The 288358-nt window shown below is 43.8% G+C and overlaps 2 protein-coding genes across 2 annotated transcripts; one reads left to right on the top strand and one right to left on the bottom strand.

The window, feature by feature from the left end:
- Positions 1 to 59538: 59538 nt before the first annotated feature.
- DHRS9 (dehydrogenase/reductase 9) lies at positions 59539 to 145818 on the top strand. The gene is made up of 5 exons (XM_073645677.1): positions 59539 to 59656; positions 66339 to 66675; positions 68111 to 68369; positions 144322 to 144485; positions 145581 to 145818. Exons 2-5 carry the CDS (start codon positions 66366 to 66368, stop codon positions 145796 to 145798), a joined length of 951 nt encoding a protein of 316 aa, XP_073501778.1. The 5' UTR covers positions 59539 to 59656; positions 66339 to 66365; the 3' UTR covers positions 145799 to 145818.
- Positions 145819 to 148431: 2613 nt separating this feature from the next.
- LOC141161741 (bile salt export pump-like) lies at positions 148432 to 285882 on the bottom strand. The gene is made up of 28 exons (XM_073647000.1): positions 285614 to 285882; positions 275222 to 275259; positions 272105 to 272132; positions 270686 to 270746; positions 269969 to 270207; positions 267503 to 267587; positions 265486 to 265619; positions 263685 to 263856; positions 256556 to 256680; positions 254607 to 254781; positions 253294 to 253407; positions 249339 to 249449; positions 247977 to 248102; positions 243962 to 244165; positions 243561 to 243731; positions 236357 to 236537; positions 236088 to 236163; positions 217668 to 217812; positions 213358 to 213513; positions 213049 to 213153; positions 210211 to 210372; positions 209743 to 209946; positions 202460 to 202701; positions 201193 to 201349; positions 185809 to 186006; positions 176322 to 176528; positions 174668 to 174814; positions 148432 to 150436 (listed from the first exon to the last, which is right to left on the bottom strand). The coding sequence occupies exons 2-28, from the start codon at positions 275247 to 275249 to the stop codon at positions 150236 to 150238; spliced, it is 3954 nt and encodes a 1317-aa protein (XP_073503101.1). The 5' UTR covers positions 275250 to 275259; positions 285614 to 285882; the 3' UTR covers positions 148432 to 150235.
- Between the last annotated feature and the right edge of the window lie 2476 nt (positions 285883 to 288358).

Below are 288358 nucleotides of genomic sequence, written 5' to 3'. Positions count from 1 at the left end.
GAGGTGTCCTCAGGTGTTAGGACTCCCATCTCCAGGTCTACGGGCAGCTTACCTGGTCTGGCTCGCATCAGGTAAGCCGGGGTGCAGTTTGTAACGTTCACCGGGATATGATTGTATAAGTCTATCAGATCTGGCAGTTTTTCTGGCCACAGGCTGCGTTCCTCCAGGGGCAACGTCTTCAGGAGATCAATGACTATGTTGTTCATTTTCTCACACATCCCGTTGGTTTTTGGGTGGTAAGGCGTTGTCCGAATCTTCTTACAGCCATAGAGGTTGCAGAACTCCTGGAAGATTTCAGCCTCGAACGCTGGACCCTGGTCTGTCAGGACCTGTTCCGGATACCCGTGTGGACAGCAAAAGTATTGCTGGAAGGCTCTGGCCGCTGTTTGGGCTGTCAAGTCCTTTACCGGGACCACCACTAGAAAACGGGAATTTGGGTCCACGATTGTCAGGGCGTAGATGTACCCTGACCGGCTTGGAGCCAACTTGATGTGGTCTAGAGCTACCAGCTCAAGAGGCTGCGTGGTGACGATGGGCCTCAAGGGTGTCTTCTGGCTGGCACGGTCCTTCCTCCTTAGGTGACAAGGGCCACAGTCTCTGCACCACTTCTCTACAGCCCCTCTCATGCCGACCCAAAAGAACCGTCCTCTTAGCAGGTACTCCAGTTTCTTCCAACCGAAGTGCCCCGCTCTGTCATGGTAAGCCCCCAGGACCATAGCTGCATCCCGCCTTGGGACCACGACTTGCCAGGTCAGCTCGTGCGTCTGGTGGTTGACAATCCTTCTGCACAGCTTGCCTTCGTAGAGGAACAGCTTGCTCTTCTCCTTCCACAGCTGCTTGGCTTCCTCTGGAGCATCCGGATCCATGCGGGCGTCCTCCTGGGTCAGCAGATCTTTCACCAGGCGGATGGCAGGGTCACTATCTTGGGTCTCGGCCCAGCTGTGGTGAGGTAGGGGATTGATCATCACGGTTGTTAGATCCTCCTCCTTCACGCGGTGGGAGTATTGAGCGGCTCCATACCGGTGAAACGCGGGGAGTTCTACCTCCTCCAGCTCTTCTGGGTCTTCGTCATCTTCAGGTAAGTGAGGCATTCTCGATAGGGCGTCAGCGTTGGCATTGGTTTTGCCTGCCCGGTACTTGATCACGAAGTCATAATTGGAGAGACGGGCCATCCACCGCTGTTCTAGGGCACCAAGTCTTGCAGTGTCTAGGTGTGTTAACGGGTTGTTGTCCGTGTACACCGTGAACTTTGCGGAGGCCAGGTAATGCTTGAAGCGTTCCGTCACGGCCCACACCACCGCCAAGAATTCTAGCTTGAAGGACCTGTAATTCTCCGGGTTCCTCTCGGTGGGTCTCAGCTTCCGGCTGGCGTACGCGATCACCCTTTCTCTGCCCTGTTGGTTTTGGGACAGTACGACTCCCAGTCCCACATTACTGGCGTCTGTGTGGAGAATAAAAGGCTGGCCATAGTCAGGGTAGGCCAGGATCTCATCCCCCGTGAGGGTCATCTTCAACTGGCGGAAGGACTCCTCTTCTGGTTTATCCCACTTGAAGGGTGGCTTTTGACTTCTGGACTTAGACTGTCCGATCAGGAGGTCCTGCATAGGAGCTGCCATCTTAGTGAACCCGGGGATGAACCTTCGGTAGTAGCCTACCAACCCGAGGAACTGTCTCACCTCTTTGATGTTCGAGGGGCTTGGCCAGCTCTTGATTGCCGTGACCTTGTCAGGGTCGGGGGCCACTCCTTCCGCGCTTACCACGTGCCCTAGGTACTGGACCTTTGGTTTCAACAGGTGACACTTCGATGGTTTCACCTTCAGGCCATAGCCTGCCAGGGCTTCGAACACCTTGGCCAGGTGCTTTAGATGGTCCTCGTAGGTCTTCGAATAGACGATCACGTCGTCCAGGTAAAGGAGGACCGTCTCGAAGTTTCGGTGTCCTATACAGCATTCCATCAGCCTCTGGAAGGTCCCTGGTGCGTTGCAGAGTCCAAAGGGCATACAGTTGAACTCACTGAGTCCCATTGGGGTGGTGAAGGCGGTCTTCTCCTTGTCAGCCTCTGCCACAGGAACCTGCCAGTACCCGCTAGTAAGGTCCAAAGTAGAAAAGAAGTTAGCTGATTTTAGTGCGGCTAAAGACTCCTCTATTCTAGGCTGCGGATATGCGTCTTTGTGGGTTATACGGTTGATTTGTCTATAGTCCATGCACATTCTCATGGTGCCGTCTTTCTTTTTCACCAGAACCAAGGGGGCTGCCCAGGGGCTACAGCTATCTCTAATGACCCCAGCTTCTTTCATTTCCCGCAGCATACCCTTGGCGTTCTGATAATGTGCAGGGGGTACAGGCCTGTGTCTCTCTTTTATTGGTGGGTGGCTCCCTGTGGGGATATGGTGTTCTATCCCTTTTACTCTGCCAAAGTCTAGCGGGTGCTTACTAAAGACTCTCTCGTACTCCTGTACCACCCGGTAGACTCCTTGTTTTTGGTGCAGGGGAGTGGAGTCAGCACCCACATGGAGTTTCTGGCACCAGTCCTCCTTTTGTTTCTGGGAGCCATTACCCTCCGCCTGTGGAGATGGAGGCAAGGGTTCCACGGCCCTGATAGCTTTGTGTTCGACAACAAACAGTTTGGTGAGTGTAGCGTACTTGGGTAAGTGTACCTCTCTCTCCCCAATGTTGAGAATGCGAATGGGCACCCTCCCATGGCGGACATCAACCACCCCCCGGGCTGTCAAAATGGTGGGCCTGCTGTCTGAGTACACGGGTTCTACCATGGCTTGGTAGCCTCTACCTCTCAACCCGATTGCAGTCCGACACCAGATCATCATTTCACTTTTGGGAGGCATGGAAATGGGGAATGGGTCACTCAGTCTTACGCTACCGATCTCATCACCAGACAGTTCTACCTGCTGCCGTCTCATCAGGGCTTTTATCTCCTTGCTGAGGACTCTCTGTTGGCTGGAACTAGCATTCACCGCCACCTGTTGTAGAATTACAATTACCTCTGAAAGACAATTTTCAATCACGTTAGTACCCACAATTATTTTAGGGTGACTCTCACGATGGTCAATGTCCACAATAATCACTCCCTGTGCCGGCAGTTCAACTTTACCAATTTTAATGGTCATCTCCTTGAACCCCATCTGCGGCACGGGTAAGCCATTACTGGCGATGATGCTCAGGTTACTGTCTGGATACCGTGTGATATCAGCATCAGTCCAATACTGCTTAAAAAGTACATAAGGGATAGTGGTTACTTGCGACCCAGTATCGAGCAAGGCGCTCATGGGGATACCGTCCAGCACCACGGGTAAAACCGGGCGCCCCCCAACGTACTTATTACGCCAATTGTAAGGGCCTGGTGATCTTATGCCTGGGGGTTGGCCCTCTGCCCCAGGTTAGACCCGTTTAAATTACAGTACCTGGAAATGTGTCCAGGCTGGTTGCATCGACGGCAAATGGGCTGTCCATCCTCTGCGTAGCGGTCTGTGGGCCTCCTTCGGAACGACGGGATCCTCCTCTGTCGACGCCACGGGACATCCTCCGGACTTGAAGCCAACTCGATGGGCCTTGATGGGTCCACTTGCAACGCTTGGACGGTCCTGGTCAACGCCGCGACGCTCCTGGTCAGCTCCTGGACTTGGTGGTGCAGATCCTTTGACGGGGCTTGGTTCAGGGCCTGTGCATCAGCCCCCACGGAGTCCATAGAGGAGGGCGCCGCCTCCTGGTGGTAGGTGAGAGGTGAGAGCAGGGCGTCGGGGGTTTATAGCGCCACTTGTTGTGGATTCACGGAGCACCCTTATTGCCCTGTCCTTGAATTGGGCAAAGGTCAGATCAGGGTTCTGAAAGAACATGAGGCGCAGCTGGGTCCTGTGGGCGCTAGACAGCAGACCTTCTATGAACTGTTCTGTTAGGAGCTTATCCGTATCCTGCACGCTGCCAGGGTCAGCTTGTTGGATGGCCCTCAGGGCTTCCTGCAAATTTAGGGCATAGTCTCTGATGCTGTCCTGTGCCCGCTGCTTACATCCATAGAACCTCATTTTAATTTCAGCGGAGGTATGTGTGTCAAAGGTACCCCGCAGCCGGGCCAGAATACCCTTCACGGTCCTTTTCTCCTCAGTGGGCCATGATTTTACCTCCCTTTGGGCTGCGCCAGTTAACTGCCCTGTTATTATGCTGACCTTCTGTTCCTCTGTCAGGGGGTAGACTTGGAACAAACTGTACAGCCTTTCCTTAAAGTCAGTTAGGGCATGGGGCTCCCCTGAGTACTTGGGCAGCCAGGCCGCTCCAGGGATGTAGGGCAGGGAAAATGGCATCACCGCTGCTGCAGCTGCGTTGGTGGTAGTGGGCGCCTCTGTGTCCGACATCTTCCTCCCCCCTAGTTAAGCGTGGCCTACCTTCCGACGATCCTCTTCTGTAGGCCGCGGCTCCGCTGCTGCTGCTCTGGATGCGGACCTTGCGTCACGTCCTGATGACGTCAGCGTCGCTCTCTCTCCCTTCCAGGACCTTGCGTCGGTGCATGGGGCGGAGCTTCGGATCTCGCGCGGTTTGGACGTCCACGCCCCTCTTCTTCCCCCGCGGCGTCCTGAAGATGGCGTCCGATGGCGGGAAAGCAGCTGAAAATGGCGGGAACCGATGGAAGATGGCGGGAGACGGCTGGAAATGGCGGGAAACCTCTTTTCAGGTAAGTGCAAAGTCTTTTCTAGGCACGCAATACCCGTTTGTGGTGGGTTGGTTGCAATCCTGCCGACTACGCCAAAGCTGACTCGCCCCCTGGGCCGTGGGGCACTCGGATCCGGGCAGTAGGGGAACGATGGGAGTAGTAGTGGCAACCCGGTTCCGTGGCTCAGGGTGGTCAGGCCAGTGGTAGTCCATTATGCGCTGATGATAATGTCCGACTACGCCACCCGTGGATTGCGGTTATTAGAAACCGCCGCTGCTTGCAGACCACTGGGGCTGATGAGGTGTGCAGCTAGGGTAGTGTGACTCCCCACGGGAAGAGTGCGGCCCCAGGGCAGTATAATGGATGGTGGAAGTGATGGTGGTGAGAGTCCCAGTACCGGTAGTGCTGGAGGCACGAAGGAGCACGCAGACAACAGGTTGCAGTCCAGGGTCTTTACTAAAACAGATAAACTGACCCACAAACAGTCCCGGCTAGGAGGGGACCTGGATGTCTGAGAGCAATGGGGAAATTGGCCCTGGTCAGGGTGAGGGTGTAGGCCTACCGTGCTTTCTGCGCTCCTTCTGGCTATCTCCTCCTGATAGGGTAACAGCCCACGGTCTGAGCTCACTGTGTATTCTCATCTGTATGGCCTGCAACGTGGGTTCCTTTCTGCTCCCGGCCTGGTACGGCTGTGCTGGTCCCTTCTGTTGTGGCAGAGCCTCCAGGCTTCTTAGGCCAAGGAATATACAGTCCCCTGCGGACTGGTTATCTGCTGGAGAATGTGGAATCCTCCCAGCCTCAGACACCAAAGTCTGGTAAATTAAGTCCTTTATCTGCCAAGACAGGCTCACTTCGCCTCTTGTCTCTGGCTTGTGGCTCTCCTCCTGCCACACTTCCTCTTAGGTGCAATACAACTTTCTGTCCCTGCTCTGCTCTGGGACACGTCTCAGTCCTGAGACAGGTCATCCGGTTCTCCCTAACCCTGCCCCCAGCACCAGCTTTTATAGGGGCAGCCTGCTCCCCCTACTGGCCTGAGACAGGAGGTACTGCATGCTAATGTTCCCCTGACTAGAGAACCTCCCCCTTGCTCTCAGACACAGCTTTATTACATTTTGTGGCATCCAGGCCACGGTGACACACCTGCACCTCCTCCTTTTCAGCCTCCATCTCCGAAATGACCACATCAGTCACAAGCTGGAAGCACTGCAGCACTGCCTTGGCCAAGCAACAACAGGCTGTGCTGAAGCTAATATGCTTAGGTGACAAACCGCACAATGCTGAAGAGTTGTGGACAGCTCTGAAAGACCAGATAGATCTGTGGCTGACACCGCTGACCCTACAGCCAGGCATGTTTGTGTGTGACAATGGCCGGAACCTGGTGACGGCTGTGAAGCGAGGTGAGCTCACACATGTACCATGCCTGGCCCATGTGCTTAACCTCGTGGTTCAGCGGTTTCTCAAAACCTACCCGGATCTGCCACATCTGCTTGTCAAAGTAGGCCGCGTGTGTGCCCATTTTAGAAAGTCAGCTACAGCTGCTGCCGCTCTTGTCGTGCTTCAGCTCACCGACTGGTGTGCGATCTCCCCACGCGTTGTAACTCTACATTACAGATGTTGGGAAGGATTTGTGAGCAGAAGAGAGCAGTTGTTGACTACCAGCATCAACAAGGCCGTCGGTATTGAGGTCAGAGTCCACAGATAAGACCGCAGGAGTGGACATGGATGTCAGACATCTGTACCATCCTCCAAAACTTTGAGGACTCCACCAAGATGGTGAGCGGCGATGACGCCATAATTAGCATCACCATAATGCTTCTCTTTCTTCTGAAACGCTCTCTGTTCACAATTAAAGAGGATGCATTGCAGGCGGAGCACGATGAGATGGAGCAATGAACCATACAGGGTGTTTCTACACAGCCCAGCCTCATCTCATCCCAAGGTGGATTGGGTGACAATGAGGAAGAGGAGGAGGAGGAGGAGGAAGAACAGGAGCTAGTTTCCTGCGCTATAGACGGTACTACCTGCACAACTGTAATACAGTGTGTTCAATGTGGATGAGCTGAGGACAGGGAGGAGGGGGAGGAGGATGAGGAGGAGATCATGGTCAGTCATCCTCTTGGTGAGGAAGTCTTGTCTGTTAGCAGTCTGGCACACATGGCTGAGTTTGTTTTACGCTGCCTTTCCCATGACCCTCCCGTTGTCCAAATTTTGGGTGACAGTCATTACTGGTTGTTGACACTTCTAGACCCACGCTACAAGGAGAACTTTTTGTCTCTTATTCCCATGCCGGACAGGCCTAATAAAATGGGGCTCTAATCCCTGAGGCAGACAGGTCTACAAAAATGGGGCAGTACAAGAAGGCCCTTGTTGCGGAACTATTAAAAAAATTCCCATCTGAAAACGCTGACGGCAGAGGTCACAGTTCGCTGGACAACCAAGGAGTACAGGCGAGAGAGACACAAATGCAATCCAGCAGAGGCAGGGGAACACTGTCAAAGTTCTGGGACGGTTTTCTCAGACCCTCCCATCACACAGGCCCTGAGACGCGGGGTACTCTCACAAGGAGGGAAAAGTTTCGGAAGATGGTGAGGGAGTATCTTTCTGACCGTACCAACGTCCTCTGTGATTCCTCTGTGCCTTATAATTATAGGGTATCCAAGCTGGACACGTGGCATGAACTGGCTCTCTATGCCTTGGAGGTCCTGGCCTGCCCTGCCACTAGCGTTTTATCAGAGCGGGATTTTAGTGCCGCTGGTGGAATTATAACTGATAGACCCATCCGCCTGTCAGCTGAAAATACTGACAGGCTGACTCTTATAAAAATTAACAAGGGCTGGATTGGGTCAGACTTCTCAACACCACCGAATGATAGCAGGGTAACATAAACTCAAATACAGTGTCTTTTTTTTTTGGAGGTCTACCTCTATTCCCATGCATCTCTATCTTCACACCCAGACATGGGTATACGCTTTCTGATTTTGTCTATTTGCTCTTGTCCTCCTCCTTCTCCTCATCCTCAGCCACCATATCACCACCATATCTACCATATCACTATATCTACATTTCTTGCAAGGCACATTGGAGTTCCTCCAAATTTTTGGCAGCCATTGCATTCACTGCATAGGCAAACAGTATGGGAGACCCACTTCCTAATAATGGGAACATTGTTTTCAGGAGGCCCTCCGACCTCTACGTCTCTTGCAATGGACATTGGAGTTCCTCCAAATTTTTGGCAGCTGTTGCATTCACTGCATAGGCAAACATTATGGGAGACCCACTCCTTTTTAATGAGAACATGTCGTTACTGTGGCCCAGCTCTATGTGTCTTTAAATTGTTAGTGGGGTTTTTCCTAAATTTTAGCAGCCGTTGGACTCACTGCATACCCTATTACTATATAGCAGTCTCTTTCCTTTCTAATGGGAACATTTCGTTACTGAAGCCCAGCTCTATGTGTCTTTAAATTGTTATTGGGGTTTTTCCCAAATTTTGGCAGCCCTTGCAGTTACTGCATACGCAATAACAGTATTGGAGACCCACGCTTTAATAATGGGAACAACAAAGCATAGCCGACTGCTGGCCCTTTAAGAATAGTAAGGGCCGCCTGATGGCCCTATAAAAATAGTGTTTGTGATTTTCAGAGTCCCTCCTTCATAAATGAAACAGGATGTGTCTGATCATGTCTCCCACACCACATGGCCAGATAAGGTTGTAAAATGTTAAAATGACATTTCCTGGTGAATGCATTTGTCACCTTTGAAAGCAAAGCAAAGCAAAAGTGCAAAAACGCATCAAAAACGCTACATGTGAACATAGCCCAAGGTGTGGTGGAGCATTTTTGTTTTTGTATATTTATTTTGCCTTATATACAAGTCATTACCCTGGAAAGGATTTTCCTTAACATATTTCCCAGGAAAATCCATTTTGGTTTTGTTTTTGTATGTTTTATTGTGAGTCCGTAAAAGTGGCGTAATACCTCTGACAACATTGTTGACAGCAGTGGAAGTCAGAAATGCTTCCAGGGTTCTTCGCCATGCTGTTCCCATGTCATTTGAGCACTGTTCCCATCCAATTGGGCAATTTTTAGGCCCTCTGCAGACCGCCGGGGGAGCCGCCTGAAAAATGCTCGAGTTTCCCATAGACTTACATTGGGCTCGTTACTCGGACCGAGCACTCGAGTATTCCAATTTGTTTGACCCGAGCAATGAGTACCCGAGCATTTTAGTGCTCGCTCATCTCTAATCAGCACTTTTGGAAACTCCTTTGAGACTGTTGGAAGCCATTCCAGGTTGTGACTTGATTAAGCTGCTTGAAAGAATGGCAAGGGGATGTAAAGCTGTCATTAGGGTAAAAGGGGGGTACTCTGAGATGCATCACATATTCTGATTTGTTTCACTCTGGTTTCTTTATTCCTTGTTTCCATATGTGCTGTTTCATAGTTTTGCTTGCTTCACTCTGAATATACAATGTGCAGATTCCAATTACAACCCCATGAATAAACATAGTTTGCTGTCCAATGCCCACTTCAAATGAATTCCTCCCTTTTGAGCCCAGAATTCCTTAGGACAGTTGCTAACTATGTTATTGGCTCCATCTCTAAAAAATTATTACTGCTTGGTATCAATCAATACCGGCTGCATGTGCGACCATCACCAACATATTCACATAGGGGACTTTGGGACACTGATTCATAGGATTGTTGTGGGTTTCAGCAAACATATCCCAACAATCAGACATTTCGTACCTATCTTGTGGATAGGCACAACCCCTTCAAGCATCTGGCTGCATTTACATTTCCAGAGCAACAAATGCACAAAAACAAGAGGTTTAGGAATCAGAACCTATAGCAAGCTACATATGTATTAATTTGTGTAAAAGGAGAATTTCGTACAAATAGCTTTAGTTAAGGAAGATACTTTTCCAACAAGCCCACTGGTGAGAGAACCTTGGGTCGTGTTTTTAGCAAAAGTCTAAAAATTGTCCCAGTATAGATTGCTTCTAGCTTCAAGCAATCAGCACATTAAGGCGAGAGGTATGTGCCAATTATTAAAATAAAGATAGCTTTGGCTAAAGTTTTGGGTCTACTGTATATTTGAGATTTTTTTCCTAATATTGGAGGAGAGGACAGTATCAAAATGTGTGAAATAGTAACCATATTTCTGTAGTCTCTCTGTGTAAAAGCTATACAGCTATACGTGATTACAGAACCATCAAAAGTTTTGTTACAAAAAGTCAACAGGGTCACGAAAACCGTGTTAAGAAAAAAAGTCGCAGATTAACTGCCAAAGATTTAAGACAATCAAACTTGAAGCGACCTGAAAGCCATTATCCTCCAGTGCTGTCATATTCCAGAACTGCAACCTCCCTGGAGGCCCAGAAGGTTAGGTGCTAGGTGTTCAGTTCTCAGAGTCATTGCCAAGGTGAGGAGGCTGAACCAGACCACCAATGAATAAGACACAGAAGTACAAGGTGTTCAGTGCTCAGAGTCATGGCCGAGGTGAGATGGCTGAACCTGACCACCAATGAATAAGACACAGAAGTACAAGGTGTTCAGTGCTCAGAGACATGACCGAGGTGAGACGGCTGAATCTGACCACCAATGAATAAGACACAGAAGTACAAGATGTTCAGTGCTCAGAGACATGGCCGAGGTGAGGAGGCTGCAACCCGGCCATCAGTGAGCAAGATTCAGAAGAGAAAATGTCAAGTCTGAGCCAAGAAATATCATGAAGACAGAATGTTCATAGGTTTTATGGACTGATGAGATGAGAGAGACACTTGACGGAGCAGATGATTGGGTCAGTAATGGGCACAAACCTCCACTACCACTCAGACGCCAGCAAGATGGAGGTGGGGTACTGCTATGGGCTGGTATTATTATACATGAGCTAGTTGGACCTTATCGGGTTGAAGATGGACTCCAAATCAACTCCCGAGCCTACTGAGTGTTTTTAGAAGACATTTTCTTCCTGTAGTGGTATATGAAAAAGTCTGCATCTTTCAAGAAAACCATGATTGTTCTGCTGGACATTGCTCCATTGCAGCATCAAAGTCTCCACTGCTCGGTGCCAGTAAAGGCCTTATAGATGAAGGAGTAATGGCACGGCCCCTTCCTCACCTGACCTAAACCCTATTGAGAACTTGTGGGCCCTTCTTACATGGGAGAAATACGGTGAAGGAAAACAGTCACCTCTCCGATCAGTGTCTGAGGCTGTGGTTGGTGCTGCCCAAAAAGTTGATCATCAACAGATTAAGAAACCGACAAACTCCATGGATGGAGTTTATGACTGTTATTGAAAAGAAGGGCGGCTATATTACTATATTAGTCACTGACATTTATTTTTTAAATGTTAGAAATGTATTTTTGTACATTTTGAGCTGTTTGGCTATTATTCTCACTTTAACAGATGAAAATAAACAACTGTGATGAAAAAATGTAAGTTTTTTATTTAGTTGACCAATAATTCTGCACACATAGATATTAATAAGCACTATAGTTGTTCAATAATAAAATTAATCATCAAAAATACAAATTGCTTAATAATTGTGCACACAGTGTATAATACAATGTGGGTGCACGCCTCAAGACAATTACTCATTTGTCCAAATAATTATAATCCACAGGAAAAAAGGCATTATTCAGGCTTGACAAAGGCTTGGTAATGTGTTTGGAGCAGAAAAGTTGCTATAAGACTTTGGGTGAGTAAACACAACTCCATTTATCTATCTATCTATCTATCTATCTATCTATCTATCTATCTACAGTATCTATCTATCTATCCTCATATTGATCTATCTATCCTCATATCTATCTATTTATCATCTATTTATCTATCTTCATATTTATCTATCTATCTATCATCTATCTATCTTTCTATGTATCTATCCCATATCTATCTATCTATCTATCTATCTCTCTCATATCTATCTATCTATCTATCTCATATCTATCTATCTATCTATCTATCTACAGTACAGACCAAAAGTTTGGACACACCTTCTCATTTAAAGATTTTTCTGCATTTTCATGACTATGAAAATTGTACATTCACACTGAAGGCATCAAAACTATGAATTAACACATGTGGAATTATATACTTAACAAAAAAGTGTGAAACAACTGAAAATATGTCTTATATTCTAGGTTCTTCAAAGTAGCCACCTTTTGCTTTGATGACTGCTTTGCACACTCTTGGCATTCTCTTGATGAGCTTCAAGAGGTAGTCACCGGAAATGGTCTTCCAACAATCTTGAAGGAGTTCCCAGAGATGCTTAGCACTTGTTGGCCCTTTTGCCTTCACTCTGCGGTCCAGCTCACCCCAAACCATCTCGATTGGGTTCAGGTCTGGTGACTGTGGAGGCCAGGTCATCTGGCTTAGCACCCCATCACTCTCCTTCTTGGTCAAATAGCCCTTACACAGCCTGGAGATGTGTTTGGGGTCATTGTCCTGTTGAAAAATAAATGATGGTCCAACTAAACGCAAACCGGATGGAATAGCATGCCGCTGCAAGATGCTGTGGTAGCCATGCTGGTTCAGTGTGCCTTCAATTTTGAATAAATCCCCAACAGTGTCACCAGCAAAGCACCCCCACACCATCACACCTCCTCCTCCTCCATGCTTCACGGTGGGAACCAGGCATGTAGAGTCCATCCGTTCACCTTTTCTGTGTCGCACAAAGACACGGTGGTTGGAACCAAAGATCTCAAATTTGGACTCATCAGATCAAAGCACAGATTTCCACTGGTCTAATGTCCATTCCTTGTGTTCTTTAGCCCAAACAAGTCTCTTCTGCTTGTTGCCTGTCCTTAGCAGTGGTTTCCTAGCAGCTATTTTACCATGAAGGCCTGCTGCACAAAGTGTCCTCTTAACAGTAGTTGAAGAGATGTGTCTGCTGCTAGAACTCTGTGCGGCATTGACCTGGTCTCTAATCTGAGCTGCTGTTAACCTGCGATTTCTGAGGCTGGTGACTTGGATAAACTTATCCTCAGAAGCAGAGGTGACTATTGGTCTTCCCTTCCTGGGGCGGTCCTCATGTGAGCCAGTTTCTTTGTAGCGCTTGATGGTTTTTGCAACTGCACTTGGGGACACTTTCAAAGTTTGCCCAATTTTTCGCATTGACTGACCTTCATTTGTTAAAGTAATGATGGCCACTCGTTTTTCTTTACTTAGCTGCTTTTTTCTTGCCATAATACAAATTCTAACAGTCTATTCAGTGGGACTATCAGCTGTATATCCACCTGACTTCTGCACAACACACCTGATGGTCCCAACCCCATTTATAAGGTAAGAATCCCACTTATTAAACTTGACAGGGCACACCTGTGAAGTGAAAACCATTTCCGGTGACTACCTCTTGAAGCTCATCAAGAGAATGCCAAGAGTGTGCAAAGCAGTCATCAAGGCAAAAGGTGGCTACTTTGAAGAACCTAGAATATAAGATATATTTTCAGTTGTTTCACACTTTTTTGTTAAGTATATAATTCCACATGTGTTAATTCATAGTTTTGATGCCTTCAGTGTGAATGTACAACTTTCAAAGTTATGAAAATACAGAAAAATCTTTAAGTGAGAAGGTGTGTCCAAACTTTTGGTCTGTACTGTATCTATCTATCTATCTATCTATCTATCTATCTATCTATCTAAAAATAGAAACAGCACCAGAAATAAAGTTCGGGTGCCAAGCCTCCCAGGTAAGTACTAAGCCTTATATATATATTCAAAGAAAATGGAGCCAGCACACCATTTAAAAAAAAATGAAAAAGTTACTTTTTAATGGCCCATATTGGCAATGTTTCGGTTCGAGGTGTGAGCCTTTCTCAAGCCATGAAAAAGGACACCCAGAGACAAAACGTCACCTAAAGTCCATATGGGCTAATAAATCACCATTTATACTTTTCCTAAAAGGAGTGCTCTCTTCATTTTTTTATTCTGTATTGAGGATTGGCCTATGCCTGGAGGACTTGGCACCTGCATCTTATTCACTGCTTGCTAGTGCTGTTTTTGTCTCTTTTTTTCTATCTATTTATCTATCCTCATATCTATATATCTATCTATTATATATTTATTTATCTATCTATCTATCTATCTATCTATCTATCTATCTATCTATCCCATATCTATCTATCTATCTATCTATCTATCTATCTCATATCTGTCTATTTATTTATCAATTTATCTATCTATTACCTATCTATCATCAATCATCTATCTATTATCTATCTATCTATCTATTATGTATCTATCTATTATCTATCTATCATCAATCATCTATCTATTATCTATCTATCTATTATCTATCTATCTATCTATTATCTATCTATCTATTACATATTTATCTCATATCTATTATCTATTATCTATCATCTATCTCATATCTATCTAATCTATGTATCTATCTACCCATACATGATATATTTTCCATTTATTACCAAGACAGACTAACTGAAAGGGAGCGCATACACCTACAGCATTCGGCATCTGATCTCTGATTTCAGTGGATTCATTTTCTGAGAAGTAAGTAAATAAACTCTGGAACACTTTTAAAATGTGTAAAAGGTGAATGCACTCGATGGACATTATGTGACCTGCCTGTTTCACGTTAACTTTATTTTATTACTTGGTAAAGAAATATATAGACATCTAGACATTATATTTACTTAAAAAAGATACCCAAAAATATGGGAGGATTAACACAGTGAAATAAAGAAATATCCAAGAGGGAGAGGTTACTTGCAGTCGATTACTGATATATTCCATTGCCTATTTAACTGGCTAAATACAATCCTAAAGGCAGAAAGAGAACAAGAAATCCATCCAGTATTTGGTCAGTATTTTACATCAGTATTTGTAAGCCAAAATCAGGATTTTCCACCAGCATCAGGACTGGTGACTTGAGCTGAGAGTTATCAGATGTTTTTTTGATGACGCGCTGTTCAAGTCACCTTGCCACTGCAGCCAATCACAGGCTGCAGGGGTCCTGCTGCTGGCACTTTGTGGTCTGTTCTGGTTTCACGTGAGTATCGGTTGGTGAGTATCACTTAGTATTTTATTTTTTTTACAGCCCCAAGCCCTTTGGAAAACTTTTCTTTCTGCCCATACATCCTCTTTAAAACATTAATGAGTTCAGGGATTGCATTGGGGTTCTCTTTCGCTGTATCTATATTATTACGTAAAATATTTTTTATAGATTTTTACCTTTTCTAGATAGATAGATGGATAGATAGATAAATAGATAGATATGGGATAGATAGATATGGGATTAATAGATAGATAGATAGATAGATAGATAGATAGATAGATAGATAGATAGATAGAAAGATAGATACAGTTGGGAAAAAAAGTATTTAGTCAGCCTCCAATTGTGCAAGTTCTCCCACTTAAAAAGATGAGAGGGGCCTGTAATTGTCATCATAGGTAGACCTCAACTATGAAAGACAAAATGAGAAAACAAATCCTGAAAATCACATTGTCTGATTTGGAAAGACATTTTTTTCAAATTTTGGTGGAAAATAAGTATTTGGTCACCTACAAAAGTTCTTATCAATACTTTGTTATATATCCTTTGTTGGCAATGACAGAGGTCAATCGTTTTCTGTAAGTCTTCACAAGGTTGGCACACACTGTTGCTGGTATGTTGGCCCATTCCTCCATGCAGATCTCCTCTAGAGCAGTGATGTTTTGGGACTGTCGCTGGGCAACACAGACTTTCAGCTCCCTCCAAAGGTTTTCTCTAGGGTTTAGATCTGGAGACTGGCTAGGCCACTCCAGGACCTTGAAATGCCTCTTACAAAGCCACTCCTTCGTTGTCCTGGCGGTGTGCTTGGGATCATTGTCATGCTGAAAGACCCAGCCATGTTTTATCTTCAATGCCCTTGCTGATGGAAAGAGGTTTGCACTCAAAATCTCACGATACATGACCTCATTCATTCTTTCATGTACACGGATCAGTCATCCTGGTCATTTGGCAGAGAAACAGCCCCAAACTCAGCATTCTTTCTCCTCCAAACATGACGAGTTGTGTTTCTACCAAACAGTTCTACTTTGGTTTCATCTGACCATATGACATTCTCCCAATACTCTTCTGTATCGACCAAATGCTCTCTAGCAAACTTCAGACGGGCCCGGACATGTAATGGCTTAAGCAGGGGGACAAGTCTGGCACTGCAGGATCTGAGTCCCTGGCGGCGCAGTGTGTTACTGATGGTAGCCTGTGTAACATTGGTCCCAGCTCTCTGCAGGTCATTCACTAAGTCCCCCCGTGTAGTTCTGGGATCGTTCTTGAGATTATTTTGACCCCATGGGGTGAGATCTTGTGTGGAGCCCCAGATCGAGGGAGATTATCAGTGGTCTTGTATGTCTTCCATTTTCTAATTATTGCTCCCACAGTTGATTTCTTCACACCAAGCTGCTTGCCTATTGCAGATTCAGTCTTCCCAGCCTGGTGCAGGGCTACAATTTTGTTTCTGGTGTCCTTCGACAGCTCTTTGGTCTTCATCATAGTGGAGTTTGGAGTGTGACTGTTTGAGGTTGCGGACAGGTGTCTTTTATACTGATAACAAGTTCAAACAGGTTCCAGTACTACAGGTAATGAGTGGAGGACAGAGGAGCCAGTACTACAGGCAATGAGTGGAGAACAGAGGAGCCAGTACTACAGGTAATGAGTGGAGGACAGAGGAGCCAGTACTACAGGCAATGAGTGGAGGACAGAGGAGCCTCTTAAAGAAGAAGTTACAGGTCTGTGAGAGACAGAAATCTTGCTTGTTTGTAATTGACCAAATACTTATTTCCACCAAAATTTGAAAAAAAATTCTTTCCAGATCAGACAATGTGATTTTCAGGATTTGTTTTCTCATTTTGTCTCTCATAGTTGATGTCTACCTATGATGCCAATTATAAGACCTCTCTCATATTTTTAAGTGGGAGAATTTGCACAATTGGTGGCTGACTAAATACTTTTTTTCCCCACTGTAGATAGATAGATAGATAGATTATGGCTTACAGCCAATGAAAACACAAAAGTCATTATCTCAGTAAATTAGAATACTTTATAACAACAGCTTGAAAAATGTTTTTAAAATCCGAAATGTTGTCCTCCTGAAATGTATGTTCAGTAAATGCCCTCAATACTTGGTCGGGGCTCCTTTTGCATCAACTACTGCATCAATGCGGCAATGTGGCATGGAGGCGATCAGCCTGTGGCACTGCTGAGGTCTTATGGAAGCCCAGGTTGCTTTGATAGCAGCCTTCAGCTCGTCTGCATTGTTGGGTCTGGTGTCTCTCATCTTCCTCTTGACAATACCCCATAGATTCTCTAAGGGGTTAAGGTCAGGCGAGTTTGCTGGCCAATCAAGCACAGTGATACTGTTGTTTGTAAACCAGGTATTGGTACTTTTGGCAGTGTGGACAGGGGCCAAGTCCTGCTGGAGAATGACATTTCCATCTCCAAAAAAGCTTGTCGGCAGAGGGAAGCATGAAGTGCTCTAAAATGTCCTGGTAGACGGCTGCGCTGACTTTGGTCTTGATAAAACACAGTGGACTTACACCAGCAGATGACATGGCTCCCCAAACCATCACTGATTGTGGAAACTTCACACTAGACCTCCAGCAGCTTGGATTGTGGCCTCTCCACTCTTCCTCCAGACTCTGGGACCTTGATTTCCAAATGAAATGCAAAATTTTCTTTTATCTGAAAACAACACCTTGGACCACTGAGCAACAGTCCAGGTCTTTTTCTCCTTGGCCCAGGTAAGACGCTTCTGGCGTTGTCTATTGATCATGAGTGGCCTGACACAAGGAATACGACACTTGTATCCCATGTCCTGGATATGTCTGTGTGTGGTGGCTCTTGAAGCAATGACTCCAGCAGCAGTCCACTCCTTGTGAACCTTCCCCACATTTTTGAATGGCCTTTTCTTAACAATCCTTTCAAGGCTGCGGTTATCCCGGTTGCTTGTGCACCTTTTTCTACCACACTTTTTCCTTCCACTCAACTTCCCATTACTAATCTTGGATACGGCACTCTGTGAACAGCCAGCTTCTTTAGCAATGACCTTTTGTGGCTTACCCTCCTTGTGGAGTGTGTCAATGACTGCTTTCTGGACATCTGTCAAGTCAGCAGTCTTCCCCATGATTGTGGAGCCTACTGAAACAGACTAAGGGACCTTTTTAAATGCTTACAAAGCCTTTGCAGGTGTTTTTTGTTAATTATTCTAATTTACTGAGATGATGACTTTTGTGTTTTCATTGGCTGTAAGCCATAATCAACATTAACACTAAAAATAGATCACTCTGTTTGTAATGACTCTATATAATATATGAGTTTCACTTTTTGAATTGAAGAACTGAAATAAATTAACTTTTTGATGATATTCTAATTTAGTGAGAAGCGCCTGTAGATAGATAGATATGAGAAAGTTTCTGAAATGATGCTTTGAAGGCCTAGGTGTTAAAACGATCATAAGAAACTTCTATACCATATATTTGAACATTTATAGATAGATGATAGATAGATAGATAGATAGATAGATAGATAGATAGATAGATAGATAGATAGATAGATGGATGGATAGATAGATAGATAGATAGCATAATGCAGTTTGACAGCTAAGCATTGCTGTACCTATGCATTAACATTATAGAAAAATATTGATTTTAGTCAGTGCAGTGACCGCAGGGTTACAGTCCATATGTTCTCTACAAATTAACTGCTCTTGGAACAGAAGTTACAAAATAGCAGGGGAACGCTTTCTGTACAATGAAATGAGACGTAAAACAGTGGTCAGAACTTAATTCCTATATGTGAAACATCATTTATAAATCAATACTTTATGAAATGTATTCTACGATATTGTACAGCAGTGCATGCTGTCCATTGATTTCATTTGACAGCCATTTACACTGCTATAGACATAAGAAAATACATAAGCTCAGGCTTATCAGCAGAGAAGAATAGCACAGTGAAGCACTATTCTGCTTTCCTATATTGGGCACTATGTTGGGCACTACCACAAAATGAACTTTTTTTTTATTAGCCTTTGGCTTGATCATTAGCCAAGGCGACTTGATGGATGAGGGATCTGTAGGAGGCTCGATCTTGTGCAAGCCTAGATAGGTCGACCTGGGTCTTCTCCACTGTTATCTTGATTTTATCAAGCCATCGGATTGCTGGTCTATATCTTCGCCTTGTTCCTTCTATTCTTCTGACCATGATGTTCTTCTCCAGTGATTGCTTTCTTCATATGATGTGTCCAAAGTAGGCAAGTCGTAGCTTGGTGATCCTTGCTTCGAGCGACATGTCTAGCTTGATTTGTTCCAAAATTGATTTGTTTTTCCATCTTGGCATCCATGATAACATACTTCTCCAGCACCACATTTTGAAGGCATTCATTCTTCTTCCAAACTACTGGCATTTAACCCATTCACTTCTTTGAAGGAAGCATTGTATAACTGCTTGACACAGTGCCACTTACTTAATATCTTGGGTCAACTATAGACTCTTTGGGCCAGTTTACATAGATGCAATAAACGAATGGACTGTAGACTAAAGAATGTTGTGAGCTGGATTGATCTTTTTCTTGGGGAGGTCAAATTGGGGATCTCAACGAAATTACGTGGAAGGTACAGAACACAGTGGCACCCTGCTCTGGCTAGTAAAAAGTTGTCTAAGTCCAGTTTCACACTTCAGACATTCACAGTCTGAGTATTGACCCTGTTGTGCTGACCAGCCATGGATCTCTTGACCCAAATTCAATAGTCTCATAGGCGTTCAGTGTAGAACACAAGATTATATTGGCTGAGCAAAGCATTCCTATGTATAGGGGAGTCAGAAAAATAGCTATTGGATGAGCAATTAGACCATAAATGTGGGAAGTCTAAAACTGGCTTAAGTAGGGAATCCTGATATTATTAAAAGAGGACTTATCAACAAAAACAGCAGGTGTTTTACTTGAAAAATCACTAGTCTCTAAAAAAAAAAAGTTCATTAACAAGATATTGGCCTCTCATAGCAAATGAAGATCTTAAAGATAGTGAGACACTGAAAACAAAGTATGTTACAAAGTTCCATAACTAATCGCAATAAACATGGGAGTGATACAAATCCTCATTTGTCGTTCCAGACCTGCTTATCCTTGCTTCTTCAATTGTATTGTTTTTGTCTATCTGCATTTGATATAAAATATAATTAAAATGTATTTAAAAGTAAACCAAGATGGCAGCTTCTTAAAGATGTGTGCTCAAAGAATATCACATTATTCAATATACTCCAACAGTAGCACTGTGTAATCTGGTCATTCAGTCCGTTTAATCAAAAATATGAAAGCTGAAGCAGAACTTCAACTGAAAAAAAAATCCTTCTTTATTCACCCACGCATTTCAGGTACAAATAATTTTTTTCAGGCATAACAGCAATGTATCTGTGTCAAGTATTTATTGGCCACTTGGGTATATAATCTGGGTATAACCCAGCATGGGAGGTGAGTATAGGTTTTGTTATTTTATCGGGGCTAAACATTTAGCTCAAGAAGGGGTGGCCCTAGTAGTTAACTCCTTAAAGAGCTTATTCCATGCCAGGCATATCCCTAGTGGTGAGACCAGTGTCTTCCAGACATATATGGCATATATATGGAAATATTCTTTGGCCTAAGATGGAACAACCCCTTTAAATGATTATCCATCTCCTGCAAGTTCTTCATATTTTTATTAATAAGACAAGTTCACCATATTTTCCGGACATGTACAAAATTTGGCGAGGGGGTTGACAGACACCACCTCTGTAGCACCTCTCACCTCCCAATGTGGAAATTAAATTCACTGGATTACCCCTGTAAATTGCATACACTGCAAAATATATGCAAGTGCAATGGACTAAACAATGTATCTATATATACAATGGTGTGCAAACGTTTTAGGCAGGTGTGTAAAAAAAGCTGCAAAGTAAGAATGCTTTACAAAATAGAAGTGTTGCTTTATTTTTATCAACTAACAAAATTGATTAAAAAAATATAAGCTTGCATTAATTTTTCTAACTTAGAGGGGGTTATCCAGAGAATTTAATTTCCATATTGGGAGGTGAGAGGTGCGAGTGATGTAACATCTGTCGCCCACTTTCCCGGTTTTGTATATACAGTATGTATGTACAGTACAGACCAAACGTTTGGACACACCTTCTCATTTAAAGATTTTTCTGTATTTTCATGACTATGAAAATTGTACATTCACACCAAAGGCATCAAAACTATGAATTAACACATGTGGAATTATATACTTAACAAAAAAGTGTGAAACAACTGAAAATATGTCTTATATTCTAGGTTCTTAAAAGTAGCCACCTTTTGCTTTGATGACTACTTTGCACACTCTTGGCATTCTCTTGATGAGCTTCAAGAGGTAGTCACCGGAAATGGTTTTCACTTCACAGGTGTGCCCTGTCAGGTTTAATAAGTGGAATTTCTTGCCTTATAAATGGGGTTGGGACCATCAGTTGTGTTGTGCAGAAGTCTGGTGGATACACAGCTGATAGTCCTACTGAATAGACTGTTAGAATTTGTATTATGGCAAGAAAAAGGCAGCTAAGTAAAGAAAAACGAGTGGCCATCATTACTTTAAGAAATGAAGGTCAGTCAGTTCGAAAAATTGGGCAAACTTTGAAAGTGTCCACAAGTGCAGTTGCAAAAACCATCAAGTGCTACAAAGAAACTGGCTCACATGAGGACCGCCCCAGGAAAGGAAGACCAAGAGTCACCTCTGCTTCTGAGGATACGTTTATCCGAGTCACCAGCCTCAGAAATCGCATGTTAACAGTAGTGTTGAGCCACCCCCGTAGTGTTCGGGTTCGGTTCGGTTCGTCGAACACCGGGATGTTCGAGGAACTGTTCGTCGAACTGTTCGTCGAACACCTTAGAACACCGTCGAACACCGTTAAAACCAATGGCAGGCAAACAAAAAGACATAGGAACACATAGAAAACACCTTCAAAGGTGTCCAAAAGCTCACAAACTGCTCAGAAGACGCTTTCTTTAAAAAAGCCGGCCGGCAATTCAGCAGCGGCATACACCGGTACCCAACAATTTAGACATGAAGGAATAGAGCATCACACATAGATTAGATAGATAGAAACATGTCAGTCACATATATATGAAGTACAGTGATAGTGTTGCTTACTGTACTTGTCATTTAGTGTAAAGGATTTATTAAAAAATATAATAGTGTTTTCGTGCACCGTCTCTTTAAAAAAGCCGGCCGGCAATTCAGCATCTGTACCCAACAATTTAGAATAGAAGGAATAGAGAATCACACATAGATTAGATAGATAGAAACATGTCAGTCACATATATATGAAGTACTGTGACAGTGTTGCTTACTGTACTTGTCATTTACTGCAAAGGATTTATTAAAAAAAATAATAGTGTTTTCATGCACCGTCTCTTTAAAAAAGCCGGCTGGCAATTCAGCATCTGTACCCGACAATTTAGAATAGAAGGAATAGAGAATCACACATAGATTAGATAGATAGAAACATGTCAGCCACATATATACGAAGTACAGTGACAGTGTTGCTTACTGTAATTGTCATTTAGTGTAAAGGATTTATCAAAAAAAATAATAGTGTTTTCATGCACCGTCTCTTTAAAAAAGCCGGCCGGCAATTCAGCATCTGTACCCGACAATTTAGAATAGAAAGAATAGAGGATCACACATAGATTAGATAGATAGAAACATGTCAGTCACATATATAATAAGTACAGTGATAGTGTTGGTTACTGTACTTGTCATTTAGTATTAAAATAAAGGATTTATTATTAAAAAAAATTGGCGTGGGGTTCCCCGTAATTTTAGTCTCTAGCGGAGGTTAAGCAGACAGCTGGGGCAGATGTTTGAAGCCTGGGAAGGGGGTAATACCCACGGAGCTTCCCAGGCTACTAATATCAGCCCCCAGCTGAATACCTAGCCTTTACTAGCTATTAAAATGGGGGACCCCCCCCCAAAAAAATGACGTGGGGTCCCCCCTAATTTAATAGCTAGCAAAGGCTAGGCAGACAGCTGGGGGCTGATATTAATAGCCCAGGAAGGGAGCCATGAATATTGGCCCCCTCCCAGGCTAGAAACACCAGCCGTCAGCCGCCCCAGAAATGGCGCATCCATAGGATGCGCCAATTCTGGCACTTAGCCTCGCTCTTCCACGCTGCCCTGGTGCGGTGGCAGGGGGTAATAGGGTTGGGGTTGATGTCAGCTTATAATGCCAGCTGACATCAAGCCCAGGTTAGTAATGGAGAGGTGTCTATAAGACACCCCCATTACTAACCCCATAGTCAAAGTTAAAAAAAAAACACAAACACCCAGAATAAAGTCCTTTAATTGAAATAAAGACACAATTCTTTATTGTTCTAAATTAAACCATACTTACCATCACGCCCATTCCAGCTGAAGCCAACGATCTCCTGCAATAAAAGAAAAATAATAAAGCAACCTCATCCTTACCTTTCCATGGTTCCCAGGACAGCTTCAGCTCTGCTACATCGAGATGACAGGCTGGACCGCAGCAGAACGCTGCCATCCAGCTTGCCATGCCGCACACACTGAGAAGCGCAGGCATGCTTGCGCTCCTCAGTGTCTGACTGTGACGGCATCCAGATGAGCCGACAATGAACTCGGCTCACCTCATGTACGTCACGACGGCGTGGGAAAATTCTCCTGCACTCAGCGCTTCAGCGTGAGAATTTTCCCACGCTGTCAGTGACGTGCATGAGGTGAGCCGAGTTCATTGGACATGACCTCGGCTCATCTGGATGCCGTCACAGCCAGACACTGAGGAGCGCAAGCATGCCTGCGCTTCTCAGTGTCTGCGGGATGACAGGCTGGATGGCAGCGTTCTGCTGCGGTCCAGCCTGTCATCTCGATGTAGCAGAGCTGAAGCTGTCGTGGGAGCCATGGAAAGGTAAGGATGATGTTGCTTTATTATTTTACTTTTATTGCAGGAGATCATTGGCTTCAGCTGGAATGGGCGTGGCTGTAAGTATGGTTTAATTTAGAACAATAAAGAATTGTGTGTTTATTTCAATTAAAGGACTTTTCTGGGTGTTTGTGTTTTTTTTAAATACTTTACTAGAAATTCATGGTGGTCATGTCTAATATTGGCGTGACCCCATGAATTTCGGGCTTAGGGCCAGCTGATAATGCCAAGCTGGCCTTAACCCCTTTATTACCCAGTGAGCCACCGCACCAGGGCCCTGGATGAGTTGGGTACAGCGCCAGAAGATGGCGCTTCTATGAACGCGCCATTTTCCGGGGCGGCTGCGGACTGCAATTTGCAGCGGGTGGGGCCCAGAAAGCTTGGGCCTCCCTGCGCTGCAGATTCCAGCCCCCAGCTGCCTAGTTGTACCTGGCTGGACACAAAAATAGGGCGAAGCTCCACGTATTTTTTTTTTAAATTCATGAAATTCATGGAATAATTAAGAAAAAAAGGGCTTCCCTATATTGTTGTGTCCGGCTAGGTACAAATAGGCAGCTGGTGGTTGGGAGCAGCCCGTTCCTGCCTGCTGTACCTGACTGGACACAAATATAGGGCGAAGCCCCACATCAATTTTTTTTTCATTATTTCATGAATTTCTTGAAATAATTTAAAAAAAATTGACGTGGGGCTTCGCCCTATATTTGTGTCCAGTCAGGTACAGCAGGCAGGAACGGGCTGCCCCCAACCACCAGCTGCCTATTTGTACCTGGCCGGACACAACAATATAGGGAAGCCCTTTTTTAAAAAAATTATTTCATGAAATAATTAAAAAAAAATTGACGTGGGGCTTCGCACTATATTTGTGTCCAGCCAGGTACAGCAGGCAGGGACGGGCTGCCCCCAACCACCAGCTGCCTATTTGTACCTGGTTGGACACAACAATATAGGGAAGCCCTTTTTTTCTTAATTATTCCATGAATTTCATGAAATAATTAAAAAAAAAAATGCGTGGGGCTTCGCCCTATTTTTGTGCCCAGCCAGGTACAACTAGGCAGCTGGGAGCTGGAATCCGCAGCGCAGGGAGGCCCAAGCTTTCTGGGCCCCACCCGCTGCAAATTGCAGTCCGCAGCCGCCCCAGAAAATGGCGCGTTCATAGAAGCGCCATCTTCTGGCGCTGTACCCAACTCATCCAGGGCCCTGGTGCGGTGGCACACTGGGTAATAAAGGGGTTAAGGCCAGCTTGGCATTATCAGCTGGCCCTAAGCCCGAAATTCATGGGGTCACGCCAATATTAGACATGACCACCATGAATTTCTAGTAAAGTATTTAAAAAAACACAACACCCAGAATAAAGTCCTTTAATTGAAATAAACACACAATTCTTTATTGTTCTAAATTAAACCATACTTACCGTCACGCCCATTCCAGCTGAAGCCAATGTCTTCTGCAATAAAAGTAAAATAATAAAGCAACCTCATCCTTACCTTTCCATGGTTCCCACGACAGTTTCAGCTCTGCTACATCGAGATGACAGGCTGGACCGCAGCAGAACGCTGCCATCCAGCCTGTCATCCCGCGGACACTGAGAAGCGCAGGCATGCTTGCGCTCCTCAGTGTCTCGCTGTGACGGCATAAAGATGAGACAAGTTCATGTCCAATGAACTCGGCGCACCTCATGCATGTCACTGACAGCGTGGGAGAATTCTCCTGCACTCAGCACTTCAGCGTGAAAATTCTCCCACTCTGTCAGTGACGTACATGAGGTCAGCTGAGTTCATTGGACATGAATGAGCTCACCTCATGCACGTCACTGACAGCGTGGGAAAATTCTCACGCTGAAGCGCTGAGTGCAGGAGAATTTTCCCACGCTGTCAGTGACGTGCATGAGGTGAGCTCATTCATGTCCAATGATCTCAGCTGGAATGGGCGTGATGGTAAGTATGGTTTAATTTAGAACAATAAAGAATTGTGTCTTTATTTCAATTAAAGGACTTTATTCTGGGTGTTTGTGTTTTCTTTTAACTTTCACTATGGGGTTAGTAATGGGGGTGTCTTATAGACGCCTCTCCATTACTAACCTGGGCTTGATGTCAGCTGGCATTATAAGCTGACATCAACCCCAACCCTATTACCCCCTGCCACCGCTACAGGGCAGTGGGAAGAGCGAGGCTAAGTGCCAGAGTTGGCGCATCCTAAGGATGCGCCATTTCTGGGGCGGCTGACGGCTGGTGTTTCTAGCCTGGGAGGGGGCCAATATTCATGGAACCCTTCCTGGGCTATTAATATCAGCCCCCAGCTGTCTGCCTAGCCTTTGCTAGCTATTAAAATAGGGGGGACCGAACGTCATTTTTTGGGGGGGTCCCACATTTTAATAGCTAGTAAAGGCTAGGTATTCCGCTGGGGGCTGATATTAGTAGCCTGGGAAGCTCCGTGGGTATTACCCCCTTCCCAGGCTTCAAACATCTGCCCCAGCCGTCTGGTTAACCTCCGCTAGAGCCTAAAATTATGGGGATCCCCACGCCAATTTTTTTTTAAATAAATCCTTTATTTTAACACTAAATGACAAGTACAGTAATCAACACTGTCACTGTACTTCATATATATGTGACTGACATGTTTCTATCTATCTAATCTATGTGTGATTCTCTATTCCTTCTATTCTAAATTGTCGGGTACAGATGCTGAATTGCCGGCCGGCTTTTTTAAAGAGACGGTGCATGAAAACACTATTATTTTTTTTAATAAATCCTTTATACTAAATGACAAGTACAGTAAGCAACACTGTCACTGTACTTCATATATATGTGACTGACATGTTTCTATCTACCTAATCTATGTGTGATTCTCTATTCCTTCTATTCTAAATTGTTGGGTACAGATGCTGAATTGCCGGCTGGCTTTTTTAAAGAGACGGTGTATGAAAACACTATTATTTTTTTAAATAAATCCTTTACTCTAAATGACAAGTACAGTAATCAACACTGTCACTGTACTTCATATATATGTGACTGACATGTTTCTATCTATCTAATCTATGTATGATTCTCTATTCCTTCCATTCTAATTTGTCGGGTACCGCTGCTGAATTGCCGGCCGGCTTTTTTAAAGAGACGGTGCATGAAAACACTATTATTTTTTTTTATAAATCCTTTACACTAAATGACAAGTACAGTAAGCAACACTGTCACTGTGCTTCTTATATGTGTGACTGACATGTTTCTATCTATCTAATCTATGTGTGAAGCTCTATTCTTTCGGTTCTAAATTGTCGGGTACCGGTGTATGCCGCTGATGAATTGCCGGCTTTTCATGTTTCACTGTTGGCACTGTTCCCATCGATTTGGGCAATCACTGTAATGCCACAACCACCATGGCTGTGGCATTACAGTGAGTGGCAGACAATCCCTGCATGATTGGTGCTCTAAATAGCGCCAGACATGCAGGACACGCTTTTGGTGCACGAACAGTTATCGAACATAACCTCGAACAGCCGAATATTTTGCAAATCGTTCGGGTTCGTCGAACAACTCGAACACCGCCCAAAACAGCTCGAATTTGAGATTGGCGAACAGTTCTAGTCGAACACCGCTCATCTCTAGTTAACAGCAGCTCAGATTAGAGACCAGGTCAATGCCACACAGAGTTCTAGCAGCAGACACATCTCTACAATATCTGTTAAGAGGAGACTTTGTGCAGCAGGCCTTCATGGTAAAATAGCTGCTAGGAAACCACCGCTAAGGACAGGCAACAAGCAGAAGAGACTTGTTTGGGCTAAAGAACACAAGGAATGGACATTAGACCAGTGGAAATCTGTGCTTTGGTCTGATGAGTCCAAATTTGAGATCTTTGGTTCCAACCACCGTGTCTTTGTGTGACGCAGAAACGGTGAACGGATGGACTCTACATGCCTGGTTCCCACCGTGAAGCATGGAGGAGGAGGTGTGATGGTGTGGGGGTGCTTTGCTGGTGACACTGTTGGGGATTTATTCAAAATTGAAGGCATACTGAACCAGCATGGCTACCACAGCATCTTGCAGCGGCATGCTATTCCATCCGGTTTGCGTTTAGTTGGACCATCATTTGTTTTTCAACAGGACAATGACCCCAAACACACCTCCAGGCTGTGTAAGGGCTATTTGACCAAGAGGGAGAGTGATGGGGTGCTATGCCAGATGACCTGGCCTCCACAGTCACCAGACCTGAACCCAATCGAGATGGTTTGGGGGTGAACTGGACCGCAGAGTGAAGGCAAAAGGGCCAACAAGTGCTAAGCATCTCTGGGAACTCCTTCAAGATTGTTGGAAGACCATTTCCAGAGACTACCTCTTGAAGCTCATCAAGAGAATGCCAAGAGTGTACAAAGCAGTCATCAAAGCAAAAGGTGGCTACTTTGAAGAACCTAGAATACAAGACATATTTTCAGTTGTTTCACACTTTTTTGTTAAGTATATGATTCCACATCTGTTAATTCATAGTTTTGATGCCTTCAGTGTGAATGTACAATTTTCAAAGTCATGAAAATACAGAAAAATCTTTAAGTGAGAAGGTGTGTCCAAACTTTTGGTCTGTACTATATATATATATATATATATATATATAAAAGGTATATCAAAAGGCAGCACTCCAAATTATTTTTTTTAGAAAAAATGGACTTTATTGAGCCCAAAAAGCAACGTTTCGGTTCACAGAACCTTTTTCAAGCTTTTTTATAAAATGGTCCCTTAATGTTCTGATGTGATATTTAATGAAATGTAAATCCCTTTGTATGTAATAGTAAAGCTGTGCTCTCAGATTATCGGCACAGCTTCATATCATAAGCAGAATTACAACACGCACATATGAAATGCACTGAAGAGAAATAAGAGCATCCTGTCCCTTTAAATTCAGTGTGTTACATGACACTGGTCAGCAGCCAATAGGATCGCTGGATTTGAATTTGAAAAAAAGCAAACTGTCAATCATCCTCAGTCTGTTACAGGACAGTGAGCGGTGAAGATGGATATTGGTGAGTGCTCCCATCCCATCATCTGATGTCACTGATTTCACCTAAATTCAAAATAGGAGGGAACACAACGACTGTCGTCTCCTGCCACTAGGGGGTGCTATCAGCATAATATATACCTGCTGGTGCACTGTGCTCCCCCTAGTGGCTGCAGGAAAGCAGATTTGTATGATTAGGTTACACAGGACATTGCTGCCAGTATTATTTATTTAGGTGATTTTTTGCCTCTTGTCAATGGGATTAGTGTGCTGGCACTGATAATGGGGGTTAGGCTTTATGTGCTGTTAATGAGGCCAATTTGACTGTCACTTTAAGGAGTTACCTGTACTTATGTGCATGAAGAACGCAGAAATACATGTATGCCATGCATTGTTATTTACAGGGCACAGTACAATCCAGTGCACCATATGTTTTGCATGTGGCGTTACCGATACTGGGGCCTCTGCTATGAGGAGACTGTACAAGCAGCCAGTGAAAGCTATGCTCCATGTGGTCATATTGCCTACATGTATGAGTTTAATGGGGGTCCGATACCCGGGGGGATGTTCACTATGAATATGTGGGGAAAGCTGTTGTGTTTGTGTCTTTATCAGATCTGTGACTAAATCTTTTTTGATTCACAGATTTTACTATGAATTCTACAGCAGAGGATAGATACAGGACGGCACCGAGCCGCAGATCTCTGGGGGTCAGCAGCTTTATTATATCCGGACCCTCGTCTGTCCTATTCTCCTTCCCTGATGAATGAATTAGACACTCATCGTATTCTGTTTTCTTTAGGACGTCTACCTCCTCCAGGAATGTGTCTTCGGACCTGGATATTTCTCATGTGAGATTATTTTTTAAATAAAAAGAATTTCCAGATAATCTGAAAATATTGTGTCATTCCTTTAATCCAGCATTTGATAATCCAGAACATCTATTAGTTCAGTGTAGAATTGCAAAACAATGTAGATTGAGCAGAAAGTCAGTTAGAAAATAGTTTTCAATAGTAAATCATTTGCTTTCTATGGCGGGAATAATTCAGAATCCAGGAGGTCACGTTGATGTTGGATTAAACAAATTTACCTGTAATTTACAGATTTGATGTCTCTGGACATTGTATGACTGATCTTATTATCTGCTTGTGTTTTCTTTATAGCTTGTCCCAGAACAAAAGAAGAAAGAGATCAACAACTTCTGATTTACTGCACCAGATTCCTGCCGTCGCCGATCTTCAACATGGAGGTCACTGATCACAAAGCAGATTATGTTATGTCCATAGATGTAAAAGGAACGTTTCAATAGACAATTGACTGAATCTATTCTTTTCTTAGCGCCTCATGCCGACCAACCGTGAAGCTCAGAAGAAATATCTGCCATTTCCTTTGGATGAAGAAAAACCTGAGCCAACATCAATGATGCCAGAGGAGCCGAAAGAAGAGGAGATGAAAGAGGCAATGAAGTATTGGGAGGTAGAAGAAATGGAAGTAGATGAGGCAGAAGACACCAAGAGGAAAGAAGAAGATAATGCAGAAGACACCAAGAGGAAAGAAGAAGATAAGGCAGAAAACACCAAGGGGAAAAAAGAAGATAAGACTGAAGACACCAAGGAGAAAGAAGAAGATAAGGCAGAAGACACCAAGGGGAAAAAAGAACATAAGGCAGAAGACACCAAGGGGAAAAAAGAAGATAAGGCAGAAGACACCAAGGAGAAAGAAGAAGATAAGGCAGAAGACACCAAGGGGAAAGAAGATGAGAAAAAATCAGAAGCAAAAGAAGAAAAGAATAGCAACTGGGCTAGAAGAGTTGAGAACCAACCGGCAGGAAGACACAAGATCCGCCATCGGTCCATCCTCAAATACATCAATACCAACCTCAGAGGAAGGAGGAACATCATCTGGACCATCCTTCTCAAATCAATGAGACGCTGATGGACGCAACAGAGCCAACATTCCAGCTGTATTAACATCGACAGCTTCAAATCTAACACTAATAAAAAGAATAGACATAAAGTAGTAATTATTAGATTAAAAAGCTTAAAAATGTAGTAAAATCATTGTAAAGAATTTATAATATTAGGAGCAGTACTAGAGTATGTGATATAATAATAGAATAACTATAAGATTAATTGTATAATAATGGTAGAGACATAAAAATAACATCAGCAGGTTTGATCCAGGGTTCTAGGACTGATCGCCTTTTCCCGGGGTCAAGAAGGAATTTTTCCCTTGAGACACAAATTGGCTGAATGTGTCCAGGGTTTTTTGCCTTCTTCTGGATCAACAGCTTTAGGAATAAGGATCTAGGTATTATTAAGATTATAGTAGCATTAGCACTAGTGGAATAGTAATATAATATAGTATAAAGTGTAATATTAGTGGTCATAAAACAGTAATAATTTCACTAGTAAAGTAGTAACAAAATTATTCTATAATATGAAAATAAAATATGAATAATATTTCTTAACGTTTGAATAGGTATTAGGAAATTTGATCCAGGGTTCTAGGACTGATCGCCTTTTCCCGGGGTCAAGAAGGAATTTTTCCACCGTTACACAAATTGGCCGAATGTGTCCGGGGGTTTTTGCCTTCTTCTGGATCAACATCTTTAGGATTTAGGATTGATATTTTAGTAAAATAACAATACAAATGTTAGCAACAATGGTAATAATAAAATAGCAATAATCCAAAGATATATAGAATAAAATATTAAGAGTAGAATATTAATAATATAATAGTAATAATATCAATAAAATAGCAGGAAACTAAAAATAACATAAATAATAGTAATAATAAAAAAAACAACAGTAAGGTAATGATTATGATAATTAGTACTTAATTAATAGTTATTAGGCTTTTTGATCCAGGGTTCTAGAACTGATCGCCTTTTCCCGGAGTCAAGAAGGAATTTTTCCCCTGTGACATAAATTGGCTGAATGTGTCTAGGTTTTTTTTGCCTTCTTCTGGATCAATAGCATTAAGAGTAGGATCTAATTAATAGGAAATAGAGAAATAATAGAAATATTAGTAACAATAATAATATTAGTAACAGTAAGTAAAAAAAAAATAGCAATAAATATTTTCAAAAAAATAGTGATAGTAATAAAACAGCAATATAAATTATAATAGTATAGCATTATTAGAAATAGTAAAATAATAGCATAGTACATTATTAGGCATGAGCGGGTTTGATTCAGGGTTCTAGGACTGATCGCCTTTTCCCGGAATCAAGAAGGAATTTTTCCCCTTGACACAAATTGGCTTAATGTGTCCAGGGTTTTTTGCCTTCTTCTGGATCAACAGCTTTAATTCTAGGGATCCCATAGTACTAGTGTAATAATAGCAATAATAAGTATAACAATATTATAATATCAATGAATAGATTGTGAGGATAGTAATGAGAATAATATAAATACAATAAATAGGTTAATTTGTTAGTGTAGGGCCCCATCTGATGAGGTCGCCTTGTCGTTGGCAGATGGGCTTGCACAATTTGATCAAAATGTGCACTAAGAACCTCAAATTTATACATTTATTAAATAAGGAAGTAATAAAATACACAATATTATACATATTAAACGGAACCCCACAAGGATCAACAAAACCATAATGGGAAAGTCACAATGGGTTCACTGACCCTTGAAGCAACTCCATATAAAAAGACATAGAACAAAGTAAAATATTGGAGTCTTAAATTTACTTCAAAAATTTCACACAATTTTATTACATATAAATATTAAAACAGTAACAAAACATATATCACATATAAAGACAATACAATGTATGACAAACACAGAAGTCAGACTGAAAGTAACCAATGGAGCCAGATATGTATGGGACAAGGTCCATGTGGTGACCAGAGCAAGAAATCAAGTGTCAACTACAAAGACAATCCTATACAAAAATGAGATGGGCTGAAAAAATGTGTATTCCATGTAGTTTAAAAGACTCAAAGGAATACATAATGCCATAATTGGGCCATACTCATGGTCCCATAAGAGTATATGCTCATGCGTCCATAGATCAATAAATATGCCTATCAGAAAAGTCCCAAAACATACCAAAGGTGGAGATGGGCACCAGAGGAACAGTCAGCCTGATGAAGAGAGATCCCCAGTGTCTTTTAAACTACATAGAATACACTTTTTTTCAGCCCATGTCATTTTTGTGTAGGATTGTCTTTGTAGTTGACATTTGATTTCTTGCTCTGGTCACCACATGGACCTTGTCCCATACATATCTGGCACCACTGGTTACTTTCCGTCTAACATCTGTGTTTGTCTTACATTGTATTGTCTTTATATGTGATATACTGGTATGTTTTGCAACTGTTTTAATATTTATATCTAATAAAATTGTGTGAAATTTTTTAAGCAAATTTAAGACTCCAATATCCTCCTTTGTGCTATGTCTACAATATTATATATATATAACTTTGTGTTGCCTCTTTTATTTTCCTGTAATAAAGAAAATCAGAAAATCCAGGACATTTGCAGATATGTGTATCTCTGTGTCATAATCGTGGTGAGGTTAAAATCGCACTGCGACACCATAAGAAATTGTTAGATTCTATCTTGTAATGAGGCGCACAATGTAAACGTCACCTGACACATGCCGCCATGTAACCCGAGCATAACATGTATTACTGGTGGCCAATCAACCAGTAATGGTGAGCTATGGAAATGATTAGTGTTACTGCACTCATCTGCACATTTTCTGATGATAGCTTCCCTTTAAAAAGTAACATTTATTTATTTATTTCATAAATCAATAGTACACATAAAAATAAGAAACTTTGTAATATATTTTATTAGAGAGATCCGCTTCGTCAGCTCCCGGACTGATCATCATTCTCAAAATAATCAATTCTTGGATAAAATCTGACTTCCATGAACATAGATTTTCCCATTACTCAGAGAGGAGACAAGTAGGTGGTGCCGCCATGCAGAAGGCGCCGCCCTAAGCACTCGCCCTCCTAATTGTGAATACAGCTTTGCATACACATTAGACTGTCGGTGGAAGCTGTTGATATCTCCGGGTTCAGCCAACTTTGTCTAATATGCATGGGTGCCAGGGGCGTAACTACCGTGGTCACAGGGTTTGCAACCGCGAATGGCCCCGGCGGGTGAGGGGCTCGCCGATGCCAGCAGATACTTCAGCTAGAGGTGCGTCATCGGACACACATTCAGCTGAAGTGTATTGCGGCACAGAGACCCGTTGGGTCCGGGCGAGGTAATACATACTGCCAGCCAATCAGAGTCCAGCAGCTGATGTCAGCATGCATGTGACTGGGGGGGCGTGGAAGTGACGTCATGCGCTTTCGTCACTTGCATGTTGAAGTTAACTGCCGGCGTCAAAAGAGGACGCCGCGCGGCAGGGAAGGTGAGTATAGTGGTTAATTTTTTTCTATACATTAAAGAACAGTGGCAGAACAAGGGATATATACTATATGGGGGATATGTATACCAGGATGGGGCCCAGTATAAGGGACATATAACAGGATGGGGGATATATATACCAAAATGGGGCCCAGGATAAGGGACATATACAGTGGGTATGGAAAGTATTCAGACCCCTTTAAATTTTTCACTCTTTGTTTCATTGCAGCCATTTAGTAAATTCTAAAAAGTTCATTTTTTTTCTAATTAAAGTACACTCTGCACCCCATCTTAACTGAAAAAAAACAGAAATGTAGAATTTTTTGCAAATTTATTAAAAAAGAAAAACTGAAATATCACATGGTTGGGAACATCAGTTGTGTTGTGCAGAAGTCTGGTGGATACACAGCTGATAGTCCTACTGAATAGACTGTTAGAATTAGTATTATGGCAAGAAAAAAGCAGCTAAGTAAAGAAAAAATGAGTGGCTATCATTACTTTAAGAAATGAAGGTCAGTCAGTGCGAAAAATTGGGAAAACTTTGAAAGTGTCCCCAAGTGCAATTGCAAAAACCATCAAGCGCTACAAAGAAACTGGCTCACATGAGGACTGCCCCAGAAAAGGAAGACCAAGAGTCACCTCTGCTTCTGAGGATACGTTTATCCGAGTCACCAGCCTCAGAAATCGCAGGTTAACAGCAGCTCAGATTAGAGACCAGGTCAATGCCACACAGAGTTCTAGCAGCAGACACATCTCTTCAACAACTGTTAAGAGGAGACTTTGTGCAGCAGGCCTGGTTCCCACCGTGAAGCATGGAGGAGGAGGTGTGATGGTGTGGGGGTGCTTTGCTGGTGACACTGTTGGGGATTTATTCAAAATTGAAGGTATACTGAACCAATATGGCTACCACAGCATCTTGCAGCGGCATGCTATTCCATCTGGTTTGCCTTTAGTTGGACCACACATCTCTTCAACAACTGTTAAGAGGAGACTTTGTGCAGCAGGCCTTCATGGTAAAATAGCTGCTAGGAAACCACTGTTAAGGACAGGCAAGAAACAGAAGAAACTTGTTTGGGCTAAAGAACACAAGGAATGGACATTAGACCAGTGGAAATCTGTGCTTTGGTCTGATGAGTCCAAATTTGAGATCTTTGGTTCCAACCACCATGTCTTTGTGTGACGCCGAAAAGGTGAATGGATGGACTCTACATGCCTGGTTCCCACCGTGAAACATGGAGGAGGAGGTGTGATGGTGTAGAGGTGCTTTGCTGGTGACACTGTTGGGGATTTATTCAAAATTGAAGGTATACTGAACCAATATGGCTACCACAGCATCTTGCAGCGGCATGCTATTCCATCTGGTTTGCCTTTAGTTGGACCACACATCTCTTCAACAACTGTTAAGAGGAGACTTTGTGCAGCAGGCCTTCATGGTAAAATAGCTGCTAGGAAACCACTGTTAAGGACAGGCAACAAACAGAAGAAACTTGTTTGGGCTAAAGAACACAAGGAATGGACATTAGACCAGTGGAAATCTGTGCTTTGGTCTGATGAGTCCAAATTTGAGATCTTTGGTTCCAACCACCATGTCTTTGTGTGACGCCGAAAAGGTGAATGGATGGACTCTACATGCCTGGTTCCCACCGTGAAACATGGAGGAGGAGGTGTGATGGTGTAGAGGTGCTTTGCTGGTGACACTGTTGGGGATTTATTCAAAATTGAAGGTATACTAAATAGTGTTGAGCCACCCCCGTAGTGTTCGAGTTCGGTTCGGTTCGTCGAACACCCGTGTGTTCGCCGAACTGTTCGTCGAACTGTTCGTCGAACACCTTCGAACACCGTTAAAACCAATGGCAGGCAAATAAAAACACATAGAAACACATAGAAAACACCTTCAAAGGTGTCCAAAAGCTGACAAACTGCTCAGAAGACACAACTAACACATGGAAAAGTGACAAGTACATATAGTCATGCGAAAAGAAAAGAGGTGGAGGAGTAAAAGGAGGGGGAGACACAGATATAGGCATGTCATGCCCTTCTAAAATCCAAAAAGTGAGAAGCCGAGACGGCCAGTCCGCTCCTGCCCGTGCCACCTCCGTGTCGCCGGGTTTGTGCCAGAGCCGCGGTGAACCCTGACGGCCAGCCCCCCTCTCCCAATACTGGTGCCTGTCCGCTGGTGGGTCGAGAGAGCCCCCCTGTGGTGGAGGCAGCTCTAAGCTTTTTAATTTAAATTGTCCCTCTAATTTGAATGAATACACTTTAAATCCATTTACAAGGATCTATTGGAGGGCAAGTCTCATGCCAGCAGCCGCGTAATTCCAGCTCCAGTAGCGTCCACTAAAGCTGCTGCAGTTAAAAAGCTTTTATAAGGATCGAGCTCGGCTGTCCACCGCAAGGCATCCTAGTGCCAGTCCCAGCCCCTATGCCTTGGGGTGCCTCCTGATGCTCTTCACTAAGTATCCCGTGGTCCCGAAGCATTTCCTTTGAAAAAATTAGGTGTCCAAACTACAGGTGGTGTAGCTTGCTTAACAGCCGGGATAATCCGCTGACTAGCAGACACTGCTACTAGGCACAAAGTATTTCCTGGGCTAGATGCAGTTAAAAATTTGTAAGTAGATACTCTCGTTGGATGCTGAGAAAGCATTCCATAGAGTCTCCTGGCACGCCATATATGATTCTCTTAAAAAGCTTGGGGTAGGGGTCTAGGGGACCCTTTTATAGCCAAAATCACGGCCCTGTATCACAATACGTCACCTAGGCTGAAGATAAATGGAACTGTAGCACCGAGGGCTCGGTTGCTACAGACGTATTGCACCTCACCCAGAGGTGTGATATCTCACTCTCAGATAAGGATGGAGTGTGGATCAGGACCCGACACCTGCATGCATTACACCACATTGCCGTGGGGCAGGGCGACCAATATGCCCCTGAGATGGGCACGACAGTCCCTGTCCCTGGCTGGAGTGGGGGGAGGGAACACTGAGGAAGGGGAACCCTGCAGTGCAGGAGCAGGGAGGAAGCAGTTCCTGGGTGCATTGAGAAGGGAGTATAAAAGGTGGGCACCATCTTAGTTCAGTGCAGAGAAGTCTGAGCAGAAGTGGCAGGGAGCAGGGGCTCTGCATGAGCTCTGCTCCGGAGGCGGGCCTAGTAACAGAGGCCCAGGCCTGCAAGAGGGAGAAGGAAGGAAGAGGAGCGGAGAAGGCTCCAGGAACGAGGAATGAAGGGATCCCAGGGGTGCGGACGGGCGAGTCGCCACCGCACGCCCGAATCCACCTGCGTGGAGGGGTCAGGCCAAAGGGGGAGACCGGTCCCCGAACTAGTGGAGGCAGGAAACGACCCTCAGCTAGAAACCGGAGGCTCTGACATTTTATGTGGCGCAGCCCCTTGCTCCACCCGCTAGGAAGGCACCACATAGGGTCAGGGAAACTGGCGCCAAGTTTACCAAGAGGAGGCCCGAGGCAGCCGGACAGAAGTGTTGGTAAGAAAGGCCAGACAAAGGACACACAAAGGGGATCTTGTGAAGCGCTCCAAAGTTATCTGGGAGTTGTCTGAGCCCCTCACCTGGTGAGCACAGTACGACGTGGGCAGCCGTTACCTGCAGACGTGGTCTGGATAATAAGAACTGTGAGTAAAGGCCCTGAACTGCATCACTGACTCCGTGTCGTTACTGCTGCTGCCCTGCACCATCACCCCCATCCTCCGCATACACTGCCCTGAGGCTATACTCCTCCCGTGGGGAGTTATGCTACGCTCTGCTGCACCCACAACACCAGCCTTAGCGGTCTGCCCTGTAGCGGTGGTTCACTCTGACCGCAATCCACGGGTGGCGTAGTCGGACATTTAAACATCAAAACCACATAAATAGTTCCGCCACTGGTTTGACCGCCCTGAGCCACGGAACCGGATCGCCGCCACGAAGACTACAACCACCAGCATCCACCAAAAAGGGTCCGGCTCCGGGTGTCCCAAGGCCCAGGGGGTGCGTCAGAACATTTTCATCACCTTTCACAATCACCAATGGGACAAGGCAGGGATGTCCTCTGTCCCCTCTCTTATACATCCTAGTGACGGAGCACCTGCTCTCATCAATTCGCCATAACCCCAATATTAGGTGGATTGAGGTGGGAGGCACCGAGTACAAGTGCTCTCTATTTGCTGATGATGTCCTAGTATATATCACTCAATCACATATATCCATCCCTGCTGTTATGGCTGAAATAGATCACTTTGTTACATGGTAAAATTTTAAAATTAATGCAGCGAAGTCTGAGGCCCTCGATGTCTCCCTCCCTAAATCCATATAGGATTCCATCCAGTCCAACTTTCCCTTTGCCTGGCCCTCACAGGGTATCAAATACTTAGGAATTCCTATTCATAGAGACCTCTCCCATCTATGTTATCTTAATTTTGGGCCCTTTATTGAACAATTCCATACAGACCACGGTTGGCAAGTTAGAACTGTAAGATTCACTACGTGAACCACTGGTGTTTTGTGGAAAAGCACATGTACACCGCGTTCCAAATTATTATGCAAAAAGTGTTTAGGAGTGATAAGGGAAGAATTTGTTTGTTTGTCAGTTAAACTCATTGATGTTGATGTGTGTCAGGGCTCTTTATATCACTGTAAGCAATTGCAGACACCTGTGCTAATTAGTTTGGCAGGTGTGTCCAATGAAAGGCAAGACTACTTAAGAAGGCTCTCTCACATTATTAAGCAGCCTACATTTTCTGCCAAAATGGGAAAGAAAAAGGATGTGTCGGCTGCTGAGAAGCAACAAATTGTGGAGTGTTTAGGTCAAGGCATGACTACAATCAACATTGTGCGATGATCAGGATGAAGTGTCTTGGCAATCAAGAAGTATGTAGCTGATTCACAGTACACACGTGTGCGTGCTGATAAGGGCAAATTGAGGACTCTTTCCTACAGGCAATTACGTGAGGTTGAAAGAGCAGCGGCAAAAAAGCCTTGTCATAGCAGCAGACAAGTTTTTGAAGCTGCTTGTGCCTCCAACGTCCCCCGAACAACAAGATGCAGGGTCCTTCAGAGGTTTGCAGCTGTGCATACGCCATCCTGTCGACCTCCTCTATCCACTTCACACAAGCAGAAACGGCTCCAGTGGGCCAAACATTACATGAAGACTGATTTCAAAACTGTTTTGTTCACGGATGAGTGCCGTGCAGCGCTCGATGGTCCAGATGAATGGAGTGGAGGATGGCTGGTTGATGGACACCCCACGCAAACACGGCTACAGTGCCAACAAGGAGGAGGTGGAGTAATGTTTTGGGCTGGAATCATGGGGAGAGAGATTGTCGGCCCCTTTAGGATCCCTGAAGGCGCTAAAGATGAACTCCATAATGTATGTGGATTTTCTCAAACAGCACTTCCTGCCATGGTTCAAGAAGAAGAACCGTGTATTTCACAGCAAGATCATTTTTCTGCATGATAATGCACCATCTCATGCTGCACATAAAACATCTGCATCTCTGGCTGATATGGGCATAAAAGGGGACAAACTTATGGTGTGACCCCCATGCTCCCCTGACCTCTACCCCATTCAGAACCTTTGGAGCATCATTAAAAGGAGTGTCTATGATGGCGGGAGGCAGTTCACATCTAAGCAACAGCTCTGGGAGGGTATTCTGTCCTCATGCAAAACAATTGAAGCAGAAACCATCCAAAACCTGACAAATTCAATGGACGAGAGAGTTCAGAAGCTCCTTTCGAACAAGGGGTCCTATGTGAAAATGTAACATCACCTAGAATAAAGTTTTGAGTTGAAAACTGTTTGATTTCAGTTTCTAACAACCTGCTAATGCTTATAATTTCAAAAATGACCATTTTTTTGGTCTTTATTAAAATGAAAAGGTTGATCGAAAAGTTTGGGGGATCTAAGAGTGTGGCAACCCAGTAGTCATGATTACTTCGAATTCTGACAATATGAGGGTCATGCTGCAGGTAGTGCAGCAAGAAGGCACTTATGTGTCTTGCGCATCTCGGAGCCCCAAAATTATTTTCCGGGCTAGATGCAGCTAAAAATTATTTTTAATTTTAAATCTGGTGAAGCTTATTATAGATGGCCTAATAGGATCAGTGCTGCACACTGCTACAAAGCCCAAATTATTTTCCAGTCAAGATACAGATAAACATGATTAGTAATTTGAAAGCTTAAAACGGTTGGTAGGGTGATTTTAACCAATCATCAAGCTTTTACTCTCCCCAGGATGACACAGGGGTAGAAAAGTCGTTTCGGATCCATGATTTGTTCATCTTTATGAACGTGAGTCTGTCTACATTATCAGTGGAGAGCCGCGTGCGCTTATCTGTCAGCACACCACCAGCAGCGCTGAACACACGTTCAGACAGAACGCTGGCTGCGGGGCATGACAAGATCTCCAAGGCGTAAGTGGCTAGCTCCGGCCATTTATCCAGATTGGAAGCCCAAAAAGAGCAAGGGTCCAGTGACACAGTCGTGGCTTCAATGTTTATTTGGAGATACTCCTGTACCATCGTCTCTAGGCGTTGACTATGTGTCAGACTTCTTGTCTCCTGTGGCCTTGCAAAGGATGGGCTAAAAAAGTGGTGAAATGATTCCGCAAAATTGATGTTACCAGCAGATACTGTGGTTCTGTTACGGTTTGAGTGCTGAACACTTGACGGTCCCACGGTTGGCAAGTTGGAACTGTGAGATTCACTACGTGCACCACTGGTATTTTGTGGAAAAGCACATGTAAGATTCTGCAACAGTCTCTGCTGATACTCCTGCATGCGTGCATCCCTTTCTATGGCAGGAATAATTTCTGCAAATTTACTTTTGTACCGGGGATCTAACAGTGTGGCAACCCAGTAGTCAGGATTATTTCTAATTCTCACAATTCGAGGGTCATGTTGCAGGTAGTGCAGCAAGAAGGCACTCATGTGTGTTGCGCATCCAGGAGCACCAAGTCCCTGTTGTGTTGGTGGCGAGGTAACAATCATGCTTCCTTCCTCTGTCCTCTCCCCCCAACCTCGCACAACAGAAATGTGATCAAGGTCTCCCTCATCTGATGAGTCTTCCATCAGTTCGTCCTCCACTTCTTCCTGGGCTCCTGCACCTTCCTCACTAGTTTGGCTGCTACCATGCGCCCTGGTAAAATCATCTCCCCCACCCTCACATGCCTGCCGCCTTGGTGCTGCCGACCGTCTGGACCTTGCAGATGTTAGCCCTTCCGCATACAACTCCTCCTCCTCTACTTCCTCCACCTCCTCTTGTGCCACCACCTGACTCCGAATTCTGTTTAACATGTGCTCCAGCATGTAAATCACTGGAATAGTCATGCTGATAATGGCATCGTCAGCACTAAACATCTTCGTCGCCATTTCAAAACTGTGCAGAAGGGTGCATAGGTCCCTGATCTGAGACCACTCCTCCAGCGTGATTTGCCCCACCTCTGAATCTCGTTGGCCCAGGCTATACGTCAGAACGTATTGCACCAGGGCTTGTCGGTGCTGCCACAGTCGCTGCAACATGTGCAGAGTTGAATTCCACCGGGTAGGCACATCGCATTTTAGCCGGTGAAGTGGCAGGCCCAACGACTTCTGTAGAGATGTAAGTCGCTGAGCTGCGGGATGCGAACGGCGGAAGTGAGCACACAGCGACCGTGCCCTCTGCAGAAGGCCATCTAGTCTGGGATAGTGGGCTAAAAATTGCTGGACAACCAGATTCAACACGTGAGCCATACAAGGCACGTGTGTGACATTGCCCCGGCGAAGGGCCGCACCCAGGTTTGCAGCATTGTCGCACACGGCCTTCCCTGGTTTCAGGTCCAGTGGAGACAACCATTCATGAAATTGGTTCTCCAGAGCTGACCACAACTCCTCAGCTGTGTGACTCACATTTCCCAGACATTTCAATGTAAAAACCGCCTGATGACGTTGAGCCCTTCTGCCAGCATAGTAAGGAGGTGTGCAGGATCCCTTCTGCGCAGTTAGAAAGCTTGTGGCATGACCAGACAGGCTTTGGGTGCAGGTGGAAGACCGAGAGGAGGTTGAGGAGGCAGAAGCAGTGGAGGAACTTTGACATAAAGAGGATTGACGCACAACTCGTGGGGACGGCAAGACTTGGACAGCAGCCCCTTGTCCTGCTGTCACCATAGTTACCCAGTGCCCAGTCAGCGACATGTAACGCCCCTGTCCATGCCTACTCGTCCAAGTGTCTGTGGTGAAATGCACCCTGTCACACACAGAGTTTCTCAAAGAAGCGGTGATGTTGTGTGCGACATGCTGGTGGAGCGCAGGCACACCTTTCTTTGAGAAGTAGTGCCGACTGGGCATCTGGTACTGGGGCACTGCGACGGACATAAGGTCTCGAAAATCCTCTGTGTCCACCAGGCAGAAAGGCAGCATTTCTGTAGCCAAGAGCTTGCAGATGGTGAAATTCAACCTCTTAGCTTTCTCATGGCTAGGAGGAAATGATCTTTTACTTGTCCACATCTGAGGGACCGAGGGCTGGCTATTGTGCTTAGACGGGGTTGATAAGGGTGTCCCCGGCAAACTGCCGGTCTGTGAGGAAGATGCAGGCGGACATGTTAGGTTGCCTTGATCCAAAGGTGGTGCTATCGATGTCGGACAGCGCTCAAGACCAGCTGGTGTTACCACCTCCAAAGAAAATGATGACCTGCCAATCACGCTGGCTGTTGCGGGTAAAGAGGTGGCAGGTCTGCGCCCCAAAACAGGTGTGACTGCTGTCCCCCCAGTCACAGAGGATGAAGAGGCCGCGGATGCACAAGATATGGCAGACGGTGGTTGGCCCGGCCGGCTAGGCCGCATTGTAGCACACTGAGCTTCCCACTGCAACTTATGCTTCATGTCCATGTGCCGGTTCATGCATGAAGTACTCAAACTATGTATTTTTTGGCCTCTACTTAGCTTTTGCTGACAAATGTTACAGATAACACGAGTTGGGTCATCTTTATCGATCTGAAAAAATGCCCAGGCTATGCAAGGCTTAGCACCCATGCGACCTGAAGAGCCACCACGACTTGTGGTGAGAGGCAGAGTTGTGTTTGAGGATGCAGTTGTTGACGTGCTTCCAGTACTACGTCTCTGTCCAGGAAGGCGCAACCTGACCTCGTCGTCACTAGCATCTTCCTCCACCTCCTCTGCTGACCTCATCTCTTGGCTGACTGTGGGTTGACAGTAAGTGGGATCTCCGACCTCATCATCATCACCCTGTGCGTTATCACACCCGTCGTCCTCAGAGCCAACCTGTTCCTGCCCTGACAAAAAACTAAAGTTGTCGCTCCAATCAGGTATTTGAGTCTTATCATCGTCTTCCTTATTGTCTCCACCAACAGGAGTTACAGTTTGGGAATGAGGGTCTACATTATGGTCAGAACCTTCTGCGTCTGGTCCTGGATCCGACTCATAAAGATTCTGGGCATCAGTGCAGATCATTTCCTCGTCTGGATTCACAGAAGCGCTGGAGTCGACCTCTGATTCCCAGGCTATAGTATGAGTAAACAGCTCTGCAGACTCAACCATCTGTTCTACCTCATACTCAGACGGGCAGCTGGAGATTTGGGAGCTGTGAGGAAGCAAGTGCGATTTGGTTGACACCTTTGAGGATTGGAGTATTTGTGATGTTGAAGTTGATGTGGAGGAGAGCCCACTTAAAGGAGCACTTGATATCCGTTGAAGCACCTGCTGTTTTTGTGCCTCATCTGGAATTTGTAGCGATTGGCGTGGCCGTAAGAAAGGGATCTTATCACATTGTCCGCTAAAAGAAGTAGACATTTTAGTTTGGCTGGAAGATGGTCTTTCTTCTGCACCTACCCCACGGACACAACCTTTTTTCCCCTTCCCAACACGCCTATTCCCCTTTCCACCAGCAGCAGGCCTTTTTCCACTTATTTTGGTGGTTAACTAATTCACAACTCTGGAGTTGTTTGCACAAAAAAACAATGGATGGTAACCGAGCAGAGCTGAGTGGCCAAACTGTGGTATTAGGCCAAAACTATTGGCTGGGTTAGATGCAGAAAAAAATTATTTTTAATTTGCAACCTGATGGAGGTCAGTATAGATGGACTAATAGACCAAGTCCCACACACCGCTAGAAGCCCAAATATTTTTTCAGAGCTAGATGCAGAAATTTTTTTTATTCAATTTGCAACCTGATGGAGGTCAGTATAGATGGACTAATAGACCAAGTCCCACACACTGCTAGAAGCCCAAATATTTTTTCAGAGCTAGATGCAGAAAAAAATTATTTTTAATTTGCAACCTGATGGAGGTCAGTATAGATGGACTAATAGAATGATGCTATGCCCAAAAGATTTTACTTCACTAGGTGCAGTAAAAAAATTGGTATTCTATACACAGGTGGTATATCTTGCAACACAGATAGGCTACTCCACTGACTAACACACTCTGCAATAGGCCAAAAAGGATTAGCTTTGCTAGATTCAGCCAAATGCTGTGAAAAAAACTTGCACAGCACTGGCACAGACCTGCCTGGCAAAAACTGATAGGAACTGATGTAACCTAGTCCTGAAAAGGACTCCAATTACAATTAGTCTTTACTCCCACAATCTATCTATTTAAGAGCACAGACCTGCTTGATAAAAGCCGTAGGAAATGCTGTAACCTAGTCCTTAAAAGGACTGCAATCACAACTATTCCCTACTCCCAAGCTATCTGTATATTTGTGCGAAAATTGGCTTGAAATTAACAAGGTATAGCGCACACAGCAACAGCGGTGCCGTCTAACACGCAGCTGCAGCAGTGAGAAAATGGTGGCGACGGGGAAAATGGCTTGGTCTTATAGGGCAAGGACATGTGACATACACTGCCAATCACACATGCCCTTGCTTGTGTGAAAAAAAGCACTTCGCTCCGTGTGTGCGCTGCTGATAGGCTGACAGATTGCACCTCCCCACTGCAAATGCGGGAAAGAGAAAAAAAAATGGAGATCTTCATTGTTCCTGCAGAGATCCATCCCCTGCCCCTCCCCCCGCCCCGCTGTACACTCAAACTGCGTATTAACATTAATTTTCATCATTACTGAGAAAAAATCCAGTTATGATTTTGGTGCACGAACAGTTATCGAACATAACCTCGAACAGCCGAATTTTTCTCAAATTGTTCGTGTTCGCCGACCGGCTCGAACACCGCCCAAAACAGCTCGAATTTGAGATTGGCGAACAGTTCGAGTAGAACAACGCTCATCTCTAATACTGAACCAGCATGGCTACTACAGCATCTTGCAGCGGCATGCTATTCCATCCGGTTTGCGTTTAGTTGGACCATCATTTATTTTTCAACAGGACAATGACCCCAAACACACCTCCAGGCTGTGTAAGGGCTATTTGACCAAGAATGAGAGTGATGGGGTGCTACGCCAGATGACCTGGCCTCCACAGTCACCAGACCTGAACCCAATCGAGATGGTTTGGCGTGAGCTGGACCCCAGAGTGAAGGCAAAAGGGCCAACAAGTGCTAAGCATCTCTGGGAACTCCTTCAAGTGTTATGATAGGCTACAAGCACTATGGAAAGACAGGAGATCTGTCCCTACAATAGAACTAAGCTAGATTCCTACGATGTAACGGGGAACCTGATCCTGCGATCAGACCCGCTAAAGTCCTCAGCTAGTCTGAACGAAGACCTATAGATGTGAGGGAGGGATCCCTACAAGAACTAGGGACTGGGAGAAAGATGGACACCTCCTAGCAGAAATTGTAGCAGTAAAAAGACAAACACACAATATAGAACATAAAGGTCAAAAGACCTAGCTAAACTGACTGAGAACGCTTACAAAGCACCTGGCTAGCTTAAGAGTAGAAATTACAATGAAGTCCAGCATGGCCAGAAGGGCGGAGCAGGATTAAATAGGCAAAAAGGTCATGTGACCAGCAAAATAGAAAAAACCTAACAGGAGAGTTCTAACAGTACCCCTCTTCTAAGAGGATCCTCCGGATCCCCTAGGACCAGGCCTATCAGGAAACCTCCTGTGAAACGCTCTGACAAGTCTGGAAGCAGAAACATCATCCGCCCTCACCCATGAATTATCCTCGGGACCGAAACCCTTCCAAGCGACGAGATACTGCAAACTCCCCCTATACCGTCTAGAATTAAGGATGCGAGAAATTTCATATTCCCCGTCCTCCACCACCGGAGGAACAGTGGCAGTGCCGTCTCTATCTGATACATCAGCTTTTTTCAATAGAGAAACATGAGACACCGGATTAATCTTCCAGGAGGTAGGAACCTCCAACCTAACAGCAGATTGGTTAACTACCTGAAGCACATTAAAGGGCCCTACAAACTTGGGACCCAATTTTTTAGAAGGAATCCTCAACCGCAAATTCTTAGAGGACAACCAAATTATGTCACCAACCGTAAACAAAACCTCTTGACGTTTCCTGTCAAAGTACCTCTTAGATTTTTTGTTAGCCTCCTGAAGATTACCACGCACATCCGTCCAAACTCTCTCCAAATCACCGGAAAAACTCTCCTCCTCAGGCACAGCTGATACCAATTTGGAGAATGACCCAAAAGACGGATGTCTCCCAGAACAACAAAAAAAAGGCGAACACCCAGCAGAAGAGGATGTATGGTTGTTAAGAGCAAATTCAGCAAGCGGCAGAAACTCAGACCACCCCTCTTGATTGTCTGCCACAAAACAACGCAAGAACTGCTCAACATCCTGATTCTTCCTTTCTGTCTGGCCATTAGACTCAGGATGATATCCAGATGAAAACGACAAATGAACTCCCAACCTGTCACAAAAGGCACGCCAAAAACGAGCCACGAACTGAGGTCCCCTATCAGAAACAATGTCAGTAGGAACACCATGAAGTCTGACAATTTCCTTGACAAAGGCCTTAGCGAGTGTCTTAGCGCAGGGCAGTTTGATGAAGGGAACCAAGTGACACATCTTGCTAAAACGGTCCACGACCACCCAGATGACCGTGAAACCCTCAGAGGAGGGAAGGTCAGTAATAAAGTCCATAGCCAGATGTGTCCAAGGTGCACTAGGAACCTCCAGAGGGCAAAGCAACCCCGCAGCAGGAGTATGAGAAGACTTAGATCTAGCACACACAGTACATTGACGCACCCACTTAATGACTTCCTTCTGCAATCCAGGCCACCAAAAACTGCGACCCTCAAGTCTCTTGGTCTCAGAAATTCCTGGATGACCTGCCAACCGAGACTCATGACACTCAACAAACAAATCTCTCCTAAAGGTCCTAGGCACAAACAACCTCCCATGGGGAGTGTTAGATGGGGCATTCTCCTGTGCTTTAAGAATCTCATCTTCCAAAACGGAGTCCAATGCAGCAATCACAACACCTTCTTGTAAAATGCTCTCCTCCTCCTCAGCACCGACCATGGGAGAAAAGCTGCGAGACAACGCATCAGCTTTAACATTCTTGGTACCCGGGATGTAAGTAACAGAAAAATTAAACCGCGAAAAAAAAAGTGCCCACCTAGCCTGACGGGCATTCAAGCGCTTGGCAGCATCAAGATAGATCAGATTTTTATGATCAGTGAAAACCTGAATGGGAAATTCAGCACCTTCCAAGAGATGACGCCAGTGTTCAAATGCGAGTTTAATAGCCAGCATTCCCGATTACCAATATCGTAATTAAGCTCAGTCTCAGAAAATTGTTTTGAAAAAAAGGCACAGGGATGTACTCCATCCCTGTTTTCCTGAGACAACACCGCACCGACCCCCACAGAAGAAGCATCAACCTCAACCAAAAACGGCTTAGTCACATCAGGCTGCAAAAGGATGGGGGCAGAGCTGAACCTCTCCTTTAGAAACACAAACGCCTCAATGACCTCAGTAGTCCACTGAACCGTATTAGCACCTTTCCTGGTGAGATCGGTCAGTGGTTTAACAATAATAGAAAATTTTTTAATGAATTTTCTGTAATAATTGGCGAAACCCAAAAACCTCTGTATCGATTTCAAACCAATAGGCCTAGGCCATTCCTGCACAGCTTGAACTTTCACCGGGTCCATCTCAAAGCCCTCACTGGAGATATTGTAGCCCAAAAAACTAATTCTCTGTACAGCGAACTCACATTTCTCTAGCTTAGCAAAAAGCGAATTGTCAATTAATAACTGTAATACCTCACGTACGCTCCGCCAATGAGACTCCAGATCAGGCGAATAAATCAAAATGTCATCCAAATACACAACCAAATTTTGCCGATCAAAGGTCTAAGGATGTCATTAATAAGATTCTGAAAAAATGCTGGGGCATTGGTAAGACCAAAAGGCATAACCAGATTCTCAAAATGACCCACAGGAGTGTTAAAAGCAGTCTTCCATTCATCACCCTCCTTCATGCGCAACAAATTATATGCTCCCCGGAGATCAATTTTAGAGAACCACTTGGCCCCCACTAACTGGTTAAACAAATCAGGAATCAATTGCAGTGGGTAGGGATTACGTACAGTAATTTTATTAATCTCGCGAAAGTCCAGACAAGGACGTAAACCGCCGTCCTTTTTTTTAACAAAAAAAAATCCAACAGCCACAGGTGACTTAGAGGGTCTGATATGACCGGCGGCCAAACTCGTCTGTATGTATTCCTGCAAAGCCTTTCTCTCAGGAATAGTAAGATTAAATAAACGACTTTTAGGAAGAGTCGCACCAGGGACAAATTCAATGGTACAATCATAGTCTCTATGGGGAGGCAAAATTTGCGACTCCTCCTCAGAAAAAAGTTTCCAAAAATCCTGAATAGGTACAGGTAATTCCCCTTTATCCACAGCAGCAATGCGCCCATTACAACACTTGTCATAACACTTAGGGCTCCAGGACTTAATTTCATTAGTAGACCAATCCAGTACAGGATTGTGCAATTTTAACCAGGGTAACCCCAAAATTACTGGAGAAGGCAAATTATTTAATACCACCAAATCCAAATTTTCTTGGTGAATACCATTAATAGTGAGGGGAAATTCATAAACCTTGTGAGTAACACATTTCAAGGGAGAGCCATCGACAGAAACCACGGCAATAGGGGATGACAAAGGTTTGGGTTTTAATTTAAGTTTTTCCAAAAATCCCTTGTCAATCACAATGAGTGTAGAACCACAATCCACAAATACCCGAAATTCAATCAATTCCTCCTGGACTAAGGTGCTTCCAGAAAGAAATACCCCCTTAGAATTTAAACAGGCAATACGGGCGTAACTGACCTTTTTTTTTTCTTTGTTCAAACGAAGCTCACAGTTCTTAATAAAGTGGTCAGATTTTCCGCAATAAAAGCACAAACTTTCAGAAAACCTGCGGTCTTTTTCCTGTGAGCGGGAATCTCCATCGGCTCTCCAATGTCAGTACAGACCCTCTCAAGACTAGGAGCTGACATAGCAAAGGATTTACTCTCATTAACCCTTGCACGCAGTCTCCTGTCCACCCGTATAGCTAATTGCATTGCCTCCTGCAAGTTCCCAGGTGTGGGATAAGCAATGAGCAGATCTTTAACCCTTTCACCTAGCCCAGCAAGAAACAAACTTTTCAGAGCTGAATCGTTCCACCCCACCTGAGCAGACCACCGACGGAATTGAGTACAATAATTTTCCACATTACCTGATCCCTGTCTCAAAAGTCTCAATTCCGTCTCAGCTGATGAGACACGATCAGGATCATCATACAACAACCCCAAAGAAGAAAAAAACTATCCACTGATCTAAAGCATGGATCACTAGGTTGGAGAGAAAAGGCCCATCCCTGAGGTTCTTTGCGCAAAAGTGACATTATGAACCCTATGCGCTGTGATTCATCCCCAGAGGATCCGGGTCTCAAACGAAAATACAATAAACAAGCATTTTTAAAGGAAAAAAAATCTTGTTGTTCATTAAAAAATAAATCAGGCAATCGTACCTTTGGCTCCACAAAATGCGCTCCAGAACAGCTATTCACGTGTTGTTGGAGCTCGGCCACCTCCAGAGAGAGTCCCTGCAGGCGTTGTGCCAAATCCTGAACCGACACCATGATGGAAACTGGAGGTCTTTCCTTAGAGATATTTTTGGGCTGGAATTACTGTTATGATAGGCTACAAGCACTATGGAAAGACAGGAGATCTGTCCCTACAATAGAACTAAGCTAGATCCCTACGATGTAACGGGGAACCTGATCCTGCGATCAGACCCGCTAAAGTCCTCAGCAAGTCTGAACGAAGACCTATAGATGTGAGGGAGGGATCCCTACAAGAACTAGGGACTGGGAGAAAGATGGACACCTCCTAGCAGAAATTGTAGCAGTAAAAAGACAAACACACAACATAGAACATAAAGGTCAAAAGACCTAGCTAAACTGACTGAGAAAGGTTACAAAGCACCTGGCTAGCTTAAGAGTAGAAATTACAATGAAGTCCAGCATGGCCAGAAGGGCGGAGCAGGATTAAATAGGCAAAAAGGTAATGTGACCAGCAAAATAGAAAAAACCTAACAGGAGAGTTCTAACATCAAGATTGTTGGAAGACCATTTCCGGTGACTACCTCTTGAAGCTCATCAAGAGAATGCCAAGAGTGTGCAAAGCAGTCATCAAAGCAAAAGGTGGCTACTTTGAACAACCTAGAATATAAGACATATTTTCAGTTGTTTCACACTTTTTTGTTAAGTATATAATTCCACATGTGTTAATTCATAGTTTTGATGCCTTCAGTGTGAATGTACAATTTTCAAAGTCATGAAAATACAGAAAAATCTTTAAATGAGAAGGTGTCTCCAAACTTTTGGTCTGTACTGTACATATATATATTTGTTCTTCATGTCTGACTGCACGTCAGTATAGTAAATGGTTGATAGTATCTGAATTGACATGAGTCACTGGTAAGGTAAGCAATATCTTTACACTGATATCGGTGCTGAACAGATGACAAATAAAGCATAATTCTGTAGGCGCCTCTTGAAAGCAGAAAAACCTGTCTTTACAATACTAATTATTACATTGGGAACAGTTTGGCAGTGTGAAGCCGGGTAGTGAGTAACCATCAGGTAACAAGTGATAAAGCCAATTGAATAAAGGAATGATTAGAACAAGGCTGGAAATTCTCTGCAATTCTCTACATCACTCCTGTGACTGTGCGAAGCATATTAAGCACGTTTTTTGATCCCAGAGCCTCAACGGATTGCACCACTATCAACGGTCCTTTGGAGGCTTCAGGAACCAAAAGGATTTTTTTACTCTAAAGAATGCTATTTGAAGGGTCTCTATAAAGCCAAGGGCACTGGCTGCAGTCAGAGGCATTTGGCATGCATGGCAGGGGAACCATTCTGCAGGTGGACCAAGATCTTGTTGCATGGCCGCTTGGGTTGATCATAGAATCATAGAATGTTAGAGTTGGAGGGGACCTCCGGGGTCATCGTGTCCAACCCCCTGCTCAATGCAGGATTCACTAAACCATCTCAGACTGATGTCTGTCCAGCTTCTGTTTGAAGACCTCCATTGAAGGAGAACTCACCACCTCTTGTGCAACCCAGTTTTCTCAGAAACAGATTTTCTTCAGTAACAAACTGTACTGATAGGTAGTAATTTCGAGTTTAAGTGGAAATATTCTTCTCCGGGTTATTTCGACACACTTAGATGAAGGAACCAGTATGTAGCAAGTGGTCTAGAATGTGTAGCAAGTCTTAGACATTGAAATCTGCAATTGCAAGTTCTCTACTACGGAGACCCTATACTGTGCAGGAGAATTAAAGTATCAGATTATCAATTAGAGTTGTCCCGTAAAAAGGACCTGTCACTTGCCCATAATAAGTAATAGTTGTAGCTGGTCTAAATGCAGCTGTACTATTATATCTGTTTTTGTTTGTTTGTTTTATTTTGTTACTACACCTATCCATTCCTGAGATATCCCACCCCCTTTTTTCTGTAAGTAAATAAAGTCTTGTTAGCCAAGGAGGTGTTTTCCTCAAGAAGACCCCAAAAGAGAAAAATTAATGATTACACCAACTTACAGGGAAAAGGAGATCATATTTCAGGAATGGAGAGGCAAAGAAACAAAAGAAAAACAACGCCCGATTTAGGGGAACAGTGGTATCTGGACCATGTAAGCAAATTACATATTTATGGCAAGTGACAGGTCCTCTGTAAGGCCCATTTAGGGGGTCAAATAGTTTGCCTACAATGAGCGTATAAATGGATGTCTGGGTAATCATCACCATGTTCAAAAGGGCATTTGAAACTAGTGAGAATTTTGAGAATGATTTGAAAAGGAGAATTCTAAGGAGCTACACTGTAACTCAACCAATTGTATCAGTAGTGGAGAAAAAATCCTAAGGGCATATAGATCTGAACCCTTGAAGAGAAATGTATTAATGGGTCAAAGTATAAACATCCTCTGACATCAGGTTTAAGAAATGGCAATAGCTTGACTGACTTTAGAGTTGAGGTTACCAACTAAGGTTACAAGTTATGGAAAGTGTTACTAGAAGCAAATGTTAAATCTTCTGAGTTTTGATGTATCTGTGTGTGAGGAGCTGCCCACTTTCTAAAGACTATGATACTTTTCCAGCAACGGACCACCATTTTTGTTAATATTATTATTGTGTTTTATTAGTGATTTACTTGTTATGTTTTATATAGCTCTGCTAACTTGTCAGTATGTAAGATTCACTTGTAAAATGTCCAGCATTCCACTAATCTGTATCTCAGGTGTATCTAACCATTGTTCCAATAGCCAATAATCTCGTCATGTGTGTGTAAATTGTAGACATAGTGGAGCCGTCACCACTGGGGGTCTTACATGCAGTCTCAGATAAAGGCTTCTAGAATATTCTTCATTGTTTAGAGAACAGTGAATGTTTAAGGGGGAGGGTGTGATCACTTCTGACCTGGGAGGGGACTTAGCCCAGTGGAAAAAAGGACAGACATGTTTTAGGAGAGTTGGGTGGAAGGATTGAAGGAAGAGGATCATGGACTGTGGCTACAGACTATACTGGCTGGAGATACAAAATCTGTGGGCCAACCAAAAGTTGGGAGACAGTGAGTATGGCCTTATACAAAGCCAGTGGAACTACTGAACTCAGATTGGGAATTTGAGGACTGAAAGAACTGTTTTTGGCCATTTACCTGGAATCTCTTTATTACCATGGCTGTTATCAATAAAATATTGTTGCATCATTAATCTGCCTAGGTGATTACTTACAACCCACAACCTAGGATCTTTACACTGTGCAAGGGTCATTCACCTGTTATGTGCCAGTTACTGTATAATGCCAGTATTTTCTTATGTGATAGAAGATTTGGCTATGACTACTACCTCTTCACCCCAAAGGTTATACCCATTTAGTTGCAACACTTGGAAAGAAAGTCTGAGTTTCTCATTTCCTCATATGTACTTTCTATAGAGGTTTTTTTTAAATTGTAGGAGAGTATTTTATCTTCCGTACACTTAATGTAAAAGTTTGTTTTATAAACTTCCCTGTGACCACGGCTGGAATCAGCAATGGACAAATTTGGCTTGAGGAGTTCATGCCTATCTCAATATAGATGTTCTATACTAGACAGTCAAAATATGGTTTGGGTATATGTAGCACCCTGAGGATTCGGCTGCTACAGGAGTATTGCACCTCAACCCAGAGGTGTGATATTCCACTCCCGGGTAAGGATGGAGTGTGGATCTGAGCTCGGTAGGCTGCATGCACTACATACATCCCATTTCCGAGGAACAGGCCGACGGTACTCCCACTTAGAAATGTGCAGGTACGACCGAGTCTGTTCCTGGCTGGAGTGGGAGGGGGGTGGTACATCCCATGTAGTGTAGGGGCAGATAGGGGGAGCAGCCTGGGTAAAGTTAGGAGCTCATTGGGTGCTGGTCACCTGAGCTCACACATAGAGGGTGTATATATGGTGGGCACCAACTAGAATCAGGGTCAGACGCAGAGAGTCAGATGCAGAGGATCAGATGCAGAGAGGATCAGCTGCAGAGAACAAGTCAGGAGCAGAGGAGAGAAGAAAGACCAAGACCCAGAGTGAGAGAGGAGAAAAGAGAAAGACCCAGAGCACAGAAGAGAAGGGACCCAAGAACCCAAATCAGAGCACCGGGTGAGGAGTCAGCATCAGGGTACCGGAACCCAAGCTGGTGGGGGCAGAAAACAATCCCCAGCCAGAGACCGGAGACCGTGGGCAGTGTCTGTCACGGTCACCCACCACATTCACCCCGAAGGCACACCACATGAAGGGTCAGGGAACCCAGGGCCAAGGGTGTCCCAACAGAAGGCCCGAGGGAGCTGGACCTAGGTGGATCACTGGTGGGGACGGCTGAAGAAAGGACAGAGGGAGAGCTCAGGGCCACGCTCCGGACTTGTTTGGGGGTTGGCTGGATCCAGGACCTGGTGGACGCAGCACGGCTCGGGTGGTCACTAGCAGCTGGAGTGACCAGTACAACATCTGCAGTAAGTAAACACCCTTAACTGCACAACCCGACTCTGTCTTCACTGCCGTCTGCACTACACCACCACAACCCCCATCCTCTGCGCCTGTCCCCTCTGAGGCTATACCCCTCCCGTTGGGGGTTATCCCACCAAGCTGCGCACCCACCATCAGCCTCAGCGGACCCTGCTGCAGCGGCGGCCACAGTGACCGCATCACAACGGGTGGCGTAGTCGACACAAAAGAACTTTAGTAACATCTGTAGAACTGCCACATCACACTGAGCTTGACGCCCTGGGCACGGGACCGGGTCACAGCCGCTCGGAGACTACAACCCCCCATCTGATCCGGTGCCGGGTATTCCCCTCAAAAAGGAATATGTCCCAGGGGGCGCGTCAACTTTGGCGTAGTCGGCAGGATTACGTGCCTGCAACAACCGGGTACTGCGTGCCTGAAGAAAAGTGCAAGTTTACCTCAGAAAGAAGTCTCCTGCCGGTTCCGGAGGGTCCACGCCATCGGACTCCATCACCAGTCGTTTCCCGCCGATTGTCCGCCATTTCCAACTTGTTCCCGCCATCTGCAGAGTTTCCCGCCACTGGGCGACGCTTCCCGCCAAAACCGCAGATTTCCCGCCTTGGAAGAGCAGCGGACGCCATTATGGGCGTGCCAAAGGAGGGCAAGAGGCCACCTCCCATCGTGGGCCGGGACAGAAAATGGCGCCAAAAGTGGAAACCGCCCCCACCAACAGAGACTGTGATGCAGGAGGTGTCTGTCAGCGTGAAAGAACTACCCCTGGAGCTGACAGTCACCGAGTTGCCCCGGGACCGCCCTCTAAGGGGGAGGAGACGAAAGAGAAGAGAAAAGATGGGTGTCGCTTGGAGCAGTGAGGAGCGAGCGCACCCGGAGGCAAGAGGTCTAACGAGGAGTAGCGGAGGAGCTTACCCGGAGATGGAGAGAAAGCAGAACAGCACCGGCCCGCTGGCCAGGAGTCTGCTAGAGACCGAGGAAGGAGGGCAGAGCAGCACCGGCCCGCTGGCCAGGAGCCTGCCGGAAGCAGAGCAGAGCAGCACCGACCCGATGGTCAGGAGCCTGCTAGAGTCCACAACCCCGCTAGGTCTAGCGGAGATCTTAGCGCAGCTCCCCCGAGACCGGGAGTGTGCACAGACTGCCCTGGAGGGCCTCGCACGGAGGATGGCCCGGGTACAGCGCGAGATATTGGCGGAGTGGAGCCGGGAGATGACCCAGCAAGCTGAGACCAGTCAACGGAGCACGCTACCCTGGAAGAGGAAGCAGACCGCCTCTGAGGATGGCGCGGGAGGACCCAAGGCCGGAGACGGCGCCGAGAAGGGAGCCGAACGCATGGAGGCAGGTAAAGGGGACGCCTATACCCCAAGCCGTGACACCGCTTACCTGCCCCAGCTCCCCGTCGCAGAGCCCGAAAGTCCCCCTGCTGTGCCCGTAGCCGCCATGTCACCGCTATGGACTAGGCCCCGACCGGAAGCCGCTGCAGCGACCCCTGTGACGTCACGCGCCTTGACCCGGAGCGTGACAAAGCAGGAAATACCACCAGCCTGGTCGCAAGGCCTAGTACCCCCGGGCGCCGCATCACCAACAGCGCCCCCTACCTCCGCGGAGCCTCCGGCCTGGCCGCAAGGCCAGGTAGCCCAGGGCGCCGCCGTCCTAACGGTGCCCTTCACCTTCCAGGTGCCCCAGGCCTGGCCGCAAGGCCTGGGCAACCCGGGCGCCACCACCACCGCGCCCGCGCCCGCAATACCAAGGGTGCCACACCTGGGGGAGGACTTGTTCAGCCAGCTCACATGGCCGGACGGGCGGCCCTTCATCTGGCCCGAAGGATACCATGAGCTGGAACGGCAGCAGAGACTAAGACCCCTGGATGAACCCCTGATTCCGGCTCCGAAGCCCGTGGCACGGATCTCGCCCCCGCTAGCGGAAGCACAGTTTGAGTGGGACCCCACCGGAGAAGATCTAATGGGGTTCACTCAGGAAACTAGGGCAGCTGCAGCAGAGCGCGCTGAGTGTTGCCGACAGCAGCTCGAAGAGTTCGCGAGGGAGCGGAGAGAGAGGCGGGTCCGGGAACAGCAGGCCCAAGTACGGAGTGCCGAGCAGAAGAGCCGGACCAGGAGGGACCCCCGTGCAGCGCACAGTCCCCGTACCACCGGGACTGTAATAAAGTTCAACCAGCAGCACGGGTGGGGCTTCATTCGAGACAACAACACCCACGGCGACGTCTTTGTCACGCGCAGAGACGTGGAGTCCCATCTGCCGGAGGGGCACAGAGGTCGTGACCTCTACATCGAAGACGAGGTCACTTTCACCCGGCACAAGTGTGCCAAAGGACCTTACGCCCTCCACGTACACCGCCTGACGGAGGAGGAGTTGCGGTGCGAGGAGGAGGAGCAAGAGGACCCGGACGGGTCTGAAGTTCAAAGAGCAGGAGGAAGACGCCGTTGAGTGCGGCAGAGCAGGTGCTGTAAATAAGTTACCCAATGGGGGTATAAAGAAACTGAAACTGTTGCTGCTAAAATAGTCCCCGTTGGGACCAGTGAACTGTTTACCCGTTAACCCCTTCATCCTACAGGCTGAGGACTGTGAGCAGCCATTCCCTTCCCTCTACCTGGCCGAGGACTGAGAGCGGCCAACTTCCCCTGTATATAGTTGCGCGTCCTAAAGCGCCCCCTACCGGTTTTATAGGAAAACCAGTTTTTCTAAGAGACTGTCGCACTTTTCCCGGACACACGGTGCACAGTGTCCGGAGGAGGAACTTGAAACAGGAGACGACGAGAATGTTTTATATGAAAAGTTTTATATGATGTTTTATATGTTTATGTTTATAAAAATTTGTATGTTTTGGTGATGTTTTATGTCTTACAGCCCGAGGACGTGCTGTGATTTACCAGGGGGGAATGTAGCACCCTGAGGATTCGGCTGCTACAGGAGTATTGCACCTCAACCCAGAGGTGTGATATTCCACTCCCGGGTAAGGATGGAGTGTGGATCTGAGCTCGGTAGGCTGCATGCACTACATACATCCCATTTCCGAGGAACAGGCCGACGGTACTCCCACTTAGAAATGTGCAGGTACGACCGAGTCTGTTCCTGGCTGGAGTGGGAGGGGGGTGGTACATCCCATGTAGTGTAGGGGCAGATAGGGGGAGCAGCCTGGGTAAAGTTAGGAGCTCATTGGGTGCTGGTCACCTGAGCTCACACATAGAGGGTGTATATAAGGTGGGCACCAACTAGAATCAGGGTCAGACGCAGAGAGTCAGATGCAGAGGATCAGATGCAGAGAGGATCAGCTGCAGAGAACAAGTCAGGAGCAGAGGAGAGAAGAAAGACCAAGACCCAGAGTGAGAGAGGAGAAAAGAGAAAGACCCAGAGCACAGAAGAGAAGGGACCCAAGAACCCAAATCAGAGCACCGGGTGAGGAGTCAGCATCAGGGTACCGGAACCCAAGCTGGTGGGGGCAGAAAACAATCCCCAGCCAGAGACCGGAGACCGTGGGCAGTGTCTGTCACGGTCACCCACCACATTCACCCCGAAGGCACACCACATGAAGGGTCAGGGAACCCAGGGCCAAGGGTGTCCCAACAGAAGGCCCGAGGGAGCTGGACCTAGGTGGATCACTGGTGGGGACGGCTGAAGAAAGGACAGAGGGAGAGCTCAGGGCCACGCTCCGGACTTGTTTGGGGGTTGGCTGGATCCAGGACCTGGTGGACGCAGCACGGCTCGGGTGGTCACTAGCAGCTGGAGTGACCAGTACAACATCTGCAGTAAGTAAACACCCTTAACTGCACAACCCGACTCTGTCTTCACTGCCGTCTGCACTACACCACCACAACCCCCATCCTCTGCGCCTGTCCCCTCTGAGGCTATACCCCTCCCGTTGGGGGTTATCCCACCAAGCTGCGCACCCACCATCAGCCTCAGCGGACCCTGCTGCAGCGGCGGCCACAGTGACCGCATCACAACGGGTGGCGTAGTCGACACAAAAGAACTTTAGTAACATCTGTAGAACTGCCACATCACACTGAGCTTGACGCCCTGGGCACGGGACCGGGTCACAGCCGCTCGGAGACTACAACCCCCCATCTGATCCGGTGCCGGGTATTCCCCTCAAAAAGGAATATGTCCCAGGGGGCGCGTCATATACAGTTGGGCCCGCGATGGGCTTACTGCTAGTGTATATCTGTAGTCATTGAATAGTCCACAATGTATAATGTTCTGACACCTGTAAAGTCTTTTAATGCTACAATTCAAGGAATGCTAAGTAGATTTTTATTATTTGTAGCAATTATGCTTAAAGAACCTGCTACTTGATCAAAAAAATTTAGTTAAATACCTTATGAAAATCCCTGAGATCCCCTGATTCTGCCGCTCTTTTCCATTTTGTGCTGTGTTCCTCCATTGCAGAGATATATACATTACATTCTTTTGGAGTGCAGTATGTGAAATCTCTGCTTGTAGTGCAACTAGGTGTTTCTTGATATTCTTCTCTGGGGGCGTGCATTTTTACCGCTCCTTCCCAAATGCTGCCAAGCACAGCTTGGTAGCTGATCTAGTAGTCTAGCAATGCCAGATTCTGCCGAGCTCTGGTTGGCAGCTTCTGGGAGAGAGGGGTAAAAGGACAAGCTCCCCAGAGAAGACTGTGAATAAATGAACAGTTGCACTACAAGCAGAGATTTCACATATTGTGCTCCAAAAGCAACAAATGTGAATATCTCTGCAATTGAGTAACAGCGCAAAGCATAAAAGAGCTGCAGAACAAAGGGAACTCAGGGATTTTTGCAACTAAATTTTAAGCAAGTGACAGGTCCTCTTTGTTAGAGCTATTCCAAGTTCTAACAAAGATTTCAACCACTATAGGCATAGTAGTTGTTACAGCAAGTAAGTGAGTGTCAGTGTGTTAACTGTATAGAAATGACTAGGTGCTAATTGTGGTAAATAATATCTAGATCTTATGGAATTGTTTTTAATGTATCCGGCCAAATAGATCTAACAACGAATACCTAAAATGAAATGTATAGTAACAGCTCAAGTGAATCATATATATAAATAATAAAGAGGAAATATTGATTAAGAAAGTCAGTTATTTGCATAGACATAAATTGTCTGTGATGATTATTGGGCAGTGCCAGTGTTAGTAACTGTTATGATGCAAAGTAATCACACCTTGTCCTGACCTAACAGTTTGTGTAACACAGAGACATAAAGCCAGTCTAATACTTCCTCAAAAGTTTAAAGGAAGTTGCCTGCAGAGACAAGAACTCGTCTGCTGAACTTTATCTGTAACCTTATGTAAGTATTAACAATTCATAATATATATACTAGATGAATATTTATAGCAATGCCCTAAAATAAACTTTTATGTATAATCATTATCTCTCTCTCTATCTATCTAAAAATATAAAAAGGGGGGCAGCACTCCAATTTAAATGCAAAAGGTGGACTTTATTATTAAGCCTAAATGGCAACGTTTTGGTTCACAGAACCTTTCTCTAGCCTGTGAACCGAAACGTTGCCATTTAGGCTTAATAAAATCCACCTTTTGCATTTAAATTGGAGTGCTGCCCCCCTTTTTTATATTTTTATATTACATAACAAATTGAACGTTTGTGTGGAGGCCTGACACCCACCATTAGAAGAATTGTGATGCTGTTCCATATCCTTTTTCTCATATCTATCTATCTATCTATCTATTTTTTTTATCTTTCTATCTATCTATCTACAGTGGCATGTACAATTTTAGGTCACCCTGCGGACACCCCTGTTCAAAATTACTGTTATTGTGAACAGTTAAGCAAGTTGAAGATGAAATGATCTCTAAAAGGCCTAAGGTTAAAGATGACACATTTCCTTTTGTATTTTAGGAAAAATATATTTATTTTCTTCTTTTACGTTTTAAAAATTACAAAAAGGGAAATGGGCTAATGTAAAATTTTGACCACCATGCATGGTTAATACCTATAAGTAAAAATAGGAGGACACTTGAGTACTGTGGCAAACAATGAAAACAATTTTATTTAAATGCAAAATTCCAAGTTTATAAAAGACATATAAAAGTTATAGTGGCAGGGGGGTAAGGTGCAGAGTGCCTAAGGCTGGGGAGTACCGAGGGGGAGCGGGCGATATAGAATAGTCAATTTGTATATATAGTCAATATAAAGTGCAGTGAGTCATTGTTAATATATATAACATAGAGCAGGTAGTATACAATGGACAACACAGTTGATAAAGTATGGCACACAGAGAGACCTTAACGTTATGCACTATTGAAAAAGAACGCCGAAACACGCGTCGGGGCGCGTTCTCACCCGTTGCACTGCTGGGGACTCCCCTTGGGGTCGTGGGCTCTTCCTATATTGTCTGCTTGTGGTGAGTTTATGCATTAACGTGCTATTGGGATGACTGGCCTTACCAATACCCCCCTTTTCTTAGTATCAGGGCACTCTTACATAGATAGTTTTCATTGTTTGCCACAGTACTCAAGTGTCCTCCTATTTTTACATGTATTTATCGGAGTAGGCATACGGACTTGGTGCCTGACACTGGGTCTTGGTACCATGGTCTGTCCAGCATTTAACATTTGGCCTTTTTCTTCTCATGGTTAATACCTAGTAGCAACCCCTTTTGAAAGTATCACAGCTTGTAAACGCTTTTTGGAGCCAGACAAGAGTCTTTCAATTCTTGTTTGAGGGATTTTCATCCATTCTTCCTTGGAAAATTCTTCTAGTTCTGTGAGATTCCTGGGTCGTCTTCCATGCACTGCTATTTTCAGGTCAAGCCACAGGTTTTCAATGATGTTCAGATCAGGAGACTGTGAGGGCCATTGTAAAACCTTGAGGTCGTCTATTGTGGATTTTGACGTGGTTTAGGATCATCATCCATTTGTAGAAGCCATCCTCTTTTCATTTTCAGCTTTTTTACAGATGGTGTTATGTTTGCATCCAGAATTTGTTGAAATTTCATTGAATCGATTCTTCTCTCTACCCGTGAAATGTTCCCCTTGCCATTGGCTGTAACACAACCCCAAAGCACGATTGATCCACCCCCATGCTTAATGGTTGGCGAGATGTTCTTCTCCTGAAATTCCGTGCCCTTTTTTCTCCACACAACCTTTGATTATTGTGGCCAAAGAGTTCTATTTTAACCTCATCGGTCCACAGGACTTGTTTCCAAAATACATCAGGCTTGTTTAGATGTTCTTTTGCATACTTCTGACACTGAAATTTATGGTGATGATGCAGGAGAGGTTTTCTTCTGATGACTATTCCATGAAGGCCATATTTGTGCAGGTGTCTCTGAACAGTAGAACAATTTACTACAACTCCAGAATCTGCTAAATCTTTCTGAAGGTCTTTTGCAGTAAAGCAGGGTTCTGATTTGCCTTTTAAGCAATCCTACAAGCAGCTCTCACTGAAATTTTCCTTGGTCTTCCAGACTTTACCTTGACCTCCACTGTTCCTGTTAATTGCCATTTCTTCATTACATTTTGAACTGAGGAAAGGGCAACTTGATAACACTTTGCTGTCTTCTTATAGCCTTCTCCTGTTTTGTGGACCTCCACCTGTGAAGCCCAGTTGTGCTTGGTATCACAACTCCTAGAAGGGTGTATTGAAGGATTCCTCCACAAGAGGCCCCCATAACCATTCACACATCTCTACCTTCCACCTCAGACCACCAGAGGGAGCCGTTAGGGAGATATAAAAGGGAAGGTGGAGTCAGGCAGCAGTTGGTCTATTCTGGTTTAGCAGTGAGTCTAGTACAGCCTGAGAGGAGTTACCTCAAAGGACAAAAGCCTGTTCCAGCTCCTGCAATTGCTAGCCTGCAGTGGAGCTTTTCCAGAACAAGACTCCAGGTAGCTCAGAGAGGTGAGCTTCAGGTGTGCTGGCGCCATAAGATCGGTGAAGCGCGGCAAGCTGCCGCTAGTGTGAGTAGCCTGTTGAGGGTCCGAGTAGGCTGAAGGTGAGTAGAGAGAGTTAGTTCATAGGGGGCAGAGGAGCTTAACTAGCTCACCCCGAAGAAGCGGTTACCGGACACCGGGTCCGAAGCTTACCGGGATCTCCATAACCCAGTAAGATAAACCGGAATCCATGGAGAACTGCAAGTCCCAGGATCGCTAAAGTGCTGATACGTACCAGAGCCAGGAGGCACATCGGCCCCGTAGGTCGGGAGCGTGCACTCCAAGAGAAGGCCCTACCACAAGGTCAGCCAGCGCAGGACAGAGACAACGTTAGGCCTAGCTCCAGGCAGGTCAGAAACTTACTACGCAGAGTCAAGAAGCAGGAGGCCCAAAACCCGCTCATTGGGGAGGATCCGGACATACACCCTTCACCCTATAGTGCTTCGGGGAGTGCCTGAATTTCAATCAGTAAAAGGTACTGAAGTGACTATTGTGTCCGTCCCTGTTCTTGCTCTGACCCAGCTGAGTCTCTCCGTCCTGCATACCCCGTCCTTACCCTGCCCTGAGGCCTAGCTCCACCTGTGGGGAGCCAAACCATCTAGCTGCCTTATCACCGGCCTCAGTGGACTGCGCAGCGCTGGTGAATATCATCAGAAACCATAGGTGGCATCACAAACTTTTATAAACTTGATATCTATCAATGTCTTTTTAAAGAGAGACCCCAGAGAACGGGCCCGGGAGCCGACCACCGCGACCTCGTTAAGGCTAAAGGCCCGGGTAACCGAGTCATCCCCCATCCCCTGGGCTAATCACACCATTTACATTTTCAGAGTGCTAAGCAGCTGCTTAGAAGAACCCATGGCTGCTGTTTTATGGCACAAGGTTAGAGTAGGCTGTGCTTTTATAAAGCTGGGAAAAATGCATCCCCTGGCCTTTCTTAACGATGATAGTGAACAAGCCATAACCCTTCCAGATATTAATATGGAGTTGGTCCTACTTTGCAGCCATAACATCTTTTACTCTTTTGGGAAGGTTTTCTACAAGATTTTGGAGGTGTCTGTGGGAATTTTTTCCCCTTCGTCCAGAAGAGCATTTGTGAGGTCAGGCCCTGATGTTGGAGGAGAGGTCCAGCTCACAATCTCAGATCTAGCTTATCACAAAAGATGTTGGATGGGGATGAGATCTGGACTCTGTGGGGCTGGTCACACCAAACTCCCCAAACCATGTCTTTATGGACCTTCCTTTCTGCACTGGGTCATATTCATCTTTGAAGTATGCAATTGTCAAAAATGTCTAGTAGGCTGAAGCATTAAGATTTCCCTCCACTGGAATTGTGAGGCAGAGGCCGACCCCTGAAAAACATCCCCATAACATTATCCCTCCTTCACCAAACTTTACATCTGACACGATGCAGTCAGACAGGTAATGTTCTCCCGACTTTCGCCAAACCCAAACTGGTCCATCAGACGCCAGATGGAGAAGTGTGATTTGTCATTGTGTCATTGCACAGTACATGTTTCCATTGCTCCAGAGTCCAGTGGTGGTGGCTTTACATAGCTCCATCCAACGCTTGACATTGTGGTGATGTAAGGCTGTATGCAGATGCTAGGCTTTAGAAACCCATGCCATGGAGCTCCTGGTGCACAGTTATTTTCCTGAGATTAATGCCAGAGGAGGTTTAGACTCCACAGTTATGAAGTCAGCAGGGCGTTTGTGACTTTACGCACGCTGCTCCTTAGCACTCGGTGACCCCGACTCTGTAACTCTTCATGGTTCCCACTTTGTGGCTGAGTTGCTGCAGTTCCTTCAATTATTTCAATAATATCACCCACAGGTAATGGTGGAAAATTTAGTAGGGAAAGAAGAAATGTCATGCACTGATTTGTTACCCCGGTGGCTCCTGTTACAGGAGCGTGTTGGTATCAGTGAGCTCTGCACCACCAGCCATTCTGTCACACATTACTAAAGGCAGACAGCATGACAAGAGGTTGGATGTTATACACCTGTGACAATGAGACTGAAGGAAACATCTGAGTTCAGTAGTTAGAAGGCATGTCCTGATACTTTTATCTTGTTATCTGCCATGGAGACCTCACTACAGGACTGACCAACAAGAAAAAAGTGAAATATCGCTCCTAGTGCGATCAAAAACGGCAGGGTTGAATGAAACAGTGAGTGGTTAAACTCACCTGGAGGTGTGTGAGGGGCTCAGGGTGATAATGGTGGCGAGGGAGTGCTGTGTGTCTACACCCTGGCTCCCTGTGATATATATATTAAAAATTAATATATTTATATATTGTCTCCTATGCTATTTGGGATGTACAAGTTATAACATGTCTTTTTCATCACTTAAAGAAAATCTGTGGTATAACGCAACATACCTTATTATTTTTAGAGAATGTTGCTTCATGATTTTGTACTTCTCCACATAACTCACTTCTTAGTTAAGCACAAGAAGATGTTTTTAGATGAGACAAGACATTATCTGGGGCCCCCACAAACTACAGCCCTTTTGGAGATGTGTCACATCAGTTATAATACTGTAACATAGGCATTGTATTGTTTCTTAGTGAGAATTTATCATCAGAAAATGGCCCATTACTAACCCTAGAACTGGGTCCCTAATCCTCTGTGTGAATGTAAAATTAAAGCACATGCATGACTGCCACTCCATTCACTGTCTATGCAAGTGATGGTCAACTCCAATCACACAGGAAACATGGAATCCACTTTCTTGGGATTTGTGAGAGTCTTAATGGTTCGACCCCCTCGATCATACATTTATATTCTATCCTGTGAATAGGAGATACATTTTGGTTTTGAAAATCCTTTAAAATCTCTAGAGACCAAAAACCTTGGGCTGAGATGTATTTCCTATTATTACCAATAGTCTCTTTTCAATGGATGGCCCTATAGAAAAGGACGCTAGGTTCTGGATTACAGTTTATGCTGTACGAGTTGGTGCAGTGTTCTTCATCCAAAACTTACACTTTTTGTCCCTTATGACTTATTTATACCCAGAACGGTAACTATAAAACTATGCTTCAAAGAACTAATAGTTCAAATCTGTCATTTGCTAACTTTAACAATTTGGTCCAAGTTGAAACCCCGAAGGGCTTGTCTTACCAAAACTGATATGTTGATATGCATATGTATTAGAACACATGGCCTCTATTCATCATTGCTGTTTCTCCACTTTTCTGGAGTAATTTTCTACTTTTTAGTGACTCTCATAGATTGTAAGCTTGCGAGCAGGGCCCTCACTCCTTTTGGTATTTGTTGAGTTATGTATTATCCTGGAATGTCTTTATTGTCTGTACAAGTCCCCTCTAAAATGTTAAGTGTTGTGGAATATGTCGGCACTATAGAAATACAAATTATAGTAAGGATTCTGGATGAGGTTTAAATTTGATGCATTTTTTTTACTTTTTTGAAGGATTGGTTGAAGGCAAAAATAAAGAGCATTTTTTGACTTTGCACCGAATTCAAGAAGGACGTGCGCCGTTTTAATGTATTTGGCTCAAAAAAAGTTAGCAAAGACTGCAAGACAAAAAAATAAAAGTGATTCATAAATCGCAAATGATGAATTGTGCGCAGAGGTGTTCTTAGATCGCAATTATCCTTTTAGCATAGCCAAACATTGCAGTATTTGTCAAAAACAGAAGTTTAATTTCTCTTTAATTTTGCCAGGGTTTTCAATTTGATTTTTAATTTTTTTTTCTGGACAGCTTATGAAAAAATCATGGGTAGCCAACATTTCTTTTACAAAAACTGGAAAACGATAATAAGTCATTAAGACTATAATTGATATATGTCTACAGCCCATAATTCTGATACAAAGTCAGCTGCATTAAATGTGAACTATAAAATGATGATAATTAAAATCATAATATTCTGTGCAAATTTCTCAAATATTAAAATAATCACTGAAGCATCAATTGTTTTTTGCCTTGCCTGTCCTAGAGCACTGAGCTGAAGTTCTAACCACCTGCTTAAAAGTTTATATATACTGTATATATGTGTTCGGCGTTGTAATGTAATTCCCCTCTAATTTATCCCAACCCTCTTGTATTATAGGACACTGTAAATTACACACGTAAGAAGATGTTTTTGTATGTGATGGGTTGTGGCGTTCTCCTTTATCTTTGGTGGAAAATCCGGGATTGTCTAAAAATTAGCAGCATTGAAGACAAGTATGTCATGATCACCGGATGTGACACGGGATTCGGGAATTTTGCCGTCCGCAAATTTGACAAGAAAGGATTCAGAGTTCTGGCAACTTGCTTTACTGAATCTGGAGCAGCGGCTTTAAAACGAGAAACATCACGAGTTAAGATCATTTTATTGGATGTGACTTGTGAAGACAGTGTAAAGAAAGTCGCTAAATGGGCTAAACATGAAGTTGGAGAAAAAGGCAAGTTAGTCCAAATACCTAGAGGAGAAATGCTACCATAAGGAGAAATGCTACCCCTTAGACCTCAGTCCAGAGCCTCTCACCAAGCCAAATCAGTTCTCATACTTTGCACTGATGAGGGCCAACAGCCCGAAACACTGTGTCTGCAAATTGAGATTCTGATTTGGCTTTTATCCTAAATCATATTGTACGACTCGTTAAAGGGTTGATTGTGACTTTTAGGATCGCTAGTTCCAATAGGTGGCACTATAGAGTACAAGTCCTCTTTTTCTCCGAAAAGGAAATTTGCATATTAAATTTCCCAGAGGAGCATTGCATGGCGAATAAGCCTCCTTACCTTGACATGCCAGAGCTGGTGTGTCACTTTCCATAAGGAGAAATGCTACCCCTTAGACCTCAGTCCAGAGCCTCTCACCTAGCCAAATCAGTTCTCATACTTTGCACTGATGAGGGCCAACAACCCGAAACACTGTGTCTGCAAATTGAGATTCTGATTTGGCTTTTATCCTAAATCATATTGCATGACTCTTTAGAGGGTTGATTGTGACTTGTAGGATCGCTATTTCCAATAGGTGGCACTATAGAGTACATGTCCTCTTTTTCTCCGAAAAGGCAATTTGCATATTAAATTTCCCAGAGGAGCATTGCATGGCGAATAAGCCTCCTTACCTTGACATGCCAGAGCTGGTGTGTCACTTTCCATAAGGAGAAATGTTACCCCTTAGACCTCAGTCCAGAGCCTCTCACCTAGCCAAATCAGTTCTCATACTTTGCACTGACGACGGCCAACAGCCTGAAACACCGTGTCTGCAAATTGAGATTCTGATTTGCCTTTTATTCTAAGTCATATTGCACGACTCGTTAAAGGGTTGATTGTGACTTGTAGGATCGCTACTTCCAATAGGTGGCGCTATAGAATACAAGTCCTCTTTTTCTCTGAAGAGGCAATTAACATATGATTTCTTACAAAATTTTTTAAATTTTGTAAATTTTTTCTCCAGTACCGTAGTGGAGCACAAAATCTGTCCATTTTTTTTTGGGCAGAGTTGAAGATTAAAATGCCATTTTACTCAAAAAAGGTTCAAATAAAACCAAAGAGCAAAAAAGGCATATTAGAATTTGCACCAAATTCATCAAACTTCACCATTTTGTTGAATTGGGCACTAAATTTACCAGTGCACAAAGAAAGACAAGACAAAAAAAAATTACTTAAAAAAAAGGTATAGAACATTTGTATTTATACGATAAATTTATATTTACAGAAATCTGTCTTAATTGAATTTCTACTCTATGTATTGTTTCCATGGGATCAGATATTCTATTGTGTCGCCCAGTATACTGATGGTAATTGTGTTAAATTGAAAATTAACCAATTACTGGAATTTTTGTTATAGAATTTCTTTATGATTGACAATTTTATTTTTACCTTATTTAGGTCTTTGGGGGCTAGTGAACAATGCGGGGATAATGGGAACTCTGGCTCCAATTGATTGGCTGACAATTGATGATATAAGAGCACCAATCGAAGTTAATCTATTAGGATTAATACACGTCACGTTATCTGTGCTACCCTTGATCAAGAAAGCTAAAGGGAGGATTATCAATGTATCTAGTGTTGGTGGGAGAGTCGCAGCAAGTGGAGGAGGATATTTTTCATCTAAATTTGGAGTTGAAGGGTTTAATGACAGTTTAAGGTAAGTTGAATTCACATGAGATTTAATGTAAAGTTCTGTACACAAAAGTCGGCTAAATCCACTTATATCGGTTTGCACTCTCATATATATTGTGGCCTTCCCGATGTCCATCAATCAGGCAAGTTCTATTTCAACATAAGATCATCTCGTACTTCCCCATAAAAATGTAGTCTTTCCTTGGCTATGCATACAGTACATGATAATTTGTATGGCTAGATACCAGGGCTGTGGAGTCGGTAAGCCAAACCTCCGGCTCCTCAATATCCCTGACTTCCGACTCCGATTCCACAGCACGGCCTCACTACTGAGCAAGTATATAAAGTGCAGCACAGATTCATCTCAACTAAAATCCGAGATCCTTCGATCAGGAGCAGAACAGACATTTATAGGACATTTCATAACTTTCTCAAATTCTTCTGAAAACATTTACAGCACTTGCTGCATTGAACTACTGTACCCAATTTATTATATATTTCACGAGTCGAAGTCAGTCCATTTTATACCGACTCAGCATCCGATTCCACCAAAATGGACACCGACTCTGACTCCACGACTCCGACTCCACAGCCCTGGTAAACGCTGAGTCTTTCAGGGTAGAAGCAATTGATTGTAGTGGTATTCCACTTTGGTTAATAGTATGCATGGACATGGGTTGTCCTAATTGGACAACCCCTTCATGCTAAAACTTTATGGTAATATCTAGTGTTGAGCGAGCACTAAAATGCTTGGGTGCTCGATGCTCGGGCCGAGCTCACCGTGATACTCGGGTGCTCGACCCGAGCAACGAGCCCAATGTTAGTCTATGGGAGACCCGAGCATTTTTGCGGCGGCACCCCCGGCAGTCTGTAGAAAGCCTAAAAAGTGCCCAAAACGATAGTGACAGTGCTCAAAAGACATGGGAACAGCATGGGCATTGCCCCAGGAAGCATTTCTGACCCCCAGGTCACTGCTGTCAACAACGTGGTCAGAGGTATTAAGCCACTTTAACGGGCTCACAATAAAACGTTCAAAAAAGAAACTGACACGGTTTTCCTGTGAAATATGTTAAGGAATTTCCTTTCCAGGGTAAAGACTTGTGTATGAGGTAAAATAAATAACCAAAACAAAAATACTCCTCCAAACCTTGGGCTATGTTCACAAGTAGCATTTTTATGCGTTTTTGCACTTTTGTATTGCTTTTAACCGTGACAAATGTATTCACTGGGAAATGTCATTTTTACATTTTACTATCTTATCTGGCCATGTGCTGTGTGACACATGCATAAAGAGCTGAAAAGACATGGGAACAGCATGGGGAAGACCCCTGGAAGCATCTCTAACATCCAGGTCGCTGCCTAAAAGTGTGCCCATCAGAAATGATCCTTTCCGCATCAGAAGATGCAGACTTGCAACTATCCCCATGCAAGTCCTTGCACCAGGGCAGTGTTCAATTGTACCTCCCCCATTCCTTGCAATGCAAGCGCAAGTATGCAGCCAGCCACCCACCCACCCCCAGGCTGCAATACCATACTGCTAGCTTGCTTGCACTTGAAATGAGGCCTTTTAGTTTGGAGGAGGCCGAAGCTGGCCACTACTTCATGGCTGCTTCGGCAGCGAGGTATCCATACTCAGTCTCCAGCCGTCCGGCGGCCTGGTGTCAACGCTCGGTCCCCAGCTGCCAGGGGGCGGCCGGGTTTCCATACTCGGTCCCCAGCCGCCTCGCGGCCGGGTGTCCACACACGGTCCCCAGCCGCCTGGAGGCGGCCGGGTGTCCATAAACGGTCCCCAGCCGCCCCTATTTCTCCTTCAAACTTCCCCCACACTTTTCTTAGCCTGGCCTGCTTTAGGGTAGCATTGGACGAGCCCACCAGAGAACCAGACTCCTCCGGTGGGCCCTGGCTTCTCCATCAGGAGAGTTGAGAGTGCCAAGGTGAGGAGCATGATGATGATGATAGAAGTTAGCATCTGCTTTGTTTTCTTGGAATGCAAGCGTAAGTGTGCAACCAAACACCCACCCACCCACTCCCAGGTTGCATTACCATACTGCTAGCTTGCACTTGAAATGGGGCCTTTTAGTTTGGAGGAGGCCAAAGCTGGCCACTACCTCATGGCTGCTTAGGCAGCGAGGTATCCATACTCAGTCCCCAGCCGCCCGGCACCCGGGTGTCAATGCTCTGTCCCCAGCCGCCAGGGGGCGTCCGGGTGTCCATACTCGGTCCCCAGCCGCCCCGCGGCCGGATGTCCACACATGGTCCCCAGCCGCCTGGGGGTGGCCGGGTGTCCATAAACGGTCCCCAGCCGCCCCTATTTCTCCTTCAAACTTCCCCCACACTTTTCTCAGCCTGGCCTGCTTTAGGGCAGCATTGGACGAGCCCACCAGAGAACCAGACTCCTCCGGTGGGCCCTGGCTTCTCCATCAGTGGAGTTGAGAGTGCCAAGATGAGGAGCATGATGATGATGATAGAAGTTAGCATCTGCTTTGTTTTCTTTGAATGCAAGCGCATGTATGTAGTAGCGGCTAGGCCTGAGGTGGTCAGCGTTTTGGCGCATATCCTACCTCCTCCGAGGATTGCTGGATGTTTTACTGCTACTATCCCAGTTCTATGACTCCCGTTAAAACAAAGCTTCAGGTGATGAATGATGGATGAGGTGGTGGCAAAGGAGAAAGAGCAGAAAGAACAGGGACCATTCACATCAATATCAGGCCAATCAACTACACATGTCTTGTAGCATATGTTTCTGTACCAAAAGGAGCGGTTCGGCTACACAGTTAAAGGGCATGCAGTGAGTGCAATGCTTAACAAAAATTTCGAGGCACTCCAATGCCCCTTAGAAGTGACATGGAGGTCAGAGGGCCTTAACTAAACCGTTTATTCCATTTATAGCAACTGGGTCTCCTGTACACTGTGGCCTAAGCAGTGAATGGAAGGCTTTCCAAAAATTATGAGGAACTGCAATACCCCTTGAAACAGACGTGGATTACAGCATACTAAAAGTCTTCTACCCATTATTGGGAAGAGGGTCTCCCTTAGTGTTCACCTATGCATTGAAAAGCAAAAGCTGACTAAAATTAGGAGGAAATGCAATGCCCCTTGGAAAAGTGGTGGAGGTCACAGTAGCTTAACAAGATGTTTTTTTTGCCCGTTGGAAGAATGGTGGAGGTCGCAGTAGCTTAACAAGACGGTTTTAATGCCCCGGGGGAAAGTGGTGGAGGTGGCAGTAGCTTAACAAGATGGTTTTAATGCCCCTTGGAAGAGACGTGGAGGCCGCAGTGGAATAAAAAGACAATATCAATGCCCCTGGGAAAAGTGATGGCGGTCGTAGTAGCTTAACAAGACGGTTTTAATTCCCCTTGGAAGAATGGTGGAGGTTGCAGTGGAATAAAAAGACAATATCAATGCCCTTGGGAAAAGTGGTGGAGGTCGCAGTAGCTTAACAAGACGGTTTTAATGCCCCTTGGAAGAGACGTGGAGGTCGCAGTAGCTTAACAAGATGGTTTTAATGCCCCTTGGAAGAGACGTGGAGGTTGCAGTAGCTTAGCAAGACGGTTTTAATGCCCCTTGGAAGAGACGTGGAGGTTGCAATAGCTTAACAAGACGGTTTTAATGCCCCTTGGAAGAGACGTGGAGGTCGCAGTAGCTTAACAAGATGGTTTTAATGCCTCTTGTAAGAGACTTGGAGGTTGCAGTTGCTTAACAAGATGGTTTTAATGCTCCTTGGAAGAATAATGGAGGTCACAGTAGCTTAACAAGACGGTTTTAATGACCCTTGGAAGAGCGGTGGAGGTCGCAGTAGCTTAACAAGACGGTTTTAATGCCCCTTGGAAGAGTGGTGGAGGTCACAGTAGCTTAAAAAGACGGTTTAAATGCCCCTTGGAAGAGACGTGGAGGTCACAGTGGAATAAATAGACAATATCAATGCCCCTTGGTAGAGTGGTGGAGGTCGCAGTGGAATAAAAAGACAATATCAATGCCCCTTGGAAGAGTTGTGGAGGTCGAAGTAGCTTAACAAGACGGTTTTAGTTCCCCTTAGAAGAGACGTGGAGGTTGCAGTAGCTTAACAAGACTGTTTTAATGCCCCTTGGAAGAATGGTGGAGGTAGCAGTAGCTTCACAAGACGGTTTTAATACCCCTTGGAAGAGCGGTGGAGGTTGCAGTAGCTTAACAAGACGGTTTTAATGCCCCTTGGAAGAGTGGTGGAGGTTGCAGTAGCTTAACAAAACAGTTTTAATGCCCCTTGGAAGAGTGGTGGAGGTGACAATAGCTTAAAAAGACGGTTTAATTGCCCCTTGGAAGAGACGTGGAGGTCACAGTGGAATAAAAAGACAATATCAATGCCCCTTGGAAGAGTGGTGGAGGTCGCAGTAGCTTAACAAGATAGTTTTAATGCCCCTTGGAGAAGTGGTGGAGGTCGCAGTAGCTTAACAAGAGGGTTTTAATGCCCCTTGGAAGAGACGTGGAGGTCGCAGTGGAATAAAAAGACAATATCAATGCCCCTTGAAAAAGTGGTGGAGGTCGCAGTAGCTTAACAAGACGGTTTTAATGCCCCTGGGAAAAGTGGTGGAGGTCGCAGTAGTGTGGCGCCCTTGAGGGTTCAGTCGCCACAGGGGTACTACACCTCAGACCGAGGTGTGGTATCTCCTCTCCGAGGTAAGGATGGAGCACCTCTCAGGACTCAGCCATCCATCCAACACTACACCTCTCCCACCTGAGGGGGGCTGATATGCACCAGGGTGCTGCCCCATCCGGGATAGAGGAGATGGGGGGAACCAAAAGATAGGGGGGAACCATGTATTGGGTGAGGGTGGAGGACGCACTTAGAGGTTACACCACAAAATTCATATTTAATAAACGTCCATTTTGGGCTTATGGTCCTTTGATTGTGGTCTTCATCACTGAACGTGGCTTTCTGTGTGAACCTGCAGCTGAATGAAGATACATGGTCCTCGTGCTCTGGTCTTGAAGCGAGGAGGGGGCTAGAGTTAACGGCTGTCTCTACCCGGTCAAGGTCCCTACATAAGAAGGCCTGGAGGGGAGCAGAGGAGACAAGCTCCACAGGCAAAAGGATCCCAGGGGGATGCAGACGGAGCGGCATACGCCACCTGTCCTCACTATTCTGGCCTAGTCAGAGGGACTCCTGCTGCAAAAGTGGTACCGGCCCCCGATATCAGGCTTTGCTACTTCATGTCCTAGTCAGAAAAGCCCGGAGACTTGGAGGATCCCACCGGGTAACAGACGGAGCGGAGTCGCCACCCGTACCCTTGTTCTGTGTATAGCTGTAGCATCGGCGTCTCTGCCCCCTACCAAGCAAAGACGCCGTCCTCCTCACCACCCCGCTCCCCGCACGGCATCCTCCTGTGCTCCTCTTCCTGCTGCTGCCGGCGCGCGCAGCTTCCCGGGCACTGTGCTTAGGGCGTGTGCGCGTGCTCCCTCTCTCTTAAAGGGGCCGCGCGCGCCGTCCTAAGGAGTCCCCGGCCAATAGCCGAGGGTCCTCCCATATATAAGGCACCTCCTCCAAAATGGAGGTGCCTGAGCAAAAGTTGATGCACAGCATACTTACCTCTGCTTCGGCCCTCAGGTCCAGTTGCCAGCCTGACTACTGTTCCAGTCCGCCAGTCTGACTACTCTCCAGCCCGATAGTCTGCCTTCCGTCCTACCCGCCAGTCTGTCTATGGGCAAGTCCGCCTGCTTACCAGGAAGCACCTGCCAGTTACCTGCCTGCTACCTGCCGTGCCTGCTAGCCCGCTCACCTGGGAGCACTCTCCTGTTACCTGCCTGTTCCTGCCCATTACCTGCCTGCTACCTGCCGTGCCTGCTAGCTCACTCACCTGGGAGCACTCGCCTGTTACCTGCCTGTTGCCTGATAGCCTACCTGGAGGCTCCTGCGGTCACTTGCCGTGACCACCCGAATGCTAACCTAGAGACTTCGGCCTGCTTGGCCGTCACTTGCAATAGCCTACCTGGAGGCTCCTGCTGTCACTTGCCGTGACCATCTGTCTGTTCAGAGAATCATAGAATCATAGAATGGTAGAGTTGGAAGGGACCTCCTGGGTCATCTGGTCCAACCCCCTGCTCAAAGCAGGATTCACTAAATCATCTCAGACAGATGTCTGTCCAGCCTCTGTTTGAAGACGTCCATTGAAGGGGAACTCACCACCTCTCGTGGCAGCCTGTTCCACTCATTAATCACCCTAACTGTCAAAAAGTTTTTTCTAATATCTAATCTGTGTCTCCTCCCATTTAGTTTCATCCCATTGCTTCTAGTCTTTCCTTGTGCAAATGAGAATAAAGATGATCCTTCTACAATGTGACAGCCCTTGACATATTTGTAGACAGCTATTAAGTCTCCTCTCAGTCTTCTTTTTTGCAAGCTAAACATTCCCAAATCCTGCAACCGTTCCTCATAGGACATGGTTTGCAGACCAGTCACCATTCTGGTCGCTCTTCTCTGAACTTGTTCCAGTTTGTCTATGTCTTTTTTAAAATGTGGTGCCCAAAACTGTACACAGTATTCCAGATGAGGTCTGACCAAAGAGGAGTAAAGACCGATAATGACTTCACGTGATCTAGACTGTATGCTTCTGTTAATACATCCCAGAATTGTATTTGCCTTTTTTGCTGCTGCATCACACTGTTGACTCATGTTCAGTCTATGATCTATTAGTATACCTAAGTCTTTTTCACATGTACTGTTGCTTAGCTCTATTCCTCCCATTCTGTATATGCTTTTTTCATTTTTATTGCCCAGATGTAGTACTTTGCATTTTTCCCTGTTAAAAACCATTCTGTTGGTTGCTGCCCACTGCTCCAGTTTATTTAGGTCTTTTTGAATCCTCTCTCTCTCTTCTCTAGTATTAGCTATCCCTCCTAGCTTTGTGTCATCAGCAAATTTAATCAGTTTACCCTCAATTCCTTCATCTAAATCATTGATAAAGATGTTGAACAATACAGGTCCCAGGACGGAGCCCTGTGGTACCCCACTTGAGACATTCATCCAGCTGGATGTGAAGCCATTGACAACCACCCTTTGAGTCCGATCACTAAGCCAATTATGAATCCACCTAACAGTTGCCTGGTCCATTGCATACTTGGTCATTTTTTCAATAAGAGACTTCAACCTGCTCTGCCATCATGTGCCGTGACCACCCGTCAACTATCCAGAGACTTCTGCCTGCCTGTTGTGTCCGTCCGCTATACCGGTCAGTCCCAGTCTGCTGACCCGTGGGAGCCACCTGCTCTCTTACAAGGTCGTCCCCAGAGCAGCACCTGGTCCCTCTGCTCGGTCCCTCCCTGGTCACAGAGTCGTTAGCCGCCGTACGACCAGGGGCGGTCTGAGATGATACTTAGTCACGCCCCTCTGGGTCCCTCCTTGCACCGCGGCACAGAGGTTCCACCACCCGGATCCGTAACAATAGCCAGAGGGAGACCCAGCCTTGTAACACTCACCACATACGGACAGGAGAGGACCTAGTGGGAAAGTCTAGGAACACTCTGGTGCAGGGGGTCCTGATTGATGCACCCGAACTACCCGGAGTGTGCTGAACCCCTCCCTGGTGGCCGCAGCGCACCGTGAGGAGCAAGGAGAAGCTTTGCAGCTGACACCTAACAACGTGAGTAAAGCTTGGAAGACTGCATCCATTGCCTCCGGTCCCTTATTTCAGCGCGACACCACACCGCACCACCCACTACGACTCCCCTGATCCGTCTTCTCTGCCCTGAGGCCCTGCTCCGCCTGTCGGGAGTAGTACCATCTTCTGCTGCCACGACATCCCGCCTCAGAGGACTGCCGCAGCGCTGGTGGCGAATCACCAGGCAACACAGGTGGCTTAGTCATTACATCCACTCGATTACCACCGTCCCTCCTGGCCCTTATTTTTTACTGTGACGACCTTGGCCACGGGCCAGGCCTAGGCCATTACTGCATCCACCGTACACCAGGAGGCCCGGTTCCGAGTACCCCCATCTCTCAGGGTAGGGCCAGCGAGCGGGAGCGAGGCATCACAGTAGCTTAACAAGACAGTTTTAATGCCCCTTGGAAGAGACGTGGAGGTCGCAGTGGAATAAAAAGACAATATCAATGCCCCTTGGAAAAGTGGTGGAGGTCGTAGTAGCTTTACAAGACGGTTTTACTGCCCCTTGGAAGAATGGTGGAAGTTGCAGTAGCTTAACAAGATGGTTTTAATGCCCCTTGGAAGAGATGTGAAGGTTTCAGTAGCTTAACAAGACGGTTTTAATGCCCCTTGGAAGAGACGCAGAGGTTGCAGTAGCTTAACAAGACGGTTTTAATGCCCCTTGGAAGAGACGTGGAGGTTGCAGTAGCTTAACAAGACAGTTTTAATGCCCCTTGGAAGAATGGTGGAGGTCGCAGTAGCTTAACAAGACGGTTTTAATGCCCTTTGGAAGAGCGGTGGAGGTCGCAGTAGCTTAACAAGACGGTTTTAATGCTCCTTGGAAGAGTGGTGAAGGTCACAGTAGCTTAAAAAGACGGTTTAAATGCCCCTTGGAAGAGGCGTGGAGGTCACAGTGGAATAAAAAGACAATATCAATGCCCCTTGGAAGAGTGTTGGAGGTCGCAGTGGAATAAAAAGACAATATCAATGCCCCTTGGAAGAGTCGTGGAGGTCGCAGTAGCTTAATAAGACGGTTTTAATGCCCCTTGGAGAAGTGGTGGAGGTCGCAGTAGCTTAACAAGACGGTTTTAATGCCCCATGGAAGAGACATGGAGGTTGCAGTAGCTTAACAAGACGGTTTAAATGCCCCTTGGAAGAGACGTGGAGGTCACAGTGGAATAAAAAGACAATATCAATGCCCCTTGGAAGAGTGGTGGAGGTCGCAGTGGAATAAAAAGACAATATCAATGCCCCTTGGAAGAGTGGTGGAGGTCGCAGAGGAATAAAAGGACACTATCAATGAACCTGGGAAAAGTGGTGGAGGTCGCAGTAGCTTAACAAGACGGTTTTAATGCCCCTTGGAAGAGACGTGGAGGTTGCAGTAGCTTAACAAGACGGTTTAAATGCCCCATGGAAGAGACGTGGAGGTCACAGTGGAATAAAAAGACAATATCAATGCCCCTTGGAAGAGTGGTGGAGGTCGCAGTGGAATAAAAAGACAATATCAATGCCCCCTTGGAAGAGTGGTGGAGGTAGCAGTAGCTTAATAAGATGGCTTTAATGCCCCTTGGAGAAGTGGTGGAGGTCGCAGTAGCTTAACAAGACGGTTTTAATGCCCCTTGGAAGAGACATGGAGGTCGCAGAGGAATAAAAAGACACTATCAATGCCCCTGGGAAAAGTGATGGAGGTCGCAGTAGCTTAACAAGACGGTTTTAATGCCCCTTGGAAGAGACGTGGAGGTTGCAGTAGCTTAACAAGACGGTTTAAATGCCCCTTGGAAGAGCCATGCAGTACAGCATCTTAAAAACATTATTCCCATTATTGGGGAGTGGGTCTCCCATCGTCTTTGCCTATGCCTTCCAAGCAAAAGCTGCCAAAAATTAGGACGGAGGAACTTGCAATGCTGGCAAACAAGAGCCATGTAGTACAGCATCTTAAAAACATTATTCCCATTATTGGGGAGTGGGTCTCCCATAGTCTTTGCCTATGCCTTCCAAGCAAAAGCTGCCAAAAATTAGGACGGAGGAACTTGCAATTCTGGCAACATGGACCAAGGTCACCCTGGTGGTATAGTGGTGGTGGAGGCTGAGGATAAGGAGAAGAGAAAAATACAGCCGAAATGAGGAAGCGTATACCCATGTGTGGGTGTGAAGCGGTGCATTGGAGTACACCTACCAAAATAACACAGTGGATTTGACTTTATGTTACTCTGCTGTCATTTGGTGGTGATGAGAAATCAGGCCCAATCCATCCCTTGTTCATTTTGATAAGGGTCAGCTTGTCAGCATTGTCAGTTGACAGGCGAGTGCGCTTATCTGTTATAATTCCCCCAGCGGCACTAAAAACACGCTGCGATAACACGCTAGCGGCAGGGCAGGCCAGGACCTCCAATGCGTACAGAGTGAGTTCATTCCAAGTGTCCAGCTTGGATACCCAATAATTAAAAGGCACAGAGGAATCACAGAGGACGCTGGTACGGTCGGCAAGGTACTCCCTCACCATCTTTTGAAACTTTCCACTCCTTGTGAGAGTACCCCATGCCTCAGGGCCTGTAAGCTGGGCGGGTCTCAGAAAACTGTCCCAGAACGTTGACAGTGTTCCCCTGCCTCTGCTGGATTGGAGTTGCGTCTCTCTCGCTTGTACGCCTGGGTTGGGCAACGAACTGTGACCTCTGCCGCTAGCGTGTTCAGATGGGAATTTTTTTTAACAGTTCTGCAGCAAGGGCCTTTTGGTACTGCCCCATTTTTGTAGACCTCTCCACCTCAGGAATAAGAGAGTGAAAGTTCTCCTTGTAGCGGGGGTCTAAAAGTGTCACCAACCAGTAATGACTGTCACCCAACATTTTGACAAAGCGAGGGTCATGGTTAAGGCAGCGTAACATAAAGTCAGCCATGCGTGCCAGACTGGTAACGGGCAAGACTTCCGTGTCCTCACCGAGATGACGACTGACCATGCTCTCCTCCTCCTCCTCCCCCCTGTCCTCAGGCCACCCACGCTGAACCGACGGTATGACAGTTGTACAGGTACTACCGTCTACAGCGCATGATACCAGCTCCTGTTCTTCCTCCTCCTCCTCTCCCTCATTGTCCCCCAATGCACGTTGGGATGAGATGAGGCTGGGCTGTGTGTAATCGCCCGCTACGGCTTCATGATCCATCTCATCATACTCTGGCTGCAATGCCTCCTCTTTAATTCTCTGCAGAGAGCGTTGCAAAAGACAGACAAGTGGGATGCTGACGCTGATGATGGCGTCATCGCCACTCACCATCTTGGTGGACTCCTCAAAGTTTGTCAGGATGGTACATATGTCAGACATCCAGGTCCACTCCTGAGGTCTTATGTGTGGAGTCTGACCTGAATATCGACGGCCTTGTTGCAGCTGATACTCCACAACTGCTCTCTTCTGCTCACAAATCCTTTGCAACATGTGGAGGGTAGAGTTCCAGCGGGTGGGGACATCACACACCAGTCGGTGTGCCGGAAGCTGCAAACGCTGCTGCAACACAGCAAAGGCGGCGGAAGCTGTAGCCGACTTCCGAAAATGAGCTGACAGGCGGCGTACTTTCACGAGCAGATATGGCAACTCGGGGTACAATTTAAGAAACCGCTGAACCACGAGGTTAAGCACATGAGCCAGGCATGGTACGTGTGTGATCTCACCATCGCCTCAGAGCCGCCACCAGGTTACGGCCATTGTCACACACGACCATGCCTGGCTGTAGGTTCAGCGGTCTCAGCCACAGATCTGCCTGCTCTTTCACAGCTGTCCACAACTCACAAGCAGTATGAGGTTTATCACCTAAGCTTATGAGTTTCAGCACAGCCTGTTGCCGCTTGGCTGAGGCAGTACTGCAGTGCTTCCAGCTTGTAACTGATGTGGTGATATCTGAGATGGAGGCAGAACATGAGGAGGAGGAGGAGGATGATGCGCAGGAGCTGTACACTGTGGTGGCAACTCTGACATAGGGCCCGCAATCCTCGGTGTGCGGAGGATGTGTTCCGTCCCAAGGTCCAACTGGGTCCTGGCTTCCACTATGTTTACCCAGTGTGCTGTCAGGGAGATATACCGTCCCTTGCCACAAGCACTTGTCCACGTGTCCATTGTCAGGTGGACTCTCTCAGTAACTGCGTTGTTGAGGGCACGGCAGATGTTTTGGGACACGTGCTTGTGTAGTGCGGGGATGGAACACCGGGCAAAATAGTGTCGGCTGGGGACCGAGTACCGATGGACAGCCACCACCATAAGGTTGCAGAAGGATTCCGAATTTTGGACTGTGGCCAGTGGGGCGTTGGCTGCGAATTTGCGCTTTCGTTCAAAGCTCTGGGATATGGACAATTGAACGCTGGGGTGGGACGTGGAATTTGATGCTGTTTCTTGAGAAACTGCCATAACAAGTGAAGACTGAGAGGAGGGGGCATCTTTGCATGCAGTATGGACAGAGGATTGCCTTGCATGCACAACAGGGGGTTCTATCACATGCACAACAGCGGAAGAAGCAGTGGTGACACCCGCTGACACTGGCTGTGGACCCTGTGGTTCACCCCACAAAATCGGGTGCTTTGCTGCCATGTGTCTGATCATGCTGTTGGTGGTCAGGCTGGTAGTTTTGTCACCCCTGATGATGCTGGCATGGCAAATGGTACAAATGGCCTTTTTGGGGTTATCAGCAGAGTCTTTAAAAAAATTCCAGACTCTGGAAGACCTACCGGTTGTACTGGCAACATCTCTCGTGTTGGTGTTACGGGGAACTGTTGCCCGCCTTCTGTGTGCGCCCACCACACTGCTTCTTACTGCCTGTTGGGGTACTCTGCCTCCCTCCCCCTGTGTGCTGCTGGCCTCGCTCTGCGTGTCCTCCTGCCACGTTGGGTCAGTTACTAGATCATCCACCATCTCCTCTTCTTCCACTTGCGCACCACGATCCTCCTCCTCACTTCGCGGCAATTGTGTCTCGTCATGGTCCACCTCCTGTGACAAATTGCCAGCGTCAACTTCCTGTGGTCGTGGCTATTCAAATATTTGGGCATCGCTAAATGGGATCTCCTCTTCCACCACTTCAAGCGGAGCAGGCGAGGGGCACAAATATGGAAATGGACCAGTGAACAGCTCTTCAGAGTGTCCAAGTTTGGGATCAGTTGCTGTCTGAAGACACTCGGCATGGTGGGAGGAAGGAGCATCAGGGTGAGGAGAAGTATGCGGTCGAGACTCACGGCTACTAAAACTTGACCGTGTGGAAGACAGACCGGAGGTGGTGGTGCCCAGGTAACTGGAAGTATTATCTGCTATCCAATTAATAACCTGTTCACACTGATCAGTTCGCAATACTGGTGTTGTAGTGTGCTTCGCTAGTAATTCGGTCAAGAAGTGGGAGCGAGAAGATGTGGCTGTTGGTTGTGGCACATTTTCACCTTGGCCACGGCCCCGTCCTCTACACGCACCATCACCAGAACGTCCATTTCCACTTCCCTTGCCACGCGCCTTGCCCATTGTAAATGAAGTAAAATAGCTTACACTCGCACTATCAATGGAAAAAGGGTAAGAAAAAGGAGATTAGAACCGTGGAAGAGGAAAACCACAGTTCTATTTGTCTGACCTACACCAAAATCTTTTTAACAGATATATTTGTGACTGAACAGATAGGGAGACAGGGAGATTTTTCTACGTAAAACAGGCCAAAAGCTGGATAATACAGAGATTTGAACCGTGGAACTGCAAAACCACAGTTCTAATTTACTGGCGTATACCAGACTTTTTTAAATATATATATTTGGGGCTGAACAGTCAGCGACACACTCAAACTGTTTTTTTCATGTAAAAAAGACCCAAAAGTGGATAATACAGAAATTTGACCGGTGGAACTGCAAAACCACAGATATAGTTATGTGGCATACACTAGAATCTTTCAAACAGATATATTTGTGTCTGAACAGTCAGGCAGACACTATTACAGTTTTTTTTACAGCAAAAAATGCTAAAATCAGGATAATACAGAGATTTGGCCCGTGGAACTGCGAAACCACAGTTCTATTTTTCTGGCCTGCACCAGACTCTTTTAAACAGATATATTGGTGTCTGACCAGTCAGGGAGACACTATTACAGTTTTTTTTATGGCAAAAAATGCCAAAAACAGGATAATACAGACATATGACCTGTGGAACTGCAAAACAACAGTTCTAATTTCTGGCCTACACCAGACTCTTTTAAACAGATATATTGGTGTCTGAAAACTCAGGGAGACACTACTACTGTTTTTTTTTATGGCAAAAAATGCCAAAAGCAGGATAATACAGAGATTTGACCCGTGGAACTGCAAAACCACAGTTATAGTTATGTGGCGTACACCAGACTCTTTTAAACAGATATATTGGTGTCTGACCAGTCAGGGAGACACTGTTACAGTTTTTTTTACGGCAAAAAATGCCAAAAGCAGGATAATACAGAGATTTGACCCGTGGAACTGCAAAACCACAGTTCTATTTTTCTGGCCTACATCAGAAACTTTTACACAGATATATTGGTGTCTGACCAGTCAGGGAGACATTATTACTGTTTTTTTTCACGGCAAAAAATGCCAAAAGCAGGATAATACAGGGATTTGACACGCGGAACTGCAAAATCACAGTTATAGTTATGTGGCGTACACCAGAATCTTTCAAACAGATAGATTTGTGTCTGAACAGTCAGGGAGACACTATTACAGATTGTTTTTACGGCAAAAAATGCCAAAAGCAGGATAATACAGAGATTTGACCTGTGGAACTGCAAAACCACAGTTATAGTTATGTGGCATACACCAGACTCTTTTAAACAGATATATTGGTGTCTGACCACTCAGGGAGACACTATTACAGTTTTTTTATGGCAAAAAATGCCAAAAACAGGATAATACAGAGATTTGACCCGTGGAAATGCAAAGCCACAGTTCCATTTTTCTGGCCTATACCAGACTCTTAAACAGATATATTGGTGTCTGAACAGTCAGAGAGACACTATTACTGTTTTTTTTTATGACAAAAAATGCCAAAAGCAGGATAATACAGAGATTTGACCCATGGAACTGCAAAACCACAGTTACAGTTATGTGGCATACACTAGACTCTTTTAAACAGATATATTGGTGTCTGACCAGTCAGGGAGACACGATTACAGGTTTTTTTATGGCAAAAAATGCCAAATGCAGGATAATACAGAGATTTGACCCGTGGAACTGCAAAACCACAGTTATAGCTATGTGGCGTACACCAGAATCTTTTAAACAGATATATTGGTGTCTGACCAGTCAGGGAGACACTATTACAGTTCTTTTTTATGGCAAAAACGTCAAAAACAGGATAATACAGAGATTTGACCCATGGAACTGCAAAACCACAGTTATAGTTATGTGGCATACACCAGACTCTTTCAAACAGATATATTGGTGTCTGACCAGTCAGGGAAACAGCATTACAGTTTTTTTTATAGCAAAAAATGCCAAAAGCAGGATAATACAGAGATTTGACCCGTGGAACTGCAAAATCACAGTTCTATTTTTCTGGCCTACACCAGACTCTTTTAAACAGATATATTGGTGTCTGACCACTCAGGGAGACACTATTACATTTTTTTTCATGGCAAAAAATGACAAAAACAGGATAATACAGAGATTTGACCCGTGGAAATGCAAAGCCACAGTTCTATTTTTCTGGCCTACACCAGACTCTTTTAAACAGATATATTGGTGTCTGTCCAGTCAAGGAAACACTGTTACAGTTTTTTTTACGGAAAAAAATGCCAAAAATAGGATAATACAGAGATTTGACCCATGGAACTGCAAAACCACAGTTCTATTTTTCTCGCCTACAGCAGACTCTTTTAAACAGATATAGAAACATAGTAACATAGTAACATAGTTTGTAAAGCCGAATAAAGACTTGCGTCCATCAAGTTCGACCTGTTAGTTCTGTAATTGCTAAAGTTGATCCAGAGGAGGGCAAAAACCCCAAATGATTTAGCCAATCTTCACCTGAGGAAAAATTCCCTCCCGACTCTGAAACCAGCAGTCAGAATAAATCCCTGTATCAACCTACTATTTTATTTTTAAGTATACGCTGAAATCTGCCTGGTATCTAGAAATGCATCCAGTCCCCGCTTGAACTGGTGTAGTGAATCCGACATTACCGTCTCCTCACTCAGTGAATTCCATATTCTCACTGCTCTTACGGTAAAGAACCCCTTCCTATGCTGGTGCTGAAACCTTTTCTCTTCCAGTCTTAGTGAATGCCCTCTTGTTACCGTAATATTCCTCCTTTTGAACAAATCCCAGGCAAGCTCTCTATACTGTCCCCTAACATATTTGTACACATTTATTATGTCCCCCCTCAACCTTCTCTTTTCCAGGCTGAATAGTCCTAGTTTTGCCAACCTCTCTGGGTATTGCAGTCCCTCCATTCCCTTTATTAATTTTGTTGCCCTCCTTTGTACCTTTTCAAGCTCATTTATATCCTTTCTATATATTGGGGCCCATAACTGAGCACAGTATTCCAAGTGTGGTCTGACCAGTGCTTTGTACAGTGGAAGAACAATGTTCTCATCCTTTGCAGCTATACCTCTTCTGATACATCCCATTACCCTGTTTGCCCTTACAGCAGCGGCCTGACTTTGGGCACTCCAATTTAGTTTGCTATCAATCAAGATGCCCAAGTCCTTCTCCATCTCTGAATTCCCCAATGATTTCCCATTCAGTGAGTACTGGTGACTTCCATTTTTCCTTCCCATATGTATGACCTTACATTTCTCCTCGTTAAACCTCATTTGCCATTTAATGCTCCACCTACCCAGCTTATCCAAATCCCTCTGTAGGTCTGCACTGTCCTCTTTTGTATTAATTGTTTTACATAACTTTGTGTAATCTGCAAATATTGATATTTTACTATTTATCCCGTTGACTATGTCGTTAATAAAGATATTAAATAACATTGGGCCTAGTACAGACCCCTGTGGTACCCCACTAGTGATGCTTACCCATTCTGAGTATATTCCATTTATAACCACCCTCTGCCTTCTATCCCTTAGCCAGTTTGCTACCCACTTGCAAACATTTTCCCCCAGCCCCATCATTCTCATTTTGTATACCAACCTATTATGTAGCACGCTATCGAACGCTTTTGAGAAGTCGAGATACACGACATCCACTGGTTCCCCCTGATCTACTCGAGAGCTAACCTCCTCGTAGAAGTCAATCAGGTTTGTTTGGCAGGAGCGATTCCTCATGAATCCATGTTGGTTCGGGGTTAATAGATTATTAGCATCAAGATGCTGCGTAATTGCCTCTTTAATGAAGCTTTCAAAAATTTTGCCCACAACGTACGTCAGACTCACCGGCCGATAGTTTCCGGCGTCACTTTTTGCTCCCTTTTTGAATATTGGCACTACATTCGCCTGTCGCCAATCAAGTGGTACAGACCCAGTCTCAACAGAGTCCTTAAATATAAGATATAACGGTCTGTCTATCACATTACTTAGTTCCCTTAGTACCCGTGGGTGTATGCCATCAGGTCCTGGTGATTTGTTTATTTTAATGTTACTGAGGCGTTTCTGTACCCCAGCTTGGGTTAGATTTGTCATACTTAGTGGAGGATTAAGTTTGTCGCTTCTCATTTCTCCTGTTAGTTCTATTTCCTTTGTGAAAGTTGTCGAAAAAAATGTATTTAATAGATTAGCTTTATCCTCATCTTTCTCTATGATTTTGCCTTCATCACTTTTTATCGGTCCAATATTATCCGATTTAATCCTTTTACTATTTATATACGTAAAGAACAGTTTGGGATTTGATCTACTTTCCCTAGCAATACGTTTCTCTCTTTCCTCCTTCGCTATTTTTATTTGTTTTTTACAGGTTCTCGTTTTTTCCTTGTAACACATTAGTGCCTCCTTACTGTTTTCCTGTTTTAATCTCTTGAATGCCTCTTTTTTGCTATTTAACGCCCCTTTTACTTTCTTGTTCAACCATATTGGTTTCCTCTTATTTCGGGCCCTTTTATTCCCATACGGTATATATCTCTCGCACTGAGTATTCAGAATTCTTTTGAAGGTTTCCCATTTACTATTCATATTCCTTTGATTAAGAACTTTGTCCCAGTCAATAAGTTTAAGGTTTTCTATCAGCTGATCAAACTTCGCCCTCCTAAAGTTTAATGTTTTTGTTGTTCCCTTATTGATAACCCAACTGAAGGGCATTTTGAAGTCGATAATATTATGATCGCTATTACCTAGGTGCCCCCCTATCTGTACCTCAGTTATTCTCTCAGGCCTATTAGTCAATATTAAGTCCAACACGGCCTTCCCTCTCGTTGGTTCCTGCACTAGTTGGGAGAGATAATTATCCTTAATATTTGTCCAGAACCTTTTTCCTTTCTGAGATCTACAGGTTTCTGTTTCCCAGTCAATATCCGGGTAGTTGAAATCCCCCATTACAATCACTTCATTATGTTTTGCTACTTTGTCTATTTGTCCTAATAGCAGATTCTCATTCTCCTCTGTTATATTTGGTGGCTTATAGCAGACCCCCAGTAATATTTTATTATTATTTTTTGCCCCCTCTATCTCTACCCACATGGACTCGACCCCCTCTTCTCCCTCTCCTATGTCTTCCCTTAGTCTGGGCTTTAGACATGACTTTACATATAAGCAGACTCCTCCGCCTTTCCCCTGTTTCCGGTCCCTTCTAAATAAACTATAATCTAATAAATTTACTGCCCAGTCATAGCTATCGTCTAGCCAAGTCTCTATTATACCTACGATGTCATACCTCTCCTCCGATATAAGCGCCCGCAGCTCATCCGCCTTATTGGTCAGGCTTCTTGCGTTGGTCAGCATGCAAGATAAAACTTTGGGGTTATTTAGCATCCTATTCTTCTCTAACGATCTAACTGTACTATCCCCACCCCCCTCTCCACCCTCATTATATTCACTTCTCCCCTTCCCCCTTGCTTGCCTCACATCCCACCTATCTCCTTGGTCCCCCCCCCGTCTCTAGTTTAAAAACTCCTCCAACCTATTAGCCATCTTCTTCCCCAGCACCGCTGCACCCTCCCCATTGAGGTGCAGCCCGTCCCTACGGTAGAGCCTGTAGCCGACCGCGAAGTCGGCCCAGTTCTCCATGAACCCAAACCCTTCTGCCTTGCACCAACTCTTTAGCCACTTATTCACCTTCCTAACTTCCCGTTGGCGCTCCTGTGTGGCTCGCGGGATTGGTAGTATTTCTGAGAAAACTACCTTGGAGGTCCTTGCCCTAAGCTTCCTACCTAGGTCCCTGAAATCATTTTTAAGGACCCTCCATCTACCACTCACTTTGTCATTGGTGCCGATGTGGACCATGACCGCTGGGTCTTCGCCAGCCCCACCCAGTAACCTGTCAACCCGATCCGCGATGTGCCGGACTCGAGCGCCAGGGAGGCAGCACACCGTTCGGTCTTTGTGACAGATTGCCCTGTCTGTCCCCCTAATAATAGAGTCACCCACTACCAGGACCTGTCTTGCCTGCCCTACACTTCCCCCCTCCCCCTCATTACTGGAGCATACACTCCCCCAGCGGTCAGAGGATCTGTCGTGCTCCAATAATGCCGGTTCTGAACCAGCCTTCCTATACTTCTTCCCTCTATCCCTCCTAACTGTTATCCAGCTCCCTGCCTGTTCAGCCTGCACTTCCCCTCTATGCTCCACCCCCAGTATTGACCCATTGAGTGTCTGCTCGGTGAGCAGCAAACATGTTGTCGATGCTCCTCAGTATCGCTATCTGAGCACTTAGATCCAGAATTTGGGCTTCCACAGTGCACGATATGCTCACATCTCTCGCAGCAGTATGGATCCTCGAGTGGTTGATCACGGAATGCATACATTGCGCAAGATGTACACTGCACGGCTCCGGCCAACATGGACGTCATTCTAAATATGGGGATACAGTCAGTATATATATAGAAGTCGAAAATACAATTATTTATATATAGGTGTATGGACGGGGATCAATTAGGGATGTGCAAGTGTATCAAATAGATATCGGCGGGGGATCAGTTAAGTATGGGCGGGGGATCAATTAAGTGTCAAGTATGGACAGGGGAATCAGCTAAGTAGGTCAGGTGGATTAATTAAGTATGGACGGTGTGTCAATTAACTATGGACTGGGGATCAATAAATATGGACTGGGGAAATAATTAATTGTGGACTGGGGAATCTATCAATTAATTATGGACAGGGGGTTAATTAAATATGGATGGGGATAAGGCAAATAAATAGGGACTGGGGATCAGTAAAAGTGGACAGGGGGAATCTATTAAATATGGACAAGGGGGATCAATTGATTATGGGCTGGGGGGGTCGATCAGTTAAATGTGGTCGGGGGGATCAATTTAATATGGACGGGGGAGGTTGGAGGATCAATTAAATGAGGACGGGGGGTCAATTTAAATGTGGTCAGGGGGATCAGTTAAATATGGACGGGGGGTGATCAGGGGATCAATTTAAATATGGACGGGGTGTGATCAATTAAATATGGACTGTGGGATCACTAAAGATGGCCGGGGGAGTTGTATTAAATATGGATAGGGGGGGGATCGATCAAGTATGGACAGGGGATTAATTTAAATAAGGCCGGGGGGGGAGCACTTAAATATAATACAATTACAATACAAATACAATACAGTACAGTACAGTACACACTTGGGTTCAGTAGGGCCGCTTATCACGGCCTCCTGCCCCTCACTCACCTCCTCTAGGGACACTGCACGCTATCACAGCGCGCTCGCCTCTCCAGTCGCCTCTTACCGGTCCTCCTGGTCACCTCCTGGTCACCACCACCTGGCGCCCTCCCCTGGTCGGCGCTGCACGCTATCACAGCGCTCTCTGGTGTCTAACCAGTCAGGGACACACGATTACAGTTTTTTTTATGGCAAAAATTTCCAAAAACAGGATAATACAGAGATTTGACCCGTGGTACTGCAAAACCATAGTTATAATTATGTGACGTACACCAGACTCTTTTAAACAGATATATTGGTGTCTGACCAGTCAGGGAGAAACTACTATTGGTTTTTTTTACGGCAAAAATGCCAAAAACAGGATAATACAGAGATTTCACCAGTGGAACTGCAAAACCACTGTTATAATTAAGTGGCATACACCATTTTCATTTAAACAGATATATTGGTGTCTGACCAGTCAGGGAGACACTATTACAGTTTTTTTATATGGCAATAAATGCCAAAAGCAGGATAATACAGAGATTTGACCCGTGAAACTGCAAAACCACAGTTCTATCTTTCTGGCCTACACCAGACTCTTTTATACAGATATATTGGTGTCTGACCAGTCAGGGAGACACTATTACAGTTTTTTTTTACGGCAAAAAAAGCCCAAAACAGGATAATACAGAGATTTGACCCATGGATCTGCATAACCACAGTTCTATTTTTCTGGCCTACACCAGACTCTTTTAAACAGATATATCGGTGTCTGAACAGTCAGGGAGATACTATTACTGTTTTTTTTTACGGAAAAAAATGCCAAAAGCAGGATAATACAGAGATTTGACCCGTGGAAATGGAAAACCACAGTTATAGTTATGTGGCGCACATCAGACTCTTTTAAACAGATGTATTGGTGTCTGACCAGTCAGGGAGACACTTTTACAGTTTCTTTTACGGCAAAAAATGGTAAAAGCAGGATAATACAGAGATATGACCCGTGGAACTGCAAAACCACAGTAAAAGTAATGTGGCGTACACCAGACTCTTTAAACAGATAAATTGTTGTCTGACCAGTCAGGTAGACACTATTACATTTCTTTTTTACGGCAAAAAATGTCAAAAGCAGGATGATATAGAGATTTGACCAGTGGAACTGCAAAACAACAGTTCTATTTTTCTGGCCTACATCATACTCTTTTAAACAGATATATTGGTGTCTGACCAGTCAGGGAGACACTATTACAGTTTTTTTTTACGGCAAAAAATGCCAAAGCCAGGCTAATACAGAGATTTGACCCGTGGAACTGCAAAACCACAGTTATAGTTATTTGGCGTACCACAGACTCTTTTAAACAGATATATTGGCGTCTGACCAGTCAGGGAGACACTATAACAATTTTCTTATGACAAAAAATGCCAGAAACAGCATAATACAGAGATATGACCCGTGGAACTGCAAAACCACAGTAAAAGTAATGTGGCGTACACCAGACTCTTTAAACAGATAAATTGTTGTCTGACCACTCAGATAGACACTATTACATTTCTTTTTTACGGCAAAAAATGTCAAAAGCAGGATGATATAGAGATTTGACCAGTGGAACTGCAAAACAACAGTTCTATTTTTCTGGCCTACATGAGACTCTTTTAAACAGATATATTGGTGTCTGACCAGTGAGGGAGACACTATTACTGCTTTTTTTTATGGCAAAAAATGCCAAAAGCAGGATAATACAGAGATTTGACCGGTGGAGCTGCAAAACAACAGTTATAGTTTCGTGGCGTACACCAGAATCTTTCAAACAGATATATTTGTGTCTGAACAGTCAGGGAGACACTATTACAGTTTTTTCTTATGCCAAAAAATGCCAAAAGCAGGATAATACAGAGATTTGACCCGTGGAACTGAAAAACCACAGTTATAGTTATTTGGCATACACCAGACTCGTTTAAACAGATATATTGGTGTCTGACCAGTCAGGGAGACACTATTACAGTTTTTTTTATGCCAAAAAATGCCAAAAACAGGATAATGCAGAGATTTGACCCGTGGAACTGCAAAACCACAGTTCTATTTATCGTGCCTACATAAGACTCTTTTAAACAGATATATTGGGGTCTGACCAGTCAGGGAGACACTATAACAGTTTTCTTATGGCAAAAAATGCCAGAAACAGCATAATTCAGAGATTTGACTCGTGGAACTGCAAAACCACAGTTCTATTTATCGTTCCTACATAAGACTCTTTTGAACAGATATATTGGTGTCTGAGCAGTCAGGGAGACACTAATACAGTTTTTTTTACGGCAAAACATGCCAAAAGCAGGATAACACACAGATTTGACTCGTGGAACTGCAAAACCACAGTTATAGTTATGTGGCGCACACCAGACTCTTTTAAACAGATATATTGGTGTCTGACACGTCAGGGAGACAATATTACAGGTTTTTTTAAGGCAAAAAATGTCAAAAGCAGGATAATACAGAGATTTGACCCGTGGAACTGCAAAACCACAGTTCTATTTATCGTGCCTACATAAGACTCTTTTAAACAGATATATTGGTGTCTGACCAGTTAGGGAGACACTATTACTGTTTTTTTTTACGGCAAAAAATGCTAAAAGCAGGATAATACAGAGATTTGACCCGTGGAGCTGCAAAACCACAGTTATAGTTATGTGGCGTACACCAGAATCTTTAAAACAGATATATTGGTGTCTGACCAGTCAGGGAGACACTATTACAGTTTTTTTTATGGCAAAACAAGCCCAAAACAGGATAATACAGAGATTTGACCCATGGATCTGCATAACCACAGTTCTATTTTTCTGGCCTACACCAGACTCTTTTAAGCAGATATATCGGTGTCTGAACAGTCAGGGAGATACTATTACTGCTTTTTTTACGGAAAAAAATGCCAAAAGCAAAATAATACAGAGATTTGACCCGTGGAACTGCAAAACCACAGTTATAGTTATGTGGCGCACATCAGACTCTTTTAAACAGATGTATTGGTGTCTGACCAGTCAGGGAGACACTTTTACAGTTTCTTTTACGGCAAAAAATCGTAAAAGCAGGATAATACAGAGATATGACCCGTGGAACTGCAAAACCACAGTAAAAGTAATGTGGCGTGCACCAGACTCTTTAAACAGATAAATTGTTGTCTGACCAGTCAGGTAGACACTATTACATTTCGTTTTTACGGCAAAAAATGTTAGAAGCAGGATGATATAGAGATTTGACCAGTGGAACTGCAAAAGATCAGTTCTATTTTTCTGGCCTACATAAGACTCTTTTAAACAGATATATTGGTGTCTGACCAGTCAGGGAGACACTATAACAGTTTTCTTATGGCAAAAATTGCCAGAAACAGCATAATACAGAGATTTGACCCGTGGAACTGCAAAACCACAGTTCTATTTATCGTGCCTACATAAAACTCTTTTAAACAGATATATTGGTGTCTGACACGTCAGGGAGAGAATTTTACAGTTTTTTTTACGGCAAAAAATGCCAAAAGCAGGATAATACAGAGATTTGACCCGTGGAACTGCAAAACCACAGTTCTATTTATCGTGCCTACATAAGACTCTTTTAAACAGATATATTGGTGTCTGACCAGTCAGGGAGACACTATTACTGTTTTTTTTACGGCAAAAAACGCCAAAAGCAGGATAATACAGAGATTTGACCCGTGGAGCTCCAAAACCACAGTTATAGTTATGTGGCGTACACAAGAATCTTTCAAACAGATATATCGGTGTCTGAACAGTCAGGGAGATACTATTACTGTTTTTTTTACGGCAAAAAATGCCAAAAGCAGGATAATACAGAGATTTGACCCGTGGAACTGCAAAACCACAGTTATAGTTATGTGGCGCACATCAGACTCTTTTAAACAGATGTATTGGTGTCTGACCAGTCAGGGAGACACTTTTACAGTTTCTTTTACGGCAAAAAATGGTAAAAGCAGGATAATACAGAGATATGACCCGTGGAACTGCAAAACCACAGTAAAAGTAATGTGGCGTACACCAGACTCTTTAAACAGATAAATTGTTGTCTGACCAGTCAGGTAGACACTATTACATTCCTTTTTTACGGCAAAAAATGTCAAAAGCAGGATGATATAGAGATTTGACCAGTGGAACTGCAAAACAACAGTTCTATTTTTCTGGCCTACATAAGACTCTTTTAAACAGATATATTGGTGTCTGACCAGTGAGGGAGACACTATTACTGTTTTTTTTTATGGCAAAAAATGCCAAAAGCAGGATAATACAGAGATTTGACCCGTGGAGCTGCAAAACCACAGTTATAATTTTGTGGAGTACACCAGAATCTTTCAAACAGATATATTTGTGTCTGAACAGTCAGGGAGACACTATTACAGTTTTTTCTTATGGCAAAAAATGCCAAAAGCAGGATAATACAGAGATTTGACCCGTGGAACTGCAAAACCACAGTTATAGTTATTTGGCATACACCAGACTCGTTTAAACAGATATATTGGTGTCTGACCAGTCAGGGAGACACTATTACAGTTTTTTTTCCGGCAAAAAATGCCAAAAACAGGATAATGCAGAGATTTGACCAGTGGAACTGCAAAACCACAGTTCTATTTATCGTGCCTACATAAGACTCTTTTAAACAGATATATTGGTGTCTGACCAGTCAGGGAGACACTATAACAGTTTTCTTATGGCAAAAAATGCCAGAAACAGCATAATACAGAGATTTGACCCATGGAACTGCAAAACCACAGTTCTATTTATCGTGCCTACATAAGACTCTTTTAAACAGATATATTGGTGTCTGTCCAGTCAAGGAAACACTGTTACAGTTTTTTTTACGGAAAAAAATGCCAAAAATAGGATAATACAGAGATTTGACCCATGGAACTGCAAAACCACAGTTCTATTTTTCTCGTCTACAGCAGACTCTTTTAAACAGATATAGAAACATAGTAACATAGTAACATAGTTTGTAAAGCCGAATAAAGACTTGCGTCCATCAAGTTCGACCTGTTAGTTCTGTAATTGCTAAAGTTGATCCAGAGGAGGGCAAAAACCCCAAATGATTTAGCCAATCTTCACCTGAGGAAAAATTCCCTCCCAACTCTGAAACCAGCAGTCAGAATAAATCCCTGTATCAACCTACTATTTTATTTTTAAGTATACGCTGAAATCTGCCTGGTATCTAGAAATGCATCCAGTCCCCGCTTGAACTGGTGTAGTGAATCCGACATTACCGTCTCCTCACTCAGTGAATTCCATATTCTCACTGCTCTTGCCGTAAAGAACCCCTTCCTATGCTGGTGCTGAAACCTTTTCTCTTCCAGTCTTAGTGAATGCCCTCTTGTTACCGTAATATCCCTCCTTTTGAACAAATCCCAGGCAAGCTCTCTATACTGTCCCCTAACATATTTGTACACATTTATTATGTCCCCCCTCAACCTTCTCTTTTCCAGGCTGAATAGTCCTAGTTTTGCCAACCTCTCTGGGTATTGCAGTCCCTCCATTCCCTTTATTAATTTTGTTGCCCTCCTTTGTACCTTTTCAAGCTCATTTATATCCTTTCTATATATTGGGGCCCATAACTGAGCACAGTATTCCAAGTGTGGTCTGACCAGTGCTTTGTACAGTGGAAGAACAATGTTCTCATCCTTTGCAGCTATACCTCTTCTGATACATCCCATTACCCTGTTTGCCCTTACAGCAGCGGCCTGACTTTGGGCACTCCAATTTAGTTTGCTATCAATCAAGATTCCCAAGTCCTTCTCCATCTCTGAATTCCCCAATGATTTCCCATTCAGTGAGTACTGGTGACTTCCATTTTTCCTTCCCATATGTATGACCTTACATTTCTCCTCGTTAAACCTCATTTGCCATTTAATGCTCCACCTACCCAGCTTATCCAAATCCCTCTGTAGGTCTGCACTGTCCTCTTTTGTATTAATTGTTTTACATAACTTCGTGTAATCTGCTAATATTGATATTTTACTATTTATCCCGTTGACTATGTCGTTAATAAAGATATTAAATAACATTGGGCCTAGTACAGACCCCTGTGGTACCCCACTAGTGACGCTTACCCATTCTGAGTATATTCCATTTATAACCACCCTCTGCCTTCTATCCCTTAGCCAGTTTGCTACCCACTTGCAAACATTTTCCCCCAGCCCCATCATTCTCATTTTGTATACCAACCTATTATGTAGCACGCTATCGAACGCTTTTGAGAAGTCGAGATACACGACATCCACTGGTTCCCCCTGATCTACTCGAGAGCTAACCTCCTCGTAGAAGTCAATCAGGTTTGTTTGGCAGGAGCGATTCCTCATGAATCCATGTTGGTTCGGGGTTAATAGATTATTAGCATCAAGATGCTGCGTAATTGCCTCTTTAATGAAGCTTTCAAAAATTTTGCCCACAACGTACGTCAGACTCACCGGCCGATAGTTTCCGGCGTCACTTTTTGCTCCCTTTTTGAATATTGGCACTACATTCGCCTGTCGCCAATCAAGTGGTACAGACCCAGTCTCAACAGAGTCCTTAAATATAAGATATAACGGTCTGTCTATCACATTACTTAGTTCCCTTAGTACCCGTGGGTGTATGCCATCAGGTCCTGGTGATTTGTTTATTTTAATGTTACTGAGGCGTTTCTGTACCTCAACTTGGGTTAGATTAGTCATACTTAGTGGAGGATTAAGTTTGTCGCTTCTCATTTCTCCTGTTAGTTCTATTTCCTTTGTGAAAGTTGTCGAAAAAAATGTATTTAATAGATTAGCTTTATCCTCATCTTTCTCTATGATTTTGCCTTCATCACTTTTTATCGGTCCAATATTATCCGATTTAATCCTTTTACTATTTATATACGTAAAGAACAGTTTGTGATTTGATCTACTTTCCCTATCAATACGTTTCTCTCTTTCCTCCTTCGCTATTTTTATTTGTTTTTTACAGGTTCTCGTTTTTTCCTTGTAACACATTAGTGCCTCCTTACTGTTTTCCTGTTTTAATCTCTTGAATGCCTCTTTTTTGCTATTTAACGCCCCTTTTACTTTCTTGTTCAACCATATTGGTTTCCTCTTATTTCGGGCCCTTTTATTCCCATACGGTATATATCTCTCGCACTGAGTATTCAGAATTCTTTTGAAGGTTTCCCATTTACTATTCGTATTCCTTTGATTAAGAACTTTGTCCCAGTCAATAAGTTTAAGGTTTTCTATCAGCTGATCAAACTTCGCCCTCCTAAAGTTTAATGTTTTTCTTGTTCCCTTATTGATAACCCTACTGAAGGGCATTTTGAAGTCGATAATATTATGATCGCTATTACCTAGGTGCCCCCCTATCTGTACCTCAGTTATTCTATCAGGCCTATTAGTCAATATTAAGTCCAACACGGCCTTCCCTCTCGTTGGTTCCTGCACTAGTTGGGAGAGATAATTATCCTTAATATTTGTCCAGAACCTTTTTCCTTTCTGAGATCTACAGGTTTCTGTTTCCCAGCCAATATCCGGGTAGTTGAAATCCCCCATTACAATCACTTCATTATGTTTTGCTACTTTGTCTATTTGTCCTAATAGCAGATTCTCATTCTCCTCTGTTATATTTGGTGGCTTATAGCAGACCCCCAGTAATATTTTATTATTATTTTTTGCCCCCTCTATCTCTACCCACATGGACTCGACCCCCTCTTCTCCCTCTCCTATGTCTTCCCTTAGTCTGGGCTTTAGACATGACTTTACATATAAGCAGACTCCTCCGCCTTTCCCCTGTTTCCGGTCCCTTCTAAATAAACTATAATCTAATAAATTTACTGCCCAGTCGTAGCTATCGTCTAGCCAAGTCTCTGTTATACCTACGATGTCATACCTCTCCTCCGATATAAGCGCCCGCAGCTCATCCGCCTTATTGGTCAGGCTTCTTGCGTTGGTCAGCATGCAAGATAAAACTTTGGGGTTATTTAGCATCCTATTCTTCTCTAACGATCTAACTGTACTATCCCCACCCCCCTCTCCACCCTCATTATATTCACTTCTCCCCTTCCCCCTTGCTTGCCTCACATCCCACCTATCTCCTTGGTCCCCCCCCCGTCTCTAGTTTAAAAACTCCTCCAACCTATTAGCCATCTTCTTCCCCAGCACCGCTGCACCCTCCCCATTGAGGTGCAGCCCGTCCCTACGGTAGAGCCTGTAGCCGACCGCGAAGTCGGCCCAGTTCTCCATGAACCCAAACCCTTCTGCCTTGCACCAACTCTTTAGCCACTTATTCACCTTCCTAACTTCCCGTTGGCGCTCCTGTGTGGCTCGCGGGATTGGTAGTATTTCTGAGAAAACTACCTTGGAGGTCCTTGCCCTAAGCTTCCTACCTAGGTCCCTGAAATCATTTTTAAGGACCATCCATCTACCACTCACTTTGTCATTGGTGCCGATGTGGACCATGACCGCTGGGTCTTCGCCAGCCCCACCCAGTAACCTGTCAACCCGATCCGCGATGTGCCGGACTCGAGCGCCAGGGAGGCAGCACACCGTTCGGTCTTTGTGACAGATTGCCCTGTCTGTCCCCCTAATAATAGAGTCACCCACTACCAGGACCTGTCTTGCCTGCCCTACACTTCCCCCCTCCCCCTCATTACTGGAGCATACACTCCCCCGGCGGTCAGAGGATCTGTCGTGCTCCAATAATGCCGGTTCTGAACCAGCCTTCCTATACTTCTTCCCTCTATCCCTCCTAACTGTTATCCAGCTCCCTGCCTGTTCAGCCTGCACTTCCCCTCTATGCTCCACCCCCAGTATTGACCCATTGAGTGTCTGCTCGGTGAGCAGCAAACATGTTGTCGATGCTCCTCAGTATCGCTATCTGAGCACTTAGATCCAGAATTTGGGCTTCCACAGTGCACGATATGCTCACATCTCTCGCAGCAGTATGGATCCTCGAGTGGTTGCTCACGGAATGCATACATTGCGCAAGATGTACACTGCACGGCTCCGGCCAACATGGACGTCATTCTAAATATGGGGATACAGTCAGTATATATATAGAAGTCGAAAACACAATTATTTATATATAGGTGTATGGACGGGGATCAATTAGGGATGTGCAAGTGTATCAAATAGATATCGGCGGGGGATCAGTTAAGTATGGGCGGGGGATCAATTAAGTGTCAAGTATGGACAGGGGAATCAGCTAAGTAGGTCAGGTGGATTAATTAAGTATGGACGGTGTGTCAATAAACTATGGACTGGGGATCAATAAATATGGACTGGGGAAATAATTAATTGTGGACTGGGGAATCTATCAATTAATTATGGACAGGGGGTTAATTAAATATGGATGGGGATAAGGCAAATAAATAGGGACTGGGGATCAGTAAAAGTGGACAGGGGGAATCTATTAAATATGGACAAGGGGGATCAATTGATTATGGGCTGGGGGGGGTCGATCAGTTAAATGTGGTCGGGGGGATCAATTTAATATGGACGGGGGTGGTTGGAGGATCAATTAAATGAGGACAGGGGGGTCAATTTAAATGTGGTCAGGGGGATCAGTTAAATATGGACGGGGGGTGATCAGGGGATCAATTTAAATATGGACGGGGTGTGATCAATTAAATATGGACTGTGGGATCACTAAAGATGGCCGGGGGAGTTGTATTAAATATGGATAGGGGGGAGATCGATCAAGTATGGACAGGGGATTAATTTAAATAAGGCCGGGGGGGGAGCACTTAAATATAATACAATTACAATACAAATACAATACAGTACAGTACAGTACACACTTGGGTTCAGTAGGGCCGCTTATCGCGGCCTCCTGCCCCTCACTCACCTCCTCTAGGGACACTGCACGCTATCACAGCGCGCTCGCCTCTCCAGTCGCCTCTTACCGGTCCTCCTGGTCACCTCCTGGTCACCACCACCTGGCGCCCTCCCCTGGCCGGCGCTGCACGCTATCACAGCGCTCTCTGGTGTCTAACCAGTCAGGGACACACGATTACAGTTTTTTTTATGGCAAAAATTTCCAAAAACAGGATAATACAGAGATTTGACCCGTGGTACTGCAAAACCATAGTTATAGTTATGTGACGTACACCAGACTCTTTTAAACAGATATATTGGTGTCTGACTAGTCATGGAGAAACTACTATTGGTTTTTTTTACGGCAAAAATGCCAAAAACAGGATAATACAGAGATTTCACCTGTGGAACTGCAAAACCACTGTTATAATTAAGTGGCATACACCATTTCATTTAAACAGATATATTGGTGTCTGACCAGTCAAGGAGACACTATTACAGTTTTTTTATATGGCAATAAATGCCAAAAGCAGGATAATACAGAGATTTGACCCGTGGAACTGCAAAACCACAGTTCTATTTTTCTGGCCTACACCAGACTCTTTTATACAGATATATTGGTGTCTGACCAGTCAGGGAGACACTATTACAGTTTTTTTTTACGGCAAAAAAAGCCCAAAACAGGATAATACAGAGATTTGACCCATGGATCTGCATAACCACAGTTCTATTTTTCTGGCCTACACCAGACTCTTTTAAACAGATATATCGGTGTCTGAACAGTCAGGGAGATACTATTACTGTTTTTTTTACGGAAAAAAATGCCAAAAGCAGGATAATACAGAGATTTGACCCGTGGAAATGCAAAACCACAGTTATAGTTATGTGGCGCACATCAGACTCTTTTAAACAGATGTATTGGTGTCTGACCAGTCAGGGAGACACTCTTACAGTTTCTTTTACGGCAAAAAATGGTAAAAGCAGGATAATACAGAGATATGACCCGTGGAACTGCAAAACCACAGTAAAAGTAATGTGGCGTACACCAGACTCTTTAAACAGATAAATTGTTGTCTGTCCAGTCAGGTAGACACTATTACATTTCTTTTTTACGGCAAAAAATGTCAAAAGCAGGATGATATAGAGATTTGACCAGTGGAACTGCAAAACAACAGTTCTATTTTTCTGGCCTACATCATACTCTTTTAAACAGGTATATTGGTGTCTGACCAGTCAGGGAGACACTATTACAGTTTTTTTTTACGGCAAAAAATGCCAAAGCCAGGCTAATACAGAGATTTGACCCGTGGAACTGCAAAACCACAGTTATAGTTATTTGGCGTACAACAGACTCTTTTAAACAGATATATTGGTGTCTGACCAGTCAGGGAGACACTATAACAGTTTTCTTATGGCAAAAAATGCCAGAAACAGCCTAATACAGAGATATGACCCGTGGAACTGCAAAACCACAGTAAAAGTAATGTGGCATACACCAGACTCTTTAAACAGATAAATTGTTGTCTGACCAGTTAGATAGACACTATTACATTTCTTTTTTACGGCAAAAAATGTCAAAAGCAGGATGATATAGAGATTTGACCAGTGGAACTGCAAAACAACAGTTCTATTTTTCTGGCCTACATAAGACTCTTTTAAACAGATATATTGGTGTCTGACCAGTGAGGGAGACACTATTACTGTTTTTTTTATGACAAAAAATGCCAAAAGCAGGATAATACAGAGATTTGACCCGTGGAGCTGTAAAACTACAGTTATAGTTTTGTGGAGTACACCAGAATCTTTCAAACAGATATATTTGTGTCTGAACAGTCAGGGAGACACTATTACAGTTTTTTCTTATGGCAAAAAATGCCAAAAGCAGGATAATACAGAGATTTGACCCGTGGAATTGCAAAACCACAGTTATAGTTATTTGGCATACACCAGACTCGTTTAAACAGATATATTGGTGTCTGACCAGTCAGGGAGACACTATTACAGTTTTTTTTCCGGCAAAAAATGCCAAAAACAGGATAATGCAGAGATTTGACCCGTGGAACTGCAAAACCACAGTTCTATTTATCGTGCCTACATAAGACTCTTTTAAACAGATATATTGGTGTCTGACCAGTCAGGGAGTCACTATAACAGTTTTCTTATGGCAAAAAATGCCAGAAACAGCATAATAGAGAGATTTGACCCGTGGAACTGCAAAACCACAGTTCTATTTATCGTGCCTACATAAGACTCTTTTAAACAGATATATTGGTGTCTGACCAGTCAGGGAGACACTATTACTGTTTTTTTTACGACAAAAAATGCCAAAAGCAGGATAATACAGAGATTTGACCCGTGGAGCTGCAAAACCACAGTTATAGTTATGTGGCGTACACAAGAATCTTTCAAACAGATATATCGATGTCTGAACAGTCAGGGAGATACTATTACTGTTTTTTTAATGGCAAAAAATGCCAAAAGCAGGATAATACAGAGATTTGACCAGTGGAACTGCAAAACCACAGTTATAGTTATGTGGCGCACATCAGACTCTTTTAAACAGATGTATTGGTGTCTGACCAGTCAGGGAGACACTTTTACAGTTTCTTTTACGGCAAAAAATGGTAAAAGCAGGATAATACAGAGATATGACCCGTGGAACTGCAAAACCACAGTTCTATTTATCGTGCCTACATAAGACTCTTTTAAACAGATATATTGGTGTCTGACCAGTCAGGGAGACACTATAACAGTTTTCTTATGGCAAAAAATGCCAGAAACAGCATAATACAGAGATTTGACCCGTGGAACTGCAAAACCACAGTTCTATTTATCGTGCCTACATAAGACTCTTTTAAACAGATATATTGGTGTCTGACACGTCAGGGAGACAATTTTACAGTTTTTTTTACGGCAAAAAATGCCAAAAGCAGGATAATACAGAGATTTCACCCATGGAACTGCAAAACCACAGTTCTATTTATCGTGCCTACATAAGACTCTTTTAAACAGATATATTTGTGTCTGAACAGTCAGGGAGACACTATTACAGGTTTTTTTTTATGGCAAAAAAAGCCCAAAACAGGATAATACAGAGATTTGACCCATGGATCTGCATAACCACAGTTTTATTTTTCTGGCCTACACCAGACTCTTTTAAACAGATATATCGGTGTCTGAACAGTCAGGGAGATACTATTACTGTTTTTTTTACGGCAAAAAATGCCAAAAGCAGGATAATACAGAGATTTGACCCGTGGAACTGCAAAACCACAGTTATAGTTATGTGGCGCACATCAGACTCTTTTAAACAGATGTATTGGTGTCTGACCAGTCAGGGAGACACTTTTACAGTTTCTTTTACGGCAAAAAATGGTAAAAGCAGGATAATACAGAGATATGACCCGTGGAACTGCAAAACCACAGTAAAAGTAATGTGGCGTACACCAGACTCTTTAAACAGATAAATTGTTGTCTGACCAGTCAGGTAGACACTATTACATTTCTTTTTTACGGCAAAAAATGTCAAAAGCAGGATGATATAGAGATTTGACCAGTGAAACTGCAAAACAACAGTTCTATTTTTCTGGCCTACATCATACTCTTTTAAACAGATATATTGGTGTCTGACCAGTCAGGGAGACACTATTACAGTTTTTTTTTACGGCAAAAAATGCCAAAGCCAGGCTAATACAGAGATTTGACCCGTGGAACTGCAAAACCACAGTTATAGTTATTTGGCGTACAACAGACTCTTTTAAACAGATATATTGGTGTCTGACCAGTCAGGGAGACACTATAACAGTTTTCTTATGGCAAAAAATGCCAGAAACAGCATAATACAGAGATATGACCCGTGGAACTGCAAAACCACAGTAAAAGTAATGTGGCGTACACCAGACTCTTTAAACAGATAAATTGTTGTCTGACCAGTCAGGTAGACACTATTACATTTCTTTTTTACGGCAAAAAATGTCAAAAGCAGGATGATATAGAGATTTGACCAGTGGAACTGCAAAACAACAGTTCTATTTTTCTGGCCTACATGAGACTCTTTTTAACAGATATATTGGTGTCTGACCAGTGAGGGAGACACTATTACTGTTTTTTTTTATGGCAAAAAATGCCAAAAGCAGGATAATACAGAGATTTGACCCGTGGAACTGAAAAACCACAGTTATAGTTATTTGGCATACACCAGACTCGTTTAAACAGATATATTGGTGTCTGACCAGTCAGGGAGACACTATTACAGTTTTTTTTACGCCAAAAAATGCCAAAAACAGGATAATGCAGAGATTTGACGCGTGGAACTGCAAAACCACAGTTCTATTTATCGTGCTTACATAAGACTCTTTTAAACAGATATATTGGTGTCTGACCAGTCAGGGAGACACTATAACAGTTTTCTTATGGCAAAAAATGCCAGAAACAGCATAATACAGAGATTTGACCCGTGGAACTGCAAAACCACAGTTCTATTTATCTTTCCTACATAAGACTCTTTTGAACAGATATATTGGTGTCTGAGCAGTCAGGGAGACACTAATACCGTTTTTTTTATGGCAAAAAATGCCAAAAGCAGGATAACACACAGATTTGACTCGTGGAACTGCAAAACCACAGTTATAGTTATGTGGCGCACACCAGACTCTTTTAAACAGATATATTGGTGTCTGACACGTCAGGGAGACAATATTACAGGTTTTTTTAAGGCAAAAAAATGCCAAAAGCAGGATAATACAGAGATTTGACCCGTGGAACTGCAAAACCACAGTTCTATTTATCGTGCCTACATAAGACTCTTTTAAACAGATATATTGGTGTCTGACCAGTCAGGGAGACACTATTACTGTTTTTTTTTACGGCAAAAAATGCAAAAAGCAGGATAATACAGAGATTTGACCCGTGGAGCTGCAAAACCACAGTTATAGTTATGTGGCATACACCAGAATCTTTCAAACAGATATATTTGTGTCTGAACAGTCAGGGAGACACTATTACAGTTTTTTCTTATGGAAAAAAATGCCAAAATCAGAACAATACAGAGATTTGACCCGTGGAACTGCAAAACCACAGTTATAGTTATGTGGCGTACACTATACTCTTTTAAACAGATATATTGGTGTCTGACCAGTCAGGGAGACACTATTACAGGTTTTTTTTATGGCAAAAAAAGCCCAAAACAGGATAATACAGAGATTTGACCCATGGATCTGCATAACCACAGTTCTATTTTTCTGGCCTACACCAGACTCTTTTAAACAGATATACCGGTGTCTGAACAGTCAGGGAGATACTATTACTGTTTTTTTTACGGCAAAAAATGCCAAAAACAGGATAATGCAGAGATTTGACCCGTGGAACTGCAAAACCACAGTTCTATTTATCATGCCTACATAAGACTCTTTTAAACAGATATATTGGTGTCTGACCAGTCAGGGAGACACTATAACAGTTTTCTTATGGCAAAAAATGCCAGAAACAGCATAATACAGAGATTTGACCCGTGGAACTGCAAAACCACAGTTTTATTTATCGTGCCTACATAATACTCTTTTAAACAGATATATTGGTGTCTGACACGTCAGGGAGACAATTTTACAGTTTTTTTTATGGCAAAAATTGCCAAAAGCAGGATAATACAGAGATTTGACCCGTGGAACTGCAAAACCACAGTTCTATTTATCGTGCCTACATAAGACTCTTTTAAACAGATATATTGGTGTCTGACCAGTCAGGGAGACACTATTACTGTTTTTTTTTACGGCAAAAAATGCCAAAAGCAGGATAATACAGAGATTTGACCCGTGGAGCTGCAAAACCACAGTTATAGTTATGTGGCGTACACCAGAATCTTTCAAACAGATATATTTGTGTCTGACCAGTCAGGGAGACACTATTACAGTTTTTTTTACGCCAAAAAATGCCAAAAACAGGATAATGCAGAGATTTGACGCGTGGAGCTGCAAAACCACAGTTATAGTTATTTGGCATACACCAGACTCGTTTAAACAGATACATTGGTGTCTGACCAGTCAGGGAGACACTATTACAGTTTTTTTTACGCCAAAAAATGCCAAAAACAGGATAATGCAGAGATTTGACGCGTGGAACTGCAAAACCACAGTTCTATTTATCGTGCTTACATAAGACTCTTTTAAACAGATATATTGGTGTCTGATCAGTCAGGGAGACACTATATCAGTTTTCTTATGGCAAAAAATGCCAGGAACAGCATAATACAGAGATTTGACCCGTGGAACTGCAAAACCACAGTTCTATTTATCGTTCCTACATAAGACTCTTTTGAACAGATATATTGGTGTCTGAGCAGTCAGGGAGACACTAATACCGTTTTTTTTATGGCAAAAAATGCCAAAAGCAGGATAACACACAGATTTGACTCGTGGAACTGCAAAACCACAGTTATAGTTATGTGGCGCACACCAGACTCTTTTAAACAGATATATTGGTGTCTGACACGTCAGGGAGACAATATTACAGGTTTTTTTAAGGCAAAAAAATGCCAAAAGCAGGATAATACAGAGATTTGACCCGTGGAACTGCAAAACCACAGTTCTATTTATCGTGCCTACATAAGACTCTTTTAAACAGATATATTGGTGTCTGACCAGTCAGGGAGACACTATTACTGTTTTTTTTTACGGCAAAAAATGCAAAAAGCAGGATAATACAGAGATTTGACCCGTGGAGCTGCAAAACCACAGTTATAGTTATGTGGCATACACCAGAATCTTTCAAACAGATATATTTGTGTCTGAACAGTCAGGGAGACACTATTACAGTTTTTTCTTATGGAAAAAAATGCCAAAATCAGAACAATACAGAGATTTGACCCGTGGAACTGCAAAACCACAGTTATAGTTATGTGGCGTACACTAGACTCTTTTAAACAGATATATTGGTGTCTGACCAGTCAGGGAGACACTATTACAGGATTTTTTATGGCAAAAAAAGCCCAAAACAGGATAATACAGAGATTTGACCCATGGATCTGCATAACCACAGTTCTATTTTTCTGGCCTACACCAGACTCTTTTAAACAGATATACCGGTGTCTGAACAGTCAGGGAGATACTATTACTGTTTTTTTACGGCAAAAAATGCCAAAAACAGGATAATGCAGAGATTTGACCCGTGGAACTGCAAAACCACAGTTCTATTTATCATGCCTACATAAGACTCTTTTAAACAGATATATTGGTGTCTGACCAGTCAGGGAGACACTATAACAGTTTTCTTATGGCAAAAAATGCCAGAAACAGCATAATACAGAGATTTGACCCGTGGAACTGCAAAACCACAGTTTTATTTATCGTGCCTACATAATACTCTTTTAAACAGATATATTGGTGTCTGACACGTCAGGGAGACAATTTTACAGTTTTTTTTATGGCAAAAATTGCCAAAAGCAGGATAATAGAGAGATTTGACCCGTGGAACTGCAAAACCACAGTTCTATTTATCGTGCCTACATAAGACTCTTTTAAACAGATATATTGGTGTCTGACCAGTCAGGGAGACACTATTACTGTTTTTTTTTACGGCAAAAAATGCCAAAAGCAGGATAATACAGAGATTTGACCCGTGGAGCTGCAAAACCACAGTTATAGTTATGTGGCGTACACCAGAATCTTTCAAACAGATATATTTGTGTCTGAACAGTCAGGGAGACACTATTACAGTTTTTTCTTATGGAAAAAAATGCCAAAATCAGGACAATACAGAGGTTTGACCCATGGAACTGCAAAACCACAGTTATAGTTATGTGGCTTACACTAGACTCTTTTAAACAGATATACTGGTGTCTGACCAGTCAGGGAGACACTATTACAGGTTTTTTTTACGGCAAAAAAAGCCGAAAACAGGATAATACAGAGATTTGACCCATGGATCTGCATAACCACAGTTCTATTTTTCTGGCCTACACCAGACTCTTTTAAACAGATATATCGGTGTCTGAACAGTCAGGGAGATACTATTACTGTTTTTTTTACGGCAAAAAATGCCAAAAGCAGGATAATACAGAGATTTGACCCGTGGAACTGCAAAACCACAGTTATAGTTATGTGGCACACATCAGACTCTTTTAAACAGATGTATTGGTGTCTGACCAGTCAGGGAGACACTTTCACAGTTTCTTTTATGGCAAAAAATGGTAAAAGCAGGATAATACAGAGATATGACCCGTGGAACTGCAAAACCACAGTAAAAGTAATGTGGCGTACACCAGACTCTTTAAACAGATAAATTGTTGTCTGACCAGTCAGGTAGACACTATTACATTTCTTTTTTACGGCAAAAAATGTCAAAAGCAGGATGATATAGAGATTTGACCAGTGGAACTGCAAAACAACAGTTCTATTTTTCTGGCCTACATCATACTCTTTTAAACAGATATATTGGTGTCTGACCAGTCAGGGAGACACTATTACAGTTTTTTTTTACGGCAAAAAATGCCAAAGCCAGGCTAATACAGAGATTTGACCCGTGGAACTGCAAAACCACAGTTATAGTTATTTGGCGTACAACAGACTCTTTTAAACAGATATATTGGTGTCTGACCAGTCAGGGAGACACTATAACAGTTTTCTTATGGCAAAAAATGCCAGAAACAGCATAATACAGAGATATGACCCGTGGAACTGCAAAACCACAGTAAAAGTAATGTGGCGTACACCAGACTCTTTAAACAGATAAATTGTTGTCTGACCAGTCAGGTAGACACTATTACATTTCTTTTTTACGGCAAAAAATGTCAAAAGCAGGATGATATAGAGATTTGACCAGTGGAACTGCAAAACAACAGTTCTATTTTTCTGGCCTACATAAGACTCTTTTAAACAGATATATTAGTGTCTGACCAGTGAGGGAGACACTATTACTGTTTTTTTTTATGGCAAAAAATGCCAAAAGCAGGATAATACAGAGACTTGACCCGTGGAGCTGCAAAACCACAGTTATAGTTTTGTGGCGTACACCAGAATCTTTCAAACAGATATATTTGTGTCTGAACAGTCAGGGAGACACTATTACAGTTTTTTCTTATGGCAAAAAATGCCAAAAGCAGGATAATACAGAGATTTGACAGGTGGAACTGCAAAACCACAGTTCTATTTATCGTGCCTACATAAGAATCTTTTAAACAGATATATTGGTGTCTGACCAGTCAGGGAGACACTATTACTGTTTTTTTTTACGGCAAAAAATGCCAAAAGCAGGATAATACAGAGATTTGACCCGTGGAGCTGCAAAACCACAGTTATAGTTATGTGGCGTACAGCAGAAACTTTCAAAAAGACATATTTGTGTCTGAACAGTCAGGGAGACACTATTACAGTTTTTTCTTATGGAAAAAAATGCCAAAATCAGGATAATACAGAGATTTGACCTGTGGAACTGCAAAACCACAGTTTTAGTAATGTGGCATACACAAGACTCTTTTAAACAGATATATTGGTGTCTGACCAGTCAGGGAGACACGATTACAGGTTTTTTTTACGGCAAAAAATGCCAAAAGCAGGATAATACAGAGATTTGACCCGTGGAACTGCAAAACCACAGTTATAGTTATGTGGCGTACACCAGACTTTTTTAAGCAGATATATTGGTGTCTGACCAGTCAGGTAGACACTATTACAGTTCTTTTTTACGGCAAAAAATGCCCAAAACAGGACAGTACAGAGATTTGACCCGTGGAACTTCAAAACCACAGTTATAGTTATGTGGCTTACACCAGACTCTTTTAAACAGATATATTGGTGTCTGACTAGTCAGGGAGACACTATTACAGTTTTTTTTATGGCAAAAAATGTCAAAAGCAGGATAATACAGAGATTTGACCCGTGGAACTGCAAAACCACAGTTTTATTTTTCTGGCCTACACCAGACTCTTTTAAACAGATATATTGGTGTCTGACCAGTCAGGGAGACACGATTACAGTTTTTTTTATGGCAAAAAATGCCAAAAGCAGGATAATACAGAGATTTGACCCGTGGAACTGCAAAACCACAGTTATAATTATGTGGCATACACCAGACTCTTTAAACAGATATATTGGTGTCTGAACAGTCAGGGAGACACTATTACAGTTCTTTTATGGCAAAACATGCCAAAAGCAAAATAATACAGAGATTTGACTCGTGGAACTGCAAAACCACAGTTTTATTTTTCTGGCCTACACCAGACTCTTTTAAACAGATATATTGGTGTCTGACCAGTCAGGGAGACACGATTACAGTTTTTTTTATGGCAAAAAATGCCAAAAGCAGGATAATACAGAGATTTGACCCGTGGAACTGCAAAACCACAGTTATAATTATGTGGCATACACCAGACTCTTTAAACAGATATATTGGTGTCTGAACAGTCAGGGAGACACTATTACAGTTTTTTTTTACAGCAAAAAATGCAAAAAACAGGATAATACAGAGATTTGACCCATGGAACTGCAAAACCACAGTTACAGTAATGTGGCATACACCAGACTCTTTTAAACAGATATATTTGTGTCTGACCAGTCAGGGAGACACTATTATGTTTTTTTTTTACGGTAAAAAATTCTAAAAACAGGATAATGCAGAGATTTGACCCGTGGAACTGGAAAAACACAGTTCTATTTTTCTGGCCTACACCAGAATCTTTTAAACAGATATATTAGTGTCTGAACAGTCAGGGAGACTCTATTACAGTTTTCTTTAAGGTAAAAAATGGCAAATGCAGGATAATACAGAGATTTGACCCGTGGAACTACAAAACCACAGTTATACTTACGTGGCATACACCAGAATCTTTTAAACAGATATATTGGTGTCTGACCAGTCAGGGAGGCACTATTACTGTTTTTTTATGGCAAAAAATACCAAAAACAGGAAAATACAGAGATTTGACCCGTGGAACTGCAAAACCACAGTTATAGTTATGTGGCGTACACCAGACTCTTTTAAACAGATATATTAGTGTCTGACCAGTCAGGGAGACACTATTACAGTTCTTTTTTATGGCAAAAAATATCCAAAACAGGATAATACAGAGATTTGACCCATGGAACTGCAAAACCACAGTTATAGCTATGTGGCGTACACCAGACTCTTTTAAAAAGATATATTGGTGTCTGACCAGTCAGGGAGACACTATTACAGTATTTTTTATGGCAAAAAATGACAAAAGCAGGATAATACAGAGATTTGACGCGTGGAACTGGAAAACCACAGTTCTATTTTTCTGGCCTACACCAGACTCTTTTAAACAGATATATTGGTGTCTGAACAGTCAGGGAGACACTAATACTCTTTTTATTACGGAAAAAAATGCCAAAATCAGGACAATACAGAGATTTGACCCATGGAACTGCAAAACCACAGTTATAGTTATGTGGCGTACACTAGACTCTTTTAAACAGATATATTGGTGCCTGACCAGTCAGGGAGACACGATTACAGGTTTTTTTTATGGCAAAAAATGCCAAATGCAGGATAACACAGAGATTTGATCCGTGGAACTGCAAAACCACAGTTATAGTTATGTGGCGTAAACCAGAATCTTTTAAACAGATATATTGGTGTCTGACCAGTCAGGGAGACCCTATTACAGGTTTTTTACAGCAAAAAATGCCAAAAACAGGATAATACAGAGATTTGACCCGTGGAACTGCAAAACCACAGTTATAGTAATGTGGCATACAGAAGACTCTTTTAAACAGATATATTGGTGTCTGACCAGTCAGGGAGACACGATTACACGTTTTTTTTACGGCAAAAAATGCCAAAAGCAGGATAATACAGAGATTTGACCCGTGGAACTGCAAAACCACAGTTATAGTTATGTGGCGTACACCAGACTTTTTTAAGCAAATATATTGGTGTCTGACCAGTCAGGGAGACACTATTACAGTTCTTTTTTACGGCAAAAAATGCCCAAAACAGGACAGTACAGAGATTTGACCCATGGAACTGCAAAACCACAGTTATAGTTATGTGGCGTACACCAGACTCTTTTAAACAGATATATTGGTGTCTGACTAGTCAGGGAGACACTATTACAGTTTTTTTTATGGCAAAAAATTCCAAACGCAGGATAATACAGAGATTTGACCCGTGGAACTGCAAAACCACAGTTCTATTTTTCTGGCCTACACCAGACTCTTTTAAACAGATATATTGTTGTCTGACCAGTCAGGGAGACACGATTACAGTTTTTTTTATGGCAAAAAATGCCAAAAGCAGGATAATACAGAGATTTGACCCGTGGAACTGCAAAACCACAGTTATAATTATGTGGCATACACCAGACTCTTTAAACAGATATATTGGTGTCTGAACAGTCAGGGAGACACTATTACAGTTTTCTTATGGCAAAAAATGCCAGAAACAGCATAATACAGAGATATGACCCATGGAACTGCAAAACCACAGTAAAAGTAATGTGGCGTACACCAGACTCTTTAAACAGATAAATTGTTGTCTGACCAGTCAGGTAGACACTATTACATTTCTTTTTTACGGCAAAAAATGTCAAAAGCAGGATGATATAGAGATTTGACCAGTGGAACTGCAAAACAACAGTTCTATTTTTCTGGCCTACATAAGACTCTTTTAAACAGATATATTGGTGTCTGACCAGTGAGGGAGACACTATTACTGTTTTTTTTTATGGCAAAAAATGCCAAAAGCAGGATAATACAGAGACTTGACCCGTGGAGCTGCAAAACCACAGTTATAGTTTTGTGGCGTACACCAGAATCTTTCAAACAGATATATTTGTGTCTGAACAGTCAGGGAGACACTATTACAGTTTTTTCTTATGGCAAAAAATGCCAAAAGCAGGATAATACAGAGATTTGACAGGTGGAACTGCAAAACCACAGTTCTATTTATCGTGCCTACATAAGAATCTTTTAAACAGATATATTGGTGTCTGACCAGTCAGGGAGACACTATTACTGTTTTTTTTTACGGCAAAAAATGCCAAAAGCAGGATAATACAGAGATTTGACCCGTGGAGCTGCAAAACCACAGTTATAGTTATGTGGCGTACAGCAGAAACTTTCAAAAAGACATATTTGTGTCTGAACAGTCAGGGAGACACTATTACAGTTTTTTCTTATGGAAAAAAATGCCAAAATCAGGATAATACAGAGATTTGACCTGTGGAACTGCAAAACCACAGTTATAGTAATGTGGCATACACAAGACTCTTTTAAACAGATATATTGGTGTCTGACCAGTCAGGGAGACACGATTACAGGTTTTTTTTACGGCAAAAAATGCCAAAAGCTGGATAATACAGAGATTTGACCCGTGAAACTGCAAAACCACAGTTATAGTTATGTGGCGTACACCAGACTTTTTTAAGCAGATATATTGGTGTCTGACCAGTCAGGTAGACACTATTACAGTTCTTTTTTACGGCAAAAAATGCCCAAAACAGGACAGTACAGAGATTTGACCCGTGGAACTTCAAAACCACAGTTATAGTTATGTGGCTTACACCAGACTCTTTTAAACAGATATATTGGTGTCTGACTAGTCAGGGAGACACTATTACAGTTTTTTTTTATGGCAAAAAATGTCAAAAGCAGGATAATACAGAGATTTGACCCGTGGAACTGCAAAACCACAGTTTTATTTTTCTGGCCTACACCAGACTCTTTTAAACAGATATATTGGTGTCTGACCAGTCAGGGAGACACGATTACAGTTTTTTTTATGGCAAAAAATGCCAAAAGCAGGATAATACAGAGATTTGACCCGTGGAACTGCAAAACCACAGTTATAATTATGTGGCATACACCAGACTCTTTAAACAGATATATTGGTGTCTGAACAGTCAGGGAGAAACTATTACAGTTCTTTTATGGCAAAACATGCCAAAAGCAAAATAATACAGAGATTTGACTCGTGGAACTGCAAAACCACAGTTCTATTATTCTGGCCTACACCCAACTCTTTTATACAGATATATTGGTGTCTGACAAGTCAGGGAGACACTATTACAGTTTTTTTTTACAGCAAAAAATGCAAAAAACAGGATAATACAGAGATTTGACCCATGGAACTGCAAAACCACAGTTACAGTAATGTGGCATACACCAGACTCTTTTAAACAGATATATTTGTGTCTGACCAGTCAAGGAGACACTATTATGTTTTTTTTTTACGGTAAAAAATTCTAAAAACAGGATAATGCAGAGATTTGACCCGTGGAACTGGAAAAACACAGTTCTATTTTAATGGCCTACACCAGAATCTTTTAAACAGATATATTAGTGTCTGAACAGTCAGGGAGACTCTATTACAGTTTTCTTTAAGGTAAAAAATGGCAAATGCAGGATAATACAGAGATTTGACCCGTGGAACTACAAAACCACAGTTATACTTACGTGGCATACACCAGAATCTTTTAAACAGATATATTGGTGTCTGACCAGTCAGGGAGACACTATTACTGTTTTTTTATGGCAAAAAATACCAAAAACAGGAAAATACAGAGATTTGACCCGTGGAACTGCAAAACCACAGTTATAGTTATGTGGCGTACACCAGACTCTTTTAAACAGATATATTAGTGTCTGACCAGTCAGGGAGACACTATTACAGTTCTTTTTTATGGCAAAAAATATCCAAAACAGGATAATACAGAGATTTGACCCATGGAACTGCAAAACCAAAGTTATAGCTATGTGGCGTACACCAGACTCTTTTAAAAAGATATATTGGTGTCTGACCAGTCAGGGAGACACTATTACAGTATTTTTTATGGTAAAAAATGACAAAAGCAGGATAATACAGAGATTTGACGCGTGGAACTGGAAAACCACAGTTCTATTTTTCTGGCCTACACCAGACTCTTTTAAACAGATATATTGGTGTCTGAACAGTCAGGGAGACACTAATACTCTTTTTATTACGGAAAAAAATGCCAAAATCAGGACAATACAGAGATTTGACCCATGGAACTGCAAAACCACAGTTATAGTTATGTGGCGTACACTAGACTCTTTTAAACAGATATATTGGTGCCTGACCAGTCAGGGAGACACGATTACAGGTTTTTTTTATGGCAAAAAATGCCAAATGCAGGATAATACAGAGATTTGATCCGTGGAACTGCAAAACCACAGTTATAGTTATGTGGCGTAAACCAGAATCTTTTAAACAGATATATTGGTGTCTGACCAGTCAGGGAGACCCTATTACAGGTTTTTTTTACAGCAAAAAATGCCAAAAACAGGATAATACAGAGATTTGACCCGTGGAACTGCAAAACCACAGTTATAGTAATGTGGCATACAGAAGACTCTTTTAAACAGATATATTGGTGTCTGACCAGTCAGGGAGACACGATTACACGTTTTTTTTACGGCAAAAAATGCCAAAAGCAGGATAATACAGAGATTTGACCCGTGGAACTGCAAAACCACAGTTATAGTTATGTGGCGTACACCAGACTCTTTTAAGCAAATATATTGGTGTCTGACCAGTCAGGGAGACACTATTACAGTTCTTTTTTACGGCAAAAAATGCCCAAAACAGGACAGTACAGAGATTTGACCCATGGAACTGCAAAACCACAGTTATAGTTATGTGGCGTACACCAGACTCTTTTAAACAGATATATTGGTGTCTGACTAGTCAGGGAGACACTATTACAGTTTTTTTTTATGGTAAAAAATTCCAAACGCAGGATAATACAGAGATTTGACCCGTGGAACTGCAAAACCACAGTTCTATTTTTCTGGCCTACACCAGACTCTTTTAAACAGATATATTGGTGTCTGACCAGTCAGGGAGACACGATTACAGTTTTTTTTATGGCAAAAAATGCCAAAAGCAGGATAATACAGAGATTTGACCCGTGGAACTGCAAAACCACAGTTATAATTATGTGGCATACACCAGACTCTTTAAACAGATATATTGGTGTCTGAACAGTCAGGGAGACACTATTACAGTTCTTTTATGGCAAAAAATGCCAGAAGCAGAATAATACAGAGATTTGACTCGTCGAACTGCAAAACCACAGTTATAGTTATGTGGCGTACACCAGACTCTTTTAAACAGATATATTGGAGTCTGACTAGTCAGGGAGACACTATTACAGTTTTTTTTATGGCAAAAAATGTCAAAAGCAGGATAATACAGAGATTTGACCCGTGGAACTGGAAAACCACAATTCTATTTTTCTGACCTACAGAAGACTCTTTTAAACAGATATATTGGTGTCTGAACAGTCAGGGAGACACTAATACTCTTTTTATTACGGAAAAAAATGCCAAAATCAGGACAATACAGAGATTTGACCCATGGAACTGCAAAACCACAGTTATAGTTATGTGGCGTACACTAGACTCTTTTAAACAGATATATTGGTGTCTGACCAGTCAGGGAGACATGATTACAGGTTTTTTTTATGGCAAAAAATGCCAAAAGCAGGATAATACAGAGATTTAACCCGTGGAACTGCAAAACCACAGTTATAGTTATTTGGCATACACCAGACTCGTTTAAACAGATATATTGGTGTCTGACCAGTCAGGGAGACACTATTACAGCTTTTTTTACGGCAAAAAATGCCAAAAACAGGATAATGCAGAGATTTGACCCGTGGAACTGCAAAACCACAGTTCTATTCATCGTGCCTACGTAAGACTCTTTTAAACAGATATATTGGTGTCTGACCAGTCAGGGAGACACTATAACAGTTTTCTTATGGCAAAAAATGCCAGAAACAGCATAATACAGAGATTTCACCCGTGGAACTGCAAAACCACAGTTCTATTTATCGTTCCTACATAAGACTCTTTTAAACAGATATATTGGTGTCTGAACAGTCAGGGAGACACTAATACTGTTTTTTTTACGGCAAAAAATGCCAAAACCAGGATAACACACAGATTTGACTCGTGGAACTGCAAAACCACAGTTATAGTTATGTGGCGCACACCAGACTCTTTTAAACAGATATAGTGGTGTCTGACACGTCAGGGAGACAATATTACAGGTTTTTTATGGCAAAAAATGCCAAAAGCAGGATAATACAGAGATTTGACCCATGGAACTGCAAAACCACAGTTCTATTTATCGTGCCTACATAAGACTCTTTTAAACAGATATATTGGTGTCTGAACAGTCAGGGAGACACTATTACAGTTCTTTTATGGCAAAAAATGCCAGAAGCAGAATAATACAGAGATTTGACTCGTGGAACTGCAAAACCACAGTTCTATTTTTCTGGCCTACACCAGACTCTTTTATACAGATATATTGGTGTCTGACCAGTCAGGGAGACACTATTACAGTTTTTTTTTACGGCAAAAAATGCCAAGAACAGGATAATACAGAGGTTTGACCCGTGGAACTGCAAAACCACAGTTATAGTAATGTGGCATACACCAGACTCTTTTAAACAGATATATTGGTGTCTGACCAGTCAGGGAGACACTATTACAGGTTTTTTTTTACGGCAAAAAATGCCAAAAACAGGATAATGCAGAGATTTGACCCGTGGAACTGGAAAAACACAGTTCTATTTTTCTGGCCTACACCAGAATCTTTTAAACAGATATATTAGTGTCTGAACAGTCAGGGAGACTCTATTACAGTTTTCTTTAAGGCAAAAAATGGCAAAAGCAGGATAATACAGAGATTTGACCCGTGGAACTGCAAAACCACACTTATACTTACGTGGCGTACACCAGAATCTTTTAAACAGAAATACTGGTGTCTGACCAGTCAGGGAGACACTACTACTGTTTTTTTATGGCAAAAAATACCAAAAACAGGATAATACAGAGATTTGACCCGTGGAACTGCAAAACCACAGTTATAGTTATGTGGCGTACACCAGACTCTTTTAAACAGATATATTGTTGTCTGACCAGTCAGGGAGACACTATTACAGTTCTTTTTTATGGCAAAAAATGTCCAAAACAGGATAATACAGAGATTTGACCCATGGAACTGCAAAACCACAGTTATAGTTATGTGGCGTACACCAGACTCTTTTAAAAAGATATATTGGTGTCTGACCAGTCAGGGAGACACTATTACATTTTTTTTTATGGCAAAAAATGCCAAAAGCAGGATAATACAGAGATTTGACGCGTGGAACTGGAAAACCACAGTTCTATTTTTCTGGCCTACACCAGACTCTTTTAAACAGATATATTGGTGTCTGAACAGTCAGGGAGACACTAATACTCTTTTTATTAGGCAAAAAATGCCAAAAGCAGGATAATTCAGAGATTTGACCCGTGGAAAAGCGAAACCACAGTTATAGTTATTTGGCGTACACCAGACTCTTTTAAACAGATATATTGGTGTCTGACCAGTCAGGGAGGCACGATTACAGGTTTTTCTTATGGCAAAAAATGCTAAAAGCAGGAGAGTACAGAGATTTGACCCGTGGAACTGCAAAACCACAGTCATACTTACGTGTCGAACACCAGAATCTTTTAAACAGATATAATGGTGTCTGATCAATCAGAGAGAACCTATTACTGTTTTTTTAAGGCAAAAAATGCCAAAACAGGATAATACAGAGATTTGACCCGTGGAACTGCAAAACTACAGTTATAGTTATGTGGCGTACACCAGACTCTTTTAAACAGATATATTGGAGTCTGACTAGTCAGGGAGACACTATTACAGTTTTTTTTATGGCAAAAAATGTCAAAAGCAGGATAATACAGAGAGTTGACCCGTGGAACTGGAAAACCACAATTCTATTTTTCTGGCCTACAGAAGACTCTTTTAAACAGATATATTGGTGTCTGACCAGTCAGGGAGACACTATTACAGGTTTTTTTTTACGGCAAAAAATGCCAAAAACAGGATAATGCAGAGATTTGACCCGTGGAACTGGAAAAACACAGTTCTATTTTTCTGGCCTACACCAGAATCTTTTAAACAGATATATTAGTGTCTGAACAGTCAGGGAGACTCTATTACAGTTTTCTTTAAGGTAAAAAATGGCAAAAGCAGGATAATACAGAGATTTGACCCGTGGAACTGCAAAACCACAGTTATACTTACATGGCGTACACCAGAATCTTTTAAACAGATATATTGGTGTCTGACCAGTCAGGGAGACACTACTACTGTTTTTTTATGGCAAAAAATACCAAAAACAGGATAATACAGAGATTTGACCCGTGGAACTGCAAAACCACAGTTATAGTTATGTGGCGTACACCAGACTCTTTTAAACAGATATATTGTTGTCTGACCAGTCAGGGAGACACTATTACAGTTCTTTTTTATGGCAAAAAATGTCCAAAACAGGATAATACAGAGATTTGACCCATGGAACTGCAAAACCACAGTTATAGTTATGTGGCGTACACCAGACTCTTTTAAAAAGATATATTGGTGTCTGACCAGTCAGGGAGACACTATTACATTTTTTTTTATGGCAAAAAATGCCAAAAGCAGGATAATACAGAGATTTAACACGTGGAACTGGAAAACCACAGTTCTATTTTTCTGGCCTACACCAGACTCTTTTAAACAGATATATTGGTGTCTGAACAGTCAGGGAGACACTAATACTCTTTTTATTAGGCAAAAAATGCCAAAAGCAGGATAATTCAGAGATTTGACCCGTGGAAAAGCAAAACCACAGTTATAGTTATTTGGCGTACACCAGACTCTTTTAAACAGATATATTGGTGTCTGACCAGTCAGGGAGGCACGATTACAGGTTTTTCTTATGGCAAAAAATGCTAAAAGCAGGAGAGTACAGAGATTTGACCCGTGGAACTGCAAAACCACAGTTATACTTACGTGTCGTACACCAGAATCTTTTAAACAGATATAATGGTGTCTGACCAGTCAGAGAGAACCTAGTACTGTTTTTTTTATGGCAAAAAATGCCAAAACAGGATAATACAGAGATTTGACCCGTGGAACTGCAAAACTACAGTTATAGTTATGTGGCGTACACCAGACTCTTTTAAACAGATATATTGGAGTCTGACTAGTCAGGGAGACACTATTACAGTTTTTTTTATGGCAAAAAATGTCAAAAGCAGGATAATACAGAGATTTGACCCGTGGAACTGGAAAACCACAATTCTATTTTTCTGGCCTACAGAAGACTCTTTTAAACAGATATATTGGTGTCTGAACAGTCAGGGAGACACTAATACTCTTTTTATTACGGAAAAAAATGCCAAAATCAGGACAATACAGAGATTTGACCCATGGAACTGCAAAACCACAGTTATAGTTATGTGGCGTACACTAGACTCTTTTAAACAGATATATTGGTGTCTGACCAGTCAGGGAGACATGATTACAGGTTTTTTTTATGGCAAAAAATGCCAAAAGCAGGATAATACAGAGATTTAACCCGTGGAACTGCAAAACCACAGTTATAGTTATTTGGCATACACCAGACTCGTTTAAACAGATATATTGGTGTCTGACCAGTCAGGGAGACACTATTACAGCTTTTTATACGGCAAAAAATGCCAAAAACAGGATAATGCAGAGATTTGACCCGTGGAACTGCAAAACCACAGTTCTATTCATCGTGCCTACGTAAGACTCTTTTAAACAGATATATTGGTGTCTGACCAGTCAGGGAGACACTATAACAGTTTTCTTATGGCAAAAAATGCCAGAAACAGCATAATACAGAGATTTCACCCGTGGAACTGCAAAACCACAGTTCTATTTATCGTTCCTACATAAGACTCTTTTAAACAGATATATTGGTGTCTGAACAGTCAGGGAGACACTAATACTGTTTTTTTTACGGCAAAAAATGCCAAAACCAGGATAACACACAGATTTGACTCGTGGAACTGCAAAACCACAGTTATAGTTATGTGGCGCACACCAGACTCTTTTAAACAGATATAGTGGTGTCTGACACGTCAGGGAGACAATATTACAGGTTTTTTTATGGCAAAAAATGCCAAAAGCAGGATAATACAGAGATTTGACCCGTGGAACTGCAAAACCACAGTTCTATTTATCGTGCCTACATAAGACTCTTTTAAACAGATATATTGGTGTCTGACCAGTCAGGGAGACACTATTACTGTTTTTTTTTACGGCAAAAAATGCCAAAAGCAGGATAATACAGAGATTTGACCCGTGGAGCTGCAAAACCACAGTTATAGTTATGTGGCGTACAGCAGAAACTTTCATACAGACATATTTGTGTCTGAACAGTCAGGGAGACACTATTACAGTTTTTTCTTATGGAAAAAAATGCCAAAATCAGGATAATACAGAGATTTGACCTGTGGAACTGCAAAACCACAGTTTTAATAATGTGGCATACACAAGACTCTTTTAAACAGATATATTGGTGTCTGGCCAGTCAGGGAGACACGATTACAGGTTTTTTTTACGGCAAAAAATGCCAAAAGCAGGATAATACAGAGATTTGACCCGTGGAACTGCAAAACCACAGTTATAGTTATGTGGCGTACACCAGACTCTTTTAAGCAGATATATTGGTGTCTGACCAGTCAGGGAGACACTATTACAGTTCTTTTTTACGGCAAAAAATGCCCAAAACAGGACAGTACAGAGATTTGACCCGTGGAACTTCAAAACCACAGTTATAGTTATGTGGCTTACACCAGACTCTTTTAAACAGATATATTGGTGTCTGACTAGTCAGGGAGACACTATTACAGTTTTTTTTTATGGCAAAAAATTCCAAAAGCAGGATAATACAGAGATTTGACCCGTGGAACTGCAAAACCACAGTTTTATTTTTCTGGCCTACACCAGACTCTTTTAAACAGATATATTGGTGTCTGACCAGTCAGGGAGACACGATTACAGTTTTTTTTATGGCAAAAAATGCCAAAATCAGGATAATACAGAGATTTGACCCGTGGAACTGCAAAACCACAGTTATAATTATGTGGCATACACCAGACTCTTTAAACAGATATATTGGTGTCTGAACAGTCAGGGAGACACTATTACAGTTCTTTTATGCCAAAAAATGCCAAAAGCAGAATAATACAGAGATTTGACTCGTGGAACTGCAAAACCACAGTTCTATTATTCTGGCCTACACCCAACTCTTTTATACAGATATATTGGTGTCTGACAAGTCAGGGAGACACTATTACAGTTTTTTTTTTACGGCAAAAAATGCAAAAAACAGGATAATACAGAGATTTGACCCATGGAACTGCAAAACCACAGTTATAGTAATGTGGCATACACCAGACTCTTTTAAACAGATATATTGGTGTCTGAACAGTCAGGGAGACACTAATACTCTTTTTATTAGGCAAAAAATGCCAAAAGCAGGATAATTCAGAGATTTGACCCGTGGAAAAGCAAAACCACAGTTATAGTTATTTGGCGTACACCAGACTCTTTTAAACAGATATATTGGTGTCTGACCAGTCAGGGAGACATGATTACAGGTTTTTTTTATGGCAAAAAATGCCAAAAGCAGGATAATACAGAGATTTAACCCGTGGAACTGCAAAACCACAGTTATAGTTATTTAGCATACACCAGACTCGTTTAAACAGATATATTGGTGTCTGACCAGTCAGGGAGACACTATTACAGCTTTTTTTACGGCAAAAAATGCCAAAAACAGGATAATGCAGAGATTTGACCCGTGGAACTGCAAAACCACAGTTCTATTTATCGTGCTTACGTAAGACTCTTTTAAACAGATATATTGGTGTCTGACCAGTCAGGGAGACACTATAACAGTTTTCTTATGGCAAAAAATGCCAGAAACAGCATAATACAGAGATTTGACCCGTGGAACTGCAAAACCACAGTTCTATTTATCGTTCCTACATAAGACTCTTTTAAACAGATATACTGGTGTCTGACCAGTCAGGGAGACACTAATGCTGTTTTTTTTACGGCAAAAAATGCCAAAACCAGGATAACACACAGATTTGACTCGTGGAACTGCAAAACCACAGTTATAGTTATGTGGTGCACACCAGACTCTTTTAAACAGATATAGTGGTGTCTGACACGTCAGGGAGACAATATTACAGGTTTTTTTATGGCAAAAAATGCCAAAAGCAGGATAATACAGAGATTTGACCCGTGGAACTGCAAAACCACAGTTCTATTTATCGTGCCTACATAAGACTCTTTTAAACAGATATATTGGTGTCTGACCAGTCAGGGAGACACTATTACTGTTTTTTTTTACGGCAAAAAATGCCAAAAGCAGGAAAATACAGAGATTTGACCCGTGGAGCTGCAAAACCACAGTTATAGTTATGTGGCGTACAGCAGAAACTTTCAAACAGACATATTTGTGTCTGAACAGTCAGGGAGACACTATTACAGTTTTTTCTTATGGAAAAAAATGCCAAAATCAGGATAATACAGAGATTTGACCTGTGGAACTGCAAAACCACAGTTATAGTAATGTGGCATACACAAGACTCTTTTAAACAGATATATTGGTGTCTGACCAGTCAGGGAGACAAGACTACAGGTTTTTTTTACGGCAAAAAATGCCAAAAGCAGGATAATACAGAGATTTGACCCGTGGAACTGCAAAACCACAGTTATAGTTATGTGGCGTACACCAGACTCTTTTAAGCAGATATATTGGTGTCTGACCAGTCAGGGAGACACTATTACAGTTCTTTTTTACGGCAAAAAATGCCCAAAACAGGACAGTACAGAGATTTGACCCGTGGAACTTCAAAACCACAGTTATAGTTATGTGGCTTACACCAGACTCTTTTAAACAGATATATTGGTGTCTGACTAGTCAGGGAGACACTATTACAGTTTTTTTTTATGGCAAAAAATTCCAAAAGCAGGATAATACAGAGATTTGACCCGTGGAACTGCAAAACCACAGTTTTATTTTTCTGGCCTACACCAGACTCTTTTAAACAGATATATTGGTGTCTGACCAGTCAGGGAGACACGATTACAGTTTTTTTTATGGCAAAAAATGCCAAAATCAGGATAATACAGAGATTTGACCCGTGGAACTGCAAAACCACAGTTATAATTATGTGGCATACACCAGACTCTTTAAACAGATATATTGGTGTCTGAACAGTCAGGGAGACACTATTACAGTTCTTTTATGCCAAAAAATGCCAAAAGCAGAATAATACAGAGATTTGACTCGTGGAACTGCAAAACCACAGTTCTATTATTCTGGCCTACACCCAACTCTTTTATACAGATATATTGGTGTCTGACAAGTCAGGGAGACACTATTACAGTTTTTTTTTTACGGCAAAAAATGCAAAAAACAGGATAATACAGAGATTTGACCCATGGAACTGCAAAACCACAGTTATAGTAATGTGGCATACACCAGACTCTTTTAAACAGATATATTGGTGTCTGAACAGTCAGGGAGACACTAATACTCTTTTTATTAGGCAAAAAATGCCAAAAGCAGGATAATTCAGAGATTTGACCCGTGGAAAAGCAAAACCACAGTTATAGTTATTTGGCGTACACCAGACTCTTTTAAACAGATATATTGGTGTCTGACCAGTCAGGGAGACATGATTACAGGTTTTTTTTATGGCAAAAAATGCCAAAAGCAGGATAATACAGAGATTTAACCCGTGGAACTGCAAAACCACAGTTATAGTTATTTAGCATACACCAGACTCGTTTAAACAGATATATTGGTGTCTGACCAGTCAGGGAGACACTATTACAGCTTTTTTTACGGCAAAAAATGCCAAAAACAGGATAATGCAGAGATTTGACCCGTGGAACTGCAAAACCACAGTTCTATTTATCGTGCTTACGTAAGACTCTTTTAAACAGATATATTGGTGTCTGACCAGTCAGGGAGACACTATAACAGTTTTCTTATGGCAAAAAATGCCAGAAACAGCATAATACAGAGATTTGACCCGTGGAACTGCAAAACCACAGTTCTATTTATCGTTCCTACATAAGACTCTTTTAAACAGATATATTGGTGTCTGACCAGTCAGGGAGACACTAATGCTGTTTTTTTTACGGCAAAAAATGCCAAAACCAGGATAACACACAGATTTGACTCGTGGAACTGCAAAACCACAGTTATAGTTATGTGGTGCACACCAGACTCTTTTAAACAGATATAGTGGTGTCTGACACGTCAGGGAGACAATATTACAGGTTTTTTTATGGCAAAAAATGCCAAAAGCAGGATAATACAGAGATTTGACCCGTGGAACTGCAAAACCACAGTTCTATTTATCGTGCCTACATAAGACTCTTTTAAACAGATATATTGGTGTCTGACCAGTCAGGGAGACACTATTACTGTTTTTTTTTACGGCAAAAAATGCCAAAAGCAGGAAAATTCAGAGATTTGACCCGTGGAGCTGCAAAACCACAGTTATAGTTATGTGGCGTACAGCAGAAACTTTCAAACAGACATATTTGTGTCTGAACAGTCAGGGAGACACTATTACAGTTTTTTCTTATGGAAAAAAATGCCAAAATCAGGATAATACAGAGATTTGACCTGTGGAACTGCAAAACCACAGTTATAGTAATGTGGCATACACAAGACTCTTTTAAACAGATATATTGGTGTCTGACCAGTCAGGGAGACAAGACTACAGGTTTTTTTTACGGCAAAAAATGCCAAAAGCAGGATAATACAGAGATTTGACCCGTGGAACTGCAAAACCACAGTTATAGTTATGTGGCGTACACCAGACTCTTTTAAGCAGATATATTGGTGTCTGACCAGTCAGGGAGACACTATTACAGTTCTTTTTTACGGCAAAAAATGCCCAAAACAGGACAGTACAGAGATTTGACCCGTGGAACTTCAAAACCACAGTTATAGTTATGTGGCTTACACCAGACTCTTTTAAACAGATATATTGGTGTCTGACTAGTCAGGGAGACACTATTACAGTTTTTTTTTATGGCAAAAAATTCCAAAAGCAGGATAATACAGAGATTTGACCCGTGGAACTGCAAAACCACAGTTTTATTTTTCTGGCCTACACCAGACTCTTTTAAACAGATATATTGGTGTCTGACCAGTCAGGGAGACACGATTACAGTTTTTTTTATGGCAAAAAATGCCAAAATCAGGATAATACAGAGATTTGACCCGTGGAACTGCAAAACCACAGTTATAATTATGTGGCATACACCAGACTCTTTAAACAGATATATTGGTGTCTGAACAGTCAGGGAGACACTATTACAGTTCTTTTATGCCAAAAAATGCCAAAAGCAGAATAATACAGAGATTTGACTCGTGGAACTGCAAAACCACAGTTCTATTATTCTGGCCTACACCCAACTCTTTTATACAGATATATTGGTGTCTGACAAGTCAGGGAGACACTATTACAGTTTTTTTTTTACGGCAAAAAATGCAAAAAACAGGATAATACAGAGATTTGACCCATGGAACTGCAAAACCACAGTTATAGTAATGTGGCATACACCAGACTCTTTTAAACAGATATATTGGTGTCTGAACAGTCAGGGAGACACTAATACTCTTTTTATTAGGCAAAAAATGCCAAAAGCAGGATAATTCAGAGATTTGACCCGTGGAAAAGCAAAACCACAGTTATAGTTATTTGGCGTACACCAGACTCTTTTAAACAGATATATTGGTGTCTGACCAGTCAGGGAGACATGATTACAGGTTTTTTTTATGGCAAAAAATGCCAAAAGCAGGATAATACAGAGATTTAACCCGTGGAACTGCAAAACCACAGTTATAGTTATTTAGCATACACCAGACTCGTTTAAACAGATATATTGGTGTCTGACCAGTCAGGGAGACACTATTACAGCTTTTTTTACGGCAAAAAATGCCAAAAACAGGATAATGCAGAGATTTGACCCGTGGAACTGCAAAACCACAGTTCTATTTATCGTGCTTACGTAAGACTCTTTTAAACAGATATATTGGTGTCTGACCAGTCAGGGAGACACTATAACAGTTTTCTTATGGCAAAAAATGCCAGAAACAGCATGATACAGAGATTTGACCCGTGGAACTGCAAAACCACAGTTCTATTTATCGTTCCTACATAAGACTCTTTTAAACAGATATATTGGTGTCTGACCAGTCAGGGAGACACTAATGCTGTTTTTTTTACGGCAAAAAATACCAAAACCAGGATAACACACAGATTTGACTCGTGGAACTGCAAAACCACAGTTATAGTTATGTGGTGCACACCAGACTCTTTTAAACAGATATAGTGGTGTCTGACACGTCAGGGAGACAATATTACAGGTTTTTTTATGGCAAAAAATGCCAAAAGCAGGATAATACAGAGATTTGACCCGTGGAACTGCAAAACCACAGTTCTATTTATCGTGCCTACATAAGACTCTTTTAAACAGATATATTGGTGTCTGACCAGTCAGGGAGACACTATTACTGTTTTTTTTTACGGCAAAAAATGCCAAAAGCAGGAAAATACAGAGATTTGACCCGTGGAGCTGCAAAACCACAGTTATAGTTATGTGGCGTACAGCAGAAACTTTCAAACAGACATATTTGTGTCTGAACAGTCAGGGAGACACTATTACAGTTTTTTCTTATGGAAAAAAATGCCAAAATCAGGATAATACAGAGATTTGACCTGTGGAACTGCAAAACCACAGTTATAGTAATGTGGCATACACAAGACTCTTTTAAACAGATATATTGGTGTCTGACCAGTCAGGGAGACAAGACTACAGGTTTTTTTTACGGCAAAAAATGCCAAAAGCAGGATAATACAGAGATTTGACCCGTGGAACTGCAAAACCACAGTTATAGTTATGTGGCGTACACCAGACTCTTTTAAGCAGATATATTGGTGTCTGACCAGTCAGGGAGACACTATTACAGTTCTTTTTTACGGCAAAAAATGCCCAAAACAGGACAGTACAGAGATTTGACCCGTGGAACTTCAAAACCACAGTTATAGTTATGTGGCTTACACCAGACTCTTTTAAACAGATATATTGGTGTCTGACTAGTCAGGGAGACACTATTACAGTTTTTTTTTATGGCAAAAAATTCCAAAAGCAGGATAATACAGAGATTTGACCCGTGGAACTGCAAAACCACAGTTTTATTTTTCTGGCCTACACCAGACTCTTTTAAACAGATATATTGGTGTCTGACCAGTCAGGGAGACACGATTACAGTTTTTTTTATGGCAAAAAATGCCAAAAGCAGGATAATACAGAGATTTGACCCGTGGAACTGCAAAACCACAGTTATAATTATGTGGCATACACCAGACTCTTTAAACAGATATATTGGTGTCTGAACAGTCAGGGAGACACTATTACAGTTCTTTTATGCCAAAAAATGCCAAAAGCAGAATAATACAGAGATTTGACTCGTGGAACTGCAAAACCACAGTTCTATTATTCTGGCCTACACCCAACTCTTTTATACAGATATATTGGTGTCTGACAAGTCAGGGAGACACTATTACAGTTTTTTTTTACGGCAAAAAATGCAAAAAACAGGATAATACAGAGATTTGACCCATGGAACTGCAAACCCACAGTTATAGTAATGTGGCATACACCAGACTCTTTTAAACAGATATAATGGTGTCTGACCAGTCAGGGAGACACTATTACGTTTTTTTTTTACGGCAAAAAATTCTAAAAACAGGATAATGCAGAGATTTGACCCGTGGAACTGGAAAAACACAGTTCTATTTTTCTGGCCTACACCAGAATCTTTTAAACAGATATATTAGTGTCTGAACAGTCAGGGAGACTCTATTACAGTTTTCTTTAAGGTAAAAAAATGGCAAATGCAGGATAATACAGAGATTTGACCCGTGGAACTACAAAACCACAGTTATACTTACGTGGCATACACCAGAATCTTTTAAACAGATATATTGGTGTCTGACCAGTCAGGGAGACACTATTACTGTTTTTTTATGGCAAAAAATACCAAAAACAGGATAATACAGAGATTTGACCCGTGGAACTGCAAAACCACAGTTATAGTTATGCGGCGTACACCAGACTCTTTTAAACAGATATATTGGTGTCTGACCAGTCAGGGAGACACTATTACAGTTCTTTTTTATGGCAAAAAATATCCAAAACAGGATAATACAGAGATTTGACCCATGGAACTGCAAAACCACAGTTATAGCTATGTGGCGTACACCAGACTCATTTAAAAAGATATATTGGTGCCTGACCAGTTAGGGAGACACGATTACAGGTTTTTTTTATGGCAAAAAATGCCAAATGCAGGATAATACAGAGATTTGACCCGTGGAACTGGAAAACCACAGTTCTATTTTTCTGGCCTACACCAGACTCTTTTAAACAGATATATTGGTGTCTGACCAGTCAGGGAGACCCTATTACAGGTTTTTTTTATGGCAAAAAATGACAAATGCAGGATAATACAGAGATTTGACCCGTGGAACTGCAAAACCACAGTTATAGTTATGTGGCGTACACTAGACTCTTTTAAACAGATATATTGGTGCCTGACCAGTTAGGGAGACACGATTACAGGTTTTTTTTATGGCAAAAAATGCCAAATGCAGGATAATACAGAGATTTGACCCGTGGAACTGCAAAACCACAGTTATAGTTATGTGGCGTAAACCAGAATCTTTTAAACAGATATATTGGTGTCTGACCAGTCAGGGAGACCCTATTACAGGTTTTTTTTACGGAAAAAAATGCCAAAAACAGGATAATACAGAGATTTGACCCGTGGAACTGTAAACCACAGTTATAGTAATGTGGCATACACAAGACTCTTTTAAACAGATATATTGGTGTCTGACCAGTCAGGGAGACACAATTACAGGGTTTTTTTACGGCAAAAAATGCCAAAAGCAGGATAATACAGAGATTTGACCCATGGAACTGCAAAACCACAGTTATAGTTATGTGGCGTACACCAGACTCTTTTAAGCAGATATATTGGTGTCTGACCAGTCAGGGAGACACTATTACAGTTCTTTTTTACGGCAAAAAATGCCCAAAACAGGACAGTACAGAGATTTGACCCGTGGAACTGCAAAACCACAGTTATAGTTATGTGGCGTACACCAGACTCTTTTAAACAGATATATTGGTGTCTGACTAGTCAGGGAGACACTATTACAGTTTTTTTTATGGCAAAAAATTCCAAACGCAGGATAATACAGAGATTTGACCCGTGGAACTGCAAAACCACAGTTCTATTTTTCTGGCCTACACCAGACTCTTTTAAACAGATATATTGGTGTCTGACCAGTCAGGGAGACACGATTACAGTTTTTTTTATGGCAAAAAATGCCAAAAGCAGGATAATGCAGAGATTTGACCCGTGGAACTGCAAAACCACAGTTATAATTATGTGGCATACACCAGACTCTTTAAACAGATATATTGGTGTCTGAACAGTCAGGGAGACAATATTACAGTTCTTTTATGGCAAAAAATGCCAGAAGCAGAATAATACAGAGATTTGACTCGTGGAACTGCAAAACCACAGTTCTATTTTTCTGGCCTACACCAGACTCTTTTATACAGATATATTGGTGTCTGACAAGTCAGGGAGACACTATTACAGTTTTTTTTTACGGCAAAAAATGCCAAAAACAGGATAATACAGAGCTTTGACCCGTGGAACTGCAAAACCACAGTTATAGTAATGTGGCATACACCAGACTCTTTTAAACAGATATATTGGTGTCTGACCAGTCAGGGAGACACTATTACAGGTTTTTTTTTACGGCAAAAAATGCCAAAAACAGGATAATGCAGAGATTTGACCCGTGGAACTGGAAGAACACAGTTCTATTTTTCTGGCCTACACCAGAATCTTTTAAACAGATATATTAGTGTCTGAACAGTCAGGGAGACTCTATTACAGTTTTCTTTAAGGTAAAAAATGGCAAAAGCAGGATAATACAGAAATTTGACCCGTGGAACTGCAAAACCACAGTTATACTTACGTGGCGTACACCAGAATCTTTTAAACAGATATATTGGTGTCTGACCAGTCAGGGAGACACTACTACTGTTTTTTTATGGCAAAAAATACCAAAAACAGGATAATACAGAGATTTGACCTGTGGAAGTGCAAAACCACAGTTATAGTTATGTGGCGTACACCAGACTCTTTTAAACAGATATATTGGTGTCTGAACAGTCAGGGAGACACTATTACAGTTTTTTCTTATGGAAAAAAATGCCAAAATCAGGACAATACAGAGGTTTGACCCATGGAACTGCAAAACCACAGTTATAGTTATGTGGCGTACACTAGACTCTTTTAAACAGATATATCGGTGTCTGAACAGTCAGGGAGATACTATTACTGTTTTTTTTACGGCAAAAAATGCCAAAAGCAGGATAATACAGAGATTTGACCCGTGGAACTGCAAAACCACAGTTATAGTTATGTGGTGCACATCAGACTCTTTTAAACAGATGTATTGGTGTCTGACCAGTCAGGGAGACACTTTCACAGTTTCTTTTACGGCAAAAAATGGTAAAAGCAGGATAATACAGAGATATGACCCGTGGAACTGCAAAACCACAGTAAAAGTAATGTGGCGTACACCAGACTCTTTAAACAGATAAATTGTTGTCTGACCAGTCAGGTAGACACTATTACATTTCTTTTTTACGGCAAAAAATGTCAAAAGCAGGATGATATAGAGATTTGACCAGTGGAACTGCAAAACAACAGTTCTATTTTTCTGGCCTACATCATACTCTTTTAAACAGATATATTGGTGTCTGACCAGTCAGGGAGACACTATTACAGTTTTTTTTTACGGCAAAAAATGCCAAAGCCAGGCTAATACAGAGATTTGACTCGTGGAACTGCAAAACCACAGTTATAGTTATTTGGCGTACAACAGACTCTTTTAAACAGATATATTGGTGTCTGACCAGTCAGGGAGACACTATAACAGTTTTCTTATGGCAAAAAATGCCAGAAACAGCATAATACAGAGATATGACCCGTGGAACTGCAAAACCACAGTAAAAGTAATGTGGCGTACACCAGACTCTTTAAACAGATAAATTGTTGTCTGACCAGTCAGGTAGACACTATTACATTTCTTTTTTACGGCAAAAAATGTCAAAAGCAGGATGATATAGAGATTTGACCAGTGGAACTGCAAAACAACAGTTCTATTTTTCTGGCCTACATAAAACTCTTTTAAACAGATATATTGGTGTCTGACCAGTGAGGGAGACACTATTACTGTTTTTTTTTTTATGGCAAAAAATGCCAAAAGCAGGATAATACAGAGATTTGACCCGTGGAGCTGCAAAACCACAGTTATAGTTTTGTGGCGTACACCAGAATCTTTCAAACAGATATATTTGTGTCTGAACAGTCAGGGAGACACTATTACAGTTTTTTCTTATGGCAAAAAATGCCAAAAGCAGGATAATACAGAGATTTGACCCGTGGAACTGCAAAACCACAGTTATAGTTATTTGGCATACACCAGACTCGTTTAAACAGATATATTGGTGTCTGACCAGTCAGGGAGACACTATTACAGCTTTTTTTATGGCAAAAATTGCCAAAAACAGGATAATGCAGAGATTTGACCCGTGGAACTGCAAAACCACAGTTCTATTTATCGTGCCTACGTAAGACTCTTTTAAACAGATATATTGGTGTCTGACCAGTCAGGGAGACACTATAACAGTTTTCTTATGGCAAAAAATGCCAGAAACAGCATAATACAGAGATTTGACCCGTGGAACTGCAAAACCACAGTTCTATTTATCGTTCCTACATAAGACTCTTTTAAACAGATATATTGGTGTCTGAACAGTCAGGGAGACACTAATACTGTTTTTTTACGGCAAAAAAATGCCAAAACCAGGATAACACACAGATTTGACTCGTGGAACTGCAAAACCACAGTTATAGTTATGTGGCGCACACCAGACTCTTTTAAACAGATATATTGGTGTCTGACACGTCAGGGAGACAATATTACAGGGTTTTTTATGGCAAAAAATGCCAAAAGCAGGATAATACAGAGATTTGACCCGTGGAACTGCAAAACCACAGTTCTATTTATCGTGCCTACATAAGAATCTTTTAAACAGATATATTGGTGTCTGACCAGTCAGGGAGACACTATTACTGTTTTTTTTTACGGCAAAAAATGCCAAAAGCAGGATAATACAGAGATTTGACCCGTCGAGCTGCAAAACCACAGTTATAGTTATGTGGCGTACAGCAGAAACTTTCAAAAAGACATATTTGTGTCTGAACAGTCAGGGAGACACTATTACAGTTTTTTCTTATGGAAAAAAATGCCAAAATCAGGATAATACAGAGATTTGACCCGTGGAACTGCAAAACCACAGTTATAGTAATGTGGCATACACAAGACTCTTTTAAACAGATATATTGGAGTCTGACCAGTCAGGGAGACACGATTACAGGTTTTTTTTACGGCAAAAAATGCCAAAAGCAGGATAATACAGAGATTTGACCCGTGGAACTGCAAAACCACAGTTATAGTTATGTGGCGTACACCAGACTTTTTTAAGCAGATATATTGGTGTCTGACCAGTCAGGGAGACACTATTACAGTTCTTTTTTTACGGCAAAAAATGCCCAAAACAGGACAGTACAGAGATTTGACCCGTGGAACTTCAAAACCACAGTTATAGTTATGTGGCTTACACCAGACTCTTTTAAACAGATATATTGGTGTCTAACTAGTTAGGGAGACACTATTACAGTATTTTTTTATGGCAAAAAATTCCAAAAGCAGGATAATACAGAGATTTTACCCGTGGAACTGCAAAACCACAGTTTTATTTTTCTGGCCTACACCAGACTCTTTTAAACAGATATATTGGTGTCTGACCAGTCAGGGAGACACGATTACAGTTTTTTTTATGGCAAAAAATTCCAAACGCAGGATAATACAGAGATTTGACCCGTGGAACTGCAGAACCACAGTTCTATTTTTCTGGCCTACACCAGACTCTTTTAAACAGATATATTGGTGTCTGACCAGTCAGGGAGACACGATTACAGTTCTTTTTATGGCAAAAAATGCCAAAAGCAGGATAATACAGAGATTTGACCCCTGGAACTGCAAAACCACAGTTATAATTATGTGGCATACACCAGACTCTTTAAACAGATAAATTGTTGTCTGACCAGTCAGGTAGACACTATTACATTTCTTTTTTACGGCAAAAAATGTCAAAAGCAGGATGATATAGAGATTTGACCAGTGGAACTGCAAAACAACAGTTCTATTTTTCTGGCCTACATAAAACTCTTTTAAACAGATATATTGGTGTCTGACCAGTGAGGGAGACACTATTACTGTTTTTTTTTTTATGGCAAAAAATGCCAAAAGCAGGATAATACAGAGATTTGACCCGTGGAGCTGCAAAACCACAGTTATAGTTTTGTGGCGTACACCAGAATCTTTCAAACAGATATATTTGTGTCTGAACAGTCAGGGAGACACTATTACAGTTTTTTCTTATGGCAAAAAATGCCAAAAGCAGGATAATACAGAGATTTGACCCGTGGAACTGCAAAGCCACAGTTATAGTTATTTGGCATACACCAGACTCGTTTAAACAGATATATTGGTGTCTGACCAGTCAGGGAGACACTATTACAGCTTTTTTTATGGCAAAAATTGCCAAAAACAGGATAATGCAGAGATTTGACCCGTGGAACTGCAAAACCACAGTTCTATTTATCGTGCCTACGTAAGACTCTTTTAAACAGATATATTGGTGTCTGACCAGTCAGGGAGACACTATAACAGTTTTCTTATGGCAAAACATGCCAGAAACAGCATAATACAGAGATTTGACCCGTGGAACTGCAAAACCACAGTTCTATTTATCGTTCCTACATAAGACTCTTTTAAACAGATATATTGGTGTCTGAACAGTCAGGGAGACACTAATACTGTTTTTTTACGGCAAAAAAATGCCAAAACCAGGATAACACACAGATTTGACTCGTGGAACTGCAAAACCACAGTTATAGTTATGTGGCGCACACCAGACTCTTTTAAACAGATATATTGGTGTCTGACACGTCAGGGAGACAATATTACAGGGTTTTTTATGGCAAAAAATGCCAAAAGCAGGATAATACAGAGATTTGACCCGTGGAACTGCAAAACCACAGTTCTATTTATCGTGCCTACATAAGAATCTTTTAAACAGATATATTGGTGTCTGACCAGTCAGTGAGACACTATTACTGTTTTTTTTTACGGCAAAAAATGCCAAAAGCAGGATAATACAGAGATTTGACCCGTCGAGCTGCAAAACCACAGTTATAGTTATGTGGCGTACAGCAGAAACTTTCAAAAAGACATATTTGTGTCTGAACAGTCAGGGAGACACTATTACAGTTTTTTCTTATGGAAAAAAATGCCAAAATCAGGATAATACAGAGATTTGACCCGTGGAACTGCAAAACCACAGTTATAGTAATGTGGCATACACAAGACTCTTTTAAACAGATATATTGGAGTCTGACCAGTCAGGGAGACACGATTACAGGTTTTTTTTACGGCAAAAAATGCCAAAAGCAGGATAATACAGAGATTTGACCCGTGGAACTGCAAAACCACAGTTATAGTTATGTGGCGTACACCAGACTTTTTTAAGCAGATATATTGGTGTCTGACCAGTCAGGGAGACACTATTACAGTTCTTTTTTTACGGCAAAAAATGCCCAAAACAGGACAGTACAGAGATTTGACCCGTGGAACTTCAAAACCACAGTTATAGTTATGTGGCTTACACCAGACTCTTTTAAACAGATATATTGGTGTCTGACTAGTTAGGGAGACACTATTACAGTATTTTTTTATGGCAAAAAATTCCAAAAGCAGGATAATACAGAGATTTTACCCGTGGAACTGCAAAACCACAGTTTTATTTTTCTGGCCTACACCAGACTCTTTTAAACAGATATATTGGTGTCTGACCAGTCAGGGAGACACGATTACAGTTTTTTTTATGGCAAAAAATTCCAAACGCAGGATAATACAGAGATTTGACCCGTGGAACTGCAGAACCACAGTTCTATTTTTCTGGCCTACACCAGACTCTTTTAAACAGATATATTGGTGTCTGACCAGTCAGGGAGACACGATTACAGTTCTTTTTATGGCAAAAAATGCCAAAAGCAGGATAATACAGAGATTTGACCCCTGGAACTGCAAAACCACAGTTATAATTATGTGGCATACACCAGACTCTTTAAACAGATATATTGGTGTCTGAACAGTCAGGGAGACACTATTACAGTTCTTTTATGGCAAAAAATGCCAGAAGCAGAATAATACAGAGATTTGACTCGTGGAACTGCAAAACCACAGTTCTATTTTTCTGGCCTACACCAGTCTCTTTTATACAGATATATTGGTGTCTGACAAGTCAGGGAGACACTATTACAGTTTTTTTTTACGGCAAAAAATGCCAAAAACAGGATAATACAGAGCTTTGACCCGTGGAACTGCAAAACCACAGTTATAGTAATGTGGCATACACCAGACTCTTTTAAACAGATATATTGGTGTCTGACCAGTCAGGGAGACACTATTACAGGTTTTTTTTTTACGGCAAAAAATGCCAAAAACAGGATAATGCAGAGATTTGACCCGTGGAACTGGAAAAACACAGTTCTATTTTTCTGGCCTACACCAGAATCTTTTAAACAGATATATTAGTGTCTGAACAGTCAGGGAGACTCTATTACAGTTTTCTTTAAGGTAAAAAATGGCAAAAGCAGGATAATACAGAGATTTGACCCGTGGAACTGCAAAACCACAGTTATACTTACGTGGCGTACACCAGAATCTTTTAAACAGATATATTGGTGTCTGACCAGTCAGGGAGACACTACTACTGTTTTTTTATGGCAAAAAATACCAAAAACAGGATAATACAGAGATTTGACCCGTGGAACTGCAAAACCACAGTTATAGTTATGTGGCGTACGCCAGACTCTTTTAAACAGATATATTGTTGTCTGACCAGTCAGGGAGACACTATTACAGTTCTTTTTATGGCAAAAAATGTCCAAAACAGGATAATACAGAGATTTGACCCATGGAACTGCAAAACCACAGTTATAGTTATGTGGCGTACACCAGACTCTTTTAAAAAGATACATTGGTGTCTGACCAGTCAGGGAGACACTATTACATTTTTTTTTATGGCAAAAAATGCCAAAAGCAGGATAATACAGAGATTTGACGCGTGGAACTGGAAAACCACAGTTCTATTTTTCTGGCCTACACCAGACTCTTTTAAACAGATATATTGGTGTCTGAACAGTCAGGGAGACACTAATACTCTTTTTATTAGGCAAAAAATGCCAAAAGCAGGATAATTCAGAGATTTGACCCGTGGAAAAGCAAAACCACAGTTATAGTTATTTGGCGTACACCAGACTCTTTTAAACAGATATATTGGTGTCTGACCAGTCAGGGAGGCACGATTACAGGTTTTTCTTATGGCAAAAAATGCTAAAAGCAGGAGAGTACAGAGATTTGACCCGTGGAACTGCAAAACCACAGTTATACTTACGTGTCGTACACCAGAATCTTTTAAACAGATATAATGGTGTCTGACCAGTCAGAGAGAACCTATTACTGTTTTTTTTATGGCAAAAAATGCCAAAACAGGATAATACAGAGATTTGACCTGTGGAACTGCAAAACCACAGTTATAGTTATGTGGCGTACACCAGACTCTTTTAAACAGATATATTGGAGTCTGACTAGTCAGGGAGACACTATTACAGTTTTTTTTATGGCAAAAAATGTCAAAAGCAGGATAATACAGAGATTTGACCCATGGAACTGGAAAACCACAATTCTATTTTTCTGGCCTACAGAAGACTCTTTTAAACAGATATATTGGTGTTTGACCAGTCAGGGAGACACTATTACAGGTTTTTTTTTACGGCAAAAAATGCCAAAAACAGGATAATGCAGAGATTTGACCCGTGGAACTGGAAAAACACAGTTCTATTTTTCTGGCCTACACCAGAATCTTTTAAACAGATATATTAGTGTCTGAACAGTCAGGGAGACTCTATTACAGTTTTCTTTAAGGTAAAAAATGGCAAAAGCAGGATAATACAGAGATTTGACCCGTGGAACTGCAAAACCACAGTTATACTTACGTGGCGTACACCAGAATCTTTTAAACAGATATATTGGTGTCTGACCAGTCAGGGAGACACTACTACTGTTTTTTTATGGCAAAAAATACCAAAAACAGGATAATACAGAGATTTGACCCGTGGAACTGCAAAACCACAGTTATAGTTATGTGGCGTACACCAGACTCTTTTAAACAGATATATTGTTGTCTGACCAGTCAGGGAGACACTATTACAGTTCTTTTTTATGGCAAAAAATGTCCAAAACAGGATAATACAGAGATTTGACCCATGGAACTGCAAAACCACAGTTATAGTTATGTGGCGTACACCAGACTCTTTTTAAAAGATATATTGGTGTCTGACCAGTCAGGGAGACACTATTACATTTTTTTTTATGGCAAAAAATGCCAAAAGCAGGATAATACAGAGATTTGACGCGTGGAACTGGAAAACCACAGTTCTATTTTTCTGGCCTACACCAGACTCTTTTAAACAGATATATTGGTGTCTGAACAGTCAGGGAGACACTAATACTCTTTTTATTAGGCAAAAAATGCCAAAAGCAGGATAATTCAGAGATTTGACCCGTGGAAAAGCAAAACCACAGTTATAGTTATTTGGCGTACACCAGACTCTTTTAAACAGATATATTGGTGTCTGACCAGTCAGGGAGGCACGATTACAGGTTTTTCTTATGGCAAAAAATGCTAAAAGCAGGAGAGTACAGAGATTTGACCCGTGGAACTGCAAAACCACAGTTATACTTACGTGTCGTACACCAGAATCTTTTGAACAGATATAATGGTGTCTGACCAGTCAGAGAGAACCTATTACTGTTTTTTTTATGGCAAAAAATGCCAAAACAGGATAATACAGAGATTTGACCCGTGGAACTGCAAAACTACAGTTATAGTTATGTGGCGTACACCAGACTCTTTTAAACAGATATATTGGAGTCTGACTAGTCAGGGAGACACTATTACAGTTTTTTTTATGGCAAAAAATGTCAAAAGCAGGATAATACAGAGATTTGACCCGTGGAACTGGAAAACCACAATTCTATTTTTCTGGCCTACAGAAGACTCTTTTAAACAGATATATTGGTGTCTGAACAGTCAGGGAGATACTAATACTCTTTTTATTACGGAAAAAAATGCCAAAATCAGGACAATACAAAGATTTGACCCATGGAACTGCAAAACCACAGTTATAGTTATGTGGCGTACACTAGACTCTTTCAAACAGATATATTGGTGTCTGACCAGTCAGGGAGACATGATTACAGGTTTTTTTTATGGCAAAAAATGCCAAAAGCAGGATAATACAGAGATTTGACCCGTGGAACTGCAAAACCACAGTTATAGTTATTTGGCATACACCAGACTCGTTTAAACAGATATATTGGTGTCTGACCAGTCAGGGAGACAATATTACAGGTTTTTTTATGGCAAAAAGTGCCAAAAGCAGGATAATACAGAGATTTGACCCGTGGAACTGCAAAACCACAGTTCTATTTATCGTGCCTACATAAGACTCTTTTAAACAGATATATTGGTGTCTGAACAGTCAGGGAGACACTATTACAGTTTTTTTTATGGCAAAAAATGCCAAAAGCAGGATAATACAGAGATTTGACCCGTGGAACTGCAAAACCACAGTTATAATTATGTGGCATACACCAGACTCTTTAACCAGATATATTGGTGTCTGAACAGTCAGGGAGACACTATTACAGTTCTTTTATGGCAAAAAATGTCAGAAGCAGAATAATACAGAGATTTGACTCGTGGAACTGCAAAACCACAGTTCTATTTTTCTGGCCTACACCAGACTCTTTTATACAGATATATTGGTGTCTGACAAGTCAGGGAGACACTATTACAGTTTTTTTTTACGGCAAAAAATGCCAAAAACAGGATAATACAGAGCTTTGACCCGTGGAACTGCAAAACCACAGTTATAGTAATGTGGCATACACCAGACTCTTTTAAACAGATATATTGCTGTCTGACCAGTCAGGGAGACACTATTACAGGTTTTTTTTTACGGCAAAAAATGCCAAAAACAGGATAATGCAAAGATTTGACCCGTGGAACTGGAAAAACACAGTTCTATTTTTCTGGCCTACACCAGAATCTTTTAAACAGATATATTAGTGTCTGAACAGTCAGGGAGACTCTATTACAGTTTTCTTTAAGGTAAAAAATGGCAAAAGCAGGATAATACAGAAATTTGACCCGTGGAACTGCAAAACCACAGTTATACTTACGTGGCGTACACCAGAATCTTTTAAACAGATATATTGGTGTCTGACCAGTCAGGGAGACACTACTACTGTTTTTTTATGGCAAAAAATACCAAAAACAGGATAATACAGAGATTTGACCTGTGGAACTGCAAAACCACAGTTATAGTTATGTGGCGTACACCAGACTCTTTTAAACAGATATATTGGTGTCTGACCAGTCAGGGAGACACTATTACAGTTCTTTTTTATGGCAAAAAATGTCCAAAACAGGATAATACAGAGATTTGACCCATGGAACTGCAAAACCACAGTTATAGTTATGTGGCGTACACCAGACTCTTTTGAAAAAATATATTGGTGTCTGACCAGTCAGGGAGACACTATTACATTTTTTTTTATGGCAAAAAATGACAAAAGCAGGATAATACAGAGATTTGACGCGTGGAACTGGAAAACCACAGTTCTATTTTTCTGGCCTACACCAGACTCTTTTAAACAGATATATTGGTGTCTGAACAGTCAGGGAGACACTAATACTCTTTTTATTAGGCAAAAAATGCCAAAAGCAGGATAATTCAGAGATTTGACCCGTGGAAAAGCAAAACCACAGTTATAGTTATTTGGCGTACACCAGACTCTTTTAAACAGATATATTGGTGTCTGACCAGTCAGGGAGGCACGATTACAGGTTTTACTTATGGCAAAAAATGCCAAAAGCAGGATAATACAGAGATTTGACCCGTGGAACTGCAAAACCACAGTTATACTTACGTGTCATACACCTGAATCTTTTAAACAGATATAATGGTGTCTGACCAGTCAGAGAGAACCTATTACTGATTTTTTTATGGCAAAAAATGCCAAAACAGGATAATACAGAGATTTGACCCGTGGAACTGCAGAACTACAGTTATAGTTATGTGGCGTACACCAGACTCTTTTAAACAGATATATTGGAGTCTGACTAGTCAGGGAGACACTATTACAGTTTTTTTTATGGCAAAAAATGCCAAAAGCAGGATAATACAGAGATTTGACCCGTGGAACTGGAAAACCACAATTCTATTTTTCTGGCCTACACAAGACTCATTTAAACAGATATATTGGTGTCTGAACAGTCAGGGAGACACTAATACTCTTTTTATTACGGAAAAAAATGCCAAAATCAGGACAATACAGAGATTTGACCCATGGAACTGCAAAACCACAGTTATAGTTATGTGGCGTACACTAGACTCTTTTAAACAGATATATTGGTGTCTGACCAGTCAGGGAGACATGATTACAGGTTTTTTTTATGGCAAAAAATGCCAAATGCAGGATAATACAGAGATTTGACCCGTGGAACTGCAAAACCACAATTATAGTTATGTGGCGTAAACCAGAATCTTTTAAACAGATATATTGGTGTCTGACCAGTCAGGGAGACCCTATTACAGGTTTTTTTCCGGCAAAAAATGCCAAAAACAGGATAATACAGAGATTTGACCCGTGGAACTGCAAAACCACAGTTATAGTAATGTGGCATACACAAGACTCTTTTAAACAGATATATTGGTGTCTGACCAGTCAGGGAGACACGATTACAGGTTTTTTTTCCGGCAAAAAATGCCAAAAGCAGGATAATACAGAGATTTGACCCGTGGAACTGCAAAACCACAGTTATAGTTATGTGGCGTACACCAGACTCTTTTAAGCAGATATATTGGTGTCTGACCAGTCAGGGAGACACTCTTACAGTTCTTTTTTTACGGCAAAAAATGCCCAAAACAGGACAGTACAGAGATTTGACCCGTGGAACTGCAAAACCACAGTTATAGTTATGTGGCGTACACCAGACTCTTTTAAACAGATATATTGGTGTCTGACTACTCAGGGAGACACTATTACAGTTTTTTTTTATGGCAAAAAATTCCAAAAGCAGGATAATACAGAGATTTGACCCGTGGAACTGCAAAACCACAGTTCTATTTTTCTGGCCTACACCAGACTCTTTTAAACAGATTTATTGGTGTCTGACCAGTCAGGGAGACACGATTACAGTTTTTTTTACGGCAAAAAATGCCAAAAACAGGATAATGCAGAGATTTGACCCGTGGAACTGCAAAACCACAGTTCTATTTTTCTGGCCTACACCAGACTCTTTTAAACAGATATATTGGTGTCTGACCAGTCAGGGAGACACAATTACAGTTTTTTTTTATGGCAAAAAATGCCAAAAGCAGGATAATACAGAGATTTGACCCGTGGAACTGGAAAACCACAGTTCTATTTTTCTGGCCTAAACAAGACTCTTTTAAACAGATATATTGCTGTCTGAACAGTCAGGGAGACACTAATACTGTTTTTTTTACGGCAAAAAAATGCCAAAAGCAGGATAATACAGAGATTTGACCCGTGGAACTGCAAAACCACAGTTATAGTTATGTGGCGTACACCAGACTCTTTTAAACAGATATATTGGTGTCTGACCAGCCAGGGAGACAATATTACAGTTTTTTTTACGGCAAAAAATGCCAAAAGCAGGATAATACAGAGATTTGACCAGTGGAACTGCAAAATCACAGTTCTATTTTTCTGGCCTACATAAGACTCTTTTAAACAGATATATTGGTGTCTGACCAGTGAGGGAGACACTATTACTGTTTTTTTTTATGGCAAAAAATACAAAAAGCAGGATAATACAGAGATTTGACCAGTGGAGCTGCAAAACCACAGTTATAGTTTTGTGGCGTACACCAGAATCTTTCAAACAGATATATTTGTGTCTGGACAGTCAGGGAGACACTATTACAGTTTTTTCTTATGGCAAAAAATGCCAAAAGCAGGATAATACAGAGATTTGACCCGTGGAACTGCAAAACCACAGTTATAGTTATTTGGCATACACCAGACTCGTTTAAACAGATATATTGGTGTCTGACCAGTCAGGGAGACACTATTATAGTTTTTTTTTCTGGCAAAAAAATGCCAAAAACAGGATAATGCAGAGATTTGACCCGTGGAACTGCAAAACCACAGTTATAGTAATGTGGTGTACACCAGACTCTTTTAAACAGATATATTGGTGTCTGACCAGTCAGGGAGACACTATTAGAGTTTTTTTTTACGGCAAAAAATGCCAAAAGCAGGATAATACAGAGATTTGACCCGTGGAACTGGAAAACCACAGTTCTATTTTTCTGGCCTACATCAGAATCTTTTAAACAGATATATTGGTGTCTGAACAGTCAGGGAGACACTAATACTGTTTTTATGACGGAAAAAATGCCAAAAGCAGGATAATACAGAGATTTGGCCCATGGAACGGCAAAACCACAGTTATAGTTATGTGGCGTACACCTGAATCTTTCAAACAGATATAATTGTGTCTGAACAGTCAGGGAGACACTATTACAGTTTTTTCTTATGGCAACAAATGCCAAAAGAAGGATAACGCAGAGATTTGACCCGTGGAACTGCAAAACCACAGTTATATATATTTGGCGTACACCAGACTCTTTTAAACAGATATATTGGTGTCTGACCAGTCAGGGAGTCTCTATTACAGTTTTTTTTTACGGCAAAAAATGCCAAAAACAGGATAATACAGAGATTTGACCAGTGGAACTGCAAAACAACAGTTATACTTACGTGGCGTACACCAGAATCTTTTAAACAGATATATTGGTGTCTGACCAGTCAGGGAGACACTATTACTGTTTTTTTATGGCAAAAAATACCAAAAACAGGAGAATAGAGATTTGACCCATGGAACTGCAAAACCAGAGTTATAGTTATGTGGCGTACACCAGACTCTTTTAAACAGATATATTGGTGTCTGACCAGTCAGGGAGACACTATTACAGTTATTTTTTACGGCAAAAAATGCCCAAAACAGGATAATACAGAGATTTCACCCGTGGAACTGCAAAGACATAGCTATAGTTATGTGGCATACACCAGACTCTTTTAAACAGATATATTGGTGTCTGACCAGTCAGAGAGACACTATTACAGTTTTTTTAATGGCAAAAAATGCCAAAAACAGGATAATACAGAGATTTGACCGGTGGAACTGCAAAACCACAGTTATAATTATGCGGCATACACCAGACTCTTTTAAACAGATATATTGGTGTCTGACCAGTCAGGGAGACACTATTACAGTTTTTTTTACGGCAAAAAATACCAAAAACAGGATAATACAGAGATTTGACCCGTGGAACTGCAAAACCACAGTTATAGTAATGTGGCGTACACAAGACTCTTTTAAACAGATATATTGGTGTCTGACCAGTCAGGGAGACAATATTACAGTTTTTTTTTACGGGAAAAAAAGCCAAAAGCAGGATAATACAGAGATTTGACCCGTTGAACTGCAAAACCACAGTTAAAGTTATGTGGCGTACACCAGAATCTTTCAAACAGATATATTTGTGTCTGAACAGTCAGGGAGACACTATTACAGTTTTTTCTTATGGCAAAAAATGCCAAAAGCAGGATAATACAGAGATTTGACCCATGGAACTGCAAAACCACAGTGATAGTTATTTGGCATACACCAGACTCGTTTAAACAGATATATTGGTGTCTGACCAGTCAGGAAGACACTATTACAGTTTTTTTTACGGCAAAAAATGCCAAAAACAGGATAATGCAAAGATTTGACCCGTGGAACTGCAAAACCACAGTTCTATTTTTCTGGCCTACACCACAATCTTTTAAACAGATATATTGGTGTCTGAACAGTCAGGGAGACACTAATACTGTTTTTATAACGGCAAAAAATGCCAAAAGCAGGATAATACAGAGATTTGACCCGTGGAACTGCAAAACCACAGTTATAGTTATGTGGCGTACACCAGACTCTTTTAAGCAGATATATTGGTGTCTGACCAGTCAGGGAGACACTCTTACAGTTCTTTTTTTACGGCAAAAAATGCCCAAAACAGGACAGTAAAGAGATTTGACCCGTGGAACTGCAAAACCACAGTTATAGTTATGTGGCGTACACCAGACTCTTTTAAACAGATATATTGCTTTACAGACCCTACACTACCTATTTCGCACTATATACTGTATCTCTCCCTAACTCAGCAGCACTGACCCTACACTGGCTGATCCGGAGCGACTGTGTCCAAGATGGCGGCGCCCGAGGTGACACTGTGCGGCCAGACAATCACTGTAATGCCCACAAACAACATGATTGCAGCATTACAGTGAGTGGCTAGCAATCCCTGCATGTTCATTGGCTGTGTAAAGAGCGCCAAACGTGCAGGGCGGAGACCCGAGCTCCTGCCCGAGTAACCTGGAAATGCTCGGGCGAGTAACGGCCAGTGTCGAGCATGCTCGCTCAACACTAGTAATATCACTTTCTTAGCAATTCGGAGCTAAAATGTTGATTTTAGAAAATATGACTTTATTTTATTTTTTTGCTTTCTGAATTTTAATCTGAATGTTCTTTTTTTTAAGGCGAGACATGAAAGCTTTTGGAGTGAAAGTTTCTTGTATTGAGCCTGGACTTTTTAAAACTCCATTATCTGATCCAAAACATGTGTTAGAACAACGTATGGCTATCTGGAGACAACTTCCAAAGACCATTCAAGACGAATACGGAGAAAACTATGTGCAAATAGGTAATTTGCTATTATTTTTCCAGGCAGTTTTTGAAATTTTCTTTATACAATGTTGTTTGCAGAAACCCAAAATAAACCATTAAAGGGGTTGTTCCAACTGGAACATTTATGACACATCAATAGAATATGCTATAAATGTCAGATAGATACAGTATACTATTTAAACTCGCATCTATCTCAAGAACAGGGGCAAATGTGTGCTGTTAGGAATGAAGAAGCATACATGGTTTTGCCTCTCCATTAATTTCTATTGGAGCTCTGAAAATTGCCAAGTGCTCTCTTTCATGACTCCTTCAAAGTTTTTGGATTACATGTTGATGCCTATTTAGGGGCCTAAACCCTCCTAAAAGATGGTCTTTAAGGATAGACTAAAGTTAAAGAGGTTGTCCACTACTTTTCATTGATGACCTATCCTCAGGATAGGTCATCAATGTCTGATCGGCCGGGGTCCGACACCCCTACCGATGAGCTATTATCGGTGTCATCGACCGAAAGTACTCACTTGCTAAGCTGCGGATGTGTAGTACCTTGCAGCGGCCACTATCAGAAGACAGTCAGCTCCGCAAGTGAGTACTTCCGGCCGGTGGCCACCGTCGACACCAATAACAGCTAATCGGCGGGGGGGCCTGAGTGCCGGACCCCAGCCAATCAGACATTAATGACCTGTCCTAAATCCTAAGGATCGGTCATCAATGTAAAAGTAGTGGACAACCTCTTTAAAAGTAAAGGAAACACTAAATTGTAGGAACATGTACTTTGTCATCTATTTATTCTTTGATCATATTATGTCCTATGTTCATCCACAAGCCAATAGATGAAACATTCAATACCAATAGGGCATGCATTTTAAACTTTCCTCCATCTCCCCATACTACTTGATGTGAAATATTACCATTGGGGACGAGACTAATTTGTCAGCTTGTCCCATCCAAAACCTTCCTCTATTGTCTGGAATCTAGACCAATCATGCAGTTTTTCGCCCCTTTTAGTTATCCTCGACTGCTAAAATGGATTTTTACTTTTAGTGTCCATGTATTTGGAAGGTAAATAATTCTATATTTCTGGTCTATTTATAATTTTTGCTCTGATTTTCAGATGCAGCAATGAAACAAAAATTAAACTATAGCCGAAACAGTGACCTGTCTTTGGTCGTATGGTGCATGGAACACGCTCTGACCAGTCGACACCCAAGGACGCGATATGGTGTTGGCACTGATGCTACTTTCCTCTGGATGCCACTTTCTTATATGCCAGCATTCATACAAGACTATGTCATTCTGAAAAATAAGGTCAAAATACCCACAACGGGGTGAACAACAAGGAAATATTGTATAAATTAAGAAGCTACAAATAATTATAAATATATTAAAATAAACAATATAAAATTATTTTGATATTCTTTTATATAGCACATATTGGGTTAACTGCCTATCTAGGACATATGGATAGGTCTTGTCATTTGATCAGCATTTTACGGATATTTTGGATGCTTTTTGGATTTTCGCTCAGCCATATATGTTCATTATTCCTATATACCATGCAAAACTATACCTTCTTTTGCTCACTGGAGGTTCAGTTGCTCATAAAAGTGCTCCACAATGCTTGTATTGTGTGCTCAATGCTTTGCCTTCCTCGTGAGCTCGTTCTTCTAAACAGCAGCAAATTAGGATATGCAGAGCTGCAGTGTAAAGTATTGTGGATGTACAGGTCAACAGCTTGAACACCTACCAGATGGGATCATACGTGGACTCGAAAATGGCAATACAGCCAAGCAATAGGCACAGATTAGCCAGCGGCCACGCAGAAAATAACACAAGAAGCAAACAGCAGGTTTTGATATAATGATGTAATTTTATGACAACTGTACACGGGCTGCAGTATAAAAGGATAGAGAATAAATAATTCCACTGTAAAGTGCTGTACTCCGGAAGACCCAACACATTATACATTAGTGACTGACAACTAGTGGTATGCCAGCTGCTCAGAAACTACAACTCCCAACATACACAACTGTCGGAGAGCCACTTATTGCAGCATATGTCATCACGAGCATAATGCAATGCACCAAAGGAAATTGTGAAAATGAGGCAACATCCTACTGTTCCAAAGAAACAATGTGCACAGCTAGATGCTTTTGCTAAATAAATTAAATGCAATATTCCTACTGATTGCAGTAAGAAAATATACAACTATACAGAAATACTGTATACAGACTAAACAAAGTTACAGGCGGTGTCCACTTTATTTTAACAAATTTAATGAAGACATGATTAAATACATACTAATTATAGATGAGCTAATCCATACATGACAAACTCCGGCCCGTTTGCCAAATCTGGCCCGCAGGGTGGTTATATTTGGCCCCCGACATCAGAATGGCCACCCCTACGTAGGGCCATTATCCTGTATGGAGGACTATGTGGGGCTCATTATTCTGTATGGAGGACTATGTGGGGACCATTATTCTGTATGGAGGACTATGTGGGGCCATTGTACTGTATGGAGAACTATGTGGGGCCCATTATTCTGTATGGAGGACTATGTGGAGCACATTATTCTGTATGGAGGACTATGTGGGGCCATTATACTGTATGGAGGAGTATGTGGGGCCCATTATTCTGTATGGAGCACTATGTAAGGCCATTATACTGTATGGGGGACTATGTGGGGCCCATCATACTGTATGGAGGAGTATGTGGGGCTATTATACTGTATGGAGGACTATGTGGTGCCCATTATACTGTATGGAGGACTATGTGGTGCCCATTATACTGTATGGAGGACTATGTGAGGCCCATTATTCTGTGCGGAGGACTATGTGGGGCCCATTATACTGTGTGGAGGACTATGTGGGGGCCATTATTCTGTATGGAGGACTATGTGGGGCCCGTTATTCTGTATGGAGGGCTATGTGAGGCCCATTATTCTGTGCGGAGGACTATGTGGGGCCCATTATACTGTATGGAGGACTATGTGGGGGCCATTATTCTGTATGGAGGACTATGTGGGACCCGTTATTCTGTATGGAGGACAATGTGGGGCCATTATTCTGTACGGAGGACTATGTGGGGCCCATTATTCTGTATGGAGGACTATGTGGGGCCCATTAATCTGTATGGAGGACTATGTGGTGCCCATTATACTGTATGGAGGACTATGTGGGGCCATTATTCTGTATAGAGGACTATGTGGGGCCATTGTACTGTATGGAGAACTATGTGGGGCCCATTATTCTGTATGGAGGACTATGTGGAGCACATTATTCTGTATGGAGGACTATGTGGGGCCATTATACTGTATGGAGGAGTATGTGGGGCCCATTATTCTGTATGGAGCACTATGTAAGGCCATTATACTGTATGGGGGACTATGTGGGGCCCATCATACTGTATGGAGGAGTATGTGGGGCTATTATACTGTATGGAGGACTATGTGGTGCCCATTATACTGTATGGAGGACTATGTGGTGCCCATTATACTGTATGGAGGACTATGTGAGGCCCATTATTCTGTGCGGAGGACTATGTGGGGCCCATTATACTGTGTGGAGGACTATGTGGGGGCCATTATTCTGTATGGAGGACTATGTGGGGCCCGTTATTCTGTATGGAGTACTATGTGAGGCCCATTATTCTGTGCGGAGGACTATGTGGGGCCCATTATACTGTATGGAGGACTATGTGGGGGCCATTATTCTGTATGGAGGACTATGTGGGACCCGTTATTCTGTATGGAGGACAATGTGGGGCCATTATTCTGTACGGAGGACTATGTGGGGCCCATTATTCTGTATGGAGGACTATGTGGGGCCCATTATTCTGTATGGAGGACTATGTGGGGCCCATTATTCTGTATGGAGGACTATGTGGTGCCCATTATACTGTATGGAGGACTATGTAGGGCCCATTATTCTGCGCGGAGGACTATGTGGGGCCCATTGTTCTGTATGGAGGGCTATGTGAGGCCCATTATTCTGTGCGGAGGACTATGTGGGGCCCATTATACTGTATGGAGGACTATGTGGGGGCCATTATTTTGTATGGAGGACTATGTGGGGCCCATTATTCTGTATGGAGGACAATGTGGGGCCATTATTCTGCACGGAGGACTATGTGGGACCCATTATTCTGTATGGAGGACTATGTGGGGCCCATTATTCTGTATGGAGGACTATGTGGGGCCCATTATTTTGTATGGAGGACTATGTGGGGCCCATTATTCTATATGGAGGGCTATGTGAGGCCATTGTTCTGTGTGGAGGACTATGTGGGGCCATTATACTGTATGGAGGACGATGTGGAGCCCATTATTCTGTGCGGAGGACTATGTGGGGCCATTATTCTGTATGGAGGACTATGTGGGGCCCATTATTCCGTATGGAGGGCTATGTGGGGCCCATTATTCTGTGCGGAGGACTATGTGGGGCCATTATACTGTATGGAGGACTATGTGGGGCCCATTATTCTGTATGGAGGACTATGTGGGGCCCATTATTCTGTATGAAGGACAATGTGGGGCCATTATTCTGTATGGAGGACTATGTGGGGCCCATTATTCTGTATGGAGGACTATGTGGGGCCCTTTATTCTGTATGGAGGGCTATGTGAGGCCCATTATTCTGTGCGGAGGACTATCTGGGGCCCATTATTCTGTATGGAAGACTGTGTGGGGCCCATTATACTGTATGGAGGACTATGTGAGGACCATTATTTTTTATGGAGGACTATGTGGGGCCCATTATTCTGTATGGAGGACTATGTGAAGCCCATTATACTCTATGTTGGTTGGCCCGTAACTTTGTCCAAGTTTTTAATTTTGGCCCTCCGCGTGTATATGTTTTACATCCCTGAGCTAATCCATCTGTAACAAATCAAATTTGCTCCGAATTCAATTTGCACGAACCCTAGAGATTATTTTGAGGGCCGGGAAGGGATAAAAAAAGAACACATAATACTCATCTGTCCTAAGCCCTCACCTGGCTCCTTATGCCACCTCCGCCGCAGCCTCACGGTCTTCCACACGGGTCACTAAATATTCTGGGGCAGAGGACCTCACAGTCACGTGTGGGGCGACGCATGTCATTTATATCAGTGACATGTGTCATTGCACCTGTAACCGCATGCACTGAAAGGGAGCACCGGAAGATCCCAACACCGGCTCGGAGGACCGGGGAGCAACTGAGAAGGCCAAGTAAGGACAGGTGATAATGTTTATTATTTTTAACCCCTATTGTCCCATGCATTTGTTATGCTTTATAATAATTATAATAGAGTATAATAAAGATCTTTTCATGGCAATACGGCCACTTTCGATCCAGACCGAGTCCAGTTTGTTGGCTGATTCGAGCAAATCTTGCCAAAACAAATTTTGTAAGATTTGCCCTAATAATAATAAGTACTAAAGGTTTAGCGCAGCTTCGTTAGTGTAGCCTTCCTCCTACATTACTAAGTGCTAGTGTTCTCAAAAATAGCTGCTGATGAAGGGTTACGTGACCAGACCCATCCATCAGCCTTTTCCAATTACAAAACGCTGAACATGGGGAGGCTGATGGATGGGTCTGGTCTCGTGCTCCTCCATCAGCAGTCGTTTTGAGAAAAGGAGAGCTGTGAAGTCTGTGAGGAAGGAAGAAAATCTGTAATACTTCTATACTAGTAAGTGCCACAATGTCATGTCCCAAAAATATTTGTTAAAATAAAGATAAAGTGGACAACCCCTTTTAAGGTACAAGCTGGAAGTGCAGCTGGTGGTATCTAGCTTATTGGTGCGCCTGTAGTGACCAGTTTATAATAGGCTCCTTTCCGAGACATAAGTTGCTCATGATTTCCCTGTTCGATGATAGCGCCTTGTGCCATCACAGCGATTATGTCACAGTTTTGAATGGTGGATAATCGATGAGCGATGGCAATACAGGTACGACCTTGTCTGGCTTCATCCAGCGCTTGCTGTACAGTCTAGAAAATAAAGCAAAAAACACATGTTGAAGAAAAGTGTAATTGGACCTGTGGTCTGTACAACAATTTAGAGTCCACTGCCGATCTAAGGACAGACTACACTGCCGATCTGAGCACAGAGTCCACTGCCGATCTGAGCACAGAGTCCACTGCCGATTTGAGCACAGAGTCCACTGCCTATCTGAGCACAGAGTCCACTGCCTATCTGAGCACAGAGTCCACTGCCGAATTGAGCACAGAGTCCACTGCCGATCAGAGCACAGAGTCCACTGCCGATCTGAACACAGAGTCCACTGCCGATCAGAACAGAGTCCACTGATGAACTTAGCACAGAAACTACTGCATATGAGAGTTCAGAGTCCAATTCTGACCTGAGCACAGAGTCCACTGTTTATCTGAGCACAAAGTCCACTAACAGTCTGATCACAGAGTCCACTAGCTATCAGAGCACAGAGTCCACTGGCTATCTAAGGACAGACTTCACTGCTGATCTGAGCACAGAGTCCACTGCCGATCTGAGCACAGAGTCCACTGCCGATCAGAGCACAGAGTCCACAGCCGATCTGAACACAGAGTCCACAGCCGAACTGAGCACAGAAACCACTGCATATGAGAGTTCAGCGTCCAATTCTGACCTGAGCACAGAGTCCACTGGCTATCTGAGCACAGAGTCCACTGCCGATCTGAGCACAGAGTTCACTGCCGATCTGAGCACAGAGTCCACTGCCGATCAGAGCACAGAGTCCACTGCCGATCTTAACACAGAGTCCACTGCCGCACAGAAACTCCTGCATATGAGAGTTCAGAGTCCAATTCTGATCTGAGCACAGAGTCCACTGTTTATCTGAGCAGAAAGTCCACCAACAGTCTGATCACAGAGTCCACTGGCTATCAGAGCACAGAGTCCACTGGCTATCTGACAACAGAGTCCACTGCCGATCTAAGGACAGAGTTCACTGCTGATCTGATCACAGAGTCCACTGCCTATCTAAGCACAGAGTCCACTGCCGATCTGAGCACAGAGTCCACTGCCAATCTGACCACAGAGTCCACTGCCGATCAGAGCACAGAGTCCACTGCCGATCAGAGCACAGAGTCCAGCGCCGATCTGAACACAGAGTCCACAGCCGAACTGAGCACGGAAACCACTGCATATGAGAGTTCAGAGTCCAATTCTGATCTGAGCACAGAGTCCACTGGCTATCTGACCAGAGTCCACTGGCTATGTGAGCACAGAGTTCACTGGCTATCTGAGCACAGAGTTCACTGGCTATCTGAGCAGAGTCCACTGGCTATCTGAGCACAGAGTCCACTGCCGATCTGAGCACAGAGTCCACTGCCTATCTGAGCACAGAGTCCACTGCCGAATTGAGCACAGAGTCCACTGCCGATCAGAGCACAGAGTCCACTGCCGATCTGAACACAGAGTCCACTGCCGATCAGAACACAGAGTCCACTGATGAACTTAGCACTGAAACTACTGCATATGAGAGTGAAGAGTCCAATTCTGATCTGAGCACAGAGTCCACTGTTTATCTGAGCACAAAGTCCACTAACAGTCTGATCACAGAGTCCACTGGCTGTCAGAGCACAGAGTCCACTGGCTATCTGACAACAGAGTCCACTGCCGATCTAAGGACAGACTTCACTGCTGATCTGAGCACAGAGTCCACTGCCGATCGGAGCACAGAGTCCACTGCCGATCAGAGCACAGAGTCCACCGCCGATCTGAACACAGAGTCCACAGCCGAACTGAGCACAGATACCACTGCATATGAGAGTTCAGAGTCCAATTCTGACCTGAGCACAGAGTCCACTGGCTATCTGAGCACAGAGTCCACTGCCGATCTGAGCACAGAGTCCACTGCCGATCTGAGCACAGAGTCCACTGCCGATCAGAGCACAGAGTCCACTGCCGATCTTAACACAGAGTCCACTGCCGATCAGAACACAGAGTCCACTGAAGAACTGAGCACAGAAACTCCTGCATATGAGAGTTCAGAGTCCAATTCTGATCTGAGCACAGAGTCCACTGTTTATCTGAGCAGAAAGTCCACCAACAGTCTGATCACAGAGTCCACTGGCTATCAGAGCACAGAGTCCACTGGCTATCTGACAACAGAGTCCACTGCCGATCTAAGGACAGAGTTCACTGCTGATCTGATCACAGAGTCCACTGCCTATCTAAGCACAGAGTCCACTGCCTATCTGACCACAGAGTCCACTGCCGATCAGAGCACAGAGTCCACTGCCGATCAGAGCACAGAGTCCAGCGCCGATCTGAACACAGAGTCCACAGCCGAACTGAGCACGAAAACCACTGCATATGAGAGTTCAGAGTCCAATTCTGATCTGAGCACAGAGTCCACTGGCTATCTGACCAGAGTCCACTGGCTATGTGAGCACAGAGTTCACTGGCTATCTGAGCACAGAGTTCACTGGCTATCTGAGCACAGAGTCCACTGGCTATCTGAGCACAGAGTCCACTGCCGATCTGAGCACAGAGTCCACTGCCTATCTGAGCACAGAGTCCACTGCCGAACTGAGCACAGAGTCCACTGCCGATCAGAGCACAGAGTCCACTGCCGATCTGAACACAGAGTCCACTGCCGATCAGAACACAGAGTCCACTGATGAACTTAGCACTGAAACTACTGCATATGAGAGTTCAGAGTCCAATTCTGATCTGAGCACAGAGTCCACTGTTTGTCTGAGCACAAAGTCCACTAACAGTCTGATCACAGAGTCCACTGGCTGTCAGAGCACAGAGTCCACTGGCTATCTGACCACAGAGTCCACTGCCGATCTAAGGACAGACTTCACTGCTGATCTGAGCACAGAGTCCACTGCCGATCGGAGCACAGAGTCCACTGCCGATCAGAGCACAGAGTCCACCGTCGATCTGAACACAGAGTCCACAGCCGAACTGAGCACAGATACCACTGCATATGAGAGTTCAGAGTCCAATTCTGACCTGAGCACAGAGTCCACTGGCTATCTGAGCACAGAGTCCACTGCCGATCTGAGCACAGAGTCCACTGCTGATCTGAGCACAGAGTCCACTGCCGATCAGAGCACAGAGTCCACTGCCGATCAGAACACAGAGTCCACTGACGAACTGAGCACAGAAACTACTGCATATGAGAGTTCAGAGTCCAATTCTGATCTGAGCACAGAGTCCACTGTTTATCTGAGCAGAAAGTCCACCAACAGTCTGATCACAGAGTCCACTGGCTATCAGAGCACAGAGTCCACTGGCTATCTGACAACAGAGTCCACTGCCGATCTAAGGACAGAGTTCACTGCTGATCTGATCACAGAGTCCACTGCCTATCTGAGCACAGAGTCCACTGCCGATCAGAGCACAGAGTCCACAGCCGATCTGAACACAGAGTCCACAGCCGAACTGAGCACAGAAACCACTGCATATGAGAGTTCAGCGTCCAATTCTGACCTGAGCACAGAGTCCACTGGCTATCTGAGCACAGAGTCCACTGCCGATCTGAGCACAGAGTTCACTGCCGATCTGAGCACAGAGTCCACTGCCGATCAGAGCACAGAGTCCACTGCCGATCTTAACACAGAGTCCACTGCCGATCAGAACACAGAGTCCACTGAAGAACTGAGCACAGAAACTCCTGCATATGAGAGTTCAGAGTCCAATTCTGATCTGAGCACAGAGTCCACTGTTTATCTGAGCAGAAAGTCCACCAACAGTCTGATCACAGAGTCCACTGGCTATCAGAGCACAGAGTCCACTGGCTATCTGACAACAGAGTCCACTGCCGATCTAAGGACAGAGTTCACTGCTGATCTGATCACAGAGTACACTGCCTATCTAAGCACAGAGTCCACTGCCGATCTGAGCACAGAGTCCACTGCCAATCTGACCACAGAGTCCACTGCCGATCAGAGCACAGAGTCCACTGCCGATCAGAGCACAGAGTCCAGCGCCGATCTGAACACAGAGTCCACAGCCGAACTGAGCACGGAAACCACTGCATATGAGAGTTCAGAGTCCAATTCTGATCTGAGCACAGAGTCCACTGGCTATCTGACCAGAGTCCACTGGCTATGTGAGCACAGAGTTCACTGGCTATCTGAGCACAGAGTTCACTGGCTATCTGAGCACAGAGTCCACTGGCTATCTGAGCACAGAGTCCACTGCCGATCTGAGCACAGAGTCCACTGCCTATCTGAGCACAGAGTCCACTGCCGAATTGAGCACAGAGTCCACTGCCGATCAGAGCACAGAGTCCACTGCCGATCTGAACACAGAGTCCACTGCCGATCAGAACACAGAGTCCACTGATGAACTTAGCACTGAAACTACTGCATATGAGAGTGAAGAGTCCAATTCTGATCTGAGCACAGAGTCCACTGTTTATCTGAGCACAAAGTCCACTAACAGTCTGATCACAGAGTCCACTGGCTGTCAGAGCACAGAGTCCACTGGCTATCTGACAACAGAGTCCACTGCCGATCTAAGGACAGACTTCACTGCTGATCTGAGCACAGAGTCCACTGCCGATCGGAGCACAGAGTCCACTGCCGATCAGAGCACAGAGTCCACCGCCGATCTGAACACAGAGTCCACAGCCGAACTGAGCACAGATACCACTGCATATGAGAGTTCAGAGTCCAATTCTGACCTGAGCACAGAGTCCACTGGCTATCTGAGCACAGAGTCCACTGCCGATCTGAGCACAGAGTCCACTGCCGATCTGAGCACAGAGTCCACTGCCGATCAGAGCACAGAGTCCACTGCCGATCTTAACACAGAGTCCACTGCCGATCAGAACACAGAGTCCACAGCCGAACTGAGCACAGAAACCACTGCATATGAGAGTTCAGAGTCCAATTCTGACCTGAGCACAGAGTCCACTGGCTATCTGAGCACAGAGTCCACTGCCGATCTGAGCACAGAGTTCACTGCCGATCTGAGCACAGAGTCCACTGCCGATCAGAGCACAGAGTCCACTGCCGATCTTAACACAGAGTCCACTGCCGATCAGAACACAGAGTCCACTGAAGAACTGAGCACAGAAACTCCTGCATATGAGAGTTCAGAGTCCAATTCTGATCTGAGCACAGAGTCCACTGTTTATCTGAGCAGAAAGTCCACCAACAGTCTGATCACAGAGTCCACTGGCTATCAGAGCACAGAGTCCACTGGCTATCTGACAACAGAGTCCACTGCCGATCTAAGGACAGAGTTCACTGCTGATCTGATCACAGAGTCCACTGCCTATCTAAGCACAGAGTCCACTGCCAATCTGACCACAGAGTCCACTGCCGATCAGAGCACAGAGTCCACTGCCGATCAGAGCACAGAGTCCAGCGCCGATCTGAACACAGAGTCCACAGCCGAACTGAGCACGGAAACCACTGCATATGAGAGTTCAGAGTCCAATTCTGATCTGAGCACAGAGTCCACTGGCTATCTGACCAGAGTCCACTGGCTATGTGAGCACAGAGTTCACTGGCTATGTGAGCACAGAGTTCACTGGCTATCTGAGCACAGAGTCCACTGGCTATCTGAGCACAGAGTCCACTGCCGATCTGAGCACAGAGTCCACTGCCTATCTGAGCACAGAGTCCACTGCCGAACTGAGCACAGAGTCCACTGCCGATCAGAGCACAGAGTCCACTGCCGATCTGAACACAGAGTCCACTGCCGATCAGAACACAGAGTCCACTGATGAACTTAGCACTGAAACTACTGCATATGAGAGTTCAGAGTCCAATTCTGATCTGAGCACAGAGTCCACTGTTTATCTGAGCACAAAGTCCACTAACAGTCTGATCACAGAGTCCACTGGCTGTCAGAGCACAGAGTCCACTGGCTATCTGACCACAGAGTCCACTGCCGATCTAAGGACAGACTTCACTGCTGATCTGAGCACAAAGTCCACTGCCGATCGGAGCACAGAGTCCACTGCCGATCAGAGCACAGAGTCCACCGTCGATCTGAACACAGAGTCCACAGCCGAACTGAGCACAGATACCACTGCATATGAGAGTTCAGAGTCCAATTCTGACCTGAGCACAGAGTCCACTGGCTATCTGAGCACAGAGTCCACTGCCGATCTGAGCACAGAGTCCACTGCTGATCTGAGCACAGAGTCCACTGCCGATCAGAGCACAGAGTCCACTGCCGATCAGAACACAGAGTCCACTGACGAACTGAGCACAGAAACTACTGCATATGAGAGTTCAGAGTCCAATTCTGATCTGAGCACAGAGTCCACTGTTTATCTGAGCAGAAAGTCCACCAACAGTCTGATCACAGAGTCCACTGGCTATCAGAGCACAGAGTCCACTGGCTATCTGACAACAGAGTCCACTGCCGATCTAAGGACAGAGTTCACTGCTGATCTGATCACAGAGTCCACTGCCTATCTGAGCACAGAGTCCACTGCCGATCTGAGCACAGAGTCCACTGCCAATCTGACCACAGAGTCCACTGCCGATCAGAGCACAGAGTCCACTGCCGATGAGAGCACAGAGTCCACAGCCGAACTGAGCACGGAAACCACTGCATATGAGAGTTCAGAGTCCAATTCTGATCTGAGCACAGAGTCCACTGGCTATCTGACCACAGAGTCCACTGGCTATGTGAGCACAGAGTTCACTGGCTATCTGAGCACAGAGTTCACTGGCTATCTGAGCACAGAGTCCACTGGCTATCTGAGCACAGAGTCCACTGCCGATCTGAGCACAGAGTCCACTGCCTATCTGAGCACAGAGTCCACTGCCGAACTGAGCACAGAGTCCACTGCCGATCAGAGCACAGAGTCCACTGCCGATCTGAACACAGAGTCCACTGCCGATCAGAACACAGAGTCCACTGATGAACTTAGCACTGAAACTACTGCATATGAGAGTTCAGAGTCCAATTCTGATCTGAGCACAGAGTCCACTGTTTATCTGAGCACAAAGTCCACTAACAGTCTGATCACAGAGTCCACTGGCTGTCAGAGCACAGAGTCCACTGGCTATCTGACCACAGAGTCCACTGCCGATCTAAGGACAGACTTCACTGCTGATCTGAGCACAGAGTCCACTGCCGATCGGAGCACAGAGTCCACTGCCAATCAGAGCAGAGTCCACTGCCGATCAGAGCACAGAGTCCACCGCCGATCTGAACACAGAGTCCACAGCCGAACTGAGCACAGAAACCACTGCATATGAGAGTTCAGAGTCCAATTCTGACCTGAGCACAGAGTCCACTGGCTATCTGAGCACAGAGTCCACTGCCGATCTGAGCACAGAGTCCACTGCCGATCTGAGCACAGAGTCCACTGCCGATCAAAGCACAGAGTCCACTGCCGATATTAACACAGAGTCCACTGCCGATCAGAACACAGAGTCCACTGACGAACTGAGCACAGAAACTACTGCATATGAGAGTTCAGAGTCCAATTCTGATCTGAGCACAGAGTCCACTGTTTATCTGAGCAGAAAGTCCACCAACAGTCTGATCACAGAGTCCACTGGCTATCAGAGCACAGAGTCCACTGGCTATCTGACAACAGAGTCCACTGCCGATCTAAGGACAGACTTCACTGCTGATCTGAGCACACAGTCCACTGCCTATCTGAGCACAGAGTCCACTGCCGATCTGAGCACAGAGTCCACTGCCAATCTGAGCACAGAGTCCACTGCCGATCAGAGCACAGAGTCCACTGCCGATCAGAGCACAGAGTCCACCGCCGATCTGAACACAGAGTCCACAGCCGAACTGAGCACAGAAACCACTGCATATGAGAGTTCAGAGTCCAATTCTGACCTGAGCACAGAGTCCACTGGCTATCTGAGCACAGAGTCCACTGCCGATCTGCGCACAGAGTCCACTGCCGATCTGAGCACAGAGTCCACTGCCTATCAGAGCACAGAGTCCACTGCCGATCTTAACACAGAGTCCACTGCCGATCAGAACACAGAGTCCACTGACGAACTGAGCACAGAAACTACTGCATATGAGATTTCAGAGTCCAATTCTGATCTGAGCACAGAGTCCACTGTTTATCTGAGCAGAAAGTCCACCAACAGTCTGATCACAGAGTCCACTGGCTATCAGAGCACAGAGTCCACTGGCTATCTGACAACAGAGTCCACTGCCGATCTAAGGACAGACTTCACTGCTGATCTGAGCACATAGTCCACTGCCTATCTGAGCACAGAGTCCACTGCCGATCTGAGCACAGAGTCCACTGCCAATCTGAGCACAGAGTCCACTGCCGATCAGAGCACAGAGTCCACTGCCGATCAGAGCACAGAGTCCACCGCCGATCTGAACACAGAGTCCACAGCCGAACTGAGCACGGAAACCACTGCATATGAGAGTTCAGAGTCCAATTCTGATCTGAGCACAGAGTCCACTGGCTATCTGAGCACAGAGTCCACTGGCTATGTGAGCACAGAGTTCACTGGCTATCTGAGCACAGAGTTCACTGGCTATCTGAGCACAGAGTCCACTCACTATCTGAGCACAGAGTCCACTGCCGATCTGAGAACAGAGTCCACTGGCTATCTGAGCACAGAGTCCACTGGCTATCTGAGCACAGAGTCCACTGGCTATCTGAGCACAGAGTTCACTGGCTATCTGAGCACAGAGTTCAGTGCTGATCTGAGAACAGAGTCCACTGCCTATCTGAGCACTGAATCCACTGGCTATCTGAGCACAGAGCACAGAGTCCACGACCGATCTGAGCACAAAAACCACTGCATATGAGAGTTCAGAGTCCAATTCTGATCTGAGCACAGAGTCCACTGTTTATCTGAGCACAAAGTCCACTAACAGTCTGATCACAGAGTCCAATTCTGATCTGAGCACATCCCTGTAACATCCCTGGCGGTGTGCTTGCATAGTGCACCACCTCCCACTATGCAAGACCGCAATCTTACCCCTCAGTCCAGCCTGCAAATCTTGCTCCAGCTCATGCTGTGTGCATGTCTCTTGTCTGATTGCTAAAGGCGGTGGCCCGGTTACTTCCTGATTCTTATAGCTGCTGTGGGCACGCTCATAATGCGTCCCCAGCCTATTGCTGTGAGTCACGGGATATTTAAACCCCCTCCACCCAGAAGGAGGTGCCTGAGCAACACCTTCACTCAGTTTGTCTTTGCAACTGAATTGCTAGGTCCTGTCCTTTATCTTGTCTGTTTCCGCCACTCTGGGGGCTCAATACCCAGACCTGTTATCTCTGGCTTCTAGTCTGTTTCTGCCACTCTGGGGGCTGCATACCCAGACGTGTTACCTTTGACTTCTAGTCTGTTTCTGCCACCCTGGGGGCTGCATACCCAGGCCTGTTATCTCTAACTTCTAGTCTGTTTCCGCCACTCTGGGGGCTGCATACCCAGACCTGTTATCTCTGACTTCTAGTCTGTTTCCGCCACTCTGGGGGCTGTATACCCAGGCCTGTTACCTGTGACTTCTAGTCTGTTTCTGCCACCCTGGGGGCTGTATACCCAGGCTCGTTCTTGTATCTCATTGCAGTATAAGTTCCTGTCTGAACTGTGTCCTAGCCTGTTACCTGTTTGTCTCTATGTCCGTACTTTCCCTTTTCTTGCAGTGTTTGAACCTGCACCTAACTCCAACTCGTTGTCTCTGTACTTCTGTTTGTGAGTTTTGTGTCCACTCGCTACTTCATAGTAAGTACCTTGTGTGTATCTGGTTATGCTTGTCCCTTTTTCCTTCCTCCATATGTACCTCCTGTGTTCTAGCCATCTTCTTGTATTTTCCAGTCTGTTCCATTTGAACAGAGTCCTGTCCTCTCTGCCTGCACCTTCAGCCCTGTTCGGCTCTGCTTGCTCACCGCGCCAACGGTTTCACTCTGCTCTGCCTTGTCCACCGCACCTACGGTTTCGCTCTGCTCTGCCTTGTCCATCGCACCTGCGGTTTCGCTCTGCTCTGCCTTGTCCACCGCACCTGCGGTTTCGCTCTGCTCTGCCTTGTCCACCGCTCCAGCGGTTCCGCTCTGCTCTGCCTTGATCACCGCTCCGACGGTTCCTCTCTGCTCTGCCTTGACCTCCGCTCCGGCGGTTCCTCTCTGCTCTGCCTTGTCCCCTGCTCCGGCGGTTCCGCTCTGCTCTGCCTTGCCCACCGCATCGCCGGTTCCTCTCTGCCCTGACTTGTCCTCCGCTCCGGCATTTTCGCTTTACTCTGCTTGTCTACCGCATCTGCGACTCTGTTCCTGTCTCCCAATCTGTACTGGACCCTATCCAGCCTGCACTCCAACCTGCTAGTACCTCCCTGTCTGCATTCCAGCCGTGCTTGCCAGTATCTCCCTGTCTTCACTCCAGCCGTGCTTGCCACTACTCACCTGTCTGCATACCAGCCGCGCTTGCGAGTGCCCATCTGTCTGCATACCAGCCGTGCTTGCCAGTGCCCACCTGTCTGCATTCCAGCCGTGCTTGCCAGTACCCACCTGTCGGCATACCAGCCGTGCCTGTCAATACCCACCTGCCTGTATGCCAGTCTAACCTGCCTGTTCCTGCATTCCACGGTGTGGGTCAACAGCTGTGACCGGGGTCTGACCTGGAGTAGCACCTGGTACCTCTGCTCGGTTCCTCCTTGGTTCACGGAGTCGACTGAGCCGCCCTGCGAACTTGGTCGGATCGGGTTGATACTTAGTTACGCCCCTCCAGGCACTCCTCGGTTCATGGTACAGTGGGATCACTAATCACGCTCACGCCAGTCAGTGCGAGTGCGAGCGTAACAGTTTGCTCAGGCCACGGTTCCCGTTGAGCCCCACGGCCTTTCGCTCTCAGAGACATTTTGAATCCTTGTCTGGCGAATACGTGCACCAAGAAAATTTTTTTTCTCAAGCTATGGCCCATGCAATTTACGCACCAGCCCAAATGGATCTATCAGCACTTGTTCCTGTGGATCCACCACGGTACTATGGGGAGCTAAAACGAAGCCGTGCATTTGTGGAGCAATGCATGCTGCATTTCAAGTTCTATGCTCACTATTTTCCTACTGATCGGGTTAAAGTAGCATTCATGATGTCCTACCTAGCGGGTGATGCCTTGAAATGGATCACCCCCCTATTGGAAGCATGGGATCCTATTATCTTTGACCTGGAGGCCTTCCTGGTGGCCTTTCTAATGGTCTTCGATGACCCTAATCCTGAATCCTCTGGTAAAGCTTCCCTTCCCAATATCCTGGAGCAGCCCCGATGGGTAATTTGTGTAGGTATCCTACCAGTTCTCCAGCCCAAAGAGACTGCTGCCCATCCAGAACCCACACAGGATGACTATGCTCCACAGAATACTTCTCTTCCCAACCTCAAGAGGCAGTCCAGACGTGCAAGGCGTAGAGGTAAACTGTCACGCCAGGTTCTGTCCTCCCAAAGACCTCCTGTTCCCCAGCCTGTAGAGGCAGCTTTCCGCACAGAATCCATGAAGGATGACTATGCTCGTCAGGCAAAGCAGAGGCCAGAACTCAGTCACAAAATCGGATTGCGGTCCCGCTGCGGTGGTTTGGGACCCCCTGATGGTCTTTGTCCAGCGAAGGTTGGAGAATCCCAAGACATTAGGCCTGTAGGAGAGGCTGCCCTTGGCGTTAGTGTTTCCTCTCCACAGATGACCATGACTGTCTCCGTGGCAAGTGAAGGCCTCGGATTAACCAGAAGTTTCGGGCTTAAAGCCTTGAAGAGTTGGTGTCTGATTCCCGTCCGACAACTCCAGAAGCCGGTTTGGGCATTGTCAGCAGAAGGACGAGCCCTGCTCAGAAACAGCCAAAATATGTCTGTACAAATTAAGCTCCAGATTGGAGCATTACACATGAAGAAGTTCACATTCCAGGTGCTGACTGGCTTACCCACAGGTCGTCCAGAGCCGAGAGATCTAGTGCCCGCTCAGGTCTGGAGATCCTGCATGGTGTATCCTGGGGGACTGCTAAGGTACAAGGGGTGACCAGTCCCGATATCTTCAGGACAGTCAGCAGTTTCTTCTTCTTCTTCACCAGATCTGCTAGTCGCTGACTTGCTGTGCGCTGATGCGACACCCTCCCTGAGCAAATGGGGGATACTCGAAGCCGGGCCTTGCGGATGTTGTGGGGGGGATGCAGTCGTGGCCTACACCCGTTCCGTGTCCAGGGCTGTCACATAAAAATTGGGCTTTCTGGATGAGTGGTTGTTCGACTACGCCACCTGTGGTTTCTGGTGAAGGCCACCAGCGCTGCGACAGTCCTCTGAGGCTGATGATCTGGCAGCTCGGTTAGTACTACTCCCCACAGGCGTAGTAGGCCTCAGGGCCGTGAGTGATGAACTTTGTGGAGGAATGGTGGGTGCAGTGCCGCGCAGGAATAAATAAGCGGAGGCGGTGAATGAAGTCATCCAGGTACTTTACTCACGTTAGATGAACTTTCAAAGCTTCTCTCTGCTACACATGGCGTACTGCAGCCACCGGGAAGGGGGTTCAGCACTTCCCAGGTAGATCAGGAGCACCTGTCAAGACCCCGTCAGTGTGTTCCTCTCCTTCTCCTTCTCTTCCCGCTTGTGTTCCTCCCTGGGATCCACTAAGCAGCCGGGCTTTTCCAACAGTGACGTGAAGTACACAGTCAGATATCGGGGGCCGGTCACCCCTCTTGCAGCAGGAATCCCTATGGCTAAGCCAGAGTAAAGAATACAGGTGGTGACTCGGCTCCGTCCGTATCCCCCTGGGATCCTTTTGCCTGTGGAGCCTATCTCCTCTGCTCCCCTCCAAGGCCTTCTTAGGACAGGACTCTGACCGGGTAGGGACACTGGTTAACTCTGACCCGCTCCTCGTCTCAAGGCCAGAGTACGAGGACCGTGTATCTTCAGCCAGCTGCAGACTCTTGCTGGACCCTGACAGAAGACCACAACCAAAGACCTTGAACTTAAGATGGCCGTAGATTATATATGCTACTGTATGTGCTCCCTGTAAGTGCGTCCTCCACCCTCACCCACTACTTGGTTCCCCCTATCTCTGGTTCCCCCCATCTCCTCTATCCCGGGCCGGGGCAGCACCCTGGTGCATTTAGACCCCCTGCAGGACAAGAGTGGTGTAGTGTTGAGTGGTGAAGTGGGGTCCTGTGAGATGCTCCATCCTTACCTGGAAGAGGAGATACCACACCTCATCTGAGGTGCAGTACCCCTGTGGCGACTGAACCGTCAGGGGCGCCACATTCCCCCCCGGTGAAAGACAGCACGTCCGCGGGTTGCAATAGAGTAAGGTGTTGGTACAGACATTCAAATTTTTCAAAAGTTTTTGTAAACAGTAAAACAATCTTCCATTTATGGGAGGTTTGGACACTTTTAACATTGCAAGATATATATGTAGTATAAATATATATAAAACATTAAAGAGACATTATTCTTGTAGAAAATTCTGTAGAAAGCGTCAGTTCAGCAGCATGAGGGACCTGCCCAAAACCCTCAACGTAGGCCCTGGGGTGGCTGCAGGGCATGAAGATCCTGAGTTGGACCTCCAGTAGAGCCACGCCCAGACAGGTTTTACTTCTGAGGTCAGAGGTAGAAGCAGTTTTGCATAAAACCAATAGGGAGCACCTAAATAGGTGCAAACTATATACAAAGTTAGTCTGTCACATGCTTAGCGTCCGCAGGGACAAACGTTTGTTGGATCCGGGTGTAGCAAAAACTGGAACAAATAAACAACAGTTCCATTAACTGGGAGATGCATCTCCCAGGGTTGCTCAAAAGTGGTATCCCCACCGGGGAAATGGCTCATCTTTCCCGACGGAGCCTAACGGTCCTCTGTGGGTAGGTGAGTGGGGGCATCCTCCTTGAATACCCTGTGGACATCCAGGGCATACCACCCACGCTCCCCATGGTGGCGAATATAGGTTCCGGCCAGGGTGGCCCTGCTCCAGCCGCGGTTCGATGTCTCGCCGGTTGACGAATACGTCCCGGTTAAACTGTGGGCTGCAGATGAAGCCCCATCCTGTCTCCTGGTGGAAGCACACGATAACGCCTTCTTCCCAGGGGCTTGGATGGGTGGCCTCCGCCTGACGGGCCTGGGACTTGGCAGCCTTGGCGCGCACCTCCAGACGCTCACAGCGGACCCTCTTCTCCCGCCGCTCCTTCTCGAGCTGGAGGAGCTCCTTACGGCAGGTCTCCTCCCGCCTCCACGCTACGGACTTGGTTTCCCGGGGGAAGCCCATCAGGTCGCCCCCCCCAGTTATCCCAGGCAAACTCTTCTGCCGCCGGGCAAGTGACCGGTAGCGCGGGCAGCGGCAATAGCGGGGGTTGCTGCGGGCCCTGTATTGGTGCGGCCCTGTCCGGGTTGGGGCAGGTGTACACCCCGGAGAACGCAGGCTTTACTGGACCGGGAGTCGGGAGGCTTAGCAGACTTCCGGGAGTGGCGGTGGCTTGGGCCTCGGCCTCCGGAGCCAGGAGTTGCTCCCAAACGATGGCGCCCGGGGACGGGAGTGACGGCATGAGATCAAGGAGGGCTTCGGTGTGTCTCGCGCCCGGGGTAGGGGTTTCAGCCTTACCCATACTTGGGCTGCACAGGGCCTCCTCGGCTTCCTCCGCCTGGGCTGGGGCCTCTTTGGTCAGGTGCGACGGGCCCTGGCGGCGGGCCTGGATCTTTTGCAGCACCTCCTTTCTCCATTCTGCGGCGGCCAGTCGTTGGGCCTCTTCGACCCTCAGGGTCAGATCCGGCGTTTCACCACGGAGGAAGTCAGCCTCCTCCGCGGTCAAGTAGATTCCCTCCATAGTGAGGGGGGTAGCAGCTGGTGGGCCAGCGACAGACAGCTTCTCTTTGGCTGCGTCCATCTTTGCTGCTGGGTGCGGTCTGTTTCTCCTCCTTCTTTTGGGGTGGCTCCAGGGCGGCTGGCTGACGGGCACTCCTTGGGACATCCCATCCGTCTTGACGGACACTACTATGTGGACAGTCTCTGCTGGAGGTGGCGGTCTGCACTTTTGACGCCATTGGGGAGCCAGGCCCACGATGGGAGGTCTTGGGTTGCTGTTGTTTTTGCACATAATGGCGTCCGTTCTTCTTGGGCGGGTGCCACATTGAGTGTGTAACGACAGTCTTTTGTGAAAGGCGCACAGTACTCGTCGGCAATGGGGATTATCTCCTTCAGCTGCTGCGGGCACGCAATGCTGCCGACTACTCCAAGTTGCGACGCCCTCCCTGAGCAAATGGGGGATACTCGGAGCCAGGCCTTGCGGATGTTGTGGGGGGATGCAGTCGTGGCCTAGACCCGTTCCGTGCCCAGGGCTGTCACATAAAAATTGGGCTTTCTGGATGAGTGGTTGTTCGACTACGCCACCTGTGGTTTCTGGTGAAGGTCACCAGCGCTGCGACAATCCTCTGAGGCTGATGATCTGGCAGCTCGGTTGGTACTACTCCCCACAGGTGGAGTAGGCCTCAGGGCAGTGAGTGATGAACTGTGTGGAAGAATGGTGGGTGCAGTGCCGCGCAGGAATAAATAAGCGGAAGCGGTGAATGAAGTCATCCAGGTACTTTACTCATGTTAGATGAACTTTCAGCCACAAAGCTTCTCTCTGCTACACACGGTGTACTGCGTCCACCGGGAAGGGGGTTCAGCACTTCCCAGGTAGATCAGGAGCACCTGTCAAGACCCCGTGAGTGTGTTCTTCTCCTTCTCCTTCTCTTCCCGCTTGTGTTCCTCCCTAGGATCCACTAAGCCGCCGGGCTTTTCCAACAGTGACGTTAAGTACACAGTCAGATATCGGGAGCCGGTCACCCCTCTTGCAGCAGGAATCCCTCAGGCTAAGCCAGAGTAAAGAATACAGGTGGCGACTCGGCTCGGTCCGTATCCCCCTGGGATCCTTTTGCCTGTGGAGCCTATCTCCTCTGCTCTCCTCCAAGGCCTTCTTAGGACAGGACTCTGACCGGGTAGAGACACTGGTTAACTCTGCCCGCTCCTCATCTCAAGGCCAGAGTATGAGGACCGTGTATCTTCAGCCAGCTGTAGACTCTTGCTGGACCCTGACAGAAGACCACAACCAAAGACCTTGAATTTAAGATGGCCGTAGATTATATATGCTACTGTATGTGCTCCCTGTAAGTGCATCCTCCACCCTCACCCACTACTTGGTTCCCCATATCTCTGGTTCCCTCCATCTCCTCTATCCCGGGCCGGGGCAGCACCCTGGTGCATTTAGACCCCCTACAGGACAGGAGTGGTGTAGTGTTGAGTGGTGAAGTGGGGTCCTGTGAGATGCTCCATCCTTACCTGGAAGAGGAGACACCACACCTCATCTGAGGTGCAGTACCCCTGTGGCGACTGAACCCTCAGGGGTACCACACTGAAGTCTCCGAGGGAAGAGAAGCGGAGGCGATGTCCCCACACAGTCTCGACGATTGTACCAATGATCTGGCTTCAGGTACCGTTCCGCCTTACAGACATGTCATCTCTGAAACCAGACTGAAGATGGTCCTAAAGCAAGGACCCTCCGTCTCTAATAAATCTGGTCTTACATCCATCAAGGTGGTGTTTACCCCCGAGTCTCAGCACCCCTCCAACCAGGCGGAGGACCTCCAGTTGTTTCCTGAATCCTCCGGGGTGCTACCTGATAACAAATGGAGAGAGACTTTCCTACACCCTGTACCTGGTACGCCACCCACTTCATCCAGTAAGCTTGGCAAAGTGTACATCAAGGCGGTGGTTACCCCCGAATCTCTGCACCCCTCCAACCAGGCAGAGGACCTCCAGTTGTCTCCTGAATCCACCAGGGTGCTACCTGATAACAAATGGAGAGAGACTTTTCTGTGTGCTGTTCCTGGTACTTCACCTAGTTCATCTGTTGCTGAGGATGGCTTGATAGGAGGAAACATCCTAGTCACCAAGATGATGAGACCAGTTTTGTTTCCTCTAGTGGACAGAAGAGGTAATCCTCTTGAAGAGAAGGATTGGCCTCCAAATTCTCTGCAGAAGACCCTTGCAGGCTTGAAGAAGAGGGGGCGTAAAGGGGGGGGTACTGTAACATCCATGGCGGTGTGCTTGCATAGTGCACCACCTCCCACAATGCAAGACCGCAATCTTACCCATCAGTCCAGCCTGCAAATCTTGCTCCAGTTCATGCTGTGTGCATGTCTCTTGTCTGATTGCTTAGGGTGGCAGCCTGGTTACTTCCTGATTCTTATAGCTGCTGTGGGCGCGCTCCTAATGCGTCCCCAGCCTATTGCTGTGAGTCACGGGATATTTAAACCCCCTCCACCCAGAAGGAGGTGCCTGAGAAACACCTTCACTCAGTTTGTCTTTGCAACTGAATTGCCAGGTCCTGTCCTGTATCTTGTCTGTTTCCGCCACTCTGGGGGCTGCATACCAGGACGTGTTATCTCTGACTTATAGTCTGTTTCCGCCACTCTGGGGGCTGCATACCCAGACCTGTTACCTGTGACTTCTAGTCTGTTTCTGCCACCGTGGGGGCTGCATACCCAGGCCTGTTATCTCTAACTTCTAGTCTGTTTCCGCCACTCTGGGGGCTGTATACCCAGACCTTTAATCTCTTACTTCTAGTCTGTTTCCGCCACTCTGGGGGCTGTATACCCAGGCCTGTTACCTGTGACTTCTTGTCTGTTTCTGCCACCCTGGGGGCTGTATACCCAGGCTCGTTCTTGTATTTCGTTGCAGTATAAGTTCCTGTCTGAACTGTGTCCTAGCCTGTTACCTGTTTGTCTCTATGTCCGTACTTTCCCTTTTCTTGCAGTGTCTGAACCTGCACCTAACTCCAACTCACTGTCTCTGTACTTCTGTTTGTGAGTTTTGTGTCCACTCGCTACTTCATAGTAAGTAACTTGTGTGTATCTGGTTCTGCTTGTCCCTTTTCCCTTCCTCCGTATCTACCTCCTGTTTTCTAGCCATCTTCCTGTATTTTCCAGTCTGTTCCATGTGAACAGAGTCCTGTCCTCTCTGACTGCACCTTCAGCCCTGTTCGGCTCTGCTTGCTCACCGCGCCAGCGGTTTCCCTCTGCTTGCTCACCGCGCCAGCGGTTTCCCTCTGCTCTGCCTTGTCCACCGCTCTGGCAGTTCCACTCTGCTCTGCCTTGTCCACCACACCTGCAGTTTCGCTCTGCTCTGCCTTGTCCACCGCACCTGCGGTTTCGCTCTGCTCTGCCTTGTCCACCGCACCTGCGGTTTCGCTCTGCTCTGCCTTGTCCACCACACCTGCGGTTTCGCTCTGCTCTGCCTTGCCCACCGCACCTGCGGTTTCGCTCTGCTCTGCATTGTCCACCGCACCTGCGGTTTCGCTCTGCTCTGCCTTGTCCACCGCTCTGGCGGTTCCGCTCTGCTCTGCCTTGACCACCGCTCCAGAGGTTCCTGTCTGCTCTGCCTTGACCACCGCTCCGGCGGTTCCTCTCTGCTCTGCCTTGTCCACCGCTCCAGCGGTTCCGCTCTGCTCTGCCTTGCCCTCCGCACCGGCGGTTCCACACTGCTCTGCTTTGTCCTCCGCTCTGGCGGTTTTGCTTTACTCTGCTTGTCTACCGCATCTGCGGCTCTGTTCCTGTCTCCCAGTCTGTACTGGACCCTATCCAGCCTGCGCTCCAACCTGCTAGTACCTCCCTGACTGCACACCAGCCGTGCTTGCCAGTATCTCCCTGTCTTCACTCCAGCCGTGCTTGCCAGTATCTCCCTGTCTGCACTCTAGCCGTGCTTGCCAGTACCCACCTGTCTGCACACCAGCCGTTCTTGCCAGTGCCCACCTGTCTGCATACCAGCCGTGCTTGCCAGTACCCACCTGTCTGCATACCAGCCGTGCCTGCCAATACCCACCTGCCTGAATGCAAGTCTAACCTGCATGTTCCTGCATTCCACGGTGTGGGTCAACAGCTGTGAACGGGGTCTGACCTGGAGTAGCACATGGTCCCATGGTCCCTCTGCTCGGTTCCTCCTTGGTTCATGGAGTCGATTGAGCCGCCGTGCGACCTTGGTCGCATCGGGTTAATACTTAGTTCGCCCCTCCAGGCACTCCTGGTTCATGGTACAGTGGGATCACTAATCACGCTCACGCCAGTCAGTCTGGGCGCGAGCGTAACAGAGTCCACTGCTTATCTGAGCACAGAGTCCACTGTTGATATGAGCACAGAGCCCACTGCCGATCTGAACACAAAGTCCACTACCTATCTGAGCACAGAGTCCACTGCCTATCTGAATACAGAGTCCAATGGCTATCTGAGCAAAGAGTCCACTGCCGATCTGAGCACAAAATCCACTGCCTATCTGAGCACAAAATCCACTGCCTATCTCAGCATAGAGTCCAATGGCTATCTGAGCACAAAGTCCATTGCCTATCTGAGCACAGAGTCCACTGCCGATCTGAGCACAGAGCCCACTGCCGATCTGAGCACAGAGCCCACTGCCTGTCTGAGCACAGAGTCCACTGCCTATCTGAGCACAGAGTCCACTGCTGATCAGAGCACAGAGTCCACTGCCGATCAGAGCACAGAGTCCACTGCCTATCTGAGCACAGAGCCCACTGCCTATCTGAGCACAGAGCCCACTGCCTATCTCAGCACAGAGTCCACTGCCTGTCTCAGCACAGAGTCCACTGCCTGTCTGAGCACAGAGTCAACTGCCTGTCTGAGCACAGAGCCCACTGCCTATCTGAGCACAAGACCACTGCCTATCTGAGCACAGAGTCCACTGCCTATCTGAGCACAGAGTCCACTGCCGATCAGAGCACAGAGTCCACTGCCTGTCTGAGCACAGAGCCCACTGCCTATCTGAGCACAGAGTCCACTCCCTATTTGAGCACAGAGTCCACTGCCTTTCTGAGCACAGAGTCCACTGGCTATCTGAGCACAGAGTCCACTGGCTATCTGAGCACAGAGTTCTCTGCCTATCTGAGCACAGAGTCCACTGCCTATCTGAGCACAGAGTCCACTGCCTATCTGTGCACAGAGTCCACTGCCTGTCTGAGCACAGAGTCCACTGCCTATCTGAGCACAGAGTCCACTGCCTATCTGAGCACAGAGTCCATTGCCTATCTGAGCACAGAGTCCATTGCCTATCTGAGCACAGAGTCCACTGGCTATCTGAGCACAGAGTTCACTGCCTATCTGAGCACAGAGTCCACTGCCTATCTGAGCACAGAGTCCACTGCCTGTCTGAGCACAGTGTCCATTGCCTGTCTGAGCACAGAGTCCACTGCCTGTCTGAGCACAGAGTCCACTGCCTATCTGAGCACAGAGTCCACTGCCTGTCTGAGCACAGTGTCCATTGCCTGTCTGAGCACAGAGTCCACTGCCTGTCTGAGCACAGAGTCCACTGCCTATCTGAGCACAGAGCCCACTGCTTATCTGAGCACAGAGCCCACTGCCTATCTGAGCACAGAGTCCACTGCCTGTCTGAGCACAGAGTCCACTGCCGATCAGAGCACAGAGTCCACTGCCTGTCTGAGCACAAGACCACTGCCTATCTGAGCACAGAGTCCACTGCCTATCTGAGCACAGAGTCCACTGCCGATCAGAGCACAGAGTCCACTGCCTATCTGAGCACAGAGTCCACTGCCTATCTGAGCACAGAGTCCACTGCCTATCTGAGCACAGAGTCCACTGCCTATCTGAGCACAGAGCCCACTGCCTATCTGAGCACAGAGTCCACTGCCTATCTGAGCACAGAGTCCACTGCCTTTCTGAGCACAGAGTCCACTGCCTATCTGAGCACAGAGTCCACTGCTTGTCTGAGCACAGTGTCCATTGCCTGTCTGAACACAGAGTCCACTGCCTGTCTGAGCACAGAGTCCACTGCCTGTCTGAGCACAGAGTCCACAGCCTGTCTGAGCACAGTGTCCATTGCCTGTCTGAGCACAGAGTCCACTACCTATCTGAGCACAGAGTCCACTGCCTATCTGAGCACAGAGTCCACTGCCGATCAGAGCACAGAGTCCACTGCCTGTCTGAGCACAGAGCCCACTGCCTATCTGAGCACAGAGTCCACTGCCTATCTGAGCACAGAGTCCACAGCCTGTCTGAGCACAGAGTCCACTACTGATCAGAGCACAAAACCACTGCCTATCTGAGCACAGAGTCCACTGCCTGTCTGAGCACAGAGCCCACTGCCTATCTGAGCAGAGTCCACTGCCTATCTGAGCACAGAGTCCACTACCTATCTGAGCACAGAGTCCACTGCCTATCTGAGCACAGAGTCCACTGCCGATCAGAGCACAGAGTCCACTGCCTGTCTGAGCACAGAGTCCACTGTCTATCTGAGCACAGAGTCCACTGCCTATTTGAGCACAGAGTCCACTGCCTATCTGAGCACAGAGTCCACTGCCTATCTGAGCACAGAGTCCACTGCCTGTCTGAGCACAGAATCCACTGCCTATCTGAGCACAGAGTCCACTGCCTATCTGAGCACAGAGTCCACTGCCTTTCTGAGCACAGAGTCCACTGGCTATCTGAGCACAGAGTCCACTGGCTATCTGAGCACAGAGTTCTCTGCCTATCTGAGCACAGAGTCCACTGCCTATCTGAGCACAGAGTCCACTGCCTATCTGTGCACAGAGTCCACTGCCTGTCTGAGCACAGAGTCCACTGCCTATCTGAGCACAGAGTCCACTGCCTATCTGAGCACAGAGTCCATTGCCTATCTGAGCACAGAGTCCATTGCCTATCTGAGCACAGAGTCCACTGGCTATCTGAGCACAGAGTTCACTGCCTATCTGAGCACAGAGTCCACTGCCTATCTGAGCACAGAGTCCACTGCCTGTCTGAGCACAGTGTCCATTGCCTGTCTGAGCACAGAGTCCACTGCCTGTCTGAGCACAGAGTCCACTGCCTATCTGAGCACAGAGTCCACTGCCTGTCTGAGCACAGTGTCCATTGCCTGTCTGAGCACAGAGTCCACTGCCTGTCTGAGCACAGAGTCCACTGCCTATCTGAGCACAGAGCCCACTGCTTATCTGAGCACAGAGCCCACTGCCTATCTGAGCACAGAGTCCACTGCCTGTCTGAGCACAGAGTCCACTGCCGATCAGAGCACAGAGTCCACTGCCTGTCTGAGCACAAGACCACTGCCTATCTGAGCACAGAGTCCACTGCCTATCTGAGCACAGAGTCCACTGCCGATCAGAGCACAGAGTCCACTGCCTATCTGAGCACAGAGTCCACTGCCTATCTGAGCACAGAGTCCACTGCCTATCTGAGCACAGAGTCCACTGCCTATCTGAGCACAGAGCCCACTGCCTATCTGAGCACAGAGTCCACTGCCTATCTGAGCACAGAGTCCACTGCCTTTCTGAGCACAGAGTCCACTGCCTATCTGAGCACAGAGTCCACTGCTTGTCTGAGCACAGTGTCCATTGCCTGTCTGAACACAGAGTCCACTGCCTGTCTGAGCACAGAGTCCACTGCCTGTCTGAGCACAGAGTCCACAGCCTGTCTGAGCACAGTGTCCATTGCCTGTCTGAGCACAGAGTCCACTACCTATCTGAGCACAGAGTCCACTGCCTATCTGAGCACAGAGTCCACTGCCGATCAGAGCACAGAGTCCACTGCCTGTCTGAGCACAGAGCCCACTGCCTATCTGAGCACAGAGTCCACTGCCTATCTGAGCACAGAGTCCACAGCCTGTCTGAGCACAGAGTCCACTACTGATCAGAGCACAAAACCACTGCCTATCTGAGCACAGAGTCCACTGCCTGTCTGAGCACAGAGCCCACTGCCTATCTGAGCAGAGTCCACTGCCTATCTGAGCACAGAGTCCACTACCTATCTGAGCACAGAGTCCACTGCCTATCTGAGCACAGAGTCCACTGCCGATCAGAGCACAGAGTCCACTGCCTGTCTGAGCACAGAGTCCACTGTCTATCTGAGCACAGAGTCCACTGCCTATTTGAGCACAGAGTCCACTGCCTATCTGAGCACAGAGTCCACTGCCTATCTGAGCACAGAGTCCACTGCCTGTCTGAGCACAGAATCCACTGCCTATCTGAGCACAGAGTCCACTGCCTATCTGAGCACAGAGTCCACTGCCTTTCTGAGCACAGTGTCCACTGCCTTTCTGAGCACAGAGTCCACTGCCTGTCTGAGCACAGAGTCCACTGCCTATCTGAGCACAGAGTCCACTGCCTATCTGAGCACAGAGTCCACTGCCTGTCTGAGCACAGAGTCCACTGCCTATCTGAGCACAGAGTCCACTACCTGTCTGAGCACAGAGTCCACTGCCTATCTGAGCACAGAGTCCACTGCCTATCTGAGCACAGAGTCCACTGCCTATGTGAGCACAGAGTCCACTGCCTATCTGAGCACAGAGTCCACTGCCTATCTGAGCACAGAGTCCACTGCCTTTCTGAGCACAGAGTCCACAGCCTGTCTGAGCACAGAGTCCACTGCCTATCTGAGCACAGAGTCCACTGCCTATCTGAGCAGAGTCCACTGCCTGTCTGAGCACAGAGTCCACAGCCTGTCTGAGCACAGAGTCCACTGCCTATCTGAGCACAGAGTCCACTGCCTATCTGAGCACAGAGTCCACTGCCTATCTGAGCACAGAGTCCACTGCCTTTCTGAGCACAGTGTCCACTGCCTATCTGAACACAGAGTAAAATACTGATAAGTAATAATAATGACTCATTCTGTGGAGTTCTAATGCTTCATGAGAAGTGGTTTATAAAGATTAACAGATAACAACATTTTTTTCCTGCAAATTTAAAAAAAAAGAACCTTGTTAAAAAAATGCAAAATGTAAGATTGTAAAGTCTATACATTACATATACACTTTCACTGTCCCTATGTTCCCTCAGATCTCTGCTTACTCACAGAAAGTCAATTGCATGGACTATTGCAATAAAGACTACATGGGGTGAAATATATGAAAAGAGAGGTTTAAAGAAATTCAAACTAAATGTTGAACTGAACTCAGAACACATGAAGGAACAGCATAAAGGGAATCTGTAATTGCTCAATGAACTATTGGTTACAAATGTTTTTAAGGTTAATGTATTTTTTCAATTTTATAAAAGGTTTGTTTTAAAATTTTCCGTGTTACTATCTGTATGAAAACAAATGAGAAACTTTGCAATTTGCACACTGGTCACAAGGCCTAATATTCTATTGTTTCCAGTAGCCACATGGTCAAAGGCAGCATTAGACTGGCTCTGTTATTGACCTGGGTAGAAGTATTTTCTAGGCATGTTCAGATCTGGGGAAAGGTCAATATTTTCTATGCCTAACCTGATTGAAAAAGAATATCCACTGACAACTGATAGCATGGAATAGTTCAATGTTCATTTTCTTGTTAAGAATAGATATTGAAGTACAAACCTTTTCACTTTCAGTGTCTAAGGCCGATGTGGCTTCATCCAAAAGCAGAATTTTAGGGTCTCTTACAATAGCCCTGGCGATAGCGATACGCTGTTTCTGTCCTCGGGACAACTGAGATCCCCCTATCCCAACATTTGTTTCATATTTCTGAAGAAAAGAATGAAAAATAAGAGTTTGTGATTGAAATTCCAGTAACACATCCAGAACATTATGGCCGATCTTGATAAATTTGTCCAAGAGGTGGTTTAAAAATTCTACAGTTCTCATCAAGAATAGAGGAGTTATTAGTATTAATATTTTATGCTGGCCATAATAAAATAGCTGACTCCTACATGAACATGAAAGCAGGATATATAAATTGTGAATAGCGATAAGAGAATTTGAATTCATCAGCTTATACAAATTTTTCAGTTTTTCTTTTTTAATAAATTTACAAAAATTTCTACATTTCTGTTTTTTTTCAGTCAAGATGGGGTGCAGAGTGTACTTTAATGAGAAAAAAAAATGAACTTTTTAGAATTTACCAAATGGCTGCAATGAAACAAAGAGTGAAAAATTTAAAGGGGTCTGAATACTTTCCGCACCCATTGTACAGTCTATTTCTCAAACATTAATCTTCTTCACTGCCGTGCTGTCCCAGACTATGGCCCCGGTTCATCAAGACCGGCATTTTCTTGCCGGCCTTGATGACGGGGCGTGGTGAAGTCAGACGGTCCTGATTCATGAAGAGATGCACTGTCTGACGAGTGGCATGTGCCATGCCAAAAATCTCACTCCACCTAGGGACTGGAGTGAGATTTCTGGTATAAGGAATGCAAAAACTTGTCATTCCCCTGTCACACCCGGACCCTCCTCAGTGCCATCCAGTTTGGCGGAGCTAGGACAAACAGGTGTTTGTGCCAAACTTTTGGAACTTTTGAAAAGTCTTTACATCATTTTTGGGGTGTAAAAGCTTTGATGAATCTATGCCTACCTATACAGTTTCTCCAGTTTTTTATAACTTTCTCTCCATTTCACAAAAGCTAAGCTGTAAGGACACTCTTTTTCGGCCTCATTTGAGTCAATAGGGGCAAGAAATACATTCGGCCTATGTGTCAGGAGTTCTACTGTGCGTATTCCAAATGTGTTAATGAGTAATCTTGCAATAGAGATGAAAAACTACGGTATAAGACAAAACATTGAACCACAGGCAAATCATGCATGTATTAAACTAGATGACAAGCGGCAGAAATCTAAGGCCAAGACTTGGATTTCTGCCATGGATGCGCCATGGATCCAGTCTTATCCTTGAAGTGTAAACCTCAGCATTGATGATGTAGTGTTTATAAGCCTCACTCAGATATGCTAAACTGTCCATATTTTGTACTTACAGAAATTAAATGGATCTGCAAATGTTACATCTAAAATATGCAGGAGTGTTATGTGCGGACAGAGGAGAGACATAATTCAGATGTCCTAAGCCCAATGCAAAATATACGACAGTGCCCCCACCTACTATGTACAGAGAGGCCTTTGAACTTCATGCACCTTTGTCCATGCATCTTTTACCTTAGTCCTCTGAATATGCATTATACTATCCCAATTTCTAGTATTATTTGCATGAGTAAAGAATACATGATAGTGGGATGAAAGGAGAAAAGTAATATAAACTCACATCTGGCAGAGACATGACAAACTCATGTAAGTGCGCCTTTTTTGCAGCATCAATCACTTCCTCCGATGTGACGTCTCGAGAGTTATCTCCATACTTGATATTGTCTGCAATGCTTCCTTCAAATAACACAGGCTCCTGGGACACTATGCCGATCTTGCTTCTCAAAAATGCTATGTTTACGTTGGAAGTTGCATGTCCATCTACAAGCTGTGTGAAATGTAATGTATACATGATTAGCAGTGGTCTACAGAGAACACAGCATAGATAGAGCAAATATAAAAGACCTGGCCTGATATCACCACACTTCTCATCACCAAAAGGGAGATCCTAGTGTCAACACACTCTTAAGTACTGGAAAGGAGATCATAGAGTCCAAAGTCATTGTCATGTCTATAGCCTCCATGTTTTTCATTTTCCACACCACCCTTCAGAAATACAACGATATGATGATTATCAACCCCCATTAAAATATGTATAAGACCAGCCTGGAATGAGTGGCTTCTCTTGTTGTCCCCAGCTGTGTGGGCTTTGGCTATAGTGCATACACACTTGATGGTGAGGAAATTGAATCCCAGTTTAATTTTGAGGATCCCAACCTGAAATCAGCTTATATTATTAGAGGCAGATATATCATTGGTGCAATCTGTGAGCCCAGGAGATAAAGGGGCCACTTCAGGATTTTAATCCACGATGGCGTAGTGTGTTACTAATGGTAATGTTTGAGACTGTGATCCCAGCTCTCTTCAGGTCATTGACCAGGTAGTCCCATGTAGTTCTGGGCTGATTCCTGACCTTTCTCCGAATCATCTTTACCCCACGAGGCGAGATGTTGCATGAAGCCCCAGACCGTGGAAGATTGACAGTCATCTTGTGTTTCTTCCATTTTCTATTAATTTTGCCACAGTTGTTCCCTTCTCATCAAGCTGTTTGCCTATTCTCCTGTTGCCCATCCCAGCTTTTTGCAGGTCTACAATTTTGTCCCTGGTGTCCTTAGACAGCTCTTTGGTCTTGGCCATGGTGAAGAGGTTGGAGTGTGATTGATTGAGTGTGTGGACCGGTGTCTTTTATATAGGTAACGAGTTCAAACATGTGCAATTACTACAGGTAATGAGTGCAGAGTAGGGGGGCTTCTTAGTGTACCTATGATAAAAATTACAGACTTCTTCATTCTTTGTAGGTGGGAAAACTTGCAAAATCGGTAGTGTATCAAATACTTATTTTCCCCACTGTAGCATTTTATTCTTCTTATCCAGGCATTCTATATTTCTTTTTAGATACACCTGATCTTTATCCAATGGTGCACATGTATGGTGTTGGCACTGACTGGCATTTCGGTCATGTGGTCTGACTCCCACTCATATGATTCCCAGTGGGCGGTGAATTGGGTTGTGTGTCTGAGGGTCACTCATGACACACACAGAGAATGCGCCTGGCCCTGTTCTCGACACCTAGCCATGCACTAATCAACATTGGCATTCCATATACTCATTTAGTGGTATCTGAAACTATTGGCCATTTAGGTGTTTAAGAAGGTCTCCCTGATAGTGTGGCGCTGCCCCCAGTTGAAGGCATATTACCAAAACGAGCGTTGGGGTTTGAAACCACACCTGCAGGAGGTAATGTATAAATAAGGTTATTCCATTGGTTCAAATATTTATCTATCCTAATTTAGTTTATTCAGGGACTTTATTGATGGTGGGTATTTTCATTGGATAATATCCATAAGCTTAAATAATATATCCTATTGACTACATACTTACGTACAGTGGGGGAAATAAGTATTTGATCCCTTGCTGTTTTTGCAAGTTTGCTCACTAAGACATGAACAGTCTATAATTTTAAGTGTGGGTTAATTTTAACATTGAGAGAGAATATCCAAAAAAAATCAAAAAAATCACATTATATAAATTAGATAAATTTATTTGCATTTTGCAGTGAGAAATAAGTATTTGCTCCCTCTGGCAAAAAACACTTAATACTTGGTGGCAAAACCCTTGTTGGCAAGCACAGCAGTCAGACATTGTTTGTAGTTTATGATGAGGTTTGCGCACATGTCAGGAGGAATTTTGGTCCACTCCTCTTTGCAGATCATCTCTAAATCATTATGATTTTGAGGCTGTCGCTTGGCAACTTGGAGCTTCAACTCCCTCCATAAGTTTTCTATGGGATTAAGGTCTGGAGACCGGCTAGGCCACTCCATGACCTTAATGTGCTTCTTTTTGAGCCACTCTTTGTTGCCTTGGCTGTATGTTTTGGGTCATTGTCTTGCTGGAAGACCCAGCCACGAACAATTTTAATGTCCTGGCAGAGGGAAGGAGGTTGTCACTCAGGATTTTACGGTACATGGCTCCATCCATTCTCCCATTGATGAGGTGAAGTAGTCCTGTACCCCCAAAACATAATGTTTCCACCTCCATGCTTGACAGTGGGGACGGTGTTCTTTGGGTCATAGGCAGCATTTCTCTTCCTCCAAACACGGTGAGTTGAGTTAATGCCAAAGAGCTCAATTTTTGCCTCATCACCACCACAACACCTTCTCCCAATAACTCACAGAATCATCCAGGTGTTCATTGGAAAACTTCAGAAGGGCCTGCACATGTACCATCTTGAGCAGGGGGACCTTGCGGGCACTGCAGGATTTTAAACCTTTAAGGCGTAATGTGTTACCAATGGTTTTCTTGGTGACTGTGGCCCCAACTGCCTTGAGATCATTAACAAGTTCCCCCCATGTAGTTTTAGGCTGATCTCGCACCTTCCTCATGATCAAGGATACCCCACGAGGTGAGATTTTGCATGGTGCCCCAGATCGATGTCGATTGACAGTCATTTTGTATTTCTTCCATTTTCTTACTATTGCACCAACAGCTGCCTCCTTCTCACCCAGCGTCTTACTTATGGTTTTGTAGCCCATTCCAGCTTTGTGCAGGTCTATGATCTTGTCTCTGAATCCTTAGAAAACTCTTTGGTCTTGCCCATGTTGTAGAGGTATTGAGTCTGTGGACAGGAGTCTTTTATACAGGTGACTATGTAAGATAGCTGTCTTTCATGCAGGTAACGAGTTGATTAGGAGCATCTAACTGGTCTGTAGGAGCCAGAAGTCATAATGGTTTGTAGGGGATCAAACACTTATTTCTCACTGCAAAATGCAAATAAATGTATCTAATTTATACAATGTGATTTTCTTTATTTTTGGGGGGATATTCTATCTCTCAATGTTAAAATGAACCTACCCTTAAAATTATAGACTGTTCATGTCTTGTCAGTGGGCAAACTTAGAAAAACAGCAAGGGATCAACTACAGGGTGGGCCATTTATATGGATACACATAAATTAAATGGGAATGGTTAGTGATATCAACTTCCTGTTTGTGGCACATTAGTATATGGGAGGGGGAAAACTTTTCCAGATGGGTGGTGACCATGGCAGCCATTTTGAAGTCGGCCATTTTGGATCCAACTTTATTTTTTTCAATGGGAAGAGGGTCACGTGACACATCAAACTTATTGAGAATTTCATAAGAAAAACAATTGTGTGCTTGGTTTTAACGTAACTTTATTCTTTCATGAGTTTTTTACAAATTTATGACCACTTCTCGCACCCTTGACACACTGTTAGCAACACCGCAGAAGAAATGCTAGTACAGGCTTCCAGTATCCGTTGTTTCAGATGCTGCACATCTCGTATCTTGATGGTATGGTGTGGTATATGGGGTACAAAGATAGTGGGGCTATTCTTCATCAATAGAAACCTCAATGCCATTGGATATCTGAAATTGCTACATGATGATGTGTTGCCCTCTTTATGCACTGAAGATGGAACGTTCCCGGAGTTTTTCCAACAAGATGGTGCACCACTACATTATGGGTGTCAGGTCCGAGCATTCCTACATGAACAGCTTCCTGGAAAGTGGATTGGTCGTCGTGGGCCAGTTGAATGGCTACCAAGGTCTCCCGATCTGACCCCCTTAGACTTTTATCTTTGGGGTCATCTGAAGGCAATTGTCTATCCTGTGAAGATATGAGATGTGCAGCATCTGAAACAACGGATACTGGAAGCCTGTGCTAGCATTTCTTCTGTGGTGTTGCTGTCAGTGTGTCAAGAGTGGGAGAAGAGGGTTGCATTTGACTCGCCCAGGGGGATGGGGATGACTCGTTTACCCGGGCCTTTAGCCTGGCCTTGGGAATGTCGCGGTGGTCGGCTCCCGGGCCCGTACCCTGGGGTCACTCTTTAAAAAGCGTTGATAGTTGTTTATTTTATAAAAGTTCGTGACGCCACCTGTGGTTTCTGGTGAGATTCACCAGCGCTGCACAGTCCACTGAGGCCGATGATAAGGCAGCTCGATGGTATAGCTCCCCACAGGTGGAGCTAGGCCTCAGGACAGTGTACGGACAGGGGAATGCAGGACAGGCGAGACCCAGCCGGGTCAGAGCAAGAACAGGGACAGACACGATAGTCACTTCAGTACCTTTTACTGATGGAAATTCAGGCATGTCCCGGAGCACTGTAGGGTGAAGGGTGCATGTCAGGATCCTCCCCAATGAGCGGGTGTAGGGCCTCCTGTTTCTTGCCTCTGCGTAGTAAGTTTCTGACCTGCCTGGAGCTAGGCCTAACTTTGTTCCTGTCCTGCGCTGGCTGACCTTGTGGTAGGGCCTTTCCTTGGAGTACACACTCCTCAGCTTGCGGGGCCTATGTGTCTCCTGGCTCTGTTACGTATCAGCACTTTAGCGATCCTGGGACTTGTAGTTCTCCAGGGATTCCGGTTATGTCTTACTGGGTCATAGAGATCCCGGTAAACTTCGGACCCGGTGTCCGGTAACTTCTTCGGGGTGAGCAAGTTAAGCTCCTCTGCCCCCTATGTACTTACTCTCCTACTCGGGCCCTCACTAGGCTACTCACACTAACGGCAGCTTGCCGCGCTTCACCGATCTTATGGCGCCGGCACACCTAAAGCTCACTACTCTGAGCTACGACTCAACTGGGCTCGACTCTGTATTCAGATGTATAGTTGCTGAACTCTCCAGAGGAACTGCAGAATCACTGAGCTCCACTGCAGACTGACCTGTTTCTGTATCTCACTCTGCAGGAACTGACTGCTGCCTGACTCCACCTTCCCTATTTATCTATCCCTAACGGGCTCCCTCTGCTGGTCTGAAGTGGAAGGTGAAGATGTGTGAATGGTTATTGGGGCCTCTTGTGGAAGAATCCATGAATGCACTCTTCCAGGATCTGTGATACCAAGCGCAGCTGGGCGTCACACATTGACAATCCAACACAATGGGCAGCACTTTGAACACATTTTCTAAGTGGCCATAAACTTGTAAATAACTCATGAAAGAATAAAGTTACGTTAAAACAAAGCACACCATTGTTTTTCTTATGAAATTCTCAATAAGTTTGATGTGTCACATGACCCTCTTCCCATTGAAAAAAATAAAGTTGGATCCAAAATGGCTGACTTCAAAATGGCTGCCATGGTCACCACTCATCTGGAAAAGTTTTCCCCCTCCCATATACTAATGTGCCACAAACAGGAAGTTGATATCACCAACCATTCCCATTTAATTTAGGTGTATCCATATAAATGGCTCACCCTGTACTTACAGTTATATGAAAAAGTTTGGGCACCCCTATTAATCTTAAGCTTAATGTTTTATAAAAATTGGTGTCTTTGCAACAGCTGTTTCAGTTTGATATATGTAATAACTGTTGGACACAGCAATGTTTCTGCCTTGAAATGAGGTTTATTGTACCTACTTTTTACTGACTTACTAAAGCACTTTTTTTGGCTTTGTAACCTCATTGAGCTTTGAACTTCATAGCCAGGTGTATGCAATCATGAGAAAAGCTACTTAAAGTGGCCAATTGCAAGTTGTTCTCCTGTTTGAATCTCCTCTGAAGAGTGGCATCATGGGCTCCTCAAAACAACTGTCAAATGATCTGAAAACAAAGATTATTCAACATAGTTGTTCAGGGGAAGGATACAAAAAGCTGTCTCAGAGATTTAACCTGTCAGTTTCCACTGTGAGGAACATAGTAAGGAAATGGAAGAACACAGGGACAGTTCTTGTTAAGGGCAGAAGTGACAGGCCAAGAAAAACATCAGAAAGGCAGAGAAGAAGAATGGTGAGATCAGTCAAGGACAATCCTCAGACCACCTCCTGAGAGCTGCAGCATCAACTTGCTGCAGATGGTGTCACTGTGCATTGGTCAACTATACAACGCACTTTGCACAAGGAGAAGCTGTATGGGAGAGTAATGCGAAAGAAGTCGTTTCTGCAAGCACGCCACAAACAGAGTCGGCTGAGGTATGCAAAAGTACATTTGGAGAAGCCAATTTCTTTTTGGAAGAAGGTCCTGTGGACTGATGAAACCAAGATTGAGTTGTTTGGTCATACAAAAAGGTGTTATGCATGGCGGCAAAAAAACACAGCATTCCAAGAAAAACACTTGCTACCCACAGCAAAATTTGGTGGCGGTTCCATCATGCTTTGGGTCTGTGTGGCCAATGCCGGCACCGGGAATCTTGTTAAAGTTGAGGGACGCATGGATTCCACTCAGTATCAGCAGATTCTTGACAATAATGTTCAAGAATCAGTGATAAAGTTGAAGTTACGCAGGGGATGGATCTTTCAGCAAGACAATGATCCAAAACACCGCTCCAAATCTACTCAGGCATTCATGCAGAGGAACAATTACAATGTTCTGGAATGGCCATCCCAGTCCCCAGACCTGAATATCATTGAACATCTGTGGGATCATTTGAAGAGGGCTGTCCATGCTCGGCGACCATCAAACTTAACTGAACTGGAATTGTTTTGTAAAGAGGAATGGTCAAAAATACCTTCATCCAGGATCCAGGAACTCATTAAAAGCTACAGGAAGTGACTAGAGGCTGTTATTTTTGCAAAAGGAGGATCTACTAAATATTAATGTCACTTTTCTGGTGAGGTGCCCATACTTATGCACCTGTCAAATTTTGTTTGAATGTAGATTGCACATTTTCTGTTAGCACACTAAACCTCATTTCAAGGCAGAAACATTACTGTGTCCAACAGTTATTTCATATATCAAACTGAAATAGCTGTTGCAAAAACACCAATTTTTATAAAACAATAAGCTTAAGATTAATAGGGGTGCCAAAACTTTTTCATATAACTGTATTTCCCCCACTGTATATGATGTTTTGGTCACTTTTGAATATTGGTTGTCCTTTTACACTCGTGGTAGCATGAGACGGACTCTACAACCCACAGAAGTTGCTCAGGTAGTGCAGCTCATCCACGATGGCACATCAATGCGAGCTGTGGCAAGAAGGTTTGCTGTGTCTATCAGCGTAGTGTCCAGAGGGCGGAGGTGCTACCAGGAGACAGGCCAGTACACCAGAAGACGTGGAGGGGGCCGTAGGAGGGCAACAACCCAGCAGCAGTACCGCTTCCTCCGCCTTTGTGCAAGGAGGAACAGGAGGAGCACTGCCAGAGCCCTGCAAAATGACCTCTAGCAGGCCACAAATGTGCATGTGTCTGCACAAACGGTTAGAAATCGACTCCATGAGGGTGGTATGAGGACCCGATGTCCACAGTGGGGTTGTGCTCACAGCCCAACAAAAGTACAGAACGCTTGGCATTTGCCACAGAAGACCAGGATTGGCAAAGTTGCCACTGGTGCCCTGTGCTCTTCACAGATGAAAGCAGGTTCACACTGAGCACATGTCACAGACGTGACCGAGTCTGGAGACGCCGTGGAGAGTGATCTGCTGCCTGCAACGTCCTTCAGCGTGACCGGTTTGGCAGTGGGTCAGTAAAGGTGTAGGGTGGCATTTCTTTGGAGGGCCGCACAGCCCTCCCTCCATGTGCTCGCAAGAGGTAGCCTGACTGCCATTAGGTACCAAGATGAGATCCTCAGACCCCTTGTGAGACCATATGCTGGTGGGGTTGCCCTGGGTTCCTCCTTATGCAGGACAATGCCAGACCTCATGTGGCTGTATTGTGTCAGCAGTTCCTGCAAGATGAAGGCATTGAAGCTATGGACTGGCCCGCCCGTTCCCCAGACCTGAATCCGATTGAGCACATCTGGGACATCATGTCTCGCTCCATCCACCAACGTCACATTGCACCACAGACTGTCCAGGAGTTGGCGGATGCTTTAGTCCAGGTCTGGGAGGAGATCCCACAGGAGACCATCCGCAACCTCATCAGGAGCATGCCCAGGCCTTGTAGGGAGGTCATACAGGCACGTGGAGGCAACACACAATACTGAGCCTCATTTTGACTTGTTTTAAGGACATTACATCAAAGTTGGATCAGCCTGCAGTGTGTTTTTCCACTTTAATGTTGGGGGTGACTCCAAATCCAGGCCTCCATTGGTTAATAAATTTGATTTCCATTGATGATTTTTGTGTGATTTTGTTGTCAGCACACTCAACTTTGTACAGAACAAAGTATTCAATGAGAATATTTCATTCATTCAGATCTAGGATATGCTATTTGAGTGTTCCCTTTATTTTTTTGAGCAGTGTATATACTGTATATATATTCCCCCCCTTTTTTAACCTGTGAGATGCCATTTGCTAGTTGACTCACTTTTTATCTGTGTTTTAAATTGCTCTATATACTGTGAGGCAATGAGAGGGATCATATGCGAGGGACGGTATGTGTCTCCTAGTATGTGCATAGAGGCATATTGAAGCCGCTGGAGTGCATTGTAATCACAGACACAGCTGTGGTTGCAGTGCAGAATAAAAGTAAAGTTTGAACTTGGTCAAGCTATTTGGCTAAGTTGAATTTAAGAAAACCCGGCATGGGCTTTTATTTTGGGAGTGATCTACAGGTGGCAGTAGGGCGGTTCACTCCCTTCAGCCGGGTCTTACAAGTGGCTCATGACCACAGATTCCTTTTAAAAACCTGCAGCAAAGGTTTGGGTGTGTCAGTGTTTTGTCTGCAAGCTGCAGAGCCGGTGGCTCAGCAACATAGGTCTGTGTAAGCCAAGGAAAGCAAAACTCCTGGCGCACCTCAGTGCGACATGGCGTTGCAGTCACCCACGATAACGGGTTTGGAGAAGGACTGTGTTACGACCCGGCTGCGATCTGGAGGATACCGTTTACCTTTACTTTGTGAGTTTTTGGAAAATAAAGACAGTTAAGTTGAACTTTACTGGGTCACTGCCTCATTACCGCACAGTGTGAACACCGCCGCACTACAATATATTCAATTCTTATGTAACATTCCTCTATGACTCCTGGTTCTGTAGCATTATATATACTCTGTGCTGTACCATTTACATTTTCCATGTGTATACTCGGGCACTATATTTGGTTATTGTACTTTGATTCCTATATTTTCTATACACATTTTCCTGGTGCCTCGACTTGTTGCTTTATTTGTCCCTGTAATCAGCTTTGCAGTGGTATTTAACAGAGGGTCTAGCTTTTGTCCACACGACGTGAGCTTCTGCATAGTGTAGATGTAGACATTAGAAATAATGTACTTACTACTTTCCCTTCGTCTGGATCATAGAATCTTTCCAGTAACTGGACACTGGTACTTTTTCCACAACCACTGCTGCCCACAAATGCCAGAGTCTGTCCAGATTTTACTTTAACTGAAAGACCTTGCAGCACCATGGTCACTGGACGACTAGGGTAGGTAAATTTGCAATTCACAAACTCAATGTTTCCTTTGAAATTGTCCTGCGTAAAGAAAGATATATATGCGAGGAACCAAGTTACTTTTAATAAAACAGAAGTTTATGTAACAATATATAGTGTATGATGTTCAGTTATACTTGAAACATTGACATCGCTAGTCTCAAAGATTAGGAGCTGTGTCCCCAAACTTCTAGCCCAGTGCTCCCAATCTCCAGTGACCACCACACAATATTAAACTGTGTTGGTGTCAATATGACACTGATACAGTTCAATCCCATGGTCAAGCAAGAAGCCACAAGCTCCCTGTCGTATCACTCCCTGTTTTGCAGGCTGCTGTAGGCCTGCAGCTTACAAGATGTCAGCCTCCCAGTGCAGATGGCGCAATCATGTTACTGCATTTCGCTGCCTCCATCGGTCTACTGTTTATACTAGTCAGAAGAGGAGACAGAGGCAGCAGTAGATGACATCTAGATTAGGTGAGTATAAGCTTTATTGTTTTGTATATTATGGGGCCAAGGGGTTATAATACTGTGTGTGGGGTCATCATACTGTGTATGTGGGGCTGTGGGGTCATCATACTGTGTGTGTGGGGCTGTGGGGTCATCATACTGTGTGTGTGGGGCTGTGGGGTCATCATACTGTGTGTGTGGGGCTGTGGGGTCATCATACTGTGTGTGTGGGGTCATCATACTGTGTGTGTGGGGCTGTGGGGTCATCATACTGTGTGGGGGGGCTGTGGGGTCATCATACTGTGTGGGGGGGCTGTGGGGTCATCATACTGTGTGGGGGGCCGTGGGATCATCATACTGTGTGTGGGGGGCTGTGGGGTCATCCTACTGTGTGTGGGGGACTGTTGGGTCATCATACTGTAACTGTGGGGTCATTATGCTATGTGGGGGACTGTGGGTCATCATACTGTAACTGTGGGGTCATTATACTGTGTTGGGGGACTGTGGGGTCATCATACTGCATGTGGGGGTCTTTGGGGTCATGATACTGTGTGTGGGGGACTGTGCTGGCACCATACTGTATGGGAGAACTATGGGGTCATCATATTGAGTAGGGGGCTGTGAGAGCATTATACTATGTTTTGGAATTGTTAGGACATCATTTAACTATGGGGTCCGATGATTTCTGTGTATGCCCCTACTCAAGTGTACCATTAGTTCTGAAAGGGGCACTCAGGGGACTTTATTTGTTTAAAATAAAGTAATTATTAGTTATGATTCTGACAACAGGGACCATCATTAGTTTTTAAGGGGGTATTCGGGCATTATTATTTTTTAAGGGGGCACTTGGGACATTACTACTTTTTTCGGGGAACTGTTACTTTAATGAGACACTCAGTGGTTATTATTACTTGGGACATTATAACCTTAAAAGGAACATACAGAGAATTTTTATGATCTGGGACCAAAAAAGGGGCCTTATTACTTTCTAGGCGGCACAGTGAGGGCATTATTACTTTCTATTGGACACTATTTTTTCAAGGCTTTCTCTATTTGGCACACGGTGTACCATTTTTTTAGGAAAGGAAGTAATAATAGGAATGACACAATTTTTGAAGGATTGTGTTCACTGTTTCACGCCACAGGTGCACACAGAATGAAAAGTTTGTGTAGGTTGGGAATAAGTGGGGATGGTGGTAGAAGTCAAATGTGTCTTTCTTATACACTCTGGAGACGAGTCGTGGCTGGAACAAATAGGCATGTCGGTTTGGATCACATGGAAAAACGGCCCCAATCACAAAGAACGTCACCTGTAAGTCAGGGACTTTACTGTTTCCAAGTCAACTATTCTGCCCCCCCTGAAGAAGCTAGTGGCGAAACACACATAGGGGTGAGGGGGACACCGCTCACATCCTGCATCACCTGCTTGCTCCCTTGACATTTCATTTGAAGGTATTTTCCTCTTATTTTGTCCAGGTCTCCTGCTCGGTCTGTATAGATGCATTGTCTCCTTTTAGGATTCAAGAACCCACATTAGGATTATTCATATATGTTTTGCATTTCTATTGAGCTAGGTTGTAGGATCATTTCTTACTCTACCAGACCTGTGGCAATTTTGTCTGTATTTCAGTTTGACCAAACATTAGGTGTCAGTATATACTGCCACATTTGAGAGTTTTATTCATTTTTTTATTTTCTTTGTTTAACCTTGGATCTGCCATGTGAGTTACAGTGTATTACTGGGGATGTAGTGGTGTCCTCTTACTGGGCACTCTGTTTCTATATTTTATTTATTTGTTTTAATCAATTTTCTAATAAAGAAGTTATGGATTTTTAATGATATGGATCTCTTTGTTACTCTGGATCTTGATAATACGGGAAGAATGTGTTTTTATAGTATTGTTTGAAGTGCCATGGGTAGAATTTTGGAAATTTTTTTGATAATAGATAGTATGTCTGTATTCATTTGACAGTAAATGGCATAGGAAGTATTTTGCAGGAAATATCTGACAGTCTTATCTGACCACTCAATTGTAGTATTATTTGGATACTGCATGGAAACATTATTATGGCAACAAATGGCGGTATTTATTGGTATTCTCTAGTAGCATATTTGTATGTATCCCCATTTTATAAAGGGGTATAAATACAGCGGGTGAAGGTGTTGCCGTCACATCAAGGCCCTAAAATCTAGGGGGCTCTAAAAGGTCCCTTTGTCACATATGAGAAGACCAATAAAGACCCATGACAGTTCGGGGCCCTGTTGTAGATTTTTCAATGGGGACCATAAGCTTCAACTTACTCTACTAGTTTTATATACATATATTATTATTATTATTAATATTAATGGTCTTCAGCTCGATCTTGAGCCATGGCGACTTGATAGATGAATGATCTGTAGGAAGATCGATCTTCTGGAAACCTAGATAGGTCCACCAGGGTCTTCTCCACCATTATCTTGATTGTATCAAGCGATCAGGTTGTTAGTCTTCCTCTTCACCTTGTTCCTTCTATTCTTCGGACCATGATGTCCTTCTCCAGTGATTGCTCTCTTCGCATGATGATGTGTCCAAAGTAGGGACGTCGTAGCTTGGTGATCCTTGCTTAATATACAGTATTTTAAATATGAGAACGGTCTAAAAATGGAAAGTGGAGCACCCTATTTTATGTATTGACCCATGTTCCTATAAAACCAACATATTCCGCAGCGCTTTACAATTCAGAGGTTCTTATTCAACAGTCATAAGTAACATAGCTAAAGATAATACAATAATTAAAGCAAAAATAATGACACCCCTGCTGGTAAGAGCTTAGGATCTGCAATGAGGTGGGGGTGAAACAAAGTACAGGGGCTTATTTACAATGATGGTCCAGCCATCATGAGGGGATGAGGGATAGATAAAGGCTGCATGAGCTCGTCACCAGCCAGTATCTGTAGTGCTTTTGGGTTCGGTGGAGACTTATGTGTGGAGGAATAAGGGACGGGCTATAAGAATATAAAAGGAATTTGATTAGGGAACATGATAGGCCACCCTAAACAGGTGTGTTTTTAGGGAGCGCCTAAAACTGTGTAAGTTGGGCTTCTTCCTATTTTCTTGGGGTAGAGCATTCCAAAGAATAGGTGCAGCTTGGGAGAAGTCTTGAAGCCGGGAGTGAGAGGTACGGATTAATGCGGATGTTAGTCGAAAGTGGCATGTGGAGCGTAGAGAACCGGTAGGCCGATAAACAGAAATGAGGGAAGAGATGTAGGGGGGTGCCGCACTGTGGAGAGCTTTGTGGGTGAGAACAATCAATTTAAATTTGATCCTATAATTCATGGGCAGCCAGTGCAATGACTGGCACAGAGCGGATAAGTCTGGGTAATATATTAATATCATATACAGTGGGTACAGAAAGTATTCAGACCCCTTTAAATTTTTCACTCTTTGCTTCATTGCGGCCATTTGGTAAATTCTAAAAAGATCATTTTTTTTCTCATTAAAGTACACTCTGCACCCCATCTTGACTGAAAAAAAAAATGTTGCATCATTCCCAAGAAGACTCATGGCTGTACTAGCTCAAAAGGGGGCTTCTACTCAATACTGAGCAAAGGGTCTGAATACTTATGACTAGAGATGAGAGTTGTTCTACTCGAACTGTTCGCCAATCTCAAATTCGAGCTGTTTTGGGCGGTGTTCGAGCCGTTCGGCGAACACGAACAATTTGAGAAAAATTCGGCTGTTCGAGGTTATGTTCGATAACTGTTCGTGCACCAAAATCATAACTGGATTTTTTCTCAGTAATGATGAAAATTAATGTTAATACGCAGTTTGAGTGTACAGCGGGGTGGGGGGAGGGGCAGGGGATGGATCTCTGCAGGAACAATGAAGATCTCCATTTTTTTTTCTCTTTCCCGCATTTGCAGTGGGGAGGTGCAATCTGTCAGCCTATCAGCAGCGCACACACGGAGCGAAGTGCTTTTTTTCACACAAGCAAGGGCATGTGTCATTGGCAGTGTATGTCACATGTCCTTGCCCTATAAGACCATGCCATTTTCCCCGTCACCACCATTTTCTCACTGCTGCAGCTGCGTGTTAGACGGCACCGCTGTTGCTGTGTGCGCTATACCTTGTTAATTTCAAGCCAATTTTCGCACAAATATACAGATAGCTTGGGAGTAGGGAATAGTTGTGATTGCAGTCCTTTTAAGGACTAGGTTACAGCATTTCCTACGACTTTTATCAGGCAGGTCTGTGCTCTTAAATAGATAGGTTGTGGGAGTAAAGACTAATTGTAATTGGAGTCCTTTTCAGGACTAGGTTACATGAGTTCCTATCAGTTTTTGCCAGGCAGGTCTGTGCCAGTGCTGTACAAGTTTTTTTCACAGCATTTGGCTGAATCTAGCAAAGCTAATCCTTTTTAGCCTATTGCAGAGTGTGTTAGTCAGTGGAGTAGCCTATCTGTGTTGCAAGATATAACACCTGTGTATAGAATACCAATTTTTTTACTGCACCTAGTGAAGTAAAATCTTTTGGGCATAGCATCATTCTATTAGTCCATCTATACTGACCTCCATCAGGTTGCAAATTAAAAATAATTTTTTTCTTCATTTAGCTCTGAAAAAATATTTGGGCTTCTAGCAGTGTGTGGGACTTGGTCTATTAGTCCATCTATACTGACCTCCATCAGGTTGCAAATTAAAAATAATTTTTTTCTGCATCTAGCTCTGAAAAAATATTTGGGCTTCTAGCAGTGTGTGGGACTTGGTCTATTAGTCCATCTATACTGACCTCCATCAGGTTGCAAATTAAAAATAATTTTTTTCTTCATTTAGCTCTGAAAAAATATTTGGGCTTCTAGCAGTGTGTGGGACTTGTTCTATTAGTCCTTCTATACTGACCTCCAGCAGGTTGCAAATTGAATATAATTTTTTTCTGCATCTAGCTCTGAAAAAATAGTTGGGCTTCTAGCGGTGTGTGGGACTTGGTCTATTAGTCCATCTATACTGACCTCCATCAGGTTGCAAATTAAAAATAATTTTTTTCTGCATCTAGCTCTGAAAAAATATTTGGGCTTCTAGCAGTGTGTGGGACTTGGTCTATTAGTCCATCTATACTGACCTCCATCAGGTTGCAAATTAAAAATAATTTTTTTCTGCATCTAGCTCTGAAAAAATATTTGGGCTTCTAGCAGTGTGTGGGACTTGGTCTATTAGTCCATCTATACTGACCTCCATCAGGTTGCAAATTAAAAATAATTTTTTTCTTCATTTAGCTCTGAAAAAATATTTGGGCTTCTAGCAGTGTGTGGGACTTGGTCTATTAGTCCATCTATACTGACCTCCATCAGGTTGCAAATTAAAAATAATTTTTTTCTTCATTTAGCTCTGAAAAAATATTTGGGCTTCTAGCAGTGTGTGGGACTTGTTCTATTAGTCCTTCTATACTGACCTCCAGTAGGTTGCAAATTGAATATAATTTTTTTCTGCATCTAGCTCTGAAAAAATAGTTGGGCTTCTAGCAGTGTGTGGGACTTGGTCTATTAGTCCATCTATACTGACCTCCATCAGGTTGCAAATTAAAAATAATTTTTATCTGCATCTACAGTACCTCTGAAAAAATATTTGGGCTTCTAGCAGTGTGTGGGACTATTTGTATTAGTCCATCTATACTGACCTCCATCAGGTTGCAAATTCAAAATAATTTTTTTCTGCATCTAACCCAGCCAATAGTTTTGGCCTAATACCACAGTTTGGCCACTCAGCTCTGCTCGGTTACCATCCATTGTTTTTTTGTGCAAACAACTCCAGAGTTGTGAATTAGTTAACCACCAAAATGAGTGGAAAAAGGCCTGCTGCTGGTGGAAAGGGGAATAGGCGTGTTGGGAAGGGGAAAAAAGGTTGTGTCCGTGGGGTAGGTGTTAAAGCAACAGTAACATCTGCAGAAGAAAGACCATCTTCCAGCCAAACTAAAATGTCTACTTCTTTTAGCGGACAATGTGATAAGATCCCTTTCTTACGGCCACGCCAATCGCTACAAATTCCAGATGAGGCACAAAAACAGCAGGTGCTTCAACGGATATCAAGTGCTCCTTTAAGTGGGCTCTCCTCCACATCAACTTCAACATCACAAATACTCCAGTCCTCAAAGGTGTCACCCAAATCGCACTTGCTTCCTCACAGCTCCCAAATCTCCAGCTGCCCGTCTGAGTATGAGGTAGAACAGATGGTTGAGTCTGCAGAGCTGTTTACTCATACTATAGCCTGGGAATCAGAGGTCGACTCCAGCGCTTCTGTGAATCCAGAAGAGGAAATGATCTGCACTGATGCCCAGAATCTTTATGAGTCGGATCCAGGACCAGACGCAGAAGGTTCTGACCATAATGTAGACCCTCATTCCCAAACTGTAACTCCTGTTGGTGGAGACAATGAGGAAGACGATGATAAGACTCAAATACCTGATTGGAGCGACAACTTTAGTTTTTTGTCAGGGCAGGAACAGGTTGGCTCTGAGGACGACGGGTGTGATAACGCACAGGGTGATGATGATGAGGTCGGAGATCCCACTTACTATCAACCCACAGTCAGCCAAGAGATGAGGTCAGCAGAGGAGGTGGAGGAAGATGCTAGTGACGACGAGGTCAGGTTGCGCCTTCCTGGACAGAGACGTAGTACTGGAAGCACGTCAACAACTGCATCCTCAAACACAACTCTGCCTCTCACCACAAGTCGTGGTGGCTCTTCAGGTCGCATGGGTGCTAAGCCTTGCATAGCTTGGGCATTTTTTCAGATCGATAAAGATGACCCAACTCGTGTTATCTGTAACATTTGTCAGCAAAAGCTAAGTAGAGGCCAAAAAATACATAGTTTGAGTACTTCATGCATGAACCGGCACATGGACATGAAGCATAAGTTGCAGTGGGAAGCTCAGTGTGCTACAATGCGGCCTAGCCGGCCGGGCCAATCACCGTCTGCCATATCTTGTGCATCCGCGGCCTCTTCATCCTCTGTGACTGGGGGGACAGCAGTCACACCTGTTTTGGGGCACAGACCTGCCACCTCTTTACCCGCAACAGCCAGCGTGATTGGCAGGTCATCATTTTCTTTGGAGGTGGTAACACCAGCTGGTGTTGAGCGCTGTCCGACATCGATAGCACCACCTTTGGATCAAGGCAACCTAACATGTCCGCCTGCATCTTCCTCACAGACCGGCAGTTTGCCGGGGACACCCTTATCAACCCCGTCTAAGCACAATAGCCAGCCCTCGGTCCCTCAGATGTGGACAAGTAAAAGACCATTTCCTCCTAGCCATGAGAAAGCTAAGAGGTTGAATTTCACCATCTGCAAGCTCTTGGCTACAGAAATGCTGCCTTTCCGCCTGGTGGACACAGAGGATTTTCGAGACCTTATGTCCGTCGCAGTGCCCCAGTACCAGATGCCCAGTCGGCACTACTTCTCAAAGAAAGGTGTGCCTGCGCTCCACCAGCATGTCGCACACAACATCACCGCTTCTTTGAGAAACTCTGTGTGTGACAGGGTGCATTTCACCACAGACACTTGGACGAGTAGGCATGGACAGGGGCGTTACATGTCGCTGACTGGGCACTGGGTAACTATGGTGACAGCAGGACAAGGGGCTGCTGTCCAAGTCTTGCCGTCCCCACGAGTTGTGCGTCAATCCTCTTTATGTCAAAGTTCCTCCACTGCTTCTGCCTCCTCAACCTCCTCTCGGTCTTCCACCTGCACCCAAAGCCTGTCTGGTCATGCCACAAGCTTTCTAACTGCGCAGAAGGGATCCTGCACACCTCCTTACTATGCTGGCAGTAGGGCTCAACGTCATCAGGCGGTTTTTACATTGAAATGTCTGGGAAATGTGAGTCACACAGCTGAGGAGTTGTGGTCAGCTCTGGAGAACCAATTTCATGAATGGTTGTCTCCACTGGACCTGAAACCAGGGAAGGCCGTGTGCGACAATGCTGCAAACCTGGGTGCGGCCCTTCGCCGGGGCAATGTCACACACGTGCCTTGTATGGCTCACGTGTTGAACCTGGTTGTCCAGCAATTTTTAGCCCACTATCCCAGACTAGATGGCCTTCTGCAGAGGGCACGGTCGCTGTGTGCTCACTTCCGCCGTTCGCATCCCGCAGCTCAGCGACTTACATCTCTACAGAAGTCGTTGGGCCTGCCACTTCACCGGCTAAAATGCGATGTGCCTACCCGGTGGAATTCAACTCTGCACATGTTGCAGCGACTGTGGCAGCACCGACAAGCCCTGGTGCAATACGTTCTGACGTATAGCCTGGGCCAACGAGATCCAGAGGTGGGGCAAATCACGCTGGAGGAGTGGTCTCAGATCAGGGACCTATGCACCCTTCTGCACAGTTTTGAAATGGCGACGAAGATGTTTAGTGCTGACGATGATATTATCAGCATGACTATTCCAGTGATTTACATGCTGGAGCACATGTTAAACAGAATTCGGAGTCAGGTGGTGGCACAAGAGGAGGTGGAGGAAGTAGAGGAGGAGGAGTTGTATGCGGAAGGGCTAACATCTGCAAGGTCCAGACGGTCGGCAGCACCAAGGCGGCAGGCATGTGAGGGTGGGGGAGATGGTTTTACCAGGGCGCATGGTAGCAGCCAAACTAGTGAGGAAGGTGCAGGAGCCCAGGAAGAAGTGGAGGACGAACTGATGGAAGACTCATCAGATGAGGGAGACCTTGATCACATTTCTGTTGTGCGAGGTTGGGGGGAGAGGACAGAGGAAGGAAGCATGATTGTTACCTCGCCACCAACACAACAGGGACTTGGTGCTCCTGGATGCGCAACACACATGAGTGCCTTCTTGCTGCACTACCTGCAACATGACCCTCGAATTGTGAGAATTAGAAATAATCCTGACTACTGGGTTGCCACACTGTTAGATCCCCGGTACAAAAGTAAATTTGCAGAAATTATTCCTGCCATAGAAAGGGATGCACGCATGCAGGAGTATCAGCAGAGACTGTTGCAGAATCTTACATGTGCTTTTCCACAAAATACCAGTGGTGCACGTAGTGAATCTCACAGTTCCAACTTGCCAACCGTGGGACCGTCAAGTGTTCAGCACTCAAACCGTAATAGAACCACAGTATCTGCTGGTAACATCAATTTTGCGGAATCATTTCACCACTTTTTTAGCCCATCCTTTGCAAGGCCACAGGAGACAAGAAGTCTGACACATAGTCAACGCCTAGAGACGATGGTACAGGAGTATCTCCAAGTAAACATTGAAGCCATGACTGTGTCACTGGACCCTTGCTCTTTTTGGGCTTCCAATCTGGATAAATGGCCGGAGCTAGCCACTTACGCCTTGGAGATCTTGTCATGCCCCGCAGCCAGCGTTCTGTCTGAACGTGTGTTCAGCGCTGCTGGTGGTGTGCTGACAGATAAGCGCACGTGGCTCTCCACTGAAAATGTAGACAGACTCACGTTCATAAAGATGAACAAATCATGGATCCGAAACGACTTTTCTACCCCTGTGTCATCCTGGGGAGAGTAAAAGCTTGATGATTGGTTAAAATCACCCTACCAACCGTTTTAAGCTTTCAAATTACTAATCATGTTTATCTGTATCTTGACTGGAAAATAATTTGGGCTTTGTAGCAGTATGCAGCACTGATCCTATTAGGCCATCTATACTAAAGCTTCACCAGATTTAAAATTAAAAATAATTTTTAGCTGCATCTAGCCCGGAAAATAATTTTGGGGCTCCGAGATGCGCAAGGCACATAAGTGCCTTCTTGCTGCACTACCTGCAGCATGACCCTCATATTGTCAGAATTCGAAGTAATCATGACTACTGGGTTGCCACACTCTTAGATCCCCCAAACTTTTCGATCAACCTTTTCATTTTAATAAAGACCAAAAAAATGGTCATTTTTGAAATTATAAGCATTAGCAGGTTGTTAGAAACTGAAATCAAACAGTTTTCAACTCAAAACTTTATTCTAGGTGATGTTACATTTTCACATAGGACCCCTTGTTCGAAAGGAGCTTCTGAACTCTCTCGTCCATTGAATTTGTCAGGTTTTAGATGGTTTCTGCTTCAATTGTTTTGCATGAGGACAGAATACCCTCCCAGAGCTGTTGCTTAGATGTGAACTGCCTCCCGCCATCATAGACACTCCTTTTAATGATGCTCCAAAGGTTCTGAATGGGGTAGAGGTCAGGGGAGCATGGGGGTCACACCATAAGTTTGTCCCCTTTTATGCCCATATCAGCCAGAGATGCAGATGTTTTATGTGCAGCATGAGATGGTGCATTATCATGCAGAAAAATGATCTTGCTGTGAAATACACGGTTCTTCTTCTTGAACCATGGCAGGAAGTGCTGTTTGAGAAAATCCACATACATTATGGAGTTCATCTTTAGCGCCTTCAGGGATCCTAAAGGGGCCGACAATCTCTCTCCCCATGATTCCAGCCCAAAACATTACTCCACCTCCTCCTTGTTGGCGCTGTAGCCGTGTTTGCGTGGGGTGTCCATCAACCAGCCATCCTCCACTACATCCATCTGGACCATCGAGCGCTGCACGGCACTCATCCGTGAACAAAACAGTTTTGAAATCCGTCTTCATGTAATGTTTGGCCCACTGGAGCCGTTTCTGCTTGTGTGAAGTGGATAGAGGAGGTCGACAGGATGGCGCATGCACAGCTGCAAACCTCTGAAGGACCCTGCATCTTGTTGTTCGGGGGATGTTGGAGGCACAAGCAGCTTCAAAAACTTGTCTGCTGCTATGACAAGGCTTTTTTGCCGCTGCTCTTTCAACCTGACGTAATTGCCTGTAGGAAAGAGTCCTCAATTTGCCCTTATCAGCACGCACACGTGTGTACTGTGAATCAGCTACATACTTCTTGATTGCCAAGACACTTCATCCTGATCATCGCACAATGTTGATTGTAGTCATGCCTTGACCTAAACACTCCACAATTTGTTGCTTCTCAGCAGCCGACACATCCTTTTTCTTTCCCATTTTGGCAGAAAATGTAGGCTGCTTAATAATGTGAGAGAGCCTTCTTAAGTAGTCTTGCCTTTCATTGGACACACCTGCCAAACTAATTAGCACAGGTGTCTGCAATTGCTTACAGTGATATAAAGAGCCCTGACACACATCACCATCAATGAGTTTAACTGACAAACAAACAAATTCTTCCCTTATCACTCCTAAACACTTTTTGTATAATAATTTGGAACGCAGTGTACATGTGCTTTTCCACAAAACACCAGTGGTTCACGTAGTGAATCTTACAGTTCTAACTTGCCAACCGTGGTCTGTATGGAGTTGTTCAATAAAGGGCCCAAAATTAAGATAACATAGATGGGAGAGGTCTCTATGAATAGGAATTCCTAAGTATTTGATACCCTGTGAGGGCCAGGCAAAGGGAAAGTTGGACTGGATGGAATCCTATATGGATTTGGGGAGGGAGACATCGAGGGCCTCAGACTTCGCTGCATTGATTTTAAAATTTTACCATGTAACAAAGTGATCTATTTCAGCCATAACAGCATGGATGGATATTTGTGATTGAGTGATATATACTAGGACATCATCAGCAAATAGAGAGCACTTGTACTCGGTGCCTCCCACCTCAATCCACCTAATATTGGGGTTATGGTGAATTGATGAGAGCAGGTGCTCCGTCACTAGGATGTATAAGAGAGGGGACAGAGGACATCACTGCCTTGTCCCATTGGTGATTATGAAAGGTGATGAAAATGTTCTGACGCACCCCCTGGGCCTTGGGACACCCGGAGCCGGACCCTTTTTGGTGGATGCTGGTGGTTGTAGTCTTCGTGGCGGCGACCCAGTTCCGTGGCTCAGGGCGGTCAAACCAGTGGCGGAACTATTTATGTGGTTTTCATGTTTAAATGTCCGACTACGCCACCCGTGGATTGCGGTCAGAGTGAACCGCCGCTACAGGGCAGACCACTGAGGCTGGTGTTGTGGGTGCAGCAGAGCGTAGCATAACTCCCCACGGGAGGAGTATAGCCTCAGGGCAGTGTATGCGGAGGATGGGGGTGATGGTGCAGGGCAGCAGCAGTAACGACACGGAGTCAGTGATGCAGTTCAGGGCCTTTACTCACAGTTCTTATTATCCAGACCACGTCTGCAGGTAACGGCTGCCCACGTCGTACTGTGCTCACCAGGTGAGGGGCTCAGACAACTCCCAGATAACTTTGGAGCACTTCACAGGACCCCCTTTGTGTGTCCTTTGTCTGGCCTTTCTTACCAACACTTCTGTCCGGCTGCCTCGGGCCTCCTCTTGGTAAACTTGGCGCCAGTTTCCCTGACCCAATGTGGTGCCTTCCTAGCGGGTGTAGCGAGGGGCTGCGCCACATAAAATGTCAGAGCCTCCGGTTTCTAGCTGAGGGTCGTTTCCTGCCTCCACTAGTTCGGGGACCGGTCTCCCCCTTTGGCCTGACCCCTCCACGCAGGTGGATTCGGGCGTGCGGTGGCGACTCGCCCGTCCGCACCCCTGGTATCCCTTCATTCCTCGTTCCTGGAGCCTTCTCCGCTCCTCTTCCTTCCTTCTACCTCTTCCAGGCCTGGGCCTCTGTTACTAGGCCCGCCTCCGGAGCAGAGCTCATGCAGAGCCCCTGCTCCCTGCCACTTCTGCTCAGACTTCTCTGCACTGAACTAAGATGGTGCCCACCTTTTATACTCCCTTCTCAATGCACCCAGGAACTGCTTCCTCCCTGCTCCTGCACTACAGGGTTCCCCTTCCTCAGTGTTCCCTCCCCCCACTCCAGCCAGGGACAGGGACTGTCGTGCCCATCTCAGTGGCATATTGGTCGCCCTGCCCCATGGCAATGTGGTGTAATGCATGCAGGTGTCGGGTCCTGATCCACACTCCATCCTTACCTGAGAGTGAGATATCACACCTCTGGGTGAGGTGCAATACGTCTGTAGCAACCGAGCCCTCAGGGTGCTACAGTTCCATTTATCTTCAGCCTAGGTGACGTATTGCGATACAGGGCCGTGATTTTGGCTATAAAAGGGTCCCCTAGACCCCTACCCCAAGCTTTTTAAGAGAATCATATATGGCGTGCCAGGAGACTCTATGGAATGCTTTCTCAGCATCCAACGAGAGTATCTAATTACAAATTTTTAACTGCATCTAGCCCAGGAAATACTTTGTGCCTAGTAGCAGTGTCTGCTAGTGAGCGGATTATCCCAGCTGTTAAGCAAGCTGCACCACCTGTAGTTTAGACACTTAATTTTTTCAAAGGAAATGCTTCGGGACCATGGGATACTTAGTGAAGAGCATCAGGAGGCACCCCAAGGCATAGGGGCTGGGACTGGCAGTAGGATGCCTTGCGGTGGACAGCCGAGCTCGATCCTTATAAAAGCTTTTTAACTGCAGCAGCTTTAGTGGACGCTACTGGAGCTGGAATTACCGCGGCTGCTGGCATGAGACTTGCCCTCCAATAGATCCTTGTAAATGGATTTAAAGTGTATTCATTCAAATTAGAGAGACAATTTAAATTAAAAAGCTTAGAGCTGCCTCCACCACAGGGGGGCTCGCTCGACCCACCAGCGGACAGGCACCAGTATTGGGAGAGGGGGGCTGGCCGTCAGGGTTCACCGCGGCTCTGGCACAAACCCGGCGACACGGAGGTGGCACGGGCAGGAGCGGACTGAACGTGTCGGCTTCTCACTTTTTGGATTTTAGAAGGGCATGACATGCCTATATCTGTGTCTCCCCCCTCCTTTTACTCCTCCACCTCTTTTATTTTCGCATGACTTTATGTACTTGTCACTTTTCCATGTGTTAGTTATGTCTTCTGAGCAGTTTGTCAGCTTTTGGACACCTTTGAAGGTGTTTTCTATGTGTTTCTATGTGTTTTTGTTTGCCTGCCATTGGTTTTAACGGTGTTCGAAGGTGTTCGACGAACAGTTCGACGAACAGTTCGGCGAACACACGGGTGTTCGACGAACCGAACCGAACTCGAACACTACGGGGGTGGCTCAACACTACTTATGACCATGTGATATTTCAGTTTTTCCTTTTTAATAAATTTGCAAAAATTTCTACATTTCTGTTTTTTCAGTCAAGATGGGGTATAGAGTGTACTTTAATGAGAAAAAAAATGAACTTTTTAGAATTTACCAAATGGCTGCAATGAAACAAAGAGTGAAAAATTTAAAGGGGTCTGAATACTTTCCGTACCCATTGTATATTTAGGAAAGGTCAGTATTGTGCTGTCGTAAAGGAAAAGATAAACTTTGGTCTAAATAGAGTAGATGACATGATGTTCGCAGCCAGTATATTACAATATGTCAGGAGACTTAGACTATGAAAACATTTCAGCAATAATGGAGATATGGTACAATTATATGGAGCAATTATAACCTCCACACAGCATGTTTTCATCTATAGATAAGTCACTGGAGGGTCTGGATGGAATAGATTTGGTAACTGACATTGCACATTTATAGTTATGCTATACCTTTGTGACCAATTCCATTTCACAGCTTTGTCTCAATGGAGGATACGGAGTCTGAATTTGCAGGTTTATGGATGGGACTATTCCCATTTTGGTGCTTTGTATGAGATATTAGAACATGAAAGCTGTTTAGTGACATCTGTGAGTAAAACAATGATCTCAGCCACAGGAGAAGAAAGGCTGAGGAGTCGACCCATTTCCATCACAATGCCTGCTCAGATTAGTTTTTTGTAAGATCTCCAATAATTTATTGAACGCTGGTTTAATTCACAAAAAAAAAAGAAAGAATGAAAAGATGTATGATGGGAATCTTACCCATTTATCTCCATCTGCGCTGTATACGCTGGTCTTGGGAATTCGGTCTAGTAACTTGAAGAATTGAACGGCTGAAATTTTTGCTTTGGCATAATCTGGAGTGAAGGATGAAGCCCTTCCCAGGGCAGTGCCACTTGTGACTATGGCAGATATAACTCTGTAATTTGAAAGAAGCAGAACTTATTTAGTTTCTGAGGGTAAAAACAATAAAGATGGAGGAGCAAGGAGCAATAAATTAAAGGGGCTATCCAGGACTAAATTATTTTTTTACTATGAGCCAAAAAACTAACAGACAGGTAGATGATAACTAGTTAGAAACTACCTGTCTGTTTTACCCTGTGCCGGCTCTAGTCGGTCACTGACCGCTTCTACCGGAAAGATGCTCCACGTCGACAGAGCAGCTCTTCCTCTTTCAGGCACCTCTGTTGACGGGGTGTGACTGCCAACATCATGATGACTGACAGCAGGCTCCCCGCAATTAGGTAGCTGAGAGCCAGCTGTCAATCAGCGTGAGGTCGGCAGTCACACCCCATCAACAGAGCAGAGTGGAAGAGAAGCCACTGCTCTGTCGACATGATGCCAGCGTAAGCCGCATAATCGTTGGCAGTGACTGCTCTGTGCTGGCAGAGATCTGTAGTTTAAAACTACCTGCCTGTTAGTTCTTAGGCCCATAGTAAAAATTTATATACTCTTGGGTAACTCCTTTAAAAGCAAAGTTTTGTATATTTGCATAGTGCATATATTTACTCTGAATGAGCTAAGCTAAAGCCTTCAACTCTTTAAAGAATATATCTACCAAAATTTGCAGTGCATTTTAATTAAAAGAAGACAGCCTTGCAAACAGAGTTGATTAAAAATATATTTGACAGTTTTATGTCTATACGTCCAAAGTAGATCAAAGTTTATCCTTGGCCACAGACTACAAACAAACCCTGTGTAGTCTGATCCTGTGATCATTATCAAGAGGAACATTATGCAGTCACTGTCCTCTCTGCCCAGTAGATGAATGGCCTGAATACAAGACCTTCCATACTATCAATAATCTATTGCTCCACTACTTTTCTTGTATGCACGGTGCATCAAGGTTTTTTTTAATAGTCAGCAACAAATGTGAAGTTTTATGACTTTCAATAACTTTTCTATACAGGTCTTTCCTTACTTTATTGCTTCAAAATTCCCGAAAAGGATCGCCCTCTCCCCCCCCCCAAAAAAACTTATATAAAGAGCTTGAGACATAAATGTTAATACATAGAAATAAATATAATACCTGAAAACCTTAGCATAATGTAACCCCTCCGTATTGACTAAGTAGCCTCCAAATCTGAAGGAGGCGGCATAGGCCATAAAAATGACGCACTGGGCAAAGCCAAAACAGGCACCATACACATGAGCCTTCTTTACTGCGGCCTTGTACGGCATCTCCAGCTCCTTCTCGTACATTTGAACAAACATATTTTCCTTTCCCAGGCCTGCAACCGTGCGAATATTACCAATAGCTTCACTGGAGACCTGGGGGGGGAAATAATGAATCTAATTGAAAAGTCAAATCTAAAATTGATACAATTTTTTATATTTTTCTTTTAACAGATTAGGATAAAGTTGGTTGTGGTCGGTGCTACTGACATGACTTTTGACCTGAAGCACATAAAAGCTGGTTTTCCTGTTTTACTTATTAATGTCTTCAAAACAATTTTTTTTAAAATTGCAAATTTCTATGATTTTATCATTTTCATGGCTTTCATTTTAAGTAAATGATAATTAAACTGCATTCTTTCTCGACTCCCCAGGCTATTTGGGCGATTTTTAGTGTGTAATAAAATTTATCTTTTTTCTGTTTCTCCCCTTTAGACTTGAGTCTCTTTATATGCGATACATGTCCTTTAAGTGGCACTAATTAAATAATGTATTTTTAATGCAGTACTTTAAGTGCAGACCAGGCACTACTAAGGGGTCATGCTCATGATTAGAAAGGGGCGAGGGGTTGATATTAAAAATGAAGTCAAGGTTGAATTTAATGAAAGTAAAGTTGCTTCAGTACATAATGATAGTAAGTAATGGCCTTGAGCTTCCATTCCCTAGAGACAATGTCCACTTCATGGTAGTCACGTGCTAACACCTATGTCCTACTGGTCTAGGGGGCAAGTATCTAGGTCCTGAAGACCTAGTGGTGTAGTGTTTTGAAAGTCTTTTTGAGGGTAGGAAGATAGTTTTAGTCTATCAGGTGTTTTAAGCACATATATAGGGTTAACATCAGCCGTCCTGTTTCAAAATTGAACTTTCCAAGAGTTTTATGTTCAGTTTAATAAAAGGTACCTCTAGTATCAAATAAAAATCATTAATGCTGACAATATTAGTATCTATGGAGTTTACACGGTTGGAAAAACATGACCACTTTCTTCCTTAAACAATACCACACATGTCTATAGGATGAGCCCTATTTAATTAAAGGGGGTATTTCAGCTCTCCTGACTTAAAAAAGTTGTCCACTACTTTATCATTGATGACCTTATCCTTACCTATAAATGTCTGGTCAGTCGGGGTCCGACACTCGGCACCCCCTCAGATCATTTGTTATCGGTTTTCGGCATAGGCTGGACAGAAATACTCACTTGCGGAGATGCTCGATCTTCTGGTAGTGGCCAAGGATTGGTACTGCACATCCATCTCCTATTCAAATCAATAGGAGGCAGATGTGTAGTACCCTGCGGCGACCACTACCAGAATATAGAGCAGCTCCGCAAGTGAGTATTTCTGACCGGCACCGATAGCGACAGCCTCTTTAGCTTCCCAAGAAATATAATTTCCACCAAACTTTTCTTAGATCTCTACTTCAGGATTTTCCTTTAAAAAGTAATTTGTGACAACTGAGCCTGTGTCAAAAATGGGGTGTGTATCTATGCAGTCTACTACAGTCCACACCCCAACTGGAAAAATAATGGGACAAAACTACTAATCCTGTGCAATGGTTAGCATAAACTTAGTCTCTAGACAGTGTTAACATGCACTACATGTATCACATGTTCATACTGGATGATAAATCTATTACATTTTGTAGACTATAATCCAAGTTTACATCACCTAAAGATTGGCTTACTTTTAGATCACTTTTTGGCAATTAGGTTGTGATTGCTTTTACTCTAATTATTTAACGTAAAAGGCACCTTTTTGTGCTTTTTATGTCGTTCACCAAATTTTATTAAACTCTTAATGACAAATTTCTATTCTTTTTTTTTTTTTGCCTCATCTGACAGTTTTATATTTTGTTGGTCAAATTGTGTCTGGCATAGGCCACGTTCACACGTTCAGTATTCGGTCAGTGTTTTACATCAGTATGTGTAAGCCAAAATCGGGAGTGGAACAATCGGAGGAAAAGTATAATAGAAACACGTCACCACTTCTATATTTATCACCCACTTCTGATTTTGGCTTACAAATACTGATGTAAAATACTGACCAAATACTGAACGTGTGAACGTGACTTTAGGGTTCCAGATGTTTTTAGACAGATTCAATTTCGACTTTTTAAAAAGTTGCATAAGAAGCTGCAAAATCACTCCACTTGGGGAAAAAAGACCTAAAAACAAGAGTATCCTAGACAAAAGAGTTTAGTTTAAATATGCACCAAATTTAACAAACATTGTGCAACATTTTTTTTCAATATTGTGAAGCACTTGATCACGTTGAACTTATTTCAACCTCCAAAAACATAACTTTTAATAAAATGCCCTTGTTATTACATGACCCCAATTATCTGGAACATGCCTTTATTAAATTTTGTGTATTTTATTAACAATCTTAGTCACACCCGCTTTTCTGGAAATGTTACAAAAATGTCTAAAACCATTGAAGGGAATATATAATTAGAAAATGGCATATGGAATAAATCAGGTTTTTGTGTTACATTATTTTTAAAATCTTTAGTAATTTTTTTTTAGATCAAGATCTTTATTAAAAAAAAATAAAATTAACAATCTTGCAATTTTCACATTGGCCACTCAGTCTATTGCATACTTCCTGTCATTTAACTTTTCAGCAGACTTTATCATCAGAGGCAGGATGACAGCTGATAACACTGGATCCGCCATTCACAATAGGAGATGTCAGATCTGACTCTGCTCCCCATGACCTTTACAAACGCACATGAGATAATTCAATACAAAAATATAAAGTTTTGAGTCAGTATATTTCTGCTAATGTACATGTGGATTTTATAAAAGAACAGGAAGCAGGAGGTTAAAAAAGTTCCAGTGGTCAGTGTGAAAATTGCAAGGTTCCAAATTTTTAAAAATTACAACATTTTTTAAAAAATATGTTTTACCCAAAAATAAGATTTAAATAATATATAATATCCCCATGACACTTTCCCTTTAAAAAAATATGGCATCTAAGTTAGAATTATGGCTCAATGATAAGCAGAATTCTGCTGCATTTTGTTTAGAAAATTGAACACCCGGTTGTCAATTTATTGTTATATTTCTAGCAGGAATGAGAGAGGAAAAGCACAATGATGTGTTCTAAGTGATACACCATAATTGTTATAATGGGGAATACTATTATTTTCTAAAGAAGACAGCTGACAGGTCCTCTTTAAAGGGGTCCTATCTGCAATACCAGAGAAAACCAATATAAGTGTGTGAAGCTGTTTATAGAAAATAGCAGCCATGTCTTTCTAATTCTGTACAACTTTTTTAAAGGGTTAATTTGGCAATGGCAATAATTGTTAATATATAGTACAAGCACAACAAAAAGTATCTTTATTGCTCCATTGTGTGCTTTTTTTTTATCTCCTTCTGTCCTTCTATGCATCCAGTTTCACATAGCTGGACGGAAAAGTTTCTGCTAAAACAACAATTTCTAGCAGCACACTGCTGCCTCTCAGTGCTGCAGGCCCCTCGCGCTGGTCTTCTGTGTGCTTCCTGAGAGAGATGGATTGATCTCAACATGGGCAATTTTTATTTATATGAATGACGTGACCAAAGATAGTTTTGAATACAGTAACTGTAACCCACTATTTGATCATCATTGCTATTTACAAACGCCTACATTTTATTGGTGCTTCATGGGTATCTTGAGAGCATGATCATTCCCTCTCCTGCATACATAGCAGAGCTGAGCATAGAGTTACTGAGCTGTGCTAAAACATGTCTGTGTTAGAATTCCTGATGTCTTTCCACAGTTTGACTACTAGTGGCTGCTAATGTTCAGCTTAATAATTATGCTGCACTCCCACTCCTTACCACTGGAGGCTGCTGTTGTGTTCTGCAATTGCCTTTTACTAAAATGTCAGATTCTGAACCTTGGAATCCATCTTGTTTCCTGTTTGGGCTTTCTTAAAGCCACATGGATCTCTCACTCATTGCTTGAGTATTGTGTCTAGCTGTTAGCTTAGTTCCAGTCTCAGCTCCTGAACATTCTTTCCCAGACTGTTCTCATTCTTCTACGGATTGTTCCCTACAACTCCTTTGTTATATATCTATATCCTGCTCATGCTCCTTCGTCCACTGGTTTCCAGCAGTACTATGCCAGTATCGTAACATACTGTCAGCAAATTTAGGTTTCTGGAATAGTGTCTGGTGTATGTTATACTGGACAGGGTCATCAGTATTTCATGAATTAGACAGGGTCATTAGGTGTAATTGCAGCTGGTATAAGTGGGATCTTCAGCATAACATAGCTGAGTTGAGACTAGAGATGAGCGGTGTTCGACTAGAACTGTTCGCCAATCTCAAATTCGAGCTGTTTTGGGCGGTGTTCGAGTTGTTCGACGAACCCGAACGATTTGCAAAAAATTCGGCTGTTCGAGGTTATGTTCGATAACTGTTCGTGCACCAAAAGCGTGTCCTGCATGTCTGGCGCTATTTAGAGCACCAATCATGCAGGGATTGTCTGCCACTCACTGTAATGCCACAGCCATGGTGGTTGTGGCATTACAGTGATTGCCCAAATCGATGGGAACAGTGCCAACAGTGAAACATGAAAAGCCGGCAATTCAGCAGCGGCATACACCTGTACCCGACAATTTAGAACCGAAAGAATAGAGCTTCACACATAGATTAGATAGATATAAACATGTCAGCCACATATATACGAAGTACAGTGAAAGTGCTGCTTACTGTACTTGTCATTTAGCGTAAAGGATTTATCAAAAAAAATAATAGTGTTTTCATGCACCGTCTCTTTAAAAAAGCCGGCCGGCAATTCAGCAGCGGTACCCGACAATTTATAACAGACAGAATAGAGCTTCACACATAGATTAGATAGATAGAAACATGTCAGTCACATATATATGAAGTACAGTGATAGTGTTGGTTACTGTACTTGTCATTTAGTATTAAAATAAAGGATTTATTATTAAAAAAATTGGCGTGGGGTTCCCCTTAATTTTAGGCTCTAGCGGAGGTTAGGCAGACGGCTGGGGCAGATGTTTGAAGCCTGGGAAGGGGGTAATACCCATGGAGCTTCCCAGGCTACTAATATCAGCCCCCAGCTGAATACATAGCCTTTACTAGCTATTAAAATGGGGGACCCCCCCAAAAAAATGACGTGGGGTCCCCCCTAATTTAATAGCTAGCAAAGGCTAGGCAGACAGCTGGGGGCTGATATTAATAGCCCAGGAAGGGAGCCATGAATATTGGCCCCCTCCCAGGCTAGAAACACCAGCCGTCAGCCGCCCCAGAAATGGCGCATTCATAGGATGCGCCAATTCTGGCACTTAGCCACGCTCTTCCACGCTGCCCTGGTGCGGTGGCAGGGGGTAATAGGGTTGGGGTTGATGTCAGCTTATAATGCCAGCTGACATCAAGCCCAGGTTAGTAATGGAGAGGCGTCTATAAGACACCCCCATTACTAACCCCATAGTCAAAGTTAAAAAAAACACAAACACCCAGAATAAAGTCCTTTAATTGAAATAAAGACACAATCCTTTATTGTTCTAAATTAAACCATACTTACCGTCACGCCCATTCCAGCTGAAGCCAACGATCTCCTGCAATAAAAGAAAAATAATAAACCAACCTCATCCTTACCTTTCCATGGTTCCCACGACAGCTTCAGCTCTGCTACATCGAGATGACTGGCTGGACCGCAGCAGAACGCTGCCATCCAGTCTGTCATCCCGCAGACACTGAGGGCAGCGTGGAAGAGCGAGGCTAAGTGCCAGAATTGGCGCATCCTATGAATGCGCCATTTCTGGGGCGGCTGACGGCTGGTGTTTCTAGCCTGGGAGGGGGCCAATATTCATGGCTCCCTTCCTGGGCTATTAATATCAGCCCCCAGCTGTCTGCCTAGCCTTTGCTAGCTATTAAATTAGGGGGGACCCCACGTCATTTTTTTGGGGGGGTCCCCCATTTTAATAGCTAGTAAAGGCTATGTATTCAGCTGGGGGCTGATATTAGTAGCCTGGGAAGCTCCGTGGGTATTACCCCCTTCCCAGGCTTCAAACATCTGCCCCAGCCGTCTGCTTAACCTCCGCTAGAGCCTAAAATTAAGGGGAACCCCACGCCAATTTTTTTAATAATAAATCCTTTATTTTAATACTAAATGACAAGTACAGTAACCAACACTATCACTGTACTTCATATATATGTGACTGACATGTTTCTATCTATCTAATCTATGTGTGAAGCTCTATTCTTTCTGTTCTAAATTGTCGGGTACCGCTGCTGAATTGCCGGCCGGCTTTTTTAAAGAGACAGTGCATGAAAACACTATTATTTTTTTAAATAAATCCTTTACACTAAATGACAAGTACAGTAAGCAACACTATCACTGTACTTATTATATATGTGACTGACATGTTTCTATCTATCTAATCTATGTGTGAAGCTCTATTCTTTCTGTTCTAAATTGTCGGGTACAGATGCTGAATTGCCGGCCGGCTTTTTTAAAGAGACGGTGCATGAAAACACTAATATTTTTTTTAATAAATCCTTTACACTAAATGACAAGTGCAGTAACCAACACTGTCACTGTGCTTCTTATATGTGTGACTGACATGTTTCTATCTATCTAATCTATGTGTGATGCTCTATTCCTTCTTGTCTAAATTGTCGGGTACCGGTGTATGCCGCTGCTGAATTTGCCGGCCGGCTTTTTTAAAGAGAGTGTCTTCTGAGCAGTTTGTCAGCTTTTGGACACCTTTGCAGGTGTTTTCTATGTGTTTCTATGTGTTTTTGTTTGCCTGCCATTGGTTTTAACGGTGTTCGACGGTGTTCTAAGGTGTTCGACGAACAGTTCCTCGAACATCCCGGTGTTCGACGAACCGAACCCGAACACTACGGGGGTGGCTCAACACTAGTTGAGACACAACCTGGCCGAACTGATAGAGGACAGTTCCAATTGCAATGGAGGGTAAAGAGAGCTGTGGGAGGGTTGTCATTAGGGGGTGATAAGTGCAAATCAGTACAGAATTTAAAAATAGGTTGTATTGGTGTTTGGCACACAATTCATTTTGTATGTACAGAAAATTGAGGCCACATTATCATTCACATATGAATATTACCCTATATGCAGTTTTAATCAATTGATACATTTAAGAGATTACTGAAATACCTTTCCGGCTTCTTCCAATGCCTTTTTGTCTTGATTTGCAAACCCTGTAAGCATTTTAGATTGAAAAACTCCAGACAATCCGATCAAAGGAAGAAAACCTAACACAACCAAACTCAGCTTCCAGCTAAAGTAGAAGGCAATGATCATCGAAGCTCCGATATTAGTTAGGGAAGTCACAATCATTCCTATCTGAGACCCAGTAGCCTGAAATGGAAAATATTTTTAAGTAAGTGGGGAATAAGTATTTTGGCGCTACAATTAGTAATGATGATTCTTCTGTAAGTAATTTACTTCTCCATGCAGTGTTATATTATGGGCTGATATCATATACAGTATATATGTAAGGGACACAAATGCCTTAGTACATTAGAAATAATAATATATGTTATTTACTGCATTCAAGTAACAGAAAAGGAACATCGACTTACTAAAACAGCAGCAGTGTAGAAAGAAATATTTTTACTCTACCCCTTGAATTTGAGATGCGTCAGTGGCAAGTCTGGTGGTCAAAGCTCCCGGACTGTTATTAGCATCATCGAACCATCCAATTTCTTGACCAAGCATAGACTGGAAACCAACTCTCCTCAATCTTCGTGTCAGAAGTTCTCCAGATTTAGCAAAAGAATAACCCTGAAAATAATAATAATAATAATGATAATTCTATTTCAACAGGAATTGTAACTACAGAAAAATGTAATAAATCAGGAGCTTTATTAATGCATACTTTAAAAACGCGTTTCAGATAACCATTAGAGATGAGAGGATAAATTTGTAGGACTTACACAGACGACTTTGCTCCAGCCCTGACAAATCCAATGCCACGCCGGCACGCCATAAGGTAAGAGATTCTCGGCGCTCCCATTTAGCCATCAGGTATCACTGACCTGGACGCTGGAGTTCCGCGAATCGATCCGCTCATCTTTAATAACCATTATTGCTTGCATTTATCAGCTTGAAATGCGTCAGTACCAGTAGTTATCGGATTTTCAGTTTTTAAAAAATGCATTAATAAAGAATTTTTGTGCTGTTGGACTGAATCTAAATATCATATAATAAAATTGTTCTCATGCTAAAGCAAGTATAAGGCTGTTACTATATTATGAACACAATATAATATAATAGAAGTCAGTAGAAGGGAGTTATCATTTTCAATTCACTGCCCTTGGACTTAACGTGATATATGTGGAATACCCCTTTATCACCTATGCACATGATCAACATGATAAGTGATGGTAACTGTTTGATTGGTTGGGATCCGATCACTAGAAATCCAACTGATCGTCAGTTGAGTCCTATGTTCCCCATTTAATTAAAGAGGCCATTGCACATGTGAGCGGTCAGTCCATTTAATGTCTTTGAAACCAACAAGGATAGCAGAGCTCTGTACTTAGGTCTGTCCATCAACCCCATGCACAAGAATCACTTCTCCATTCACACTGGACCACTTTTCTGGCGATCAGCAGGGGTCTCAGTGATCAGACCCCAGCAATCTAGCTGTTATCTCCTGAGTCATTGTAAATGAAATACCCCTTTAAGGAAACAGCTGAGAGACCAACCATCTCCAACAGCTAAACAGGTCAGACCCCTGTTCTCCTGATATGTGGGTGTATCAGAGGTATTAAAAGTGTTTTTTCTGTTTGTGTCCCTTTAGACTGGCTGATCCGGGACGGTAAAAGATCACCGATCGGCAGTCGTTTACTGGCCTATTTAGACAGGCTGACATTTATTCTACGCAGGCATGTAGATGGTTAATACGATCGTTCTGTGCACTCAGAATATTATGTTATCTGCAGCACATCCCCTGTTTCAGCCGGATTAATAATCATTTCACCCAACTAACGAGCGTTTTGCATGATCGTCGGGTGATTGCCGGCCTCTCTAGAGGTGGGTGGAAAAAAGCAAAAAGGGGAAGAAAATGTTATTTCCACGTCCCTATAATACACAGAATTAACTCACTCCTATTGACTGAAATAAGCGAGTATATAAAATCTAACCTTTAATAATATGTATTAAAAGATAAAAATAAACCAAAATATTAAAATATGCCACCCATCCAAACAGATGATTGAGCAAAACACACATATATACAGAAATTTATAAATGACTCCCTGTATGGGAAGAGAAAAAGGCTGACAATTATCAGTCTAGGATACAATGGGTCCTTTTATTGAGACCCTCATGAAATCCTTGACATTACTCAAGTGTGTCAATCAATGGTCTATATGAATCGCAATCCAGTGTAAAGACAATACTAGTCACATACAAAAACAATAATCAAGATATAGGAATGTATAGAACAATCTCACCCATTCTATGATTCATTTGGAGTCATCACAGCACGGTCCATGATCAAATGGCTTCTGTTGGCAGCCTCAAACCGGTCCTGGTGTCAACCCTAAGGGTCTCTAGTCACATATACTGACCCTGGTCAACCCCAAAGACACCCGCTCTGACAAGGGCAGTCCACAGCTGACCCTCACGTCCTTATTGGCCCGGGACTGGCCCTACGTGCCTCCCGACGCGTTTCCTCATTTAAGATTCACCAGTGGAGAAAGCACTCATTAGCTCATCAAAAATACAGGGCTACCACTCTCTCCTCTCTAGATAATTGGGAACGAGCGCTCATACATTCACTGATTATTGGATGGTCAAAAGGGGTCACTACACGGTTATCTTGCAGCCCTGGGGTCCTGGTTCCAAGTCGGACCAAGGACATCCCAACGTCATTAAAATCCAAATGGGGTTTGGATGTCCCTTCCATATTTGCATAGGCATGCTCCAGTTTCTTCCTACACTCTGAAAGTATATATACTGACAGATTAATAGGCATCCTGTGAATGATCCGGATAGAGCTTGTACCAGGTGCTGATATGAATGATGACACCTCTGATGGGGCTGTGTAAGTGCTCGTGCAGACGACCGTATTTTCAGTCCGAGTGCTATCCGACAAAGCCTCGGATCGCACTCGGACCAATGTTATTCTATGGGGCCGTGTACATGTCTGTCCGAGGAAAAAAATCACAGCATGCACAATTTTCAGCCGATATTCGGATCGCACTCAGCCATGCAAGTCAATGAGTACATGGGAAACATCGGACTGCACTCAGATGACATCTGAGTGCAGTGAGATTTTAATGGACTGACAAAATGGAGAAGATGGGAAATTTTTTTTTTTCATCTCCTCCACATCCGAGAAGTTCGGATCACACTGTGATCACACTCTAATCAGAATGTGATCATCATAATTGGCCCGGTTCGGTCGGATGACCCTAGTTAAAGGACAGGAATTCTCTGTTACAGACTCACCTGTAAAAACTGGGTGATTAATGACACGCCTGCAATAATGACAAACAGGATGCAGATCCCATTAATATCTTTAGTCTGTTGAGCTTCATCTTCCAATGAAAAAGTCTGAAAGACAACAAAGCAAATCTAGACAAATTGTGCCACATTCCATTGCTGCCATTATCCTGATTCCCTGATCACATTCCCGCCCTTTATATACTTTAGAAATGTATTAAATCGCACACGACTGCAGAAAGAACTTACATTAGTGATGACAGTGAAGAGTAATATGTTGTGTAATAGTTTGTTAATTTTTGCGTCATTACTTACCCCCAGCACCTGACTAAACAGAACAGCATAAAGCGGAGTGAGAGTTCCATTAATGGCTGCCCCTATAGATCCAAAAACAAGATATGGCCACTCCGGAGCGTTGTACTTCAGTATCCTCATTACTACATTCTTCTGTTTCTTCTTTTTCTTTTTATTCTGGTAATCATAAGATTATAATCACAAGGTTAGTAGCCAAACCACAGGTAAAGAATGACTTATTGGGGTTGTCCAGGTTTGGCATGAAAGTCTGCAGTCACTCTATGTGACTGCAGACTTGTGAATCCTCACATCGGGTATAACTCACACTGTCAGGATTTTCTAGTGCAGGCACCAGGTCATGAGATATGCATACTCTCAGTCACATTCTGACTAGACTTGTGCAACCTCGCACAATGCAAGTGAATTGAGCGAGGTCATGCAGTCTAGTTGGGCTGTGGCCAGAAGTATGCATATTACATACTTGCAGTCATGTGACCTCCCAGTCTCGCTGCTGGCACCGGAGAATCCTGACAGCGCACGCTATACATGATGTGAGGATTCACAAGTCTGCAGTCGCATAGAGTCACTGCTGACTTTTGTGCCAAATTTGGACAACTCTTTTGAGGTTAAATAGTTGAGGTCCATTAATAAGGAGTTTGTAAAGGTTCTCTCTGGTAAAATTGAAACCTTATAGGGGTTGTTTATTATGGTGTTTCTTCCGCCCGGATGAAATGTGAACGCTGATTGGCTGCAGCGCTTTCATGATGCATCCTTCCGCCCCAGAAAATGTTGATGTCAGAGAATCTGTACGGGAAACAGCGCTGAGGCTGAGTACGGAGGAGGGAAGTGAATATCTTTTTTTTATTATTTTTTTTCATCTCTTGGGGTCCCTTAATAAAAGGCTGACCAGTAATGGACAACTCCTTTAAGGTCCTCATACAGCAAAGTCTCCCAAAACAGCTTATTTTGGAGGGGATCTAATGAGTATCCTTTGACTCATGGCAGATAATCCACCACCAGAGGAGCTGGACAATGTGCGCTCTTAGGGTATGTGACATCGGTGTATCCCTCTGAGGTTTTGCTATAGTAAGACGCTTCAGGAATATGCCGGCTGTGTTTTTTTCTGAAGCATCTTTGCCGTCTTTTTCGGCATTTTTGTGATGACTCTGACCCCGAATATACAGTATGTACAATCCTACAAGTAAAAAATTGTGTTATATGGCAATTGCACACTGTGGCTTGCACCTCATAAATGAGAAAAAGAGAACCGCACAGCAGGATCAATTATTACTCTGCATTATAGATGAGCGGAGCGATTCGCAGGACTCCGGTAAAGTGTAAAACTTAGAACCAGAGTCCCACAAATCGATCTGCTCATCTCTACTCAGCATTTTTAGTAATTTCATAAATAAATCGACTACAAGGGAAAATATGAGTTCCAGCCAACTATAACTATAAAGATGAAGACAATATTATTTTCCTGACACCAAATATCTATTAATAAAATTCAGGAATATAAAGGAAAAAATATAGCAAATAATAGTGTCATTTTTTAAAATGGTGCATTGCCACCTGTTGGTCATAGCTGGTACCTCGGTTCACTGCTTATAAAATTGTCACAGACAAGTGGTTTTTAGCATAACCAGACTGGCTGAAAGACAATCTGTCACCAAGTTTATGCTATTTAATCTGAGAGCAGCATGATGTAGGGGCACAGACCCTGATTCCCGCGATGCATCACTTACTGGTCTGCTTGTTGTTGTTGCAATAAAATCAGTGTTTTATAAGCAAGAGATTATCAGTAGAGGACTAGTGGTCTCCTGCCATGTAGTCCTACTGCTCTGCGTAACCCCACCCCCACCACTGATTGACAGCTTTCTGCCAGTGTGCAGAGTACACAGAATATTGTCAATGAGTGGTGTCTGCACCAAAATAGTAATCAGTGCTGATAAATACAATTTTGCTGTATTATTTTATACGTTTTCTCCTTTTTTTTTTTTAGTTGCAGGTTTGAAGCAGCATTTTTTTGAGTGCAGGGATTCTGCCCTTAGAAACACTATTGCGCTTTTTAAATGTGTTTTTTTTTCCTTCTCCTCAACGAAGCTCATAGAAAAATATGCACCCAAAAAGTACAATTCAACAGTGTCTTTAAACACACAGTGAGCATGGAGTTTTCAGGAAATGGCATCACTGGCATCAAGTGGGAACATTGGCTTAACATAGTTCTGCTTAGTCAGAAAGGTCGGGGGCATGGCATGCACTTTTAAATGGCAGCCCTAATGAGATAGGACAATACCAAGAGCACTTTTTTAAAGAAAGGTAATCTGTCATCAGGTTTTTGCTACCTCACCTGACAGCAGCATGATGTAAGGACAGAGACCCTGATTGAAGCGATGTGTCACTTACTTTACTGGATGCAGCAGTTGTGATAATATCACAGTTTTCGTCTGCTGTACATGTAGCAGAGCTCGGAATGCTGAGCTGTATATGCCACTTATTGGAATTTGATTGGCAGGTTTTTGAGTGCAGTATATATTGACAGGAAGCTGCTAATCAGTGGTGGAGGTGGGATTAGACCAGGAGGCACTAGGCAGCTAGTCCTATTGTGATAATCTCCTGCTGATAAAACACTGGTTTTATTGAAACAGCAACAAACAGTCCAGTAAATGACACATCGGTGTGATCAGGATCTCATCCCCTACATCATACTACTTTCAGATTATATAGCAAAACCTGCTGACAGATTCCCTTTAATGCTGTCACAATTCCACCCTTCAGTGTTTCTTGAACGCAGTGATTGACAACTCAGTCATCCCGTCTGATGCAAGTGTAGTAGAGGCAAGAGAGCCTTTAAGAGAATTCTTACAGGATGCTTCAAAAATGGAGAGAGATTGCCATCTGCTGGTCAGGCACAGTCAAGCGGAAGCAAGATGTGCAAGGGAAGTTGAAGGGGGAGCAGATTTAGATGCTGGACCCAGTCAGGTGACTTCCAGGAAGGAGTTCCTGGGTATAGGAAGCCAGCGTGCCAAGCCTGAGGTGGTTTTGGTGCCAAGCAGCAGAGAGGAGCAGACGTGCTCCCTACGTGGTGAGAAGCCCCGCGTGGCAGGCCTAAGCCAGAGGCCTGCGAGGTGCCACAGCCGGACACCGGTGGATGAGCTCTGGATCCCTCACAGATGTGCCCCGAGTGCTGTGCCTACTGAGGAGAGTCATAACCTGCTTGCGGTGCTGAGTGAGTTTGCAGAACCCGACGTCGCCCGCCGACAGACGAGGTCTGGACCCCCCCTATCCACAGCTTGAGAGACTGCCTCCAACAGCCAAGAAGAGAGGAGTTGGGAGACGGCTGTGCCAGGAAAGTCACGCCAGTGAAAGCAGAGGAGCTGCATACGTGAACAGGGCCGTCACTTCTACTGTTCACTCACGGTACCGGGGCCAGATGGGTTTATGTACTCAGGTTGGGAGGGGAACGGTTGGGGCGGAAGAAGCTAAACATGATTTAATTGACTTTGTCCGGAAAAAACTTTCGGCCTAGCGGGAAAAACCGGTGACCCCCGCTAGGGCCATATACAGAGTTAAAGAACTAACATGGTGACTCCCATGATTGGGTGCACCACACTACCTTGAGAGACTTTTTATTTCATTAATATTTCAAATTACCGTTCATTATCCCCGTTGCCATTCCCTTGTTTAGAATACCTGTTATATCTACGGTATATATAAACTGTTTATATTCATCTCTGACTGTCCTCGCCTTGTGTCTCTGTGTGTTGCATTCCGGCACCTGCATTACACAAGGACACGCTGAGCTGTCTGTGTTTTGATTGACAGCTCGGCCATTCAATCTGAGACTGAGAGGTGCTGAGTTTCCATCAGGTGTTCCCTGTTCCTGATGATTACTCGGCTACTTAACTTCCCAATCCCAGTCCAAGATAGCTGTCAGTCGTAGCTTCAGTTCAGTGTGGTTTGTCTCTCTGTGCCTTGTGCTTTGCTTGTAGATTTGTTGCTGTCAGACTTTGGACCTCATTCTGACCATCCATTTACTTAGCCCCTTTCCTCTGATCCACTATTTTTCTGGTATTCTGACCTTGGACTATTACCCAACTACGCCACTGTCTTTTCCCTTTGTTTATGATGTACCCTCCTGGCTCTTGACCTCGGACTACTTGACTTCCACGATTCACGGCTTTTCCATGAGAAGTGACTTAGCTTCACAAATGCACTTCAGAAAGCAATGACAGTATCACTTTATGGTATGTACGTCACACTTGGTACATCATGTTTAAAATCACCATGTAACCGGATATACATAAGGCATGTGGCTGTGCCATCATTACCTTCTTTTTGGACTGTGATTGATCAAGAAACTCAGATTCTTCAATATCATTAACTTCCAGACCAGGTGACCTATTTACAGTACCAGACAAGGCATCGGGGAAGACATTAGACAGCTGGGATTTTGTACGAAGCCGAATTGAGTTCCTGTAAAACATATAAGGAAGAAATAAGTGTATTATGTCAAATATAATACTTTCTAGACGGAGATTTGAAAGCAGAGACTGAAATGCAGCTGACTATAGGGCAGTATGATAACAGAGTTAGGGCAGAGGATCATTATTTATTAAGAAATAAGGCATCAGATACATTATAATTCACCATTAATATTCATAAGCTGAATAGGAGGAATGACTGATGTTTTGTCACGTCTGGTTAATGTACACTAACTACATGTGGCCATATAAAGCTTTGAAATATATACTATTAGGATAATAGTATCGGGACACCTACACATGACACCTACAGGGGCTTTTATGACATCCTATTTTAAATCCATGGGCATTAATATGGAGTTGTTCTCGCTTTTTCAGCTAAAATCGCTTACACTCTTCTACACGATTTTGGAGGATATGGGAATTTTTGCCCATTCATTAAGGTCAGACATTGATGTTGGAGGAGAAGTTCTGGCTTGCAATCTCCATTCTAGTTCATCCCAAAGCTGTTCGATGGGGTTGAGGCCAGGGCTCTGTGCGGCCGATCAAGTTCCTCCCCCATCCATGCTTTTATGGACCTTCTGCACAGGGGCACAATCATGCTGGAACAGAACAGGACCTTCCCCAAACTGTTCCCACAAAGTTGGAAGCTACAATTGTCCAAAATGTCTTACACTCTGAAGCATTAAAATTTCCGTTCGCTGACGCTAAGTGTCCGAGGCCGACTTCTGAAAAACAACCCCATTGGGTACTATCTCTCCACTACCAAACTTTACAGCTGGCACAATGCAGTCAGGCAAGTAATGTTCTCCTGGCATTCACGAAACACAGACTCATCCATCAGATGCCAGATAGAGAAGTGTCCACTACTCCAGTGTCCAGTGGTGGTGGCCTTAGCCTACTCCACCAGACATTTGGCAGTGTGCTTGGTCATGTAAGGGCTGCATGCAACTGTTTGGCCATAGAAACCCATGCTATGAAGCTCCCATGGCACAATTCTTTAGCTGCTGCTAATGCTAGATGAGGTCAGGAACTCTGTAGTCATTCAGTTAAGAGAGAATTGGCAACATTTATGCACTATGCGCTCAGTGACTTTCTACTGCAATTGTATGTGGTCTGCCACTTCATTCCTGAGCTGCTGTGGTTCTTAAATGCTTCCACGTTTCATTCATACAGTATTTCAAGGGGGAACATTTATGAGGGAAGAAATGTCATGAACTACAGTAAGTTGTTGAAACTGTGAGCTCTTCATTCATTCATTGGAGTATACAACAGCTACAGGCTTATATTTTGGAATTATCTTGAGCAGACAGCAGGTAGCACTGTGGTAATTGTTAGTTTGTTTAGCCTGTACTCCATGACATCTCAGCTGTTTGGTTTGAATTCAATTACTCCTTCATGTAGTGATGGTGCAGATAATGGTTGGTGTATTATCCAAGAAAAATAGTTCATTCTCCAATAATGTCCGAATGCTGATGATTCTGTTTAATGAAATCTGTAACAGGACATGGGCTCAGACACAGACAGGAGAGCACAGCTTGGGGAGCAGACTGATACAAGGAGGCTTCCAGAAGCTCTCATCTCCTGTATACGTGTAAGAAACTCAGGGTATACAAGTATAGGAGAGAAGGAAAATGTCTTTTGGTGGCCAAACCAAGTGATGACAATTACCAGCTATGGACGTATAAAGTGGAAATATTACTGTGCAGAGATGACTTGTGGGAGGTTTTACTACTGAGAGATCGCAGATCAAAATCAGGAATAGGACAAGAAAAACAGACAGGCAAGAGCCATTATTGGCTTATTAGTGGCTGAAAATATAACTATATACAGCCATGTTGCAGCCATACTACATAGCACCCAACCATATCGTATGCAGAAGGGCAGTAACTCAGTAGCCCAGAGGAGCAGACATGTGACAGGACACACAGGCAAGTGGGATACTTGTGTGAGGGCCACTTTGGGTTCTTCATACTGTGTACATGAGGGGCATCCTGCTAAAGGGGGGAAAGACTGTGAGGCACAAGTCTGCATGTGGGTGATTGTGGGAGCATCATACTGTTAGGGGGAGACTGTGGGAGTCATTATTAGTGTTGAGCCACCCCCGTAGTGTTCGAGTTCGGTTTGGTTCGTCGAACACCCGTGTGTTCGCCGAACTGTTCGTCGAACACCTTCGAACACCGTTAAAACCAATGGCAGGCAAACAAAAACACATAGAAGCACATAGAAAACACCTTCAAAGGTGTCCAAAAGCTGACAAACTGCTCAGAAGACACAACTAACACATGGAAAAGTGACAAGTACATATAGTCATGCGAAAAGAAAAGAGGTGGAGGAGTAAAAGGAGGGGGAGACACAGATATAGGCATGTCATGCCCTTCTAAAATCCAAAAAGTGAGAAGCCGACACGGCCAGTCCGCTCCTGCCCGTGCCACCTCCGTGTCGCCGGGTTTGTGCCAGAGCCGCGGTGAACCCTGACGGCCAGCCCCCCTCTCCCAATACTGGTGCCTGTCCGCTGGTGGGTCGAGCGAGCCCCCTTGTGGTGGAGGCAGCTCTAAGCTTTTTAATTTAAATTGTCTCTCTAATTTGAATGAATACACTTTAAATCCATTTACAAGGATCTATTGGAGGGCAAGTCTCATGCCAGCAGCCGCGTAATTCCAGCTCCAGTAGCGTCCACTAAAGCTGCTGCAGTTAAAAAGCTTTTATAAGGATCGAGCTCGGCTGTCCACCGCAAGGCATCCTACTGCCAGTCCCAGCCCCTATGCCTTGGGGTGCCTCCTGATGCTCTTCACTGAGTATCCCGTGGTCCCGAAGCATTTCCTTTGAAAAAATTAAGTGTCCAAACTACAGGTGGTGTAGCTTGCTTAACAGTCGGGATAATCCGCTGACTAGCAGACACTGCTACTAGGCACAAAGTATTTCCTGGACTAGATGCAGTTAAAAATTTGTAATTAGATACTCTCGTTGGATGCTGAGAAAGCATTCCATAGAGTCTCCTGGCACGCCATATATGATTCTCTTAAAAAGCTTGGGGTAGGGGTCTAGGGGACCCTTTTATAGCCAAAATCACGGCCCTGTATCGCAATACGTCACCTAGGCTGAAGATAAATGGAACTGTAGCACCCTGAGGGCTCGGTTGCTACAGAGGTATTGCACCTCACCCAGAGGTGTGATATCTCACTCTCAGGTAAGGATGGAGTGTGGATCAGGACCCGACACCTGCATGCATTACACCACATTGCCGTGGGGCAGGGCGACCAATATGCCCCTGAGATGGGCACGACAGTCCCTGTCCCTGGCTGGAGTGGGGGGAGGGAACACTGAGGAAGGGGAACCCTGTAGTGCAGGAGCAGGGAGGAAGCAGTTCCTGGGTGCATTGAGAAGGGAGTATAAAAGGTGGGCACCATCTTAGTTCAGTGCAGAGAAGTCTGAGCAGAAGTGACAGGGAGCAGGGGCTCTGCATGAGCTCTGCTCCGGAGGCGGGCCTAATAACAGAGGCCCAGGCCTGGAAGAGGGAGAAGGAAGGAAGAGGAGCGGAGAAGGCTCCAGGAACGAGGAACGAAGGGATCCCAGGGGTGCGGACGGGCGAGTCGCCACTGCACGCCCGAATCCACCTGCGTGGAGGAGTCAGGCCAAAGGGGGAGACCGGTCCCCGAAACTAGTGGAAGCAGGAAACGACCCTCAGCTAGAAACCGGAGGCTGTGACATTTTATGTGGCGCAGCCACTCACTACACCCGCTAGGAAGGCACCACATAGGGTCAGGGAAACTGGCGCCAAGTTTACCAAGAGGAGGCCCGAGGCAGCCGGACAGAATGGTTGGTAAGAAAGGCCAGACAAAGGACACACAAAAGGGGTCCTGTGAAGCGCTCCAAAGTTATCTGGGAGTTGTCTGAGCCCCTCACCTGGTGAGCACAGTACGACGTGGGCAGCCGTTACCTGCAGACGTGGTCTGGATAATAAGAACTGTGAGTAAAGGCCCTGGACTGCATCACTGACTCCGTGTCGTTACTGCTGCTGCCCTGCACCATCACCCCCATCCTCCGCATACACTGCCCTGAGGCTATACTCCTCCCGTGGGGAGTTATGCTACGCTCTGCTGCACCCACAACACCAGCCTCAGCGGTCTGCCCTGCAGCGGCGGTTCACTCTGACCACAATCCACGGGTGGCGTAGTCGGACATTTAAACATCAAAACCACATAAATAGTTCCGCCACTGGTTTGACCCCCCTGAGCCACGGAACCGGGTCGCCGCCATGGAGACTACAACCACCAGCATCCACCAAAAAGGGTCCGGCTCCGGGTGTCCCAAGGCCCAGGGGGTGCATCAGAACATTTTCATCACCTTTCACAATCACCAATGGGACAAGGCAGGGATGTCCTCTGTCCCCTCTCTTATACATCCTAGTGACAGAGCACCTGCTCTCATCAATTCGCCATAACCCCAATATTAGGTGGATTGAGGTGGGAGGCACCGAGTACAAGTGCTCTCTATTTGCTGATGATGTCCTAGTATATATCACTCAATCACATATATCCATCCATGCTGTTATGGCTGAAATAGATCACTTTGTTACATGGTCAAATTTTAAAATCAATGCAGCGAAGTCTGAGGCCCTCGATGTCTCCCTCCCCAAATCCATACAGGATTCCATCCAGTCCAACTTTCCCTTTGTCTGGCCCTCACAGGGTATCAAATACTTAGGAATTCCTATTCATAGAGACCTCTCCCATCTATGTTATCTTAATTTTGGGCCCTTTATTGAACAACTCCATACAGACCACGGTTGGCAAGTTAGAACTGTAAGATTCACTACGTGAACCACTGGTGTTTTGTGGAAAAGCACAGGTACACTGTGTTCCAAATTATTATGCAAAAAGTGTTTAGGAGCGATAAGGGAAGAATTTGTTTGTTTGTCAGTTAAACTCATTGATGGTGATGTGTGTCAGGGCTCCTTATATCACTGTAAGCAATTGCAGACACCTGTGCTAATTAGTTTGGCAGGTGTGTCCAATGAAAGGCAAGACTACTTAAGAAGGCTGTCCCACATTATTAAGCAGCCTACATTTTCTGCCAAAATGGGAAAGAAAAAGGATGTGTCGGCTGCTGAGAAGCAACAAATTGTGGAGTGTTTAGGTCAAGGCATGACTACAATCAACATTGTGCGATGATCAGGATGAAATGTCTTGGCAATCAAGAAGTATGTAGCTGATTCACAGTACACACGTGTGCGTGCTGATAAGGGCAAATTGAGGACTCTTTCCTACAGGCAATTACGTCAGGTTAAAAGAGCAGCGGCAAAAAAGCCTTGTCATAGCAGCAGACAAGTTTTTGAAGCTGCTGGTGCCTCCAACGTCCCCCGAACAACAAGATGCAGGGTCCTTCAGAGGTTTGCAGCTGTGCATACGCCATCCTGTCAACCTCCTCTATCCACTTCACACAAGCAGAAACGGCTCCAGTGGGCCAAACATTACATGAAGACTGATTTCAAAACTGTTTTGTTCACGGATGAGTGCCGTGCAACGCTCGATGGTCCAGATGGATGGAGTGGAGGATGGCTAGTTGATGGACACCCCACGCAAACACGCCTACAGCGCCAACAAGGAGGAGGTGGAGTAATGTTTTGGGCTGGAATCATGGGGAGAGAGATTGTCGGCCCCTTTAGGATCCCTGAAGGGGTAAAGATGAACTCCATAATGTATGTGGAGTTTCTCAAACAGCACTTCCTGCCATGGTTCAAGAAGAAGAACCGTGTATTCCACAGCAAGATCATTTTTATGCATGATAATGCACCATCTCATGCTGCACATAAAACATCTGCATCTCTGGCTGATATGGGCATAAAAGGGGACAAACTTATGGTGTGACCCCCATGCTCCCCTGACCTCTACCCCATTCAGAACCTCTGGAGCATCATTAACAGGAGTGTCTATGATGGCGGGAGGCAGTTCACATCTAAGCAACAGCTCTGGGAGGGTATTCTGTCCTCATGCAAAACAATTGAAGCAGAAACCATCCAAAACCTGACAAATTCAATGGACGAGAGAGTTCAGAAGCTCCTTTCGAACAAGGGGTCCTATGTGAAAATGTAACATCACCTAGAATAAAGTTTTGAGTTGAAAACTGTTTGATTTCAGTTTCTAATAACCTGCTAATGCTTATAATTTCAAAAATGACCATTTTTTTGGTCTTTATTAAAATGAAAAGGTTGATCGAAAAGTTTGGGGGATCTAAGAGTGTGGCAACCCAGTAGTCAGGATTACTTCGAATTCTGACAATATGAGGGTCATGTTGCAGGTAGTGCAGATAGAAGGCACTTATGTGTCTTGCGCATCTCGGAGCCCCAAAATTATTTTCCGGGCTAGATGCAGCTAAAAATTATTATTAATTTTAAATCTGGTGGAGCTTAGTATAGATGGCCTAATAGAATCAGTGCTGCACACTGCTACAAAGCCCAAATTATTTTCCAGCCAAGATACAGATAAACATGATTAGTAATTTTAAATCTGGTGGAGCTTATTATAGATGGCCTAATAGAATCAGTGCTGCACACTGCTACAAAGCCCAAATTATTTTCCAGCCAAGATACAGATAAACATGATTAGTAATTTGAAAGCTTAAAACGGTTGGTGAGGTGATTTTAACCAATTATCAAGCTTTTACTCTCCCCAGGATGACACAGGGGTAGAAAAGTCGTTTCGGATCCATGATTTGTTCATCTTTATGAACGTGAGCCTGTCTCCATTATCAGTGGAGAGCCGCGTGCGCTTATCTGTCAGCACACCACCAGCAGTGCTGAACACACGTTCTGACAGAACGCTGGCTGCGGGGCATGACAAGATCTCCAAGGCGTAAGTGGCTAGCTCCGGCCATTTATCCAGATTGGAAGCCCAAAAAGAGCAAGGGTCCAGTGACACAGTCATGGCTTCAATGTTTACTTGGAGATACTCCTGTACCATCGTCTCTAGGCGTTGACTATGTGTCAGACTTCTTGTCTCCTGTGGCCTTGCAAAGGATGGGCTAAAAAAGTGGTGAAATGATTCCGCAAAATTGATGTTACCAGCAGATACTGTGGTTCTGTTACGGTTTGAGTGCTGAACACTCGACGGTCCCACGGTTGGCAAGTTGGAACTGTGAGATTCACTACGTGCACCACTGGTGTTTTGTGGAAAAGCACATGTAAGATTCTGCAACAGTCTCTGCTGATACTCCTGCATGCGTGCATCCCTTTCTATGGCAGGAATAATTTCTGCAAATTTACTTTTGTACCGGGGATCTAACAGTGTGGCAACCCAGTAGTCAGGATTATTTCTAATTCTCACAATTCGAGGGTCATGTTGCAGGTAGAGCAGCAAGAAGGCACTCATGTGTGTTGCGCATCCAGGAGCACCAAGTCCCTGTTGTGTTGGTGGCGAGGTAACAATCATGCTTCCTTCCTCTGTCCTCTCCCCCCAACCTCGCACAACAGAAATGTGATCAAGGTCTCCCTCATCTGATGAGTCTTCCATCAGTTCGTCCTCCACTTCTTCCTGGGCTCCTGCACCTTCCTCACTAGTTTGGCTGCTACCATGCGCCCTGGTAAAATCATCTCCCCCACCCTCACATGCCTGCCGCCTTGGTGCTGCCGACCGTCTGGACCTTGCAGATGTTAGCCCTTCCGCATACAACTCCTCCTCCTCTACTTCCTCCACCTCCTCTTGTGCCACCACCTGACTCCGAATTCTGTTTAACATGTGCTCCAGCATGTAAATCACCGGAATAGTCATGCTGATAATGGCATCATCAGCACTAAACATCTTCGTCGCCATTTCAAAACTGTGCAGAAGGGTGCATAGGTCCCTGATCTGAGACCACTCCTCCAGCGTGATTTGCCCCACCTCTGGATCTCGTTGGCCCAGGCTATACGTCAGAACGTATTGCACCAGGGCTTGTCGGTGCTGCCACAGTCGCTGCAACATGTGCAGAGTTGAATTCCACCGGGTAGGCACATCGCATTTTAGCCGGTGAAGTGGCAGGCCCAACGACTTCTGTAGAGATGTAAGTCGCTGAGCTGCGGGATGCGAACGGCGGAAGTGAGCACACAGCGACCGTGCCCTCTGTAGAAGGCCATCTAGTCTGGGATAGTGGGCTAAAAATTGCTGGACAACCAGGTTCAACACGTGAGCCATACAAGGCACGTGTGTGACATTGCCCTGGCGAAGGGCCGCACCCAGGTTTGCAGCATTGTCGCACTCGGCCTTCCCTGGTTTCAGGTCAAGTGGAAACAACCATTCATGAAATTGGTTCTCCAGAGCTGACCACAACTCCTCAGCTGTGTGACTCACATTTCCCAGACATTTCAAAGTAAAAACCGCCTGATGACGTTGAGCCCTCCTGCCAGCATAGTAAGGAGGTGTGCAGGATCCCTTCTGCGCAGTTAGAAAGCTTGTGGCATGACCAGAGAGGCTTTGGGTGCAGGTGGAGGACCGAGAGGAGGTTGAGGAGGCAGAAGCAGTGGAGGAACTTTGAGACAAAGAGGATTGACGCACAACTCGTGGGGATGGCAAGACTTGGACAGCAGCCCCTTGTCCTGCTGTCACCATAGTTACCCAGTGCCCAGTCAGCGACATGTAACGCCCCTGTCCATGCCTACTCGTCCAAGTGTCTGTGGTGAAATGCACCCTGTCACACACAGAGTTTCTCAAAGAAGCGGTGATGTTGTGTGCGACATGCTGGTGGAGCGCAGGCACACCTTTCTTTGAGAAGTAGTGCCGACTGGGCATCTGGTACTGGGGCACTGCGACGGACATAAGGTCTCGAAAATCCTCTGTGTCCACCAGGCGGAAAGGCAGCATTTCTGTAGCCGAGAGCTTGCAGATGGTGAAATTCAACCTCTTAGCTTTCTCATGGCTAGGAGGAAATGGTCTTTTACTTGTCCACATCTGAGGGACCGAGGGCTGGCTATTGTGCTTAGACGGGGTTGATAAGGGTGTCCCCGGCAAACTGCTGGTCTCTGAGGAAGATGCAGGCGGACATGTTAGGTTGCCTTGATCCAAAGGAGGTGCTATCGATGTCGGACAGCGCTCAACACCAGCTGGTGTTGCCACCTCCAAAGAAAATGATGACCTGCCAATCAGGCTGGCTCTTGCGGGTAAAGAGGTGGCAGGTCTGCGCCCCAAAACAGGTGTGACTGCTGTCCCCCCAGTCACAGAGGATGAAGAGGCCGCGGATGCACAAGATATGGCAGACGGTGGTTGGCCCGGCCGGCTAGGCCGCATTGTAGCACAGTGAGCTTCCCACTGCAACTTATGCTTCATGTCCATGTGCCGGTTCATGCATGAAGTACTCAAACTATGTATTTTTTGGCCTCTACTTAGCTTTTGCTGACAAATGTTACAGATAACACGAGTTGGGTCATCTTTATCGATCTGAAAAAAATGCCCAGGCTATGCGAGGCTTAGCACCCATGCGACCTGAAGAGCCACCACGACTTGTGGTGAGAGGCAGAGTTGTGTTTGAGGATGCAGTTGTTGACGTGCTTCCAGTACTACGTCTCTGTCCAGGAAGGCGCAACCTGACCTCGTCGTCACTAGCATCCTCCTCCACCTCCTCTGCTGACCTCATCTCTTGGCTGACTGTGGGTTGACAGTAAGTAGGATCTCCAACCTCATCATCATCACCCTGTGCGTTATCACACCCGTCGTCCTCAGAGCCAACCTGTTCCTGCCCTGACAAAAAACTAAAGTTGTCGCTCCAATCAGGTATTTGAGTCTCATCATCGTCTTCCTCATTGTCTCCACCAACAGGAGCTACAGTTTGGGAATGAGGGTCTACATTATGGTCAGAACCTTCTGCGTCTGGTCCTGGATCCGACTCATAAAGATTCTGGGCATCAGTGCAGATCATTTCCTCGTCTGGATTCACAGAAGCGCTGGATTCGACCTCTGATTCCCAGGCTATAGTATGAGTAAACAGCTCTGCAGACTCAACCATCTGTTCTACCTCATACTCAGACGGGCAGCTGGAGATTTGGGAGCTGTGAGGAAGCAAGTGCGATTGGGGTGACACCTTTCAGGACTGGAGTATTTGTGATGTTGAAGTTGATGTGGAGGAGAGCCCACTTAAAGGAACACTTCATATCCGTTGAAGCACCTGCTGTTTTTGTGCCTCATCTGGAATTTGTAGCGATTGGCGTGGCCGTAAGAAAGGGATCTTATCACATTGTCCGCTAAAAGACGTAGACATTTTAGTTTGGCTGGAAGATGGTCTTTCTTCTGCAGATGTTACTGTTGCTTTAACACCTACCCCACGGACACAACCTTTTTTCCCCTTCCCAACACGCCTATTCCCCTTTCCACCAGCAGCAGGCCTTTTTCCACTCATTTTGGTGGTTAACTAATTCACAACTCTGGAGTTGTTTGCACAAAAAAACAATGGATGGGAACCGAGCAGAGCTGAGTGGCCAAACTGTGGTATTAGGCCAAAACTATTGGCTGGGTTAGATGCAGAAAAAAATTATTTTCAATTTGCAACCTGATGGAGGTCAGTATAGATGGACTAATAGACCAAGTCCCACACACTGCTAGAAGCCCAAATATTTTTTCAGAGGTAGATGCTGAAAAAAATTGTATTCAGTTTGCAACCTGATGGAGGTCAGTATAGATGGGCTAATAGAACAAGTCCCACACACAGCTAGAAGCCCAAATATTTTTTCAGAGGTAGATGCAGACAAAAAATTATTTTGAATTTGCAACGTGATGGAGGTCAGTATAGATGGACTAATAGAACAAGTCCCACACACTGCTAGAAGGCCAAATATTTTTTCAGAGCTAGATGCAGAAAAAATATATATTCAGTTTGCAACCTGATGGAGGTCAGTATAGATGGACTAATAGAGAAAGTCCCACACACTGCTAGAAGGCCAAACATTTTTTCAGAGCTAGATGCAGATACAAATTATTTTTAATTTGCAACCTGATGGAGGTCAGTATAGATGGACTAATAGAGAAAGTCCCACACACTGCTAGAAGGCCAAATATTTTTTCAGAGCTAGATGCAGATAAAAATTATTTTTAATTTGCAACCTGATGGAGGTCAGTATAGATGGACTAATAGACCAAGTCCCACACACTGCTAGAAGCCCAAATATTTTTTCAGAGGTAGATGCAGATAAAAATTATTTTTAATTTGCAACCTGATGGAGGTCAGTATAGATGGACTAATAGAGAAAGTCCCACACACTGCTAGAAGGCCAAATATTTTTTCAGAGGTAGATGCAGACAAAAAATTATTTTGAATTTGCAATGTGATGGAGGTCAGTATAGATGGACTAATAGAGAAAGTCCCACACACTGCTAGAAGGCCAAATATTTTTTCAGAGCTAGATGCAGAAAAAAATTATATTCAATTTGCAACCTGATGGAGGTCAGTATAGATGGACTAATAGAATGATGCTATGCCCAAAAGATTTTACTTCACTAGGTGCAGTAAAAAAATTGGTATTCTATACACAGGTGGTATATCTTGCAACACAGATAGGCTACTCCACTGACTAACACACTCTGCAATAGGACAAAAAGGATTAGCTTTGCTAGATTCAGCCAAATGCTGTGAAAAAAACTTGCACAGACCTGACTGGCAAAAACTGATAGGAACTGATGTAACCTAGTCCTGAAAAGGACTGCAATTACAATTAGTCTTTACTCCCACAATCTATCTATTTAAGAGCACAGACCTGCCTGATAAAAGTCGTAGGAAATGCTGTAACCTAGTCCTTAAAAGGACTGCAATCACAACTATTCCCTACTCCCAAGCTATCTGTAGATTTGTGCGAAAATTGGCTTGAAATTAACAAGGTATAGCGCACACAGCAACAGCGGTGCCATCTAACACGCAGCTGCAGCAGTGAGAAAATGGTGGCGACGGGGAAAATGGCTTGGTCTTATAGGGCAAGGACATGTGACATACACTGCCAATGACACATGCCCTTGCTTGTGTGAAAAAAAGCACTTCGCTCCGTGTGTGCGCTGCTGATAGGCTGACAGATTGCAACTCCCCACTGTAAATGCTGGAAAGAGAAAAAAAAATGGAGATCTTCATTATTCCTGCAGAGATCCATCCCCTGCCCCTCCCCCCACCCCGCTGTACACTCAAACTGCGTATTAACATTAATTTTCATCATTACTGAGAAAAAATCCAGTTATGATTTTGGTGCACGAACAGTTATCGAACATAACCTCGAACAGCCGAATTTTTCTCAAATCGTTCGTGTTCGCCGAACGGCTCGAACACCGCCCAAAACAGCTCGAATTTGAGATTGGCGAACAGTTCGAGTCGAACAACGCTCATCTCTAGTCATTATACTGTGTACAGGGGCACTGTGGCAGGCATAATAGTGGGTTTTGTTGTGGCATCATACTGTGTGTGGAGGAATATAGTTTAAGGGCATCATACTGTGTGCGGAAAACTGTGGGGCATCATACTGTGTGTGAAAAACTGTGGGGTATCATACTGTGTGCAAAAAACTGTGGGGTATCGTACTGTGGGGGTACTATGGGGGCATCATAATGTGTGTTGGGGTATCACATAGTGTGGTCATCATACTGTGTTTGGGAGGCTCTGGGGCATCATACTGTGGGAATGTAATGTGGGTCGTATCAAAATGTGTAGGAGACTGTAATGGCTTCATAATTTGTGTGGGGCACTGTGGGTGCATCATAATATGGATATTTGGATATATCATACTTGGTTTAGGTAATGTACTGTGAAGGCATCAGACTCTGTTTGGAGGGCACTGTTGGGGCCATGAAATGAGTATGGAAATGTGGCGCCCCTGAGGGTTCGGTCCCACAGAGGTACTGCATCTCATCCAGAGGTGTTGCATCTCATCCAGAGGTGTGGTATCTCACTCTCAGGTAAGGAAGGAGTACAGTTCGGGACCCTAACACCTGCATCCAACACATACCTGCAGTGGGGGTAGGGCGAGATTGCTCCTAAGGGAGAGCACAGTCCCGGGTCCCTAGCTGTGGGAGGGGCTATGTAGTGGTTGTGGGTGGAGGACGTAGTTAGGGGAGCACATGAAGGAAAGTATATATAGAGAAACCATCTTGTTTAGTAAAAGAGAGAACAGTGAGCAGTGAGTGAGAACAGTCTACAGGAGAGGAGTGGAGCAGGGCTCTGCAGGAGCTCCGCTCAGGCAGAGGGCCTGAGAAGAGGCCCAGGACTGAAGGAGAAGGAGAGAGGAGCAGGAAGGGCTTCAGGAACGAAGGAAGGGACCCCAGGGGTACAGGCAGTGCTGGAGGCCACCTGTACGTCCTAATCTACCAGGAGGTGGAGGGGTCAGGCCACACAAAGGGGACCGGTCCCTAAACTAGCGGGAGACTGTTTGTCTCAACTAGAAACTGGAGGCTGCATTATTTCAAGTCCTGCAGCCAACAGTCCATATCAGTCTCACCAAGAAGATAGCTATAGAGGACCCAGGGGACGGAACAGACGTCGCCTGACAAGGCCTGCAGGTACCGGATTGGGACACTTGGTATGAGGTGCAGAGAGATGGCCAGAGAGAGGACACAGAAGGGGGTCCCGTCAAGTACTCCGGAGCTATCTGACAGTTGCCTGAACCCCTCCCTGAGTAAGCGCAGCACGACGAGGGAAGTTACACTGGTACCTGTAACTTGGACTGCAATAACCGTGAGTAAAGACCCTGAGGACTGCATTCCATTGTCTCTGTGATTATTGCTGCGCCATCAAACCCTGCACTACAATGCCCAGCATCATCACCTATAACATCTACACTGCCCTGGGGCTAAGCTCTACCTGTGGAGAGCTGAACCAACCCTGCTGCACTAACACCCGCTCCAGAGGTCCTGCACAGCCGCGGCGGCTCCACATAGCCACATACCACAGGTGGTGTCACAAACTATATATATATAAAATCGCAAAATCCCCTGTAAATAACCCCCTTTGAATGACCGCCCTGGGTCACGGACCGGGTCACCGCCACTGTGACATCTTCCCCAAACAACGACCGGCCTGGCATCGAGTACCCCACGGCCCAGGGGGCGCGTCAGAAACATTAATGGGCTTCAATAAGAGCAATATTTCTGTGTGGAGACATATATAGGACTGGGTGAGCTTAGGGTAGTGGCTTAGTGTAAAATAAACATTGCAAAACTCAGTTTGGGAAGTATGTTAATTCACTAGAGACTAGGTCTAAAGCTCCCTACAAACCTTAGATGGCTGTCAGCCAAATGATGGTTTCATCAACCAGTCAGCTATCTCGGCTGTCACTCCCATATACAGGAGTGTTCATTCTGTTGAGCACTCCTGTGCTCTCACTGAGAGAGCCGCTGTTAGACATCTCTGGCAACGACTTATCTCCAGGAGAGCAAAAGGATCGGCATTCCAAAATTGGACATGATGGATCCTTAACTCCCCCGACAGTCAATTTTCCAGGACCCCCATGCACATTAGCCTATCTGCCAAATACGTCAATATCTGCAAGTTCAGCGGACGTTACTCTAATGTGCATGGGTAATTTAAGGCAGACATGACACAAGAATTCGTAAAGATTAGGCTAGTAGATGAATTCCAGATAACAAGGGAACTTGTGCAGGACTCCATGGAAGGTGAGAGTGGAATGTCCCTAAAGCGAGTGATACATGGTGACATAAAGAAGAAATTAACTGCTGAGGTCTCATAGGGACAGAAGCGCACAATAAGGCAATACCGGAAGAGAAATAAGAGAGGGTGAGAATGACAGTAGTGCTCACCTGTCCTTACACAACACCTATAACAGAATACGAGGCTGCAGAAGAAGGAAACTAAAGCATCAGTCAGATGCCACAAACAAGGCCACTGAAAGAAAGATGGTACACTATGGAATTCAGAACAGAAACAATCTCCAAAAGGAAGCAAACAAAAGGTGAAAGCTACAATCTGATCTGTGTGCAGATAATTGGAACAGCAGCTTTAATGATAAATAATCAGACATTACAAGGTTGGTGCATTGATTCGAGCACAATAAGTCACGAGGCAAGTGATAGCAGCTTTTTCACAGAACGTGACTTCAATAACAAGTTAACACTCAATCTTTCTGATTAATGCAGAATGCTGAAGAAACTAGACATGGAGTCCTCACATGCCCTAGAAAAATGAACAAAAATGTAACTATACTGGTAAATGACATTTTATATGTTTCAAGTCTAGAATGAGGGCTATTATCCATAAAGCATACAACAGCTAAAGGAATCACTGTAAAATTGAAGGCAAATAACCATTTATATAATCTCAATAGAGTAAAGGAACAGGTGACATTTGTCCCGCATGGACACAATAACTGTACCAGTAAGGAGATGGACATGCTGCTCACGTTCCCCCTTGAAGAAACAATTTTTTTGTTGTAATATGTTATGTGATGCAATGTGAACTGTGATGTATAGTGTGAATAGTGTTATGCGTTAATGATGTTTGCATGTGTAATGATCTGCATTGTTATTGATGAAGCTGTATTCTGTCCAGCAACAGGTAGTTGACTGGGACAGTGAGAGTTAAGAGTTGGGACTAGCCCAGAGAGGAAGGGGCTATGTAGCAAAATCAGAGAGGACTTTCTGGTAGTGAGGCAGATAGCGCCTGGAGTGCATAGCATGTCGACCTAAAGTCCAATGTGAGCAATGCCGCATTTTGGGTATCCCTAAGTGAGAGGAGACCAAAAGGAAAGAGATAGCGAGATCCGGAGCAGAAGTGACTAAGAGACAGAGTGACAATAATGTATGTAAAGCGCTGCGGAATATGTTAGCGCTATATAAAAATAAAGATTATTATTATTATCTACTGGAGATGGGTCCAAGGAGAGGACGCCTAGCAACAAGGCCCTGAGTTATAACTCTTGAAGGTAATGGGACTAAACGGGACTGAGTAAGACGAGTAAAATGTCCTGGGTGGAAGTTCCAGAGCGTCAGCATTACCAGCCTTTCTGGCAGACTAAATGGAAAAGAAGACACGGAACCGCAGGACAAGTAAATGAATCTTGCTAAGCAGGACTGTGGTGTTAAACCTGGGTTGTGTGTGAAGTAGTGAGAAACAGTGGAAACAGAGGAACAATAGAAGGAGTAAAGAGGAAAGTTGTAAAGGAAACGTTCACTTTGTACCCACTATCTCTTGTACCCGCATTCCCTACCAAGTTCCCGGTCAGTAAAAAGTTTATTATTGAATGGTGGTCTCCCTCATTGAACTGTGAAACATCTGGTTGAGTCAAACCTCCAACATCGGTTACATGCAGCCTGCATGGGCGTAGCGCCCTCACTGCACAAGTCCACTCCCAGCCAGGACCCCCACTTTCATGTAACGTGCAGTGGCGTAAGAGACGAGTACTTTTGCCCATGGCTATCGCCCCGCACCATGTTACATAACCACGCATGGTATAGACATTTCAGTCACAGACATTCAGAAAGCATTTAAGAACTGCAAAAATGGAACCTGACAAAGGATCTTATAGTGTCCACTTATCCAAATACTGTAAGATATGAATGCTGTATTAAATCCAAAGCTACTACTACCTTGAGTGTCAGATCAGAGCATCACGATTGCTCGACCTAATACAAAGTGACCATTGCAAAAGGTACAGAATCCTAAAACCCCAAAACAGTTACTATTAACAACATTACTTTCGCAGAGGACTTAAAAGATAATGTGAGACGTTCCTAGAAATAAGAAGAGAAGAGAAAATTGACAATGCTTTGACTTCTTCTGTACAACCTTGTCAGGCAGGCGTAGCCAAGCCCAACCCACCTTGGCTCTTCTTCAGCTCTACCCATTTTGGCGGAGCTGCTTCAAGTTAGCGTGAAATTGGCAAAAGTTGGTATACTCTTGCGCAACTCCGCATTGTGCAAAAATTTGGCAATTATTCAAAGTGAATTACTCCATTTTTCTGGCTTAAGCACTTTGATGTATCAGCCTCTATTTGTTCTGTATAATAATCACGGTATATGGAGAAATAAACACTTGAACCTTCTTTTCTACGTATGAATCATGGTGTTTGATATTTGGTTTCAGCAGCCATTCTTCTGCGTACCACTGTATGTCAAATTTCTAAAATAAAGATCGATTTAGTAAAAATCAGGAAAACGTTGTACGTCACGGTATAATTTAGAAGTATGTCTCATTGCATACTAATTTAATACAAGTGTGAGCGCTGTATGCGGCTGACCTACAAGTATGAGACATCTTACATTGATTTGCCCTTTCTAAATTGTGGTAAATTACCATAGATCAAATCCATTTTTCTAATGCTGAGTTTTCTTCTGTACTAATAACCTGATAATTTCTCCTTTCAAGCTGACAGCTAAATGCTGGAAACACATTCCCGTTGTTCTGTGAAACTACATTGTATCAGTGACTTTCCAGCAGGGGAAGACATCCCATTGGTGCAACAGGGGCCCAAGAGGTAAGGGGAACCACTTAAACCTCCAAAACAGCAAGGAGCTTCTGCCACAGATCTCACACTGCTCACTACATGCTGCAGCTGTCAATCAGGCTGGATGGATGGGCAGAGACTCAATATATTCTTGATTTCAAGGTTCAAGGTTATTTTAATATCAGAATTATACACCCACTCTCAAGTGATTTTTTTCATAGTTAGTAAACCAGCCTCATCAGTTCTAAGGGATCTATGTAATAGTATATTTTCAGTTTGTATTGTCAACTGACAAAATCCACTTATTTTCCATTAAATGGCCATTGATTATTTTTTTGCAAAACAAATTAGATAAAGCGTTCATCATCACTAAGCATATTATAAACGATACTCATATTTCATTCTTTTTGGTCATTTTTTGGCATAGTAGGAAAGAGATATGGCCTCTGTAGAGTATGATGTGTAATCAAAAGGAAAAAAGTGCAAATAAATCCTTTTTATCGTAAGACTACTGCTTGATGTCAGTGATTGGAAACATCCCCATTTACATTCACAGGCTGATTCAGTTCTGATTCACTGAGGCTTTTACATAACTGAGGCAAGAACTGTCAGTAAAGCCAGAACTGAAAAGTCATTGGTACTTTTGTTGCTTTTAGGTCACAGAAAATGTCTTAGACAAGTCCTCAGCTGCATGAGTAGGTCAATAGCAGAGTTACTTTTCACATCTAGAAAATGAGCAAAAATAGTTTTATTTTCCCCCAAAAAGAAAAAGTCTTGAAAATGGTAAGAAAAAATCAAAACAAAAAAATTAGAAACATTTCCTTATACAGTGATTACACTATAACTACAGAACAATAAGAAATCAAACATACCTGAAACTTGCATAGTAGCTTCCATTGCTTAACGTCCGCGTCTTCTCCTCAACAGGCTTTTCATCTGCAACTTTTTCTGAGATAAATAAAGAAATTATGCAAAATTCAGCTAAAAGGCTTAACACCATTTACAATAGAAAATCTGTACAGCAGGAGATTGCAAAAAAAACTATTTTTTTTGGGCATAACTAATTTTTAGAAACTAATCAAGTTTTACTTCCTTTCTATAGAAAACAATGGCTTTTAGAAGTCATTATTTAACATATTACCTGAAGACAAGTTTTGGTTCTGCAGAGTGACTAATGTAAAGTAAACTCCTTTAATTTTCAGCAGCTCTTCATGAGTTCCCTTTTCTACTGCTCTTCCACCATCAAATCCCACAATGATATCTGCATTCCGGACCGTGGAGAGACGATGGGCTATGGAAATGGTTGTTCTTCCGCTACGTACCTATAAAAGTAAGAAGAAATGATAAACATACTGTACATACAGTGGTGAAATAACTTGGTGGATTATCAGTAGGGATGAACGGACCCATGGAGGTTCGGGTTCTGATACCCTACCCAAACGCTTCTATTACCAGAACTTTACCCGATCTCTCTTTGTCACTTCGACTATTGCAACAGACTTCCCCGGAACTTTGAACATTGCAATGGACTTCCCCCAGAACTTCGAACATTGCAATGGACTTCCCCCGGAACTTCGAACATTGCAATGGACTTCCCCCGGAACTTCGAACATTGCAATGGACTTACCCCCGAACTTCGAACATTGTAACGGGCTTCCCCTGGAACTTTGAACATTGCAACGGACTTTTGGGAGAAGTCAATGTTCGGCGTTTAGCCGGGCAGCACGGTAGCTCAGCCTTCATATCCCACCAAGGACAACATCTGCAAGGAGTTTGTATGTTCTCCCCATGTTTCTCCGGTTTCCTCCCACACTCCAAAAATATACTGATAGGGAATTTAGATTGTGAGATCCCAAAGGGGACAGCGATGATTATGTATGTAAAGCTCTGCGGAATATGTTAGCGTTATATAAAAATAAAGATTATTATTATTATTATTATTATTAACAGTCAGGTACGAACCTCAAACTTTTAAAATTGGATTCGCTCATCTCTAATTATCAGACACCAGACAGGCCTGAGAACAAAGCTCCTCATTGGCATCATTTAAGGGTATCATGGGAAATGGGCAACAACCAGGGTCCCATAAAAAACTTTTGAATAGAGCCCCTGGGTTCCTCAACGTCGAGTCTTTTTGTAGTGCTACCTGCTCTGACACTCTCCAAGAAAACCCTCTTTTCATTTATGTCTGGGGGCCCTACCGCAGTGTCGCCCACCATATGTTCAATGAGGGCAGCATGACAGGAGGGCCCAGCATTTATGAGCAGGGGGAGAGTGTGGTAAGGTGGGCGGCCCAGAGGTGATGAACTGCAGCAGGATCGAAACTGTGGAAGTCCTGGAGTTGATGAGCAAAGAGAGGTGGTTTCAGAGTGGGTGGCACCGCAGGAGGACCTGCCATCGATGAGTGGGGGTGGATGTGATAGTGGGCAATACTGGAGGATGACCTGGCAGTGACATGCCCACATTTTTCCTTCTAGTTTGCCCAGGGCCTTGGGTTTCCCTGTCATCTTGGACCCTGTAGCAGCAGATACGGCTGATAGAAGCTATTGTTCCTCCCCTGCTTAAGAAACATGGAGCTTTCACTGTAGCTTCCATGGAAGACATTGTGTGTGCCAGTCATTAAAGGGAACCTGTCATGATGATTCTACTAATCAAAATAGTGTTATGGCTGTGTAGGTGAAAAACAACATTAAAAATGATACCTTTGTTAGCAATCCGATTTGCCAGCTCTGATAAATCAAGCTTTTAAGCTACATGTAAGCTACCCTGGAATTGCATTGGAGACGTGTCAATACAATATGAACCTGCCCCCAATGTACTCCAGGTTTATTTGCATATGGCTTCAAAACTTTTTATTTTCACAGACCTGGCAAATGAAATTACTACAAGACAGGTATCATTTTTATAGTTTTTCTAGTCCCATACAGTGAGACCATTGGTTTGTTTAGTAAAATTGTTCTGACAGGTTTTTTATGTTGGTATTTCCATCTTGTATGGGGATGACATATTACGTACAGGTTTGACCTCTGAAACTAAAATGAAACCAATGAGTGGGAACACAGCTCAAAATGCATCCCAGTCATTCTTGAGATTGGAAGGGACCCCCACAGTCATAAAGTGATTACATTTGCTAGAAATACGGAATTATTTCTTTAATCGACTATCTTAAGATATCGTGTGCACACGATTCACTTTGGACAAGCATTCACTTTTATGAAGCCCATTGAGCATAAAACAATATTACCATTCAACACGTATAAAAAGAATACAATGTCCCAGATTTCTAAAGTTATTAATGTTATTATTTGCTATGTTCACTTTTGCAACATTTTTTTTTATTGCTCCAATGCAGCTAAAAAAAAAAAATTAATGTCACCCAGTTTTGGTTTCTTTCCACATCTCCTGTGCACACCAATGTGTCCTCATGGTAACAGAAAATAAATAATCTGAAAAGACAGACATTTTTTCTTTTGCCCCCTGCTTTTTTTTACTAACTTATACTTAAAAAAATAAGTCTTAACCCCTTAAGGGCACAGCCAATTTACGTCGTTTTTTACTTTTTTATTCTCCCTCTACTTTTTCAAACAGCAGGCTTGGGGTTATTTTGCGTTTTGAGATTGCTACTTTTAACAGGTGACAACATCCTCGTTCTTTACCTTTGTTACAAATCCTGGTTCTAGTAATATCTAGATAAATAAAAAGGTTGGAAAGCATATAAATGTAGTGAGAAAATAACGTAAGCAATTTATGTTATAAAGATCAAACTAGCCAAAGAGACATAGAAAAGACTATGACTACATGGCCAGACTACACAGATTGTTTGTAGTCTGTTACCGAGGGAGACTCATAGATTTGCCTAGAAGTTGTGGAAACAAACTGATTTTCACTTTATATTTATCTGAGAAATAAAAAAATTGTTGCAAAAGTCCAATATGTATGGCCAGCTATAAACATGAAGTTTATGGTTTATTAAGGATGAAAAATACAAAAAACACACATAAAACATATAAACACTAGATATTGATAGAGGTTGTACCAAACCAAGTGTTAACCGCTACACATCATACGGTCACTTTCATTCATTCATCATTACATGTAATGATGCAGACGGCACATGTATTTCGTTTCATAATCTTGAACTCATCTTTCTGACAATTGCCGGCTCTACAATATTGTGCTATCAAGTCATTACAAGCAGTGATGGCAATAATGGAGATACGAGATAAGATAGGAGTTCCTACTGATTTCCACTATCGCTTCTATCTCTGATCATCAAGATAACATCATGAAGCCATAATTGAGAGCCATCTGGGTTATTCTCAACTTAGTGTCATTGTCTCCGTCGTGGCATAATAGCCACATTGGCTGAAGATGACTCCGGAGCTTCACTGTACTCAGTGTCTGACAACAGAAATAATCACCGTCACATCATGTACCATTTATACAGCTCACATATTATTGAATTAATAAATCGCTGTGTCATTACATAGTCATTCTCTATTGTATAGAAAGTTAACAGAATTGAAAACTTTACCATTATTTCTACATGTAAGTGGGTTTTTGTTTGCTTAGCTACTTTAAAGAAAAGACCAGGAGTATTCCACATTGTACAGCAAATGCCACTAATGATGTGCATACACTATGTCATCATAACGCCTACAGCTTCTATTGTAATCAAATAATATTATTATTAGCTCCCTCTTATTTTCTGGTTCAAAAGATCTGATCCTTAAAGGGATTGTTCCCTTTCAGATAAAGTTCTTCCCTGGCTGCAGTTTGTTAAAAATTAAAAAACTGCAATGTACTTGCCTTCCACAGATACATATGTGACATCCCGGTACCCGTTCTACTGCTGCTAAATGAGACAGTTGTAGTGTGGTAGTAGATTTGTTCCATTGTGGGTACTAAGTTAGGGGATATAATAATACATTGCATTGTAAATTGTACTTTCCTGCCATCTACTGGCCAATGTGTGTATATGAAAGCTAAGTGATTATTCTCCTCACAACAAGCTGCCATAGAAACGACTGGGAGGAGCCTCCCAGCTCAGGGCACACACTGACTGAGCACTGCTACAAGGAAGATATAGGAGAAAGACTATTCTCTCAAAGAGTTTTTCATTGCCAGTGTGAGGGGGTGGTAGGAGTCCCACTCCCCTCTAAAGTTGTTTTAGTATCTCTGTGTAATATACAATGTGTTATTTATAGGATAGCCATTAGATGGCAGCAGAGTTACAGAATTATTTTACCTTACCCTTATGTCAGTTGGGGGACACAGGGTTAATTAGTTTGGGGCCACCCTTAATGACAAGTTAGGACTGAGGAGGAAGCACTGTGAGTTGGTGTCGGACATGTTTTAGTCAGTTTTTGTAGTAGCAGTCAGTAAGGACAGACGTGCTGAGAGCACAGAGAAAAAGAGAGACGGGTGTGTGTGGGGAAGATATGGAGGATTGACAGCAAACAGGCACAATACAGTATAGTCCACACTCAAGTAGTCAATTTGTGGATTCTGGCCTCTTCCAGCCTATAGGCATTATGGGACGTGTCAGGACTAGGGAGCCTCAGAAGCGAGGTGGTCCATGTTAGAGTCGGCAGTAGGAGCAGTGGGGTGAAGCAGGAGCTTCCCTACATGTAAGTCCAGAGGCAGTTTTCCCCTAGGTGAGAAGCACTGTGTGGGGACTGGGACTGTATTTTAACATCTTGAATGCCGTTGCATGCAACTTGCACTGTAATCCTACCTGTCTTCAAGGCCGTGCTGGCCAAGTAAACCAGACTGTGTTGTTTTAAAAGAACTGTGTCGTCTCTTATTCAAGGCTGAGAAGAACTGCACTCTGAAAGGGACCGAACATGACAGTGAATAAAGACCACCAGCAAACACCGCACACCACACACACCCAGGGACCCACAGGTCCTCATTTTCCTGTAGCAGGACAGGGTGAAGGAGAAAGCATAGCATCCCTCGCCACTGACTACCACCCTGCCCCCCATTACACCAGTCCACGCTGGGGGGACATTTTTCCTCACATAATCTCCTTCACAAAAAGAGTGAAGCCTCTTCCAGTCAGGAGAGATAACGTTGTACATGGGCTCTCCTGCACGCTGGTTATCCTGTTTTGCTTCTAGCCAAGGCCAGATCCATGTGGCTGCCACGCCACAGACTTTGTTTAAACCTACCCCCTGCGAGAGTGAACGGTGGGCTAAGAATGAGTACATCCACACTTTAGTGTGTTTCCATAGAGAGCCAATCTGTGAAGGTCCCTCCATCAGTGTAATATTTCTTGGACTGCGCATAACATTTCCTCTACTAGCAAATGAGGAGAACTCTGCTCCAGCTGCCCTGAGAGGCCATAACTTCGCTTGTCTCATGAGGAGAGAACCATTACTTTCATATGCACAATATACTGTGAACTTTGCCTTTAAGAGAGACTGTACCCCGTTACCTCCTTCAGTAAAATTGTTATGTTTACAAGTTCACCTGCGTGTCTGGCTGCTTGAGATTGCACAAACATCACGGGCACGCCAAAACCTGCACCCAGACACCACCGCTACAGGAGTGCCCCCGGGGGGTCCTATACCATCCTCAAGTGCCACCTCCCGCTTTTGATATTGTCTTGGACACGAGGGAAGTGTTGAGGGGTCCCACTTCAGCTACTGTGACATCATTATCTGCTGCCAGTGAGACTACATACCCCAGCTGGCCCTTCTGCAACATCTGGCGCCTCCCCAGTGGCCCACCACACATAGACGAATCTCTGCCCCTGCTCCAAGTTTCTGGCATTGGCTGTGATGCTGACATCACATCACAATCCGTGATCTCAGCGGTTCTGCCAGTGTAGATGGAACGCCCCCTTCAGAACCACTGAGCTCACTGATTGGTGCTGTCAACGTAACGCAAGCGCCACAGCTAAAACCAAAGGCAGAGACACTCTCCATGCTCCACACACACTCTCCATGCTCCACACACACTCTCCATGCTCCACACAAACTCTTCATGCTCCACACACACTCTCCATGCTCCACACACACTCTCCATGCTCCACACACACACTCCATGCTCCACACACACTCTCCATGCTCCACACACACTCTCTATGCTCCACACACACTTTCCATGCTCCACACACACACTCCATGCTACATTCTCCACACACACACTCCATGCTACACTCTCCATGCTCCACACACACTCTCCATGCTCCACACACACTCTCCATGCTCCACACACACTCTCCATGCTCCACACAAACTCTTCATGCTCCACACACACCCTCCATGCTCCACACACACTCTCCATGCTCCACACACACTCTCCATGCTCCACACACACTCTCTATGCTCCACACACACTCTCTATGCTCCACACACACTTTCCATGCTCCACACACACACTCCATGCTACATTCTCCACACACACACTCCATGCTACACTCTCCATGCTCCACACACACTCTCCATGCTCCACACACACTCTCCATGCTCCACACACACTCTCTATGCTCCACACACACTTTCTATGCTCCACACACACTCTCCATGCTCCACACACACTCTCCATGCTCCACACACACTCTCCATGCTCCACACACACTCTCTATGCTCCACACACACTTTCCATGCTCCACACACACACTCCATGCTACATTCTCCACACACACACTCCATGCTACACTCTCCATACTCCACACCTTCATGTCACTAAAGTTTTTTTCTACACTTCTAATCTTGGAAACTGCATTGATAATACAGGACTGTGACTATCAATTCAGTTTATGGCATGTACAGCTTAGGGATTGGTGCAGTTTGCTCTGCTTCCACTGCTGGTCCTGCTACCGTGGACTGCTTTCTTGCTCTGCCTAGAACCTTTTAACAAACATCTGCTACATTGCTGAGTTCACCCTGCTTTATTGTTGGCCAGTTCTTTCTTGGACTCTGTTACTAACCCAGCTCTACTACATCATTGGATAACTCTATTGTATCTCTAGGCCAGTTCTTTGAAATTGGACACATACTCAGCTCTGTTGCATCATTGAGCCAACTCTGCATTAAATCCTGCTCCAAACTCAGCTCTACTACCTCTCTGAGTTAACTCTGCTACTTTGCTGGACCTTTTTGGTGAAGGATGGATAAGACATATTCAAGTTCAACTCCGATCCTATTTCTCTTAGGGGACATAAGCCGCTACCAGAGGTGTTTTGCAATTGCTTACTCCCCTCTCCCAACTGAAAATGAGGCACATTTGGCCAAACTGACCACACATACGCATGAGGGATCAGAAGACATTGCAGTCAGCGAATAATAATGCATGGGCTCCTTAAAGGGAAGTTTCTTTTAATCATTTGGACTAACCTTATTCAGTGCCTCCTGTACCATAGACTCACTCTCATTATCTAGAGCAGACGTGGCCATGTCAAGAAGGAGAATTTTGGGATTTCTAACAAGGGCCCTTGCAATGGCAATTCTCTGCTTCTGCCCTCCGCTCATCTGTCCTCCGCCTTCTCCAACCATGGTGTCAAACTTCTATAAAAGAGGAATTATCCAACAAAATGTTGAAATATCCATAACCTGAGTAATTTTTACATAACATGCCGTCTTTTGTTCTTTTACGATTTGCCATTTGATCATTGAATTACTTCTTAAAATAACCAAGGAGTTTATCCTTTCTCACAATGGATTTAGGTAACGTGTTTACATTCTCTGCAAAATTACTGTTGTGGCATTTGCAGAAAATCCTCTTTGCCTCATTTTACCTCTGGCAAATCCATGATGAAGTTGTAAGCATTTGCTTCTTTTGCTGCTTGTATAATGTCATCCATAGTGACGCCATCTCTTGCGTATCTAATATTTTCAGCGATGGTTGTAGCAAATAATACAGGTTCCTGTTCTACTATTCCAATCATGGAACGCAGCCACTGAATGTTAAGCGTGCGGATGTCATGTCCATCTAAGGTGACCTGGGGGGGGAAGAAGACAAACCTTGAGAAAATTCTATTATAAGCCTAAACTTAAAAAATATACAAATATGTATACCAATTCCTACTCCAGGGATTATGTTCCCAATCCAGTTCTCGAAAATTACATATCTATATAGCAAATCCGATTGCCAAAGTCATAAGTAACCATGGAGAGACCATGCAGCTGCTATTACTGCGTGCCTGCTCATATATTGACCAAAGGTTCTCTGTCCTGTCTGCTATAGATTCTGTCTGGGTCAGTACACAGCTCTAATGCCTAAACAATTTATTTTTTTGTACCTGGGCCATCCTATGACTAAGGGCCCTTGGACTCCAGAAATGCGTCAGATTTTATATTCATGGAATCCATGTTTTTAAAGATTTCCCAATAATTTTTTAATATTTCAAATGAGAGATTTAAAAGTGTACTGGCACCAATCCCACAAGCTCAAATGATATTCTTAATGTCAGCAGTTACTTGCGATCTTTTACGGTGGTGCATAAGCTATAGTTCACAGTAGACATCGATAAGAAGAAATATGAAAAGCAGCACTCACCAGGTCTTTCTTGGCTTAAAAGTCCTTTATTCCATCATGTGACAGTGTGGACAATCTAGGAAAACGTGGCAAGCAGATAAAAACAGGGAGTAGGTGCAGGGAAGGAAGAAAGTCCTCTCTTCCCCCCTGCACCTACTCCCTGTTTTTACTTGCTTGCCGCATGTTTTCCTAGATTGTCCACACTGTCACATGATGGAATAAAGGACATTTAAGCCAAGAAAGACCTGGTGAGTGCTGCTTTTCATATTTCTTCATATCAATTTTTGATATACTTTACCTGTTGTTGGATGGATGTGCCGATTATCTTCCTTTTCACCATCTAAATTACTTGGCTGAATTTCACCAGCGGGACCGGCACCTTCCATACGGATTTCAACCTCCAACATTTGGATTGCAAGGTGTGGTGAGCTCAATATCGCCCTCTCCTCTCTCGTTTTATTTATGTACTTCGTTACATTCCTTAGCCTTCTTCTCTCCCAAACACTGTGCTTCAGGGATATTTTACTGCCTTGTTCAAGCTAACTAAGAATCTGCTTTGAACTGTTTATCATCACAAATCAAAACCTGTACTTGCAAGTGTGGAGCCCCTGCGGTTCCAGTTGCCACAGAGGTACTGCATCTCATCCAGAGGTGTGGTACCCCACTCTCAGATAAAGAGGGAGCACTACCCGGGACCCATACACTCACATCCAACACTACACCACTTCATAAGCGAAGGTCCAGATAGCTCCTAAGGGAGAGCGCAGACCTGGTCCCTGTTAGGAAGGTGGAACTAAGTAGAGGAGGTGGGTGGAGGAAGTAGTTTAGGGGAGCACTGACGGAGGAGTATAAAAAGCAAGGGTAGAAACATCTAGAAGGAGTTGAGTCTGGTCCTAGGAGGAGAGTGAGGAGAGAAGACCGGAGCAGTGAGGAGGGCTCCAGAGATAGAAGGGATCCTAGGGGCACGGTGAGTGCGGGATGCCACCCATGCGCCCGAGTTCACGCTGACCGTGGAGGGATCAAGGCCGCAGTAGGGGACCGGCCCCAGACTAGTGGAGTACTTTAAGGCTCAGCTAGCAAACCGGAGGTTGCGGTATCTTCATGTGCCGTAGCCACAGTCCACACACAATCGCTGAAAAGGTGGCCATATAGGACAAAGGGGACAGACCGGACGTCGCCCAACAAGGCCCGCGGCCACTGGCTCGGGACACTGTGTCTCACGCAAGGCAGGAGGGCGAGAGCCAGCGCAGAGAGAGAGAGACGACCTGGAGAGGTACACAGAAAGGGGTCCCGTTCAAGTGCAACTAAGTTATCTGAGAGTTGGCTGGATCACTTCCCCGGAGGACACAGGATGACGTGGGCAGTTATAATTTGGCAGTTGTAACCTGGAGCATCTTAACAACTGTGAGTAAATACTTGAAGACTGCACCCCACTGAGTCCTTGACTAATTGCTGCGCCACCTGCCTTGCACTACAAAAGCAACATCTACCTCATCAAGCCCTATATACTGCCCTAGGGCTTAGCTCTGCCCGTTGAGAGCTGAACCATCTCTGTTGCATCACCAACAGCCCCAGTGGATCTGAACAGCAGTGCCGGCCACCTATAGCTGCATACCACGGGTGGCGTCACGAACTTTATCCCCAAACACTTTATTTCCCAAATTGACTTTTCTTTATTTGCCACCCTGGGCCACAGACCGGGTCACTGCCACCGAGACTACCCCCAAATAGAACCGACCGGCCCGGCTACCGAGTACCCCACGGCCCCAGGGGGCACGTCACAAGCAATCTGTGTTAGGCTTCATTCACATGTCCATGTTTAAACATGTACATGAAAAAATGGTACCGGTGTCATCAGTGTTTTGCATCAGTGTGTCTGTTTTTACCATCTGTGTGCCATCCATATGTTATACATGTTTTTCACGGACCCATGGACTTGTATTGGCCCTTGTCATCCGCACTGCCGGAAAAAAATTTACATTTCTCAGTCCGTGTAAAAACATGGACATGTGAATAGCATGGGTAAAGGGTAATAGCATCATCTTATATACAGTATAACGATTGATGCATCCTTCTATCCGAAGCCGGGATGGACGACGTCTGTGCAGTGTGGTGCCAGAGTCAGTGCGTGCCCAGACCGCACTACACCGCCATTTTATTAAAGACACAGTGTCTTCAACAAAATGGCGCTGGATATCGCGGTATGCGCTCGCGTTGACTCCTGCACCATTTTATTGAAGAATTCTACTACAACGTCAACATAGCAGTGCGCACGCTCCGGCCATCTCCATTATTCCTATGGCCGGGACGTGCGCACTGCTATGTTGACGTTGTAGTAGAATTCTTCAATAAAATGGCACCAGAGTCAATGCATGCGCATACTGCGATCTCCGGCGCCATTTTATTTAAGACACTGTATATGCAAATTCACAGACACAGACACCATTTTTATAGGTTTACAGAGAAGTTTTTGCACAATAAAATATTTTTGTTTTCAGCTAATACTTTAATACAATTAAAAATGTACCAATAAAAATGCTCGCCACACGGGTGTAGAACGGGTTCAGTAGTTAGTAGGTTATAATGGGTACATGTGGCATCCGTGGAAAAAACAGATGTCACACTGATATGTGAATGAGGCCTAGATGAGGGGGGGCAGAAGCAGAGAGGATCAGACAGGGAAAGTCGCGAACTGTTTTTGCAAATAGGGTATGGATTCGTACTGAAAAGCAGAAGGGAATGTGTGTTTTTTGGCTCCAGGTTGAGTATATCCCATGCGGATGAGGTGGTTGGGCAGTAGATCCTTGTTATTAGTTGTCAGTGGAGCATCTTTTATTCTTTTGGGTATTTTATTTTGATTTTATATTGATTGGCTTCGCTAGACTTAAGGCCCCCATACACATTAGACTAATGCTGGCCAAACCACCCAATATCAGAGGGATTGGCCAATAGTCTAACATGTACAGTGGACTTCCCACTCTCTCCCGACAGATGATGTCAGGGGAAAGAATTATTGAGCACTTTGGATTTTCGATGGTCGACCTTTTTATTTTCTGGGAGAAGAAGAGCCTAGCAGTGGATCCCTCATAGAAAACACAGAAGCATGCGGCCAAGCAGAGACCCCCTCGGTCACAGAGGAGTCAGGGAAGTCGTTTAACCGGCAGCTATCTATTTTGTAAAGGGGCTTTATTCTGGATCCAGACTCGAAACAGATAAGTAGAGATATACAAATGTCTGTGAATACTAATCATCACTTACTATATAGTTACAGTTACCTTTCCATCTGTAGGATCATAAAATCTTTGGATGAGTTGTACTGCGGTACTTTTTCCAGCACCACTGGGCCCAACAAAAGCTGTGGTCTCACCAGGCTTAATGCTAAAATTGAGGTCACTCAGAATCTGTCAATTTGAAAAGAAACAATTTTGTTATTTTTTTGCATGTAAATAATGATGTCTATTAGAGTCATGTGGGATCAATCCTATATGGTCATTCAACAATGCACAATCTATAATGGGTGTGTTCCAATCACTGGGACCCCCATCAATCTTGAGAGCATGTCCACTGTGTGAATGGAGCAGGAGCATGCATAAATAACTACTGCTCCTTAATTGTGAGTGGGGGTCACACAACCCCCATGGCTGGCACCCGCACCGGCAATGCTGCGATCAGCTCTAGCTCCAATCACAGTGGTTTAACTCCTTAGATGCTGCTATCAATGGTAACAGCAGCGTTTAAGAGGTTGGAAATGGGCAGTGTCTCTTCTGATGCTTATCAACACTATTGCAGGATGCTGATGGCATCCCATGTCTACCACATTTGTACATCAATGAACCCCTTTGTGGAGGGTAGTAGTTTTACAATACCCTACAATATTACACTATCGAGATCGCAGCAGGATCAAGTCCCCTAGGGGGACTAATTAAAAATGTAAAAAAATAAATAAAAATTAAATGTTGAAAATTAAAACAATATAAAAGCTGACATCACTCTCATTTTCTCAGGCTGAAAATAAAATTAAAAAAAATGTAGAAAAAAAATAAAAATTACATGTAATAGTGGCTGCAAACCAAAATATAACAAAAACATTTTTTTCTGCTTTGCAGACATTATTACTTTGTATTTCCAGCTCAACGGGAAAAATTTGGTGAAACGTCCTCTTTAAGATATCATTAGAAGAATACAATTTTAGGTACCACTAGTATTGTAATAATTATAGCAAATGTACGATACGGTTATTCCTTATTTATTAATGTTTTTTATTAACTCCATCTATTATTTTTATACTCTGTAACGATTTCTACATTATACAAGTCGGCCTTATCTGTTATTTGTAAGATGTGTATATATTCATTTTCTCTGACCCTAAAGGGGTTAAAGTCTACATTCTGTACCTTAGACATAGTCACTAAGGTCACTCTCTTATAATGCTTGGTGAATAGTATTATTTTGGAGTGGAATAATAGACATATGTAAAAAGAACAAACAAACTCCCTAGTACAAAAATGTATCAGCATTCTTCAATATATAATACTTGGATATTTACTAAAAAATTAAAAAAATATCCAATTTTTCCAAATAATTGAAGATCTTTCTTAATACAGTGATGTTAAAACCAAACATCTGACAGTACATACCTTCACATCAGGCCGTGATGGATAATGGAAATTCACATCCTGGAAGGCAATAACACCCTTCACTTGATCTAATTTGTGGCCTTCATTGGACATACAGTCAATCACCGGAGTCTGGTAAAATACAAAATGATCAACCTTTTACTACACTTGATAACTGTATGCAGTTAGCACATTCAATACACGAAGCCAAACAATGCAAATTATACGCTAATACATTCTAATGGACATTTCATAGATAAAGTCAGGCCAAATGTATTTTTTTTTAATCAGGCTGGAAAAAAAAGACTGATTTTAATAATTCAGGAGAAAAGATCAAATTAAAAAAATATATATTAAAATATATTTTCAATTGCATCCTCTTTATTTTATTTGAAATGCAGAATTTAAGGGTGCATATCTTTTTGATAAGATAAAAAATTAAAGGCCATCTATCACCTGATTTTACCATACAAACTGCATGCATTGCTAAACAGAACTCTAGATCTTATAAAGATTATGCATTTACTTTAAAAATTCAAGTCATAACTGCTGCATAATTGTTTTTGAAAGTTTAACTCAATCTCTGCCCACCTAGCCTGGTTCACAGCTCCTCAGTGTCCCTCCTCCCTGCTGAGATTTCACACTGCGCAATATAAGCTGCTGTGGCACCCCAGGGGTCTGGTTGCCACAGTGGTAGAAATACCATGTCTGAGAGCGAGCATGGGTTTTCCTGGTCAGGAGCATTATTGCACGCCACACCTCCTGCCCCAGTTCAGGGAGGGGAGGATCCTGCCCTTTATAAACTGGATCTGGGGCGGGGTAAGCCAGTGAGAGCAGAGTCTAGTTCCAGAGAAAGGGACAGAGCAGCAGCAAGGAGCTCTATAGGAGCCAGGAGCTGAAGACCAGGGGCTGGAGCAGCAGAGCTGGCCATGGCAGAAAGACGCAGAGAACAAGACACCGGAGTCCGAGGCTGTGAGGATATTCACATCCAGCAGCAGAAACCACCTGGCAGGGGATTTCAGGTCCTCTGGCCATAGAAAGCCCGGAGGCTCAGTCACAAGCAAGGGACCGGCACCACCATCGAGGAGCGGAAGGCACCAAAGACCCCAAGTCACCAGCCATACGAGTGAGCACCACACGGTACACTCAGGGACGTGGGCTACTACACGACTACAGCAGGGTAGCCAGGAAGAGCGCAGTCAGACCGGAAGGCCTACACCTCCACCTGGCCAGGGGAACTCTTGTTCGCTCACAGACTGACCAGGCCTCTAATGTTAGCCAGTACTCCCGGCAGGGCCTTCTTCATTACCAACAGTAAAGACCCTGAACTGCACTGCACGGACTCTGAGTCATTTCTGCTGCGCCCGTGCACCACAACCCTCACCATCTATAGACACTGCCCTGAGGCTATACTCCTCCCGTGGGGAGTTATACTACCCTCTGCTGCGCACACAACATCGGCCTCAGCGGTCTGCCCTGCAGCGGCGGTTCTCAGTGACCGCAATCCACGGGTGGCGTAGTCAGACATTTAAACATTACAAAACCAAAGAAACAGATCCGCCACTGGTTTGACCACCCTGAGCCAAGGGACCGGGTAACCTCCACGGAGACTACAAACCCTAGCATTACACAGAGACCCGGCTCCAGGTATTCCTCCACACACGGCCCAGGGGGCGCGTCACTGCAGCTGTCAGTCAGGCTGGATGAATTAAAAGATAATCAGCCGCACTCAACAGAAGATTGCAAATGATATTTGTGTTTATTTCAATACGACATAGTAGTTCACCACAGTGCTTGATAAGAAAACCATAGGTAAAGCGATAGGTTACGTTTCGACCCAACCTGAGTCTTTTTCAGACATTGCTATGTCCAAATTTCCCAATAGATGGGGTAACCTGCCGACTTCAACTCAAAAATATCTCCCAGATCCGCGCATTTCTCAACCACGTATCTGCAAAAACACTAGAGCACACCCTCATCATCTCCTGCCTCGACTACTGCAACCTCCTGCTCTTTGGCCTCCCTTCCAACACTCTCGCACCCCTCCAATCTATCCTAAACTCTGCTGCCCGACTAATCCACCTGTACTCCCGCTATTCCCTGGCCTCTCCTCTGTGTCAATCCCTATACTGGCTCCAAATTACCCAGAGACTCCAGTCCAAAACCCTAAATATGGCATCCAAAGCCATCCACAAACTGTCTCCTCCATACATCTGTGACCTAGTCTCCCGGTACCTACCTGCACGCAGCCTCCGATCCTCACAAGATCTCCTTCTCTACTTCCCTCTTATCTCCTCTTCCCACAATCGCATACAAGATTTCTCCCGTGTATCCCCTCTACTCTGGAACTCTCTACCCCAACACATCAGACTCTCACCTACCATGGAAACCTTCAAAAGGAACCTGAAGACCCACCTCTTCCGACAAGCCTACAACCTGCAGTAACCACCGCTCCACCATACCGCTGCATGACCAGCTCTACCCTCAACTTCTGTATCCTAACCCATTCCTTATAGACTGTGAGCCCTCGCGGGCAAGGTCCTCGCTCCTCCTGTACAAGCGCTGACTTGTACTGTTCAAAATGATTGTAATTGCTTGTGCTTTGTATACCCCTTTCACATGTAAAACGCCATGGTATAAATGGTGCTATAATAAGAAATAATAATAATAAACGTGTTCTGAGTGCTGCAGAGCAGTAATGTGGCATCCAAAGGAAGGTGTCAATCAGGACGCAAGGGGGATCAAGTGTGGAGTGCAGTGTGCGCTGTCCGCAGTGGTGCTGAGATTTCACACTGCTCAGTATAAGCTGCAGCTGTCAGTCAGGCTGGGTGGGCAGAGATTCAATACACAATCTAATGAGCTCTTTCACTCTATAATGGGACTTATGAAAGGCTTATTTTAATATTAGGATTATACAGCTTTTTCTGACATGGATTTTCAAGGAAAGTACATCAGCCTCATCAGGTCTAATATATCTATTTATGAATGTATGCAGTTTATATTGCAAAATCTGCTGCCAGATATGCTTTAAATAACCCTGCAGAAGATGAAAACTGCTACCTTTTAGAACTCAGTCAGACCACCATATAAATTAGAGCGAGACGAAACCGCAGTGCATGGACTGGCCAGCAGCTCTCCCGACCCGAGCGTGACAGCTTCACAGAAATACATGAAATTGTCACGCTTAGGTCGGGAGAGCCACCAACCAGTCCCTGCACTGCATTCCTATTTCGCGCCAATTTATACGCCCGTCTGACTGCGCCGTTACACGTGTCCTCATGGTTGCACACTACAAAAATCCCTATTTGTATACTTATCCTGCAGTGATTTTTTACTCTACTCTGATCCATATTCCACTGTCTGTAGGTTGGAAGGGTACAGAGGGAGTAGAAAAACTCATGCTTGCAGGATCCGACTACACGGGACTTGATTGTCGTCTGCAATCATGTAGACACATAGGTTGCAGAGGAACTTGATATAGAAAATAATAGCATTCTTACAATTAGGGCTGTTTTCAAGGTTGTTATTTTTTTCAGTTGCATTTTAAAGATATTCAGAAAAAAATCTGAAAAATTGTACATATCCTTCAACCTTGGCATTTAAAGGGTTATTCCAAAGATAGTAAGTGATCCTCTATCCATAACTTACTAATCACATAGGAAACCTGGAAACCAGGCTCTGCAGAAACCCATCTTGAATGGGGAAGGTGCGCTTATTCGACTTCTGCTCCATTCATTGTCTATGGGAATGCAGGAAAAGTGCTGAGTTCAGCACTTTGATATTTCCAGCAGTACCATAGATAATGAATAGAGTGAGGTTGAGCAGAGCTTGGCTCCCGGGTTCCAGAGCCCCGTTCTCAAAATTGCTGGTGGACCCCCAGCGATCAGCAAATTGTCCCCTATCCTTTGGACAAGGGATAGCTTACTATCTTGCGAGTAACCTATTAATAAAAATGTTTTGCTCCTTTAAAACATACCTTTTCAATAGTCTCATAAATGATTGTTGCAGCTGCTCTCCCAGAGGCAAAAGCTTCCAAACATGGAGACGCCTGACCCAAATTCATGGCAGCAACCAAAACACCAAAGAAAACCTAAAAAATGAGTTAGATATGCTTTATACATAAAATACAGTGATACATAATCAAGTGAATCTGAAATTTTGGTTTTGTATTCATTTGCTGGTCAAAACAGAGAAAACAACAGTACCTAAGCATGTAACATAGTGGAAGACCATGCGGCTGCTATGGGACCTTTGCAGAGGGGTGGCTCAAGCCTGGTTGGTTTCATATTTTTTCTACTGGGTCATGACAACGTGTGGAATGCAACATTTGTTAGAAGAACTGAGTTGTTAGTATTGAAGAGGATGAGGAATTGGTACAAGAAAAGTTTTTTTCTGAGAAAGAAGCACCAGGACCTTTTGTCGTGGGAGTCAAAATCTAGCACCATAAAAAGGGCTTTAGTTTGATCTTGTCACGATTCCACCCCTCACTGTGTCTGGGATGCAGTTACTGACAGCTCGGCTGTCCAATCTGGTGCAGGGCATCCTGAAGCTGTCAGTACTTTGATTGATAGTTCAGTTGTCCAGTCTGGTGCAGGGGCGTACTGAACAGTTGGTGTTTTGATTGACAGCTTGGCCACCCAATCTGAAACTGGGAGGTTCTGGGCTGGGTTCAGGTGCTCCCTGTCCCAGGTGATTGTCAGTCCCAGATCTCTGCCAGATGTACATTCAGCTCTGTGTGGAATGTTTTCTTTCTCTTGCGCTTCACTTGTGGAACTTTTTGCTGCCTGACCTTGGACCTCGTTCTGACCATCCCTTTTGCCTATCCCCTTTTCTCTGATTCGTTATCCTCCTGGTATTCTGACTTGGTACCGTTACCTGACTACGTCTTTGTCTCTTCCTCTGTGTATGATGTACCCTCCTGCCTTTTGACCTCGGACAATGACTACCCTGACTCACGGCTTATCCATGAGAAGCGACTCAGCGTCACAAATCTTTCTTTGTATGTGACTACTAGATACTTTTCGTGCCCTTCCCACTTATCCTGCCCTTATTTTGTAGGCTTCACTATACCACCATAGGCTATGACAATGAAGATAGAATGTAACTTCATACAATTCCTATAAGTAACATGTATCCTTGTCCATCCTTGTCCATTTGCAATGATTGTATCCTGTGATTGTATGTAGGTTATTGTAACCTTACACTGTTTCTTCTGTCTCTGACCAATATTCCAAATTTGGCACTTCTACTCGGATACCATAAGACATTAAACTTATAGAAAACAGTTACCTGAAGAAGACTCCCGGGTGTAAGTTCCTTTGTCTCAATTACCAGCTTGGATCCGTACCAAAATGCTAGAGAGTAGCACAAGAATATAATGCACCACATGTATCCCTGGAAGAAGCCAATGATGGTGCCTTTCCTTATGCCCCACGCTTGGGCAGCCACTAAATTATTGTCATATCTGTAATAATAAACAGATGGAAAATATGGATCAATTCAATCATCATCCTATCTTTTTATCAACCCCTTAGTTACCACCAATACGACTTAAAACTGCCCTGAGATATAAGTGAATAGCTTCCACCGACGGGTGAAAATGCAGCAGCTGTCGGCAGTACACTATAGCCGACACCATGCTGCATCAGCCAAGATTGGCGTTGGCACTGACCATGGCCATTTAACCCCTTAGATGCTGCTGTCAATAGTGACTACACCATCTAGATGGTTAACAGAGTGTGGGGGCTTCCTCTTCAACCCCATCGGCACCCTGAGAACTTGATCGTGTGGTCCTGATGTTTGCCATGGCAATTTATGGCCAAATAATGGCCTTAGAGTCTGCCAGTTATGGCGGCCTGTTCAGATATTGCCAACATTTAGGCGGTAAAAATAAAATTTTTCTTTGCTGTCTTGCCACGTTGCATTAATTCCTAAAAACCACCTGAAAGGTTAATAAACTACCTGAAAGCAGTTTTTAGTATGTTGAGGGGCGCTGTTTTTAAAATGGTATCACTTTTGGGGTTTTTCCAATATATAGGACCTCCAAAGTCACTTCAAAACTGAATAGGTCCCTAAAAAAATAAGTTTTGTAAACTTCCATGAAAAAAAATGGAAAATTACTGCTACAATTTTAAAGCTTCTAACATCCTTACAAAATAAAAGAACATTTTACAGATGGTGCTGATGTAAAGCAGACGTGAGAAAAATTTTATTTATCAACTATTTTGTGCGGTATGACCATCTGGACTAAATATGGATTAAATCAATCAAAGTTTGAAAATTTCAAATTTTTACAATTTTTTGTCAAATTTTTGATATTTTTTATTAATTAAAAGCAAAACATATCGACCTAAATTTACCATTATCGTAAAATATAAGGTGTCACGAAAAAAAAAATCTCAAAATCACTGGGATATGATGAAATATTCCAGAGTTATTGTCACATGACTGACACATGAAGCTAAGGAGAAATGTAAAGCACAAATAGGGTCTTATCCAGATTATGCAGAGTAGGCAAACATGTCATTGTATGCTTACCTGGTGGGGTTGTGTGTAGATACAACCAATGTATAGCATGAAAATACCAGCTGCTGCACTATCCACGGGGATCCAACATGCCAATACACCAGGAGGGGGTGGACGGCGTTGCTGGATGGCCATCCATTTTTTTCGGCAATCCAGCAGTGCAGTTAAAGTCCACTTTTTCCTGGTATATTGGCAAACATTTAACCTGGTCACTAAGGGGTAATATCAGGGCTTAATGAAGATTTAAAGGAAGCCTCTCAGCATAAAATGACTATTCAAACCAAGCACAGTCACAGTGCACCTTCAGCATCATCAAGCAGTTCAGTCCATCTCCCACATACCGGTACTTGTTTTCCATCTATCTCCTCTTCCTTGATTCAGACAGTTCTGGATTTACAGGAGCTATTGGAGGGTGGAGATAGATGGAGAACATGTGGATAGGAAGGTTCACAGAAATATTTGGCCGCGCCAAGGGTGCATTGAGCATCTGTGCTTGGTGTGAACAGTCATGCATTGAGCATCTGTGCTTGGTGTGAACAGTCATGCATTGAGCATCTGTGCTTGGTGTGAACAGTCATGCATTGAGCATCTATGCTTGGTATGAACAGTCATGCATTGAGCATCTGTGCGTGGTGTGAACAGTCATGCATTGAGCATCTGTGCTTGGTGTGAACAGTCATTTTGTGCTGACAGATGCTCTTTACTTTTCCTACCGTTCAGCTTCTTTATTCTCCCCACCAAAGGCAGCCACTGTTCGGATGGAGGAGAGTACTTCATCGGCCACAGACCCAGCTGTAGCATACGCTTTCAGCTCTCTGCCGGTTAGTCTTGCAACAGCCTGAAAATATGTCAAAGTCAAGAATATCAGGACAAGTTTATAGAAAATGTTTATCCATAAAGAAACTACTTGAAAGCTACATAGTTAAAAATTATAATTTAGCTTGGCTGTGATTAGGCACATATGGGCAGATTTATTTCATACCCCAGTCTTAAAAAAAGTCAGCACATATTTATCTGGGTTTACACCAGAAAACTCCATTTATGCCTGCTGTGAGCATGTTTGATGTGCTCCATTTCTTGGATCATTTTCTGGCTTAAAATTTAATAAATATTTTGCAACAATATTAACCATGCCTCCCCTCACACTACCTATTTTTCTTCCTACAATTGAAAAATGACAAGAGGTTTGCTACATTGTTTACAACTTTTGCACAACACGAAAGAGGCAAAAGTAAAATTATAAGGCTATGTTGACACGTAATGTTTTTTTGGCATCGATTTTCAGCAGCAAAACCTGATCTTCAAGGGCATTTAGTTCAGGATTTTTCTTGCAGTTTTGGTGCTTTTTTGATGCGTTTTTGGTGCATTTTTTTAACTGTCCTTCTGTCTCTTTTAATGCATGTACATAAAGTTCTTTGAAAAAAAAAAGAACCTCATTCTATTTTGGCATCAAAAACACTGAAAAAAGCTGAAAAAACACGGATACAAATTTTGATGCGTTTTTGATGCATTTTTTCAGCATTTTTTTCAACACCCATTACCTCCTATGGGTGAAAAAACACTGAAAGGAGTGACATGCTCTATTTTCCAAAAAAACATGCAAGGCACAAAATCCTAACCATAAAAATACATGATTTGTGAATTAAGAATTCTGGTTTCTCATAGACTTTGCTGATACTGCAAAAGGCAGCTGAAATTTGCATTAAAAACTGCATCAAAAAAACGTTGAAAAACCATGATGTGTGAACATAGCCTAAATTACTCCCCATCCGCTGCAATCATTGAACTCGTCATATTTTAATACTGATCCAGTGGGGTGTAGAGGTAGTAGATATAACTTCATATATGGTTGTCTTCTGCCTGGACCTTCAGTCCTTTTATAGTATTGAGCCATGGACCACCAGCTGATCCATTGGTTTCATTTTTCTCTCTTTTCATTTTTGTAAGAGAAGATAAGGTTCAGGCAGATGTACCTGGTAACGGCTTACTCTTCTCTCCTCATTGAAAACACAAGAACGCTCTGCTGAACGTTGAAGTCTATAGTGGAGTCTGAGAGATAGCTGTTAGTTGAATGAGAACTTGGCCGACATCTGTCCAAGATGTCCTGGGACATGAGGCTTCTTTACTGGTAGAAGAGATCTATTACATATTTCTTTATTGAGGAACACATATTTGTGTAAAGATTCTCATAGGAACAGGCAGATACAAGTCGCTACCTTCCTAGTGGCTAAACAGACAAGAGTGTGGAGAACACGCAAGTTATAAGTTGTTACTTGGAGCTCGATGGCTGGCACTGTGGAGGTCCTTTTTTTTAACTACTATGGTAGGGTTCCGGTATTTCCATGGTCTGGATGGGGTGGCCCTTGTAAAAAAATTACTTTGTAGACATGTCTACTACTTCTTCTAAAGATAGTCATACACATGAGATAACCATCGATCTAATGTTCGCTTGGCCAACATATATCTCTCCCTACGCTACCATACATATGAGTGCCCAGTTCAGTTGAGCATTCATGTGTTTTCAGAGGGGAAAGTGGAGAAACACCTAAATACCTGTCACAGGTGTATCAGAGGTGACAGACAGTCGCCCTGCAGTTGGTTGCAGGAGATCTCTACGTTTGGCATTACAGACATCTTCTTAAAAACTGACTGTCTCTAGGACCCAGCGGCTACCTCCCTCTGGCTAATTAGCTCCCTTGCCTGGGTGTATAAATACCTGGTGTGTCTGAGAGGGAGGTGACGGCGATATTCATTACTACTTGTGAGGCTTTAGCAAGAGAAGCACTTCGTTCCTCTCTGGAGCTTGAGGCCGTGTGTGCATTTTGTTGGAGTCGTCTAAAGCTAAGCAATATCCCCATGTTTGTCTACCCTTGTTGTCTATAGAGTTTAGTGGAGATCGATTAGTGCTCATCTTCTTCCTTCCCTAGCCTTAGCCATATGCCAGGGAAAGACAGGGCGAGGGACGTGTTCGGCGATTGGTGAAGAGCCAATATAGGGATGATAGTTGAGACAGGGTGACACTACTCCAGACTAGGAGGTCTCCACTTCCCCCTTTCCCTAGTGTCTGGGCTCCCTTTCCCTCTTCCCTTTGTATTGCACTCTGCATGACAATACCTTTTGCATTGGCTTGTTGAGATTCCAACAACTTTTATCTAATGTGTTGGGCCTTAAAGTGTTCTCTTTGAAAATTATAGCTTTAAAGAGTAACTGTACTTTCTAGTAACTTTTCAGAATAAGATGTATTATCTGTATACATGAAGAATAATACTATCCTCGGCCATTATATGATTTGTATCCTGCGTTTTCAACAGTTTTTCCCTTTGTGGGCTGTATCTCTTAATTTTCATTTGCCTCTGAGCTGGTGGGAGGAAGCTTGCTGCTACAATATCTCCATACACAGCATACAGAGAGGTATTCCTGTCCTTCATTCTTTACATAAAGAGAAAAGAAACAGCAGCATGGGAGAAATTATACAGCAGTACTGAGTTGTGTAGATGTGAATCCATCTCTGTGGCTGAATTGTGTCTCCCTAAGCCCATTTCCTCACTCTGCTCCTCCTCCTTCCATGGAGTGTAATAGGCTGTGTAACCTGACACCTCACTGTGATGGTAATCCATCTTGTCTTGAGTAAGATGGAGTTGTGGTATTTTTTCAGAATGAATAAGTTTTGAAGACTGTAGGGATCTGAAAAATGGCCCATAAGTGGAGAAAGAAGCAGAATTATGTGATAAGATATATTAGAAAGTTTCCTATATTCACATCTACTATTGATTTATGTAAGGCTTGTTGAAAGCAGAGTTCCCTTTTTAAACTTGCCCCACTGACAGATATAGCAGTTATAGAGCTCATTAAATTTATTAGTAATTTGTTTAAATTCACTACTTTCCATAGCGCTCAGCTTAGATGGAACACTGGATATGTTTCTTTGATGTCTCTAGAAAGGTTTAAATATTTAATTTTGCATTTATTGATTACCCAATAAAAGATTAATTATAAACAAGATGACATGACGTGCCGGGACGCCAACTGGACGGCAAGTGTTTGTGTAGCACCCCGAGGGTTCGGCCGCTACAGGGGTATTGCACCTCAGACCAGAGGTGTGATATTCCACTCCCGGGTAAGGATGGAGTGTGGACCAGGACTCGTTTAGCTGCATGCACCACACACACCCCATTTCCAAGGGACAGCTCAACGGTGCTCCCACTAGACAGAAGTGCAGGCACGACAGCATCTGTTCCTGGCTGGAGTGGGGAGGGGGAGGAAAACCCAGTGGTGTAGGAGCAGATAGGGGTGGGCCTGTGGGCATAGGTAGGAGCCCATTGGTTGCTAGTCACCTGGGCTCGGGTGTTAGAAGGAGGTATATAAGGTGGGCACCATCTTAGATCAGTGTTCAGTGCAGTGCAGAGAAGAAGCTAAGAGTGAGAGGAGAAGACAGGAAGCAGAGTCCCTGCATGGGCTCTGCTCCGCAGGCAGGCCTTGTCAGGAGGCTGGAGCCTGAGAGAGAGAGAAAGGAGAATGGACAGTAAGAAAGGAAGCAAGGAACAGGAACACAGAGAAAGGCCCAGAGACACGAGGACAGAAGGAACCCCATATGCCCTGGAGATACAGGGTGAAGGGTTGGCAGAGCAGGGTACCGGAACCCAAATTGGTGGAGGCGACTAATCCTCAGCCAAAACCGGAGGTTGTGACCACATCTTGGTGCGACCCCTCACTACATCCACCAGGAAAGCATACCACATAGGGTCAGGGAAACCGGAGAGAGGTTTCGCCAACAGAAGGCCCGAGGAAGCTGGACAAAGGTGGGTCACTGGTGGGGACGGCCAGAGAAAGGAAAGGAAGGGAGTCCTGTGCCACGCTCTGGAATTGCCTGGGAGTTGGTCGAGCCCCTTGCCTGGTGGACGCAGCACGGCTTGGGCAGTCACCGCCGGTACCGAGGTGACTAGGACCAGTAAAGAACTGTGAGTAAAGCATTGGAAACTGCAACCACACGTCTCTGTGTTTCATCGCCGCACCAGCACCATTAGTACTGGGACGCTCACACCATTACCACCATCATCCACATTAGCTGCCCTGAGGCAATACTTCTCCCGTGGGGAGTTATCCCATACTTGGCTGCGCATACAACACCAGCCTCAGCGGTCTGCAGCGCAGCGGCGGTCCCCACTGACCGCAATCCACGGGTGGCGTAGTCGGACACTTATTATAACACCAATAGACTGCCACTGGTTTGATCACCATGGGCACGGACCGGGTCACCGCCACACGGAGACTACAACCCCCAGCATCCCACCAGCGATCCGGCTCCGGGTATCCCCCTGCACAGCACAGGCCCAGGGGGCGCGTCATTTGCATGTCCTTTCTAACTGCGGCTCAGCTCACAGTTCTAGGCAGTGATGACACCACTTACTATCCATCAAGTGCTTTCACTTATAGCATCAAATAAAGTACTGACTGTACTTTCTGGTAAAAATAACATCGCTGGAAAGTAAATTGCAGGCTATTTTTCTCATAAGATGTTTCAATCCATTTGTCGAAATGATTGAAGAGATATCTTTGCTCCCATTACAGCTTCATAATAGTCACATAGAGAAACAGACCATAATTCTCCTACCTACACCGCCGTTCATGATACTAGATTTAAAGAGGCAGTGCACAAGGAAGCTGTCAGTTTTCCATATATGCTCTTTCAACTTTGCTCAGTCAACTTTTAAAACACTTTAAAAGGGTTGTCCAGGATTTTAACATTGATGGCTTATCCTTAGGATTCGTCATAAATGTATGATCGTGGGGGTGCGACACCCGGCACCCGAGCCGATCAGCTTTTTCCAGTGTTGGCGTTGGCCGGAACTGCTCTGTTACGAAGTTGCAAAGCACCAGCCTGTTGACTGTTTGGTGGCCGCGACAAGGTACTGCACATCTTCCTCCTATTCAAATTAGTAGGGGGTGTATGTGCAGTACCGGGTCGCAGCCACTATTTCATCGACGGAGCAACTGAGCAGTTCCAGCTGCCGCAGACACCGGGAAAAGCTGATCTCCGGCACACTCCCACTGATCAGACATTGATGATGATCAATGTTAAAGTCCCGGACAACCCCTTTAAAGAGGACCTGTCACATGCCCTAAATGTGTATTTATTAGTGTGATGTTGTTGTTCTCCTAAATCTGGTATTGTATTTATCTTGTTCCCATGTCTCTACATCCCTGAGAAACGGCCCACTCTTCTGTGTGTATAAATCTAGTCTTGTTAGCCAACTGGGCATAATCCTCAAGAAAACACCCACAGAGAAGAGTTGAGGACCACTCCCACTTGGCTAACAAGACTACATTTAGACACAGGAAAGAGGGGACAGAAAATTATCACCAAATTAAGGAGAACAATGGCACTTAGAACAGGTAAAAAAATATATATACATTTTTGACATGTGACAGATCCCATTTTGAGTGTCTTTACATTTTTTTAACCCTCCTTTAATGGTTATGAGAATAGACTGTCAGCAAACAATTGCAACTGAATTATGCCAGATTTATGTGCATCAGTTGTTTCTGGGGTCTTATGTCTACCATATCTATCTTTGCTCACGGATGGTAGCTTCTTTATGAAGTCTATGCACAAAGTTTTTGCTGTTATCATATTTACACTTTTAAAGGAAACCTGTCAAGAACTGATATCATTTTTAGGTAGGGCAAAGAAAGACAAGACCAAATATATCTTCTTGGCCACCAATGAATATTCGAGCTCTAAGAAAATCAACTTTGAATCTTTATGCAAAAGTAGGTGCAAGTCCACCAAGAGTTGGCCAATGCTGATTTTTAATAGCTCATACAGTATTATTCCCCAGTTAGGTGGGGAATAATGTGAAGGATCAATGCATTAACTGGAAATCCGCCTGTTCTTAATGTACTGTATTTGCAGCCACATCTCAGAATCAAAGTTGATTTTCTCAGTGATGGAATATCCATTTATGGCCTGGAAGGTTTGAACTTGTCTTTTCCTACCCTACCCAATTAAATCAGTCTGGTGGTCCTAAACCTCCTCACAGGTCCTGTTTAATCAATGTTTCCAGATGGTGTAGCTAAGGATCAGAAAATGTGTGCACCATGCTACATAGTTACATAGTTATTATGGTTGAAAAATGACACATGTCCATCAAGTTCAACCAAAGGATCGGAAAATCACTTTTTCAAACAGGGCCCTGTAGGTTTGGATTTCTTTTTCCCTTAAAAATAAAGACCTTCATTTAAAAACTGCATTTTTGTGTTTACTTGTGTTATCTTTGTCTAATATTTAAATTTGTTTTGTGATCTGAAACATTTAAGTGTGACAAACATGCAAAAGAATAAGAAATCAGGAAGGGGGGCAAACACTTTTTCACACTACTGTAATTACGTAATATATACAGTACAGACCAAAAGTTTGAACACACCTTCTCATTTAAAGATTTTTCTGTATTTTCATGACTATGAAAATTGTACATTCACACTGAAGGCATCAAAACTATGAATTAACACATGTGGAATTATATACTTAACAAAAAAGTGTGAAACAACTGAAAATATGTCTTATATTCTAGGTTCTTCAAAGTAGCCACCTTTTGCTTTGATGACTGCTTTGCACTCTCTTGGCATTCTCTTGATGAGCTTCAAGAGGTAGTCACCGGAAATGGTTTTCACTTCACAGGTGTGTCCTGTCAGGTTTAATAAGTGGGATTTCTTGCCTTATAAATGGGGTTTAAACAAATAAGTTTCGGAAACTAGAAAAGTGTGTTCTGTGTTCTTTGCCCATTAAGCTGTAAAACTCAGACACAATACTCATAAAAGGTGAACTGTTATTAAAAGACTTACCAGCGCCATTAAAGCTGCCCCTAGTCCAATAAGAGGACTCGCAGCCACAATAACCAACGTCAATTTCCAGTTTCCTATAAATCCAATAAGAAATCCAAACACAAATGTGGAAAGGCGTTCGATGAAGATGGCGACCTGATCAGCAATGGCATTGTTAATTTTGTTAATGTCGCTGTTTAAAGAAAAGAGACAATGTTACGGGTGCCTGCTATGATGTGTCAGCAAAAGTAAGAGGAAAGGGTCGTAGCAAAAATGATTAATAAATGTAGGTGTTGTGCACGCAGGGGGTGCACGTGATTTCGCGGACCCACTGTGTCACGGGGCCGGTTTTGCCTAGGAGGGGCATAGCTGAGTGGCTAACAGATGTTTACTGGAGCTCCTGATGGTGGAGTCAGGCTGGGCTGCAGGTAGCCTCCAGGTGCCACTCCTAGGCAGTCCCCGGTACTGCAGCTGCTGACTCCAGGGGTCAGGTACGCAGACAAGGATAGGATAAGGGCTCCGATCAGACTACTAAGTTCTGGATCCTCTGGCGTACGGTTACTGACACGGAGACAGACAGACTAATTCGAAGACTGGTTGTAGTAGTCTGGATATACAGGGTACATGTATAGGTACACGTTCAGACACACAAGTCTCGCATACTGATTCAGGGATTAGCTGCACACGGTCCCTTCCAGGGGACAAGGTTCAGGCGCTGGCCGCACTAGGACCTGGGACTTCGTGTTCAGGACTGGCTGCACAAGGACCAGGGAATCTCACAACTTCACTGGTAGAACACCACACTACCTAATGACTTAATGTGTTGCTTGGCACCTCCTTATTGGAGAGGGTAACTTTTAAACAAGATGCCTTTCAGCTTTTGACTGGGATCTATCTTGCAGGTGCACTCTTATACTAAATGCCTCCAAGCTATTGGCTGGGGGCATTTAACTATGTGCGCGCTGCCCCTTTAAGAGCAGGGCGTGCGCACATACTAGGCATGCTGCAGGGAAGTGCAGCGCGCACACAGATGGAAACAGGGAGCACGTCTGGGACCACGCCGCGTGGCTGGGGCAGTGAGTATGCCGGCATCCCTGCATGGAGGGGGAAGGGGAACCATGCAGGGGTGCTGGAATAGCGTTACAGTGAGCCAATGAAGGAGAAGAAGTGGACATGCAAAATCACTGCTCCAATCAATGCCCTCAAGAATTTGGGGTTCCTGTTCTTTGGTGGTAGTCCAAGCAGGTGGGGACCCAAGAAATCACACATTTATAACCTTACTATGAGAATAGATGGGATAAAACTTTTAAAGGGTTACTGCCAAACTGTCCTATGAATATGCAATAACTTACTGATGGGGGGTCGACTTCTGGGGCATCCGCGTTCCTGTTCTGCAGAGTGCTGTTTTGAATGGAGGTGCACATGTTCAGCCTCTGAGCATGGTCTATGGGACTGCCAGAGAAAACTGAGGCCAGCACTTGCTATTTAGACAGTGTCATAGACTATGAATGGAGCAAAGGTGGAGCATGCGCACCTAAGCTTCATTCAGGATGGGGTTCTCAGGTTCCACAGTCCCAATCTCAGTATTAAGATTCCAGTAACCTGACCCTCTACAATCAGTAAGTTATCACCTATCCCCCATGATAATGGATAATGTATCCTTTTGAGAATATCCCTTTAAACGTTAGAAAATGCACAATATTAATGTATAATTAAAAGGGTATTGACTTGAAAATTTATGGCGTAACACTCATTTCAAGTTCAGTGGGTGTTATTATTCCTGACATTTGTGTTTCATTGTATAAGTAATGCCCTTCCTTACTCCGAAATTCTTGTGTTCAGCTCCCCAACAGAGTTGCAGTCAAACCAGCCTATATCCAGCCTCATTATTTTCCTGAAATATTCTTTCCGAATTATTTGTATTTGATGAGCTGCAGCCACGACCCAAAGAGCGATCTGTAGGGAAAGTATGGAAATAATTTAGGATGGTCCATATGCATATAGAAATATTATGGATCATACGGATACCGCCATCTCATGGCTCTGCAAGAGTTCTACGGGGAGTTATAATGCAGCACTTATCGAAATCTATAGGTCTATACAGTAAAGATTGTAAGTCATTTTATAACCTATAAAGGAAACCTGATATCTGATTCTTGCTGCCAGAACCACAGGTAGCAGGTAGCAGACACTGGCACCGACATTGCAGGCAAGTATGTTTTAGTCTCAAACACTGCAGCATTTCAGAGAAAACTCATTTAAAACCATCCAGTAACTATGGGTTTGATTCATCTTTGGCGTTTTTTTTATAACGTCACATTTCTTTTTGTTTTGTGATATTCCTTGATGTTTTTGTTGTATCAAATTCTTCAAAATGGAGCACGTGGTTCCTGAATTTTGCAAAACAAAATAATTAAAAAATGTTCTTTTTTGTCGTTATCTCTTTTTTTTTTTGCAACTTTTTAGCACAAAGTCACGTTTTTATAAATGATCTCAAAATTTGCACAAAAATTACAAATGTACATTACACTACTCCAGGGGAGGATCGGAGTACATTTGCATAAAAATATTTGCAACTATTTAAAAAGTTGAGATTGATGAAGGAGACAAAAACATCTGGAAACCGCAAACCCTGTTCACCAGGATGAACAAAAAAAAATAATAGAAGAATGAGGTGAAAATGAAATGAAAAACAGGTGACAAAAAACAAAAACTAGACAAAAAAAGTGTAAACGCAATAATGAATGATGAGTAGTCCAAGAGGCTGTTCTCCGGAAGCTTCTCCCTGCCTTGCTCCTCTTGAGTGACAGGTCTCTCCCATCTACATGTAGGAAGAAACCTCTCACTAACAGACAGTGGGGCATGGAGAAACCACCAGGGACCAGCTTCCTATACAGGTCACCTATGGTCCCCGGTTGGCTTTTAAATGTATGTTTCCTCTGAAACACCACAGCCATGCAGGCTGCTCAAAGTAGAACGAGTAAGATATGGACTGGCATTGTCATGTTGAAAAATGGCTCCTGGGACGCTTTGGAAAAATGGCCGTACCACTGATGCCATCACCAAATCATTGTAACGCCAAGCTGTGTACCTGGAATGAAGACTAGAAGGGTCCAGCTATTATGCGTTATGCCACACCACATCATAATCGCCTCTTCATGGCGTTTCCCACATGGTCTCTGGACCAATCACCAGCTATCATTGCATCCAGGACAAGAGTGGAACTCAGATCTGAAGAGGACAGACCCCCATTCCGGCCTCCATTATCACCTTGCTCTGCACCGTGATAACCTTTGTCGTGAGGTCAATGAATAGGTCTTCATGAGGGAGTGTCATATCGGTCCTACTCCTGGGATTATGGTGTGGGGTGGCATAATGTATGGTAGCCAGACTCCTGTAGTCTTCACTCCGGGTATGCTAACAGCTTGGTGTTACATTAGCCTCATCATGGAACCAGTGGTACGGCCATTTCTGCAAAGGGTCCCAGAAGCCATCTTTGAACACGGCAATGCCAGGCTGCACGGCGCTGGTGTTACTGTGAGTAGCCTGCGATGCCTAATTGTGCTACCATGGCCTGCAGGGTCTCCGGACTTGTACATTTGGGACATCATTGGTCGGTAATTGCATTGATAAAGAGCCAAGGCGTGTAGGTGCATTTCTGCAAAGGTGTTCTTAATCAATACTGAATAAATTGACATTTTCAGAATATTTTGATTCATTTTTTCCAACATTTGAATGTCATTTACATGTCTATCCAAACTGTGATTCCCATAATTCCACAACTTTTGCTTTGTTACTGCTATTTCGGTGTTGAGGATTGTAGTTGTAAAGTCATGTACCTGAAAATAGCTGATCACCAGGACGATCACTCCTATAGCAATGTAGTAATAAGCGAATTGGGTCATCTCCGTCTCAATGTTTATTCTGTGGATTAGGATGAAAGGTCACAGTGCAGGGTGAATGGAGTGTAACAGACTGTCATAAATATAACATGCAGCTCTAATAAACAAGGTGCAAACGTACATGTTACTGAACCTTTCACCTGAATAATATGGATACGGTAAGTGAGAGTAGTCAGCAAATATTGATCACAACCTTTTAATACACTAAAATCTTTTATACCATCTACTGTTTTTTCGATCACGTCTGCTTTGAAGGCCCTGCCACAAATTTCACCAACAATAACGGGCAAAAAAGAGCAGAATGTTTCAGTGTTTTGCTGAGTAAAATGACAAACACCATGATGGAAAAACCTGACAATCCCCATTATAGATGATTAGGTCCTTCAGTATCCATTATTTGTTGGATCCTGCATTACCATCAACAGAAATGAAGAACACTAAGAAAGTGCTCAATAACTGTTAAACATAAAAAAACATACTGTGTGTACTGCAATGCAAAAAGACTTTTAACTACCTCACTAGTAAAAAAAAAATGACCTGATCATTCTTCTTCAGGTGGTTTCCACAAAGCAAGAAAAAATCAAACAAAAAAGACTAAAGAAGAACACACTAAGGATAAACACCATCGGCATTTTTCTAAAGAGTCTTCCTGTAGTAAAGCACAGTGGGTACGCTGGCATCTAAAATACGTCGTGTGCACATACCCTTACAACACTTTTCTGGAAATAAAGCTTAATTGCTGTATACATTAAATTTAGCCGTAATTGATATAACTATTTATGTTTCATTTCATAAAGTGTTCAACAACATTTAAAGACTTTATTAATGGGTTCAGGGTGGTGCAAAGGTACAAAAATATTTTACAATGGTAGAAAAAGCCAAGCTCATAGAATCCAGCATGCAGGGAACAACGCTCTGACAAGCATGAAAGTCATGAAAAAAACAACGAAGATTCCAGCTTCTGGTAAGATGATAACATTTCCAATTTTATTCAAATATTAAAAGCTAGTGAGTGCGTGACAGGGAAACTTTTTTGGGACAGGGAAATTTTGGTTGGCTTTCTTCACAAAAATATTTTACTCACCTACCAGATGCCAGAATGTCACCATTCCTCTTTACTGCTGCCGGCATCCCCCTCAGGTCTCCCCGCTTCTTATTCAGGCGGGGGGGGGGGTGTCAGGTGAACATTGCAGACAGTTGGTCAGGCCTAGGTCCCATTTTTTTTTACCTTGGAATTTTTTTTATTTGTTTTGTTTTGGAAACCCCATACACATGAACATTTGGCTTGGCCAAACGTTCACATGTATTCTATGTGGGGAACCTTTGCAGACAGTTTATCTTCCAAGCGAACAAAAACATTGAGCGTCTGAACTCAAACTGCCCGATCCTTCTCTTACCTGACAGTATCTATTGGGGGAGAGTCAGGAAGACCACATACACCTTACCGGACCAGTCTTAACTTATACTGGTCATTCTTTACACAATTAACTGAATCAGGGATGATAATGATGATTGTGTGGTTGATATGGAAACTGGATTGGGGTAACAAGGAGGTGATGCCATCAGAGGAGGTTGGTGATAAAGCGCAAAGCTGACATCTGGCCAAAAGATAATCCGGTGGCAGATTTGCTTTTTCTTGGTCAGCTTGGGAGCAGGTGATGCCTTAACTGCTTTTGGTCAAGGAGGCCCAACAGTGACTAAACGCTCTATTGCTGGAAATCTAGAGTGTGGTTATTTTTTTCCTACTTTGCCGGTTGATGAATCTTTTGCAGCGTGCAGACTCTGTAGGAAGAAAATTGTCCATAGATGTCCTGGTTCAAATAGATTAGGAACTCTACAGCTCCCCATCAGCACATGAAGAAACAATACCTGCCCATGTGAGGGGAAAAACAATCTGAGCAAGGCTCAAGCCATCCTTCTACCCCTTTTCCTTGCGCTCATCTTTCTGGTAGTCAAACCACACACTCAAGTAGCATCTGGTCGGTGTCAGAATCATCATCTATTTCTTAAAGAACTCTGACTACGACTCTTTCTCCATTGCACCATAAGATATCTATACTTGATTGTTTGACCAAGACATTGCTTTTCGAACCTCCAATAACTGCAGCAGCAATGGTAAAAACATACAAAACATTATATACATTATATAAACATTATATTACTGAATTGTAAAGTGCTGCGGAATATGTTGGCGCTATATAAATAAAGATTATTATTATTATTACATACAAAATTAAGTCATATTCAACATGATAAAGGTCAGTGGTGGTCAATATTACACCTAGTGGGACCAGAAATATGGTCTTTAACGGTCAATGAAGGGCAATGATACTTTTTAAGGAGACTACAGTTACTATATTAAAACAGAGAAGAGTCAACACCTTGGATGTGTGTGACACTTACCCGCAGGGCACTGTAGAGTTACCCATTTCTAAGATGGTACCATTGACCCAGCTGATTGTCTCATTGATACATGTTTTATTTATATCCTTAAGGATCTGGTCTTCTCTTTCGTATGCGATAAATATGTCAGTCATTTGTCCATAAATCAAAAGCATCATGGGTTGCGCTGCTCCATGGGCTAAAGCACACACTGCCCCAATTACCATCATGACGATGTCCTTGCAGGAAGCATAGCGGAACTAGGAGGAAACCAAACGTCCAGTTAGGAAAATAATCTTAGCATTGTACGTCTGATCACCAATTCCAATATTGTCTGTCCATAACTAGCTGTCAGCCAATCCTGGTGATTTTGGAGGGATCTGCTAACGTCTACGGGCGTCTGGCATTTTAGAGAACAATGACTGTGCAGGCATTGCAGGACCTTAGGTATCCATGGTTACGACCACTGATATAGTGACAGTTAGTTAGCTAGTTGCTAGTGGTCGTAACCATGGATACCAAAGGTCCTGCAATGCCCTGCACATGAGGAAAGAGATATAGCGAATCAGAAAAACAATACTACATTTCTAATTCTAGATATTTGCTAATATTATAATTATTGCACCTACTACATATTGGAATAGGATCTTGGAAATGGGAATACCCCTTTAATGATGATGGAAATATCTTCTGCAGCTTTTGCAGTTTTGTGCTACTTACTGTATGTGTCACACTTACCAGCTGAAAGAATCCAACCCGAATTTCTTTTTCTTTCTTTTTCTTTGCTTTCTTCCCTGATCTAGAAAACAGAACACAATGCATAATGAATAAATGCAGACTATTACAAATGTGTTATCAATCCTTTGTCTGTTACATAAAGAGAATAAAAAAAAAACATTGTATTGTTTTTTTTCAGTACGAGTTACAATTATCAAAATATTGTCTGAAAAAGAAATGAAATTGGATATATAAACAGAAAGCCATTTCCTTAGGGCTCGCTCACACTGGCGTATAACTCAGACGAGCGCAATATGATTAAAAAATGGGATTGTACTAGGACCGATGTTATTCAATGAGGCAGCGCTGATCTGCGTATTTTTTCTCAACTTTATTCGGTGGGAGAAAGAAATTGAAGCATTTTTCACGCCGAAATCGGTACAGTGCAAGAAAAAAATTGTATGCCATACAGACCATCAGTATAGCATCCAATTTTTATGGATACATTACAATTCTTTAAGATGGGAAACAATAAATGGTCCTGTAATTAAACTGTAAAAAAACGGATTGCATACACACGGATGACAGGTGAGAAAGAATCGTCCCACTTTTCTGGATGAGAATGGGACTGATTTTGTTATACACTAGTATGAATGTACCCTTAGGATAGCCCATTAATATCTGATTGGCTAAATTCAACACATGCAGCCTCACCGATTGGCAAAATCGCCCACCCACCTCATTGTTTCCACAAGCACAACAGATCAGCATATGGGTGACTATGCCTGGTGCGGTGCAATTTTCAAGGACTGATAGAATGAAGAAGATGGAGAAATTTCTTTTTCCATCTTCTCCACATCCGAGACAATTGGATCACACTCTGATCCGAGTCTGATCAGAGTGTGATTAGCATAATCGCCCCATTCTCTCGAATGAGAGAAATTACAGTCGTCTGACCCTAGCCTTAGGATAAGCTATCAATGTTTAAATCCCTGAAAACCCCTTCTGAATTTTCCTCTTTTTTTATCATTTCTTTTTTTACTGTTGACTTATTGCATTATTTCAATATACCATCAACAGCTAGACTGGGTTGTATTCACATATGTGTTTGAGGCTCATTTGGAGCCACCAAAGCAGACAATATAGCCCATCTGCCTATCAGACAATATTTTGTCTGATAAAATGCCATAAACCGTGATGGTAAACAAATGGATCCCATTAAGGTCAATGAGGTCTTTCTGCTGTCATTGGTGTATGTAATGCAGGGGTCTGACACTAATTTTTGTATTTCTGTCCAATAAAGAAACAGAAATACCGAAATAAGACAGATGTGAACAATCCCTAACTTTTATATTTGTGCCTTTGTCTTTTCATTACTAATGATAACTGATCAACTTTAGTTCATTGCTTTCACATATACAACACTATAAATATACGTACCCATTTTTTAAAGACTGTAGTTCCCCCTCTGAAAAAGAACACAATAGACAGCTATTATTAATTATTATTTCAAGGAAACCACTTAGTCAAAGTGTCTTTGATTGTCATGTGGACACAAAACACTATGGTGATAGTGGGGGATAGGACAATATTTCCAGGGGCTAAGGAATATGTTTCAAAACAACTTTTTCTAGTTGGACTCGGATGAGATGAGGATGAAGGAGAAGGAGCACATGATTCAAACAGCTAGCTGTGTTAGTGGCTTTGTCAGCAGTGGTGGTAGTGGCACTGGCAGTGGCAGCCGAAGTGACAGTGCCACTTTTAGGGCAACACTAGAGCTGGTGATCAGGAATGTGGGCAAAGAGCACAAGATATTTTCGACTCAGAGACAACTGTCAACTGAGTCAGGGATGATGATAATCATGATTGTGTGGTGGACAGGGCATTGGAACCAGATTGTCATAACAAGGAGGTGATGCCATCAGAGGAGGAGGGTGGTGATGTCAGGGATTAAGAACGAAGCTGACGTCCGGCCACAAGATCATCCGGTGGCAGATCTCCTTCTTCTTGGTCAGCTTAAGAGTTTTTATCCTCTTACTATATTGTAGTCATCATATTATATAGCACTGTGTACTTACAATTGATCATTTTGGACTTCCCTACATGAGTTATAAGTCACTGCAAAAGTCCTTGGCAGGGGGAGGAGGGAGCAGCTGGGTCAGGAGTTGAAGAGGGGAATGATAAAGGCAGGGACAAGAGACTTCCTGTTTCTACATGGAGCCAAGGAAAGAGAAGAATCAACTAGGTAGAAAGGCAAAATGAGCAATTGTAAGTACACAGTGCTATATAATATGATGATTGCAATATATGAAGATGATAAAAACTCTGATGGGAGGAGGATGGCTTCTTTAAATGAGACTTTTCAAAAGCGTCCAGTTGTTTGCTCTTACTTCATTCCCACTGCTCCCCTGAGTGCTCCATTTAAAAAATAAATAAGTAAAATAAAGGCCTTTTTATTTAGTCTGCCCAATATGCTAATTTGTTATGATTGTTCATGGCTCACCAGGTAATTATGAAAGCAGCCTAAAGACACAACTCTGGAGAATCCTCTTGGAGAAGACCATAAAAATGGCAAAATGAGCATATCGGACCCACTGAAAAATTTGCACCGCACTCGGATGATATCCAAGTATAGTCTGATTTTCATAGACTGACAGAATCGAGAAGTTGAAGAACTTTTTTTTTTCTCTCTACATCCGAAAAAACTGATGCTACCCTGATCAAACTTTGATCAGAATAATTGGATCGTTTTTCTCGAATGTGGAGAAAAGAGTCATGTGAACCTACTCTTTTACTGAAGATCACCAAGTAATCTTAGTAAAGGTCTGGGTATTGCATTTGAAATATGGACATCAAAATACCACCATATTATTTCAAATAAAGTGGTCTTACGATGGAATGAAGTGTCCACCAAATTTCTCTTTGCAAAAGCTACTGAACAAATGGCTCTTGAATGATTCCTACTTTCCCTTCATGAACAAACACCCGCGGGATCCGGACAGATTTTCTTCACCTTAACTTGTCAGCAATCTCGCATCTTTGGGTATCTTGACTGTAAGCCTGTGTCTTTTGAGCTATTGTGATATTTTCAATCAGGGGGAAAGGTATATTTTACAATTAGCCTTTGTACAATTCAATCCTTACTCCCACAGTTATCTTAAGACCAAAGGCTGTGCAAGAGTCACCATTATCTATAAATATGACTATCGGTCATGGTACTGATCCTTCATAGTGAATGTATCTTTATTACCATATACGCATTGTATTTAGATGTACCTATGGAAACACAAGACCACAACTGAGCAAAAAAAATCACACAAGCACCAATTATGTTGTATAGCTAAAAATAAACCTGTCATAAGACCCTACAAAACTCAATATGGCAGGATATTGCATGGGAAAAAGTCATGTGAGACTGGTCTACCACAGTTTATTATTCCCTGGTGGACCTATATTCAGAAATATCAACAGGTTATGCCACAACCTTGACCAGAAGGTCTCCTAGATCTAGAAGACAGTTCTTTCGGAGTCTCATTTTGCAGTTGTCCTATGGCTCCTGTAGAACACACATGTCAAACTATGGCCCATGGGCCCAATTTGGCCCACAGGTTGATTATATTTGGCCCGCGACGAAGGCACCGCCTTCCCATTATACTATATGGAGGACTATGTGGGACCATTATACTGTATGGAGGAAAAACGTCCTCAAGGTTGGCCTGCGACTTTGTCCAATTTTTTTATTTTAGCCCTCTCTGTGTTTGAGTTTGACATTCCTACAATAGAAGTTGCAGGGGATTTGCTATGGGCTTTTTCTGCGTACCATACTAATTATGGGCATAGACAGATAATACATTGAAATGTGAGTGATATAATACAGAGCAGCTCCTGTGCCATCCAGATCAGTAACTGTACTGGAATATGGGTGAGTTGTATACAGCACAGAGTGGTTTTAGACCCTTAGTGGGTCCTGAAAATTAGGTTAGGAGTTAATTTGCACAGCATATTAGAGCTTGTAAACCAATGAGTATTGGCCCATTTAGTCTAACCAACCGACAGCTGGTCGTTTGGTGGCCTGGACTAGAATTCCATGCATGCAGAACGATTGTTATTACGATGGGACACTTTTTTTCCCATTGCAGAATGGAGTGGCAGGTCAGATGCCCAACCGCTCGAACATTCATTTTCTATGGGGCTGCTGAAAATAGACAAGTGGACTACTTGACAGCCCTAAAAGGAATGAATGAGCGGTGGCCAAACATGTGCATTTTAATGGGGATGAAAGTACCGGGTTCTACTGAATAGTGCAGGTCCAAGTGATAACTTGTCTTCACCAGACAACCCCTTTAATGCAGGCATAAATGATCCAACCACCCAATAAATGAGCATTTGGCTGATTCATCGGGTGATTGCCGCCATGTTTACACAAGCAAATAAGAAGCAAACGTTCCAGATTATCTATTCGTCTAAATGAGCCTTATCTCAGAGAACCTTAGAACAGATGACAATCTTTGGCCTTATTAAGATCTTTAAGAGATGAAAGAGGAAAAAAGTATTTACCATTTATCGGAGACTTTTGGCTTTCCATGAAGTTATCACTGCAAGGGATAAGATAAGAATGATATTCTTAGAGCTAACTATACAGAACGTACCTATAGTCAAGGTTTGCAAATGTTAAAAACTTTAAAGTAGGAAAATGGAAGGTGCACACAGTAAGAATTTCCAGGACGATCCGCTGTCATGCAAAACACTGTGGCACTAAAAAAGTCAATACAGTAATAAAACATGATAAATGTGCAGTAGGTTGAGTTAGACAGTTATAGCAGTTCTGAGTTAATTACTTGGCGCTGTTTACTATATGACATTATAACAAGTTATCAATTTCTATAGTATTACAAGTGAGACAGGTAAGGCTAAAGGTGAACCTACTATAACTTAAAATTTTTCTTATTGTTTAACAAAAATACATGCTTTTTTTTCTTCTGTATTTTCCTATTAACCAGAAGTCCCTCTGTGGTGCTGGAGTATACAACAGCTGCAGGCTTGTGCTGGGGGAAGAGGCACTGTATTAACTCATAGTTTATGTACGGCAGTTCCTCTCTAGTCTGTATTGTATGACCTCTCAGGCAATGGTGTAACTAGAGTCTGATGGTCCCCAGTGCAACATTTTGACCGGGGTCCCCACCTGCATGTTGGTCAGATATATGTGTCCTTGTAGCTTTCGAGAAACTATAAAAACATGCGTATCCATCCCCCATTTAATAATGTCCCCCGTCCAGTCTTCTATTTGTAATAATGTCCTCCATCCTATCACGTTCCTGTAATAATCTCCCCCATCCTGGCCCCTTCCAGTTATAATGTCCCCATCCTGACCCCTTCCTGAATTAAAGTCCCAGTCCTGGGCCCCTTCCTAAATCTATAACAATGCCTCCCTTCCTGTTATAATGACCTCCATCGTAGGCCACTTCCTGGTATAATGTCCTCCATCCTGGGCCTCTTCCTGGTATAATGTACTCATCCTGAGCTTCTTCCATTAATAATGCCCCCCCCCCAGGCTCTTCCTATAATAAAGTCATCCTCCTGGCCCCTTCCTGTAATAATGACTTCCTCCATTCTGGGCTCCATGCTATAACAATGTCCCCCATCCTGGGCCCCTTCCTGGTATAATGTTCCCCATCCTGGTCCCCTTCCAGTAATTTTATCCCTCGTTCTTCTCCAGCACATTTTAAAAATTCCTACAATTTCAAAGCAATATTATTTACTGTAAAATAATGCAATATTACATGATATACTGTAATAAGAAAGATAACAATGCAATTAAGAGCCAGTGTGCAGATGTTTTATATGGATAGAGCAGGGATCCTTTGGTGGATCCCAGGTACCATATCGCATATTAGACCCAAGAAGAACTTTCATAAGGGTTTCATGATTGTTTTTATCACAAACTGCTTCTCATCTATGAGACTTTTATAGCTGTTTGCACAGGGTAGAGTTAACCAGGAGTAGACACACTATTGGTGCAGCCGCACAGGGGGCCACATCCATCTCCAAAGCAGCAAGCAGCTTCTGTCACAGACACATAGAGAGGTGCATTATGATGAACTAATGGACTGTAAAGGGCCCATATGCTGTTCTTGCACAGGGGCCCTCATTGCCCTGTGTCCGCCCCTGGAGTTAATATTTATGCTCCGGACCAGTTGTTTGAGGGGCTATGGTCTAATGCACAGCACTAGGTCCAAAGGAGCTAGGATCAAACCAGGAGAAGACACAGATAGAAAGGGGCCCCGGTGTAAGAAAAATATATGGGCCCTTAGCTGTCCAATAACTCCTCATAATGTACATTTGTTTTTGGAGGTGGAATTTGGCCCCCTTTCCTCTTGGGAGCCTGAGCGGCTGCCCAGGATGCACCAATAGTATGCCCGCCCCTGGATCATACCCCTGTACTAAATGCTAGTTTAGATAGCAATTTATTAAAGGGGCATTCCTATAACTGAAAGTTTTATAAGATAGTAGATAATTTACTGATTTTTGGAGTTCTGACCACTGGCACCCCGAGTGATCCGACAATAAGGATCTGGATCCTGAGTAAGATGGACATGTTCTACCTCCGCTCAACTCATTGTCTATAGGATGGCCAAAAAAGCTGAGCGCTGTACTCAGTTCTACCCACAACTCATAAACAACAAATGTAGTAGAATTTAAGCAAGTGCAACTTCACTCCATTCAAGATGGAGTTTTGCCGACGGCCGTTCTCAGGATGCAAAGTCCCGTTTTTGGAACTGCCGGGGGTCACAGCGATAGTAAGTTATTCCCTGTCTTATACATAGGGAATAAATGTAAATCCTGGTAATAACTCTTTAATTACTAGTTTTGAAAGTGCCAAATATTAATTGCAATTTCGACTTTCCGATAGCTGAAATCTGCAGAGCAAAATTACAGTAGAGAATGAAGCAACGAAGAAGCTCCAAATAACTCACACAGGAAGTGTAATCATATGGAATCTTACATAATATCCGTCGCCTACATAAAATAAGCATTGCAGTGTGATCTGTCAGATACAGAAGAGCAGTGCTTGTAATATGACACAGCTAAGCAGGCTTTCACACGGCATGATCTGTAATTTTACATAGGACTGCACATAAATCTAATATCCTTGTCACTCTTAGAACCTAAATTCAGTAAAGCTGCATTATATAGAAGTTATTAATGCAAAGGAGAGAAATAGCAGGGTTTCATTTATTGTGAACTATTCCTTTTGTGAGATGATTCAGTATGTAGATTTACCGGCAGTCCTATGTAAAAATGTAGAAAACAATCAAGAGGAATATCTAACTGTTACTGGTTGTACCAAATGCTCTACTGTAAAAATGGCGAAATGCAAACTCAACCTCTTCCTGGTCACTCTGGGCTTTGCCTATTTTCACTTCCAATTGAGCGGTCAAGATCAAGACATTTACTCGTTGCTGTACTAATTAGGGTTAGTTGCTGACATTGCAGATGTGTTCACATAGAGTACGGTATTATCATGTGGTCTGTGAGTTTATAAGGGGCTTCGGACTAGTGAGACACTTCTTGATTGTTTGAGGAAGAATGATGGATAGATCAACACATAGTAATATATTAGGTAATAGCCTAAAACCAAACAAACACATATACAGTATATAAAGAAAATTCAAGGGTCAGAAAAAGTGTCCAAAGTCTAATACAGTCTTCAGTAAGAGATGGGTCACAGAATTTCTCCTTAAAGGGGTTAAAAACAAGTTATAATCTATATTAAATAGAAATTCTGGTTGGGCTTTTATCCTAAATCATAATGCAAGGCTTGTTAAAGGGTTGATGTTGACTTTTAGGCTGTGTTCACACATCATGTTTTTTTCAGCGTTTTTTTATGCAATTTTTTATGCAAATTTTCAGCTGCCTTTTGCAGTACCAGCAAAGTCTATGAGAAACCAGAATTCTCTGTTCACACATCATGTTTTTTTTTGTTCAGGATTTTGTACATTGCATGTTTTTTTGGAAAATAGTGCATGTCACTTCTTTCAGCGTTTTTTCAGCTGAAAAAATGCATCAAAACGCGTCAAAATTTGTATCAGTGTTTTTTCAGCATATTTTCAGCGTTTTTGATGCCAAAATAGAATGGGGTTCTTTTTTTCACAGAACTTCATTCATAAAATGAGACAGAAGGACAGTGAAAAAAACGCTGAAAAAACACACCAAAAACGCATCAAAAAAGCACCAAAACTGCAAGAAAAATCCTGAATAAAATGCCCTTGAAGATCAGGTTTTGCTGCAGAAAATTGACGCCAAAAAAACATGATGTGTGAACATAGTCCTAGGATTGCTACATCAAATAAATGGCGCTAGAGTTCAAGTCCTCTTTTTCTCTGAAGAGATAACATGGATTATCACAATAATCAAATTAAAATACTGTAAGTAACATTGTTATTTCATTGCATGAACTATCACATTTTTTTTCAACATAATGATACATAACATTGTCGACCGTGTATTCAGTGCTGCTTATTCAAACATAATTATGTTATATTGAGTTAACATGTAAAGACTTTATATTATAGTTCAAAGATCCCAGCAGACTTTATCTAATTGCAACAATAACAGATTGAAGAATTCTTCCATCGTTAAACTCCCAGTACAATAAAGTAATACAGTAATTAAGAATGGATTGAGGCACTCAATATCTCAAATAACAGAAATGAAATATGCAATATAGACTGAGGCCACACAAAAACCCTATGAATGAAAATGTATGGATGGATTGGGATGACCACAAGAAGTTTGATCATTTTAGTGCAAATGTATTGCCTATAGGTCATGTCAGTGTTATTGCAACTTTTAAGCTCTACTCATATACAGGTGCTTCTCACTAAATTAGAATATCATCAAAAATGTAATTCATTTCAGTTCTTCAATACAAAAAGTGAAACATATATATTATATAGAGTCATTACAAACAGAGTGATCTATTTCAAGTGTTTATTTCTGTTAATGTTGATGATTATGGCTTACAGCCAATGAAAACAGAAAAGTCATTATCTCAGTAAATTAGAATAATTAACAAAAAACACCTGCAAAGGTTTCCTAAACGTTTAAAAAGGTCCCTTAGTCTGTTTCAGTAGGCTCCACAATCATGCGGAAGACTGCTGACTTGACAGATGTCCAGATGGCAGTCATTGACACACTCCACAAGGAGGGTAAGCTACAAAAGGTCATTGCTAAAGAAGCTGGCTGTTTACAGAGTGCTGTATCCAAGCATATTAATGGAAAGTTGAGTGGAAGGAAAAAGTGTGGTAGGAGAAGGTGCACAAGGAACCGGGATAACCTCAGCCTTGAAAGGATTGTTAAGAAAAGGCCATTCAAAAATGGGCATTCAAAAATTTGGGGGAGATTCACAAGGAGTGGACTGCTGCTGGAGTCATTGCTTCAAGAGTCACCACAAACATACGTATCCACGACATGGGCTACAAGTGTCACATTCCTTGTGTCCAGCCACTCATGACCAATAGACAACGCCATAAGCGTCTTACTTGGGCCAAGGAGAAAAAGACCTGGACTGTTGCTCAGTGGTCCAAGGTGTTGTGTTCAGATGAAAATAAATGTTGCATTTCATTTGTAAATCAAGGTCCCAGAGTCTGGAGTAAGAGTGGAGAGGCCACAATCCAAGCTGCTTGAGGTCTAGTGTGAAGTTTCCACAATCAGTGATGGTTTGGGGAGCCATGTCATCTGCTGGTGTAGGTCCACTGTGTTTTATCAAGACCAAAGTCAGTGCAGCCATCTACCAGAAAATTTTAGAGGACTTCATGCTTCCCTCCCCTCTGCCGACAAGCTTTTTGGAGATGGAAATTTCTTTCTCCAGCAGGACTTGGCACCTGTCCACACTGCCAAAAGTACCAATACCTCATTTACAAACAACAGTATCACTGTGCTTGATTGGCCAGCAAACTCGCCTGACCTTAACCCCATAGAGAATCTATAGGGTATTGTCAAGAGGAAGATGAGCGACACCAGACCCAACAATGCAGACGAGCTGAAGGCTGCTATCAAAGCAACCTGGGCTTCCATAACACCTCAGCAGGGCCACAGGCTGATCGCCTCCATGCCACGCCGCATTGATGCAGTAATTGATGCAAAAGGAGCCCCCGTATTGAGTGCATTTACTGAGCAAACATTTCAGTAGGCCAACATTTCAGATTTTAAAAACATTTTTCAAGCTGTTGTTATAAAGTATTCTAATTTACTGAGATAATGACTTTTGTGTTTTCATTGGCTGTAAGCCATAATCATCAACATTAACAGAGTAAACACTTGAAATAGATCCCTCTGTTTGTAATGACTCTATATAATATATGAGTTTCTCTTTTTGTATTGAAGAACTGAAATAAATTAACTTTTTGATGATATTCTAATTTAGTGAGAAGCACCTGTAGGTACAAACATGTATTTTTCTGCCCATTTGAAGGATCACTAGGGTCTTCCTTCTTTTTCTGATCAGTGGAGGTTCCGGCTAAATAACTTATATGTTAGGGCCACAGGTGAACACATGGACCAAGGACAATGTCACATTGGGCTAGACTTGTCGGATGACACATGGAACAGTGAGGATGTGGTCTATAGGATATTTAGGCAAACCATCAGAGCAGGACAGACTGAAAGCCACAGAACCAGAAGCGTAGACAAACACAGGAGTTGGGGTTGTAAAGAAGACCAGGAATTGCTGCAGCAAAATGTGAACAAATAACAGTTCATTATGCTTACATCAGATGAAGGAGTAATCAGCCAGTGTGAACCAGGATGTAGATGCTGTTTGTAGAAACCACAGAAACTTGCAGATATGATTGCAGTGTAATGTGAAAAATCTATAGATAACGGTTCGTAATGCTTACAGCAGACGATACGTTAGTCAGTATTTCTGAAGAGCAATAGATGCAGGCTATGTAAAATCACAGAAATTTGCAAAAATGATTACAGTTGAAGGAACTAGATGGTGGCAAACTCCAAAACAAATGGTAACTGAACACATCACTTGCTGAATACTTAGACGCAGGTGTGTCTAAATTGACCCTAAGAGGAATTGGGTGAGAATGTCAAAGAGGTACGCCGAACAACTTGTATAACTGGACGTGGAGCAGAGCAAAGGGTGGTTCCATAGGAGAAAAGAGAAGAGAGTAGAGTCCAGCCCTGGATTTGAGACAGATGCATAGCACTACATTACAGAAATGCAAATTGTCCCTGGTGTAATAGAAGTATGCTATATTGGGCGGTACACCTAAGACCCTTTGATAAGGTACGAGGGGCGTTCATTAAAGATTTCCCCTGACACACTTCTATTTATCACAGGACACTGAAACTTCACATATGTAATGATATAAGTTTGTATAGGCTAAGTGCAAATCTGCAACTCAGAACTGATAACAGCCTTAATTTTACAGGTGCTGAAGTGGTGTGAGGTTTTAAAATGGACCGAGTGGAATACAGAGCTGTCATCAAGTTCCTTTACGTGAAAGGCCGCACACCAAAGGAGACGTTCAATGAAATGAAAGAGGTTTATGGTGATGATTCCCCATCATATGATGTAGTCAAAAACTGGCATCGTCAATTGAAATGTGGTTGATCTTTAGTGCAAACAGCTCCAATTCCAGGGTGACCCCACTCTGCTATTGATGAACACACCATCCAGCAAGTGGAGGTTGCCATTTTGGAAAATTGCCACGTAACCATTCACCACCTAGCCCAAAATGTCAAGGTTAGTGTGGAGTCCGTGGGAAAAATCATCCAAGACCATCTTCACATGCATAAAGTATCCGCTCGCTGGGTTCCCAGGCTGCTCATACCTTTCTAGAAGCAGGAACGAGTCGAATGTTCTCAGGCTGTATTGATGATGTGCCATGGAAACCAGGAGGAATTTTTCAACAGACTGATCACACAGGATGAAAGCTGGATCCATCACTATGATCCTGAGGCACGTGCCCAACCCTTAGCAGGCAAGGTCATGCCCATAATATTTTGGGACCACCACCGTGTAGTATTGATGGATTTCCTAGCAAAGGGTACCATGATCACTGGGGCATACTATGCTTCACTGCTGCGGCAATTGCGGGAGGCCATCAAAACCAAGAGACGTGGCATGCTCACCAAATGTATCCGCCTTCGGCAAGACAATGCACCAGTTCACAACTCACATGTGGCCCAAATGGAAGCATGCTCCTGTGGCTTTGAAATTCTATCGCATCCCCCTTATTCACCCGACCTTGCACCATCGGACTTCTACCTCTTTCCAAAAATGAAGTTATTTTTGAAGGGCAAGCATTTTCCAGATGATGAGACTCTGATTTTCAAAGTCACAATGTGGCTTTTGGAACAACCTGTCGACTTCTACAAGCGAGGTGTTTACAGTTGCTTAAAGAGATGGGAGAAGTGTGTGTCCCTAAGTGGCACCTATGTAGAGATGGACAAATAACTGTGCCAAGTTTCATTGCTCTCAGTCCACAGGAAGTGGGTCAGGGGAAATCTTTAATGAACGCTCCTCGTATCACTTAGGTAAAGACAGTGAATAATGTCAGGAAGAGACTGTTTAATAGCTTCTTCCTATCACAGTATAAGATTACATGGGTTTTCAAAATCTTGGGAAAGAGTTGGAGTCTATATACAATACACATTATACTCTGAAGTTAAAGCCATGAGACAAATAATATGAAGGTGCCTCTCATACAATCAAGAAATGTTTGACCTCCACAAGACAGAAGTCCTGCAAGTTGTTAGATGGGGATTACATGGATCGTGATAACTAGTTAATAGTTAGAGGTCACTAAAATAAAAAAATAGTGACACTTATAGTTGCTATTGGTAATTGTACTAAAAATTTCCTTGGTGACTATGCATGAGAAAAGATTATCATGTGTTCCTCGATGCTCAGTTAAAACAGTTACACTAAAAATAAGAGGATTATATGAGATTTTTATAATTGAGTTTCTTTGCTGCTGTAAAGCCTCCATACACTTCACATAGCTGTCGGACAAAGAAAGGTTCAGTTGGTAGCCATCTCGCCCAACTCTCCCACATACAGGAGCTTATGGTCTTCTGTGTTCTCTATGAGAGAGCCGTTCCTAGACGCGTAACATGGCTGATCTCTGGAGAACAAATAGATCTGCAGTCCAAAATCAGACATGTCGGACCCTTATCTACACAACATCATCTGTCAGGGGACCCCATACTCATTAGACGATATCGGCAGGTTTGGTTGAAGTTAGTCTAATGTGTATTGGGTCCTTAAGGCCATACATATTGTAGAGACCGGCCAGTCAGCTACTATGAGATCCTAGGGAGAACAGGCTTGGTTGATCTGAACTGCTTTTATGTTGGGTAAAAAGAATAAAGAAGTAACAAACAAACAAGTGGATGAAAAACTGAACCAAAAAATACTGAATGGTCATGGAGGACAATACTAGACCCTTCAATCCCGGGTGGCAAAACCTGGCACCATAAAGAAGGTCAAGTTTGTTCTCTATGTTTGGGTCTTCTGTGTATTTCTTTGTCATGCCAGTTATATTATGTGTTTCTAAACATTGGCTCAAATAAAAAAACACAGGCCAGATAGGCATTAATTAGGAGTGTAACTATAGTAGGGTGCAGGCTAGAGCCTATGATTCCTCTAAAGGTCACTTTGACCCATATTACAAGGTTAATACTGTCAAAGACCCATGATACCTGTGACCCATGATAGCTGGGATTTTGGACAATGGCCCACGACTTTCAAGTTACACCACTGAGATTAATTTTACAATTTTGTACTCCAAAAATTAAGACATTGAACTAAATATAAAATATCTGTGCTTTATTGACATTTAATCTCTAAAACTAGACTTGTGCCTAATTTTGTGCAACTCATTAAGGTGACTGTAAAATTTACACTGCTCCTCTTATTGCCTGTGTCTGTCAGGTTTCGCCCTATTGGTGCCCTCTGGGGCCTCCTTCTCAACTTGAGTCTGAGTTTGTGTATCAGGTACAGCCATATCTACATACATGCCACTGTGCCTGGAAGAACCATGAAGAAGCACCATGGCAGCGTTATTGTTCTGATTATTCAGGTCCCATGGATTATAGCTAGAGGTTCCTGTTAAGAAGCTATATTTTCAGATTTTCGGGATTGAAATACTTTTATGAAGATCCCTATTTCAACCCCCATTGTCATATATGGTGCAAATACAGTATCTCTCCATGCCTGTAAATGTATGACTTTTCACTTATTTGGTTTTATAATTAAACCATGCATTCTATCTTGTCTATAAAAATGTGGCCTTGAAAAAGAGCACTTACCTTCTATTTTTAATTATCTCACCCATAGAAACAGCCATAAGGCTAATTTTGTAATAAGTAAAAAAAAACTTTTTGGAGTGTACAATAAATTGGGTTAAAAAACAAGGGATGCTAACACAGTCCATGTACATGTGACCCTCAACAGCCACAGTGCTTCTACCCACCAAGTTAAAGTCATCCTACTGTTCGGTGCAATAATATCAGATATCCTAGCTTACTTACACAAAACTAGACAAAATCTTTTCAAAGGCAATGATGAATCTACGTACGAGCCATGCTATTCCAAATCTTACTTTTGGCCAGTCAAGGTCAGTTTAGGGTCTCAGATAGTGACTTGTAGGGGGTATACACAAACCCTACACAATCCCTAGTCACGTCATATGCTGCCATATGATGCCTTCTTAATCATGTAACCATTACATGATACAGTTTATTTTTCTTTCTTCTTGATGCCTCTAGGTGAACTTGGAGGCTTAATGAAATAGAGTATTGGGCCATACCACTACATGGGCACGATATTTTATACCCTTTACAAAACTCATTACATTTTAACATGAACGGTAATTAAGAGCAATTACCAATATAGAGAATAAATTAATGAGCAAATTAAAAGTTACTTACAACTTTTCCTCTAGCAGTGACTATTACGTACTCCAAGTGTCAATAACTAATGTTTGTGGAGATGTCGTCCGTTCTGCTCCTGGGATTTCTTCTCACTGCGGTGATCCCTCTATCACTAACTATTAGTACATTTATCAGCAGTTCACACCCTGTGTTAAGGAGCGAGTACGTCACATGGAATGCTGGGTAATCTGATCGAAAACATGTCTCATAGAGAATCTTTGCATTTCACTTGCCTTAAAGTATTGATTAACCTTCTTCCTGTTCTATCCTATATTTTATCATACCAGATGGTTAATCATTATGTAGTCATTGTATTCCAGAGAGTGATAAAGGTCCCATTTGTCCCATGTTTTTCACAATATTAATCTGAGCATGCGGACCCATCAGCAAGGTGTAGAACCAATACATAGCCATATAGTTGTATCTAGAAGCCGTTGGCCGGCACAGACAGATGACGATAGTGCAGCGGGGTGCAATGGAAGCTGTTGTAGCAAAACGGCAGAGTTGAGATTATGGCAGCAGGCTAAGCTGTAATCCACGAGAAGCCAGAGGAAACTCAGCGATGGGCAACCAGTCAAGCAGAGGTATAGGTTGATGGATTTATGTCTACCTTCAACCTTAAAAACAATTAAAGTAACCAGAGGAAGAAAAAAAATCATGAGTCAGATGGTAATTGCCCCTTATCTGGGGAAAAATTCCTTGCCGACTCCACATTTGAGACCAATTCCCTGGATCAACGCTCCATCACAGAACAAGTACTCATAGCTTCTAATATATTTTTCGAGAAAGTCATCCAGGCCCTTCTTGAACTTTTTAAGTGAATCAACCATTACAACATCTTGTGGCACAGAGTTCCGTAATCTCACTGCTCTTACAGTAAAGAATCTGTGACACGCCCAGGGGATGGGGACGACTACTTGGTGCCCGGGCCTTGCTGTTAGTTTTGGGGGATGTCGCGGTGGCCCGCTCCCGGGACCGTACCCTGGGGTCACTCTTAAAAAACAAGGAATTGGGGGAAAGGTGTATGGGAAAGGGAAAGTTCGTGACGCCACCCGTGGTGTCTGGTGAGACTCACCAGCGCTGCTACAGTCCTCTCAGGCAGGCAGCTTAGTTGGTGCGGCTCCCCACAGGTGGAGCGGGGCTTCAGGGCAGCGTAGGAGAAGGGATGCAGGACAGAGGGGACCCAGCCGGGTCAGAAGAAGAATAGGCACACTCACAACAGTTCACTTCAGTACCTTTACTGGTGGTGTTTCAGGCACGATCCAGGGCACTGTAGGGTGAAGGGTGCATTTCTTCGACTCTCCCCAGTGAGCGGGTGTGGGGCCTCCTGTTTCTTGCCTTTTCCTGATAACTTGGTCTCTGTCTTGCTCTGGCTGACCTGGTGGTAGGGCCTTCTGTTGGAGATCACACTCCCTGGTCTCTTGGGCCTCAATGACACCTGACCCTGGTATATCAGTCAGCTTTTGGTGTTCCTGGGACATGTAGTTTGCCAGAGGTTCCGGTAGTTTCTGCTGGTCATAGAGATCCCTGCAGACGCGGACCCAGTGTCCCTAATATGGTCTTGGGGTGAGCTGACTAAGCTCCTCTGCCCCCTATGTAGCTCGCTTACTCCACTTGCCTTTGGCCATGCTCGGGGCCCTCACTAGGCTTCACACTGGCAGTAGGCCTCGCTACTCTTCACCGCTCTTACGGCGTCGGCACGCCTTGGGCTCACTAACCTGAGCTCCCTGAGTCTGGGCTGGACTGACAACTTCTCTGGCTGCAGCAGACTTTAGACTCTACACTGCGACTCCAGGCTGTAGATTCCAGACTAGACTGCTCCAGACTTGACTGACTGCCTAGCTCCACCTTCCCTATTTATATCCCTAACGAGCTCCCTCTGGTGGTCTGAGGTGGAAGGTGGAGGTGTGTGAATGTTACGAGGGCCTTTTGTGGAGGAATCCGTCCATGCACCCCTCTAGGATCTGTGACACCAATGCCCAGCAGGGCGCCACATTCCCCCCTAGCAAAGCTCAGTACTCCCAGACTGAAGTACTTTTTATAACAACAATACAATAACTCTTCCCTTTATTGGGGGCACTTTGCTTGAACGTTACATATAAAACATTATAAATAATAAATAGATATGTACAATTCGATAAGCAACCCCAGAATTCAAGTCTCTTCCGGTGAGGTTCCCCGACAGGATGTCCATCTCACAGGTTAGAGTACTTGGTAGCTTGAGGGACCTGTCCAAAGCAAACCCTCTACGTAGGCCCTGGGGTGGCTGCAGGGCATGGTGATCCTGAGTTGGACCTCCACTTATGCCACACCAGACAGGTTTTTCTTCTGAGGTCAACTAAAGGGGCACTCCACGGAGTGCAATTATTTACAAGAAGCAGTTTTTGGGCTGCACATAGTCCTCAGCCACAAAGTTCTTTATGTACCCTTACGGGTAACTAGAAGTGTGACGCCCAGCTGCGCTTGGTATTACAGATCCTAGAAGGGTGTATTGATGGATTCCTCCACAAGAGGCCCCCATAACCATTCACACATCTCCACCTTCCACCTCAGACCACCAGAGGGAGCCCGTTAGGGATAGATAAATAGGGAAGGTGGAGCCAGGCAGCAGTTAGTCTAGACTGGAGTCGACAGAGAGCAAACCTGTTGAGAGAGTTCCTGCAGAGTGAGACACAGAAAGAGGTCAGTCTGCAGTGGAGCACAGTCCAGACTCAGTTGCAGCTCAGAGCAGTGAGCTTTAGG

The sequence above is a fragment of the Phyllobates terribilis genome, unplaced genomic scaffold (assembly GCF_046119375.1).
Source record: "Phyllobates terribilis strain yellow unplaced genomic scaffold, ASM4611937v1 Scaffold_9__5_contigs__length_417890890, whole genome shotgun sequence".
Lineage (NCBI taxonomy): Eukaryota > Metazoa > Chordata > Amphibia > Anura > Dendrobatidae > Phyllobates > Phyllobates terribilis.
Note: the sequence above shows the minus strand (reverse complement) of the source record. Positions and strands in the feature narration are given on the sequence as shown.

Coding starts and splice junctions, on each gene's coding strand:
- LOC141161741 (XM_073647000.1), bottom strand. CDS start 275,249: ATGGAAAGCCAAAAGTCTCCGATAAATG. Junction 236,538..243,560: donor TACAGGAGGCACTGAATAAG/GTTAGTCCAAAT, acceptor TTACTTTTATAG/GTACGTAGCGGAAGAACAAC. Junction 150,437..174,667: donor TAGACACTGAAAGTGAAAAG/GTTTGTACTTCA, acceptor TTTATTTTCTAG/ACTGTACAGCAAGCGCTGGA.
- DHRS9 (XM_073645677.1), top strand. CDS start 66,366: ATGTTTTTGTATGTGATGGGTTGTGGCGTTCTCCTTTATCTTTGGTGG. Junction 66,676..68,110: donor ACATGAAGTTGGAGAAAAAG/GCAAGTTAGTCC, acceptor TACCTTATTTAG/GTCTTTGGGGGCTAGTGAAC. Junction 144,486..145,580: donor AGAAAACTATGTGCAAATAG/GTAATTTGCTAT, acceptor TCTGATTTTCAG/ATGCAGCAATGAAACAAAAA.